This window comes from Corapipo altera, unplaced genomic scaffold (genome assembly GCF_003945725.1).
Source record: "Corapipo altera isolate COAL_440 unplaced genomic scaffold, ASM394572v1 180, whole genome shotgun sequence".
In the NCBI taxonomy this organism is placed as follows: Eukaryota; Metazoa; Chordata; class Aves; order Passeriformes; family Pipridae; genus Corapipo; species Corapipo altera.
The window spans coordinates 7,063,038-7,309,753 of record NW_020884915.1 but is presented as its reverse complement, the minus strand read 5'-3'; the positions used below and the strand labels follow the sequence as shown (position 1 = coordinate 7,309,753).

Here is a 246,716-nt window from a genome sequence, read left to right as displayed (position 1 = left end):
GTGCCACAGGCCCTATCTCACACTGATTGCTCTCATTACTGCCCAAGAATTACAGTTCCCAGCCCAGAACCCATCCCTATCCCAGCCCCTCAGTGATTTCAGCTCAAGACCCACAAGCTTTATTGCAGTGCCAGCTCTGCTCTCTCAGCAGTAGCTCCAAATCTTGCCATCGCCGCCACAGGAAGCTGCTCCAGGTTCTCACTGCAGGATCTTCATCTTGGCTCCAACTCTGCGACTTTCCAGCTCAAACCTCACACTCCCAATCCCAATCCCAGTCCTCCAGGTGTGCCTCCAGCCCCAGAAACGCCATCCCAATTCCAAAGACACAAGCCCAGCCCTATACTGATTTCAGCTCTTTCCCCCCAGTCCACGTTCCCGCCCATCAATCCCTATTCCACAGCCACTCAGGGATTTCAGTGACTGTGCCACAGGCATTATCTGAGTTCCAGACACCACCCCAGCTCCACGGATGCAATCCTACCACTATGCTGATTTCAGCCCCAACCTCTCAGTTCGCATTCCCAATTATAATCGTAATTCTACAGCCACACAGGGATTTCAGCGACGGTGCCACAGGCCCTATCTCACACTGATTGCTCTCATTACTGCCCAAGTGTTCCACTTCCCAGCCCAGAACTCATCCCTACCCCAGCCCCTCAGTGATTTCAGCTCGAGACCCACAAGCTTTATTGCACTGCCAGCTCTGCTCTCTCAGCAGTAGCTCTGCATCTCGCCATCGCCGCCATGGGAAGCTGCTCCAGGTTCTCGCTGCAGGATCTTCATCTTGGCCCCAGCTCTGTGACTTTCCAGCTCCAACCTCACACTCCCAATCCCAGTCCCCCAGGGGCTCCTCCAGCCCCAGAAACCCCATCCCAACTCCAAAGTCCAGATCCCTGCCCTAGAGTGATTTCAGCTCTTCCCCCCCAGTCCATGTTCCCGCCCATCAATCCCTATTCCACAGACACACAGATGTTTCAGCGATGGTGCCAGTCCCTGTCTCAATCCTAGTGATTTTTGGCGCAGGGCCACAGTCCCTATCCCTGCTCCACAGTCCCTTCCCGAGCACTGCTCTCCCTATCCCATACCCAGACCCACAACCTTTATTTCTCTGCCAGCTCTGCTGTCAGCTCCCGGTAAAGCTGCTGCACGTTCCAATCCTAGCAGCTTTCTTTTGTTAAAGGTCTGAGTTTTCCACCCCAGCTCTCAAGCCCACATTCCAGGCCAGGCCTGACTATTTTTATCCCAGCTCCCTCCCTGCTGTACTTATGCCAGGTCCATGCTCCCTAATCCAGCCCCACTCTTGTTCTGCCCACAGTCCAGCTGTGCAGTGCAGCTGCCAGAGGTCCCTCCGGACTGTGGGACAGGCAAAAACGCCACGGCAAAGGCGAACACGGATTTTGGAGATGGAGAATTTAACGGCATCACTTTGAGCTGTGCCAGTTCACTTAACACCAAAGGAAAATCCAAGACTTCTCCAGCAGGAGTGTTTTTCCTGGACGTATGTAAAGAGAGGCAAAGCTTTTTACTGCTCTGGAGAGCACAGTGTGCAGGGGGGGGCAGCAGGCCAAAGCCACACTCAGGGCCATTTCCCTGCAGTTCAGGAAGCCTCTGCTTGCAGCACCTTGAAGTCCTGTGTGCTCAGCACCTTTTCCTTTGGCTTTTCATGCACTTGGAAAGAGATTTCAGGATCTACCAGTGAATTCAGTGAATTGTCCCAGCCAGAGAGCTTTTTGCTGACCTAAATGGAGCTTTTAGACCCCAGACCCACAGGGTGGGCAGTATTTTACAAGACAAGAACAGAGTGAGCCAGGAAAGGAAAATTAGGAGTGGATAATGTCATAGGTTTACTTGTTCTAAAAAACCAAGCAGGAATTTTTCTTTCGCCTGCCCCACTGTAAAAGAAAGATGTTGAATGGAGGAGGGGGGTTTTGCCTTGGGTGATTGATCTACACAAAAGAACTAACTGGCAGGACTGCATTCCAAGCTGATGGCCCTCTCTAAGGCTGTGGGGAGGGGTGAAGAGTTTTTTTTCCTCCTCTTCTTGGAAACAGGGATGCTTAATTTTTGCCTTAACTCAGGCAAGGTGGGTGTTGGAGAGGCTCCGAGGTTGTTTTGTTCTTGGCTTGGTCACCCAGCTGTTTGCTGGTTCTGGTTTGCCTTCATTTCCTGTGCCCTGTTCTGCTCCCCAGCCTGGACCTCTTCACACTTCATCGGAGAGGTCTGACCCACCTACAGAGGAACTTTTTGTGCCTCTCGACAAAAATGGGAGAAATCCCGGCCACAGCCAGCTGCAGACAGCATGAGTTTTCGTGGGAAGAACTCCCTTTTGTCCCCTTTTCCCCTTCCCCTTCCCGGTGTGTGGGAATCTCCACTGTTGGCTTCTCCTGCACGCCGGGGGCCAACAGCGCCCCCTGCCGGCCACCACCGAGCACTGCAGGCTCCGCCCCTCCAGGGATCCTACAGCGCCCCCTGCCGGCCGTGGTTAGAATTGCGCAAAAACCCAGACAGTACCGAACTGTTTCCTTTTTGAAGGGGATTTCTGGGTATAGGATTATTGTTTGGTTGGTTTTTTTGTGTTCTTTTGTTGTTCTGCCAATACACATATATCCTTTAATAAAGGCTGTTATTTTTTCTTTCTCCATACTTCCTCAGCTGGAGCCTCTTAATTTCGGTTTTACAGTTGCTTAGAGATGGGAGCTTGGTCTACCTATGACACTGAGGACAAGCCATAGGTGTCACTGGAAGATTTTATCCTTCTGTCACATAGTTGATATAATGCAATTTAGAAGGATGATGAAATAGTAATTTATTTTCATAAGATTTAACTGTTGAAACAGGCACAGCTCCATGAAAACCCAGGGCCTGCACACCACATCAGCATTTAGTGCCCATCCAGTAACAGATCACTGAAAATCCAGCATCTTTTTCAGATGTTTGTATGCACCTTAGATGCAGCTGTATACACCCTGAAACAACTACATACATCCTGAAATCAATACTGAAATGTGCTCCTCTAGCCTGGAAATTACTTCAGCTGACTTTAAAAGAGGCTGGGTTGGACTCACATTGTGAAATACTCCAGTTAAACTTATTAAGTCTAATTGGTGTGGTAATGCTGCATGCTGTGCTGGTTGCAACATCCCACTCCCACATTCCTTAGGCTTAAAATTGCTTTGTGCTTTGCAACCCTGCCTCATAACTCTCACTTGGGGTAGCCCTTTAAAAAGCTTTCTGTGTTCCTCATGACTTCTTCACAATTGAAAAAAGAAAGGTTGTGTTCCTTAACTGCAAAGCCAAAAGGCTTAAAATCAAAATAATGATGACTCAGTTTTTCTGAAGTAATTTTGAACGTGATACTGATTTAACTGGCCTGCAGAATAAATGAATCCCATCCTGTAGCTTTTGTATTACTTCATTTACAGAAGAATAAACTAGTTACTTCTCTTCATAGCTTACCCTATCTTAGCTGGCTTCTCTCAAAGGAGTTTTGAGACATTCCAAAACAGCAGGGGGCAAAGGTAGTGCCTTGTTAAAACCTGATTTAATTGCAGTAGTGACTCAAATTCTTAAAATTTTCATAGTATCCTTAAAGTATACTGAAAACCCAGACTTACTGAAGAAACAGCAATACCCAAAAGCAAAGTAAAGAAGCCATCCTGTTTACAGGCAGCCTCTTATCTTGCTCTTTTCAGCAAATATGATAAAAGCTTATTCTCCATGTAAGTCGTCCTTTTGCACAGGGAGCGGCAAAGCCAGCTAGAGGCACCAAACAGTCTTTGGGAACGATTCAGATGCTGCTCCTCCTTCTGTCACCCCCTTCCAGGGATTTGGAGGAAGAATCTATTAAACACTGTGTGCCTTAGGTACACAGCTCCAAACTCAAACCTGCTCTCCAGACATGACACAAATGAGGGACAAACACAAACCTGTGGTCAGAACCACGTGGAGGGAATACCACAAAAACAATACACATTTTATGAAAGCATTACAGATGTTGCCACACCACAAGTAGTTAAGAACCTATATATAGAGTGACACAAACATAACTGCAAACTTGACATAAACTTCCTGAAGTTAAACGAAATGTGATGGAACTGAACCAGTGCCCACAAAATAATAAATAAACCCACAAACACCAGGCCCTGTGTCACATCAAAGGTCTGATATGAAACCCCCTGATATTTTTCCTAGGTGTTTCCATTAAATAGCAGCTAACAGCTCATTAAATTAATATAATTCTACTGACTTCATAATCCGGTTTTAAACCGTGAGTCTTCTGCTCTTGCAGTGACAGGCATTTAATAGTTTGAAAAAAATGAGATATAAGGATATTGAAATCCTGATTAAGATTGAAATACAGATTAAATCTGGTGAGGGACTAGAATCTGTAGAATGTTTATGCCTCCAACTTTATTCTTATCTTTCAGAAAGAAATGCATAAAATTATTTTCACAGAATCACAGAATATGCTGACTTGGAAGGAACCCATCCACAAGGATCATCAAGTCCAGCTCCTGGCCCCGCACAGGCCCATCCCCAAGAGTCACACCCTGTGGCCCAGAGGATCATCCAAACACTCCTTGAGCTCTGGCAGCCTTGGTGCTGTGACCACTGCCCTGGGGAGCCTGGTCAGTGCCCAATCACCCTCTTGGTGGTTATGTCAACATATAGAAAATAGTTCAGCCATCCCATAAGCTGATGTTACTTGTTTAATATAAAATGTCTTTTTTAATGTCAAACAAAATCAGGAACTAAAAAAAAATAGAGTGTTTTTAAAGTCATAGCTTTTCAGCGACTATGCTACCAGATCTCATAAAGGATGGTTTCCTATTTACTAATAACCAGCAGCTTTAACTTAGAAATTTATAAATTCAAAGGCCTTCAGACAGAGCTTCTATCCCACCACTTCATGTAATCTTTAAACTGTAAAAAAAAATCATCCTGATAATTACAACTCATTTGCCACAGCCTTCTACAGGGCTGTGGAAAGAAGCTACTATTAAAATCTTGGTTCTATGCTTTCCCATTAATCTATGAAATCCATTTTTTATGGTATTTATTGTCTTTCCTTAAAGTATCTTCTAACTTTTCAAAGGTACAAAACCAATAATTTCATGCTAGATGACTGATAAGAGAAAGAAAGAAATAGCAACTGGTTAAGAAAAAGTCTAAAAGCTGACTTATTTCTTTCATTTTTTTGCACTATTGTTTACTAATTTACATCCCAAAATTTAGATCAATAGGCATAGCGTCCATTGGCCTTAAATTACCTTGCTGGTGGAGGTTTAAAATTCTCTGTTTATATCATATTATTTAGGTCCCTATTTTGGACATTTAAATTCAATGCTGTCCTTAGAATATGCATTGAGCACGAGTGTTTTATCACAGAAATGGTGACCAGCTAACCCACTTTTAAGTCTGTTTGATGCAAACTAAGGCATGACTGCCAGAATAAATGTATTTTGTTTATTAAGACACAAATTTCAGACCTTACCTGATGGAAATCAGTCTAACTCTCTTGAATTCAATCAGCGAGTCTGACTTACTGCATCTGTTTGCAATATGCAGCCTAGACTCAGCAGCTGCTGTAGAGACAAGTATGGTCTATTACTAACCAGATGGTTATTAGCAATATTTTCACTATTATGTGAAAATATTGGGATACACATCCTCAAACTTTAAAATTTGAACTCACTAATATTTCTTGAATTCTTTTCTTCCCTAAACTGTTTCAAGCAGTGCAGTATTTTATCAAACTGAAGCACTGCACAAATAAGATTTTTTTCCCCCTGTTTTTCCAATCAAAGTTGATGTTACTGAATTTTGCCAAATGAAAGTTAAACTGTACTAGAGCTGAAAGACGATGCTTATCTCTGCTCTCTTACATCAATAGGATATGGATCTGTACTTTTCTAGGATTTCTAAACTGACACTGAATCGAATAACTTTGTCGCATAGTAGTGGGATGTTTCAGACTTACCCAGATACATGAGATATATCCAGAGAGACCAGGCTAGGCAGCAGTTCTTGATTTAGACATTAGAAGGTCAGCTAAAGCTCAGGGGAACGTTTCGTGCAGAATTCCTTGTAAAGATTAATCCTTCCCCACCTATCTTCTCAGAGAGCCAGTAAGTGTTGTAGTTAACCACAGAGAGATAAGCAGTGAATAAAGGATGGCTAATTACACACTCAAATCCTTGAAAATACATATTGATATGAGGACACCAGATAGGAGCCAGTGCACAACCTCTTCACTTTACTGGAATTTCGGGGACAAAATGTAGTCAGGAGCATCACAGATCAAATCTCATGGTAACTCCAGGTTCACCTTGGGAAGTGCAAGAAAAAAACTTAGGCTTCCATGTAAGTTACAAATAAGTCATGCAACAGCTGTTCATTTAAATAGTATTAAAATACAAAGCAAATGGAACTTAACATTCAATACTCTTTCTTTAGCTAAGAATTATTTTATTCTATGAGTCATCCCATTGGGATTGGCATCAATAAAAGTATTAGAAGCTGGATCACAATGAAAGGACAGTAGATATAAAGAATAATAATCCCTTCATATCTTTTTCAGCAGACAGGCAGACTGGAATGAATAGAAAAATACTTGCTGGTATTTAAGGTTTTTTTATTCAAAACTGTTACTTCCTTAGGGAGGGCCTTACGACTGGGAAAGGTGACCTTTACATTACTGTTGCCATCTATAATAAAAGTTATTCATACACAACACAGAACTGAATTACACACCCTGCAATATGCAGTCAGCCCTGAAAAGAGATGGGGGTATGAATGTGATCTGTAGAATGAAGGGGAACATGGAGAAGGAAACAGAAGATGACTTATTCATTTTCTTCCACACTAGTAACAGGAGCATGAAATGAAGCTGGCATTGCACACCTCAAGACAAATGGAAGTAGATGATTCTCCTCACAGTTGCATAATTAGAATGTACCTGATACAGGATGCTGGGTGTGCTAGAGGTGTGCATGAGTTCAGGACAGCTTGGACAAGTTCACGGATGAGAAATTCCAAGAACTTCTGAGGGATGGAGAGTCAGCATTTTGTGGCTTGCTACTTCCTATATAGGTCCCGAATAATACTGAAGTAGTTAACCTTGTTAAAGTGCAAAGTTTTCTAGAAGCCAGCACAGAAGTACTGACATCTAACAATGCTGCTGAGCTATGAGTTTTCCTGGTATTAGTAAATTAGTATAGAAATCCCATTTCATGCCTGTCAGCTGGAGTAAATCCTCTGACTAATTTGTTACAAGTACGAAGATACCTTGCTCTTCCAGTAACCTTGTCTTAAACACTGGAGGAGAGCTGTCGTGTCTCACTGACTGCTGAAAGGCAGCATGAACATCACTAAATAGTCACTTCATGTGCTCTGAGAAGAGCCTAGATAAGTTAAATGCCAGCTGATGCTCAATACCAGCTGGAATAATGATTTATAGGAATTGCATAGTACACATTTACACCTAGGATGTGAGACAATGATGTCCTCATCTTAGGTAAAATCAAAAGCCCTTAAAAATGTTGTTGTTTTAGTTTTAACTTGGCAATGTCACTGAATCTTGTAAGTGATCTGAAATTGTCACCACCACACTGCAGTTGAGTCCGTGTTGAAGCAGAGGGGTGTGGTATGGTGTGGGACTATAATACCAGGTTTCAGAAAGGCTTCCGAATGTAGTGGGTTACTCACATTTCTTGAGCTACCCTGAGAACATATGCACCAAAATACTCTGAACAGGTAAAATCTATGAGTTCATATTAGTGAGAATAATTTATTGAATCAACTAGATGAATTTAAAAGTTGGAGTGACCTGTTTCTGCAGTAAACTTTCTTTCTGAATTGTGAAGGAATTGTGAATATAGAATGAAGTGAGGTTTTGGGCCAATATTATATATAATGGAATTAAATCAAAAGCAGGTAATGTAGACTACATATTACCTGTGGGACCCCTAAATTCTAATAAATCAGCCTATCTGACTTTGCCTATGAATTCTTAGTGATTGATATAAAAACCAAGCATTAAGTCCCTTTGAATGCGGTGCTATATCAGAGATCTGAGCACCTGCTCACCAGGTCTGAGTATACCATATATCACAGTTCTGAGTTCTACTAGCTATCCCTGAATCCAGATTTGCCCAGGATAACCCAGGATAGCTTGAAAGCAATTTTTTGTGTGTGTGCATCTTTTGAATGTTTCTCCATTTATGTTTACTGAATTCTGTGAGTGACTGGTTAACCAACCAACTTGCATCCTAACAACAGACTTTAAATATGCGAGCAGAGGATAACTCAAATTCATTTTAATGTGACTGCTTCAACACTTTTCTGGACTTAGTCCTGAAGACTAAGAAAAGAAACTATGTATTAACCTTTCTTCCTAATTTTCTGCTAGGGATACAGAGCACAGAGTTAGAACATCTGTTTGCTTTCATCTGAAGAAATTAACCTTTCAAGGCTAGCTAAACAAAAGAAGAAAAGCCTGAAAATGCTTTTGTACCAAGCATTCATAAGAATCACTTTAACCCAGTTCATATTGGCATGTGCTAAATGTCAGATAAGCCATCAGTCAGTGGAAAGGATTATACCGAAAGGGAGTCTCCCCTTTCTATACACCCTTGCCTTAGGAGGTGTCCCCTTGTATACTTAAGGGGTTTAACATTAAAATGTAGATAAGCAAGTTTCTCATTTGTGTCTACACAGAATCATAGAACATTTAAGTTGGAAAGACCCACATAACTTACAGAAACAAAGTTTTCTAGGAAAGTGTGAAATGTTGAGTGAAATGACATCATTATCAAAAGGCTAAAAAATAAAATAACTGCAATTAATATAATTTAATTATGAAGATTCATGGTGATTGAATGTGGTGACAATCTGCCCAAGGAACTATTCTCCCTTGTTTAAAAGAAAAGTCAGGTAATTCATCCAGTAGCAAAATTACAGATGAGAGATCTACAAGATGAGGAACTAAGAGGTGACAGAATGAGCAATTTAATTCTTTTATCATTTTTCATACTTCTCTTTTCTTTCTACATTTTCTCAGGTAACAGCTTGAACCCAGCTCAGCATCACACCCAGATAAGCAGCCCCGCTGATCTTGAAAGGCTATGTGTTTGTTCATCACACTTCCCAGCAGTTTTTACCTTGAAAAATAATTACAATGGAGGACAATAACACCCTGTTTGAAACTTGGCTTTAAATAGGTCGAGTCACAGCGCAACTGGTCTGACCTGGTCCGTGTTATCTCAGAGGAAGCACACCTGACAGAAGAAGATCTCTTTTGGCAGCAGCCAACAGTCACAGACAGAGCTGGGAACCTGCATTGTGGAGCAGCGTTGGGGTGAGGATCCTTCCGCCATGTGCCCTTGAAGGGCAGGTGCAGTACTGTCCTGCTTCCTTCCAGGCTCCTCAAAGAGCTTCTGCAAGGCTTGCCACGAGCAGTGAGAGGTGGACCCTAAGGACTTGGTCCTGAGCTGTGCCACGGTAAAATGGGACACACCGGAGCCAAGAACACCTAAGGAACTGAAATAAGGTTTATCATGGTAAGGTGTGGGGTATTTGGTGAGTGGCTGCACGGGGAGGAGATGGAAGCAGGACTTGCTTGAACCTGCAATAGGTTTCACAGGGATGAACTCTTTGCTCCTAACATTGTGTCGTGGACTTCAAGGGACTGGGAATACTGATCAGGAAAGAGATTCAGGGTTCTGCCTGTGCAAAGCTCGTTGGATGATCTGGGCACGACATTAGAGTTTATAAGAATTATCCTCTTTGAAGATAAGTTACTAGTGGTAGTAGCGAGACTACACTTAAAAGACTTTCTCTATATCTCCTTGAAGTAAATGGTGGGTTACATTTACTCTGGTGCTTTCCTATCAGCTGTGATTAGGTAATCAGGCAGGTGACGGCTGATGAGCATACATGGCTGATAGCAATGATAAAAATGAGTTTCCAACACTATCCATATGATTTAAAAATACAAATTCATTAAGGTTGTTCTTTTTTAAATACACTCATTGAATGGCAGTTCTATGAGTAACTTTTCTATTAAATCTTAGGACAAACTTTGCTCTGTAAAAATATGTTGTTGAAAATGCTCTAAGAACTTGATTTACTTGCCCATAAATTGCAGCTCTAGAGAAAAAAAAACATTTCCTGTTTGTCAAGGTCAGGAAGGCCATCTTTAAGGATGCTTACAGGATACCCTGCATATGCAAAATCTCCATGACAAACAGAACTAATTCCAAAGTTATTTTCTTGAAACCTTCCTATCTTTAAAGAAGTGTTGCTTCTTTTGGATCCAACTCAGTGAATGACTGAAGTACCCCTATGGCCGCTGTGACTTGGTTTTGTTTGCTTGGTTTTGTTTTGTTTTTTTTTTTTTTTTAATGGGTCAAGGAAACCCTTAGGTGAATTCCAGATTCTAATTTCAGTTATGTTTGAACTGTGCTCTTATTCACTTTAGATGTTTGCAGTATGGATCACTACTCTTTTTCTTCTCAATGCAGCCAGAGGTGAGACACATGGTTGATAAATATATAAACAGTAAAAGTTGTTATGTGCAGCTTACACTAGAATATCTATATTGTAGAAAAAGGATGTTCTTTGGGATGTATTTCATATACTCCATCGCTAGGACCACTGAGTTATGTCATGTCTTTTGCACATTTAAGCCATTACTTTTTAAGTCTGTAAAGGTTTCTGCAACTATCTAACAAAATGGGAATTCAGAAGGTATTTTTATATATAAATTGATAATGAAATTCTTCCAGAACATTTTCCCCTACCCACCCTCAACCCACACCCACAATGCTGCTACCCAGCAGCATTCATGGTAGCTACCACCCTGGTAATGAGAGCCAGGCACTTACTCTTCACAGCACTTTGCAGAGAACAAGAAAATAGTCTTTGTCCAAAACACCTCTACCAATAGGAAGGAATAGTTTCAACAGGGGCAGACTCACGGAACAAAGAGAAACAAAAAGACTCAAAAGTCCAAAAGTTTGCTAATATCAGAGAAAAGACACCTGTGAAAATGCCTGAGTCACTTGTGGATTCTCTATCCGCAGCTCCACGATGAAATCCTTTTTTTCTTTAGTTGCATTTCCAGTATATATTGTTCTACCCCTGCATTTCCTACAGATTAAGTCATGGTCTGGTGGACTATGAGCCTGTCCTAGGTAACAACAGTTTCTCATTGTTTCCAGTGTCTTTTTAATAGCAATAAAAATTATTTGGGATTTCACAACTGTTGTGCTGTAACAATGTGTAAGGATGACAATTAATTGCAACACCTGCATGTCATATTTCCATCGTTACTGTATTAAAACTGCAACAGAAATTGGGAAACTGGTCTTTAAGGCACAGACCTCACTTCCTGAGGCTGTGCTTTGCTTTCAGCTTCCACTCAAATTCCACTTTATTGCTTCCACTAAAATCTTATGGTGATTAAAAAAAAAAGGGAGATGTTTAATGTATGTTGTGGAGCAACCAGAGGTATCTGTTTTAATGTTTTGGGGGTCTTTTACATCTTCATGAATTGTTGCACAAGTAATAACAATTTAGATAATCCCTGGAGCATTATGACTGATTTCAAGGACTACTCTGTGCTGGCAGCAAAAGCTGGTTTATTCTGTGGATCAAGATTTTATTGTCTTTTTCTGAGGGCTGGAAACAATATGTTTGACCATACACATCCTGCGTTCTCCTGAGTTCATCAAGCTGAGCTCTAGCTTATGTTTGGAGCAGGAATCACTCTTGAAGTTCAAATCCTTGCTACAGAGCACAAACAAGTCCCTTAATGAAAAATGCACACAAGTGCCATCCTGATCTGAATCACCCATTTTCTGCTTCACTGGTATAAACACTCTCCACGCAGCTTCTTGTACAGAATCTGTTACGTTCACAGAACACTAACATTTTATTTTGTGTACCCCAGGAAGGGAAGTTTGCTACAAGAGGCTTGGATGCTTTACAGATAACCCCCCTTGGGCTAGGATCCCAGGAAGACAACTTGCAGGCTTACCCAGCTCTCCAGAAGATGTGAACACAAACTTCCTTCTTTACACTAGAGACAACGTGATGAAATACCAAGTAAGAAACTGCTTTGTTTTTAAACACTGACAGTATACAGTACATGCAAAAAATTATAGGGATAATTTCTTTTCTCCTTTTCTTTCTTTTATTCTGTATTTTTGCTCATAAGTCTCCCAGGAGAAGGCTCAATTTTATTAGACACATAATAATAATAATTTTCTTCCATCTTGTTCTTTTTCCTCATTTCAGCTCTCTGATGAGAGTCATCTGAGAAATTTTGGATATATTTTATAGGCTTCTCTACAGTAAGAAAATGGCCCAAATACAGTTTCAGGTTTAGCATTCTAAAGCTAGAGGTAGGGAAGGCAGTAGAAAAGAAAAACTCAATTTTGGCTCCTGCATTTCTACAGATTAAAAACGTGTTTCAGGCCCATATACACGACTCAGGAATGTTGTTCATAGGCGTGATTATTGGGTCCTCTGAAGGGCATACAATTAGTCTCAGAGGCTCTGTTTATGTGGTTGCCAACACTGAGCCCTAAGAACAGATAGATAGTTAAGAGCAAAGACCAGAAGAGAAAATATGTGTATTCACCAGAAAAGGTCAGGAAAATAGGGTGAAAAATTAAAGGAAGGCTTAGAAAGGAAAACAGGAGGCTAAAGACAAACTGGAGAAAGTGAAATCATATGTGGAAAGAGAAGGAAATAACCAAAACCAGAATGAAATGGGTATGGACAAAGAAAATAAACAAATGTTAAAACTTTTTTTTTTTTTTTACTGGGACTGAGGGAAAATAGATGTTAAAGGGATAAAGAAAAAGACTTGATAAGACATAGCATGGAGAAAGCTTGAAGAACTGAACCAGGTTATCCCTCTTGAAGACACATCAGGCAGGAAAATATAGAGACAGCAGACTCTGGAGCTCTATGGAAAAAATGGAAAAAGGTGAAGTTATCAACATTTGAAAACTTGTGGACTGTGACACAGTGACAGATGGAAGTAGTGTAAAGGAGTCTGTAGGACTGTTTAGGATGCATCAAATGGGAATGTACTGAAAGCCACAAGCAGTGTGTCAGCCCTTTCCTCTGGAATCAGCAAGTACTGGAAAAAGCTCACAGCAGGATGCTTGAGGTGTTGGAGATGGCTGGGCTGGGCTGGGTTTAACATGATGCAGGTTTTTGGAGCTATAGACTAATCTGGTGAAAGGTGAGAAATGACCACCACAGAGTGTGAATTTTGCTTAGACGAAGAGCAAGAAAAATGAAGCAAATACATATGAAGGGAGGGAGGGGAATTTGGTGGTGTTGTTGGCTTACATTACATGAAAAAGGCTTAATAGTGTTTTTTTATAGAAATGGCAGCCATAAACAGTAAAGGTGTTTATGATTTCTCCTCAATAAACCCCAAAATACCTATAGTCTTTGACTTTGTAAGCCTGGTGGGCTTTCTCATAAAATATAAATGAGCTTAACAATGAAGGTCTTATCTTCAAAGGAAAAAGAAAGAAAAATAGGTACAGTTTCAAAGTCAACCACATAATACCTGTCAGAAGATGCTGTCTTTGCATTTCTATGTTTGATAAAATCTTGTACTTAGTGGCAGTGTTGTACCAGTATATCTCAAAGCATTGTGTAGGGATGCCCATATTATTAGTTCAATTAACTAGAGGAAGTGAATAATTTGTTGAAGTGATTAACTGATTCCCCCTAGAAAGTCAGTGAGGAACAAGACCGATCTCTTCAGAGTCCACAATTATGCCTTAACCATTGGGGTTTTATCAAAATGTACACTGCGATGGAGCAGTCACATCCTTTTTGTGTTGTTTGTTGCTTGTTTGGTTTCTTTGACACAGAAAATTTCAGCTACAAATCCTTCAACCATCAAAGCTTCGAATTTCCGAACACACAGGAAAACTCGCTTCATTATACACGGCCACCTTGCCGGAGCAGATCTCCCCTGGATAACAAGGATGTGCAGGGTATGTATGACTTTCATCTGACAGTCATTTTACTTGTATTTGAAAGTCCAAATATCCACATCTTAAAAAGTGGCTTAAAACTCCCATGTAAAATTTACACCTCTGTTTTCTTGTTAATTCAGAGAAGGGGAACAAAACTTAGAATGATACCCTGTTCCACATGACCACCCCCTTGTTCCTAGCTATGAGTATAGTGCACTTCAGCCTTCTGCTGAATGCCCTTTTGCTGCATTCACCTCCACAGGGAAAGCTGTAATTAATTGATTTTTCAATTCCTTGCTAATAATAAGGGTGGAAAGAGAGTGATTTTTCTCATCTCAGGAAAAAGGTCAAAATAAAGGTTTCAGTTTGATTGAGACATTTGATCTAATAAAACCAAAAGGCTTTGTTCAGCAGATTGGTTTTATTTTACTCGGGCACATTTTAAAAATGAATGTGTTTCAGAAATAAAAAAAAATAAATCAGAAATTCCCATTGGCAGAAGTGTATAAATGAAAGATTTTGGTTAGAACTTATGAACTTTGAGGCTGAATAGTTCAAGCAGATGCACACAAATTTGAGAATCCTTTTAGATGATCCAAACATAACAAATTTGAGGAATAGATCTTGGGCAATAAAAAAGAAGTCATACTATCCTCTTTTGGTAACTGGGGTACTGTCATTAAGAGAAGTTGGTACCCTAAATCCAACCAAGGCATCTGTTAGGGAAAACAGAACTAACCGAAGAAAGATTCTGTCCTTATACAGTGCTCAAATCACTGGCTCCACTCTGCCTCCTTGTGTTGATTTCAGCATCAGTAGGAATTAATATACTAAAGGTGTCTTCATCAGTTGCATAAACAAAGCTTGGTTTTTTGCTATAGTTAAACAAAATATACTTGTTTATGTTATATATATCCTTAAGGATCTGGTACAATTGCAATTAATACCGGTTTTCTTCTTCTCTCCCCTTCTCTTGTTTCCCACCAGTTCATGTTTCCCACTGAAGATGTGAATTGCATTTTGACCGACTGGAGAGGCGGCTCCAGCGGTTTGTACACTGACGCAGTTAACAACGTCCGCATTGTGGGGGCTGAGCTGGAGTATCTGGTGAACTTTCTTGAGGTAAAAGTATCTATGGAATGTGAAAACTAGTTTATAGTCTGTATGGTAAAGCTCATGTTCAGAGTGGCACCTTTAGGTTTGAGTCAATAGAGCCAGGAAACACAGAGGTAGTTGGTAACATAGCTGAAAGTGTCATTAAAGGGCTCTAATCCCACACAAATGGAAATACCTGCTTTGGCACCAGACCATAAGCGTGTCCCTGGAGGCTTACAGGCCGTAGTTGCTGAAAGGTTTTACTGGATGAACTTTTTACTGGATAAGACATCAGATTGGAGACTGTCTAACAAAACTGGTAGGTCAAGAGTGGTAACTGAGGACCAATATGATTAAATATCCCTCTGCGGGTCACACACGCTGCCTCCTGCAGGAACTGAATTGCAGCAGACAGAACTGACTCTCCTGCAGCTGCCAACATCAGGCTTCCCCTGTTGAAGCTCAGCTGAGCCTGGCACACCAGCAGCATTCCAGGCATGGTCTTCCCCACCCTTAAGGACCTGAGTGGTGGAGCATATCCACGACAGGATGGATACTAGATTCACACAGATGGTATGTCCTGACAAAGGCACAGCTCCTCTACCACAGACTCCTATCCTGAACAGACAGACATTTTCAGGGGTGAGGCAATGGAGTCATTCATCTTTTGGAAAAGCAATCAGTGCAAATGTAGGGACTTATGTGCAGAAATTCTATCATCCTTCATTTCTATCATAAGGGCCAGTTCCTTACAGAGGTGTGATATGAGAGAAGTGGGGTGAGTGGGGAATTGCTTCTCTTTAGGTAGAGATCCCATTGCCCATAACTGTAACTTTCCACATAATACACTCGCCTCCATCACCCACTGCTCTGTCCATGTCCTGGCACTGCATGGGGCCATGCTGCAGTTTAACAGACTTGTATTCCCACACTGCTTTTTTAACTTTCCATACATCTTCACAGAAGGACTATGGCTACTCTCCTGCCAATATCCATTTCATCGGCCACAGTCTTGGAGCACACGTTGCTGGGGAGGCAGGGAGAAGGAAACCTGGCATTGGAAGAATTACAGGTACTGAAGTGATTCTTGCTGATGGAACTTTATATTTTCATGAAACTGAAGAATTACTGCTCATTTATAACACACAATACAGACTGCAGTCCTCTGATTTGTCATAAACAACAGTGACCAGCCAACAGGACGTCACACAGGTCATAGGATAAGCCGTTCCTGTGGAACACCAGCATTTCACATATCAACATTTAAAGCTCTGAGGAAGGCTCAACTGCAACAGACCAAAAAGGCTTAACTGCCCTGACTGGAGCTAAGTAGAGGTCACTTTTCACAGGTCACAGGGAAAAAAGACTTTCAATAGGCCCCGGGGAGCACTTGGTTATGATTTGTAATGATATAAAGAATAGGAAGAGAATGCTGTATTATATGTGGAATAACAGACCTGTAAAACACTAGCAACTCGTTGTCATACTTGGTTTTAAAAACCCGCTCTAACATGACTTTTCAGCAGTTCAGAAGTTTGAAAATCTGAAATGAAAAATTAAAACCCCTAGATAAGGTGGTATAAAACCCCAGCAGGAAAAGATGGTAAATAGCCATGGACATCACCCTGATAATGAAGAAAGCTGTTAGTCACATAGCCACACACAAAGAGACACAGCATCCCGACACACTCACACATCGCTTTTTTTAAAGACTCACCATTTTCTGCTTTCCTTCTCCTCCAGTCAGTTCTTTGCACAGACATTGGTTTGTCTGAGCCATGTACACAATAAGCAGTTCGCATAAGCAGTTCAGGGACACTGGGATCCGAGATGTATTTTCTTTATCTCCGAGGGAACCTCACTGACACTGAAGTGAAGGGGTACCATTTTCAACTAATGGATTTGTGGATTTGTGGATTTTGGATTTGTGGCCAAAAAAAATTTCTTAAACAAATCTACATGCTCAGAGTAACATATCAAGATTTCATATTTTTGCTAACATCCAAAAAAACCCCAAACCAAAACCCAGCAAACTTCTTCTTATAACATTTTCCCTTAAAAGTAAGACAAGCAGCCATCAGCATTTTGCAGTGCTGCAATGTCTCCAATCTCCTTTCTATTAAAACCCTACTGTTTTGCTGGCTGTAAACCACAAAATGCGTTTTTACATGTGGAGTAAAGGCAGAAATGTAATGACATATAGTATACACACCCTGTATGTGATGATATACATATAGTATTATTTACTCAATCAGATGTATCTCCATTCATTTAGGTTTGGATCCAGCTGGGCCTCTTTTCCAATATACTCCCACAATGGTTAGGCTGGATCCTTCAGATGCAAAATTTGTTGATATAATTCATACTCATGCTGGTCATCTTTTCTTTGACTTTGGTAAGTTTTCCCCCAAAGGCTGACATGGACACATGGGTTGGCCACAGTGTACCTGAGAGTTATTGGCCTGGACTCATTGTGTGTTTCAGCTCCAGGGATTCTTCAGACTTGTGGCCACCTGGATTTTTACCCAAATGGTGGGAAGAAGATGCCAGGATGCCACCAGCTTCATGTACCTCCTGCAACTCGGAATGTCAATGACCTTATGAGAGGTAAATGTATTTTAAAGAAGTAATACCTCATTGTAAGCTATAGTTAGAAATAAAGACTAGATAAGGTAAAGCCTTTTGAATGTATATGTTATTTATGTAGCTCGGATTTGGGGGAGGGAGACAATACTCAAAAATGGAACATTTAAAGCTGCCTCTGAAACACCCTCAAATTTTCTTTTATACAAACCAATGCAAATTCCAGATGGAAACTTCAGTTAAAGCATGAAAAATTGTTAATCACAAGCTTTATAAGAGCCTGCCACTGTGCTGACAGATTGATCTCAGTGGGAATTCCACACATGAAGGACTGGTAAAATTTCATTTAAGACTAATCCAAAAATTAGTATTTTAAAATCTGAGCTTCCCTTCTCCCTTGAAAGACATCACTCCCAATATTACTGGGACTCATCCATGCCATTAAGCTTTAGTATCTTCAAAGGAAACAGCTCAAGGTTAGAAATATAAAAGGTAATAAAATGACTGTTCCCTTAGTAGTTCATGTTCTTCAAAGAAAGCTGGGCAGTTAATCAGAATTACCCTGGGATCCAGTACAATAGATCCACAAAATCCTGCCTTCTGATCCTAACCTACAGAAAAGAGAACATCTGTTATTCACAGCTGAATGTTTTGAAATCCCTATCATTAGTTAAATAATTGGCTTTCAAAAATGCTCTGTCTCAGAACTGGTTGAGAACTTAGTAACAAAGAGAACTGAAAGCTGGCTGGGCACAGTCATTTGGAACCAAACCACTTTCCAATTGGACTGCATAAAAATGTCTGAATTTTCAGCACAAATAAATATTTTCAAGAGACATTTCACACAGACTGTTTGCAATGTCTTGTCATGAAGGAGAAACAGCTCTACTGAACATGAGCAGATGGAATTTGTTGTTCATGCAGATCATAAAAATAGAGACAGCCTTAACTCGTGCCTCTTGGTTAAACCTTACATTGTGCATCTCTGTTCTGTTTGGTAATATTTACATTTATGTAGTGCTTTTATGTATGAAGTGCTTTAGAAATAATATTTAGTAATTTTTCTACAGTTTTTAATGCAGTAGGGAGAGTATAGCTGTTAAGTGAATTTGGCACTAACACAAATTAAGCCAACTGTAAGAGCTGAGGGTTTTAAAGTACGAACCCTTCCGAATTAAAGAAGGAGCTATAAAGAAAACATATTCAGGAAGCCTTGACAGTGCAGATTATTATCAAGAAAAACATACAAGTACTTTTCAGAGGGGGTTTGGTGTGGTTTTTTTCTTTCCTTATGCAAAGAACAGTGTGTCAATTGGTCAACACCAACTGGTATATCTTTAAGATGCACAAATATTGATAGTAGGGGTAGTTCTGATTTCACTGTAAACTGTGCCAGATTGCAATTACTTCAGTGCCTCCAAGACTTCTTCCGTGACTAGGTGAGCCCCCACCATACGCTGAAGCAGGACAGTGCATACTTTTATACAACCAACCTAACTTTAGTATATTGTATTTTGATGAAGGAGAGACTTCAGCATCAATGAATGCAACACTTTTTACAAGGGATCTTTTTCTCCTTTTCTTACTGGCTGCTTATAAATTTCAATCCAATGGGAAAATGTACTTGTTTTAAATAGTTCTGACAAAATTGAGAACACACTGCCATACATTTGGCTTTTCAGAGAATTTAACAGAATCTCTATTAAATTACTACAGATTTTCTAGAGGTTAAAAACACTGAAAGCCACTAAATTTAAAATAATTACTACAATTACCTTTAATTCTAGAAATTAGTGGAAACTGTGGTTTTACAAAATACCGCATTGTGATAACTGTAAGCAAATGAAAACTACTTCATAGTAACTACTGTTTGCCTTACAAAACCTAAGCTATGAATTCTTTCAGTCTTTGAAATATCAAAAGGAAATTCTCCTAAATCCTCCTTGTTTCTCATGCTAAAGTAAAAGCAGCTGAGTCTGCACACAGGACGGGAGGCTGCACGAGGTCCACCTTGGTGCATGTCCACCTCTGGTAGAACCTACTTCTTCCCCATCAAAAAAATATATATGTAGGCATAAATACACTTTTTTACTCTAAAACCAAATAATTCACCCTTTGAATGTCTTTTAATTATCCCTTTTTTTTTTTTTTGCCTGAGATTTCATTCTTTGTGCAAATGCTTTTGAGAAAAAGAGACCAGCAAATGTTGCTTTGGCATGGACTTAATGTCAGTGAATAGCTTCGATTGTTTTTCACCTGTTGTTTGGGTTTTTCTCCCCAGCATATAGAGCTATTGGATGTGGGCATAAAAGAAGTCTCCGGTATTATGCTGAGAGTATTATGACTCCAAGTGGATTTGTTGGGTATCAGTGTGAAACATACCGAGATTTTGTATTGGTAAGTATTGGGTTTATATTTATCTGAGGAATTATAGTCCTGCCTTTCTTCTCTTAATAATTTCTGGGACAACTTCTACATTCAGGATCATGGGATACAGGGGGGGACTGTGCAGAACCACTGACCACCTTCGTCCAGACCACACTCAAAACCAGGCAACTTTAAAAGCAGCAAACTTTAAAAAAATATCTAGAATAAAAAAGGACATAAAATATAAACATCTAAAACCATTACAAAGGGAGAGATGAAGAGGTGAGTAAGAGGATAATGGGAAAAAGTGGCTGGGCTCACCTTTTGGGTAGATCAGCAGCAAGGGCCCCTCTGGAAGTCCATCTAAACCTGATGGAGCCCATCATGAAAAGGACAGCCCCTAGATTTCAGAAAAGCCTCACTGTATAAAAAATAAACATCCCCAATCTGTAGGGCAGGGGGGATATTTATCCAGCCCAGCATTGCTTACACGGCTCTCAGGCAGTACAGAAACAGGGCAGCATGATGTCCTGGTGGTTCATATCTAATGGAATTGGGCTTTATTGTACCACTTCTGGCAACGCAACTGAGGACTGGCCAAGGAGGAGGACATGTCTGATTTTTTTCCATCTACTCCCAAAGGATTTACTACAATAAGGCAAAAAATGTTGTTAATGTTTGTATCAATGTTGCCACGTAACTTGAAAGTTTGATGTAATTCAGGACTTGAAAACCTCAACCCTGTGCAATTTAGTAATGTAAGGGAAATGCTTTTTTTTAATTTCATGATAGACAAGTGATGATGATGATCATTTAGCTTTTTAGTCATCAAATGCACAAATAGCCAAAGATCCACAAATATCAGTTCCAACAGAACCTCCCATATATCAAAACTGAACTATGTAAATATAAAAATGCTGTTTTTCCCAACTACAATAATCTACTTTCATGCTCATCTTTTTTCTCTCTTTTTTTTTTTTTTTTAATGGATGTCAAGCTCCCGATCTGATTGTCTGATCTGTGTAATAGATTAATTTCATCAAGGCTCTGCATGGGAATAAAGGCTGTAGAGCAGACAGAACAAATTCCAAAGTGAGAGTCTAAGTTCAGTATTCCTAAACTTAAATGTTTTTACTGTAAGAGTGAGATATCCAGCCAGACCTCCTTTGAAATATGGTTACCCATCCTATCTATCACTAGCAGAAAACCTTTCAATGGACCCTGTAAAGGATGAATATATTACCTGTATTTTACAGATCAGGTAGTAAGGCACAAAATGCATTAAGATATTTACTTATGATCTCTGCAGGACCACGAGGAATTAGGCCAGATTTTCAACCTATTTCTCTCTGATTTCCAACCAGATAAAATAACCTGACTGACCATTTCAACTCCTTTTTCCACCACACAGATAAATACTGAAAAGATGATCTCAATTGAGAAGCAAGTACCTTTTCGAAAAAAAGGCTGGGAAAAAGCTGAAATATGCTAATTTCTTAAGCTTTAAGAAGTGAGATTAAAACAGAAAATGTCTGGTAATGCACATTGCTATTTTCCCCCCAGGGAGACTGCTTCCCATGTCCAAAGGAAGGATGCCCACTGATGGGTCATTATGCTGAGAAGTTTTTACATAAAACTGAAAAAGAACAGCAAAAAGTTTATTTAAACACGGGGGCTTCCTCTCCTTATGCTCGTAAGTGCTCGTTTTGGGTGGTGTATTCTAAAGTGGCAATTAATTATGTGTGAAAAAGGACCTTACACATCTGCAGAGAGCTGCTGGAGTTAATGAGTGGCACTCATTAACTAACACGTCTAGAATTTCAGGTGTGTTAGGAACATGCAGTACCAGCATTATTTGGGAAAGCTGAGATAATTGTGGAAATACATCAATGATGCTCACCTTTAAGTTAAACTTGGTTATTACATCATAGCTTAAAAATTCTGTACAGCTGAAGGTGGGAGGAATGTTATGCTGGAAGTGCATAATTTCAAATAGGAAACTGTTACAATTTTTTTATTGACAAAAATTTATTAAAATTGGAGCATTTCAGAATAGTTTCATAAAGCTCATCAGGTCAAAGTGGCAGGGAGTAATAAGAAGTACAGGTTTAATTGGGATTAATGTAGAAGCAGACACAGAACTGGGAAATAAGAAAATTAATAAATAAATTGTAATTCATCGCAAGTGATCAACTTCGAGGCCAACAAATGACAGAGAGCCTTTGAGGTTTTTATTCACTAGACACTAAAATATGAAAGCATAAGTAAGAATAAAAAAAATCTTATATTACACCTTCATAAGAGCAAAACGTAAAAAAGTTAGAGTATAGAGAAGCATGCTATTTCTCCAGTCTGAATGAATACAGTGATTTCAACATTTGCAAGCTGTTGAGTTCATAGTAATTATAGCCTGAAAGACAAATATAACCTTATGAATTGGGGGAAGAGATTCTTCTTTGAATAGCCTGAATTAAAGCCAGTACAAAAACATCCCAACCCTAGTTGCTTGAAATCAATATGAGCTGTTGCATCCAAGGCCCTTCTTCTGCCTTAGACAGGCATGGGTGATGATCTGATCTGCAAGCATTTGGGCTGTGACAAATACAGGAAAACCCCTAAACACTCTGTATGTATATCAGAATCATCCTGGGAAAACAGAAGGTTTTGTTTAATATGTCTTTACCACAGCAGTCCAGTGGGCCTCACCGCATAGCTGAGAGTTTACATGCTACCCATGCAACCGCCCAAACCGCTCATAAATGTAAGAAATCACAAAATTAACAGTGAGGCCAAGTGGAAGAGCAAAGTACAGTATTGACCATGACAGATTAAATACTCAGCAGATTCAGGAGGATGACAAATACTGGAGCAGTGATTTTAGACCACTGTCAAGAAATTAAAACTACCAGAATCGCACAGAACATTTTCCTTTAAAAAAAAAAAATCATTTTTTTTGCTTATAAGCACATTTGTGCAATCCTTTCCTTTCCCTGAAAGACATTGAAACACACAAGAAATTTTGCCATTAAGAAAGAAATCTCCTTACAACCATGATTGATTTGATTTTGCTTTCAAAGGCTGGAGAAAAGAGATACACGTCAAAGTATGTGCAACAGAAGTCACGAAGGGGAATATAGATGTCGCCTTGACTGGAACTAATGGGATCAGGAAAAAATATACAATTGACAAGTGAGTTTAATATGACTGTTGAAAAAATGGCTCTATCTTTGTTGTCATATTGAATATATACACAGCTATTTTTACATGCTTCATTTTGTTCTATTATGGTCTGTGATGTACACTAGTAATAAAAGTAGTTGGTAAGTGGTTGAAGTTCCCTGTGCTACAGATTGTGGTAAAAATCTGTCTGCAGGTCTCTCTTGCTCTGTATTTTCTTTTGTTTTCTGGGGTTGATGGTTAGCATGGCAAATTGGGCAAGAGCAAAAAGCTCTGTGGCTACTGCTGAACTCAAACATGATTTAGTGTTCTCTGAGAGGGCAAAGAGCTGTGTGATGTACAGTCATTTAATTACCTGCTCCTCTGGGGAGTATTTGAGTAAGAAAATTGCAGCTTTCTTATGAACCGTGCTGAAACATGGATTCCTGTCCACTCCCCCTGGATTTTTATAGTAAATGTGAATTTAAACCTCAATAAAAAGACCCTGGGCAAGAACATAGCTTCAAATTGTAAAACCAACCTCCTCTGTGTTTGAAAACAGCACCATTACTGATCTGTACCAGGAGTACTTTTGGTTATAAATACACAACTGCAGCAATGCACGTACAAGTAATTTCTAGGTTAATGTAATATGTGTTCTGTTACAGTGAACAGTGATACCACAGAAGGCACAAATTTAAACTGTGATTTTCAATTTTCTTCATTGTTGAGAGCAACCAGAAACACTGACAGAACTTTTTGACTTGGATTTATGTGAAGATAGATCTTATTTTCCAAAAATAACTTACAGAATAAACCATGGCAATACTGACAAAGAATGTGCTAAATAATATAGTGTTTTCATCTTGAAAGGCACAGGAATTTAAGCAGCTGGGTAATTTGCATACGTATATAAATCCCTCTGAGTAGCTATCTCCTCCTTGGGTACTAACAAGACTATATATTAGATTGACAGACTGAACCTGTCTTGGGATCCACGATCATCTCCTTATGTAAGCAGGACTGTTGTTTTCTGTGCTTTCTTAAGTAAGATTAATATTGAGACTTTGTGTCCTTCACCAATCTGCCTAGCTGGTATCTTCACAACGGACTTATGTCAAAGGGGGGAAAAAATGACATTTAGTCCTCAGAACTTCCTCCAGCTATTCAGGATAAATAATTTTGGGAGAGATGAGGTAGACTCGGAACTGCCACAATAGCTTCAGGGAAGCCAAAAAATTGCAGTACTGATGTGGAGGAAGAAATCAACCGAAATGCCAATGTCAAGGATACATTCTTTTCTAATTCTTACAAAAAGGATAGAGTGAAAAGTGCATTATATATATATATATATATATATATATATACTACATGGCTTGAATGACTAGTTAGCAGAGAGAGAGTCAGCATTTGTTGTTTCTGGACCCGAGACATTATCTGCTAGAGCTGGAAGCCTCAGATCTGTGTGATCTGGTTTTGCATCAAGAGTCCTGTATGTTCCCCAAGGAATATATACTCTAAGAACGTGCCTTAAGCTAAAATTTTGCCTGACTTCTCTGATTTGTAACTCTATAAAAAAAAGTAATAAAATTATAACACTGGTATTCAAAGCTCAACTCAAGCATCCCACAGCTCATCTTCCTTTCTGCCTGTACTGTAGTGGTTTTTCCCCCTCATTTTTATAAAACACCAAGCGTCACTTCTGTGCTTTTCTTTCGGCAGGGGAACTTTCAAACCAGGCAACACATACTTGAACTATATTGATACAGAAATTTCTGGGAACATTTCAAAAGTTGAGTTTCTCTGGAAAAAGCATCTGGGTCATGTAGACAGGGGCTGCATGGGAGCTGAAGAAGTCACAATAATATCTGGGGAAAATGGAAATAGGTAAGTCACAATCCAATGATCTGTGGGTGAGGAGGGATACAGGTGGGGAGGGAGGAGAACAACAACCAACCAGCCAAGAGAAAAAAAGAAAAGGGAAAAAAAAATACAAAGGAAAAAAATACACAGAACACCTTTGCATGGTATTGTGTTCCTTAAAGCAAGTGGGTAAATAAGAGCCTAATTTCATGGCAGTACCTGGGTCTTTCATGGACTGCAGTTATTTCCACAGCTCAGCACTGCAGTCAGACCTTTCCAAAAATCAGAGATATCAAATCTGAAATCCAGAGGGGGGCTGTAGCCCTGCACTGGTAAGAAATGTAGTTTTTCTCCTAAATTACAGTTTCATGTGCCTACATCCAGCACATCAGAAACACCTCTTCAGAGTACAACACCCTACTTGCCTGGGCAGGGTGCCCTCGGCTGACTGCAACCTCAGCCCATGGACCTGGCACCCACTGGCATCTGCAGGACATTAGACACACTTTTGTAGCACAGAGCACACCTCTTGGTTAGTTTTAACCAAAATTAATCCAGCTGATGCATCCACACCACTCTGTCACGTAAACCCAAGTGTGGTAAGTGGGGGAAATGGAGTGAGCAATTCCCTTCAGAAACATGCTCCTGTCCCAAATTAAAATGCTAATGGAGTGTGGGCATAAACGCAAACACATCCTAAAATTTAATAATTAGTCACTAACTAGTCATTCTTTAAAAAAAAAATATTTTCATAACACACACTTTATGTTCTCAGTCTACTGGAACTCGTGCTTTGACCTGCCATGAAGGGAAGAGGATTTCTATTGATTTTGTTAGGCTGCTGCTAAGAAGATGGCCCACGTACTGAAAAATATTTCCTTAAACTCTTCCCCCCTTGGCAGGTCTGTGTTCTGTGGGTGTGGGACTGTGCAACCGAGCATGTGGCAAGCCCTGGCACTCTGCTGAGGCTCAGCCAGGAATGCCATGCTTGTCCACTGTGGCAACACTCACCATCTGGAAGAGGACACTGCAGTCAGCAGCAACAGGTTACAAAGCTCCCTCAATAGATTCCGGAAAGTTTGCCCAGCCCACTACATGAGCTCTATTTCCAAGTTGATGTTGTCATCTTTTCTCCATACAGAGGAGTTCTTCTTCTTTGATTTATAATTACAATGACAGCTAACATGTGTTTTAGTAGTAACACACATGCAGTGTGGTTATACTTCACAGTGAAAGGGAAAAATAATAAAACAGGAAAAAAGAGACCTTACCAATTCCCATTTGAAACACTATCATCTTAGGAGGGGCACTCAAAGAGAAGCAACTGAAAAAAAAATAGGAGAAAGATATATTAACACCAGAGAAAAACTAAAGAAAATACAAAAAAGAAAAAGGGGCAGGGGGGAGAAAACAGGAGCATAGATAGATAAAATTAAAAGTGTATTAAAAGTGTATACTTACTCGTTCAGGAAAAAGATACTTGCATGCTTTCAGAATCATCTGATTGCTTCTATGTCAGGAGTTTGTGTATATTTTAAATATAAAAATAAGCAGAGTTTGAATGGTGTTATCTGACATATCCTGCCTTCCTGAAGAACACTTTTAAACATTTTAGCAGCACATCCAAAAGACTGCTTAGGAGCAGGGATTGTGTATCAAGTTGTACAGAGGAACTCTATTATCAAAAGTTCACCATGCATCAAGCAGGATAGCTTAAGGTACAGCAAAATACTTGATTGTTACCTCTTCCTGGGGGAAAACCTCATTCATGAGAGCTCTGCTGAATGCTAGGTGAGCTGGGATGCTCTCAAACCTGTGTTGGATTATTGAGGAACTTGAATTTTCTGGCAGTCTTCAATATGTAACTATTTTTTCTTTACCAGTGAAGCTGAATTTTCCACCTGTACTTTGCCTTTGTGAAGATGCTTAAGTTGGGCTTGAGCTACATTATTTGCATTAGCATTGCCACTCCAAATTTGTCAGCATTTTGACTATACTGATTAGCAAAACCAGACTAGCCAGTTATCAGCATCAGCCAAAATAAACTAAGGTTGTTTTTGTTCCAACACACGCTACCCACAACAATTCTTTGAGTTTTTAATTACCCTAAGACATTCAACTAATTTTTACATCTGATGTGAGGTTTGTCATTCAGGTGCAGAAATTATGTCTATCAATTCCGTTGGGCAACTGTGTTCTGTCCCATCCTAACAACAACAACATTCCAGAATACTTCCAGTGGGGTTTATCAAAAGGTATTGATGATGTTAGTGTTACCCAAGGCTAAATGTTAGTGATGAACAGATGTGTTTCAAATTATGCAGCAATAATTTTGAGATGTCAGAACCCTGTCACCTCCTGTGAAGTTTGCTGAAGGAGCTTGCTTAGGACATTTGACAGATCAGCTGTCTGCCTTCTCAGACTCGCTGCTTCTGTACCCTTACCATCTCCATGTGAGCAGAGTAGGATCCAGAAATCGTCTTTAGCAGGAAATTCATCCTTCTTTACCCCTTGGCAAGATGCCCTTCTTGAGCAAGACAGGAATCCCCTCTTCTGTGCTCCCCTGGAGATGAACAAAACAATCCCCCAGGTATTTATACACAGTTGGGAAATATCTGTAGCCAGTAATTACAACATCTTTAACATCCTCCATAAATCACGTGTGGCTTTCTGCCCCACAGTTGCACAAATTAAAGAGACTCAGAGAGGGAAAAAGAAAGACTTGTTTTGCCTTTCTTACAACCAGGAACTGAAGCAAAATAAATGTAAATATTTCCCTCAGGAGTGCAAAAAATTGTGCAGCAGGGCCAAGAACTGGATTTAATGACATGAGACAGGAGTATGATCAGTGCCATGTAGGGCATCGCTTCTCACAGAATGGAAGCAATGTCCCCTTGAACTCAAGACTTTCCTAAAGCCCAAGCCCTCCTGTCTCCATACTTGACTGTGCCACTTTTGCAATTCTAAAAACTAATTAGATGTTTTTATGAATAATAACTCATTTCCGAATACAAGTTTCATTTCGTTTATTTTTAAACTATTGGTTTCAACAGCATTCTGACAAAACATGACAGTTCATATGGGCTGATGACTTGTGCTGTAAGTGTGGTACAGCTAATTAGACCACTTATAAATATGCATTTTCTCACCCAATCTTTTCAGCTAAAAATAAAATATTGAATTAATTTCTTCCTCTTGTGTTGTCCTGTTTTCATTTTTGTGATATGCTATTTCTTGACTTAATTTTTATTCTTTGGTATAGTAGACATCAACACTGCATTTCTTGGTTAATATATTTTTAGACAGAGTAAGAGATTTATTTGTATGAGCTAAAGGTGAAAAAACCCCACATTGACATCAGCTGTATGTTGCTGGTAGCAAATAGTCTTCTTCCTTGTTTCTTTCTGTATTTAAAAATTAAAATTGTTACTTGTATGAAATCTTTGGATACTATTACTTTGTATTAATGAGCTAGTAAAAATGCAAGGGTTGGATATTTCATCAGACCATCTGCCTTTGACTAACCTGGAACAGGTAATTCTTTCATGTCTTTACAACAGGATAAGCCAGCTTTTCAGAATAATTTAAATTGCGTCTTTAAAATGTCAAGTGAGATGCACCATTTGATATGTTTGGTTGTCATGATGAAAGGTAGCGTTTTTTAAAATCAATTGTGCTTCATTTCCCCAGGGTTTTTAAGGACATATTATGACTTGCATTCAGTCTTTTACATTATTTAAATATTCTGCCACACTATAAGTGCTTCAGAATTGCAATACAATTTTAATTTTATACTCCTTAATTATGTGTTCACTACAAAAATTATGACAAGGTTAAGTTGCTAACAAAGCCATTATAACGCTTTCAGCCTCAGTCCCTTTGCTCTCTTTTTTGACAATGGGGTGAGGTAAAACAAATATACACACAAACAAACCTCTTGAACCTTCTATAGAAGAAGGGAACAGCAATAGTAAACAATCCAAAATATGAACTATCTGCTCCACTTAAGTCGCCTCTATTTACTTTATATGTGACATCAGAAAAGTAATGTTAGGAGTAAACTTACGCTTGTCATAAAGGGACCTGTGCAGGTGTGGAAATGAGAAAACAAGGAAGATTTTTTGTCAGAATTCTCCATTAACAGGAATAGAATAGTCTATTGCATAGCATAGCAGTTGCTCTTCTTTCCAAAAAACCAGAGCCTATCAAAATATACCTCATAAATATTTGTGAGCCCAGAACTAAAATAACAAAAATAATGAAAATTAATTAAATAGAACTAATAGGCAGAGACCTCAGCATTCAGTCTGTGAAATTCTCTCTCTTCCTACTCTTGATCCTATTCTAGTCTGTGACTTTTCAGATTTTTTTTTCATGCTACTCTAATGCACTAGAATATATTGATACAATCCTTGCAAAATAACCATAAATCTGTGGGAATAAGCCTACCAAGTTCTTCTGGTCTTTCATCTTTGTTAGTAATGAAACTTGACAAGGCTCTTTTACAGAAAGCCTCTCCAGTGCCTTCAATCTGCCTTTAAGACTACCTCCTTTCTGATTAAATCATTTTACAGATCAGTCACTTGCCAGCAGCTTTCCTGGTAGAAACTCCACAGGAAAATCCATATTTTTTTTCCATGTAAAAACAGATGAGGTTCTTTTTTGTCTCCTCTACATTATCTGTATTTTGTGTGTTCCCATGTTATTTTATCAGCTTTTTTTCTCTCTTCAGGCTTCTGTTTCCCCAAGAATAAATATTCTTTTCTAGACAGTTGCATTTGGACAAGTTTTCTGACTTCTTCTTTTATATTTAATTCAGATTAGGGTCTTTGGCTTATCAGAAGTGAGTGGATGACTACAGTGGCCCAATGCCTGAGAACACACATCTTGAAGGTGCTTTTGGTAGACCTGAAATTAGTTTTTTAGTTTTTTCAGCCCACAGTTGTGTCATACCACTTACCAACTCACCTGTAGGATCACATGGCCTAGGAGTAAGTCTGTTTTCGCAGTTCCATTCTTGCAGGGACATCTCCTCACTCACTCCTCTTCTATTTCCCGCTGGATATTTTCATAGCAAAATTATTTACCTACAGTTCCCACTCCATTCCTTTAGTGCAACTTACTGATTTTTCCTATAGCAGGCTCCAATTCTCAAGTATGTATCTGTTTATAGAAGGTAAAATTAAAACTTTGGAAAGGAATTTTGCTGAGACTTTAGTGTAGTCAGAGTATTCTGTGTAACTCCTGGCTCTAACAGTTATGTTTGTCAGGCTCCTGGGACAGAAGCAAAACAAAAGAACTTTGTGCATGTCCAACATTCGAGATATTTTTCCAAAGCCGAAGCTGACTGGAGTTGGAGTTGCCATAGGGAGGGTAAAGAATTGACCTATCACAGACCTATGAGTAAATCCATCTTCAGGGGCTTTCTACAAAACTTTTGGTTCTTTAATTCTACTTTCATCATAACATGGTATCAGGGACTGTTTAATTTCAAGTAGACTCCAAGCTGCTTTAAGTTACTCTGTTTCCAATAATTGGGAAGCAGAAGTTGATAGCATTCCCACATCTAATTTTATGGCAGATTTCCAAGATAAAGCAGAGCCAAGGAATCCGTTCTTTATCATTAACTAGCAAGGGTATAAAAACTTGCAGAGAGCACATGCATCATGCCCAGCCCTTGCACAAAGGCAGCCCGCCCACGGTGCTGTGCTGCAGGAACACGGAGCTGCCTCCCCTCCCCGCGCGGGCTGGACGGGGCAGTGCCTTGCGACAGCGGAAGCGTGAGCAATGTGTGACAGTGCAGGCTGGCCGTGCTGGCAGTCTGCCATCCATCCCATAATTTTGGCCTTTCTTGGGACTCCAGGAAAGCTCAGGGCCAAATGCAGATGTCCGGAGTCCTGGGTTACTAGCTTTGCTCTGAGCCCTCGACTGTACAGAGCTTCTCAGAGCCGTGCTTTTATCCATCTACACAGTCATGATTTGCATTTACCTTTCAATTTCCAAGGCAAATCCACAGTTAGTGCCTTTTATTTCACCTGATTCTTTCAAATGAGGTTATTATTCTAGCATTAATAGAACATAAAGCATTCAGAATAATGAACTTCACCCTCTTCCCTTTAATTCTGCCCATTACTTGTAAAGAAACTCTGGCTGTCCTTACTGACTCCTCTCTGCCTTTGGTTCATTTCATCATCTGCTCCATAAATCTCCAGCTCACAAACCAATAGTTAACATTATCTTTGCTTGCTTTGACTGATTTAATTAAATCAGCATGTATTATGGAAGGTCATAAATATTTATAATTCCAAAATATTCCTTTTATTACTGTTGTGTGATACTGGAAAGGATACATAAAGCAAATTGGTTTTGTCTCTATTCAATATAAAATTTCTTCACTGACTAGAAAGAACACATTGGAATTAGACAATAGAAATATCAAGAAAGTGTTTTATTCATGGCTCTGCCACTCAGAGACTACAGGTAAGATCCTCCAAGGAGCTGGGTGGTCTTTGTCTATACATATTAACAATTTTCTAGGGGATGGAATACACAAAGCTGCTTCCAGATGACCTCCACCCAAGCTAAGAAATTCATTAACCATCTTCTATCTAAAACTGAACTGAGAGAGAAAAATGTTGGGTTCACAATTTTATACACTTATCTTTCTATGAAAGCCTCAGGAATTTATGTATTGCTGGACTTGAAACACAGTTTCTGAGATTCCTTTGGAGAACATGATTCTCAGTGAGTGTTTTGATCCTCTTTTTCCTACCTATATGAAGGCCACTACTACCAAAATGCGTTTATGTCCTTGATAATTCTCAGGCTGGCATTTTTAAAACCACTGGATATGTTCACTTGCATATCGTCAGAGGAAACTGCAAAAGCGAGACTTTTCTTCCTGCTCACAAAAACCCATTGTTCCTCTTAAGACATGAAAATGGGCCCAGAAAAATTGACCATTCCTAAAAGGAACTAGACATCAAAATCTTACAACATAGGTTAGAGATTATTTTTACTATTAATTCTGGCTTGTCATGCTGGCCTACATTAATTTAATCTGCACCCCTGTGTATTCCCTCTGAAATACACTGTCATTGAAACTCAGTGGCACTGTTTCAGCACTCACACCCAAACACCACCTCTGTGGAAAGAACAGCAAAATATGTGAGCGTATCCATCAATCCCGGTCCCCTAAAAATATTTCAAAAGGATCTGACTGCCACACAAAGATGTCCATCAGTTTCTGAAGATGTTTCATAAAAAACAGAGGCACCAGTTTCACTGGCTGCTTTCCATTTAACTCACGTGCCAGAATTTTGGCAAATGGGGCACATGTGGGCACATAACATTCCTTATCTCTCTTCCTTAGCTCCCGAAACTCATTCCTCCCCAGACTTGTCTAATGAGCTACATTGTTCTGAGGAGATTCGTGTGCCACACCTGCTGCCAAATTTCCATCTTCCAGTCAATGAACACAGACTAGAGTGTTGACAATTTTTTATTAGCTAGATCTGTTCTGTCTTATCTGAAATAATGACTTCTGTGTAAGCAGCAATTAAATATGAGATCCAGTCCCTTACCAGCCACTGCTCCCTCCACATTCCTCTGAGAATTCTTTCTAATGACTGTCTTTGTATATGGCACTGTCTTGTACCACTTTACCAACAAGAACAAGGTGTTATTTCTGAAATTATATCTTCTTTCAGGCAATGCCCATATCTCAAGACCACAAATTGGGTCCTTATGTGAACCATAGATTCGGGCCAAGTTACTTCCTGCCCTCAGGCACTTGAATCACTCCTTGTATAAGGATGACAGTCACTCCTGTACAGTTGCCTGAACAGGTGACTGTGGCAGCACCAATCCTGTAGATAGCAGTGTAGGGACTTGAGGTCTTGCCCAGACACTGAAAGAACTGGGTTCTGACATAGCTGTGACTCACAACCTCCAGAGCACAGAAGAGAACCAGGGATTTACATGATGGACAAGTCATGAAAAGATAAATTACATGATTATCATTATCCTACCCTTCTCCTGAAACAGTTCTGAATGAAAGTGGCTGTGATTTCTCTCATCTAAGTGGATCACAATATTGTCAGCATATGTCAGTTATATTCAGAGCATGCCAGGTGATAAGAGAGCTTGGTACAGAGACACCTAATCTGGGAATCCCACATGGCCTTATGATTAGTCAAAATGGTAGTGGGAAGACAAAGACTAGAAAAAGCTATTATTATTAAATGCTCATATACCTTGTCACTAAGTTGTAAGACTATTTTTCCTTACTCCTGTCTTTCTAACAGAAGTGATAAAAAAAAGTTTAAAAAATAATAAGCAGGTTTGATCATATGAAAATGTACAAGGGTTTGCTTTGACAAGGCATGTACATCAGACAGCTGTCAAACAGATAGCTGTGACTTCCGGAGGGGGACACAGAGCGAAGAAATTAAGCTCCTGTTCTGAACTCCACAGCAGAGGTGGGTCAGTCCATTACCTGTAACATGAGCTTACAATAACTAGTTAACTCAGGACAGCATTTCATGACTGTTACGAACATTATGTACGATAACCCCTCTGAGGGCTCAAATGGACTCTTCTTGCTTTTCTTCAAACTAACAAAACTTCAAGAGGTGAAAATTTTGATGATTTTGATATGACCAAGGCCGAGAAAAGGTAATATCAGTTTCATCCAGCAGCAAGGGTATCGTTCTTACGAAGGTTCTCACTCACCCACACCAAGCCTGTAATTAGAGGCCATGTGGGCAGGTCTGCACCTATTGTCGTGGGACTGATTCCAAGTGAAAAGGGCCAGTAGCAACCAGGATTTGACAGGGAGCTGATTGAACGGAGCCTGCAAAGCAGCAACCCTTCCTCCATTCAGAGTGGTAAGTGGTTGAAAAACTGGTGGGGTTTGGGGGCAAGAGTCCGTACTAACTGCTGGTTGGGGCTGGAGGACTGCAAGAACTCACAAGCTGAATGGTGCGGTCTGAGTCAACATGCAAAAAGCAAACAGCAGCACTCAGAGTGATCCCGAGGGGAGAGAGACCCTGGCAGCAGCTACAAGGCTTAAAACTTTTCAATTCCAGGAAGTCCCAGTAGGAGATGAGAATTTCTGGGCTATGATAATGTAATGCAGCTAGGAAAATGGGGTGGATTCAGTGGGGCTAAGGTAATTTAAGCCTGAATATATCCCTATATTTTTAAAGGAAGAACAAAACGACAATATTTCCAGATGGTATCTGAACTTTTTTTATTTTTAAGGCAAAATGTGTGAGAGCACAAATAACAGAGAAAATGAAAAAGGAGGATAAAATAGGCTACGTATTTAAGCATTATTAGGAGCACTGTAAATTTAAAGGGAGAATGGAAATGGGGAAGAATTATGGAGCTGTTATGTGGAAGTATATGGAAAACAAGACATTTTTTGTTAGACTACTGTACACAGAGAGACTTCAACTAGTCATTGGCAAGGGTTAGTCTGCACTTCAGAAATGGCAAAAGGCCAATGGAATTGGTCTTGGAGTTGACTAAATTTAAAAGCAGCCTAATCATGAAGACAAACAGTGGAGATCATCCTGGAAAGACAGACTAGTGGCCAGGTGGTGGCTACAAGTCAGCTGAAAGCCCCCTAGTTACTCAGAATTGACACAGCTACTTCCCAAAACTGAATCATGTTTGTTGTTGGTTTGTTTTGGTTTTTTATGATGCTTGTACTAGGATTAAATTAGCATAATTGTCTATGTAAATTTAAATGTATGAATCCCAGTATAAGGTCAAGGTGAGAACCCTATTATTTAGGAAATATGGGCAAATACTGAACAGTAGGAAGCCAAAGATGTACTATTTTATTACCTTGCAATTTCTTTAGATTGTTCACCATTTCTAAGAAACTGACCCAAAAAACCTTAAAAGTCTAAATATTACAGAACCTTCCAACATACTTACTAACCTTTTATTGGAGTGCTTCCCACATTAAATGCCTCAAGAATATAATTTGCATCACTATTCTGAGTCATTCAGGTCAATGCCCTAGTCAACAGTTTCAGATTCAGTTTAAGAGGTCAATTGACACTCAGAAAAATCTACTACCCAGACCAGACAACCTGTGTAAGCCCTGCCTTGCCTTAGGTATTACCTTGTATTGAGTGGTTTGAAGGAAGAAAATCTACAAAAGGTTCTGAACATCTTTGATCTGCTACAAAATTGGTTTCTCTAATGTTTAATTTGTATTCAGTTAAGACCAGTTTCCTCCTGGAGAGCTTCACTGTACCTACAAGCTGATGAGCAAGCAGGAAAGGAGAACTGGCTAATGCCAAGATGCTCTTTTACTTATTTATCCTCATTTGTATTGAAGCAGAGCCAAAGAGCCTTCATCCAGAATCAGGACCTTACTATGGACTATTTGTGGGGAGGAGCTGGAGGTTAATTTAGGTCTTTTAACAATGCCAATTATTCTGCTACCTAAATTAGTACACCATATCACCAGCATTCTGCTCAGTACTGTGCACATCAGTTTTCTGTATTTGACAGTCTGGACAAATAGTGTGCTTGAGCCACTGAGCAGGGGCTGTGCCTAGGAAAGATGGTATTCTTTGTATACATCTACAGAACAAGCTGAACAACAAAATTACATTCAAATAAAACAACTCCCAAAATCATATTTTACTCTCAGGGATTTGCATATGAGTAAATATGTACATGATCTCCTTAATGAGGCCTAACTATACTATTGTAAATTTTTTTCCCTTAGTTTCTTTACCATTTTGAGCGATGTTCAATACTAGGGTGTGCAATTAGCAAGCATTCTCTAAATGCTCAGGCTCAAAGCCTTGCAAGAATTTGCTGAGAAAACAGGAAATTTAACCTGCAACTTCTATACCCAAGGCTTATGTGCTACATTCTGCATGGGTTCTTCTCCCTTGTGTTGCCTTTACACTATAACTGAGCTCTGAGCCAAACTACTGAAAAATTTAAAAGGCTAAAATAAAAGAGTGGAAAGATAGAACTGCAAAAATATTCCCTGTTTAAGGACAGTGCCAGTGCAGGAAATAGAGCAAGTAAAATTGGAGTGGTAAGGCAAGAAAAACTTGAAAAAAATTAATAAATCAAAAAGACCTGGCAGAAGGTAACGAACTTGAACTTCAGCACTGAAGGGGGAAAAGCAGACCTGAAAATTGGGAAGACAGCATAAGATTGAAGGGACAGCAGATGCCATGCTTAGCCTTGTTAACAGATGGAAGTGAGCCAGCACTGCAGTTGGGTGCTGCTGAAGGGGCTGTTCCTGCTCGGACACTGCTTGCTTTGTACTGTATGATATCAGCAAAGGCTGTTTCCTACCTCAGCACAGACTGTAGAGGTGAGACAGTAACTTCCCATTTGGCCTCCTTCAAACACAGGACAAGGAAGTGGAAGGCACTGTCCTCTCCCTCATCCATGCCACTTCTCACTGTCACAGGAAATTAGATAAAACTCCACATTAAAACCAACTATGTTTTTGCCCTGTGCCTCCATCTGTGTGGCTATTTCAGAACAACACTGCATTTCCTTTTTCCATGGCTACTTCTTGTTCCACCACTGCTGCTTGGCTAAGTATCACAGCTCTTCTTGAGGTCTCAGGTTTTATGGCTGGGGAAAAACCATTTACACTCTGAGCCCTTGCAACCCTAAACGAAAAAGTCCTCTTTTCACTTTGCTATTCTCATGATAATCCAAGAAGACTTTGTTTTAGTCTTCTCTGTTTTTCCAATATGCCTGTTGAAATGTGCACACAGCACCAATGAAACATCTGTGCTCTTTAAAAAATAGCTCTATCTATATATTGAATGCAATATGTATACTGAAAATAGTATCCTCCCAACTGTATGTGTGGAAACAAAGACTAACAAGTTCCCTGGTGCTTCAAAAGTCATTAGCAAGACTTCAAAGGCCTTTTCAGTTATAGCTTCCTCAAATGTTCACCTCTGTAAACCAAGTATGATTTGCAGTGTGACAGCTTTTATTTTCACCACCAACAAAAATTAATCCAACACTCATAACCTGTACCTTTTTTTACTATCTCTTAATCAGGATGTCAGTATTTTTTCAGTATGAGCTCGTGTCTAGCAATACCAGTGCTGAAAGTTGACATGCAGTGTAATGACACTGCAAGGAATTGATTCCTTTTCTAAAATCTTGATCACTGATGAGCCAGCATGAACAGTGACTAAATATAGGATAAAAAAATTAAGTTGAAAAGCTAAAAATCATGATCATAGCTTGATCATGAGACATTATTTATATGATATATGGTATGATATTATATGATTAGATGAAATGATATGATATGAAATGATATGATATGATATGATATGATGGTGCACAGTAGCAAGAACTGTATTTGCAAATCCAGAAGCAGCTATCTGGTTCTGTCAACTGTATCCTGAAATGCAATAATTGCTCAATTTTTAATCTACTTAATCCATGCATCTAATTTTAATCTACTTAACTGTTGTAGTACCACATGCATATAATTTGACTTTCTTAATCAAAATATCAAGTGACAGAGGAGATCTTTTTAGAATCCCAGTATCATGCAACTTAAAATATTGTTCTTATAAGACTGTCAGTTAGTTAGTCGTGTCATGTACCTGAATTCAATTACACAACCTAATCTTTTAACAGTTTTTCACAATTTTTCTCTAATGACTGAGTATCCTGTGGAGGGTTTCATTTTTCTGCCTCAGGCTGACACTGGACTGAAACTCCTCAGGTCTGAAATTCTTCAGGTCATTCATCCTACTTTTTTTTTTACCTGTGATTATGTTAGTTTTCTTCAAATCACGTATCTGGATTTTTTTCACAAATCTTAGAAAAAAATTGTCAATACTTTCTTTTGATAGCCTTTTATTTTTTTAAGGATCTCAGCTATGAGTTACTGAAGTCAATGATTTTAGAATATTTAGTTTCAGCAGCTGTTCTACAGCAGATCTAGAATTATTGTCTGGACAGAGTATCACCATGATTCTTTTTCTCTTGTGTGATACTTCTTTTTCTCTGGTGTGAATAATAGCTGGTTTTGGCAACAAGAGACAAAAAAAAATTTCATCTTTTTAATTCTTCCATGCATTAAATATTTATACTTAATTCATAACTTAATTCTAATGGCCACGAGTGTACATGTTGGAATGGACATTTTCCTTATGAAACTTGTGTGACTCCTAGCCAATAATTCTCAGTTATCAATATTGCCCTTTTTTGTCCTCTTGTTGTCTTCCTGTTTCTTCCACTTTACCAAGTCACCCACAGGTTTTTAATCTCTTTTCTATTTTTTTTTTTAGCATACAGCTACCCAATTTTCATTAAAGAAAACAGTGGCCATTTTGTATCCTGGTACTGCTCACCAGAGAAAGAAATAACAAGAGTTATAAGAGAATGGTGAGTAAAATTCTTAGTAATTTGATAAATAACGAATTTTGTTTAAATTTTTTTAAAAACCTATTTCCTGCAGTGAAATTATTATGCTAAAATACGGATTATGAAAACTCCTGCGATTTGGGCTTGTTTCTCTTTAATAGACTCTGTGTGTCTGCTTCTGTGCATGTCCTAAGGAAGGTGTGTGGGTACCTGTGTGGGACTTAAAAGTACACTGTTGACAGTCATTATACAGATTTTCTCATATCTCACAAACCATCTACAAGTGGCCCATGAATCACAGATTGAGCAACAGTGTCCTGAAGGTGACTTGATGGCCTACTGTGAAGGACAACCACTGCTCCAGTGTAACTTTTATACAATAGGATGTCAGTCTATCAATATTTGTAAATTTCTTTTCCTGAACTGAAAAGCAATTTAGAAATATTTAGTGCCAGTTTTGCTTCAGAAGTGCATGTCTTCTGTCCATTGAGTATATTAACTGAGCTAAGTGTTCAGCAGCCTCTTGCCAGCACTACTGCTTAGGCTGAGATCACATTCCCAAACAAGTAATTCCAGTTCCTCTTGTTCAGCACTACGCCTCTTCAATGCCCAGTGAAAGAATTATCAGGTTGTATGCTGCCTGAATTTTTACAAAGACATGATTTTTTGACCTCTTTACAATCTTTTTGTCATTATCATAGATCAATATAAAAAGGCTTCCCACTAAAAAATTGTCTTGTATCCAAATTATACACATTAATAATAACATTTCTGCTTCTTCTTTTACTAACCTATGTGTCCATTTCAATTTTCTGCCTTCAAAGGAAGATCCTCTGAAAGAAACTATGGATCACCTTTATTTGTCAACAGTCTCCCACATTTTCTAAAATTACTTGCATTTTAGATTTTAGGTCAGAAAAGGAATTATACTATCCTTCCTGTGGTAGTGTTCCCAACATGGATTATACATCTCCTGGGTAGGAGGGCTGTCCATTAACTATAAAATGCTCCTGAGCTCTGCAATTCCTTCGATGTGCTGCATCATCTGTGATTTTCCTGTCATCGGGTTCTCAGCATGGTGATGGGGAGTGCTTGACAGATATTCCAGCTGAAGGGAGCTGCTCTTTTTGGCGAACAGTTCTCTGTTCTTGTCCTTCACCAGTAGCTTCAAATAACTCCTGATCCTTTTCTCTCCTATTCTTACTGCCAGACCTCCTCTCTGATTTCCACTCTCCTTGAGCAGATTGTTTCCTTTTCTGTTAACTACACCAAAGGATAAATTAGAATTGGGATCAGAATTGTATTTCCAAGGAAATTTCATAATTCCTCTCAGCTCGGTGCTTTGCACCTCCTGCTCACTGCTTAGATATTTACCCTCTTTTCTCTGCCCTAATACATAAACAAGCTGTTACCAAAGAGAGACTTCAGAGTTTTTTAGAGAGTGCTGATACACACTCTCTGACCTATCCCATTTGGCTTTCTTACAGCCAAGTAATCCAGCTTCCACCAAAAACAAGTACATAGGTGGATCACATATACCTCCTGTTTGACATTTGTCACAGAAGCTTAAAGGACAAATTCTGTAAAATTCTGAATTGTTTCTTCTTTGTTTCCAAGAGCATTTTGTTGTGTCGAGGAGCTTTGGAGCACTGTTTTTCTAGCTTTCTCCTGTCTGTAGAAATATCCCTTGAAAGTGTTGCCCACACAGCAAGATTATAACTACTATGTTTACCATTTTTTCTTAATATTGCTAATGAGCTATCCCAGTGGTGTGGAGTGACAGCTCAAAATTTTGGTTTAAAATAAAAGCAGTATGTTGAAAATGGGAGGAAGATGCCATAGGAAACACCTAGAAGAAGAGGAATTTGAGAACTGTGAATGAGGAAAATGGGAGGGGAGAAAGGTGAAATAAATGGAACTCCTGCCCTGGAAAAGACAAATAAAGGAGTGTAGAGGAAAGGAATCTGTATAAAGTCAGGGATATGAAAGTGCATAAATAAAAAGAGCCCTGGCTAAAAGCAGCCCAAAGAGCTTGAAGATAGAATCATATAATTGTTTCGGATGGAAAAAACCTTTAGGATTGTTAAGTTCAACCCTTAACCTAACACTGCCAAGTCCACCACTAAACCATGTCCCTAAGCGCCACATCTACACATCTTTCACAGCCCTGCAGGGATGGTGACTCCACCACTTCTCTGGGCAGCCTGTTCCCACTGACAGCCCTTTCTGTAAAGAAATTTCCCCAGTATCCCATCTAAACCTCCCCGGTACAATCTGAGGCCATTTCACCTTGTCCTGTCTCTGGTTGCATGGGAGAAGAGCCTGACCCCCACCTGGCTACAACCTCCTTTCACGTAGTTGTATGGAGTTATAAGGTGCCCCCTGAGCCTCCTTTTCTTCAGGCTAAACAACCCCTGCTCCCTCAGCCGCTCCTAACTGGACTTGTGCTCCAGCCCCTTCACCAACTTTGTTCTCTTCCCTGGAATCTCTCCAGCACCTCAACGTCTTTCTTATAGTGAGGAGCCTAAGCTGGCAAGTGTGCAGACTTGAACAAGTTACAGGTAGCCCTGTCTGTGTTGTACCACACCTCTCACCTATCTCTTCACAGCTGGAAAGAAATCAGGACCTTGGATTCTGGTTAATTCCCTCAGCAATCTGCATGTAGTATTGTCTGTGCAAGAAATACAATGAATGGCAAAATTGAGTGGTGGGGAAGGATCACTTCCCACATCCTGCTGGCAACACTCCTCCTAAAGCAGCCCAGGACAGTAAAGGGTGTTGGGCATGTTGCTGGCTTGTGGTCAGTTGGTGCCCACCAGGAGTCTCAGGCCTCTTTTTGCAAAGCTTCTTTCTGGCTGATGGGTTCCCACTGTGTACAGACCAGCATGTGAGGTTATTCCTCTTCAGGTGCAGGTCTTTGCATTTCTCTTTGTATTACACTCCTTTTAAAAGGACAAATCACTCAAAGCAAAATGCTTAACCTGTGTATTCAATTTGCTTTAGGTGGTTGGAATGTGGATTATTGCATTTTATCTCCTTGGCACAGTAGCAGGTGAGACATTATACCTTTAAAAACTACCACTAGAAAGTGAATTCATATGAAATGATATATAGGATATGATGAGTGTTATTTTCCTTTACACTGAAATTGTAGTATGATTTGTGGGTCATTGTATGACAACGTCTATTACTGTGCATAGAACTAATGCTAAAAGGCTCTGCTTTGTTTACAAGTTATTATTAAGAACACAAGAGACATAACTCTGTGCTGAAAATCCACAGAGAAATTCAGTGTCACGTGTCCTATCAAGCCAATGCACGAGCTCTTTACATTACTGTCATGTACAAAGAACTGACCAGCAACAGGGTGTTTAGCACAACCGTACTAAAACATAAAAGTTAAGGATAAGTGAGCATGAGACCCATTTGATCTGGAAAAAACCCCTACTATCTTAAAGGAAATGTTCATATCATTCACAGTACAAGGTTACTGGGTAGATATGCTTCATTCCTATGAGCAGACACACAATGCTTTGGAGTAGAACCCATGCAGAAGGAATTCTAATGAGCATTTCTTAAAAGTCTGTTTTTAAAAAGAAACTGAACCAATACTTTGCAAGCCTAGGAAATGGTGTCAAAACTCTGTGTAGGTCTTTACTTGGTTTATTCTCAAATTATTTTGCTCCCCTTATGTTACCTGTTTTGGGCAAAATGCATGAAGGAAACAAGAATGAACTTCAAGAAATGAGTTTCAAAATTTAACATAAAATTAAATACTTAGTTTTCTGCTCTTCAGACTATTGTAGTCCCAAATACATCACCAAGCATAAGGGAATCAGACATACAAACAAGTTATTTCTTCTTCCCTAGGTAAAGAAGTTTGCTACCCCAGGCTTGGGTGTTTTACAGATGACCCACCCTGGTCTGGGGTACCAGGGAGACTTCTGACAGGGTTGCCTGATTCTCCAGAACACATGAACATCAGCTTCACTCTCTACACCAGAGAAACAGGAAATAACTCACAGGTGACATTTACTTTTAACATAAAAAACTGACTAAACCTAGAAATGTTAACTTGTTATCAAATCCATGTCAGTCACCATAGGCAAACAAGTCAAAATAAGAAGGTAGTTTGAAGGTGCAGTAATGAATGTACTTTGGTGTAAAGTACAAAAAAAAAAAAAGAAAAAAGAATGAGTGTAGGACATTCATTATGAATGATCTGTAGGACACAAAAAGTTTCCTGGTATTTTCCTGCACAAGGTTATAGGTTATAGCAGACTACCTTCTGCATATATTTAGGTCTCTCAGCAACAGTGCAACCTCCTTCAAATAAATAGCCTTCTGAGTATCAGATGGGAGAGCAAATATTGCTGACTTAAAGGGGAGCTGAGTTAGAAGATACTGTGAGTTTTAAAAATAAAAGTCTGAAGGTGACTGATTTTATGCAATTTCCAAACCCACATTCCACCTTGAAATTGGAGTGATTTTACATTCTCACCTGTCTCTCTGCACTCTAAAAGTAGAATTACTCAAATTGCTTATGCCCTGAAATACTGAGCAGAGCAACGTGGAGGAACCAGGAAGATCAGGAGCTGGGATCACGTGGCTTCAGTAAATGCTTATGAAGCTGCTAAATTCCTTTCAGACCCCCAAACCTCGTGTCCCCTGAGCAGTACAGGGACGCTTGGCATTCCTCTGAACTGCATTCCATTACGAACTATAACGCCACCACTGCCCTTGCAGACATCATTGCTTACAGCAACCCTGGTTGCCACACTGAGAATCTAATGCTCCACGGATGAGACCCTGTAACAAAGTTCTACAATCTGCAGAGCAGGGACATGTGAGCACACGAGATACACTCAGCAAATTACTCAGCAGTTCTGTTGCTGATAACATAAACCAAAATACTTCTTGCACTACTTCCCAGACATTAAACTTAAGTGTATCTATGATCTAGGGCACACCCCATCCACACCCAAACTCTCTGAGCTCACATCACAGCCTCTGTATTTGTTTGAAAACAATACAGATAGTCAGATATCATTCTCAAAGAAAAATATATAACTAAGTAGCTTGCAGCAATGTGTGAAGACCAGTTTCAGCCCTACTGCATGCAATTCTTGCATGAAATTCTTCCAGCCTTTCTGGAGTAGCTAATGACAAAACAGGCTGCTGCTTGGATGCAAAGCAGCACATTGAAGCCAAAGGTCAGGTCAGTAAAAGGATGAGCTGAAGCAGGAATTGTGGAGCTAGTGGGCTGCACCCTGGAGGAACTCACCCAAGTCAGGCCAACAGACACCACTGACACTGTGGCCCTTTTAGGTTGCTTCATATTCCACTGAAGGGGGATCTTCCTGGGTTAAGCAGATAGGAGCAGCAGAAACCACATGGGAACAACCCTTTGGAAACCATAGTGGAATTAAGAAAAGAGGGATAAAGGGGTCCCTGAGTTCCAAAAATCACAGACCTTTGTCCATTCAAAGGAGTTCATTTAGTCCTGCAGACTGACTTTTTTAAATGTTTGAAAATATGAATAGATAATTTTTTTTTTTTTAAACATACAGGTGATCTCGGCGATAAACTGCTCAACCATCCAGAACTCACATTTTTCTTCACGCAGGAAAACCTCCTTCATCATTCATGGATTTGGCAGCACTGGAAAAACAGGCTGGGTGGTAGAAATGTGCTTGGTATGAGAGAGTATCCTCTCATACAAAGCAGTAGCAGCTTTGTCACTATCCTTTAGGCACTAACATTCACCTTCCATTTTGCAGTTCATTGGGTAGGAGAAGATACGAACCAAGAATTAAATTTCACAAAAACCAAAATGTTCCCACTCAGGAAGATAAAGCAAAGTCAAGGCTTCTTGGTCATCTCTGAGATGCTGTTTCTCTAGAGAGTTTCCATTCCCAAACCCTACAGATCAGATCAAAGCAATAAACTGAACACAGGTGTCTCCAGCCTCTACAGCCGTGTCAGAATATTGGATTAGACACTGCCGCTCCCATTAACAGCAACTGAACCGTCCTTCAGTCAAAAGGCCTTCAGGAGTTGTAAAGCTCAAGTTTCAGTCTATAAATACTATTCTGGTTCACCAATATTCAGTTTTTAAAACAAACAAAAACCCGACCAACCAACCAACCACAATGAAAGCACCACCATCAAACTTTTTGCTTTTTGTTTGATTACAGAGTTCAGTGAAAAAATGTTGAAAAGAAACAGCATTTCTTTTTGCCTCTCCACACTACAAACTTATGGTCCCTACAGGAAAGGAGAGAGTCCAGGATGCACTAGGGTTTCAAGCTTTTGTTTTCCTTGTCATTCACCCTTAGCTGTTTTATATGAATTAATTTTTGTTTCCGCTCCTTGTTCTATCTCAGCCTTAAGTGAGCTTTAGTTACAGAAAACTATAACTGCAGACTGGAAAAATCACTGATGTCTGCAAGGCCATGCCCAGTACTGAAGTGACCAATGCATTAGCTTTCCTTGCTGAAATGAAACCTTTCTGCTCTACTCCATGTCTTTTCAGTCTGACATGACTCTCTCGGTTTTAAAGGCATTTAATAAATAAGTCTTCTTCCTATACAATTCAGTTAAGCTACTAATATCCCTCAAAGAAAGTCAGATACTGCACATAGAAAAAACTGTGCAGTTGTATGGCTTTTCCAAATTGTTTCAAATATGCATAAAAACATTGTATAAAGTAAAATATTTTTGTTACAGTTTTCATAATTGATACTTTTTGGAATAGTATATTCTGTCTTGTAAGAAGATGTGTGTTTCAGTGTGGTGTGGGCTACAGTGATAGTCCCATTTTGTAGAGAATGAGATATTTCCCTGTTATGTTACTTTTTAATGCTTTTTCTGATTTAAGTTGAATCTCTGATTATTACTTGTTTCCTTAAATACTTTGCTTTGTGTGTTCCCACATCAGCTGTTACTGGAAGTGGCAAACATCAACTGCATTGCTGTGGATTGGAAAGAAGGTGCAAAAGGCACCTACGTCAGTGCAGTGAACAACATCCGCGTGATTGGGGCTGAGGTTGCGTATTTCGTAACAACTTTAAAGGTAAAAGACCCCGCTTCACCTCCTGCAATTGCTCAGTGGATACTGGGGGGTTATGACACTGCTGCTTTGGGTTTGAACCTAGTCCAGTACGGTCAGGCAGAGCTGCACAGAGCATGCAGCAGAGATCCAGCTAATTACACTAATTATCAGCCCTGTAAAGACTTCTCGCAGCCACAAAAGACGCAAATTAAGCTAATGTGGCTGAGAAGATGTGCCAACTAATTAAAGACCAGCAGGTGGCAACATTTCCATACGATGATACAGGCAAGAAGGCATTCCGTGGAAAGGAGGCAGGTTCAGTGCTTCTAAGAGTTTTGCAAGCATTATACACATGTGCTAGAAGTACATTAAGATCTCAGCTTACAACACCAAAATGAGCAGGAGCTGCATCACTTGATAGTGCCATATTTGCAGTCTACGGACACAATAAACTGTCCAGTTGCCTTCTAGTTTTGAACTTCATGTTCCTGAAGGCAGGTGTTCACATTTATAAACAGAGCACAGAACTGCTCACTAGCAAAATTTGCGTATCAGCATTTCCCGCTGACTTCAGAATGACTCATGAGTACTTGGAGCAGCTGAAAATCAGAATCCTGCATGGCCATGGATTGATCCTGGTCAGGAGGTGCTCATTTTAAAGTGCTGCGAGAGATAATTCAGAGCCCACAAAGCAAAGTGCCAAAATTGCAGCACCTGACAATCAAAGACCACTTTTCTAGATTCTGCTGGGGTACAATCAACTGTTCCTACCTAGGAAACTCATACCTAGCCTCACACATTTGCTCCTTGATCTTTATGTGTAAATCCCAGGTCATTTGAAGATGGATTCAGTTTCTTGTTTACTATCTCTATTGCTGCACCATTTGCAGTCTAGGCCTCCCTTTCTTCCCTTACAAAAATGCATAGGTGATGCTTAGACTTTCTTTTGTTTTCCCCGTTTTACAAACTTTTAGAGTTTGACTGCAGGAAAGTTTAAACTGCATTGGAAAATGGAAGCACTGCAGTAAAATGTATTCAGAGGAGTCTGCCATCTAACAATAAAAGTAGACGGGCCAATACTACTGATCTACTTTTATTTTGGTACACACAGTACAAAACAAAACGTAATTAAAAGCCTCAAGCAATTAGCAAACTTACTGGGTTTGGTAGTTACGAAACACATCAAATCCCTGAATGAAATCTGTCCCCTTTGTACAGCCTACAGACTGATTAATCTCCTTTTTGACCTTCAAAACACGTGTAATATCTCAGCAGTGCAGGTCTTGTGCAGGTGACACTTGGCAAAAAGAAGAATGGCACCCCACCTGAGCTTGTCAATGAAACTATTATTCAGTGATATGATCATATATTCGAAGTAGACATGTGGAAAATAGATATGTGATAAAAAATAGCTTCATAATAGAGTACATAAAGAAAAAAATAAGATCACTGTTATGGAAGATGACATTAGGCATTGATCCAAATAAGGTTCATATTTTGTCAGCAAGGGTAGTGGAATACGGGAAGCATATGCCAACACTACAGCAGTGCATCCTGCATCACTTTGCTTTTGAAGTTCCAGATTGGATCGTGTTTCTATCAATTCTTAGTGTAATTTAAACAATAATTCGCTCAAGGGGCTCACACCCTGTTTGCTATGCAGAAGGTCGTTCTAGATGTTGCCAGAGGCCCATAATGTCAGACGTGCTCTTTGCTTGTTATTCAAAGCCTGTGTTCTTATCTCCCACCACCACCACTTTAATGATCAGAAAATGTTCGGATACTCCCCTTATGAAATCCATTTAATTGGCCACAGTCTGGGAGCACATACTGCAGGAGAAGCGGGAAGAAGGATCCGAGGCATCAGACGGATAACAGGTAGGCTGTTCACCGAGATGCGGAGCCAACAGCACATGTCTAAGGGAAAGGAACTTGCAACACACTGGTCTGTAGACTGGAATTAAATTATTGGTAGTGCTGGAGCCACCTGTCATAACAGTATTCAAACTTTATGCCTCTTAGAAACAAGGAAAATTATTACATCTTCTCTCTCTAGGTTAAGAACTCTTTAGAGGAAGATTTTAGTGGAAGGACAAACATAGCTAACAAGGTTGTAACATTAACATCATTCACTGTGTTACATCAAGCCCCACACAAAGACAAAGCAGCAAGGATCCTTAGTTATACTTGTTTGTAAAGCTTTACAGGACAGTAATAAGCTCACAGGTAATGAAATGCCTCCTTCATAGTGATAATATGCCATTATATAATGAACTGAAAAATAAATTTTACTCCTGTTGGAATAGGTTTTCAAAAAGGCTCACAGAAACATACTGCTGCATATTTTTTACAGTTTAGCTTATAATTCACATCATTACTGAACGTGCCCTGTACAATACTGAACACCCGATGTCATAAGTGGGCAAAAGACATATTAACATGTGCAACGCTTCTCTCCCTCCCTCAACTAATAAATGTGGGTTTTTAGGTTTAGACCCAGCTGGGCCCTATTTTGAAGGCACTCCTCCTGAGGTGAGGCTGGATCCTTCAGATGCAAACTTTGTTGATGTTATTCACAGTAATGCTGCTCACTTTCCTGCTGCAGGTAAGTGTTCATGTGCAAGTAAGTACCTGCAGGGATGGGCACGTCAGCGAGACACTGACATCATCACATGCACATCTCAGGGCTTGGAATGTATAACACCACTGGGCACCTGGACTTTTACCCAAATGGAGGAACTGTGATGCCTGGATGCAATGATTTAATTCTAGAGATGAAGCAAAGCGATTTTGAAGCTATCATTGCAGGTAAACATACATTTCCAACATGCATAGTACTTTATTTTTGCTCAATTCTGAAACATGAACTGTGGAAATAACTGCCTGTTTGGGAGAAAACAGCAAAACAAAATTTCTTTTTGCCTATTTACTTCTAAGTTAAAAAGGAAATGAGAAATAAAGGCTGGAACAGAACAGTGCTCCACAGAGAATGCTGTAGGGAAAGGAGGTATCATTCATGCCTGAGGTTTGCTTCTGTAATTTGAAATTAGATGTAGGACCCAAAAAGCAGGAGACGAGGAGTGGGCAGGTCCAACAACCCCAGCAGGAGGTTTTCCAGGCTGAGATAGGCCAGTCTTGTGACCAAATCAGCAGCATGACACCACCACCTCTGGTTTCTTGCAGCATCTTGCAGATGCTGTAAAGAGCATCCAGCACTTATAAGGCATGAATTAGGCAAGAGCACTCAGCATTTCCAGGGACTGTACATACCTCAACTCTCTTCCTGAGACTTCTCTGTTTTCAGAGGCTTTGGCAGAAGGCTGCTGGATTCTCCATGCTCTATTAAGCCTTTAAAAATGTAATCATCTAGCTGTGACATCTCAAATATATATATATGTATATGTGTGAGTGTCTTCTTAAAAGGGATTGTTACATCATGGCAGACCAACACATCTCCCTTGAAATCCTGAGGTAATGACACATAGTTCTCCAGATAAAACACAGACAAAACAGTAATTCTTCTACAAGTAGAAATGTGCAAATTCAGACAAAAAAATTAATACCAGACCATGCTGTTGTTCCATTCTGTGCCTCAGCTGTTTCCATGGTGAGACAAGTATAACAAGAGGTTGTCTCACTGACGATCATAAACTTTTTTCCAACAGATGCTACAGTGCTTGGGGGGTGCCATCACTCACGCAGCCACGAATATTATTTTGAAAGCATCCTCTATCCCACTGGATACCTTGGATATCCCTGTGAAACGTACAGATCCTTTCAGGAAGTAAGTACATCAGCCCAGGACTGTGTGAGGAGTAAAGAAAATCATCCAGGATTCAGGGGCAGGTAGCACTTAGATGCTGGTGGCTGTGGTCCCATGGTGTGGTTGGGTAGGAGGAAGCACAGCACACAGTAGTTCCCATCAACTATTCCACGCTGGAAAATGAATTCTGAAGCATAGATGATATCACCAAAAAAGTGGGAAAAAAATTAGACCTCATGGAATTATCTCCCCAAACTTTTATGCAAAGGGCACATAGGTTAGATATATCTATCCTACTAATTCCTGGCTGGAAGAAGAGACATTTGGAGCCTCCAGAATCCTCGACTGTCCTCTAATTTACATTGGACACAGATTAGAGCACCTAAATTAGTACACTTATGAATGATGCTCCATTTATTTTCTCCCATATGATATTGCAAAGTGAATGTGGGCAAGTTCTCTTCCACTAGGAGGGTAAAATTGGCTTATATTTTGAACTAGAACCTAACTGAAAAATATTTGAACTAATGAGTTTCAGATCATTATCATACACAGATATCAAACCTGCTCATTCTACACCCTCCTGGGTGCAGGAGCCATTATCTAAAACAAGTTTATCAGGTTTTGGTGGTAAGTTGTGACAATATACAGCACTGCCACAGCTTTGCAAGATCAGAACAGCATCTTGAGCCTTAATTTCGTCAGAGCTAGGATGAAAAAAGACTCATTAACTGATGCTCTTCTTTTCCCTAGGGAGACTGTTTCCCATGTCCACCTGAGGGATGTCCAATGATGGGGCACTATGCTGACAGATTCCCTGATAAATTGAAGAGGGAAAACCAAAAGTATTTTTTGAATACAGCAGCAGATGAACCTTTTGCTGGTGAGTGGAGAAGGTTTGTTACAGTTGTCCACTTGTTTGAAAAGTCATTGCCTTGATGTGATTTACAGCCGTGTACCTGTGTTGCTTCTATGAACAACTGCTAATATCTCTGACAAAAAATGCTACAATAGTTATCAAAATTCAAGCTCACAAAGTCTTCCATTTCTTAACAGGAATGAATTCCAGTTAGAAAAAAATAACTTCCTGGCATACTAGCATTTTTAGGTCTCTCATACAAATGATAATCTAGATTTATTTTTGCTTTTATTTATGCAGCTTGGAGACAAAAAGTATTTGTAAAATTGTCTGGTGTAAAGAAAACGAGAGGAGACATAAACCTAGTTTTCTATGACACAGAGGGGCACACAAAAGAATATGAAATTGCCAAGTAAGTTAAATTATTATTTCTCTATAGCATTTAATGCTCCTAACATTGGTCTGCATATTTTCCACATATTTAAGCAGTCTGAACATTTATCCTGCATTGTAAACATTCTGCTTAACATCAGATATGAAAGAAGTTATTACATAAGTAAGACCCATGAGGGCAGATGGATGGTCGAGAAAAGGAAATGGAAATCACTTCCGTTTCCATGAGCTCTGTGTTTCTGTGCTCCAGCCCACCTGCAGCTCTCCCTGCAGTGACACCTGCAAACCTGGCACACAACCTGGGGGACAGCCCCCGGTTCACTCTTCTCCTCTCCCTCTGGTCTCCTGCCACAGGCCCAATAAAGTGTCTAGTACTAGTTTTCAGCCTCTCCTTGTTCAGAGCATAACGCCCCAGAGCCCTGGTGCTGTGTTCTGTTAAAGAACAACAAACATGCGAATTTCTGTTGTAACAAAGGGAAAAACTGAAAGTTTGTGGAGAATGTGATTTGGTTCAGCAATCTCTGCCCCGTCAAACTTCATGTTGCTATCTTCATCCTGTTTGCAGTGGAGACCTCACTCAAGATGCAGTCTACACAAAATATCTTGATGTTGAAATTAACCCCAAAAATACTACAAAAATTGAATTTCTCTGGAATAAAGCCATATTTTCCCTGCTCTGGACAAGACTAGGAGCTGAAACAGTCAATATAGTGCACGGAGAGGATGGACAGAGGTAAGTATATCCTTTTTACAGGTCAGAAGGAATGGGAAAGGAGTGCAAAAACCCTGGGAGACAAGACTGAAAAATGGTCTTGAATTGGACAAATGGTTTGCATTCAACAATGTGAATTTCAATAATGACAAGGACAAGTTGCTACACTTTGGACAGAAAATCAAATGTTTGAGTAGGCACCAGGGAATAATTGTCTGGAGTAGAATACAGCAGTGAATAATGTCCAATAATTTACAATTACAAACCAAGATAAAGCAAACCTCATTCCCACGTGCATTGTCAGAATTAGTATATAGAAGATCCAAGAAGTATTTATTCTAATTGGAAATTGGGGTAAGACTGTAACCAGAAGTAGGGGCATTTTCAAGTTTGGAGAGTATACTTCAGGAAAAAATGCCCACAGACTGCAGCTTGGAAAAATAGCAAAAGATTAAGAAAACTTCAGAGCAGCTGAAGGAAGTGTGTTCCTCAATAAAGAAAAACCTGGAGAGGAGGACAGAAACATAGGCCTAAGCTGTCTGTGAAGGGTCACCATCAACTATTCCAAATATCCACTGGGTTTAGGTCAAGATTTAATTAATGTATTTCACAACAGAAGAAATATTGCTTAGATATTAGGAGAAAAACCATAGTTTGGCATTGTCATGGATTATTTTGATAGGCTGATGAAATCCCTTTCGGTATGAGCTCCTAAAAACCAAAAAGCTGCAGAACTTTGGGACAATCTAGTTAAGCACATAGCCTAAATAAAGGGAGCTTAACAACCCACCTTTCTGACTTTTATCTGGAGTTCTATATTTGTGAGTCTAGAGATTAATTTTATTAATATATTAAAACTTAAATTTTACAGCTGGTCCCCAAAAGAAGGACATTCACCTTGTTACTGTTAATATACAGATGCAAATATTCTGTACAGCAGGCTTTTAGGAGGCTTAAGTGGGATTATGAGTTGAACTAACAACCCTCAAGGTGACAGCTGACACCCTTTCATTTTTCACTGGGTGAAAATAGATAAATAAATCTTGATTCAAGATATTTTTTCTTCTCAGGTCAACTTACTGTGGCCATGGAACTGTGGCATACGGAGTTCCCCAGTTACTTACACCTTGCTAGAGGTCATCAAGTTCTGTATACAGCAGCTGAGCAAACCCTCAGCCCTGTGCATGGAAATGTTAGTACATAAGGCAATTAAAACAAAGTTTTAAAAAAAAAAGTCCGTTGCTTCCTTTGGTTTTTTTCAGTTCTTTGCAAACACACTTGTCAAGGTTTTTCATGTTTGAAACAAGTTTATTGTACTTGTAACTATGGGAGAAACGAGAAATCACAGATGCTAAAATCCATTTATAACACTGCACAGTCTTGCTTTACCAGTGCCCCAAGGCGAGAGCTGAGTTCCACCACATTGACAGATAGAAAATCTGGCAAATTATCAAACACTCTCAAGGCAACACGTGTCCTCAGAATACTCCTGAGGCTGAGAATGGTCCCAAACAGCCCCTCTCTGTGGCCTCTGCTGCTGCTCAAAGCTTTCCAGCCCCACACAAGAACACAGCCCTCAGAAGACACTCTGGGATGAGGCAGGAGCAGAACAAGAGCAGGACGTTCCTGCGGCAGGTCAGCACAGCCCCTTGTGCACAGCACGTGCATGGAAGCAACAGATAAAAGTACAAGTGAAGCACTCCCCACTTTGGCAGAAACTAAACACTGAAGCCCAGCTCCTGGCTCCTGTTCAGCTTCAAACATGAACCTTTGCTGTGCCTGCTGACAGTCCTAGAGAGAAACGCTGAGTAATCTAGGCTTTGCAAAACCTCGCTTTGACTGTTCCCCATTTCAATGAACACTACTGCTCTGCGAAACATGGCATGAGTGAGCCTCCTGGAGCTTTAAGAGACCGAGGTAGTGGATATTTTTCAAAGTATAAACTCCAAATTCTAAGTTAATGAACAGGAAGAAAGAGTTAATAATTTATTCACTCCCATTTCCCCACGTTTGAGAAATGACGTCCAAGTACTTGGGCAGATAAACTTCTAAGAAAGTGGTGAGGAAAACGTGCACAATTCTGGGAAGCACCACACCAGGAGAGAGCCAGAGCACCCTGCAACTCCACAAATCCAGTCCTTTCCTCTGCATGTTCCTATTCCAGGCCACAGCTTCTTCAGGATTGCAGAAACGTAGCTGTGCCTTAATTTATCGCTTTCTTTTTCAAATGCCGTCCTTCCTCCAAAGCCTCTGACTGTGAGGCCACAAGGACCCGAACAGCTCCTCCAGGCAAAGAGCAGCCTGCATCATAGGGAAGGACATGCATCCCAGCGCTGCCCATTCTTCCTGAAGGAGCTGAAACCCAATGGACCACGGCCTAAGGAATTGTCTGTTTCTGCTGTTTGCCCTGTGTTATTACAGTGCTGAACAGAGCAGCAGGCTAGCTCTGATAAAATCCCAACTCAAATCTTTTCCACCAGCTTTTAAATTAATGAGAAAGACTGTTCCCCCCCATTTTGAACAAGTGTTAAAACTTGTCAGTGCACTAGGGCATGTACTGATTCTCCTATATCACTGGCATGAACATATTTACAAACTAAAATGCTACTCCAATTAAAGATGGGAGCACTAAGCTCTAAATCAGTATCAAAGGTGATATTTTAGTACAAAATAAAATTTCACTACTGTTTAAAGAAACAAATTCCACTAGCACAGGTAATAGCAGTGTAACACCTATACACACAGCTGGTATCCATTTGCTCATTCCCAGAGGTGGAGATTAGGGAACATCAGCTCTGCAAACACAGATGGCCATAAAGCCATAAAGCAAAGCCAAGCTGACAAAGCTTTCTAAGTGGAGTTAGCTCAGGTCTCATTTCTTCCTGAGTTCACTTACAGCCTTCTCCTAAAAAGAAACAGGTCCAAGGGATTCCCAGGCCTAGTCCTGTTCATTTCTACAGGCTATTTATCACCTTTTATTTGATGTATCTAATTGAACAACCTACTGTTCCTATATAAACCAGCCATGTCCCAATGTCTGGGGGAATTTTGTGTGTTATTTGTACAGCTTTCCAGTGTGTTTGCTCTCAGTTCATCCCTCAGAGAAGGGCTTTCTCAAAACTTGGGTTACACGGGTAGTATAGAAAGGATCCAAAGGGTCAGATAATTGTCCTTCTACATTTACTCATTTCAACAAAGAAATTAAGGTGATATCAGGAGAAGATAAGGCTCTTTCACTATGAAAAGAATATACCAACCAACCACTAAGAAGCTTTTCAAATTGAGTTTGACAAATTGAGCTGATGTCAGGAATGGGGCACAAAAGACCCAGAAACACGGGAGAATTCCACATCTGAAGTCACTTGATGCAGGGCAAGGAAGGAGACATAAAAACAGTATGGCTCCCTACTAACTGTCTCAGTAGATCCCCAGTAGTCCCAGCTACACAACAACACTAAAAATAACAGTCTTCTCAGCCAAGACAAGACACACAGATACATATAATTCTCTTTAATGTCCCACTCCTGATGCATTGCTGCCTAGGAATTATCCTACCTCTGGAGCTCCAATCCTATTCTGGCCTCCAGCACACTAATTCAAGAAATCTATGTCCGTGGGTTTTGGAGTTTTCAGAGAAACCAACCATTAAAGTTGTTTTTCAGCTTAGCTATAATCTATAATCTGAAATAAATATTCCTATCTTTCTAGGAACATTTCCAAGGATAAAGCAGACTATAAAAAGTGCTTGCAAAGTTTGCACATTACTGCATGGACCTTCGAGGCTGCATCGTAAGTAGTTCAGATTTGGGTTTTTTTCTTTTACCTTGTCAGGTTTTTGACTTGTCACGACACCACGTGAGAAGTATAATGGGGAATTACAGCTCACATTATGCTACTCCTCATGATAGTTCTAAAGTAGCTCCTCTACATCTGATTAGGGAAAAAAAGTGCAGCCTCAATAGGACAAAAATCACTCTGGATTTAAGCTATGCTTTAGTATATTTATGACCCCCCAGTCTCTAGTGGAGCAAGCAAGCACAAAGCTGACTCAGGCTTGTCTTGCGTACACAGCAGTCATAGACAGATGCTGCAGAGAAGACAGTCACAGCACCCTGTTCACCTTGAGAAAATTCAGCACCAGAAAGCTAAGTTGCTAATCAAGTGGGTTAGCAAATCCTAGCTGCTTCTTTTTCTTCTTTCTTTTTCTACTGTTCTAGATGCTTGGAATTTGGATACTGGCCCTATTCCTTCTCAGTGCAGCAGAAGGTAAGCATTTAGGGATTAGTATTTATATTGCCTTCCTATGCTGCTGTATTTTGTGAGGTATTATTTTACAACATGGTACTTTAACAGTTACTGATTGAGGTTGCATGGCTCACTGTCCCATACAAGAATGGTGAGATGAATGCGTGTGCACGTTGTCCTTCCTCTTCTCCACTCTGGAAATTCTACTCTAGGTATAAGCAAGAAATGCTGATGTTTCCTATGTCAGAACAAAGCTATTGCTCTACCATGCCTAGAGAATTATTTCTTGTACTCTTCTTAGTGATGGAAATGGAGAAAAAGCCAGGGGCAGGGAGTGGAGGCAGTCTAATGAGGCTATAGTTTTATATTCAGCAGAAGACACTGGCTTGTGTAGTATGACTTCTTGTGTGCAGTCAGCTGTTCAGCACAGTCTCAATTTATTGCTGATCATTTGCAATTCCTTGGCTTGGTGTTAGGAGAAACTCTTCAGCTGTCTTTGCTTTGGGAAAAGTAACATCTGGGGAAAGATACCTGAGGTATGAGAGAGGATACCACAGAGGAACTCCTCTGAAGACTTGGCTGATGAGCAAGAGGGTGGGCTTCTTTCCTTACGGCAAACTGTAGCCTCTAAAGATCTAGGAGGGGGAAACTTCTGGTCTTTGCTTTCTGTTAAAAGGAATCAAGAGACCCCCAGAGAAGCGATGCTGTGAGTTCTGACTAACTGCTCCTCTTCTCTGCTCACTCACATATTATTGATCTGATCCTAATGCTACAGGCAAAGAAGTTTGCTATGAAAGGCTTGGATGCTTCACAGATGATGTGCCATGGTCTGGCACTATAGAAAGACCAATGTATAAGTTACCCTGGAAACCAGAAAGTATAGACATTCACTTCCTCCTGTACACAAGAGAAGATCCTACTGACTTTCAAGTAAGAACTGTTGCAGTTTAAACATTAGTAAATCACATGTAAAAATTGTGAATAAACACAGGCTTCAGCTGTGTTCCTGAAAAGTGTTAAAAATTCCACTTTGTTCAGGAGACAACCTCTTCCAGCTCCTTGGCAGGGTCCCCATTGAGAAGTACTTGGAAACTGAGCATCTTTGGGTATTTTTTTCCACAGACAAAATGAAAACACTTGAAAAGTAAAGTCTTTTCTGCTCTAAGATATGTGTCAAAGCCTATTTGAATGGAAATACAGACCTTAAGCCCTAGTCATGTGAATGCTTGCAGATGAGTTTAACATTGCATAACTTTTAAACACCTATACTGATAACCATAGTTGAGGTCTTTGCAATTTTGAAAAACTATTTAGAAAAAGCAGATTTAAAGGTTCATTAATTTATTATCTACATTAATTTAATATCTACATTCCTGTAGGAAGTCTCTGCAGTTGATAAGTCAACAATTGAGAGCTCCAATTTTAACACGAGCAGGATGACCAGATTTATAGTACATGGATTTATAGACAATGGAGAAGAACATTGGCTGTCAGACATGTGCAAGGTATGTACCACAGGAACATCCTGTCCCTGTGAGGTACCTTAGTTTGCATTTATAAACACATTCCTAAAAATTGTCTGATTTCCCTGTTTCTAACCAATTTTTCTGATGATATTTGAAGTGATAAGAAAGGGGAAAAAGGTGACATTTTCAAATTGTTATCAACTTAAATATGTAGCTTTGCACCTTGAGGAAAAGCATGAGGCAAAATCTATAAGGTTCTTCTCTTTACTGAAGTAAGTGACAACAGGATTTGACTCCCTAAGTGTCCTTTTTCTTGGTAAAAACAACACAAACCCTGCATAAAGATACTGCTTAGGATCTAGGATGATTCCAGAAATAACTGCAGACTCAGAGCTGCTGAATCTTGTTTTCTCCAGAGAAGGAACTGGTTTCTAGATGTGGAAGTTTATCACAAAGGCTTGGGCTGCCGTGTGGCTGTTGGGGGCTGGGGGCTGTTTAGGCTGGCCATTACCAGGAACAATAAACTTGTAGAAATGATATACAGAAGGGACCTCAAGGGGAGCATTTCAAACAAAGCTTTCAATCTAACACTTACTATGAACACTGAATGTAGTAAAGCACTCTGCTTTATTGATTTTTCTGCTAATTCCACAAATTATTTCTTAACCCTGTCCCCTCACAAAGTGCAAATCCAGCTTGTGGTTTTCTCAAGTCCTTCAAACATGCTTATGTGGCATCTGTAGCTAATTAAAGCTACTGGTCATACAGCACAGAGCAAAATCCCAGTTGATGGCACTTGCATGATACAGTTTTCAAAAAACTATTAACATAACTACAATTTTTTAAAATTATGTGTTCCTATTTTACTTATGAGATCACTATGAGAAACAATGTGAAACTTAAATCAAGGCATTTCACACTTATTGCATCCCCATTGCCTGCTTTTCTTTGATACTAGGTAAAAAGAAAAGAGATTAAATTTATTTGTCACTTTCTCTTGAAAAAAAAAATCTATGTTGATTATCACTTTATGAAAATTCACAAATGATTGTTGGATTTGTTAGTTAATAATTTAATTACAGTATTAGAAACATAGTGATGTTTTCACACTTTTCTCTCTCCCCCTTTCCCCTCTTAAAATAGAGGGTTTTTCCTAGAACTTCACAGTCAACGAGATAGCTCACAATTTCCTTCAGATAGTACCTTGAATCCATCTGATCAATTTTCACAAGGATGTAGAGGCTTGAGATAAATCCTTTAATTTTTTTCTCCATGATCGTGGCCTATGTTTTATTACAACACTCCAATTTATTTATATTTAGAAAAAATTTGGTCTCAGTGAATCTTTTTAAAAAAGAGAGGAGCAAATGGGATTGTGAATACATCAACCCTCCTATGTGTGTCTGTTACTTACTTTCCTTCCCATTAAGCAATAATCCTATCTGCACATTGATTTTTATTACTTCTAACATGGTCACAGACACTTCGATTGCCTTTTTTATCCTTTGCCAGTTGTAACTGGTTTTGGATGCTTTATAATGTCTGAACACAAAGCAAAGAAGAATAACTATACATAAGCTTCTAAAGCAAAATACTTCTAGCCAAACAATCCAGCTCAGTGGAGGACAGTAAAGCTTCTCATTCTGTGGCAGACAGTAAGGCATCTGCCTGCATATCTATCTATCTATCTATATCCAAATAAAGTAATAAATTTGGAATGGATATTCAGGAACACCATCAGTCTATGTACCCTCTTATAAAAAGGCATTCTCCTTTTTAAAAATCTGTATCAGAAAAACACTGTTGATTTTTATAATCAAAAATGTAAGTTCCAATTCAATTTTAATTAAATATTTTTAAATCACTGAAGTGAATCAGTACATAAGTAGAGCTCTTAGTGTTACATGCAAAGTTTGATTGAAAATAAAAATTAAAAGTAGTACTATTGATATTGTTTTCCCTTCTGTAAAAAATACTGCTATAGGCATTTGAAATGATTGTGGCCATTCCTACAGCACATCACCCTATTTCAGCATTGTGTGAGCACACACGCCACTGTGAGCAGGCACGACCACACCCACATGCTACAGATTTTGGTTCTTAAAAGGTTGTCATACAAGTTCACACAAAATATATGAGTTGAGCTGTAATAAGCAACACGACTCGATTCCGTATTGTATTTACCATGGGTTTTACTCTTGTTTTATGAAACAGAGGATGCTTACTGTGGAAGATGTGAACTGCATCTGTGTGAACTGGCAGAGAGGTGCAAGATGTCAGTACACCCAGGCATCGAACAACATCCGTGTCGTAGGCGCCGAAATCGCTTATTTTGTAGAAGTTCTTATGGTAAGAGTGTTCTGTATACAAAGCTATAGCTATAACACTGATTTGAAAGAAATACGGTACTGGAACTTCCATGAATGTGGATGTAGCCAGCAGAAAACAATCTTCTACTCCACGATAATTTCAGTTGTGCTGAAACCAGACCTTTTCTTAAAAGAGCTGTTCTAGACAACCTAGGGATAGGAATTTCAACAAGATATTCCCACAGTACAGCCAGGCAGAAATAATGGACAAGGCAAACTGCTTCTTTATGGAGACAGAACCTACCAAAATCTACTAAAGAGCTCCTAAGAATGCCAGAAAATAAGCTGCCAGTCAGCAGAGGCTGGAGGACAACCACTCTCAGGGAGCAACAGTGGCTGGGGACAAGCAGGACCCACCAGGGAAAGCCATGGTGGACAGTACCCAACTCTACAGGAGGTGCCACATGCCCACTTTTGTAGGCAGCTTCACATGGGAAGTGATGCTTGGTTTGAAGCCTTCTTTTAATCTAATTGTTTTCAACACACATTTCCCACAAAATAACTATAAATTACTAAAAACAGAGAGCATGCTGGGTCTAAGAGTGCTCTGACCCATGTCTCACTCTCTACATCTGCACTGCAGCTCCTGAGTTACTGTCCAAAAATCCTGAGGGCATCTCTCGTCTCATGTTCTCCCCCAGCTGCATGTGGTGCCCAACCTGTCAGGTGCAACTCAGAGTTCCTCCCTGGCTGACTCTCATAAGCCAGATAAGCATTCTGTGAATCTTAACAGGCCTAGAATGTGACACAGGCACAGAGCCTCTCAGAACAGAACTGTCTAGAGCTGTAACAGCCTCCAAAGGCAGGGAGCACCTGAATAAGGAGTTTTGAAAAATCTATGTATTGAACATAAGTAACTATGCAGGCAAACAGATGCTGAAATCTTATAAGAGTTCCTTATAGGAGAGGAGTCAGTGGTCCAATTAGAACTAGTTTTTCAACCCCTTTTTTAGTCTTCCCTACTGCTGATGAAAAGAGATGTAGCAATTTTTCTTTGTTGTTGTTTTCCCAGGACGAATACGGATACTCTCCGGCTGACGTCCACATAATCGGGCACAGCCTTGGAGCACATGCTGCTGGTGAGGCTGGCAGGAGGAGGCCAGGGATTGGAAGAATAACCGGTAAGTCAGTGACTTCAGCCACCAAACAAAATGTTGCTGCTCATTTTCTCTTCTGGTTTTACCCATGGGCTGCAGGGTAGTCAAGGTAATTTGAGTATTACAGAGCTCAGCCTCTTATGGTACACCAAGGAGTAGCGCCCTGATAAGCGTGGGAAAACAGTCGGCATGATGATTATTTTGCTTGCTCATGTGTTACACAGCAAAGGAAATTTTCTAACATGTTCAGCCCTTCCAGAGGTAAAGCTATGGATTTGATCTCCTTATTCATCACACAGGCAGCACCAAGGGCGTTGTGCATTAAGCAGAGTGACCTTTCATGCATAAAAGACAATTTTGGATATTATTAACACAACCCTTTTCAATTGGTTACTTTTCCTCAGGGATTTCAGGCTTGGTGAACCTTGGACTAATAGTCTACAAAAGTCAGTTTAAAAGCAAACCCTAATGTGTTGCCCAGGGACAAGAAGAGATGCAACTATAAGTTGGCAAAAATTGTGTAATTTGCAAGACTTTACAAGCTCCTGAAATTGCTGCAGCAATGTGGGAAGCAAATCAATTCTATTTTCTGCTAGGCTCAAAAGCCAAGATCGTCATTTCAAAACAAGATGTTTTTCCCAAAATCTGACTGGAGCCAGAAGTAGGCAGGCAGGTTTCAACACCTTCAAACACATGGGGTGCTATCAGCTGAAATTCCTCTTTGAGTACTCTCAAGCAAGGTGGGCTAGAAACCACATGAGTTATATGGGATGCAGACACAGCAACCTCAGTTTGAACAACATTATTAAAGGGAAGTTCAATTAAATTAAAAAAAAAGTTACTTCCAAGGGTTGGGATTCAATATTGGTGTAAATATATAAATTAGTAAAATTTAACAGGTTTCACAAAAGTAACCCCTTTGACTTCCTGGAAGAAAAGCCACTTGGTAAGAGAGAGCACACATCATCATTTCATTAATGCCTATATTACCTAGTATGAGAAACCCTAGGCAACTGTATATTGATAATCATTATATATAATCAATCAGTGTTATGTGAAATGATTCTACATCTACTTCTCTTTATCTATACATAATGCTAGTCTTTTTCATTCAGGACTGGACCCTGCTCAACCTTATTTTCAAGGCACTCCAACTGAAGTCAGACTGGATAAATCTGATGCAGACTTTGTTGACATTATCCATACAGACTCAGCTCCCACAATCCCCAACTTAGGTGAGTATTCAGGTCTACTGTATTAATACTGAATTATTTATGCCCTATGGCACTTAAGTAGTCTAATTGTTCATCAAGACTGTTGTGCTGTCACAGACACAGAACGAATACACCACACTGGTCACTAACAGCTCCTAAAACACCATGCACAGACAGACTTGAAGCCAGCAGCTACAGGTATGAGACAATGTTAATTTAAAGCATGCTTACCAGTGTTTAAAATGCTTCAGGTTTTGGCATAAGACCAGCAATAGGACATATTGACTTTTATCCAAATGGAGGAGAGGAAATGCCAGGGTGTGGGAAGAACGCTGTCTCACAGATTGTAGATCTCGATGGCATCTGGGAAGGTAAGTATGTTGATTCCATTACAAATTCATGGGTATGTCACCTGTCTCGGTGTAGCCACTTAACTTTCTCTAATTCAGGTGTTTTGCACTAGCTCTTGGTGTGTCCACCGGCAATGGCAGCTGCAGAGCACAGCAAAACTATTAATAGGCTCAAAACACACAATTTTTCAGAGCTCATTAAAAAATAAACAAGACAAAGGGTTTGCCTTTGCAAAATATGTCTCCTCTAAAGTATCTGATAGCAGAAACAAAAGTTACTGGAACTGTGCCAAGAAATTTAGAAAGGCCTGTGGCACACATTGCACTTTGTGTCTAGTTGCTCAGCAGCAGCGGTGGTGGAGTAGGGCCAGGATGTTCACAGATGCTCCTGTTAGTGTATCTTCAGCTGAAATTTTTCTTCTGAGATAGAACAATTAATTTAACTCTTTTTTAAGTTACTGATTACAATCCAAGTTGCCCTGAAGTGATGTTATTGTGTCTACTTTTAGCCAGCTAAAAAAAGATCGGCACATAGCTGCTCAAATACGCTGTTCTTTGTTGTTTTATATGGCTCTAATAAAACCTCTGAGTATTACAAAATTTCTGTCTATCTACTTAAATTGTACATAATGTTAAAAAAAAATAAAAAAGAAAAAACCAGAAGATTTCTGCTGTGGAGATTTTTCAGTATATTATCTAAGGTCTTTCTTATACTACTGCAAACACCTTCCTCTGGGAATCCATGAACTGATTTGTGATAACAAGCCTTTTACTCCATCTTTTATTAAATGCAGCTGGAGGCATTACTTTTTCTTTCTCCTTTTTCTTGGATAGAGTAAACTTGTTATTAATAGTGGGGAATTAAAGCACAAAGAAATAACTGCATTGTATATGATCTTCTTTTTAACCTAAAGATAGGAAAGTAAAGGCAACACAAAGAAAAATAATATATTCATTAATTTAATCCTAAGAATCTCCTTTCTTATGCACCCCCAAATAATAATTTTGTTTTGAAGTCCTCAGCTGAGGCAAATCAGCATTGCCTTAGGAAGTTCACTGTTAAATACTTTTCATTTGTTTTCCTTTTGTTATGGTAATGCAACTGTTGCCTCATGCAGTTCTCATTTCTATTTAAACTCGGTCAGATTGCACGAATGAGTGGGTTTTGGGGGGCAGGGGCTGCACTGAGCTGCACAGTCAGTCTCCACAAAGCATTTCAAGTTTGCGTTTTATACCTGTTGAGTCAGTGACATTCCTTAGGGCATCAATTCCCCAAAAGTAAATAAGTAAGTTTCCAACTTTATGTTTGATGCTCCAAGAACTGTACTAAGGCTTTTGTGCAGGAGTGATGCATCGCAATCACAGGGCAAGGGCTGTGCTGGTCTCTTTCCTAGAAGGGTAACAGAAAGGAAGAACTAACCTGGAAGCATCTCTTCACAGGAACTCGGGACTTTGTGGCTTGCAATCATTTGCGGAGTTACAAGTATTACTCGGACAGTATCATCTACCCTAATGGCTTTTTAGGCTATCCTTGTGCTTCATATGATCTTTTTCAATCAGTAAGTATCTCTCAGAACTTCAGGATGCACCTTATTGAAAACAGTGGCTCTTATCTCTGCATCTGAAATTCAATGTATTTATGCTAGCTTGCACCCAATGAATGTATCTGTAAGAGGAGTAGCTGTCAGATGTCCAAAAGTGTTACAGCTTGTGCAGATGACACAGGTGAAAGTAGGAGAAGGCAGTAACAGAACAGGGGCATATCTAGTTTGGTGCTGGTGTGGCAGCCCTGAAGTACTACTGGAGCCTGTGTGGTGGCTTCCTCAGACCTGCTCCTCTGCATTGAACTGGGGAAGAGGTAAAGAGAACAGGCTGTCCCTGTAATGGCCAAATGTATTTATCAAGAGCAAGGACTGTGATCCCATACTGTAGCAGGCAAGCTTTCAAACACAGGTTAGGTTTCTTGGGTTTAGAACAAGAAGTAAAGTAATATGTGATAACCTGTAGTCCTTTGGTGACTGAAGATGGCTCCAGGGACAAAGCAATGCTTTATGGACCAAGGTCAGGAAGCCCTTCCCTGTCCCAGACTGGGAGACAAAGAATTACAGCCTAAGAGCACCAGGAAGGTGACAGGCTTATCATACTCTACAAGCAGCACAGACAGAGGTATAAACTTGCACAGCGCTTAGATCAACCTTTACACATTCTAGCGGGTGATAGAGATCACACTTCTCAGATTGCTTTGGGAGAAGGTGACTACCTGCTTCTGTCACCATACTAGAAAGCTGCTTTCATGATATAAGCAAGGTTTGTTTTCGATACAAAGCCTTCCTTGACCCAACCTGAAGCTATAAGGAGACATCCTTCTTTCTCATCAGTTGCTGGGAAGGACACCTCTCTTCCCTGCTCCAGTTCAAGACTACTCAAGATTGGCACTGATGTGGCTGGATTGAACTAAATGGCCCAAGAAGCAACACAGAGCCCTGAAAAATCAGAGCCTTTGAGAAAGTTGGCTAGCTCCCATGATCCTTCTCAAGTCATAGAAAGGGTTACTTGAAATCTGTTGCTGTGATACAGGGCCAGTTAGGTGGGTATATTAAAAATATGTCCTGCGACTAATTTTTTGTTCTTGGCTGGCTGGATAATGTTATTAATAGATATATTTGTTTTCACTAGGGAAATTGTTTTCCATGCCCACAAGAAGGATGCCCAAATATGGGTCACTATGCAGACAAATTCAAAGGGAAAATTACGGAGGACGTTTTCAAATTTTACCTGAATACTGGAGAGGCCAGGGATTTTCCTCGTGAGTTTTGATTCCTTCCATTGCTACCTACTCCTTGTAAAAAATGGTTTAATTTTCCTGCTTTACAATCAATTTTAACAGATGAACAGGTCTCAACATAGTGCAAGGGCTCTTCAGTTCTTCATGCTTTTTCCTGTTTTGCTCCAACACTACTGCCCAGTTTGGGGCCCTCCAGTACAAGAAAGTTGTTGGCAAACTAGAGAGTCTAGTGCAGATCACTGACATGTTTAGTGGATTGCACTACAAGGTGCAAGGAGAGGAAAGGATAGGCAATGCACGCAAGTTGCATCAAGGGAATTTCTTGTTAAGTAGTATGAAAATCACAGTCACAATGACAGTGGCTAAAGGCAGGAAGAGGGGTCCAGAGAAGCTGGGAAATCTCCACTTTTTAGATGTTCAAAACTCCATTTGACAAAGGCCAAGAGCAAGCCAATCACAGCTGAACTGGTTTCAGAACTGGATGGACCAAACGAACCTCATTTACAACCTTAGTTATCCTAAATGTCAGCTCTCAAAACACAGTTCTTCCTTCACCTTTGTAAACACAAATCACAATCTTCTCAAGCTGCTTTTGCTTATTGCACACTGAAAGAAATCACCCACCCAAAAAATAATTTTCTTTGAGCTTCAGGATTCTTTTACACTGCTTAGATTCTGTATTGATTCCTAACATGGCCTTCTTTCCAACATCAATGTGTATGAAATCCTTCAAAATGCTGAAATCTATATTGTATTTACTATGGTAGGGACCAGTTTTCTCTTTTTTCTTTTCCAGAAAGTAACACAAATGTCTGCCATTCCTGATATTGATCTCATTAGGACATAATGACATACCTGACTCATTGGTGTTTTGTATCTTCTGCTTTCAACTACTGTGTACAGACAGGAAAAAAATAGACAAAATGCTGGCATTTGATATTTTAGAGACTGTTTCTCCCTGGGTACAGCCTAACTTACTGTATTTCTTCTGTATAGTTTGGAGGTACAAAGTAACTGTGACCCTCTCTGGAAAGAGTAAAGTAAATGGATATGTAAATGTTGCCCTGTATGGCAGTGATGGGAACACGAAGCAGCACCAGGTCACCAAGTAAGTTAATTATTCAACAGAAAAGAAACTTCTCTTCTAGAATATTTAATTCATATTTTTAATTAATAATTCTGTTTAAATTGATCTTTTTTTAGTGATCAAATTCTACCACTGATGTAAATGTAGCAATAGTTCAGTCACTCTGGGTTTACACTTGAAGGGAAAAGGTTAAAATGCAGGATTTTAAAATATCAGAATTTGGTGTCGCTTGCTTGCTGTTCCACAAAGGACTTGCTGGACCTGCAATAGGAGAGTTCTGATCTTTTTGTCTTGCACAGGCTTGTAAAATGTTGCCACAGTTGCTTTCAGCTAAAGTTACCTTATGATTTACTATACAAAAAAATCTACTTTTTGTTGCTCATATCTTTCCTGCTTATACTGAAGCTGCTTCCTTGCCTCTTGTGGTTTTTGTTTATTTTCATTTTTCTTGTTTGCTTCAACCAAAATATTTGAAATTATGAAAAATATGGAGAAGGCATTTTGATGTGAGGTTTGGATTTAATTCTTTGCTTTTTTTACTTATAACTATGTCACTTCCACTTTTCCAAGGACTTCACATCCTCATGCCAGCAGAAGGTGTGTGCTATGAGCTGATCTCAGTTCACATGCATCCATGCATTCACCTGGGATGAATCTGGCAGATCTGGCAGTATGGGATGCACTCCAGCCCTCTCTAGCTTTGTAGGACCTGTTTCAATACGGTTGCTGGATGTGAAGTTCTTTTCTTCTCCAGCAAAATTTGCTGTATCCTACCAGGCACCACTGTGGATCCAGCAGAGGAACAAAAAGGCAGACAGATTTTGTTCTGTCTCTCATTACTTCCACTACCATGAGCCTTTTAATATGGAGGGGAGTAAACATTCTCCTCTGCAGGCAGATGCAGGAGTGAGTACAAAGCTAGGGGGAGGAATGAAAGTCCTGTCTTTCTCATGAAGCTTGATAAAACTGTAGAGGTTTCTTCTGGGTGATTCATTCAAATGTCTGCTGACAGGGGTAAATTTAAGAAAACAGAGTGTGGGTCTGAGAGAGAGCAAAGAAAAGGGTTGGAGAAGTATTGGCTAATGTTCAGTGAGATGCAGTAGCTGAAGCCTTTACCAGTCTCAAACTGCTGTCATTTAGAATTTGCTCTATTGGTGCGATATGAAGCAAGTAGTCAGATTATAAACCAGGGTTACCAGGAAGACATGGCCATGTTACTTGGCCATGTGTGGGAATCTCTGCTAGACAACCAGGCTGAGCAGCTAGTAGATAAACCTTCTGCCCATCCAAAACAAACCCAACATCTGCATCATATAAATTAACTAACATTAAATGAAAATTTCATCTATATGCAAAAAAATCCCTTCCCTACATAAGCAACAGGGAGCGAGCTCTACCACCTCCACAGGGATTATCCTCTAACTGGGTCCTCACTGTGAGGTGTGACTGCAGCATACCAGGCCCACCTGCCTCTGAAAAACACTGATTTGGGATTAATTAAGTTGGAAAATTGGCAGTAATATTGTTACCATATTATATGATAAATATTGTCTCTCTGTTAATTCTCTACTCATTTGATACCACAGCCAAGCCAATGAGAGGACTGGTAATTAATAGTAGATGCTGGCATGCCTCACATCCATAAAATGTTATTTTTCACAGGGGAACCCTCAAACCAGACAACACTTACACAGCCTACATCGATGCAGAAGTTAATATTGGAAAAGTTACAAAAGTTAAATTTCTTTGGAACAACAACTGGATTAATCCAACTTTGCCTAAATTAGGAGCTTCGACTATCACAGTAGAATCTGGACAAAATGGAACACAGTAAGTATATCCATTGTGAAAATCTTGAAAGTTACTTGAGAAGATAGGTGACAAAATTGTAAGTGGAGTGAAAGCCTTTTCACAACGAAAGCTATTTAAAGCATTAAAAGAAAAAGACTCTCAAGAAAACCTTTTATTTCCTTCCTTTCAAGACACTGTTCATCCATAGTTTGATTCACTACTACGTCAAGTCTTGACCTTAAATAACTTGAAAGAAAAACTTAAAATCTTTCCAGGCTTTAGAAGAGCAAGCTTCCTGTATAACTCTTTGGATGAGAAAAATTAGTGCTGGCTGGATTGTCAGCATCACTCTTGCCAAGCTCCACAAGAACTGCTAGTTTTTGTGTCAGATTCACAGTCAGCTGGGACCAGCAGAAGTATTCCATTGATATGGATGATTCTTGAGGTCATGATTGACAAAAGGGGATGGTGACAATAAGCCTTCCAATGAGGACTAGTACTTAGAGCCTGCACTTAAAGCCTCTCTATAAAATTGAAGTAAAGAGGCTAAAAGCGATTGCTCTAGACTTCATGGAATATGGCTTGATGTTCAGATTACAGAGGTAGGATTTACTGATCCATTTTTTTCCTGGACTTTTAGTAGTCCCTCATTTGCTTGTTCAGTTATTTTATTTTATCCACCCCATGATTTGGTATCTAGAACAAGAGGTACAGTGTAAGTTTTAGACCCATATACAAATGCACAGTTAAAATTCCATCACTTAAAAGACAATATGGGAGATGAAAACAATTTCAAGCAAAGAGAAGTGATTATGGCATCACTTTAACTTACCTTAAAGCAGAGATTCTGGGTCCAGTTTTAGTCTCTGTTCACCAAAGCACATCACTGATGAAGTGTATTCCTGTAGATAGGAACTCACTTTTCTACTGACTCATGGCCTATGTACAAGTAGTTGTGGTCATCTACATAGTGATGGTAGCACAAAATCTGGAAAAGAAAAAGAAACTAAAATTAAAGGAAGGCAGGCAGTAAAGCAGAATGGACACAGTCTATCAGTGCTTTCCCCAGAAGTAATATTTCAAACTTAGATGCTCAAAGTTTGTTCTGTCCATTTGTGTCAAATGACAAATCAGGTTGACTTACATTAAAACAAATCCACTTGTATAATCTCAAGAAATGTTGACAACTCAAGGTGCTTGCATTTATTTCTTCTTCAGATACCATTTCTGTGGGTCCGAGACCGTGAGAGAAGATGTTCTGCAAACTCTTACTTCTTGCTAACAGCACATCACCTTGCTACCAATAAAAGCTACTCATGCAGAAAACACTGGAGTCTGCAGTCCTAATACTGATGATATGTGGGGGTAATTTTGTTTGTTTGGGGGTTTTTATTTGTTTGTTTTGGCTTTGGGGGGTTTTTGGTTGTTGTTGGTTGGTTAGGGTTTTTTTGTCGTTGTTTTGTTTGTCTGGGTTTTTTTGTTTTGTTTTGTTTTGTTTTGTTTTGGGTTTTTTTGCTAGTTTGGGAGGCAGAGGTTAAGTCTATGGATATCTCTCTATAGATAGAATTTTTTTAATAGCTTTAGGAGAGAATGAGCCAAAACCTGTTAAGTGTTACCCTGCTTTCAGCCTGTTTTGAAATAATTTCAAACCAGAGGAAGAAAGGGGGCAGGTGACAGAATCTGGATAGTGGCTCCTGGGCAGTACCAAAAGAAAGCAGATCTGCTTGTGAGTAGGAGGAGTGGATTAAGGAATCTGATATTCTTTGTCAAACTGAAGGCTAAGCCCAGAATTAGCACGAGATAAAGATGAAAGAGAGATAGGAGGGGACGGTGAGAGGTTACAAAATGAGGACAGAAGTTTAAGTGTAATTATCTGTTAGAGATGGAATAGTCAACTTGATGGAGAATTGCAAATGTGTTTTGGGGTGTTAATGCTGAACTGAGCTCATACCATGCCCCATCCCTGGAAGTGTTCAAGACCAGGCTGGATGGGGCTTTGAGCAACCTTTCCTAGTGAAAGGTGTCCCTGCCCACGGCAGGTGGGCTGGAACTAGGTGGTCTTTAAGGAGCCTTCCAAACCAAGCTATTCTAGGATTTCTATGACCTAAACAGAATTATTTTGAGAAATCTGCATAGAAAATTTCAAATGTTAGTGAAGTTTCACTGAAATGCTTATAATCATAACAATCTCCAAAGTATTCTGAAATCCCTTATGCTGGGCCTCAGCCTTGAACAAAACTGCCGGATGATGGGATCAAAACAGGTAATGCAATGAGAGGATCAGTTCTTTCCATGCTTTCTGATAAACAGATTCAGCTGAAGTGTGGAGAGTTCATGAATTCATTTCTGGCCCTGTGTAATCCTGTCTCAGCTTCTTCAGCCTGCTGCTGGAGAAGCCAGCTGGATTGCCTCTGCTGCCAGAAGTAGTCCATCCTCACAGAAAAAATCCCATAGAACTGATGGAGATCTACCACTACGCAGACCTAACAGTCCTGGGGACCTTTCCTGCAGTTTCTTCTCGGGTTCCCCAGACTGGGGCGCTCTGGTCTTTCTGCCTTTCTGGTTGACCTTTCCTCCCCCATAACATCTTTTCCTGAAGGACATCAACCTCCCAGCAAGGCTTTAGATTCCCTGTGCGGTGGTGGAGGTTGAAACCAATTTATTCTGTGTTGGAGCACTACTCTTTTAATATAGAAAAAAACAGTGTTTCTTTTTTATTCAGTGCATTCTGCCAGCTCTTGAAGGGACATGAGGGCTGTAAAGAATAGAAAAGGGACCATCATCAGCATTGAAGATTAGCTACCTGTGGGCATGCTCTGAGCTGGAATAAGTTCCTTATGTAAAAGCCAAACTGCTCCTTGCTTTAACACAACTGAAGATAATATCTTCCAGCAATTTCAGTTTTAGTTAGAGATGTGCAGGATTGCTTTTATGTTTAAAAATTTTCTAAATTGCACTTGTGCCTCTTGCCCAGACTAAAAGGCACTATTTGGTTTAGATTAGATATAAGGAAGAAGTTTTTTACTTTCAGAATGGTAAAACACTGGCGCAGGTTGGCCTGAGAGGTGGTAGATGCCCCATCACTGGAAACATTCAAAGCCAGCCTGGACAGGGCTCTGAGCACCTTCGTCTAGTTGAAGCTGTACCTACTTATTTCAGGGGCGGGGAGGGGTGGTGAACTAGACAACCTTTAAAGGTCAATTCCAACCCTAACTATTCTATGATTCCACCCAATTTTGCTCCCTCAGGAGCATAGTATTGTTGCCTTAAGAGACCACAGAAAACAGGACTCCGAGCCAACTTAGTGTATAAGATAAAGAGAGCAGGCCCTTTGATCTCAGGCCTGAGGCCCACAGGAATACATATGACGCGTCTCCCCTTGTCCAGGGGTTCCACAATTTAAGGCATTATCCCAGCCAATCCCAGATCTATCCACCCCCAGATCCTCCCCCCGGCACACCCCTCTGGAAATTGAGGCAGGGGGCTCTGGGCCCCCCTCTTCAACATCTTCCTCTTCATCACAGCACATCCAGCCCTTGGAGTTCCTCCAAAGTTCTGGGTTTGAAGGTCACTTTCTCTGTGGGGTATCTTGTTGTTCAAGCCAGGGTGCAAATGTTCTCAAACAGAAAGAAGGCCTACCCTGAGGAAAGTCTAAACGTGCTAACGGAATTTAGAGGGATTGATATGGAATGGGGAAACAGGGTTGGGTAAATGCGTAAACTCCTGTGCTAAGGGTAAGCTAACTACAGCTACATTAAAATCTACAAAACGCTAAAAAGCCAGAAAATCCATAGGCATCAATATGAACCAAATTTTGATCTGCGGGATCTCCGAGTCTCTGAAACCTTACCCCAGGCAGGCTAACAGGGTACCTATACATATATGAAATGCTAAAGGAGACTCCCCTTGCTATGCTGTCATAGATGTGTGGGGTATTAAAACGCTAAGCCAATTTCTTGTCCAACTTCCTTCAAGAGGAAAGAACAGATGTTTTTTACCCTGATGATATTACTTGATTATTCCCCTTCTTACATTGTTTCTCTCCAGGTGCAGCTCCTCACGGCAGCAGCAAGTGCTGCAAGCACAGAGCAGAGTTCTCTTTGTGTGTTTTCTTCCCAGTCTACACTGTCCAGGAGGATGCTTATGAGCTGACACTTATTTTGGCTCCAGTTTTTTCCATATGTGGTCAGCCTTATAGTGGTAGAATAATACAATCAGGTTTAATAAATTCAAGGATGTGAACTGTTTATCCTGAACCAGGCTGTGCGAAGTCCAGCTCTGCATTGCTCCTTCAAAGCCTTTCTTGACTCTCCATGGCTGCAGTTGGTCAGGAAGAAGAGAATCCAGCCATAGGACTCTAGAGGCTTTCACATTTCCTTCGTGTCATCCAGTTCTTGGAAGAACACACATACCCTCTCCAGGGAGATGAACAGTGGCAAGTTTACACCTAGCCATAGACACAGGAGCACCTGATGCTGGGGTTTCATGTACCTCACACCCCCCTGACATTGCCTACTTCCTTCTGCCTTCACTGTTTGTCTCTTCCAGACACTGGCTTCCTGATCTCAGTACCTCCTGCTGAGGAAACCTCAACAGGGTTATTAACTTCCTAGCACTGTAGAAGAGTTTCTCCTTTGTCTTCTGTTCCATTGCCTTGGTATAAGCAGATTCTTGCCTACACAGTTGTTTTGACAGTTACGATATTCTCGGCATTATCCTTTGCCATAGCCACTTCAGCAACCCATGTAATTTTAACAAACACCTAACAGAATCAAGACGTTAAAGTTGACAATAGCATAATAAAAAATCTCCTTTTAATAATGAACTGGAGCTGCCGTCATCTTGTTTTAGCCGAGCAAAATCTCCCCCCTCTGAACATTTTACAAAGCTATTACATAAAATGCAATGTTAAATGAACAACAAATTACTTTCCCTTTAGCTAGCTTTTAATGCTAATGGTGCTATTTATTCCTGACCTTTTGAAATATTAGATATTTTAAATGACAACATAAAAAGAATTCTTGTTTGAAAACGCGAGCGACTTTAAACCACATGTTATTACTTGTAAGTATAGCATGCACATGCATCATTCATTTCAGTGTCCCATTTATGGCTAATTGGTATATATTTCAGTTGACATATATTGTTCTCCTGCAAATGTGTCAAATTCCTTAACGATGTTGGTGACAAAAGCAGAACGCTTGAGATATATAAATTACTCTCTTTACCATATAATCATTCTTATCTATTGGGAATGCTATTTGTGACAAATTGTGTTCAAAAATACACACTAAATTGATTATTTTTTTTGAACTTTAATATCACACCATTCATGGCAAGTCTTTGATTGAATCTTTAAATGTAGGAATGTTTTGATTTTTATCTGCATCATTTTGTAGCTTTTGAAAAGCTCACTTTATTTATTAAAGGAAGAGTAGCACAGCGAGGATCTCAAAATGTATCTTTTGTTATCAGCATAAGAAAACAAATGGGCTATAATTGTGGATATAAAGTGAGTAATTTGGTGAAAAATGCTTTGTGCTGTAGTTAAGGTTTTATAATTCCTGCCAGAAATTACTATTATTTTGTTGGTGGGCAGCATTGCAATCAGAATTTTAAATATGGGAACAACTCAGGTCACATATTTTTGTTACATTTGAGATTACCATGTGCGATGCATTTTTCTCCTATATTACAAATAATCTGAGAATAATAAAAAAAAAATAAATTGAAGATTTCATGTGGCTCTAATTATTACTGAGCTATACCAGAGCTCATTGTTGTCTTTAGACAATGCAGTCCACAGTCATTACTTTGTTCCGTAAATCAGTAGGATAATGAGGTTCTATCTTTCAAGAAATATTTGAGTGTATCTTAATTTGGCATTGATGAATTCTCTTTGCTGAATCTCTTGAGGGTTTTTTTAATCTAGTTTGTCATATTAGAGCTTTCATCACCCAGTCACAGCTGACAGTGTAATGTACTTGTATTTATTTCCATACCTTCCTGGGATGTGTCCTCAGAGGTTGCAAATAAGAATTTTATGATGTTATGCCTTGAAGGCTAGTCTTTCCTTAGTTTGAGTGTAAATCCTAAGGTATTTTGCCATACCCTCATACTTCAGAAATATATACTATGTATGGTTGTATTGAATTGTGGAAAAACAAGTCTAAATTTGTTAACAACTTGTTCTGATATAAACTGGGAACAATTTCTTTGACAAAAGGCATATTTACTAGAACAAAATACTTTTTTTGCCAAAGAAATTATGTAACTTCAGATACTCATTTTGTTTCCTCTGCAAACCCTCTCAAATCTGAAGACAAGAAAAGGGTAAGATGTATCCCCTTTCTTACTTGGTCAAAACAGGAAGCCTCAGAAGAGGGCAGAGGAAGAAAGGAGAGGGTCGGTGTGATGTTCCACAGCCCTGAATGAAAAAATACTTATAGTGACCTACATGACACTCACTTCTAAACCGTGCCTATATACAAACAGAAGCAAGAAGCAAAGTACTCTTTAAATGATGTCTAAATGTTGTATTCAATTACACAATAACATTTGAGTGGCTACTACCCTTGCTGGCACCTTGAAGACACGTGAGACCCAAAGACAAAAATTGCATTCAAGTTCCTCTTTGTGCTGTGACCCGTAGAATTATTGTTGTGGCACACATTCTATGGAAAATCTTACCTTTAATGGCATTATGTAGGTAATGGCTTCACATCTCACCAATTACAGAGGTAAAGGGGAAAAAAAGGTGGATCTAAACCTCCACAGTAATGCACTTCTTTACATAGTAATTTATATTATTAAAATTTTTATAACCTAGGTCTCGCTCTCATGAAAAATAACAGCAATGAACATTACTGGTGGCTTGGGTACCTCAGTTTTGGGGTGTGAAGTTCCAGACGCTGGATTCCTCTGGGAGTCCTGAATATCCTTTTTGGAGAGTGAGGTCTGCCCTGAGTGTGGTACCATTGCTTGCTTAGAAGAGGCTCTTCATTAAGGAGGAATATAGTCATCACCTTCATTACACGGAATGCAAAACACAAAGTAAGCATGTGTACGTTCCTGCCTGAGGTGACAGAAGAGCAGAAGCCATCCCCTCCTTCTCCCAACACAAAGCACTCTGTTTGCTGGCCACAGCCTGAGTCAGATGACAGAAACTCCCACAGGAACTGCTTAACAATAAATAAAACAAACTCTTGGTTTAGACTGACAACCTTTTCTGCACTGTCCTTAATTCCTCACTCAGAAGTCATCAGGAGAGGTGTGAAAGAAGTTGTCCACCACCTGCAGCTCTCACCAAGGTGCTCTCAGTTCCTCAGGGGGGTCTGTGGCCTGACCTCACATCTCTCTCCAACCTGTCTCTTTTCCCCTTTGCTTGCAGTTTGGAAATCAGTGCCTCTGTCTGTTTTACACCCCTGGAGAGGGACAGTAAATTAAGTGGGGAGTCAGCGAGGAGACTGTGTTTGCTCCCTCTGCACCCTCATTCTGCAATTATCCCTCTCTGAACCTGCATCTCCCAGAGAACACAGGAAGGGTTTGGGAAAGAAGGCTTCTGCCCCTCTTTAAAGAGAGACTGTAGGTCCTCAAGGCTTTTCTTTAATCCCAAAAGGCATTAAAATATCTTTGCTGGGTCATGAAAATCAGCCTCTCAGTCCCTCCCACGGAACCCGAATTACAAACCCTCTCCCGGTGCCTGTGACAGAGAGGTCACTGAAGGGCAGCTCCTGGCACCGCTGTGCCATCCCTTGCTGGGTTGGAAAGGATGGCAACACAGCAGCAGAAAGGAGCATATTTTTGTTGCAACAGACCCTTGTTGGGGATTAAAAACTTCTTTTTCAGCAAGGAAAATGTTAAGAGTGAAAAGTGACTGAAGAATAATTCTCCTTTTGACCCACAGAGAAAGAGGTGCCTAATGAAAAGATATGATCACGGACAGTGTGAAGATAACTGTCTGATCAGATAATGGAATTGTTTTCAGTGATAAGAATGAATCCATTACTAATGCAAATAACGATAATAATTATAATTTGCAATACAGTAAAAATCACCTAGTCTACCTCCTCCTCTGACAGGAGACTGTATAATAAATTATAGGCTGAGAAAAAAAAAATCAAAGGGATAAAGGTTAAAAGATTTTTAAAAATTCTGAAACTTAAATGCTTATCAGGGAAGTCAAGACCTGAAAGCAGAAATTGGTGCTATTAAATAAAGCAATTGTGAAGAAGGAGATATTATGGAATTGATTAACAAACCAGAAACCAAGCATTTCCTCATATCACTACCTCTTGTCACAAATTTCAATAATTCTGAAAGAACAAAAAATTAAGAGTTGGCATATAACAAGGAAATTAATTATTTCAATGTAGGTGAATATGCTAATAGTACTCTGGGAAGATGAATATAACTTAACACACAAAAAGCCCTCAGAAGATTCAATAAATTTGAGGAGTTTCACCAGTTGTTTTTGCTTTGCTTTGGTATCCAGAACAGGTCCAGCTGTTCCCTCACTCCCAACCAGGACTGCATCCTCAGACAGTGCACCTCTACCAGGCAGCACTTTTAGGGTTGTCTGGGCATGCCAAGATGCTTATGCCAACTCCATAAGCTTTGTTCATGTGAGAGATTTCGGGTATGGAGACAGCATGAAAAATGCTTAATTTCACCTCGGGAGGAGTAGAATCATCATCATCATCATCATCATGGCCAGTCTTCGCAAACGAAGATTTGGCAAAGGTCTTTACCCACAATTGTTACAAGTGCACTGGTGATACAGGGCTTTGCAAATGCGGGTAAGGCCTTCGAGCCTGCGCGGTGGATTTTTTAGGTGAGACACAGCGTACGCTGAACTGAGCCCACCCTTTGATCCTAAGGTTCATCTGCCGGGGCCGAGAGAGCTTGGATGGTGGCAGCGAGGTCCTCAGGACGTAGGTTTGTTTAGAGTGACCTTCTCTTGGATGGATGGCCTTACAGGGCTGACGAGCTCCATCTGCCCGGGTTTGGAGTTGTCCCGTGTGTTCCGGGGCTCCCCTCTCATCTCCCACGATGGCACTGTCCCCACAGGCGAAGCTGCCATTCTCTCGCTCCTTTCCTCGCCCGGGGCCGGGCTGCGCCATCGCGCATGCGCCCGGGGCCGGCCGGGAGGAGTAGACGAGGGCAGATGAAACAAATCTTGCATGCAGAGTTTGCACAATGGTGAGTTGTTCTCTTGTTCACAGAAATTCTCTTTTGGTTAAGCAGAGAGGAAAGAGTGATAAATAAGGTTTATCATTCGCTGCTGGCACCACATCAGTCATACAGTTTTAAGTGATAGAACATTGGGAATCTACCAAGAGGTCATGAGATTCTTCTACACCCATCAGTTTTGAGTAAAGTAACAGCTATTAAGTGACAGAGTCTAAAGCACTGTCTTCCAACACTCTTCATTTAGATCTTCATTTTCCAAAGGACATGATGTCCCATTACAGCCACATAGAAGATGCCAGAGATTTTAATGACAGGAGGAGTGTAAGGGAGACTTAAAGACCAGAGGTGCTGACACCTAGCCAAAAGTAGGAATGACTACTGGATTAAATTAGCCTTTAACCTCAGAGTGGAGCCCCATTTTCTGTGGCTGGAGTATTTTCTTGCATTTTAAATTCAGAGTAAAAAGCTCAATCTATCCTGCCCAAACTTCCCCAACAAGTCATTCATGAAGATACAGATTTCTCACTCCTTGAAGTTTTTCATTGCAGCATTTTTCATGTAGCTCAACACACTTCAGGTCAGCAAGGCATAAGTAGTTTATCAGAACCTCCACAGTATAGGAGTTCAAGGAAAATGCTTTAACAATGCAATTTCTAAAAGCAAAGTGAGTGCAAAACTCACAGTCTGTTTCATAACCATAATTTGTGGTTACCTCATAGGTGTAATTTATCCAAAACACATCCAGCTAATACAATATTAACTGCTACAAGCTCCTAAGGTTCAAACATGCACCCTTCAGTTTGCACACAAGAAGGCCTTTAACCATTGTTTGCAAAAGTCAAAACCACAATGTGCCTCAACTCCCCATATCACATTTCATTGTTGATACTTCATCAGGGCTGTTTCGTAGTGAGATGTACCCAACACAAGCCCTTCATGTGTATGCACACAGAATAACCTTGGCATCAGTTTCCAAATCTCCTTCCAGCAATAAGATGCTGATCTGCAAGAAATCAGCACCCCCTGCCAACAGAGCCATAAAAGAAAGATCGTAGGTCTATAAAATGTGATTGAAAGACCTGGGGTTTAATTAAGATTTAGACTCAGGGCATGCATGAAACTAGTCCTCAGATATGTCTAAAACCTGTCAGAGCAGGAATGGGATGAAATGTTCCCATGTTCTCTAGGGCTGGGACAGCCAGAGAGAGTCAAAGCTGACATTATGTAAGATTTTAGAGAGGTGAGGACAGTGAAAGACAAGTCAACTGCCCAAGCAGGCAGCATCACTGCAGGATCAGAAGGTTTAAAACCAGACTAAATAAAAGTTGAGAGTAGCTTAGGCAGAACTAATACTGTTTTGCAGCAGGACAGTGATAGACGATTGATGTCTGAGGTCCTTTCCAGCTACATGGATCCCTGTGATGCTCTGACAGAGAGACAGTTGCAGTCAGCAAAAATACTGGATGGATCTGCACAGAGATAGAAAAGAAAAAAGGGGAAAAGATATATACTATACACTATGTACTACCTGACTCTGAAGGAGAGAAATGAAAAATGCTTCTGTGGGATGTGATCAGTGTGATTTGTCAACATCCCCTCAGTCCTGTAGCATTCTTTGTAAGTGTGTGGCACTTTTTGATCTTCAATCTCATGTGTTTCACCCCTAAGACAAAACAAAAGAGCGACAACATTATTCAAACGCTTTTTGGAACACCCTCAGTCACGTACCTGATATTTCAACTGCCTTACACAATTATCAGACTGAAACACTGACCTTGTTATCCTGAGTTGACAAAATATCTGTCCTCCTGACCACTGAGTTCTACAGCTAAGGACTTTTCTATGGATAAGGCAGCTAGCTGAGTGTTCCCAACACCCTACAGACAGTACTGCCATCCAGGACCCCTGCTTACACAAGGAACATCAGGAGAAAATTATCCCAAGAAGGATGCTGTAATGTTTTTTGTGGAAAACCACACTTAGATACAAGAACTCCTGCATATATCATCCAGGACCAGCATCTTTTCTGCTCTGCTCACAGTTAACTTATTTCAACTCCTCTCATTTTGAGGAGTCAGTTGTCATCTAGGTAAAGTGTTGGCAAGGGGTCATGGGCTGAGAAAATAAATCTATTATGATTGTCATTAGATGAAAAGTAAAACCTCTGAACAACACATTGAACTGCAGTGTTTTAACTGCAACCTTGTGTGTGTTAGCAAATACACAGGCATGGCATGCAGGGTGTTTGTTGTGGGAAGCATCAAGGCAGCACTGAGATTGCTCTTTGTACTACAGAGGAAGAGGATATGTTCAGTCTGGTGTCCACTCTTATCAGCTGATGGCAGACGGAAGTTCCTACTAGAGGTGCAGAGCTTATTCCTCAAAGGGAAGGAAATACTCCTTGCTGCCCTTCGGAAAGGGAGAGTCACCTTGGATTACTATGGTTTAATGAACTCTGCATTCACAGCTCTCAATCTCACCACTTCTTTCTGTTTTGAAACCTTCCCTGATCTTGTTACTGCCGGAGCACACCAATGCCTTTGTCCTAGTAGTTCAAAATCCTGGTTACACACTGATTCTTTCAGTCTCCTTACACTCAATCTGGTATTGTCCTCTTTTTATGTCTTGGCTCTGCTGCAGCACACAACATTCCCAGAATAAGCTTATTTTGTATTTTTCATTTCTCCATGTTTGTGTCAGCTCACCTGTGGACACGGATAGAAGGATCATGCTGCAATCTACCAACTTCTTAATTTTTTTGCCATCCCATGGTAGTGAACACCATGTCCCAGTTCAGTAACTTCTGCTGTGGGCACAAAGCCAAGGTCCTGGGATATGGTGTCTAGTAAACCTTTCCCTATTATTATATAGTCTCTGAAAAATTAGAAAATAAGTGCTACTTTATAAGCAACACCCACTCAGTTGTATGTTAACCAAAAACAATACAGAATTTCTCAGTTTGCAGAAAAATGTTTGCAGTCGACTGACTTAATATATGGCATAAGGATTGGCACAAGAGAGTTTTTGCTGCAAGAAATTCATCTTTGCATCTGTGGAACTGCACAGGCTATAGTGAAACTTCTTGCTTTGTTTGAATATCCACATTCAGGTCTCTAATTTGAAGGAAAAAAACACAATAACTTATTGTGACTCTGCATCGGTTCCACCACAAAAATGTTTCTCTGTGTTAGAACACAGTAAGGCATGAATGAGAACTAATAAAACAGAATTTATTCCTAAAAAAAGTACAAGTGTTCCAATATCAGTACCTAATGAAATTGGCAAATAACAGGCCTGAATCCCAACTACACAAAGCATCTGCACTTCTCACCAATTTACCCAGGCTGCATGTCTTGAAAATAAAGCAGCTCTTGCACTGAGTAAAGGAACTCTGCATTCATTGTCCTTAAGACATTTTATAAGTTGTTTTATTCTTTTGCTATTCACATGAATATAACATCTGCAAATTTCAGTAAGGGCTTATATGATTTTGTAGAACCAACAATTTATACATAATCCCTCCTATCAGGATGGGGCTGTAACTTTAAATATAAACACACTCATATGAGAAAACCTGGAGATTTAGAAAAGTCCAATGAAAGGATCAAATTCTGAATGCACATACATGAAACTCCACTGGAAACTTCAACGATGTGCTAGAACACTGAAAGCAAAATTTGGTTCTCAATGTGTCTCTGAAGACTGTAATTATATTTCCCATTGTACTGGTAACATTAATTGAATGTTTAGATGAAATCAAGTTCATTACAAGTTAAATACAGTACCTCGCCTATTAGGATGGTGTTTATAATTATAGTCATAAAGCACCTGTAAAACATCTTCATTGCAGCACATACGAGGAAGTTGGGGCGTAGTGGCTGCTACACATCTCAGTTCACTCTCTGCATCTCTGCATCTGAGCAGCATCGTACATGAAGGTCACACATGCTCCTGAATCCTCTCTAAAGCTGGTGACAACAACGCAGAATTTTAGAGGGATGTGGCCTACAACTGTTAGCAGAAAAATGTAATATTGCACAAATTGTTATGCAAGGCTTTTTCAGTCCAGTTGGACCTTACTAAACACTTCTAGATCTATAAAGAGGTACATTTTCATGCAAATATACCTGCTTATTGGCCTGATAATACAATTTTAAAAATAAACCAGCTTTTAATATACAAGACCTAAAGTTTACGATTATCTTTGATACACCAAATTTTATATTTGATTTCCTGGCTCTCTGAGAGCACTACTACAGAAAATACCAGACCTGCTTATGGTATTGCCTGAAGTCATTCTGTCAAAACTCCAACAGACACCCTACTCAGAGCTACACCACCTTTGGTGGAAGTTGAGTGATCACAGCAGTGAATGGAGCACACAAGTGAACTTTCATAATAAATTAGGTTTCTTTTTATAGCCATTTTCATAAGAACGGTGACACCCAAAAAGAAAAATTAATTTTAAGGTATTTTATTTGACATGATTGAAGACACAAGAACACTCAAGATACAATCCAGACAAGTTGTGAACAGCTCCAAACATCAGTGAAATCTGAATTTATCTTGCACAGAGGTGAACAAGACCACAATGGTTGGTTTTATAATATAGTTTATTTCAAGCAGGTGAGTACTGTGACGTTATGCCCAACATCTTTTATACTATTCATCCGCTTAAGCCACTTCATATCATAAATATGCAGCCTATCTTGGCAATTAAATGCCTGCAATATATAACTAGCCTTCTCATAATAATGCATTAAAACTCCTGTATATAAGTACTGGTATATTCATACCAATGTAAACTGTCCTAACCATCACTGCACATTTATCATATTCTAACACAATTAATCATTCCATCACAATTAGCTGCTAAACTTTAGCCTAGAGTTCAGTAACTTGGACCCAAACTTGCAAGTTGCTGCTCAGAGCAAAACTTCTGCCAAGACCCCTTCTTTCCCTTCGGGTAGCAGGCCTTGTCTTTTCAACATTAAGTTGCACAGTGTCATCTGAAACCCCTACCAAAAAAGTGCTGCACAGGGAACCTCCTGCAAAAGTATCAGAACTATGATTCTAAAATTTACTCATTCCCTAGTAAATTCCACATTAATTTTACAGCCTACCATCCTTTATCAAAATGGGCATCCACATGCCTCTTACAATGTGAAATTGTTTAACTGGCTTATAGTCTACAGAAGACAGCATAACATTCTACTTAAAATTCTAATTCCATAGGAAGACAAGCTAATTTTCCATTCTTAAAGAGGGTAACAAGGATAGCTGGGAGTTTGTTCAGTAGTTCAGTGCTCTGCAAAGATAAGCTTGACAGTGCTCTCATCAGACTGAAGGAGGAAGTGCAAAAATATGCAAACCACATTTTACAGCTGCAGTAACTTCAGCAACAAGCCCCTGCTTGGATCCAAATGGGATCTTACAAAAGGTGAATACAAAGGGCAGAGAATCACTGCTGTGCAGGGAACTGTGCTTCAGAAGAGCTCCAGGAACCACCCTGCAGACAGCTGAAAACAGCACAAAAACCATGGGCCACCTAATCTTGCAGGTCACCTCCTCTTCATAGGGGAGAGGAGGGCAGGGCAGCCATTTAGCAGACCAAATTCTGTGTTAAGGCCACTGAAAACAAATCTGTGCGGAACCAGACCAACCCAATTTAACACTGCACGCACAGACACCGAAGCCTGTTTTTCTTGAAGAATTTTGTCTTTTGGTAGGTGAAAATGGTAAAGAGAGACTGACTGGGTCTTACCTGCAGCTACAATACATGAGTGTTGCCTGACTTTGGAAGGTAGTTTCTTGTTTGCAGTGTTTTGGTTTTTTGTTTTTTTTTTTTAAACTAGAGTTCCTTATTAAAACCCAAAAACCTAGTGAAGAAGCTGTATACCCAGATTATACAAACTAATTTTAAACTTGGATTTACAGGAGGATTCATCCATTATTATGATGAACTGCTGGAGAAGGAATGGTCACCATCTGAAATGAAGAAATGAAAACCCCAGCATCATACTAGTGCATCTGTGTAATGTGTTTAACTGGTATGACTTGCATTGCAGGAAGAATGTTGTATTCTCTGACACACCAACATTTCTTTCTTGTTATTGTAAGATCACCTTTTTACATTTCATATCTTATCATCTTTAAAAGCCTATAATTACAGAAGCTGATTGAGAAACTATGTTATTTAAAATTAACAGCTGAATGAAATCAACAGAGGCAAAGAGCATTTTTATACAATAAAATAGCACTGTAAAAAGAAAGAGTCTGTACAATATTTAAATATTGTATATACATAAAATTATATTGTTTATAACTCATCTTAAAGTTTTTCTTGTTTGTAAACCATGGAAAGCAACACACAAAAAAATCCCAGTATTTAGCTTTTAAAGCATTTAGCAGGCAGCAGGAAATCGACTGCTAGCAAGCACACTTTGTAATCATAGGAAGTATCCAGCTGGATACTATGACTAGCATTCTCCTTAGTCCTTTATTTATATAAATATTTTAAAGCTGAATGCAGAACACACTTCCCATTCAACTAAGGAATTCTGCAGGAGACACAGAAAACTCAATGACAAAATGCAGTGGATCAGTTCTGCAGCTCTTTATTGTGGCAAAACTGCAGGATAAACACAGAAAGCTTAAGTGCAGGATTGGAACATAAATTAGTGAAATTACTGATTAAGCTTTTATCTCCCAAAAGTGTCAGCAATGAATTTAACTCATGCTCAACTTATTAGAAAGGAAGGTTTAGATTAATAATAACATTTCAAAGTTTAAAAAATGTAATGAATTCCAGCAGGTAATTGGGCAGCTCTGTATAAATGCTCTGAAAGCGTCAGTATTTTAGGGTGATTCTAGGTGGCACCAGTCTGCTCATTTGGAGTGGGATCTGGATTTAAATCTGTAGTTGTCAGTTCATGGCAGATCTAGAATGCAGGTTTCAGAAGTTTTCCACCTGTAGCATTTTGCAAAATAGAAACTATTTGAGTTGCAAAAGAAATATTCCAGGTGAACATGCTTAAGAAAATGTTTCCAGAAAGTTGTTATCTGGAAAACAAGATGCTGCCATGACCATCTCCGCATTTCCCCTGTGTTAGAGTTCTGTGCTCACAGACATGTAAAGCTGTGTAGCCTTATTTAATGCTATTTGTAGTTGCATTATATTGGCTTCTGCCTTCGACTTTATTTGCTATTCGACTCAACACAGCAATATATTTTACTCCATTTAAATGTTTGCTACACAAAATATATTACGTGATATGAATGGTTTTCTCTCTTTTAAGTCACTTAAACGTTCCTGGACAGCCATCATCTACCTGTACTTCCAAATCTCAATATAGGAATTAACAAGAAAAGAAAAATAATCACTTGGAGAAGTGCTTGATAAACCAGACAGGTCAGTAGGACTCCAACAGAGTGGAGAAATCTGCAGACAGGAACCTCGAAGTTCAGTGAAGGCAAGTGGAAAGTCCTGAAGCTGGGGAGGAATAACCCCCTACACCAGGACACGCTGTGGACTCGGAAGCAGCTTGGTGGCAGTAAAAGACCTCGGAGTCTTGGCAGACACAAGGTTCAGTGTGAGCCAGCAATGTGCCCTTGCAACAAAGAATGCCAACAGCCTCCTGGGCTGTATTGGGAACAGCACTGGCAGCAGGTCAAGGAACGTGATTATTTCCCCTTATTCAGCCCTGGTGAGACCACACAGCTGGAGAGCCAGATCTGGTTCTGTGCTTCCCAGTACAAGACAGATGTGGACACACTGGACTGAGACCAGCAAAGAGCCAGGAAGATGATGAAGGGATTGGGGTATCTTCCATGTGAGGAGAAGCTCAAAGAGCTGGGGCTGTTAGGCTCGAGAAGGCTCAGGGGACGTTAGGAACGTGTACAAATGCCTGACAGCAGATAGTAAAGAAGATGCAGTCAGACTTATCAGAGGTATCCAGTGAAAGAGGCAATGTGCACAAATTCTAACTCCAGATATTCCTTTTGAACAGAAGAAAAAGCTTTTTTGCAGTGAGAGTTGTCAAATGAAGTTTAGACATCTCCATTTTGGAGATATTCAGAACTGAAGAAAGCAACCTGTTCTGGCTGACACTGCTCAGAGCTGAGAGGTCGCATCAGACAGTCAATGATGTCCTGTTCAACCTCAACTATTATGTGATTCCATGGTTTCAGATGGAAACTAACAAAAATAAGTTTAAAGGACCCAAATGGGAAACAGCTTAGCTCTTAATAATCTTCCGAAGTATAATGAGGGCAATGCTAGCTAATTAATCTAACAGCTTGTTCTGAGAGCTTTGGCAATAAAGGCCTTGTTTTCAAACTGGAGCAATCAATATTAGGCTCTTAGATATATATATTTGCTTCCTGAATCTAATTTTAAGGATTTCTGAGGATTTTCTTTTCCCATTTCTTTGAGTCATTAATTCTCAGTACTTTAAATTCCGAAAGCACCGGGTAAAGTTAAAAGAATACTACAGACTACTAATTTGTTCCCATTGCCAGAGGATGGTGCTGTTTAAACAGATATCCCACACAAATACACCCCCTACGACAACCATGTGGGTTACTGACTTTTTCTTAGGAGGAAGAGGAAGAAGAAGAACAAGGCAAAGAGATTATACTTTTATATATTTTTAACTAACCTTCGAGACCAATAATAATCAATGTGTACTTAATAAAGGTAGATCTTTAAGCATGCTTGAGTAATTTAGGAACTTTTAACTACCTCTGGAACTTTAGCTCCCAAAACTTTTTAAGGGTCTTTCAAAATCCAGCCTTTGATCATCAAAGGGCACAAACATGACATTACCCCACCTCACTACTAGCTGTTCTCATGTAGCCTGCTGAAATTCAACTTGATTACATGATACATGAAAGTCAAAAAACGGAATACTGGAAGATCAGTCTCACAAACAGGCTGTGGTGGGGAAAAGGACCATTAGTAGTTTAAGAAATCAATACCAACTTTGACACTTTTAGAGGTTGCAACATCAATGGCCATGGCTTTGATTTCAGTGTCCCCAAACTGCATCAGTGTTTTGATTTCCCGCCGGTTCGGTACTGAAGCATCAGTTCCTGTGAGATCCAAGCGAAGGGTGCCACACTTCTTCACCCCAGCCTCAGTGATGAAGCCAACGTTGTCTTGTTCTGAGCTATAGATATTGATCACTATTACTAGCTGGGAAGGTTTGGCAGGTGTGTAGCTGCGTGTCACAGTTTCCCCAAGGGCTACGGATTGGTCGGCTGAGATAAATTTGTCGAAGACATCAGTGCACCAGCGTGTGCCATCTTTGACCAGAAGCTTCTCCGGTGGGTGCTTCCCTTCCACGAAGCGGTTGAGCACACCAACGCCGTAGGTGAGCGGGGAACGCCGCACTTTGATGACAGCAGGGTCCAGGCCAAAGAGAACAGCTCCTTTGAGGATGGTGAGACCCACATCCTGAGGAATGATGACTCGACATCTCGAACCAAAAGCACTCTGCACGGCTTGTTGGAGCAAGGGGGACTCGGCGAAGCCACCCACCAGGAACAGAAACTTGACGTTGGTCACTTCTGGCTTGTCGAACACTTCACCTAAACAGCAACAGAGCCCATTTAATAAGGAAAAATACACTGACAAGGCAATGCAAATGCAAATAGTAATGTCTGAGTGCACTGAATGTTTCATGCACATGCACAAGATCTGAAAGTGCCACATCTATGCCCACACTGCCACTCTCAGCATTCACTACTCCCACTTCTGTAGTCTCTACTATACTCTATTTCACTTTGAATTCACTTACCTCAAAGCATACAATATTTCTGAAGTGGCCTTTAAAACAGAATTTTTATTTAGCTTCTATGAGTAAAGGGAGACATACACTTCTTGCAACAAAATCCTGCCAGTCACATTATGGGTAATAGGGAAACAGACACCATCTTGCCACTTCAAATATCAGCGAGACATTCTCAAACCTAACTGATTCCCACACCCATTATGGCATTCCAGATAAGTCACCCCATTTTAAATTCACTTATTATTTCTGACCCTGACATCTTAACCACAATAAATACCATCTGTAAAAGTTACACCTCCTTACATTTTTACAGATGTTCCTTCTTAGCTCAAACCCACAATCCCTACTTTCAGGAATATCATGCAGTTCAGTTGCAGGCTCACCCTTAGTTCAAATAACTGAGGCAGCACGACTGAGTTACACGGCACGACTGTTGTAATTCTAGGCCTCTCCCTCCCTGTTCATATATAAGTTCTGACCTCTGAAGTTTACCTAATAATCCCTCACATATAGTGAGCAAAACTGGATATTCCATTCCAAATATGATTCAGTTAGTGTTTTTTAATGTGTAGAACAGAAACACTTTGCTCAGTACATACATTATACTCTACTTGATACAAATCCAATCTTCCACCACAAAGATCTTAAATAATCATTTTCCCAATAAGCCCACATCACTTTCCATTACTGGATAAATAAATACAGTGCTGCTTAAGCCACACCTGGAAGTACTTTTACCATGATGCATCATTTACTATTTGCATTTAAGAGATGTCAGTGATTTGGAGGGTCATGAACAAAAGCTGGGAAGAAATGAACTAGAGGTCTCAATAGCAGGAAAAATCAGAAGCTAGTTACACCTCTGGCATTATTAAGTTGCTGCCTGAAACAGGAAAAAGAAAAGCAGGATCTGGGTTTCTCAGTGCATTTTAATCTTGTGAATGCTTGCAGCCCTGGAAGTACAGAATAATTGAAGCTTAGGCAGTAACAGGACTGAATCACACTCAGTAACTAGTACTAGAACTAAGCAGGAGGAGTATGTGTTCAGATGTCCCTCACTTTTATTATTTTCCTAACTAATTTGTAGACAACTACAAGTTTCAGAACTAAATTCCTCGCCCACAACTGGTACATACCAGAAAGGTTAGTTGACTTTATTACAGTTACTGCCCTGAAACAGTGAAGAAAAACTTCCATTTCAACTCAGCCAATAAGTGGAATTACACACAGATACGTACTGAGGTGCTGAACGATCTGGTCAATTGTAGGTTTGAAAAGAGCATTCATTGCATCCGGGCTCATCCTCAGCATTCCCTGGGAAGACCATTTCACAAAGTCCACACTGGAAAAGAACAGTTAGGAAAAAACATTAAAACATTACAGTTGAGTTGCAAAACAATCATCAGACATACTAAATACATGAATGAATGAGTTTACAGGATCTGTGAGCATTTTGCTTGGAAGAAAGTGCCCCACTTCACCCTAGTCCCACACCAACTGCAGCAATGTAAAATTTTAAAATAGAATTATTATTTTTCCTTGTCTAATTGTTGTTTTCTTTGCCTGATTGCCTTTTGCAGCATTAGCAATGCTCAACTGCTTCCTGAAACAGCTGGCAGTCAACCCGGGGCTTGCTCATTTGAAACAGCACTGATCCAGCCCAGAAGGGCAACATTTATATTATAGCAGTAGCAGGCCAAAGCCACGGGAAACACACAAGGAAAACAAGCAAGTCTGGAAGCCTCAGGAGGCAGAAGAGAGCACAACATTTTTAATGAAGCACAACATTTATTAAGTGAATACAGGCATTAGGTTATTCCATCACTGATACACATCCATACAGCTCAGTAATCTCCCTTTCACTAATACACACTATATGTCAGCCTTTATACTCCTTCTATCCTGTTATCCAATTAATTTCATTTCATTTGAAGGAAATTTTTAGCATTGCCTCTAAGATTCACCATTAAGACTATTAATAAAAAGGAGATGGTCTTGTGAGGGGGAAATTTTAATGATTTCAGAACCTCAGGCTCATTTAGAAAGTGACTCTTAGTTGGATTTCAAGTCATTTAGGCTTACAGTACATTTACCAATAACTTTTGAAAGAGATGCAGGAGTTCCTGCCTGCATACTACGTTCACAGAATCAGAGAATATGCTGAGTTGGAAGCAACCCACAAATACTAAGGTACAGGTACTAAATATCAAATCTTTCCCTCTCAGGTCCCAAGCATTCTGCCCTAGATTCACAGGATCTCTTGTTCATTCTCTTTTATGTCATTATCCCCAGGTCTCCTGTAGTACATAATTTCAAAAGATGCAAAATGCCCATTTCTACTTTCTTCTCACTTCCTTTTCTATAGTAGCCCACAATCTTGTCATTTAGGATGACTTCTTGATACTGAAAATCATGAATTAAAATCTCTGGAGGGGATTATGTCTCCCTACTTATCGAGCAAATTATCTAATTGGTAAAATACTAGAAGAGGCAAAAACCTGCCATCACTTCAAAAGAAGAATGCTTTCCCCTTGCAGAGCTTTATGCAGTAGTACATGCTTTCACCAGTGATCTGATCCTGCTAGCAACTGTCCTCAAGCCATGAACATATTTACACATCTCACAATCTTGGATTTGTTCCAGGCTGATAAAAATTAAGGTTCTACATAACTAACTTTTAGGCAACAAATTCTGTCTTTGATCTGATGCTCCTAATTAACATGAAAGGGACTCACAATACACAAAGTCAAGAAAGTTATGCAGTGGTGGCCTAACAAAAGTCATACAAAGCAATACCTGACCGCTGCAAGTCTTGTACAGAAAAGCTTTTGCAAGAGATTGATCAGAACTTTTCATTCTGGAAACTGCAATGGAGGCAATTCCATTTTCTCATCCTTATTACATTTTTACACTATTATCCTTCAGTCTACACGTAATTAGGATATTTGAATTATTTGTCTTTGCTACCAGTAGTTAATTCTGCATCCATTTAGTTTCAATTGCCTACTTACTTGCTTTTCCTCAAGGCATGTTCTACGCTGTGGCCTCGAAACTTCTTGTAATAGTCAATGAAGGAGAAGGGCAGAGTGATGTTTAGTGGGTTAGTCCTGTCTGGAGCTGCTGCCCGTTTACGGGACTCAAATGCTATCATCAGATCCACCCAGGCTGCAGGACGCTTGATTTTAAATTGCTCAATAAAATCTTCTCCAAATATTTTACACAGGAGCTTTTCAAATTCATAGTCCACTCCTAGAGAACCATAAGGCCCACCTGTACCACAAACAAAGCACAGCTTTAATATTCTGAACTGCTTATTACATTTCTAGTTGACCACATACACATCAGAGCAACACTATATGAGGACTGCCAAGGGAGAAGGTCTACAGAAAGAGGTGTCTTTCCTAAATGTAACAGCTGGTCTAATACACAACATGCTCTTACCTTTGCCTCACTTCTACTCCTCTATCATCATAGCCAAAGTAAAACTAGCACTATAAATCAGAAACATTTTTATTAGAAGCAAATTGCCTTCTTATCTACTCATGAGGAGGTGTAGGTTGGATTTGTATTTAAGAGTAGACACTCCTAAATGTGTACATTCTCCCATTTGCTTTTACTAGGTTGTTTCCTGAGGTAATCTTACAGACACCAGTGTGAGATTTGCCATTCAAAAGCATCAGATGCATTAAATGATTCATCCATGTCTGATGACCAGCAGCTGGGTTATATTAATTTTGAATGCTGGTCTTATTTAAGGAAGAACTGTTAGGAAAATGTAATAAAGGCACACATTTCCTTCACTGACAAATCAAAATATTACATAAATATATAATATACAATATAATGATATAAAGCAAGCAATGGAAGTGACAGTACCTGTTGCTTTGTACAGCTCCTTAAGGTGTCCTTCAGGAAGCCTGATCTGATGGACAGTCATATCCACTGTGCCTCCTCCACTGTCAACGACGATGTAACGGTCCCCTAGTTTGCCGAAGGGAGAGGGCAATGGTACTGACATTAGTCTTACCACCCAGCACACTGCAATGACAGCTTCTCAGGGGCACTAGCACCATGAGAGACAATGACCTACAGAAAGTCAGAATGTCTGTGTTGAAGACTTGATCATTACTAGTAAATATAATGCAATGATTGATAACAAATATAAAAGTCAGATGTCAAAAGCTATTGATTTAGTGCAGCTGTAAAGCAGATTAGTGGCACCGCTCGTGCTGCTGTGTACATTCTAGTGGGCTTCCAAATTAATACTAGGGCATATTTAAAAGGCCTATTCTGAGGAAAATATTTTGCATGCATTTTAAAACCTGGATGGCTTTCTACCATCTCCTTAATAAACCGTATTTTGCTAGAGCATATGGAATTGCAGTTCAGTGTTACTAACTAAGAGCAGCACATGAACCTGTGGTTTTTTCTTTTCCTATTTATAATCACGGTGAGAACAATGCAGTGCTCAGCACATTTGTGGGAAACACAATATTTGCCTGCAATATAAAACCAGTGACAGCAAAGCTTATTCAAGAAAGGACACTACCTTCTTCCAGTTCAGACCAGATCTCTCCTATGACATTTTCCACCATGAAGGTACGACTCTGTCGTTTGTGACGCACGTGTTCCTTAGCTGGGGATTGACAGAGAATAAATTACTGAGGATAAGAAAGCATGAAGAAGTGGGTATTGTAAGTTGCAGGGTTATGCAAGTGGGCTGACAGGCCTGTATGTATCACTTCTTAACAAAGCAGATGAACAAAAATTACTGCATTGGAATCAGGAACATTAGAATATCACTTCTACGAAGAAGAAAAAATGCTTTTCAGCCACACTAATCTTCCTTGATATTAATATATATATTATATATATTTTAATATATACTAATTAACTAATATAAATAATATAAACAAATAATACCTACTAATAACCTAATAAGAAAGCTATAAACAGGTCTGATTTGGGGCTTTTTAATATATTCTGGATTGCAAAGCACGGGCTGGCAGTGGGGTAGGTGGGACTGGCTCGTCAGAGCCTCTGTCAGCAGTAGCCCCATCCCACTGCCTTTCAGGTTGTCAGTCTGTCTCAAAACTAGCAGCCAAAGCACTGTTGTTCACATCAGTAACTTCTTAAGGACACAGTGATCAGGAGGTCTAACCCTCATAATATTTAAAATATACATTAATTAAAAATTAAGCATATCTAGCCAGACTGTTCTAACAATCAGTTAACTTACAAGACTTAACTGCTACTTAGATGTTTAAAAGATGCAGAACAGTCTGTCAAGTGAAAACAGAATAGCGAGAATCTTTGCCTTATGCTTCTAAATCAACCTCTACAACTGAATGATCAAAAAACCCCACATTACCTGTGTATCCTTCACTCACCTTCAAAGGCATTTTATAAAACACTACAGAGGAGAGGCATCTGGTCATATGTGAAAATTCCTTCTGAAAATATCAGCATGCAAATCCCAGAATGCATTTTGCTTCCTGTTTCTCTAGTGCCTATCACCAGAACACAGACCAGCAGTTCCACCTGCTCTGTACCCTCCCCATAAAGCCCCCCCGATGCAGACAAGCCACAGCAGCCTCACTGCACTGACTCGGCAGCACAGCGGGAGCTCACACGACGAGCACTCCAGGACAGAACAAGCACTAGGTCCAAGGAAAGGCCTGACACAGAGCCCCCAAAATTCAGTGGCAGTCCTTTCATTCAATCCTGTGGGCTAGAAGTGAACACAAGAGCCAGTCTTTAACTAAAACTGAACTAAGCTTCTCCTGGCTACTATGAACAGTAAAATTTTTGTTTTGACTTCACGGCAATAATATGGTCCTTGCAGTGCTTCTCTCTGTTTATATTTAAGGGTTTTTTCTCCTTAATCTGTTCTCAGCTTGTCTTGGGTGCCTGCCATGCCTTTATGAAATTTTAATTCTAACCCCAAATTAATTCACTCCAAACTTTGTTTTCATTAATTTTGACATGAAACCTTTCTCATCTCCAATAGCTTTTACCATACAAAGTCAAGAAGGAGAGTGGTAATCCCATCCAAGGGTTAGCAGAAATCCATGATCTCACAGATTATGCCCAGCTTCAAAACCTTATCCAGAGAAATTATTTTCTTTTATTATTTTCCCAGAGGCAAATCCCTGTGTTGTCTGACAGCGAGTTCATGTAGAATCACATGGAACTGGAATGGTTCAGGACATGAATGAGGGGGACAGAAGCTGAGGGGCCCCTGAAGGGACTGTATCCTGGAACAGATTGTGTCCTGTACTCTGCGTGGGCCTCCAAACACTGAACACATCTGACAAGAGCTGGCAAGGAGAGGCATGGATTTGAGAGAATGATGTAGTGACTCTGCTAACTGAAAAAAAAATGCTCTGGTAAGTGCAGGAATAGCTTTACTAGCCTAATCTTCCATTTGCCTCTACTGTTTTGACATAGCAAATGTGATAAAATACAGATTCTTCTGAAAAATTCATTCTGGAATAGACTGTCCCACTACCATTAATATCAGGGCAATTGTCACAGTGCACAGCCATGGCAAATATGTGCATTATGCAGCAATCAACTCTTAGTGCTGTTGATTTTTTTTTCTCTCCTACTTCCCTCCAATTTCAGCAGGATACCAAGCTCAAAAAACTCTGGTGATGAAGGATCTTTTGGCAAGCGACTTGCACTGTGGTCTAAGCCCTGTCCCTCACCGTAAGTTAGTCATCAAACAATGACACTAGCAACAGATCCCAAGTCAATAAATCAGAAATAATGGTATTTCATAAAGATGACATCAAAAAGCATCTGCCAAAACTCTGAAACACCTCAGACTAACAGTTTCATTGCAGATCCAGTTATTTAACACTGCTTCAATAATGCAGCTAATCAAACACGTAATTGTTTCCAACACATTAAATTAAAAAAATGATCCAATATGAAGTACTGACTTAAATTAAGGCAGAAAAATACTGCTGTGAAAATACTAAAAGATTCCCACAAGATCCAAAAAAAGGCAAGGCAAGGAAGCTACCTGCATGCTAAAATTAAAGGAAGAAATTCTTTCCTGTGAGGGTGGTGAGGCCCTGGCACAGGTTGCCCAGAGAAGCTGTGGATGCCTCATCCCTGGAAGTGTTCAAGGCCAGGTTGGATGGGGCTCTGAGCAATCTGGTCTAGTGGAAGGTGTCCCTGCCCATGGCAGGGGGATGGCACTGGACAATCTTTAAGGTCCTTTCCAACTGAAACCATTCTGTGATATCTGCTGGATCAATGTCTAAACTAGTCTATCTACAACAAACAGCAAAATAGTTTATAAAAGCAAACTGATAGCCTGAAACATTTCAAGAGAACAAGGACAACAAGAAACAGTAAGAAAACAGCCCTCATGCCCAAAGCAAACTTATGTGTAAGGATCCAGGAAGTGAATGAAGAGAAGTACCCTGTGTAAATCCAGTCCCAATAGTGTCACTCGGGCTGTAGCCGTTGACAGGTGCCCTACTACTCAGCTCTATCATCTGGTGCAGGCGGAGCTTTCGGCAGTAGATAGAGGCAGCCTCGGGTTCCAGGGCAATGATCAACTGCTCGGGATTTTCAGGAGATGCCATTCCTGCCTGAGAGAGAGAATTCATCAGAGAAGTGGGGTGGGAAGTCCCGCAGCCTTAGCAGACCCTTTCAGCTCTTGAACAAGGCTCTCCCCAGCTCATGGTCTCAGTTTAGGTCACCCCTCTGAGTTCAACTCACAAAGGAGCTGCTGCCAGCGGTAAAGGTCTGGGAATCGTCCTGCCCACAATGTATAGCACAACTTCACAGGCTGTCACAGGGAAGAATGCATGCACTTACCATGCTAAGTGCCTAACCAAGCAGTTGTGTACATGACAGGTGGAGAAACGAAGGAAATAATTTTGAAACCTGTAATGAATGGCCTAAACCCTGAACTTCTAATTAACCTGTGAATTTGCCTGCTAAGAGGGGCCCCAGCCTTCTTTAAGACATGAAAGAGTACCTTTGGCCTCTCCTCCTCACAGAAGTATTTTAAGTATGCCTTTCTTTATGTCCTAGATATACACAGTCCTTGCTGAAATGAAGTTCCTGCACTGTTGAACTGTACAGCAATATACAATACACTTTGCCAGTAATGCATCTTCTGACTTAGAACCAACATTTTCTAGTTCAAATTCACTTTTATAATATCTTCAAAATGCTCAGTTTATTCAAGGACACAAAATACAACAGGGCAGGTTCCCTAAAATGTAATGAGGACAAAGCTAAAAATAATCCCACATTGTAAAATCAACATTTGCCATTCTTTCTATTTTCTTTCTGGATTTTCAGCCTTCAGATACATAGATTTTCAAGAAGCCAGAAGTTCTTATGTAACCACATAGTGCACTCTCAGAGCTGGGCTTAGAGAAAAATATTCAAAGAACAGTTGACAAAATTGTGTTTTTGTTTCTTTTCCCCTGTACTTCTGCCTACACTATGATTTTATGCTAAAATAGAAAATATCTTTCAGCTCCTTTCTGCTATCATTTTTCAGTTAAGTGCCTGAGTACTAAAGCATGCTAGCAAATACAGAACAAAATGAATATGTTTCTGCTTCCAGTCTTCCAGCCTTCCAATTCATACACACACATTGTGGTGTCTCCAGAGCATCCCCAAAAGAAGGCAGACTCACATGGAAAGACTGCAGACTTGGCCTGGAATTTGTTTTTTTTATACAGCTACACTGTGGGGCTGTGGGAATCACTGGCTAATTTACACCTGCACCTAGAAACTCGAAGTAAAGCTGGTTTAAAAGTAATATCAGGGTAAGACTTGGAGACACAAAATTGTCCTTCACATTTACTGACTCATTTTACCTTCTCCATCTTATGAAATATGATAAATAGATTCTTACAGAAAGTATCTGCCTCACTATTGGTAACAAAAAAGGCAAAACAACCACAAATAAATTTCAAAATAAAAAAGTGAGGGTTAAACTAAACAAGGTTGCTCATTATTTTAAAAGCACACCTCACGACTGGGACTATGGTCACTTTACATCTTTTATTGCTGTTAGGAAAAACCTTCTGCTTTAGTTACATCCACTGGACTCATCAGCATGATCTGAAATTAGTACAAATGTCTGGGAAGGAAAATACTGTGCAAATACTGCAGAATATCAAACCTTGCAAGCTATGTGGCAACACATATTGAAAAAGTATTATATGTTTGCAACCAAACAATCAAACTTTGGAAAATACAAGTCCACAGCAGCCAGAGTAACTCTAAAATGTAGGAAAAGACTACCAATCAAGCACAGGTCCAGGCATAACCCTCCTGCCATCACAGCACTTGCAGGTGAGCATGTTGGCAGACGCAGGCTTAGACAAAGTTCTGGAACTGTACTGGGGATGAAGTTCTTGCACTGTGCCTTAGTATAAACCCAGTCTTTCCTCCAGCCTGTCTGGATGTAGTAGGCACAAGCAGGGCTGGTTTCAAGCCAGCTTACTTCAACATCACTTACCCCCATCTGAGCTTTCCTACGCAGGAAGCTTTGATTTGTTGCACTGGAAAGAGCAATATTCGAGATATGGATCAATACTTGGTCTTTGACAGACATTTATCTAATCTGCCAAAGAATTCCAAAAATGTATGGTCTCTGCACACAGATTCTCTCAGCCCTTTACTGTCTTTGCCTTTGGAGAGTTTTGCTAAAAGCCTAATCTGAATCTTGCTGAAATTCCAAGGCCAGCACTTGTTGCTCCATCCAATAAGGGCTTGAAGAACAAATAGCTCCTTACTACCCCACTCCACTTTTCACTTACATTAAATCCATTATCATGTTTTGTGAGAGCTCTGAATCTGAGCAGCAAGTGGGTTTTTCCAATCTCTAGCAATGTGATGAGTGGTCAGCCTGCTCCATGTACTGGGCATGTGTCAGCAGCACAGACAAATCAATTCTTAGTCTCAGTCTAACCTATGCACTGAAGACAAAATTGTGTTTTAGGGAAAAAATAGTTTGTTGCTCAGGATATTAAAATCCAAAGGCTACAACACAGATCATTTGCAAGAGGTGACAAGAACTGAGTTACACACACAGGGAATGCACTGGTATTTCCTAACTCAAAGCGGGGGCAGCAGGGGTGAGGGGGATGATTGTATTAACTGTGAAATCATCTGTTCTAGGGGGAATTTTGGTACAAACTTCCAAGGCTGCTTCTGCTAAAAGAAAACAGTAAACCATTAACAATAACATTTGCTTCCTCCCTCCTCCAGCAGGTCTGCACCATGACCTTTTCACACTGCAGCCTGCACATCAGGAGAGGAAGGCGGCGACCTGCGGATGGACTGAGCGCTGTGTTCTCAGACTCTCCAAGTATAGCAGATGCTATTCTTGCTACTTTTTCTCTCTAGTCATTATTTAACATACCCAATATATCTCCTGAGGAAAACATCTATACTATGATACTATGATGATACTATGATACTATCCAACAGAAATGGCAGTTTTTAACAGCTCAAAGCACAGCTGATCCTAACAGAATCTCATGAAGAATATGTAGAGGTTTTTTGCTTAAAAGCTTTTCTTACAGAGTTTGAAGGGCCAGTTACAATGAAGAATGTGTTATTTCACATCACAGAAACCATATAAAGAATCTTCTACAGTGAAAGGTACAAGGTAACCAACACATATTTTTAGATGTACACATACATATATATGTACATATATACACATACCCGCATACATATTTACATATAAGTATATACATATATGTACATGTATATATAACAATCAATATTTCATACCTTATGTATGTAGCAGTTCTACTTAGACCATGAGAGAGAGCACATTAGTCTTAATATATATATATATCCATACACAGCACAGAGAGAATGCAGGAAGGGGAGATGATAAAGAAACATGAACACACGCAGAATGCAAGGGAGGAATGGAGCAATGAGGTTGTTTTAATACAAGCCTTAAGATGAAGACTTAGGAGGCAGTACATCTGTCCCATCATTACAGCCAAGGAGCAAGGGACAGATGGGAGAAAAATATTGAGCATGCAGAGAAAAAGGAGGGAAAACAGCAGGCGGCAACACAAAGAAACAGTGATGCATTTGTTAAAAATATTAATTGTAGACATTTATGAATCTGCTGTATTTTACACTTGCTGCTTTCTATTTGCCTCACTCCATGTTCTTTCCCACTGTTGCCCAAGTACTACTGTAATTAAGAACAGAGATTCACAAATTAACAGGCCTGAGCAGGACAGATCTAAACAATGTCTAGATATTCAACATTCTACAGATCATTCTGGCAGTGGGACAGATGTATCAATTTGCTTTTTGCCTAGGGCAGATTATAGCAGACTTTATAATAGCGCAGTGTCTTGACTTTAGCCTGCTAAGGAGATTTTCTTTCTCCCATAATACTCACTACCAGTATAAACCCAGTGATCACTTACGAGACATGAGGGAAGCAGCTGTTTCTCCAAAACCACAGAAGTGGAAAATTCATCATGGAATTACAAAAAATTCTTTGAGCACCAAAAAAGTTCTTAAAAATGAATTTATTTGCAGAATATGGCTGCATTTATACACCTGGAAGAAGCAAAGAACACTATAAAAAGAACTACGCTAAAATTCAACTTTGCTCCTATGCCTGAGGACTAAGATTCCATTTTTTGACAAGAGAACTCCCAGATTTTCACTCACTCCAGTAACACAGGTCTGTGAGCTGGTGCCAGTGCATTGCTGTTCATTTGTCAAGATTCATGATCGACAGCAAGCCTCAAAGTGCTTCAAAGTCTCATGTACTGGAGCATTAATAACTTTTTACTATCCAGATGCAGGTGAATTCTCAACCTGGCTCACTAGCTTTGTTTTTTATAGTCACAGATGTGTCCTGATTCTGTGAACAGCATTAGCTGCCAACTGTTAGCCTAATTCATCATTAGCGAATACTCAAGTCTGAACTGAAGCTCAGTATTAGCAGTCTGAGCACTTCCAGAGAACTAAACAATTTTCACTCATTCCACATGCAGAATCATCATTACTACAGATTTCAAAGATGCTCCTTTTAAAACCCAGTCTCACATGCCACAACACACAGCAAAGAAAAGCAATGTTCTTTTATATTGTTTTAATACTGCCCCATATATGACCTTAAAGACAGCATTATAGTAGAATATTCTACATAGTCTGAACCTTTTCAAAAGACAACGAAAGCCATCAGGTAGGCCTAGATGAAAAGATCCCATCTCTGAAAGCTGCTGTAATCAGCATTTAGCTGTAGTCCTCCACGGCCAGGCAGAAATGCTGTTGTTCTTTCAGGCTTTATTTATTACACCAACAGTGACCTCAAAAGAAATAGTACGTTAGGAAATACACCATCATTGATAAGGTTCACATTTCCTATTACTACTCTTTCAAACTACAGAAAGCATCAGTTAAGAGGTTTTTTCAGAGAGATACATCAGATATCTTTTTAAAGGAAATTAAAAAAAACAGCCTGACCACTGATTTGTAACACAAGGAACATGCCTTACATGGAATGCACCTGTTTCTTTGAGTTATAAAGCTAACTGAAAGAACTGACTGGATGAATTCTAATTTCCTGCTTTGGTATATTTTGTAGTCATCCAAGACCTAATTCAGTACTGCCTCAGGGCTGTAAGCACTGCATTCACAATTAGTAGGACATGTCTAGATAAAGAAATGAAGCATAAATAGAATAAACAGATAAACATGTACAAAAGAATCACTCTGATTACACAGTTGCAAAAACAAGGCACACAGACTAAAGAATCTTTTCTAACTTTGCGTAGGAACCCACAAGAAGGTAGGAAATTCCTCCATAACCTCAGAACTCCAGTTCAGTGTCCCAGCCAAATGCTAGCCTTGGCCAAACAGCAAGCTTCCATTTCTACCTGTAACACGTAGCACATGCAGAAGCTGCAGGGACAGCTACATCACAGCTCCACCACAGCCTTGGGTCCCCACTCTTCTTTCACAATTTTTCACCTTCACCAACTGCATTACTTTAGTCACTTCTGCAGCAACACTGCAGGCCAGGTGAGTGCAATGATCCATTCTTCTGGTTGGTAGAAAGAACCTTTCAAATGTGTTTTATCACTAAAGCCCCATTTGTAGGCACCAGAGACAAAATTTAGACGGTAGATCCCATGAAACAGCTCCATAAAAATGCCATGGTTCATTAGGAAATGAAGCTCGGCAGGACAATATCATTCAGCCAAAATGACAGAAGCTGAGAATTAACATCAACATTTTGCTATTTTCCAAGATATTTATTGTAATTAGTAACAATAAGAAAGGCATGATTGCAAGTTAAGCACCGTGCAGGCAGCACGAAGAAAGTATTGTGCAACTGAATGAAGGCGAGACAAAAGAATGGTTGGAAATGAAGTGCCTCGTGCAATCGAGGGCGTTTAAACTAATCAGTTCATTGTGTGAAGGGATTCATGGTAACACCATTGTAATAAGTAAGCAATGGTAAAATTCACTCATCAAAATATATTGTATTTTCTGTATATTATAGCTAATGCTTGGTTGGGACTAGGGAGTTGTAAGCTGCGGAATAGTTAATTGCTGTGTTACTATTACAAGTTGACTGTCCTGCAACTGGCAGTTCCCTACCTAGTTGGCAAAGATAAAGTATCTTGCTTTACTGAGCACATATACCATATCCTGCTTTTCTAAAAATATTGTTTAAGTGTACTTATTAGAAAAGAAGAAGAGAACGAGGATCAGAGGGTCAAGGATGAAAATGGTAAAGAAGAGCCAAGGAGAACATCTGGACACCATAATTCATACCCAACTCCAAGGACATTGAGTTAAAGATACTGATGGAAAGTCCCTGGCAATCAAAATGGGCCTGCAACAGAACCAACCAGAACGAAGCCCGTGAACTCAAGCCCAATCAAGAGCTAACAAGTGACTATGGGAGGGGGTTGAAAAGAGTATAAAAGGAGCTATTTATTTGTATTGCGCTTGTGGGCCGGTGGAGAGCAGGGGTCTCTCCAGGCCACCCAGCGCGCTGATTTGCTTATCTGCACTTTATATCAATCTTACAATAAATTTTGCTGCTAAATTTTGATCTGGTTCATTTACCTATAACACCATCCACTTAGTGCCTTGCTAAGTGAGCTCCTCTAATCCTCCTCCTTTTTCACTAGCTAGCACTTTCTCCAGTTCCGTGCCATCAAACTGGGATGTCGCAACTAAACGACTGAGATCTAATTACAGAGGCAGAGCACGCCAGTAAAGAAGATGAGCAACACGAGAAAAGACAGCACTATCCCAAAGAGGCGCACGAGGGGGAGCTCAGCTGGCCGGGAGTGGGGCAAGTGGATATCACAAAGCTGCAGGAAAAGCACAGTGCATGCAGTTTTGCTAGATCTTCAGCCTTGAGAAGCCTTCACAAAGAATGTTTGAAAATCACTACAACATCACATACACCAATGCTTTGCCTTTAGACTTCAGAGTAATGAAGAGCGCTGCAGTCCAGTAAATATCGTGAATAAACAGAATACAGTGAGGTCAGACAGCCCAGTTATCTCTGTCCCCTTATCTGTTCAAAGATAGATGCTTAAAATTGCTGAACAGCCACAAAATAAACAGGATTTTCAAAGATTCCTCTTAGTGACCACAGCAAAGAGGCTGGGTTTGCCAAAGGCAGGAAGAAGAGCTGCTGGGTGCTCCCCTGCTCTCAAAACTTTATCCTCTGGATTTAAGAGCCTAGATGAAAACTGAATACTAACTTTCTTTTTTTTTTTTAATCCAGCCAACACAATGTTTGGGTGGTGGTTGATACTGCAAAGATCTGACATTTACAATGTCACAGAGGCAGGTTTTGCTTTACAGAACCAAGAGCATTTGGCTTTCTCTTACACAACATTTTCTACACATACACATATACGTTATAGATATACATAGATGCACACGTTTTCACACCATTATTGCTGGTTGAGCTAAAATTAGGCTTGTGGTACAGATCCTAGTCTGATCAGGTGCCACTCATACTTTGCATTTCACAAGTGAGAAAACAGTGGATAAATATCACAGCTGCAGAATTCCTTCAGTGTCAGTTCCCCCTTCTGTACAGTGAAGTGACAAGACAGAGATACTCATCTCTGTGAGAAAACTGCTTGAGAAAGCATAAATGAATTCTCAGGCTATGGTTAAATAGAAGTAACTTCATTTGGCAGATAAGCTATGGAAGATGAAAAGTGGAAAAGCCACCGTTTTAAGGGAGGGGACACAAAACTGGAAGTTAATAGATCCCTGTAATAGTTCTTTTTGCTTTGCACAAGTATGAGGGATTAAGTAACATGAAAGACATAGAAGGATGAACCCCAGTGTAAAAATCGGCCTTTAAACTGTCCTTAGGATTTTGGGATTATCCTGAGACCTCTCTTCTGATACTGCAGATATCTTCCCTTCTGCCATGAGGACGTAGATCCTGCTAATATACATTTATACACTATTTCCCTGCTTTTAAAATACCAGAGCGTAGGATTTGCAGTGCTTTCTGAATTCCCAGGGCTTGCCCATACCAGAAGCTTGTACAAAGTAACTAACCCACAGAAAATTCACAACCTTCCCACAGTCTTCACCTAGCCTGAACTTATTGCTGCTCCAAATTCAAACAGAACTCACAAGCTGTGAACTTCTGTGAAGGGAGTTTTTAGATGAAACCTTCTAACCTGCAGGTAATCAGGATAGACAATAATAAGGTGCTTCATATTTGCACCTGTATCACTGGTGTGGTGAACATCACCAGACAACATATGAATTAATTCCAGTTAATAGTAACACTACTCCCCATTTCAGAGTTGCACATGAACCTGTATGTTGAAGGAGCAAGAGATTTAGATTAGATTTTATTTATAATTAAAATTAGTTTTATGGTGGAAGAAACTCTTGGTGGCCAAGGAGCAGCCTAACAGCTGCGTGCAGCTATCTGAAGGGCAGTTACAAAGGCAGCAGAACACGAGATATAACGAGGGGCAACAGCCACATATTGCAGCTCTTAGACTTCAAATTGGGTATTATAAAACCTCCTTTTTACTAGAAAGGTGATGCAGCACCAGAACAGCTGCTCAGATAGGCATCTCTGTCCTTGGAGATTTTTACAACTTGGCTAAAGAGAGCCACTGCTGAGCTGGTGTTGGCAATAACCCTGCTTCAAATGGAAGGACAGACTAGATAATCTCCAACAAACACTTCCACTTAGTGCTTCCAGGATTCTAAAATGTTGCAGGTATTCTACACTGAGAAAGACCAGCAATCCTTCCCAAAGGCCAAAGACCTACACACTTTTTAATCCCTTGTCTTTGTGACTTTCACGTCAAATCCTTGAGTGTATCAGTGAGAGGAGCCCATTGTGTCTGACAGTATGACAGCAGTACCAGCCTCTGCTACAAGCCTGCAGCTATTCAGGTCCTCACAGGTTTCTGTATGGGCTGCAATTAGAACTTTTGTTTAAGTGTCTTGGGATCAAAAGGAAACATTTGTCACAGTGCACTTTTTTTTTTAATCTGAAAATATATAGAGCACAACAGTTCTAAGCAGTCCTTTAACCTTAAATACCAGCCACCAGTCATTTAAAAAGTGACTGCAACATATTGAAAGAAATTAATGTATCAAGGATGCACAAGCTGAGTTTACAATATTAACATAACCTGCACTCAAAAAAAATCTGCCTCGGTCCAATGTCTTGTCGGTGAGGGAAATTCAGTTCCTAATAAATTCCTTTTCCTGTATTTCATTGTAGAGTTAAAATATGGTCTTTATGCTTAAAAGTATGAGAATGCTGTCTGAAATAGCAGATATGGACTTCAAGCCCAATTTTTTGCATTCAGCTCTGCTATAAGCTTCCTATATAACATTTTACAAGTCACTTGGACTAAATTTTGTGAAACCACCCCCTAAAGCAAATGCATCAACTTCTGAGTATCCAACTCAACACCAAGGTTTTCAGTGGAGCTATTTGTGAAGTTTGTTGAGATGGGGGGTACTTGTATTCTGAATAATCATGTTGGCTGCCAGTCCTGCAGCTGATCCCACTACTTAGCAAGGTGCTTTGAACCAAAGCAGAACCCATTTGATATTTCACTTCTGTTTACCAACCTATCAGTAAAGCTAATCCTATGACAAGAAATAATGTACAGCCTGTAACATTTCTCCCTCTTAATGGCTGTCTAGAAACTCTGGCATTATCTCATTCTGAAAAGCAAGAAAATAAATGGGGCACCTGGAGTTGTAATGAAGTGTGACTTTTATTTTCAGCACACTCAAAATAATGAATTTGTGGAGTTGCATTGGTTACAGCCAGAACTACTGCATTTGTGTGGTCACTGATTAGATGAAGCAGTTTGTTATAGATGGCGAGGCTGTCTTATTGAGATAAATGCCTTTGGTAAGAACAGTCTGATTGCCTCAATTTATTTTTCCTGGTGTTGCTATTACCCAGCTAAGAGTACAGACTGCTTTACCTGAACATTTCTATACTTTATATTTTATAGATTATTTTTACAATCTATTCTTTTATTTTAACCTGAACTTGGAATTATTCAGGACTGTATACTTGTCAGGTCTTCTGGATTTTGTATTACAGTTTCCCTTTTTTAACCTATAAAACCTTTTTTTTTTTTCTTTAGGAAGGAAAGTGGAGCATAAGGAAGGATATACCTGAATTAAGACCATTGGCTACCTATCATGAAGCAGCACTTTTGTTTAAAATTCATGGAGAAGGTTCTGCAGTTTACCTGTGCTTATTTCTCAAAAAGCTTCTGTGAATTGCCCATAAGAAAGATAATTTCTTGCTACACACAGGCAAGGCACTTGATTTCAGGATCATTATGAGAGAGAAAAGGATTTCTTGTACTTGTGAGATAAAAAGAATATCAATAGTTACAGCAGACCTTGCCTAGGACACCAGATCTAGTCTATCACAATTTGGTCTCAGAAGTAATCCCAGAAATACAGACAGAGGTTTCTAGGGAGAAGTATCTTGGGTCCTTTATTATGTAAGAACAACCGCAAGACTATGAAATTACCAATGCTTTTCTCTGTGCAAAAAAAAAAAATCTCCAAATTGCTTGTTTTGTTGTGCCTCTGCCCTTTCATTCCCCCAGAAGTTTCTCAGGTACTGGAACCACAAATAAATCCAAATTAGCATTACTAAAGCTGAGTCACATATTGCTGAATGATAATGTGGTAAGGTGGAGGTTACGTTTTTGACAAGTTGATGGGACCACAGTGGTATTCAGTTCATAATTCATTAAGGTGATGTTGCTGAAGCTCATTCCCAAGGGATTGTTGCCACAGATCACATTTGTGGCACAAATGAAAGCTTAGCTCCAAGTGGCATTACCAAGAATTTTTTACTGCATTACATTATATCCCCCAAGGTGCAGGAGAACATTACTTGCAAGTTTCATGACTAGCATGCATTAGAAAAATGAAGCCATTAAATTCTCATAAGCTTTTCAATTTTTCATGTTATAATATTCTAGAAATGCTTTTTTGTACCATGGGCATGCATCAGTTACCACAACAGCAAAGCCTGACTCTTCCTATTTAAGTCTAGTTTCATATTTCTAGTGTGTCAGGCTCTCTCCTTTTCTGTATTTTGAAATATCCTCATTGTAGGTCCTTATGGACATTTGTTTGTGGACTTCTGTCACTCCCTAATGATTGTAGTTTACATCCTTTCAGACCATGTTTTCTTCTTCTGGTTGGTAAACCCCATTTAGATACTCTTTCCACCAAGCAGAATGAAGAATTTAAATTTTTCGTTATTTCTGTTGGCTTCAGTGACCTCTCAGGCAATGTCTAAGATCCTGTGAAATGTATTTCAAAGTTTTAGAAGATAAGCACAGATGCACTCTGACAGAATGCTATGAAAACCTTTTAATTTACTTGGATAGTAAAAGAAAAAGAAATTCTCCAAATGTTGCAACTTGTGGCACAGAGGTGGACAAACAGAAATGTAGGACTAGATTAGCAGATGGCTTTGTCAACTGCCTCTGCTTTCCCGTGAACCTGTCTGAGTAACTAAAATGTGTAAGCAGAGATTGATCAGTACACATTTTCCACTCTGTAATCTCCACCCCTCAATTAGTCATCTTTTCCTAATTAAACATAGCTACAAGATGCAGAATCCTCCCTAACACATCACTCAATAAACATTTTAATCCTTATGATTAAAAGGATCTTAATATCACAAAAGTGAAAGCACAGACTCAAGAGATCCCCCAGAAGCTACAAATAATCAAGGCAGTTGATGTATGAACACACTTCTGCCTCATCTGCCTCACTAACAAGTACTGTTTAAAAAAATCACCAGCTTCCTAGTGCTGCTTACACCTTTACATGTGGTTTATAGCAGAAGCCTCACACGGTCCCTACACAAATAAACTTCAGTTGCATGTGTTTTCTGTACCGAAGAACAGACTTATGAAGGAGTAGGTGTAGCTCAGCTTCACAGACTAGAATCTGGCTAAGTCTCTCTAGTCATCTTTTTAAAAAACCCAAACATACTTCACATCACGTTTTTATCAGCAAGGAATTTTAGGTGCTGTCCCATCAATCTTTCATCAAATTTGTTTATTTTTCTCTGAAGGTTTCTACAGAGCAAGCTAGTACTGATCGATCTAATGTAATGTGAACCCCAACACAATGTGTTAAGTAATTCCCATCATGCACATTCCATGACAAAACAGACATGAAAACAATAATAAACATCCAGCATAGCAGCTGGTTAAAGAAAGCCTCCAGAATTTCAGGCTCATATACTTAAACCTATAACTTAAACTACCTCTCTTTTTGTTTATACGAGCTTACCATGCAAATGATTTTATTTGCTATTTGTAACTGAAAGATAAATCTACTTCAGAGCTCTATAACTCCATTTCAAAATCAACAGTTCATATTAAAAAGAAAAAAACCCTCGATATTTCGAAGTAGACCAAATAAATGATGTTTGCAAGCCTACAGAATATTTTGGGCAAGTTTATGAAAATGCAACATCCTTCCCTTTCCTTCTCTCTGCCCTGAGTGCATTTGTTACGCCATGTTTTACTTCATTATTTTATAGCTTCTGCATTCCCATACTTCTGTCACACTCCAAACTCTTCCTTAAAACTTTACTCCTATTAGCATGTTCAAGGAATTGCAACCTGCAGATTCTGCTCTGCACTTACTGTGCTCAAGGAATGTGTACTGAAAGATGAGCTGGAAGAATGTCTTTACTAAAAAGAAACAACGTGCCAAGAGTATTGGATCCTGTGTTCCTCTAATAGACAACCTGCAGTGCCTGAATCCCATCTGGATAAGGGATTAACAGTGCTGCTCTCAGTAATATATTACAACAGCAAAATGCTGCTAATGCTGAACCAGCAATTCCTGCCTGCCTCGATATAAAGCGTTCCTACACAAATGTTCTTGACTACTTTTAAAGTTTCACCTCTCTCCTAGTGGACTCACTGGGTTGGTTTTTTTGTCATCAGTAATACAAGACTAACAAAACAATGAATTTTCTCGTGTCAGTAGGACCTCAGGTAACACAGAGGTGGGATCCAAGTTCACGTGTAATTCTGATGAGGCTGTAAGTGCCAGGCCATGCTCAAGAGCAGGAAGTGGTTTGCTTCCATTCCTAAGCCATTCTTGCATTTTGGGGTCTAAACCTCAGGTCCAGTGCAGGTAGTTGCATTGAGCTCCCTCTGCAAGGACAGCAACAAGGACAGGTCCCATCCACACGAACAGGGTGGAGTCCTCCCACGTGCTCTCCAACTGGACCATGCTGACAAGGACTTCCAAATAAGAAAATATATCAGCAATTTGAATTTATTAGTCACAATGTGAGTTCTTCATGAGAATGGAATTTTTTCTAATACTGGCAAATACAGCACTTCTGACAGAACTACACCAAAGCAAAGAATTTGAAACAGAACAAGACAGAAACAAGACAAGTTAATGGGACACAGAAACAAGAAAAGTTAATGCTATTTATGATACCTTATATTTTACTGGTAAGGACAATGACAAACCTGACTAAGAATCCTAAGAATCATTATTCAGGATGCAACAAACAGTGATGCAACACACATTAATCCCAGCAGACAAGTTTTGGGGAAGGAAACAAGCCTAAATGTGTCCTACAGAGTTGACACTCTGCTCTTGCCCCAGAGCTCTCTCCAGTTGTGACCAGACCTTATCAAGTGTCACACAGCTTTAGAACCACCTCTGGACACACAGGAATTAAGCACGAGGGACAGGAAGAAGCACCTGTTATTCGGGAATAAAGCAATTCTGACTCAGCAAAGTAAGTTGTAAAGACATGCAACTTTCTACATCCTACCAGACTTAAGTCCCTCAGGAGGCCCCAGAGAGCAAGATAAATGAGAACAAATACCTGCTTCAAAGAGGTAATAATAACTCAGGTATAAAAAGAGTTAAGGATACACAAAGAACAACAGATGAATACAGATTGGGCAGGCAGAGTAACAGTATGAAGCAATGAGGAGTAGTTTTCCCATATAAACAGACTAATCACAGTCAAGTTTTTGTAGGCATGAAAAAAAAAAAAGGGTTTCAGAAGAGGAAACTGAATAAGCAATACAGATACTCATGTCCAGGACATGCAGCTTATGCATGAGATCACACAGATGGAGTCAAATGTAGGTTGATTCCCTGTCAAATATGAGGCTACAAAAGTCTTTAGTGGTAATATTCTGAAGAGATACAAACCAGGTCACATGACAGCTGCCAAAAGCCAAAGAAATGATGTTGGAGTAACCAAGATGCAAAATCACTGACATCTTGGATGAAAGCTCAGAGGCACAAACGGGAAAAGCTGTCATGCAGACAGAATTAGCAGGATTTGGATAGGCTGCATGGGAAGAGAGAGGAAGAACTGTGAGCTGAAGGGAACCACCCAGATTACCCATTCAGTGAGAAAGCAGCACAGCAGCTGGAAGGGGACACTGCAGGAGCCCTTGGGCAGATTAAGAGTTCCAGGTCAACAATGTTTTGTCTAAGGCAAAACAGAGATGAAGGGATGTCAGAGGTGCACTGAGACTGTGCACCATCAGTTCAAAAGCTGATGGATGCTGAGAACAGCAGCAGATTTCCAACACTTCTTACTCTACTTGATTAATTCCATTAGCTTTGCCTAGACAAGTACTTAACAATTCCAGAAAGGCTAGGCTTTACATTGTGAAGAGGTGACTGAAGCTGTTAGTGGTTTTGCTCTCTTAGAGCTACCTCTGCTTCTCACAGATTGCTCAGCAGATTTTCTCAGCTCATTAACGTTTCCCACTAGTTAACTCTCAGCTTAGACTAGCGGTTTACAGCAGTGTGTTTCCAGTAACAGGGTTTCTACCACTGCCTTTTCACACTTCTCTCTACATGATGTGCTGATTACTCTTACAACAAAACTGCTCATTTTCAAGATGCTTGCATCTTCCAACAGCTAGCAACAAAATCTACAACTTCTGATCCATCCGTACATACTGGTTTGAGGAATGTGTTGGATCCAGCAAGAGGAATCTGAAAGACTGAATGGCAATGCAGAATTCTCACTTTTCTGCATTTGTTTCTTCATCCCCACTACTTTAAAAACAATCAACCGTGTGTCAAGTTAACACCAATTATTTCCCTAAATTCATGTTTTCCTGCAACTGATCACACACCCCGAGTTAAAAGCCTTGTCAGTCCTTGCCGTTTATCAAGCTTGCCCATAAAAGTACACAATCACAGACACAACCACAGACACAGACACTAATTAACAACATTCCATTGTGCCACAAATGAGAAATGCCAAGAGATCTACCTTACCCTGCCCTGCTCCTTCCACAGCTCCCACTTCACGAGCACACATGCACACAGACAGCAGGCAGACAACAATATACATTGATAATGAATGGGTCTCTAGTGTTTCAGATTTACCTACAACCGTGTCCTTCCATCAGAACTTTAAGAGTGTTTTGCTTCTGGCACTAGCATTAGCAATCCCACAATACAGACTGTTAAGAAAAATGTTGCTCAACATTAGAGATAGTTAGAAACAGAGTTAGAAAAAACTGGGTGCTTCCCAGGACCACTCAGCAAATTACTCATGAACTGACAGATATTTTATGAACCGTGCATCACACAGCTGCTGCCAATGCGTTACGCAAGTCTCTGACCAAAAATTAAAAAAACCCAAAGAACAAAAAACCCCCCCAAAAAAACAAAAACCCCAAACTGAAAATGAATATGCTGATGAAAATGCACATCTAGTGTATTAAAGACACAAACTGAAACCGAAATAAAGGACATGCACACCGAAAGTGGACATATCCGGGGGGCAGTTGTGGGGAAAGAGTTAAATGCAGATAAACCCCTTACTGGTGAAAATAACAGTTGAATTTAATTTTGTATCCAGACTATCCAGTTCAGAGTCCTTTCATTCCTACTGTGGGAAAATAGGAAGTGGGAAAAAAGTCTCACCAAGGAGGCTCTTTGCTTTCCCTCTTTTTTTTTTTCCCTTTTTTACTTTAAAAGTCTGTGATGACCTAAAGAAAGTTAACAAAACAAAACTGTGTCCAGGATTTTAAAATCAACTTTCCCTTGGGTCTCAAAACTGCATCTGTTCCATGTGCACTGAATTCAGCTCAAATATATTGTTCAGGATGACTAAAATATCGGTCTACAGTGAGGGACATGAACATATAAAAGTAAATAGAAAGAAAAAGGCAGTTAAGAGGTGAATACATATAGCTTAAGCTACTGCTTGGTAGAGTTAACTCCTCTTTCAATATTTCTAAACCATTATTTATACAGTTTATACTAGAGCTAATTGTCCCAACTACAGTTTATCATTTAGCCTACTAAGTAGGGCTTTAAAGGGGCATTTCTACATTCAGCCTGCAATATTACCTTGTAGGCAGCTTGTCTCATAAACTGCTTTGCAGGCTGTTTCCAAATAGCAGGCACTGTAATAACCCATCTTACTTCAGTGTTTTCGAAATCTGAGCCTCCTTGGTCACTGAGCTCCTAAATAAAAGGAAAATAGAGGTGAATGCAAAATCATAGGTGTCTACTTTACAAGAAAATATTATTTTCTGCTGGCTCCAGTAACAGTAACTCTTTCTTTTCAATTTTCTTCCTGTTACATCTATGCTACGAGTCAGGATTACTTCCAACCTGCCAAGAATGCTTTACTGTGCCAAAAGGTGGGATTAGGGTTGAAGCTTTCTCAAGGAGACCTATAGAAAATTTTACTGCTAACACGAAGTAGAAAATTTGGTTTTTGCAAAAGCAGCAATTTACAGAGTGTTACAAAACATTTATATACATTCCTAGTCTCGGTGTGGTATTTGTTGTTGGCTTCAAGAATTCACACATCTTGATTAATAGACAGAAAAATATTTGAAGTATCACTGATGAACATTATGTTTTACAAACTGGATTTTTCAATTACTTCTTTATACACCACTTACCTTTAAATCAAAGTTCTACAAGGCAGTTAACAAGGGGAAGTTACAGTTAACCCCCTTTAAAAAAATGACTGATGGCTCCTTCAAAATTTTGCTTTAAGCAAACATTCAAAACTAGTTTAGTACTTTTATTGTCCTTTTTTTTCCCCTTAAAAAGAGGAAAGTCTGTACTGCATTTGCAAATTAGGTGATATACTGACATGTTTTGGGAAAGGTTCCAAGTAAAATGTCATTACCATATGTCCTATCTAAATCTCCATCCAAACATAGAAAGGTTCAGAAAGGTGAACAACAGGCCTTTAGAATGTAAAAAAATGTTTCTGCATGTGCTGAGCCAAGGTGTTGTGTTTGTTTAGCTATGCTGCAGTTCAAAAATCCATGCTGGAAAAGTAGTACCTTTATACTGCACAAGGCAACAGAAATGGACAGATTATAGTCCAAAGTAACAGCTCACTTACATTGCTTGTCTAATTAGTTCCAGGATTTATTCATAAATGCCAGGGATTTAGTTATTAACATCAGGAAAGGACATAGCCCTGAACAGGCAGCACAGTAAATACGGGATTGTACCCAACCACATTCACATTTGCTAAGAATTTCCCCCCTATATGCACAGCTTCACAGTCATTGTGACTCCACAACCAACCACAAAACAGTTTAAAAAGTCTTTGAAACAATGAGGCATTTGAATTGAAGTGGTAGGATTGTTTCTCTGCAGCCATAAGGAAGGGACTGAGGTCTCAGAGAAAATAAATTAAACCCATTCAAAAAAGTAGGTTAGCTTTTAGCAACAAGGCTATTTTAAACAATGCTTGCTTGGATGAGTATTCTGACTCGACCCAGGAACTGCTATGCTTACGTTGATATTATAGTGGCACCTTTGAAGCCAATGTTTACTTAATTCACAACTGACTGTTTACATGAGGTTTTAAATCCCAAAACCAGTATACTGGGGCCATGTATTTCACTGGAGAACACAATAAACAACCTTGTGACCACAGACATTTCAAATGGGAAATGGAAAATAATACTTCAGACTATTGTGAGCTCTTCCGAGTCCACAGCTTGCCCACGGTTTCTACACCTGCCTTGCTTTGTTTACATCAAATACTACTGAGGTCAAAACTTGGCAAGGTTAAAAGTGTTAAGCTCATATTTATACCAGTTATAAATACAGAAGATCTTGATAAGGAAGTATTACCCCACCTTTAAGGCCTGTTCTTTAAAGAATTGCAGAGCGTAAGCAAATATCTCAAGTGCTTTGACTTTTTTGCCATTTGCAGCTGTCAGATCTGTCTCCATGGTAAGATTCTACATGAAAGAAAATAACAGGAAGTTACTAAAAGAAGGTAAACATCAAATTTATTCCCACTGCTTGAGGAAAGGGAATCCTTATTATCCACCTGGTTAGGAAAAAGTGACAAAACTGTTCTGAAGAGGATTTAACTCATCACTTGAATTTCCTGGAGCATGACATTTTGCTGCTTATTTAGACTCTGTTTTTAAACACTTACCATGTCTACATATAACTGCAGGCAGAGAGGAGAATATGGATTAAATGTTAAATAATTGCAATAAGTGTATCTGTAATTAATTGCAACAAAGCTGTACATGCAAGAAATTTAAGCCCAGCTAAGAGCTAAAAGCCTAGATTTTTGGCTTCCCACCAACACGTGAAACCAGAAAACACCTAAACAGAGAAAGTACTGGCTGATTCCCAAAACTCTAGAATGGATTAAAGACAAAAATATAATCAATAGGAATAAGGTCAAATTAACAATATGATTTGTACTTGCAGTTCTGGCAACAAATTCTGGGTGAATCTGCTCCTCTGCACTAGAGCTCAGTATGGCTTTTATATTCCATTTCTGCTGACTAGATTTACAGAACAAACCAACTCATGCAGACTCCCCAGACAGCTATGAATTTCACCCAGGAAAATTAGGACATGAAGATCTAAGTAAAGTAGATACTGAACTTCTAAGATTTATAGAGAAGGTTGGCAAAATACAGTTGCCAAATGCAGTGAGAAGCAAAATGAATCATATTAAACTGAAGAGTTTCATTTCCTTAATTTACCCTCTAAACTTAGAAACAGAGCTGCTTCACATCTAGTTGACAGTCTTCAGGCAAGGATCTAGTACTGTTCAGAGGAAAATAATTTGAGTAGCAAATGCTACTTGGTTCTTACTTACACCAGTGGTATGTAGTTTCATCTTAAACTTTTCAAAATACAACCAGTGCTTCGATTCAGTGGGATCCAAGTCATGGTAGAAATCTCTTGCTGCATAGCCAAAGCTATGAAACTTTCTCTCTGGAGTTAGGAGGATAGTGGTCGGTGTCTTCTGGTTGGATACACCTGGATCTCCACCTTCCCATCGTCTAACCAAGAAGTGAAACAGCTTCAGTAAGTGATGTTCAAGTTTAGAGCCACAGAAAAAAACCAAGTGTAGCACGAGAAAAACAATGTGGTGGCAAATTTCAGAGACTGCTTTTCCCTCCAAAGATACTAATTTCAAACCCTGTAATATCAGAATCAAATGGATTTATTCCCACCTAAGAAAAAAGGACTGCAATCTTCATTTCAGGTAATTCAATACATGTTGTGGTTAGTTGTATAATTCTTAAGGACATAATCATACTCAGAAAAGAATACAGATTCCCTGAAGTAAGACATACACAATTAAAAAGGAAACAGTTTTGTACTTAAATTTTCTAACTAAGCATACAAATGTAATAAACATTGTACAGAAAAGAAAAAAAAAAGTAATTATCCTGGAACACAACAAATAAAAACCCAAATCTGGGCTATCCAATTTCTTATCAGGCTCCATGAATGCTTACTTGTATGGGATATTTTTCCTACACAGAATTAGGGACCTGCTCAAGCCATCTGCACACCGCTATGGAGAAGTTGATCAAATCCCTGTTTCTGTCACAGAATACTCTCTGAAACAAGACAAGCCAGTTCAAATAACATCTGACCACATGCCTCATTTCCTGGACACCTGAAACTCTGAAGACATGCCTGCAGATGTTGACCTCTCTGCATTGCACTCTCTACTCACCTGAAGTTGATGAATTTTGTGTTTTAAACGCCAAAAATGCTGTAAAAGTTTTAATCTGTCAAAAATGAAGCAGATTCCCCAACTCCCAAGTATCTCAAAGGCACCAAAATATTTCTGTCACTACTGGTGAATATAACTATCCTCTCTTATCAAGATTGCAAAGGTATCTTTGAGGATACCCAAGAGGCATAAAAGTAGTAAGGCAGAAGTAACCCAAAGCTTGTTTCACAGAATGGACAAGAAAATAAAAAAGAACATCTAATATGGGAGCATGCAGCAGCAGGAATTGCAGGGGGGCTTGGCAGGACAACAAGGTCAGACAGTAGAAGGTCGTCCCAGAGACAGCTGTGAACATTCCTGTCTTCTCCTCACTTTCCCATCACAAAAAAACCCCAAAGCAGAATGGAAGAACAAGAAACTCGCATGACTGTTCCTCCCCCCCCTCACATACAAGTGCGTTCAGTATGAGAAACAAACATTTACCAGAAGAGATTTTCTTAAAAAGGCATCAGTAGAAAATCTATTTATGCTCTCAGACATAATCATAACACAACTCAAACACGAGCCAAGCTAAGATCACAAAGGCAACTGCATTAATTATTAAACTACATGTTGATTGCTTTTTTCCAAAGATAGCAAAACAGCAAAACACAATTTCAGAATATATTCCTGCCGAAGTCCTTATTCTGAAGCACAAAAAGGCTGCTCTGTGGTAGTTGTTTATGTGACATAGGCAGATTATTTAGAAAGAATAATTTCCATTTCACTCTCAAAAACACTTGAATCCATTGAAAATAAACTGACCTCTAGACCAAGGCAGAAAACTGACATGGAAAACTGCAAACTAAGGGGCTCATACTCGGCAAAGTACCAAGGACCAGGACCTTGTAACATGCAGGAAGCCCTTCAGACCATTCAGCTGGATCAAACAGAGCAAAATCTGCCCCCTTTTGCACAAGCAGCAGCGACAGCAGAGAATACACGTCTGAACTTTTTTCAGTGTAGAGGACAATTCCGCTGCTCTGAAGCAGAAACAGCATGATGAGGAGTAGAATGATTTCCATCTTCATCAACTTGAAAAAACTTTCCTAAGCCTCCCTAGTTCTGCTACTCAGCCCCTGAGCTATGATCAGCTGGCAAGGGCTCTGCTCCAGGTCATTTCTTTCTAACCTGCTGCTAGAAATGCACTTGGTCAACTCCAAAATCTTTGAGTAGGTGTTACAGCAAACATATGGTTCCAATGTGAAGAAGCTGGGATCTCACAGCCTATGAACAGAAAACACTGCTATTTCACCAGATTGTTAAATCCCACACACCCGCTGCAGGCAGAGAGGAGACAGACTGATATCGTTTTCCCTTGGAATCATTAATGATTCATTCTGAGTCACCGGGGGAAATGCCATAAATAGGCTGTGGCTAATAACAATACTTCTTTGTTTTTCATTATGGCCAGGCACATCTTCTCTTTCCGGAACAAGTACACTTAAGGTGTGGTTTAAATGAAGACAAATTTATGTTCAATGCTGCAGGCTGAAATTTTCAAAGCCACCCAGAGAATTGGATGCTCACTTCCTGACGAGTTTCTGATGGAAACTAGACACGATAATTGCTCAGCCTGTATTCAGTCACAGAAAGGGCAATAAGGAAAGAGAAAGTGAAATATGACTTAACCTTTGGCAATCAGAGACTTAAAAATATTGCCATGTGACATTTTTCTAGAGAGAAGCAGCTGCAAAGGCACATGAATGGTAACCCCTGGCTGCAACACTCTTCTCAGGTGGAGCTCTGGCCTCACTCCAGTTAGTGGGGGCTTCTAGTCAGTAGAGCTAGGACTGCAACACCTTCATTCGCAGTTTTCTTTCTTGGCACCAACACAGGCAAAATAACGGTAATAATGCTCTTAAGAAAAATAAAAATAAAATACCTATTAAAAGCATACACTTATACAAGCCAGAATTGCTCTAAATGCATATGGGGGATATTTTCTCAGAGCAGGATGAGAGTCAAAAAAAGCTATTCAGATAGAACCAAGGCAGATTTTTGCCCAAATGCAGACATATGAGCTTCTAGGCTGATATAGATGGATTATCTCAACAGTGATACAAACACCACAGACCTGTTTATATCCACAGAACATCTTCACTGTGTATGAGAAGTAAAAATAAGAGACAAGAGGAAAGTTAGTGAGGAAAGGGCAATAAGGTTATACTAAGGTTAGAGAAATGTCCTTCCTTACACTTCAATCTGGCTAAAAGACAGATCAAAGAGTGATCTGTGCAGAGTGATGAGATTTTCATCCAGGGTTGCAGCAAAACAGTCAAGGAAATGAAAGAGTGTGATCATCAGAATGCAGATGAACGCCACGAGGAGTGTGTATGCAGCAGAAAGGCAAGTGTATGTCTCCCAATAACTACAAGCCAGGGAAGAGAAGGAAAAGATAAAAACTGAAGGTTGAAGTTACACTGAAAAGAGACCACAATCTCCCTCCTTCCGAAGACGGGCTGCAATTTGTTTCACAACTACACGCATTTTTCCATTTATTTTTTTCCATTTGTGAAATACTCACATTCAGTTTGTTGCTATTTAACCAGCAGCCAAAACATCTGTAACTTCATGTAATGGCATATAAATCAATAGGAGTTTTTCAAAATTGTAACAGTTCGTGTATTCTCTCCAAATGTGACATTATTAACTCATTCTACAGCAGCAAACTTTCATTATGGCCCTGGCACTGCCCTGCCCGCTGAAGTGAGGAACTCATGGCCAGGCTGTTCATATGCATTTACTCACAAAGTCAAGGTATGCAGCAAATAACACATACTCCTACTCTGCAACAAGAACCTGAAGTCAACCACAACTACCTTTAAGAGAAGCTGGGGGGAAACTACAAGAGTTGTCACGTGTGAAGTTGTACCTAACATTGATAAAACAGTAACCAGTGGTTTGCAATCAAAGTGAAGACATTCATTGTTCATCAAGAAACACACACCCAACTGCAAACACATGCTGACATGAGTGAGGCTACTCATACATTTAAAGATAAGTATATGCTTAAAGAACTCCGTTAGGTCAATGCTTATAAACTTGGTTTTTTTTAGTACTGGGCATCACAGCAAATAAACACACACAAAAACATGACTTTGCCTACTAATTCCAGGACTGGAACAATGGTGCTGCTGACATTACACTCAAACTTGGTGCTAAAGCCCCTTATGTTCATTTCTTCCAAAGTAGGACCTTCTAAATAAACCCATCTTATCCTTCCCAGAGACATTTACAGAAAAGCAGCTTTGTTAAAAGGCAGTCAGAAATCTAAGTATCTGGAAAGGATCAACACTAAGGAGGGAAAGGTGGAGAAAAATCTTAGGAAGCACAGAGGACCATGCATCACTGGTATGCTTTATTTTAACGTAAACATTCTCCAGTGCGGGCGGGAAGTTACATTTACTCTCCTGAAATATTTGTAAATTATCCTCCATGTAAGCCTCATTATATACAGAGTTTGAACCTCTTAATACCTTCTGAATTACTGAAGACTTATTTTGATAGATATACTATTCTTTTAATTGAATTTCATAATTTCATGAGTATTTATATATAAATATATATAAAAACATTACATACATTATTTGGTAAGTCAGTTTGAGTTATATCTTGTCCAAAATTTTTAAATAATTCTTGGTATTAAAATATTTTCCATTGTTTGAAATACCTACTGGAAATATGAATACATTTGCCCCCCTGCCAAATGTTCCTCTCTTTTGGTTGGAAATCCATGAAGTAATTTATTTAATTTCTTTCAATATCAGTATCTCATACAATAACTACATAGTTCTGAAATCACAATCATGCTACCGTTATTGTGTTAGGAAGAAAATACCGTGTTTTGAACCATAAGTAGTAAAGTCAATTAATATTAGGAATATATTCTCAGCTGGGCACAAAGCACCTAGATTTCAGTGTCCCCAATCATCGACCGCAGGAAGCCTGGTACCCTGGAAGGAGAAGCTAGTCTGTAATGTGAACCCAATGGCAAAATCAGGTCCTAAGATAAAATTTTGAGTCCAAAGAACTTAAAGGACTTCCCTAGAAATGGTAGGGATTTCACACAGTAAAATCTCCACAGAGGTTATAGGAACAGCATAGAATATACACTTTAGGCTTGCTCAGGTACAGCTTCAGTGATGTCTTCCCTCATTGCATCCAACTTCTTCGAGAACTTTAATTAATTACTTGCTGTTGAAAAAGAATAGGAACTGATAAACTTGGGTTTCAACTTGCCAATCCTGTAACCTTTCTGAGACAGCAACACATGGCCTGTCTTTTGACTTCCAGCCTCGTGCACCTTCCTATGCTGGTCAGAGAACACCAGAGGGTTGAAATGCATAAAAGCCCTCGAATGCATTAGTTGTCCATACTGCAAGTGGTACTTTGCACCTGGATGGCACAATACTATTGAGAAATTTACCTCCCCTTAGACAGTATTTCAAATCCCTCAGTTGCATTAGAAATATCCTGCAACCATACACAAACCAACTATGCAGGCTGACTGCACAACCAGTACTGTCTGCTGAGATTAAGGGAGCTGCATTCAGCCAGCATCTTTGCTTAGAAAAATTGCAGTATATCACACTAGACTGCAGCAAATTAGTCTTTTTGACCTTTTGTTCTCAGTATTGCAGAACATTACCTACTGCTATAACAGCAGCATTGTTTAGACTCTTCTATGACTGAGCTTTCATACCTAATTTATGTCTGAAATTATCTTGGCCTTGTTACAACACAGTGATTTTAAATATACTTCATTAAGAATTGTACAGGTTTTTAATAAAAAGACTATAAAATAGTGTTACAATGGTTTGCAGGGCATACCTTTCCGATAGCTGCCGTAACAGCTTTTCTATTTGCAATTGTATTGATTTATATTGTGTTCATTTAATTAAGAAATAAAAAAATACACCCTCCCCTTAAGAGCATCTGAAGTCTGTCCCTTACAGACATATAAAACAGAACAGGTTTCACATTAAACCTTCATTTTTACATTCATGCCTTTTGATTACTTATTTCCCAGTATCACTGGTTCATTACCATAGATTGGATTCAAATTTAGTGCTTCAAAGCTTCAATGAGTCAAACAAACTACCAGTTTCTGGGTGCAAGTAACTTAGTGTTGTAGACAAGTATGATTCCAGGGGATAGGCAACTCCATGGGAAATGCCATGACCCTCAGTAAAGTGTAGCTTCCCTCGGTATCTAAGATAAGGGTATCCTCACTTAATAACGCTCCCTGAAAAATTCTGTATACTCACTGATCCCTCCTTTCACTTGTGTCATCTTGTAAACTCAGCAAAATAAGAGGATATGTTTCCACTGACTACTAAAGCAAATTAGAATACAATAACATGCAGCAGAAAGTTATAATAATGAGAAATATTCATACTATGTCTAGACAGATCTAGACACTTCAGGCTCCTGTAGGAAATACCTATGGCTACTGCAGACAGCCCATGTTATCACAGTCCAAAAAGAAATGCTGCATTGCAGCCCTTACCTCATTACATGAATACATTCTGGTTCCTTGGTGAAGCTGTAGGCGTAGCCACTGGATGTTGTGCCAAAATCAATAGCCACAACAACAAGAAATAACTGTTCTACAGCATCATCTGCATCAGAGTCCTTCTGTTAAACAGTAGAAGCAAAACAGACACTGAGTAACTGATCAGAATAACTGTAACTCATTTTTGCTCTCTGTGACATGCATATAAAATAAGGGCTTCCCTACAGTTGCATTTGTAACCAAAGCTGACACCAAAAAGCTGCACATTCCAACAGAAGAGGAAATTCAATATATGACTCAACATATTTGCTAGAGCCTTTTCTATATAACCTTCTGATCAAGAGTTTCCTTCATACCAATTTTTTGAATACTTCTTATGCTATATTGTTAAAACTTACGGTTTTGGGGTTCTTTTGGTTTTGGGGTTTTTTTTCTTAAACTCATCAACTGAAGAATATGTTTATATCCATTGATGTGGTATATTTGGGACTTATTTGGTGGTTTTAGGAGTTAACTGTGTGATAACCTTGAACATGAGGTACTATTACTATTCAAAAATAACGGAGACAGAACAATCCAAATACAGCAATAAGCTTTATATCCCATGAAAATTATTTATTTATGAAGAATTTACATAACACTTACTTTGCAAGCACTACATGTATTTTTTCCTCCTGCCTGTGCTAGAATGTGGAAAGCTGTTTGGCTGCTTATGGTGAATTTGAATCCTCCTTCCTGTCTTTTACCTGTAATCCTGCAATCCCTGAAAAGCATGCTCAAGGGCAATGTAGGAATGTTAACTAGAAGAGCTGGAAGGATTATGGCTCAAATCATAATGATTTGATACAAAGCATGGTGTGAATAAACAAGTTGTACCATTCCCCAGTAGGGTGTGGCCAAACCTAAACCCTATATTAAGGAGGAATAAGTAATAAACAAACAACTTAGCAAGACGAGAACTGAAGCAACTGTCGTTATCTTTTGCAGACGAACTGCCAAATGTTCTCACTCTGTGAGCAGTGTACCACCATACTCCCCACATATCTCCATGAGTTCCATGCCTACTACTTCCAGTACATTTCCATTGTGCCCCTACTTTTGCCAAGATCAGCCCATAGGCCTGCTACTTAAAATGGAGAAACAAGCGTAGTAAGTTTCAGTCTCAAATCATGAAAAGATTTATTTGGATTCTCCTAATAAAGCTTTTCAACTAGGACAATATGTTCTTTATATGTCTTCCTCAAAGAGTTTAAGGAGCAAATGTAACTGAAATAGGATGTATAGAGTTTATGGAGAAAGAAGGTAATAAAAGCAAAAAATTATGAGTGAGAACACTGGAAATCCTCAAGATGGGTTCCTGCACAACTCTGAACTCGATTCAGAAAGCTAAGGCAGAAGTCTGACAAGGATAAAATGTGTTCTGAACACGATCCCTTGCGATATCATGAAATACACTGTGCATTTCCTGTGTTACAAATCATACAGATGATCTTAAAAACACATGAGACTTAATAGAATTTTATCAACAAAATCAGCATGATGTACCAGAGACTAAACACACTACCTTTATGGGACATTTGCTTGCTTTTAAATGCTTATAGAAGTTGTTATTTCCTTAAGAAATGAATCCAGTTCTATTTTGAGTTTCTCTCTCTAGATGTATGTATCTATAAGAGGAGATTCTCTGGAAATTTGGATTTTACTGTTCAGTATCATATGTATCCCTCTGTTTTTTTCTGAATGGGACTTTTCAGGGTCTGCCTAAATAAATCAGTGATAACGACAGGGGCAGAACTTGGGAACCCTGAGGATCAAGAAGCCCCTGTGTTTGATACAAAAGTATGCAGCAAGTAAAAAACACCAGGACCAAAATGAAATGAATGAGAGGTCTGTCATCAACCCTAGTGTGACCAAAATTTCACTTAATACTGTGGATAGCATAAAGGGGATCACTATGTGAGAAAATGACAGCTTTCTGAAGAAATTATGTCCCACTAAACAGGCAGGAGAAAGTAATGTCAGCACACAGTATATGTTAAGAGTGCATTTCTTACCACAATATGTGAAGGAGAGAGAGGAGTTATTCCAGGGTCTCCCAAACTTTTGGCTGGTGATGAGTAAGCAGATGTGGAAACTGCATCTAAAAGGAAACAAACGTTTGTCAGTGTCAGTAAGCAGAAGGAGCAGGATATGCTTTGCAAACAGCTATACTATTTTTCAGTTGTAACAAATCTGCTAAAAAAAAAAAAAGCAAATTCCACAGCTGCCATCTAAAATACATGGTTTGCCCTTACAACATGCTAAGACACAGCTGCAGTTTCGGTTTTAAAATATTTGTCTGACCTTCATGACTAACTTCCATTCTTTCGCCTCTTACATTGCCATGTACAATTTTAAAATTCTTCCTAAATATATTCACAAATCATAGCTGATACAAGCATCTCGAACACTACACACTCACATTACGGCCCAAGATTTAAATGTCAACGCAGAAACTAAACACGAGTTGTGAGATCAAAAAAGACAGATTAATTTTAAGAGAAAAAAGGAGTTGATAGCAATTGGACAAAGCAGGAAGAGTAAGTTGCAATTAGTCCATCCCGAGCCTTTATTCTGAAACTTTCCCAATACTGTCTCTGTTTTTATTCTTCAATACACTCTGCACTGAAACATCTTGCAGCTGTTAATACTACTGCAGGACAGAATCCAGCTGGGAAAAAGGAAAAGTATTATTAACAAGTCATCAAAGAAATATTTCTACCCGGCATACAATACTAAAACTTCCTTTAAAGGAACAGACTAAATGAGTGATAAATACTGTAATGCACTATTTGTATTTACACTGTTGATGACAGAAAAGGAAATGGCTTATTAAAACAATTAAGTATCGATGAGTTAGAAGGATTTATATATATGTTCTTTTATGAAGAATGCAACAGTTTATCAAAATGTAGAAATGGTACCACACGCTCTGTTCCTGCTCATACCCCTCCGTCCCCAAATGTAAGCCTTGAGTTTACTGAATTCTCTTCTGTAGAATACAAGCTAATGAGATGTAAAGCAGAATGATGTCATAGGTCTCTGAAGACTAATAATCATAACAAATATTAAATAATACATTTCAATGTATTTTTATTACTATTTGGATATATCACACACTTATGCATAGCATGTAATTCCGAGACATGACTGACAAGTCAAAGCTTTATTCCAAGATGACACAGAAGCTACTCTTAAAGACCTTAGAATCACTTAGTGAAGAATCCTGTTGTTTCTGGTAATCAAATATGTGTTGTTTCCCAGGGAAGATTCAAAAACTCTGAAGTGGGCAACTATGGGATAATCTGCCACAGGAAAAAAAAAAATGTTCCTCCAAATCTTAATACTGCTCTTGTACACCATTTATTTCTTTAAGTTATAACATGCATGTTCAGCCCAGTTTTCAGAAGCATTTACAGAAGCAGAATGTTTGCATTTCATACACAAGTTCTCCAGGAATATATAATGTTACTCCTCTTGCAGTGAAGTACAAAAAGTCACAGGTCAAATGTGACAACCACAGGGTCTGCTTGGTTCATTACGATATCTTCAGAACAGATGCTGTTATGAGCCTCCTTTGTGCCATTTCTTCCTCTTTTCCAAACATTAATTATTGTACCATCAAAGTATCATTGTTTTAGAATTGAAGAACAGTATTTCAGCACAGAAAAAAAAAAAAAATAAAAGGAATAGATCACAATATATATTCCTTGCATCTTGCTGTCATTCCAGGGGAGTGCTGGACCTGAACCAGTACTTCCTGAGCAGACCAGGACATCACAATACTGACTCAACATCTTTGGAAACTGGCTCTTTCCCCCTGCTGAGGATGCTGACTTTGCAGACCAGAAATGCAGACATCAATCACCCTCTCTGTGCTGCAGTGTTTCTCCCTGTCACTAGTTCTTTTGGTTACCTGTTTCCGCACTCATGTTTCAGGGATGTGCCGGAGCAGGTCCAGAAGAGGCCACGAAGATGGTCAGGGAGCTGGAGCACCTCTGCTCTGGAGACAGGCTGGGAGAGAGGCTCCAGGGAGAGCTTAGAGCACCTTCCAGTACCTAAAGGGGGCCTACAAAAAAGTCAGAGAGGGACATTTTACAAGGGCATGTAGTGATAGGACAAAGGCTTTAACGTGAAAGAGGGATTTCCACCAGACATTAGGAAGAAATTCTTTACTAAGGTGGAGACACACTGGCACAGGTTGCCCAGAAAAGCTGTGGCTGCCCCATCTCTGGAAGAGTCCAAGGTCAGGTTGGACAGGGCTTGGAGCAACCTGGGCTAGTGGAAGGATTCCCTGTCCATGGCAAGGGGGCTGGAACTAGATGATCTTTAAAGTCCTTTCCAACCCAAACCATTCCATGATGTATTTTCCATCCTGTCTTCAGTTATCAGCCTGGGTGTACCTTGAGAACTTATTTATAGCTTTATATGTAACTCTGAAAGTCCTGTGTGACAGTATACACATTCTTTTTGTATTTCACAGAACGGTGATTAAATAACCAGTGCAATATTCATATCCATCCAATGAAACTGCTAATTTGGGTTCTATCAAGAATTTATTCACTTAACTTGTGATAATCCAGAGGTGTAAAAAGTATACAAGGACACTCACTGTATTCCTAAGTGTAAAAATATTTGCTAACACATCCAAAAATGTTAATCAGAGCTAAGAGGTCTGTCTTAGAGATCCACAAAAAATAATGTTTAAAACAGAAAATGGACTTGGATACTTTCATCAAAAATCTTTGAAACAAATTGTCCATTTCACTTTCAAAATGCTCTTGACAACTTACACATAAAGGCTGAAATTGTAGAAGTACTAACTTTTTCTAATTTTCATCAACTCTTCAGCTCTGCTGGAAGGTTAAGGTGATTTATCAATATTTTCAGAAGAGAGAAAAAAAACCCTTCCAAACCCATGACCATTCTGCACTGTATTCACTGTTGCTCCTGCAAACACCCACCTAAACAAAATAACTCTACAATGCATCCTACATGCCACCAGCCTAGAGAAAGATCAAGCAAGGAAAATCATGGAAGGCAGTGTTACAACCTCTAAAGTAGCACAGTACAATTTCAACCCAAAGGTACTGTTAGAGTGGTTTTATAGAGGTGCTATCATGTTGGCAAAAGCAGAAGTCGGAACTGATTTCATGACTACTAACTAATCATGTGCAATAACTGGGGCAGCCATAACTGTGATATTCCAAGTCTGCTGTTAAAAGAGGCTCTGACGTGCTCAGAGAGGTAATAAATGAATAACTGCAGTTCAGAATACTGGGAAGTTAAGATGTGTTTTATCAGGGTGGTTGGCACATACAGAAAATGGTTTGCAAGCCCATCACCCTGAATTCAATGTCAAGACTTCTTCTCAACAAGCAGTGAAAGAGTTGTTAAAAGCAAATGAAATTAGGCAATTTGTAACATCATACTCCACCTTATCTAAACTGCAAGGTGTTAAAATATATTTGCCCATGTGGGAGCTTTCATATTTTCCTTGGGGAAAAAAAAAATGTGCATGTGCCACCAATTTTTACAGCTGTGTTCTGAAGAGCAGTAAATTAATGGATATTCCAGGATATTTAAGAATCTCTTATCTCTAAAGCACTGTGATTGGTTGATCTGAAGGAAACAAAAGCATCTGCTCCAAGCTAGAGATTGGGAAAAGGGTTGCAAGGAACCTGATTTGCAATCACGAAACAGAAAAAGGATGCCTAGCCTGTCCTGGATAGTATCACGGTATTTGGAACAGTTCTTAAATGCAGAATAACTTATTAAGGCTTCTGTGATGAAAAAACATAATCAAGTGATGTTCCACATAGCTCAAGTTCCAGCTTTATCTCCCATGTTTACTAAGGATCTCTATCTGTGTCAAACTACATGCTATGAAAGGAACATAAAGCTAAACAGTATACATTAAATAAACAGTTAATCCTTGCCAATTTGCACACCAAATTAAATGGACGAATCTGATCTAGAATTCAAATTAAAGTAAGTCTTAGAACACTTACACCGGTATTGAAAATAATCTTTTTCTAAATACAATGCAAACTTCTTGAATAAAAATTCTTAAATTTACTTACAATATGAATATTGACTGTCTACATCAGAAGCTTGGGTAATTTCACTAAATGTGTACAGAACAACTTTGAGCACATCTTTACAATTTCTGACTTTAGTCCTAACCTAAGCAATTGCCAAAGAACACCCTGAGAATTTTCAAGGTGAGCAGAAGTGAAAGGGAAAACAGAGAAGGCTCCTATTTTCAGACTTTTTTTTAACATTCAGAGGGTCCTATCCGATTTGCAAATTCTTAAACAATTACAGAATTTGTTGAAATTATGAGATCAGCAGATACTGTATTAATAATGAATCATATTCATTATCACATTAGCTCCAATTGTTGGTTTGGTAGATTTAATTTAAATTATTCCTTCTTTTCATCTAAACACATGCAAGAGTTTATTTTCTGTGGTTTCCTGCAATAGGCTAATCAGTTTAGCCTTTTCTGTTCTTCAGTAAATGATCAGCTACATTGTAGATCTGAACAAAAGGCAATAAAGGATTAACCTTTAAGTGTCACAGAATGCAGAGTAGAAGCAAAGTCCAGAACATTTATAAAAACTTAGCTGATGCAGTGTGAATAGTTCACTGATTGCATGTTCAGCTGAATCTGATTTTCTAATAGATCCAGAGAACAGGACCAAGTTCATCATTTAACTAGAAAGATCAGTTAGTGGCAGCTGCAAGGCTATATGTCTATACTGAATATTTGGGAGCCCCTGCCACACATTCCTATTCAGGTCTGAATAAATGAGTTTTAGTGAACAATAAAAAAAAAAATAAATAAAAATCAGACATGGACCAGTACAGGCCCAGATAACCAGTTTCAAGACAGTAGCTTCAACCTGTTTCTAGAAAGATGACTGCTCAACCTCACAATCACAACCCACTAAGGTGGGACTCAAACAAAATAACGTTTTAGCAGCCACACAAAATATTCTCCTTTCTACTAAATTCAGTTTTTATTAAATATTTCAACTATATATAACTGAACTACACAAGGTATCAGTAAAATCTCCTGCTTCACATTTCATGGAAGTTGTTCCTTTCCCCAGCGAAGCAGGACACCACAGCAGAGGATTCCTGGCAGAAGGTTCCTGGCAATCCAAGCAACACAGGCAATGGATAAGCTGAAGTGGGAATCATCTCTACAAATTTAACAAGACAAGTCAAAGTAGGAACCCCGGCAGCATGGTATGCTACTCCACAGCAGAAAGCACAGACCTGCTGTTAGATCAGGAAAGGGGGGACATTTCTCAATATGTCTCGTGTCACCAGTACACCAGATGGAAAAGAAACAACTTTAAAAAAAAGAAGAAGAAATAATGACTCAGGCCCCAACTTTGCCATGTGAAACCCCACCATGGATCTTTTCAGGCACATTCTGCAGTACTGTAGAGTCATGCCTACAAACGCAAAGGCTTGGTGAGGAGAGAAGCTGCATTTTCCAAACCTTCACAGACCTCACTTCCAAGTGATGGTGAAAGGGGCTCACCATGCTCTGGATCTCCTACAGCTGTTTTGCAAACCTGAAAATCAGCAGCATCACCACGATATCACCTCTCTGTAGGAACACACCTGAACACTCCTGTGTACGTTACATCCCAATCAACCCAAGTTAATCTCTATTTCTATCCTGACAGAGTGGCCACAAACCCAACACTTGCTAATTAAACTCTTCTCGCTGTTTTCTGAATCAACAACAGGATCAATACTATTCCTTATTTCAGATCATAGTTACAGCATTTTAAGAAGTGCTTTTACAATGATAAATTGGTTTTTTCAATCCGTAACATACAATGCAATTATTTCCATTCGTTGTGCAGATCTCAGTCTCTGACTGAGCTCGAGGATCCGCTCCAAGGACCCAGTGGTTTCTCGCACACCCTTTTCCAGGCTCTCCCAAACTCCCAACTGAGCCAGTACACCACCCTGGCTCAAGAGGAAAGCTGCAATAACTCTTTCTGATTTGTATAATGCATATCCACTGTTCCATATGCCAAAACATTTGAGCTCTCAGCTATTTGTAGGCTGATGAACCAGATGCACAGGGTAAGTTGGGATGCATTAAACCTACTAAAAATGCCACTATTACAAGTGATTTTTATGGCTCCAATAAATCCAAGTTAACTGAATTTACCATGTATGTGCTGAATACTTTCTCAAATCAAACACTGGCACATATCTGATAGCCAATTTTCTGGAATTTCCAGCCATCCAGCACATGGTGAGAGTGACTGATGCTATATGTACATATACTGCTCTGCTCTCAGTCAGACTGCTGGCAATACCAAAATATTAGCCAAATGCTTTATTTCCTATTTAGGCACTGTGTCTGGATTTAAAATTTAGGAAAAAAAGGGAAAAAACCCCAAACTGATGTACTGAATCAAATATGGCTATAGAGTAGTCATCAGGCAATAAGAGAGTAGAATGATACCACTGTTTTTCATTCAAAAGATTGTATATCTTTTTGAGCATGAAAATAATTTTGACACAAGCAAAGCTGGCTAATGATGTTTGCTGAACAGGAAAAGAAGGGTTTACCATATTGCTACTAGCTTATTCAGCTCTTCCCATTGCTGAGATTTTGCTTTGCATTAAGTACAACATGTCAGAGCTTCCAAATGTAACATGACAACCTAGAGCATTTAACTGTAAACACAAAGATGGCCTTTGAAAAGACTTAAGGAACAACAAAAAAAGAGACTGAGAGAAGCAAGTACAAAAAAAATTAAAAACACTTAAAATATTCTTATGCATAATAAAAAGATCCTATATTTCATATCAGAAGTAAGAACCTTCTGTTTCTACTGAATCCAATGGCACCACTGTTATTGCCATCAACGGAATCAGAGTTCTTTGTTTTAAAATGCCAGTAGGCATCCAGCTGGTTTGCTGGAAGACTGTGATACACTTCTCTTCCATGAATACGGCCATAGCTAACCTCTGATACAAATCCAAGTTTCCTGATAGCCTTTCATAATATCTGGTCCCCCGAAGAGCTGGTATTCATTGCACTGATACCAATTAGAGCGCAGTAATTTCCTAAGTAAAAAAAAAAAAAATCTCCCAATTCTTTGGATAAAATTCTAAGAATAAGACGTTTTTCATTACGACTTTGACCTTTTCCATTTATGCTTTTACACTGTTTCCCACCATGATTATGGTTTGACTAGAGGAATTACTTTTTCACTATGCCATCCAGCTTTTTAAGTCAAGTTTTTACCTTGATTGTTAAGAGTATTAAAAAACAACCCCAAGCTGCTTTTTAACAACTCACTCTGTGGACTGTATTAATTTTCCTGCACCTCACTGGCAAAGGGAAACCAAAAGACACTACATGTGAACTTAATTTAAGATGAAAAAAACACACAAGAACTCGCAATAACCTTCTGAAAATGCCACATGGGTTATGTCCCCTTCTCCTCTTTTTGACAGGGTGTAGGCTGAACTATTTTACCTACATTTGGTCTGACCTCACTAATGCTTGGTAAGCTGGACTAAACCGGAGTGATCACGCTCCTGTGTGTGCTGGGTATATAGTGCCTCAGACAGGTCCTTACCAACAGCTGTCTGCCCTTCAGCTGCCTTGAACTCAAACCCTTTCACCATCTACACTGTAAGGTCTCATATCCAGCTCCACCTTGAATGACTTGAGAGCTTTCCAGCTTTTGTGATCAGCCAGCTCCCTTTTCCTTCCCGGTCTTAAGGAGATTCCAACTTGCTGAAAACCTGCCCACGCCCCAGTTCCTGGGCTTGGGGGAACTCTCCAGTGCTGCCTTGCAGTGATCCCTCTCTTCCTCCACTCCAGCTCTTCCACACCCACGTATGACTGCCAGGAGAGACAAAACTGATCCTGGGTTACAAGCTGCAAAGGGCAGGCTGCATGTTGTGATAAAGGTGGGTTAACAACAGATTTGGCAGCTCAGAATGGCAGAAGAATTCTCCATGATCTTTCTAAATATTCCACAGATGATTTAATACACACTAATCTGCTGTTCCTCCAACAAGCCCTTCTCTGAACTTGCTTCCTTCAGGCTTCCTTGCACTATTTGCCTCAGAGCAAGCACTGCTTTCCTGTCTCTCTCATCTTCTCCATCGCTGCTTCCAGAAACACACAAGGAACAGAAAGCAAAACAGAGATGTACAGAATTCTGTATACTTCCTAGAAAAGGTTTCCTGCTGCTTCTCCTTCATCATGATGTCTGTCATCATCTACCTCCTCCTCTTGGTTCACTGCAAGGTTATCAGGAATGGCACTAATAAGATTATGCTCTAATTCCCAGGACCATACTCATAAAACAGAACTCCAGTGATGTTAATCACTCTCTTTGACAAAACATGATTTCCCACCTAAGACTGGGATAATTCATTGTTTTCTCTTTTTAAAATGCATTATCAAAATATTCCAGAGTTATCAAACCCTGTTTTACTGCAAATCTCTATTTAAGAAGCATCTCAAGATGCAAATGTATCCCCAAAAGAACACAATCCTAGATTTACCTTCTAGATCGAGATGTTCAAGGAAATATTATTCAAAGACTGAACAAGAATCGATGTTCAGCTTTTCCAGACAGTGTGTCCACCACACAGGAAAAAGTACACTTTTGGGGCCATCTGTTTACTTAGAAGGCAAAAAGATTATTTAGTTTTCAAGCATTCTCAGATTCACAAAGTATCTTGCATTGCATCAAGCTGGATGAATGCAGTGACACCTTTTTCTTAAAACATAAATTGGAAAAAATATTTGAAAATGTTTGTCTTCATATTAACAATCTTCAGGAATGCTAAACACGATTCATACATTCGTAGAGTCCAGACAAGAAAAAACAAACCTCTCTCACCAATTCACAGGGAAAAAAAAAAGTGAGGGGCAGGGTAAAAAGAACAACCAACTAGAACAGCCATTACTTATAGTAGTCAGCATGAGTGATGCTATATATAAATCCCTTCATATTCTTCAAGGCTATTAAACCCAATTTTTTCAAACATGAGAAAATAAAAGAATATTAGTTGTGGCTAAACTGAAAAAAATCCTATCACATTTGACAAATCATTAGCAAAGTCATCTGTGAAACCACAGTCTGTTGATTTAGCTTCTGAGTGACATCTCATTGCTATATCAAAAGTAAGTTTACATTTATTTTTTTTATTTGGTGATCTTGAAAACACATGAGCTATCAGGCTTAGAAGAAAGTTTCATGGAAAATATGAGCAAAGAAGAAAATACATGATTAGTATTTGTAGAGTAGGGTGATCATAAAGTCATGCAGTCACCAACCAAAATCCATTTCCAGAGCTTTTTATACTAGCACTCATCAGGCTTATATTGAAGTGCCACTTCTACCACTCTGAGCTGCCATGACTGTGCACACAGATCACACTGAGACCAAAACTGACCAGCCAGAAAACCAACTGCAAAGTGACACTGTCATGGTGACAAGCCAACGGCACAACCTTCAAAGGAGTTCCTGTGGCTAAAATCATAACAGGACCATAGCTGAGTCAGTAAGAAAGCTACTACAAAAGGTTGATTTTTGAGTGCAGCAGTTCCATAATGACAATACTGGAAGCTTTTGTAAATGGCATGCCCTGCTGTTCAGATTACAGCGTGTGCTCTACTCAGGTATCCATGGAAACTTGAGAAAAAGATGTTAAATTTGTTGTATCTGTTTGGCACCAGGGAATGGGTCTAGTTGACAGTCAGCCTAGCCTTGATCTTTAAATGTGGAGGAAGCATTGAGTCCTCAAACAATGATAAATCCACAAGACCAAACAGTCACATTTCCCAAACAATGACACAGAGGAGACAAGGATGTACTAAAGGACAGTTATTTTCTCTTGACAGAGAAAAACATCAAAAACCCTGTAATGAGGAAAGAGACACCCGAATATTCCGTCTCGCAACCTCATAGGGAACAGGAAAAAGAGAAAGTGTGGATACAAACACATGGAACCTCTCAAAGAAAGGCTGTGTCAGGACAGGGGGATATAGAGTGCTTAGGACTGCAAAACCCTTGGAGAGAAACTACTTCAACCCTAGACACTGATCCTGAATTACACTGAGAACACAAGATGTATCCAAAAACGGACAAACTGAAGCAGTATTCCCAGATATCCTTATGGGATAAGGAAGTAGCATAGAGAGAATAATTTCTCTCTGGTCTCTTCCCCAAGGAAACTAATGCAGGTTGGGCAGGCTCCCACAATAGAAACAGATTTTCTTCATAGATGGGAAGTGGATTAACTCCCTCAGATGGCATGGAACTGCTATTATGGAACTACATTCACATAATACACACTTTGTTGGACTCAAACTGATAACAACTACTAGAAATCTCTCTCAATGTTCCTCAGAAACTGCATCTGCAGAGCACAGTCTGAGAGTATTGACTCAGGGACTGACTCAGAACTACAGACATAAGAAACAGCTAAAAGAAAAACCTTCTCCAGGTCTCCTGTTCTTGCAAATTCAGATGTCTTCAGAACTGATCCACCCAGAGCCCTGCAAATCAATCCTGGGGCCAGTGAGCACCCAGTGACTGTCGCCCGGGAGCAGAGCACAAGGTGCTGATGGCAGGGCACACCAACACAGCCACTCTCTGATGTCCTTGACACACCCTGATGCAGTCCTGAGTAAGGGCATTTTGTCAAGTCTTTAGTGAAGAATAAAGGCTTTCTGGGCTGAATGCTGGCCTTCGTATTCTGAGTATTTTCATTTATTCATTTGCTTACTTATTAGAACTGACTGCATTTTCCTTTTCATTTACATGAAAACCTTTCTCAAATCCCTCTGAGACAGCCTTTGAAGGAATTTCCTGTTTTAATACTGATTACTTACACAGCTAACCACTGCTGTACTAATTTTAAAACACTGCAACGTCACTGTTTTAACAGCAGTTATGGCAATACTTAAAACTTGCATTTGTTTATTTTAAATGCATATCACTGTGACTCTTAAAAGTACAACACATGAGCCAGAGCTGAGATATTTTTGAGTAATGAGAGTTATGGAATGTTCTTTTAAGATCAAAAATGTGCCTGGTCACTGAGAAAAGGCAGTTTCAATTTAATGACCCAGGAGCCAGGACACTTGTCACAGTGAGGATGATGAAGCCTGCAGATATGTCACAGGCATTTCAGACCACTGAGGTTTGTACTTGGCAGCAGCATTCCCTCAGCTCAACACCAACATCTGTGACCTTACAGCACCAAACATCTGCACACTCTTCAGTAAAACATTTGTGAAGCAAGCGTACCATTTACAATCACGACCAATGGACTTCAGAGCTCATTGCTGGAACAGACTTCAAGTCCTCGTGGTACCTCTCTCATTGCAGAAATACAGCTGAACAAGCAAGTGCAATACTGATGCAACCTGGAGTTTCACCCATTTCTGTTTTCCACTGGCCAAGGCTGTTTAATGGGGAAGGGACAAGTGCCGTACAGCAGCTGAATAAGTAAGAACTGAAGTAATTTGTGGATAGACAAAATACTCTAAAGATTTCACTAAAGCTGCATATGGAAAATACCAAAATCTACTTTACTTAAAGAACATAAAAAGGGGAATAGATGCAAACTCCCCAAAAGGTCATGTTGCTTCATGCCAAATTAAGGTCATGACTGTTCTCATTCTCCTAACAGAAAGTAGCATTGTTTGCGTGCATTGTTTTTCATTCCTTTCATCTTCCCCTACTGTTTACTAAGAGCCAGCACAGGTTTTTTAAATACCCAAAAAAGCCAATTTACTTCTTCACAATGCCTACTGACTAAAACAGCCTAAAACAGCCAGACAGAGAAGTTTCTAAAACCATAAATGGTGTGCTTTTTGAAGTCAAATACTTGTGAAATCCCATCTGACACATCGTCAAAAGGTAGAACCTATTCAGGTACAGAAAACTGACATTATAGGATCCTTTAATGTTTCTGTTTTAACATAAAAAGTATATTTTTAAGAAAGAGAAGGTTGCTTTGTGCATTTACAGACAGAATAGGCAAAATCATAGCAGAGGACGGCAAAAGGGAGTTAATCACCCAGAACAGCTTAGAAGAATAAGTAACTGGAAATTTTAAAATATTTGACCAGATCTGCAACTTCAAAAGATAAAAAAAAAAAAAAAGAAATTCAGTCTTAATTGCAACAGCAGATATGACATCCAGGAGGGGCCTAAAAAATTTCAACAGCACTCAGCGAAATAAAGAAGTATTTGGCAGAAAAGAGCACAAGATGAGACACCAGTCAAGTCCCATATAACCCCAACCACCAGTGACACAGTTAGAGAGCAAAACATATCCTAAATCTTGACGTGTACATGCAGGGATCAGGTCTTTTATAGCTGAGGCAGCATTGTGGTCTTCTGCACAGAACTGGCCTCCCAGAGGCTGCTTTAACTTGAACTGACATCCGAGGCTGCAGCAGCCTCTTCCAGCACCCAGTGACAGTGGTGTTTGACTGACACCCTGGTCACGCCCTGTGGACTAGGATGAAGCCCACTTACACCATACACACATCAGCTACAAACACCTCTGGACAGAAGAGACCTTTTGGGGCCTCACTACAGCTGACTGAAGCTTTGGGGAGACTTTGCAGGTACAGAGAAGGGCAGCTCTGTTGAACACCAACTGCTGTCCCTGTGGGAATAAACTAAACATTTGGACTGAAAGCTCACAGGGTGACAGTATCATAAAGGAAAACTTGTCAGCTCAACCAGCATTACCCAGTCGTGAGCCAACGCTTTAGAAATGACAGAAGTCAGTATAATTAGAAGCTTTACATGCAATAGCTCCTGGGTATGACCAATCTCACCCAGGCTCACACTAACCAAGCTGCAGGTACCGCAGTGCTGTGCTAACTGAAGCTGTAACAAGGATCAGCAGGCACTGCACACAACACTCAGCTATATCACACACAGACATTTCTTTACGCATTGTACTGTGCTGCAATAAGTGACTGCAGCATCAATACTGTCAATACAACACGCACCAAATCACGTTTTATCCCTGAAGCCTTTTTTCCTCTGACAGCTTCAGCATTCCAGCACATGGCAAGAACATAAAGATTTCTGACATAAAAAATCATTGCTTTACTACCTGGTCTTCAGTCTTCTAACAAAATCCCTCCTGTGCAGATTCTCCCTATGTCACAAATTACTTCATTTCAGTATTGCATCACACTAACCTTGCAAGTTGGCAGAAAACAAAACACATGATACCCTGTCATTTGAAAGACAAATGAATCTGTCAGTCTGTTCTTCCCTTTGTCAGCTGCATGCTAGAAAATTGTTACAGGTTACTTCAAATCAAACAGATATTAGAGACTTTACTTAGGAAGCACTGAGAGAACATTTAGATGGGGAGGTGGGGGAGAGAGAGAAAATCCAGTAGAGCAGGTCGTCTTGGAGACTCAAATAGTTTCTAAGTATTGTAGTCTGGTTGGTTTTGGTTTTTTTCAACGGATACTTTATTACTCTTTTATTCCATTTGCACTGAAATTAAGCTGTATTATTCCAAATGTTCCCCAAATACTATTATTTGTATTCAAACCCAACCTTTTAAGTTTCCCCATACATTTCTACCAACACCTTTGGCTCAGCATTACAGTTTCCTCAAACCTTTGCAGCATGCAGTGAGGAAGAAGGGATGGAGAACTCGAACGAAATCAGGCTGAGTCTGCATTTCCCTTAAGAGTTATTCACCCATATCATTTGTATCCTAGGAACCCCATCCCTCCCCCAGCTCCGTTTCCACACAAGAAGAGACCACCTCTGTCCTGCAAAGGCTGTGTTATATTTATGAGGCACAGCGTAACCACAAACGGACCAAACACACAGAATCCTTGTTTCATGCAAAACGAGGTTCAGCTCAGCTCGTGTCAAGTTTGCAAAATCACAGACATGCGGACCCGCTAACGTGGTAAAACGCCCCGCTCGGGGCTTCCCCCACCCCTACACCTCGGTGGGAGCTCCCCGGTCCCCGACGATGCGCCGGGATGCTCAGGCGCTCAGCCCAGAAAGCGCCGTCTCTCCCACCCAGCTACCAGGTCTTTCTCTTCCAGTGCACCAGGCTATTCGCTACAAGCGGGGTGCTGCCTCTATGTCAGCAGCAGCCCTTGACCTCCTCTCTAAGCCCTCCCTCTTCTCCCTCGGCAAAGGGACACCCGGACTGGCGGGGGGGTCGAAGCCACAAAGGCCGGGCCGGCGGGGATGCCGCGCCCGCCGCAGCGCCCCGGGCAGAGCTCCCGCCCCGCCTCGGCCCCGCCCGCGGTGCCGCCGCATCGCTTTGTCACCTGGACCCCCCGCGCTGCTGCACCGGCTCCCCGGGGACGGCCTGTGATGGAGGATGAGCCGCGGGGCTGCGCGGGGGGTTCCGCGGGGTGCGCTCCGCAGGAACCCCCCATCCCATCCCATCCCATCCCATCCCATCCCATCCCGCGGGGCACCCCCGGGCCCGGGAGCGAGAGGCCGGCGGCCCTGCCCTGCCCGCGCGGCACAGCCCGGCCGGCGGGGCCGGGACATTGTCTGCCGCCTCCCCGCCCCCGGCCGGGGCTCCCTCCGGCCGCAGCCCGCTTCCCCCGATGGGCCGGGGCCGCGCCGGGCTGCAGCGCTCCTGCATTGCGGCGGGGCCCGGCGGAGCGAGAGCGGGCAGCGCCGCCGCTCCCCCTTACCTGCAGCTCCGCTCTCCGCCTCCGACATGGCAGGGGCTGGAGCCGCGCTGCCCAGCCCGGGGGAGGCTCCGCTCCTTCCTCCCGTCCCCACCCCGCTGCGCCTTCCTGCGGGCGGTGCGGAGCCAGGGGAGGGCTGCGCGCCCGGCCCGGCGCTGACGCCTTCCCGCGCCGGCTGCGGGGCCGCACCGCCCCTCCCTCCCCGCAGCCGCACAAGGGACCGGCGGGGGCGGCTCCGAGGGACGGACAGCCCAGCCCCAGATGCGGGTCTCGCGGCTGCTGAAGCAGAAATTCCTCCGCGGGGACAGCTATGGAAAGAGACCCCTCTCCGCGGCCCCGCCTTCGTCCTGGGCGCCGGGAAAGGGTGCTGGGATCCTGCGGGAGACGGAGCCGTGAGGATACCTGCAAAGGTTGCACCGGCTGCTTGCCGTCGGGTTGCCAGGGATGTGTAGGTAGAGGTAACCCGAACAGTCAGACTTTAATAGGTCCCTCGGCATCATGAATTACGGGGTGACTTTTACAACATGGGATTCTTTTTATTTGTCTTCTTTTTATTCCACGTGGTTCTGCGGTGCCATCAGGCCAGAACCTCATGTTTCCAGTGATTTTTTGCTAATTGCCTCCAGGACCTGGGAGAGAAACACCCCTGCTGTCACTTGATCCATGATTAAGTTTAAGACTTTTCCAAACTATGTAAGAGGCCATTACAAACACAAGAATAAAAATAAGGCTGGTATCTTCCCATGCATAATCCTGGAGCCAGAGAAAGGGTTCTCCTGGTTTCCTCCCGTTCTTCATTGTCTAAATCTCCTTTGCTTTCCAGCCTCAGCAGCCAGTCACATTTTGAAAGCCCTGCCAGCAGTTCATGTGAAATAAATAAAGGCATTAACTCCAAGCACAGCCTCAGTTCCTTGATAATTCCTAGGCTCAGGAGGTCACTGGCATTCACTGCAGTGTAAAATCCACCCAAAGTTCTCCCAAGTCCTCTCACCAAAGCTGTTGCTCACACAAGGCAGGATCCCTGTGAAACCCCTGGAGATTGGGGAATTTTGAAATAAAACCCCAGATGCTGCAGGTGCTTACTCAGCACCTCCCTCTGTTTCTGGTTTCTTGCTCTCATGGCATTTGCTCTGTTCTCTGTAAGTTTTATTACCTCTGAGGACAGAAGGTGTAGCACAAAAGTTAAAGCACTAAACTCCTTCACATCTGCACACCTGACTCCTCTCCAAGGCCTTCACCAACCCTGTATACACTAAGAAGACTCTCTCTCTCCCTGAAAGTGTCTCATCCAGGGAAAAAGCTGAACTCAGTTCTTCACCTCCCAAAATCAGCAGCCCAAAGGGATTTTCTAAACTGTTGAGGAGGAGAGAGGGAAGGAGCACGGTGGAACAGCAGCTCATTCCACTGTTCACATCAGCTGTAAGCTGGTTCCCTGGGACACTCAGTAACGTGGGGATCACCCACAATTTACCAAAACCCGAGGACAGTGTGCAGTGGGACAGCGTGCACTGGGATTGCCGCTTCCTGCTCTTCCCTCAGCTCCAGGCCAGGCAACAAAGGGGAACATCTGGCCAAGACTTGGCTTTAATTACCTATTTAGAGTCAGGCTGAATATTTACGCTGCCATTAAACAGCCTCGGAAATAAGAAACCAAACAACTCTAACACTTGGTTTCCTGACAAGAGACTTAAATAGCAGAAACTTTTCCTTCAAATTAAATGCATTTCAATAGCAATTAATGGTAGGCTTTAAACATGTATTGAGATGATTAACAAAGGCAGAGGAAAAGAAAAAAAGCAATCAAGAAATACATAAACACATATCCAAATCATATAGTTTCTGGAAAAAAAAATATCATATGCAGTCTAGTTCCACAATCCCTCAAGAAACAAGACAACACACATAAAAATAGCATTTACTGGGTGCAGACATCTTTCCGAATGTCACGGCACTGACTGCATTATTCAATATCAGGCCAGGTTGCCTAAGTTACACACTCAGCTGTAGGTGTTTTGAATAATGCATATTTGAAGGCATGTGACTGACTAGCTAGTTTCAGAAATAAGACCTTTTATGGTATGTACTTTTAAAACCACGTTTAAAAGAAATACATTTAAAGTAAAATTAGATTGTCAATCTGAAATATCAAATTGAGAACTAAGGCCCCTTAAATTTAGTTTTGCTTTATATAGATAAAAATTATATAGACATTAATTAAAGAAAAATAAAATATTTCATTAGTTTTCCCTTGTCGTTTCTCTCTCCCCTGGAAATGAAAAAAAGTACATTTCATATGAAAGAAAAAAACTTTTTGAAAAGGTCACTGTATCAAATGAGCCTGCTCTGGGGCTGAAGAGGCTCCATTTCTGTTACTTACTCCATAGGAATTTGTCATTTCTGTGGTCATTTTGACAGGTTGTTTGGAATCTGTGCTTTTAATTGTTTATTATTTTATAAGCCTAACAGAAAAATCAATCTAAATATGTAAAAATGAATGGATGGATTTTGAAAAGGATGAAATAAATCAAGTCATCTACATCCTCTGAACACCTGTTCATACAAACACCTCAGCTTGTCCCATACACAAGATTCAATTTTAGTGTGGGTCTGGAAAGAACTTTTTTCTTTCTCAGTGAAGTAACATCAGCTAGCTTAGTACAGTACAGAAGAGTAGCAGCAGAAAGGAAACCTTTTTTTGCCCCTGAAACATCAAAGTGTTATTCCATCAGACAACCAAGGCACCCGTCAGTGTTCAACTCAAGCACCAACCCAGTTGTTATGGTACTGCCGTGACTATGAGGAAAAGCATGATTTCTGCAGTAGCTTGGGGCAGATGTCTGCTTTAAGTTCCCTCTCAGCCATCTATTTTGGACTGAACACCCCTCAAGCACAATCGAGAAGTGATTTAATATACTGTATTTTGCATCTGCAGCCTAGGTGATCCCCAGAAAGCTGCAGCCTCAAACCATTCAATTCATTACACAAGGGGTTCAGACATGCTGGCAGAAACTGCCAGTACAAGAACAATAGCTGCCTAACCTATCACTGATTTTAGCAGGGCTACCACATACATGTGATCCATTAGCATCAATCAAAATTTCATGAGAGAATTGAAGATCACCAGAGTGCCCTTTCGGGGCCATACCCGCACGTTGTGAGAGCTATGGAAAACTGTGGCTAGTCAGTGAGAAGAGCTTTGTGCTTCTTACTCATGAGTACGAGGGTCTAAGTGAGGCACTGATGGGGTAGCACGGAGAATCAGTGAGCTGGAAACACGAGGCACAGAGATCTGGAAGAAATACAGGCATCTGAGTATTGCTTTCAATGCACCTGGCAGCACGAGGTACAGACATTATCACAGACACAGAAACCAGCGTGCCACTGAAGCCCAACACCCAGCCCAATACTGGTACCAGGAAGAGTTGTATCTTTAAAAACCACATCACATTTCAAACAAAAGAATAGAAAGCAGGTAAGGACACCTTGGATCTTGCCAGCTCAGGAATCCCTCATAAAGCACCATGTTCATCTGCTCAATTAAAATTCCTAGATTAATGGTTTCTTACTTCAAAGTTTCCTCTTATGTAGTTTCTGGAGCATCATTAAACATACAATACCTGGTTTCTGTTTGTCACCTGCATAACTGTTATTGCAGTGTCCTCCTTCATTCCAACTGTACAGCTTTTTGGCTTACAGCACTTAACCCTCTCCCGTTCTGCTTATTGGCTCATGTGCTAAAAAACTTAAAAATTATTTTCATTACAGAGGCAACTGGCAATCTGTTACCCTAGATGCAGTTTTTATCTTCCCCTTTCCTAAAAACAGCCTTTTATTTTAATACTAAAGAAGTCTCTGTAAAGATAAGAAGAATGAAAAACTATTCATCACTGTCACAGCCTTTCATTAAAGAAGCTTATTGTGCACATAGGAATATGAAGGATTTCTTCAAAAGGAACAGGTTATATAATTTTCATCTGTCTTTTATACATTTCTCATTCCCGGTATCCTGGCATCTGTTGGAAGTGTATCCCTCTGGGAACACTGGCGGCATAGAGTTCTCCAGCATTTCACAGCAGGATGGTTTTTCAGCAAAACTGCTGGGCTGGAGACAGTAAAAGTGTGGCTCTGGTGCTCTCAAATCTCTGGCAACACACTAACTCATTTGGAGAGTACTTTCAAGTATGATAGCCCTCAGCACTGCTTACACTGTTAGTGTGTGTCCAGCACTCCCATCATATAAATGTTCTATAGTCTTCTCATGGATCACAATGGAATGTGTAGCTGCTGTGTGCACAGAATTAAAAGATAAATTCAATTCCAAAGAGTTCCCACTCATACTGTATGTCCTGAACACCTTTTCTCTCTAAATTCATTGCCCTTCCTCTACCCTGGGTGTCTTAAAAACAGAACAAAGCCAAAGAAACACAAAGCACAAACAAACAAACCCCCAGAAGAAACAGATGTATTATATAACTTAACATGATCATACCATCATCCATTATTCTCCAAATATGCACCCAACTATATATGGTAAAAAATGCTATTCTGTCAAGGCATTTTTAAAATATCAAACAGATTGTGCATCCATACTGCCTTGTTTCAACACACATTTCTTATCACTTCTAACGAAACAAAGCTCTGTATGCATCAAACAATAAACTTGGTTTTGTTACATGGTTCCTGTGGACATATACAGTGCTCAAGTTAGCGATGAATACACTGGCTCCCACTGAAGTCAATAAAAGTGGCAGATGGCTCAAGCCACCTCTAAAAACAAGGAACTACAGTTGGGTAGGACAAAATTCTGCAAAGTTTTGCCTACCTTTTTCGAAAGGCCTCTGTTCTAGAGAACACGTTGTACCCCCCAGGTGGCGTGTTTAAGTGTTATTGTTCATACCCGTGCTTTGCACACTGCTTCATTGAATTATAGACCATTAGCAAAATTGCGGTGTTATTTGCAGGGCAAGTAATAATCCTGTCCCTTAAAATCATGCTGTACCAGCTCAAGAATACTGAATTTGCCAATGTAAAGGAGAAAGGACTCAGAAAATTAGCAGGCAAATGACATAGGAGTACATAGTGAGTACATTCTTTCACTGTGCACCTGTGATAGATAAAAATGTCATCACAGAAATCCACAGAACATGTGACAGTTACCAAACTCCTACCTAACTGCTTTCTGAAGCTTCCTGTGGTCCAATTAAATACTAGAAAGAAAAGACAGAATACTTAAAGATAAGCAACACGTGATTGCCATGATACTCCAAACAAATTGTATCTGAGGGGCAAATCTGAAACTAGTATTATATGCGATTTCCATAGATTGATTACTCATAGGAAACAGACATTTAGGTTTCCTGTAGGAACATATCAGGTTAACGGTTTTGGTTTTGTTTTGGGGTTTTTTCCCTAAGATGTTTAAGAAACTCTGTGGGGAATATCCAGACATAATGAAAATGTCACCCAGATCCTCCAGGATAGTACAGAATAGATTGGAAGAGTGGGAACTATGATGCACATTATATGTCATGCATCTCACCCTCTGTCTAGGGGGTAGAAGTGGTTACGCTGAGATACACATGTACAGAGGAATAAGGGAAATTTAAAGGCCAACTGAATAAATTCAGGTGAGCAAAGTCATAGAGTAAATGAGAAATAACACAACCAGTTTTACAAGAAACTACTTGCAGCATAGAGAGGAATCTGTACCTACAGCTAAGGCTGGACAAACTGATTACTTACCAGAGTAAATCTTAATGAATTCCACTTACCTCCAGCTTCCATCTGACATGTAACAATGCAGCAGGACTGGGACAGTTTAGATTTTGAAGGGAAATAAAGAATAAGCAAAACCCCTCTGACACTCTTAAGAAGTGCCTGGTGAATACTGAAAATGTTTTTAACATTACAAATATATTTTGATAGGTTTTACAACCTTTAGCATTTCATATATATGAACATTATATGATTTGATTTTTACTTCTAAGAATATTATCCAAAAAGAAAAGGCTAAACGGTTGTAAAAGGTGTTTTGCAAATATATGTCTTGGAAATGCTCATGAAACATAAATCCACAAATATAAGTGCTGCTGGGTCTTTTTCAGAACATAACTATTTTTAAAAAGAATATTTGATAGAAATTTAAATTTAGAACATCAAGTGGTACCATTTATCTGATCATGGTTAGAATTAGCATAGTAAATCACACAGGGGAAAGAGAAATAGATGTGCTCCTAGACATAGTAGAAATAGGTATTTTAGCATTAATCAACTGGTTGAAGTATGTTCTTACAAAATATTTGAGAAAATTCAAATAACTAACACATTTGTAAAAATTAAAAGGCTAAATAATCAGTCAGTCACCACTGTGAGTCATTTATTTACTTTTGCTTAAATGTCAGAAATGAATGGTGTTACGAGCATCACTGACATCTTCTCAAAATCTTGATGTGCCACTCCTCTCTGTGCATTCTTTTTTAATACCATATGCTCTATTTTTGGAATCTTTAATGAGGGCACACACATATAAATGAAAGTACAGAATATCCCAAATGAACAGAGTAAGTTTTCCACTCAATGTCTAATTTATCTCACCACAGGTTATGTGAGCCCTCTGATAATTCTTTTCTCCCTAATCACTAAAGGGATGCAAAATCCATATGATTATACTATTCTATCAGTTGTTTTAAAATCTCTCTGAAGAAAGACATCAATACTAGTTTTTTACAATTTCTAAACATGGAGTCTAGTATGCTAAAATAAAGACTATGAATCAGTAAGTCATATTATTCCTGAAAAGGTGAGGAAATCCCATGAGTAGCAAGTTAGTAAAAAGTAAAATTATATAATAAGTAACAATCCAACAGTCATGGAACAAAGACATGACTATTTTTAAGAAAAGTAGTTCATCTTAGGAGATTAGCATCACTGAAGCAGGCAATATATTTAGCTTCTATAAATGAATACTGAATTCATTACCACAGCTATATAAAAATGGATGCAAAAATAAGCCATTTCCTGTATTTACACAAATGTAAACATGAGTACATTTTGTCTTTGACTTTGGAATTCAATAATAAAAAGAGAACTCAAAAGATAGCAGAGCTCTACTGACTTAAAATGTAATTTTAATCAGCAACCATGATTCAAATCTTGCTTTGATGAAGCATAAAGCTGTGAATTGGAGAAGTCCTTTATTTTTCCATTCTAATTCAAATACAACAAACTGTACCAAAATCTTTAAACTGGCACATACAGTGCAAGAAACATCCTTCCTCTTATTACATCTCTTGGATTTGCTTGTGGTATTTTCAGTAAAGATTTATTATTTTAGTCATCTTTGCCAGCAGAAAAGAATGTTGTTGGCATTCCTCTAGGTGTTTAGCCTAAATTATTATTAAACTGCTCAAATCTGGTAATTCAATAAACCAAGAATTTGCTCAGGAAAAAAACTAATGATCCTTTAAATGTTGCCACTTTCTTAAACTTAACTACCAAAAAGATGATGATTTAATTCCTTGAAGAAACATAATGAAATCACCTTAATTTGTTTTTCATTGACAAAAGAAGAATCACATAACATTGACCGCATTAGCTACAATAAAAGATCTGGTTTTTATTTCTTGGTGAAGATTACCATTTAGAGAAAGACACAGATTATTATTTTAGTATTCTGGGTATGCATGTGTGTCTTATAAAACCAGGATTTTCACTGACCACAAAAATACTCCGTGCCTTTTTTATTTAAGACATTCTGGCAACCCCTGGTTTGGATCCTTTCAGCTGGATCCAAAGTCTTTTCAAATCAGTGGAAAATCTCCCATTGCTTTTAAGAATTTTAAACTAGGTGCTAAAGCACTGAGATGAGGTGATAGCTGCCTTGGTGCCTGGGAACTGTAGAATAAAGCATATAACATATGCCAATATTTCTAATACAGATAGATATTCCTTACCCAGCACTTCATTCACCTGTGCTTTTTCACAGAAACTGGGATTGTCTACATCACCACAGTGTCTGCCACAGAATTCGGAGTCAAATGTTTTAAGAAGGCTGCTCCCCAGGAGGAGTTTGGGTTTTAAAAAAACCACAAACAAACAAACAAACAAACAAAACCACAAAAAGAGAGAAATGCTGAAAAGGAGACTGAAATGCTTTCAGAATCTTGCAACGCCAGCAGATCTCAGTAAGGACATTTGGGAACCCAAACAGAGCAAATACACTGAGATCAATGCAGTCACACCTCAGATGATCTTTGTCCACCCAAGGTCTCCTGACTTTGAAACACAGGGCAATGAAAGTAAATGTAGAGGCTTCTTTAAATCAGTTCTGCAGAAAATGTGTGTCATATGGGCAGGGTAAAAAAATCATCACCACAGGAAACGTCATTTGGTTTGATTAGAATGGCAGCATAACATTTCTTATGGAAAGTAATGTTTATAAATAGTGAAATATGTGTGAAAATACTCTTCAAATCTATTTGACATCTGTCTTCCAAGGGACTGTATTTTTGGCTGAGTTTTTATTTTCAGTCCTTTGCCTTAAGCTTGCATTTGACTGCTCTATTATTTAGAAAGTAGTGCCCTTCTTTTATTAATACAAAGAATGGGCAATTTTAAATTTAAATGTACAAAACTACCACCAATAAATTATAATTTAATGCAGTGCTCAATGCAGGAGAAGTCCTCCTCCTGGAATAGCCTTCTTCCAAAGAAATGGAAAAGAAACAAGCAGAGACGACAGGTCTGTATCAAATCAAATGGTTCACTAACAAAATTCTGGGACTAGCATAAAGTAGGTCTTCAGATTGCATGACTTAAACAAAAACGGGTAGTAAACAAATAAAAATGAAGATACTGCTCAAGAAACAGAAGGAGCACATGGTGAGGAATTTATAGCAAGGAGTGATGGCTGAGAGAAGAATAAGCATAAGGAGATAAGAATAGTATTTTTGAAAACAAGGTCATTGCAGAAAAGGTTTCAGATTCCAGACTATGTTTATAGCCTTTGGTGTCAAGCTGCCCGAAAACAGATTCAGAAGAACTGACTTTGTAGAAGTAAATTTTCTCTGTCATCTTTGTTCTCACCCGAGGTGCTATCTGTCAAAGCCTATAAACTTCACTGTAGATAGATTATGTTAATCAGACATGAAATAATGTATATAGCTACAGGGAAAATAGGATTCTTGTATCAAATATATTTTCCTGTTCACCCCTGCAAGATCTGAGGGGCACTTTCTGCAGATAAATGGGCTTGGAATGACGTTAATTTAAAATTGTATTTCCAGTTATAAACAGATCATGCAGACAATGGACGTGTAAGCAATCCCAATGTTGCCATGAATAACTATTTATAGTCACCCTTCCTTATTCAAACTTTTCAATGCTGAATGTCTAATCTATACAAAAGCAACATACTTAATTCTCATCATCTCAATTTTGGACTTCAGGTGACTTAAACAAGGGGTTATAAAGTCATTTTTTCCCAGGTATCCATAACTCATTTTCCATAGCACTGCATGGGAATTGTGAGGGTTCTGTATTCCTCGATACTTAAGGTGGGGACAGCAACAATTCAGAAGCACTCACTAATTCTGAATGGTTAATTTTAGATTTTCAAAGAGCATGACTTACTGCTGCTTTCTCTGAGATGCAGCTGCTGAACATCAGAAAGAGCATTTAGAGTACTCTGATATAGCTGGATGCCTATCTTGATTTTCAAATTCACAGTCACCTAATCCCTAGTGAAAATCATAGGAGATAATTGCAAAAATGCTTTTCAAAGCCAGCTGTAAAGTGATCTCCATTTCTAGGTCCTTTGACAACTTTACTGGCACAAGTGTATTCCCCTGTAACAGATGTTTCTGTGTACCCATGTGTTTGCAAGATTTTATAATCCATTAGCAATTACAAAGATTTTTGCTGGAAAGACAATTAAGTTTGTCTTGAGGTAGTTCTTCTTAAAACTGTGTCTTCCTACAGGCATTTGAAATTTCAAGGATTTTGAGTGACTGATTACATACAGGTATCACAGACGGTGAAGGGAAGCAGTTCTACTTATATTTGAAATCTTGTGTGTTATGCATGAACAAGTTTTAAGTGGACACATACCATAATTTCCTATCAGTGTGGTAAAGTTTATAGACAAAAATACAATTTTAGATGGGTACTTGCAATCATTATTCCTTTCAATCCACTGCTAAATCTTGTCATTACAGGCTCTTCTGTTTGTAATGTGCGTTTTGTATGTGGCTGGCCCTTCTCAACTGGCACAGCTGAAGAGTGATGGACTGGTCTCTTTCTAGGTTCCCTTGTTCACCAGTCAGGGTCCACTGCTTTCCCAATGTCCTGCTGTAACATATTTCTGAGTCTGTGTGTACCTGAGTTCCTGCCAGCTGGCAGATGCTCATACTCTTTCCCAGCTAATAAATTGCAGCTTCAGCTCCAGCTGATGCCTCAGGAACTGAAGCAGGATTTTGGAAGTAGGACTTGCTGTGTTTTCACTACCACCGCTTTCTGATCTTTCCAGATGCTTTGAGCATACCTAAGACAAAAGGGGATTAGCTGTCCAGATGTGTATAAGTGGCAGACAGGTGCCTGTCTTTCCCTGCTTTCAAACAGGTGTTCTGGTGTTCTAACAAGGAGACTTGAACTTTCTCTTGCAGTCAAGATATGGAGGTTCAGAACTTTTCCACATCATACTGAGAACATACCAGCATTCTGCAGGCATATCCACCACTTCCTTCATGTCTCTTGTTCACGTGCTCATGGTGATGATTTAGATGTAACCCTAATTCTAGAAAAAAAACCCCAAACATTTAGGAATCCCAGTGGAAGCGTCTGCTTGCTCAAAGACCATCTTAGTCTCATCACAGTTCTTGATGTTCCTTGTCTTGTCTAGTAAGATTTTCTTTCCAAAGAGCTGACGTATGAGGGACTGCTCTGGGTTGCCTAACTCTTCCCTATAAATTGCTTGAAGGAATCCTGGAACGGAGGACTCGATGTAGCCACAAAACTCATTGGAGACAGGCAGAGCCAGGGACTGAAATGTTCAAATACCTTTAAAAGTCTAGGTCTGTGCCAGCTGAATTTCTTTTTATCACAGCAAGAGGTCTTCTAAATATCTTCATGTGAGTAATGTCACTTGTCACAAAACCAAACAAACAACATCCCCTCCCCAACAACAACAACAACAAAACCCACCAAAAAACCTACAAAAAACACACACACACCAAACCCAAACAAATCAGTCTGGAAAGCATTCAAAATTTCAAATCTTTAAGGTAAAGATCTCCTAAACTCTCTCTAAATACAAAATCTATTAAGAATTTAGAAGAGTTTGTTCGTGTCAATGTGAGACACCCACTTTGAATATGAAAAAAGGTGTAATGGTATGAACCCATCGAGGGATGCATTTCTGCCCAGTATCTTTGTTTATGGTAACTGCTTCCCAGGCTGTCTCCTCTGCTCCATTCTCCAGTGTAACATAATCTGAAATACACACCCTAGCACTGTGCAGGTAACAGATTTAATTTATAGGCCTAAATTAAATAGACTAACTATGCAAAGCTGAAGCCAAATGTAGATTTATGTTTAAAATAACCAAGGGGGACCTAAGGCAGGTATTTCTGCAGTATAAGACAAAAAAGTGGGCCATAACTTCCTGCTTGCTTCCCTGACAGCCATCCCCACAAACCAACAGGCATGCCACCCCCACAAACCTACAAAACCCTGCTAAAAAGGCCCAAATTAAACTCTTTGCCAAATTTCCCCAGTAGAGGTTCCTTGCTCCTTCCTACTGAAATCAATCATTTCTCTAGGAAAATCTATGCTAAGAGAAAAATATTATGCTCTAATCAAAAGCTCAAAAGGTGTAAGTTAAACACATGCCCATTGGCTCAAAGTTCCCGAACTCCTCGTGTCCATGTCCCTCAAGGTTCAAAGTAGGGAAAGGAGGGACATGAGGCTCTAAGCCTGTACTCTTACAGCCTGTACTCTTATATCAGCTTCTGCAGTAAGTCATTCAGACAGATGACTTCAAAATCATGCAGGATCCAAATTCTTCAGGACTTTGAACACTTGAATCATTCTCTTTAACTAAGACAACAACCATTTTCCACAGGAGCTAAAGTTTCCAACGATTGTAGTGTGTTGCTCAAGATACCATGTACTACACTAATCTACTCAGGAGGTGACAGAGGCACGGAAAACTGTGTCAGGCCAACCTCTGAAAGGAAAGGTTGCAGACTCCTGGGCAAACACGGATGATAAAAGCATTCCTGGCGGTTGTTGCTATCTAAGCATTCTGGAACAGCCAAGGACGTCTTCAGAATGGCACAATATCGTCTTCAGAAATCCGCTCTCATTATCTATTTTGTTTGTGCAGTGCTTGTTTTGTCCCTCAACAACCTTGCATGACCTTCTTTTAAGCCAATGGATGTTAAACATACTCAGGCAAGAATAAAATGGAAATCAGCTCCTTACAAAACAATCATACATAGTCTTTGAGTTGACAGGCAAACCTGAATACAGTAGCACTTTTGGATAAACATCACCTTGATTTGCCTCTCCAGTTCCAAACACATAAAACAGAACCAAACTCACAATTGCCAACACATCGGCTATGAACTGGACACATCTTAAAAACAGAAACAAAACCATACACAAAACCCAAATGCAGGAACGATCAACAAAAATCTGAATGAAAAGCTAAACTGATCTGAGAGAACATAAATCTGAGACTGTGCCTGCATTTCACAAAAGCAGCAAAAACTGCTGCACTGCCAGACCAAACCGTCTTTGCCCTGAGGCCTGAATTCTACAACAAATTTGTATCCTTAGTTTACCTTTTCTTCTCAGGCATAAATGAAGTTGCCTGGAGGTTTTTTTCAGTGCTCTCTTCAAAACCTATAAGAACTTGATCACTGACAGTGTTATTCTCACTGTATCTGCTGTCAGACATCTCCACATGCATGGCATACAACATACCAAAAAAAAGTGTTATGACAGGAGCTCCAGAAACACACAGCCAGTGCTTTCTGCATAGCTAAATGACACTGTTCCAGCTGGTTAATTAGTGTCCTTTGATGTGACCTTTTTCCTTCAGCCAAGCTGATATTCAAGCTTAACTTCATGGAGGAAATCAATCAAGTTCTGCTTACAATTCCAACAGTGTAAATCTGAAGCCAGCTCATTGTTCTATTTCCAATGTTACAGAAACATAGACAGTACTTTAGACCAACAGCACTGTGAAAGGTGATGTATATTTAAAATCAGACACTGGTAATGCAGAAAGATTACATTTTAAATTAGCAACAATGTCCCAACAGTGCACAAGGAAAACAAATGCAAAGCAGCTTATGGAAGAATAATTTGAATGTCCTGTACATACTGCTAAATTCCAAATGAATCCCACAATAAAGCTTTCTGTCATTGGCAAATACACCATTCAGCAGCTATCAAGAAACAAGCAAAAGTCAAGGAGTACAGAAGAACCAAATTAAAAATTTGTATCTCAGATACAGAGCTGTGTTCAACATGATGCTCTCACCTGGAATACTGTATTTGGTTCATACTGTTATGTAAGGTGTATAAAAGCCAAATAGGGGTCACAGTGCTTTTTAAAGAGTGATTTAGAAATATTTTCCATATAACAAGAGATTTTTAAGATTGAGCTTGGACCCAGAGGACACCGAACTGTAGGACAAATCTCTGTTGACAGACAGCTCTGCCTAATTAGACTCATCAGGTAGTGTTCAAAGGCAGAAGAGAGAACCTTAATTCCAACATCTACCAAAGGTCTTTAATGGGAAGGAATCCCGAATAGTGATGAGCGTGCTATGTAATCCAAGAAACGAGAAGAACAGACATGCTGTAAAAATATCAAAAGGTGAGACAGAACATTCCCAAGGAGAAGATGGCTGGTAAACTGCTGACACTGTCACCTGCCCTGCAGTGACAGGCAGTTGAACAACATACCACGTGAACCAAAGGTGTCCAGGATTCAGGGGCAGCAATCTCACAGATGGGCAGCTGCCCTGACATCTTCATTTCTGGATTTTATTGACTAGCTTAAATTTTAAATTTTAAATTATATAGCTTTTACTGTAATTTTTCATCTTTTCTTCTCTTTTGAATATTGTACAACAGCTTTGTTGCAACTGTGTCAGGAGACTGGAATTAAGTTTAGCATGTGCAAAAACATTAAAGAAGTCAGACATGTCCTCGAAGGCAAAATATAGTAGAACTTTAAGATGAAATGCTACCACAAAATATAGAATTGCTACCTTGTGACATACAGTTTTATTTAATCATGTATGTCTTTTCTCATGCTAAATCTTGATTGTTTCCTTTGTTTCTGATCATAATTCAAATCTGATGTCCTAGTTACACACTCCAGTAGTTTCTAGTACCTTGGGGATTTAAAAAAAAAGGACACAGATATATCATGTCACTGAAAGTGTTCACCTCACTGGTTAGAACACTAATGTCAGCTCAGAAATGTACCAAAGAGGGGTTCACCTGCAAACTCTGACCAGTCAAAGAGCAAAGAGTTCTCAAATAACTGTAGTCACTGAATAGTCTCCAGCTGCACATCACTGGGAAAAACTGACCCAAAAGATCTCTTGTATCTAATACATTAGTAGGTGCATAAACAAACATAATTTAAGACCTATATCGACAGTTCCCTGTTGTCTTTTCATATAGAAAAGATTTCAAAAGCATAAGCACAGTTGAGCCCAAAATTCTCACCTTCTTTTGGAAAATCTCTACTGAAATAGCATCCCTGGAATCATCAGTTAAATATGCCTTGCCCTTACTTTTCTCACATATATGGTTTGCATATGTTATTAACTATCCCACAGATTTAGCTTGTTGAAAATTCTTAATGTCATTTTAATGGTAAGAAACACATTAGTACTGGTGTTTCTCTGGTTGGCTCCTTTACTTGTTTCTTAGCAGCCCTTTTATTTTTTTTTAAAGTTTACAGCTTATTCAGAATCACGCTGCTCTTTTAATCTCTTGCTGGACCTGCTGTTCCCTTTGTGATAACTATGTTTTGTCTTGAGCTACATTAAGATGACTCGGAAATTGAGAAACAGGATTATATCTTTTTTATTAATCTTTATGACTGTAACAAAGCCTAATGGGAAATTGGAGGGAATTCAGAGAAGAGTGAACATCATTAAGGTGCTTGGGTAGTACATATTTAATTACCTTCAGAAGGCAGCAGCTAACTAGCATGGGTGTAGCCAGTGTTACCCAACCTTTGACACGAATCTGAGGAATATGGGGTCAGACTCACAGTAGTGAGGGAGATAATTGTATACTGTTAAAAAAACTGTAATGGGATGGAAAGATGAAAAGCAATGTTTACACTAAATAGCAGAAAGTATTTTAAAATTGTAAATCTGATATTATGAACAGATGATGTCACTTAGGAAATAATTCGGAGATAGAAGTGGGCAGCTGCTGTCACCTGCCCATCCAGGCTGCAGCCTGTACCTAAGACACTCTCAAAAAAAGGCATGGCTCAAGCAGCTCCTGGACTCGGTGACCTGCTCTGCTGCACAGCTGATCTCCCACTGGCTGGAAATCAGCCCTCAGTGTTCACTGTAAGACACTGCACGTTGAGCTTACGCTGACTGCACCTGTGAGAGTTCTTCCATTAATGGCTGTGGCTGCATAATTGTCTGTAAAGTCACAAAGCTGGGATTTTTCTACAGCTGCTAAAGAAAGCTAGGCTACAAAACTCAGCAGAGTATAAAGATCAAACATTTTACCCACCTTTAAAATCTCAGCCAAAATGACCGTTTTGGTTTCCTCAGACACAGCCCCTCTCACCAATCTGTGTAACAAATAAGATTCAGCAGGTCTTAAGCTGTAACAGTTCTCCATTCAGAACTGTTCAGGGGAAGGGCAGGAGTCCTAATTCTGGAGTTTGTTTTACTTCTGATCTAGCAGAACTCGACTATCAAACCACACTGGGGCACTCCTTCATTGCACATTGGAAGAAAGTTAAGTTTCCACAAATGTGAGAGGAAGGAGGGATGGGCTGTCTCCCACTGAAAACTCTGTCCCACTTTTTTGCTTAATTTGTTTTGAAATTGTTTTAAAACTATGCTGTGGATTATGGACAAGAATATTTTAGACCAAATAAATAAATTGGATAAAGCAATTTTGCACTATCAGTCTCCCTCACTCCTTTCTTTTGCTTTGTAGGAATGGCCAAGACCAATGCAGAGGGTGTTTGACTTGGCAGTTAATGACCAAGGCAAAAGGTCATGTACAAAATCTTAGCTTCCAAGAAACTCAGTTTAGCAGTTACCACTAATTGACACTGAGGAAAGATCAGACTCCAAGCACTCAGATAGTCCATTTCTTCTTATCTGTCAGGGAGTTAATTGCTGCCTCTTTCTCCCCCTCAAGAGAGGCCACTGATGAAACCACAGTGCCCAGCTTTTAAAGGGAGTCACACACATCGACCCAGATTTTTGCAAGTGACCCTTCCAAGGCCGTTCTGTGGTGCTTCTTACAAAACACATTAGAATTGTGATCTTTCTTTGCTGTCCATAATTATAAGACTAATCCAATTCTCCTTAAATACTACAACGGTTTTAATATTGGCTTCAGCAGGAGTGGAAACACAGAGTTATATTTAGCATCCAAAGATGATCTACTGTCCACAAGGTCATGGAGTCTGAAACTGAGAAGAAGCTGTCACTTTTTCAAGTCACTCTTATGCTCTAGGATTTATTGGAAAGAAGATTCTGTTGTTTTTCAAAGAGTTTCTTTATGGATGAATTTCACCAAATCCTCGGGAAAATCCTCCTTGTGCTACAATTAGGATTCAATGAGTCTATAAGACAAAAGTTTCTGTAACCCTAGGTAAAAGTATAATCTGTGAAGTTGGTTTCCAGACCAGTTTAGGAGATTCCTTGTCTTTATCCAACAACACACTGCCATCGTGTGGTTCAGGGTATCAGCGGCAACTGATGGAATACCGGGATGTTTTTACAGATCTCTCACAGTTTTAATTTCTATTACGCTAATAATGTACTTCATGCTTTCAGGCTGTTTACTGAAAGTTGGTTTTTTTTTTAAAGGGGACAAATAATTTGATTCCCTCTTCAGATTAGAAGAACTAAAAATGTTCAGTAACATTATTCAAAATGAACTGTATTTCATTTGCTTTACTTCAATGGTGGACTGTTCCTAATGCAGACCACTGCTATCCTTCCATTTACTTCAATTAATATAAAATGTGTGGGTTCTTTGAATAATTATATTTTTTTTATATATGTGTGTGTGTTTATGCATATGACATCTCTTGGTCGGTTGCTTCTCTGAATTGACAAAAACCCAATGGCTTTTTAGTAATCCTTTCTCTCTACTAATAACTTGCTCTCTTAATCCTAAGTATTCAGCTACAGATCCCGATGGACCAACCCGAAGGTAAGCCCTTCAGAATCTGAAATTTAAGGGGAAGTAGTGCAAAAGAAGCACTGCTTCGTGCATCTACTGATTGATCTTCCAAGATATAGAACAGTGAGGCCATGCCTCATCTTCTCAAGTCTACTACAGAAGAAAAAAGGATTATGATTACCATGAGTTTAACATTCACATGGGGCCAGTCATTTCCCCTCTTTGAAACACTCATGCAAGGTCCTGACTAATCCAATGATATGCACTTGTCAGAAGAAAGTCACTATTTCTTTTTCTTCCCTACAACTTTGTTTTTAATAGCTAATCCTGCTTTTAAAAAAAATCCATCTGCTTTCATAGTGCTAGGAAGTCGATGCTGTCCAGGAAAGTCAAGAGCTGTAGGTAGTACTTTACCTAGGATAGTAGAACAGAATGGAATGGAATAGATTAGAATATTTCAGTTGGAAGGGGCATACAACAGTCATCTAGTCTGACTGCCTGACCTCTTCAGGGCTGACCAGAAGTTAAAGCATGTGATTAAGGACATTGTCCAAATGCCTCTAAAACACTGACAGCCTTGGGCCATCAACCACCTGCTTAGAAAGCTTGTTCCAGTGTTTGACCACCCATTCCATGAAGAAAGGCTTCCTAATATGCAGTGTAAACCTGGTGCAGCTTTCAACAACTACCACACATCTTATTACTGGATCCCAAGGAGAAGTGCTCAGCACTTCCCTCTCTCTGTCCCCTCCTCAGGAAGCTGCACAGAACAATGAGTTTGTCCCTTAGACTCCTTTCTCCAAAGCAGACGAGCTCAGAATCTTTACCCACTCCTCATGGGACATTCCTTCCAGTTCATTCACCAGCTTTGTTTCCCTCCTCTGGACAAATGCAGGGATCTTCACATCACTCCCAGGTTGTGGGGCCCAGAGCTGCACACAGGACTCACAGCGAGGTCACACCAGCACTGAACACAGAGTGATCACCACCCCCTTTGATCACCCCAGGGTGGGGTTTGCCCTCTGGGCTGCCAGGTCATACTGCTGACTCATGGTGAGCCTGCTGCAGCTCATACTGAACCAGCACTCCCTTCCTGCAGGGCTGTTCTCCACCCACTCCTCTCCCAATTTATACTTGTGCCTGGTATTACTCCATCCTAGGTGCAGAATCCGGGATTTGGACTTGTTACATTTCAACCAATTAATCACTCCCCAATGCTTCAAGCTATCAAGATCCCTCTTCAAAGCATCTTGTCCCTCAAGAGTGTCAACAGCTCTTCCCAGCTGGGCATCATCAGCAAACTTGCTCATGGTGGATTCCACCCCTACACACAGATCATTGATGAATATATTGAACAGAACTGGCCATGGAATAGAGCCCTGAGGACCACTGCTGGTGTTCTGTACCACACTGGTATATGACTTTGAGAGGGTAGGCTATCACAGGTTGTCACTCATAACTGTTACTGTACAGTGAACAAGCAACAGCTTGCTTTAAAAGGCTGTCTTTATTTTTATTCACAAGGATTGCAGCAGCATCTCTAAGGGACACTCAGTTGTTACAGTCAAATAAACAACTTGCTTGGAGAAGATAGCATTCAAAGCTCGTCCCAGTTATTTAGCATTCAAAGCTCACAACAAGTATTTGTTTTCACATGTCCATGGAAAAAGGTCTTCCTGACTCAATCACTTTTGCAATTACATTATATCCTGGAAGGTACTAAAAAATATTTTTCTGATATACAGTTAATAAAACGTCAAATTTGCTTTGCTTCTGGCACTTCTATATACGAACTTGTAAAACTCATCTATATGCATTAATTTATGTATATAAAACATATACATATTCATTATCTTTATATATTCAGTTTTCCTTTATTTAGAGCTGTCATACTGGGAGGACAGATACATTGGAATATCCTACAGATAGTTCAATATGTTATGCCATATACTGTATATATCCTGTACTACATAATTTTCCATTATGTTCCAGAAAATCCAGTTTATAAAGAAGTCTTTTACAGACCCTCATCCTTCTCACCTCCCTTATTTCGATGCTAATATTACCTTTGGTGTGGGAAGGACGTGCAACTGGAGAAGCAATCCAGAGGAGGGCGTCCTGTTGCTTTGGATGGGGAGTGGGTCCCTGGAGGCGAGCCCGGGCAGCCGTGGGGAGGGGATGGCAAAGCTCCAGGGCACTGAAAACAGACTCGAATCAGCAGTGCGTGCACCGTACCCAAGTAACAGGAGACAGGTGAGTACACTGAGCTGACACCAGCATTCGCCACCTCCTGGGTAAATCCGAGTGCTCACTACACGCCCTAACTCCGGGGGTGCTGCCCACCCGAGCCCCTGAGCTCCCCGGGGTCTGGGAGCTCTGCCCACCCGCTCCTATGCCCTGTACCCCAGCCCAGCACACGCTGCACTCCTCCAGGAAAATCATCCCACAGTTCTTCGAAGATTCTGAGAATTTTTTGCAGCATGAAAGGTCTGCAGTGAAAAGTGAAGATTCTGACCCCAGTTGATTGTCTGAGCTGCTAAACACCAATTTGCTTCTGAGAATTTCAGGCTGAACTCACCTCAAACCCATATTTAATATTGAACCTGAGCCAGTTCCTGCCGGAAAAGAGCTTTCATATCCCTTTATGCCAAAGATTGTTCAGAATTGGACACCCAGCAAGTCATGCAATCATTAAGAATACCTCTTTTGTAAACAGATACCAGAATGAGCAAGAAGAGGCATCCTAAAATATTATGAAATACTCTTTTGTAAACAGATACCAGAATGAGCAAGAAGAGGCATCCTAAAATATTATGAAACTTTTGGGACAGGAACCAATAAAAAAAGATTATCCGAGAATTTGGATCCAAAGGAAACACCTGCAAACTCTGCCCTTCTCAACGATTTCTGAGACTTTTATCAATCCTCTGTCTGGGGAAACGTTTAAAAATCACGAAGGAAAAAAAATCCTGCCTCTGAATTAAAGTTCTCTTTTAAGTTTAACATCTTTCCTACAGTTAAAGAATATTTTTAAATGGGAGAAGCTAGCCTTGGAAAAAAACCTTCATTAACTGCTGGAGGAGTATTTTTGTGTAAAACACAGCAAATATATATCAAATCACTCAGTGAAGAAAATAAAAAAATACTACAGGAATGGTATATTTAAAGAAAATTATAACATATATGAATGCCACACTATTTAAAGTATAAACTACCTATAATATTATTGACTTCTATATAACTGTATTATGCAGAAATAATTATTATAGGTATTTTTAACTTTTTAACTTTTAAATTATATTAAGTTTCTTCATTTGGTAAGGACTTTTATTGAATGAAAGCTGGGAAAGCTGGGATGCATTCTGTTGCTGTATTACTGAAGTCAATGGGAACTTTTTCATTGACTTGAGTGAGAATGGAACTTTACAGTTCCAGTCAAAGGGAGGGATCTTAGTTCATCTTGATGAAAGGTAGGCACTTTGAATTGCTAAACACAGCTTTTGATAGCTTCTGGTCAAATGAATATCTTGAAGCACTTATCAAAAGAGTAGATAATATCATACTCTGCCACCCTGAAAATATAAACTTCTAACTTTTAAAGGTTTTTTAAACCTGAATTTCCTGTCTTGGTGTGTGAACTGTGACTATACATAGTTAAAGTTATGACCTTTTATTCCTGTGATGTTTCATTCCGAAAGACCTGCATGTCAACACCAGACACGCCAGTGCTGTATCTGCAACACAGCTTGCAAAATCCTTTGAGATCCTTTCAAACAAAATACAGCACAGATTAGAGATGATCAAGTTGGCTGCTGTAACATGAGAGAGCTGGCATAGTCAGTTATATTTGACCAATGAAAAATCCTCATTCTTTCCACAATATTCAGCAGATTCTGCAATTTTTCTCTCAACGGGAGACAAAATGTTAGGTTACAGAACCCTTAAAATTCCCTGCTGGATCCCACAGAATCTGCAAGTCCCACCCTGCAGGGAATGCCACTTTGCGGCAGTCTCCACACATTCCCTGAAAGAGTTCAAATTCTTTACACCAATTGAATGCATTTCTGTCTCGTTTGAATGGCAGAGTGAATGGAGACACTTGAGAGTTCTTGGTCGCAGACATTCTAATTGATCTCTTGGCTGCAGTATACTGTAATTTGTATGGAAATATGCATTTCTCTGTGTAGGCTGTCCTGCAGTGGACTAAGCATAGTCATGTCACCTAACAAGAGCACTTTATGAACCATAATTTTCTCTGTTCAAATTATATCTCTCAACTTAGGACGTATATGAAGAACCTTTCCATATACACACACACAGGAGAGAACCTGTCAAAACATGTAGCTCTGATGACATTGACTCAAAACCTGAATGCTTAACAAGAGCTCTCTATGAAATAAATGGGGAAGAGGCTAAAAAGCATGTTTTCTTAGGCTAAAGTGCTTTCCACGCTATCTGTAAGACAAACTGAGCTGTGGTGGTGCTGGTGCAAATCTCATTAGGTAGGCTGGTGAGTTATGCACGCAGAAACGGGCTTCTAAGGATCGTTCTGCAAAGAGGGGGCAGCACACAGAGCACTTCCCACTCCCTGTGCTGTGGGATCTGGTGAATCCCCAGCTGTGCTATAAAGCAGACCTGTCAAGTCTCATGCACTGACTCATTCTTTTGTATCACACTCTGTCCCTGCCGGCATTGCACATTTTTTACGTGGCAGTACCATGGCTTCTCTCTCACTTTTGAATCCCACACATCAGATGCAGGTGGTCAGTCTGCTCTGTGATTATCTGACCAGCTGCATCTGATGTGTGGGTCAAGGAGCAAAAGAAAGGTCACAGTCCTGGCACTGCAGCTGGGGAATGTGCTCTTCAGCAGGACCCAGTGCTGATAGGAGCCCTGCTAGAAGGCGTGCTCCCCGTTAAGCCTATGTGCTACGGGATTCAGCTCTTTAATGACTGGACATATGCTTATCACCTAACCTTGCACAATAATCTGTGCCCCAGCACATGGAATCTCATGTCTGGAGACCAGAGACTTAACAGGTCTGTATTCATAGGCTTAGCTTTCTCATGAAATTTCTTCAGGAGAAAGAGATATGATGAGAACTCAGAGATCTGGCTGCTATTTCCACAAGAAACCTTTTGTTGACCCCAGCTTTACCCTTATGCTATTATTGGTCAGCTACTGGAGACATAAAGACAACAACATGAATTCTGGGGTTTTTTGACTTCTTGATTTACAGAATATAAAGGCAATAAAGAAGTACTTATGGTGAAGGTAACACTTGTGAACTGATTTATGCCTGCTTATGAGTCTCTCTTTGTGGCAATCAAAAATTACATTTCAAAAGTACATGTTTGTATGCAGTTACTTAGAATGAAAAAGGCAAGTATTTCATTGCTGAGATTTTAAATGTCATCCACCCAAAAAAAGCACTGTAAACATTTTAGCTGCTCTCAGCAGAGAAGGCCAGTGACTGACATATTAAAAGCCTCAGGGCTGCAGTTCTTTACAAACTTTGATTCTCTAGATTCTTCCACATGTTTAATTCTCCTCATTGTTAACCTCCTGCTGTATTTCATTGACAAGCATGTTAACAAAAAGTTTGTTAGTTCCTGACATTTCTTTCTCTGGCCTGATTTTTCATCACCTTTGGTACTATGCCAAGGAAGATCAAGAACTGAGAAATACCTTTGTGCAGGTAAGTTGCACATGGTCTTGTGTACCATTTATTCCATACTGATGGATACAGAAGGCTTCCACCGATGCACATGATCCTCTGTGAGATTTCCATAAACCCAGGAATAGCACTGCATAAACAGAGGCATGATAACTTAGCAGAATTTAACAATTTTCCTCAAAAATATAGCCCGAAAAGCCAGTAAAATAAGGTCAAGGAAAAAATTAGATAGGCTGCATCTTTTTGTAATCATCAGGATCTTATTTATTTGACAGAGTTCCCTTTGGCAGAATCTCTCTTGAAAACCACAACTAGTTTAGAGTGTCATATTTGTTGGAACATAGGCATCTGTTCATTAAGGCACTAAATCTTTCACCATTCTTGAAAACCACAGTCCTCACATGGAAGGGAGACTTCTAATCTTAAAGATTGGTCATTCGTGTTACATTGTGTAACTCTCAATTAGTAATGTGCAGTTCTTTATGAACTGAACCCTAAACATCTGCTAGGCTGGAAAATCTTCTTTGTGCATTTTTTTTTAATTTCAATTCATTTAATCTAGAGGTGCAAACACAAAAAAAAAAACCTATAAGAAACAATATACAGGCCACCCTATCGCAGGTAAAATAATAATGTTATTTTATCTGTGTAACAGTGGATAAATCCCAAGTGGACATTCTGTTTAAAACCTAAAAATATGGTAAAAAGCCTTTCAAATGGAATGTGTAAGTTTGCTCTCCATCATGTAAGGCAGTAAGCAGTGGCAATGTAACATAGAGAAGAGATAAAAATTAAGAGTCAAATACTTCAAGAATTCAGAGTATGTTTCAAAGACAGGTGGGTGTATCAATAACCCCCTCAGTGTGTGAGAAAACTGTATGAGTATTCAGAGGAGTCATTAGTTAGCACCAGGGTTAACCTTCTATAGGAGCCTATGGACAATAGTGTTCTGCAGAACATAATGTGTACTGCCTTTCTCTAAGCATTTTCCTCTCTAGTTGTAGCACTGTCAGCTACTGCTGTTGCATGCTATTTCTGATCAAAGTGAAATAAAAAATAACCCCTGCAGATATTGTTCACCCTTTCTTTTTTTTTTTTTTTTCCTGTGGTCAAATGAATCTAACTATTCAGGAGTAAAAAACAGCTGTCAGAATTCCATACAGGGCCCGAATCCCCAGTTATCAGTTTTCACCCAAGGACTTCAGCTTTCCTGTTCCATAACTTCTTGACTTTTTTTGCCACTTTTCACCCATAATATTCCACTCGCTGCTTTTGGAACAACACAAATACTCTTAAATGTGCTACCACCAGCTACAAATGGCTTTTGCTGTAATTATTTCACTAACCTAAGAAACTGAACTCTGTCTTCAAAGTGATTGTACTAGTGGAGTCTTACACACCTCCCACAATGTGGCTCCACCAAAACAAAGCAGAAGCAGATGGGAACTCACTTAGCATTTTGTCTGTACATGACGCTGTAAAGTGTGCAAGAAGAGCTTAGGAAACCTAAATTCTCCAGAACAAAGCAGCTTCTCCTTTCCTAAGTTTTGCTCAGAGCGCTACCAATAGTTGATCTTACACATCTACTTTAACATCAGTGGAAGAAGGAATGGGATCTACATTTCTCATACTTTTCCCATGCATTTCCCATGCATTACTCAGCTTTGAGTATTGCATCCCCATGCTTTCACTTAGAAAGGAAAATGTCATTGGAAACGTTTGGCAGGTAAGCCACCTTGTGCAAAAGCTAGTGTTCTAAATATCAGGTTGCCTTTGTGTTCCCAGCTCTGCACACACTGGAAGTAAAAACAAAAGAACAGCCTCACTTCCCAGTCCTCGACAATCTTCTCTCCCCTTCCTCCCCTCTCCCCCCAGAATTCCTAGTAGGTTAAACAGTTCAACCACACCTGCACAAAGGGCAGCCATAAGAAAATCTCATTATTACACTGGGCAGTGCATTACAATGGTGATAAAAAGGGTATCTCTATTTAGCCTTACCTGGCTTCTAGATTTGCAGTCAAAACCCAAATTTTAAGGATCAGATTCTGATTCTTACTACCTTCTCATCATGACAAAGGATTCAGATATTACCTTTCTGTCTTTATTAACGGGTAATCGATGTTATTTTTTATATCCACTACTTTGTTTATTCAGTTTCACCAAGAGAAAATAAACAATTTAATTCTTGAAAGCTTTCTGATTTTTCCTTCCCCAATTTTTTTTTTTTTCATTCTGCTATTGAATGTAAAACAAATGGACAAGAAAATAAAAAGGAGAGAAAGGATGCTCTAATGGCCAGGATTAATTAATCAATGAAAGAGGAGATGAGTGTCTCCTACTGGCAGGCTTGCAACTCTGTATTTTGCTTCAGTGAATCCTAAGCAAAATCTAGAAATCAACACGGGACAGGGAAATGAAAAGAATGCAGAGGCTGCTCTTTGTCTGGCATTGATTCTAGCTTCCTCTTATTCATTTCCTCCACCCTTTAAAAATAAGGAAAGAAAAGATACACTCCACATAATTTTATATTTTTATTTCCATTTTAAAAAAAGATTCACGCTTTTTTTTTCTCATACTGTAAAGGTTGAACACTCAAATAACCTGCTGTGTTTAGGTTTCCCTGACTGCTACACAGAGATTTGTTAAAGATATAAAATAGCATACCAAACAATGAAAGAGCTTGTTTCCCCGCCATTTTTGTTGAAAGCTACTTTGTATATGTTCCTATGCAACAAAAATCAAGTTTATGTGTAGGTGTTCCATGTTTTTACAAACTCTACACTCCTTAGTTGTTATAAGATTAAAACAATTTTCTCCCTCAGTAAATGCTTCCCTTGAAAACCACTGGAAGCACATAATTCATCTGTCCATTTATAGCTTCTATTTTCTTCTAGGCACTGAGAAACTACTGATTGTGATTGTTGTTTTCCCTTTTAAGAAGTCGGCGCTGAACAAGTGACAGATAAGACAATTTAATGTTTCAGTGACCATACAGATCAATTTTTCATTTATTCTTAAGTTTAACAGATAAAAAAGATAAGCAACTAAGGTATGATTGCAGGGATTTTGTTTAGCAAATTACTTTTCCATATCCAGAAAATTTAACAGGCACTCTTATTAAACCTGCAGGGAGTTTTAAGGTAGCTTTAGTCCTAATATTTTTCAAAAAACGCATTCAAAGATTTTTCCCTTAACCATTTTCTTCTCTATGGAATCTATCAGAAAGGTTTGGAGATACAGTACAAGTCTCTAAGTGTGAATAATAGAAAAAAGAAGAAAGAAAAGAAATTTATTACCACAAGCTGTAGAAGGTCTCAATAAAAAGATAAGTGAAAAAGGGAACATTGTGCAGTTTCTGTATTGGATATAGAAATGGAAAAAAACATATTTGGAAAAACCACATTTGGGAAAGTGTTTGTATGGAAAAGGCACAGGGTTGGTATCACCTATTAGCATTTACTCATTCCACACAATTCATTGCAGGATGAGGGACACTTGATTTGCTCCTTCTACCCACCTCATCCTGTTTTTCCTTCCCTCTCACTTCTGTCTCTGCAGGACCCAAGTGTGCCATTGGATAGGCAACCTTCCCAAACCCTGTAGCCTTCCAGCATTACCTGTGGGCTGTGTCTGTCAACACTTCATAGGCTTCAAATGGGACGACACTACAAACTGCTGCAGTCTGCTGTTCTGCATGGCAGTGATCCTTCCAGGGAGAGCAGGGGCCTTAGGGACCTGACCTGGCTGTCCTCAGGAGGTTAAGGATGAAGAACACCTAAGTCAGAATGTCCTTCTTTTCCTTTATTCATCAGGAGACTGAACTTAGATGCCAGAACTGTTTATCTGTAGCCTGTCCTGAGGTCGAGTAAGATGGCACTTGCAGCAAGTTATTCAGTGTTCACGCTGTCATTCCACAGGAATAAAAACTGAGGGGTGGCTAGTCAACAGTGAATAGTTAACAGAGACATCTAAATTGTTATCAGTAATATTCAGTGTTTTCAGCTTACTGGATATATGCAAGAACTTTAAAACTTATCTCAAGGATTTGACATGATATTCCAAGCAACCTTACAAAAGTCCTGGAGATACTATGTTGGTTTATATCCACAAATCTTATTGCCTTTGCAATGTTAAACATCAGGGAATCACCAACAGAAACGTGGTTTTTTTTTATTCAGAAATCACAGAGGCAATCCTAAACATAAGCCTGCTTCCTAGATAGATAGATAAATATAAAACCCATGAAACTACTAAAAATAGCAGAAAATTCCCATCTTTGTTTTTAAGATGCAGGGGGTTTTTTTCTGCCTGCCCATTTTACTGATGGGAAGTAGATTTTAAAATCCTAGGGATGAACACCTGGGAATAATTTATTACCTGGGTCTACAGAGGGTAATTTGCCCAAGTATTCACTACAAGATTTTTCCATGGGCTTAACTGTTTTTCTCATGATTAAAAACATTACAAGTCTTACAACATATTAATGAATATGTTTCTATTCAAGTACAATAGAATTACATCACTATCAGTACCCTTTAAATAATCTTTGGCTCTGCTAAATGCTAGAAGCAGACTTTATTGCCTCATATACTACCCTTGACCACTTAATTAACTACCACAAAAGCTAATTAGTTAGACATCACAGTCTCTAATCATTGTGGAATTTGCTCTGTTATGTTCAGATGGAATATCCTCTTTCCTCAACAGACCTTCTAAAGTTTAGATGAACACAATAAAGCACTCCGGGTTTTTCATTCTCGTTTTTCCAGATACTCAAAATCAGAGTGTGAATATTTAGACTGATTTTATTACAGACTTTCCCTATTTAATTCTGTCTTTACTACAATGGATGTTTTTGTGAGCTCAGAAGGCTTGGAAGGCCTGTTTTGGTGTTAGTGTTCTAAGATTTTAATCTAACATTGGCAAAAAATCACTCTTAAGAAGTTAAGAATTCCAGCAGCTTAACTCAATGACTGCCTACTGCTGATACATCACAACGTGCATGTCACATGCATAGGTATTTTATGAAGTGACTTATCTATTAAACTCAAAAGCTGTACCTCCAAAATTTTAAACTGTTTTGTTAACAAGATGCAGCCAGACTATAAAGTCAGCCAGTGTATTGTGGTGGAATGAAAGTACCAATGAAAAACAAGCTGATAAATTGCTTTGACTAATCATTAAAACCCATCCAGTATAATCATTTTAGCTGATCTCGTTTAAGTCATTCCGTGAAGCTGCCAAGAGAGTTCAGGGACAGGTCGATCTCCTCGCACCATGCAAGGATCAGGCAGATAAAATCCAATCAGTTACCTGACCATTCTTGCATTTATATGTAATTATTCCCTGTTGTTTTAAAGCTTCCATCTGGAGGAAAGAAATCTGTTCTGCTCCTGACCTTTTCAAACCTCATGTCACTGTATTTAGCTTTAACAGATGGATTCTATTGATATGATATGAAAATAGAAATAAAAGATTGAAAACGTGAAAAGAGTGGAAAAATGTAGAATCATTAAAGCCTTGAATCACTGCTAAGTGCAGGTCAGTGGGTGAATCTTCACTGGATTCATGGGTCAGTGGTCAGGCCTCACAGTTTGTTCCCACCCTAAACTGCAGAAGAATTAAAAAGACTCTATTAAGAAGGTGACTGGCACTATGTTCCTCTGAGTCAGTAAGATGAGGAAGCACTGCTAACACACACTGTATCTCCAAGGTCATGACAACTCCTAAGAGACAGCTGTAGTTTAAAGCAGGTACCAGTTCTGAACACTCAGATCTACCTTGTGGCAGCAAGAGCAATGGATCTGATCAGTGCAGATTTCTGCACAGGAGCAGAATTCTTCCTATCTGTGCATGTTTTTTCTTCCTGCTTTTGGTCAGACCAAGTAAATCAGCCATAATTTTCTTAAGATTCATATACAAAACACTTCAAGACAAGGGCTTATTCGTCCTCCGTTAAAAAAATATGGAAAAATTAAAACAGTCAATTAGGATAATGAAAGAAGTTCTCAGAACAATACACATGTGAACTGGCTAGTCACAAAGAAAGGAAGTAACTAAACTTCTGCAACAGATGTACTCAGCTTGAGCATGAATTTTTTGCTTGAAGAGTTAACGGGTGAAGAAACATTTCTGAATCGTAGAAATTGAGAGGAAATTCACAGGAAAATCGGCGAAACCTGGTTCTTTGTCCATGGTTCAATTCACTTTGTCTACTTTATGAAGATAATCTGCAAGGCAGGATGCTTGGACTGCTGGATGCTGCAGGTTAATCTAAGCCTACACAGTCTGAAGTAAGCTACAGCAGCACGAGCTCCTGGCTGTGTTCCCAGGACAGTACAGAGCAGAGGAAATTTGCTCATAAGGCAACCTTGTCCTCCCCACATACCCATCTTAAGATTCATGATTATACATTTTAGGTTACTTCATGTTTTTACACTATAAAATAGGGAGACAAAGATATATTTCCATAACTGTCTTAAAAAACACTACCCCAGCATTATGTTCACAGTTTTCTGCATTTTATAACTGTTTTTGTAATTTGAATAACTCCTCATTGCAGCTTCACCTTTCCAGGCACTGCACATTCAGATGTTAAAAATGTATGATATGTACATTTTTTCAGTAACTGATTTGTATGTTATAACACGACAGCAAATAAATTTTTTCAGCATGCAACAAGAACCAATTACCTACTCATTCAGACATACATGCATTTCTGAAACCTGCTGAGATCTGCATATTTTGTGACAGTAGACACCAAGTCAAACTACATATGAAAACAGAAGAGAGACTGCAGAACATTGTGATTTGGTATTATCAAATTGGTAATTGGTGTTTTGGTATTCTCAATGCATATTTGCATAATCATGCTCCCGTTGGACCTCTGTGGCAAAATGTCTGTGCACTGTCATCATCATGAGCTTTCCAAAAACAGTCAACATTACCAAAAGAAGGATAAAATTCCTTCAGACTGCAAGAAATTAGTAACGCAGAAAGAACAAGAATACTGCTTCAAGCTCTTCTACTCCAAGTGTCCAGGAAGAATTTCTACGTCCATTATACAAAAAAACCTACCTTTCCAAAAAAAATCCTGTCAAAAGAAAAAAAGACATACCCTTTGGAAATTATCCTGCAGTTTGTCACCTAACCAGCAACTTTCCTGCATTTGGAATGTCTTGCTGCTATAATAGTTGCCCTCACTGAAAATTGATTTTTATTCAAATATTGGATTGGAATCACACTTCAATTGATCTTGATCTCATAATGTATAACTGCCTCTCAGCTGTCAGTTCCTATTTTCTGCTGTTTCATAGTTACAATTTTGCTGAATACAATAGAACAGTATTTATTCTGTCCAGACAGGAATTACTTTTTAGTTTTCTTTTGGATCAAAGATAAGGGGAAATAAAATAAAATTTTTTAAAAAAAGGAAGCATTTAACATTATTAATAAGAAGGATGAGACTGTTTCCTGTTATAGTCTTCCTGTTTAAAAAAACCCCTACATACCCTATCATTACATTATGGCTACAGCTACCAAGTGATGTGCTTTCCTTTATTGTTTCTTGCCCTTAATATTATTGAGTATTATTAATCAGTTGTCTGTTATTATCTCACTGCTGCCTTTCACTGCAGCAGTGGTTCCATACCATTGAGGCCTAAGCAGTTCCTGCATGTAGTGACTTTTATGTAAATAGAATATGGTTAAACTCACCAGCTTAAACTGAGAAGTAACAAATCTCAGCTGTAAGATCTATAAACCAGACAACTTCTGGAAATTATATTCACCTTATATTTAAGAAATTCAGTAATTATTTCGCCCTTGGTCAATCTCATGCTTTGTGCCATTTCTGGATAAAGCAGTTTGAAATCTTGAGTTATTTACACAATGGTCAGCAACGCGTTTAAGTTTTAAAGGCTTTTTTCTCTGTTAACATAAACTAGCACAACTCAGCTGAGGTAAAAGTGCCATTGATTAATCAGGCAAAGAAAAAGCCAATTCTCCAATACATTCACGATCCAATTTTACAGTTGTCAGCTGTCAAGATGCCTAAAACTGGCCAGCTGTTCAAAAGCATGTGGCCACATATGAAGATGGTCGGTGTGCTACTAAGAAACAGGTGAGGTCAAAGGAAACTTTTATTTATTGTATTATTCCTGCTATTTAAAAAAAATACTTTTTCTAGAATAGTGATGAAATAAAATTTTATAGTTGTTCAAGGCTTTTAATTGTGACTGTGGAAGCATTTTATGTTTTTGAGGGTTACTTGGGGAGTTTATTTAATATGCATGAATAATAAGGAACAGGTTTGCAAAAAAGAAGTAGAAAACAATATTATTTAAGGAAGGATCTGCATTCATTCCTTTTCCTTTCCATATCTGGGCTGCCCAGTGTCTGGTTTCTGGAACCTGTGCTGTTTCTGCACCAGTGCCTAAGGTTTATTTGGGGAGGGGAGGGAGAAGGACTGCTAATGATCTCCCAGAGATAAGTGAAATTGCTGATTTAGTGAAGCTCATTCTTGACCTTGACACAAGATGGGACAGGCAAAGGGAAGAGCTCAAAATAGAGCAAGTGAAATAGGGGAAGATCAAACAAGTGCTCAGGTCTGGCCAAGACCCCCCCTACATTCAGCTAACACCTGGCTGAGTTAGAAAACATGACCAGCCCAACCTTCCTGTTGGAGCCGATTGAAGCTGTCAGCTCCTGGCTTGTCACCCACTGCATCAGGAGGCCCCTGGCCTGCCACAAGAGCCCTAATTAGGCAGAAATGGCACTTGGGCAACTGACCCGCCAGGACCTTTGGCAAAGCATTTAACATCATTAGTTAACATTTTTATTAAAAAAAGTGTGAATGTAAATGAACAGCCAGTGCATTTCAATAGGGTTTGTCGGTGGCACTGCACGCCCCCCCACTCTCCCAACCACACACACACTTTTTTGCATGAATAGTTCACTTGTTTTCTCTAAAGGGGGATGGGGAGGTAGAGACTGTTTTTCCAAGGGAACTAGACATGTTCAAAGCAGAAGCAAGGTCTTAAACAACCAGACACAAACTCTTGCCTTTTGGGAAGTGTGTGAGTGAACAAACAGCTAAATGCAATCCTACCTGCAACATGCCTGAGGGGACATGCATAACCCACAGTAGAACAGAGACAAACACAGGCCCATATTCACCTGATTGTTCTAAGCGTATTCATTGTAGTTTTGTTGTTTTCTGTTACATCCAAGAATAGGTACCTAGCCCAGTAAGCCTGTAACTGTTTGCCACAGCTATCAAACGCTATAGCAACGTAAAAGGATGAACGTCTAAGAATATGCAGTTCTCATCTTTCTTTGTAATTTCTTTAATTGTTGCACATTACCTGTGACAGAAGATTTTTATACCACTCAAGCATATTAGCAACTTACCTTAATTAAGTCCCCACTAGCAGAAATCTGTGAAAAGTTATTTATTCATACAGAAGAGTAATGCAGCCTTGAGACAGTTATTAGGACTCAGTTTTTTTCTGCAGGCTCTTTAACTGAAGAGTTTCTCTAATTTATCAATATCTGACTAAAATCCTGGCACAGATTTTGGAGATAAGAGACACAAGAAAATTAAATTATTACAAACACACTTTCTAGTAAAGAACTGGACAGGACTTGGAAAGGTGTACAGTCCTACTGTATACAGTACTGTGTACAGTCCTAATATATTAGGTCTACTCTGTACAAACATGCCCCAATCCCAAGGAACTCATTAGCTCCTTCCTCCTCCAATGGAAGCTACAAATTGTTTCACTAGGGCTGCTTCCTTAAGCCAGATAAAAACTATATTACCTCAGATTTTGGAATTTTCTCCCTCTATCTGTAACAGCCATATGTTATCAGCAACACTTTTGTTACACCAAGGATTTTTTCACTACCTGCTAGCTGCATGTAATATCATTTATTCTAAAATAACGTACAAATGTAGTAAGAGATTAACATAGTCCATGCAAGGATTTGGGATTAAGGTACTGAAGATGCTGGTTCAAACCCCAGCTCCTCAGTCTTGCTCTGAGCCAATGGAAGGTTATACCTTTTCTCAGAATAAAGCTTTAAAAAGTGAAATAACAGTATTGTCATTTTCTCACACATTGGCCTACCCAGAGGTTCCAGTCCCTTGCTGTTTCCAAGCCATGTCCATCAGGGAAACAAAACCCCAAAATCTGGCTATGCATCTGTCCTAATTTCAGCTGGGATAGGGCTCATTTTCGTCCTAGTAGCTGGCACAGTCTGTGGTTTGGATTTAGTATGAGAATAATGCTCGTAACACACCGATGTTTTAGTTTTTGCCAACTAGTGCTTGCCCTAAGTCAAGGGCTTTTCAGTTTCCCATGCTCTGTCAGTGAGCAGGTGCACAAGAAGTTGGGAGAGAGCACAGCTGGGACAGCTGACCCCAACTGACCAAACGGATATTTCAGACCGTAGAACGTCATGTGCAGTTTGTGCACTGGGGGGAGTTGCCCAGGAGTCCCTGATCGTTGCTGGGGGATGGGCTGGGTATAGGTCAGTGGGTCATGAGCAATTATATTCTGTATCACTTGTTTCCCTTGGTTTTTATTGCTCTTTCTCTTTGTTACCTCCCTTTTCATTATTATTAGTAGTATTAATGTTAGTATTATTATTATATTCTACTTAATTTCAATTATTAAACTACTCTTATCTCAACCCACAGGTTTTACCTTTTTTCCAATTCCCCTTCCCATCCAAACAGGGGCAGGGGGAAGAGTGAGCAGCTGTGTGGTGTTGAGTTGCTGGCTGGAGTTAAGCAATGACACCACCTTATTGCTGCTTGTTCAGTTTGTTAAATAAGTCAACCTTCCTCCTCAACCCTGAACGCAGTACAGAGGGAGATTCCACACATCACCTGACTGGGAAAACCAGAAGACCATGTCTTCATACAGGTGCCTCAAAAATCTGTCATTCTATAACAGAGAAAACAAAAAGACTGTTACACACATACATGGTACACAGGAATATGCTCAAACCCACAAGGATTGTCTGCTCACAGGGTGGGTAAAACCCTCTCCTTTGAAAATTATTTGGGATCTACAGATTGTAAGATGCAAGTTCATACTCTCGTGTGTGTGTGTATGTGTATGTATACACAAACAAGTGCTTTCATTCTCTTTTTAAACAAGTATGTGTAGCCTTTGAAACAACATGGAATTCGAGATATAGATTTGTAAAGCACAATACTAAGTTGAGAAATCCATTTAGGAAGCCCGACTTGACCTTTTGACTAAACTGTGAGAGCAAGTGAGCAGCTAATTTTGGCAGTAATTAAATAATTGTTTACCAGTGAATTAAAAGAAAGACAAAATTCATGCCTTTCTTTCCAGAGCAGAAATAGGAAGAGATAAATATTAAAAATATGTGTTGGCTGACAAGGTGACTTGCCTATCCCCATGATTCTGTTTTTTAGAGGTCTTTAGCTTAAAAGCACTATCAGCAAAAAAGAAAAAATGCTGTCTAGGAACTGCCCAAAAAGCTCAATCATACCAGGCTCAGAAAGTTGGTAACTGTAAAGTGTCTGTATGTCACCCCTTTTCCCATCACATGACTATTTTCCAGTCTAGTTCTTCAGTATGGCTTCTCCTCTCCTGCTGGGAACTTGAGGGGTGGGTGAAGGGAGAGAGAGGTGACAGCTTATTGAAAAGCTAGTGCTCCCTGTCTAGTTTTGGCACATTTTCTGCAGGTGCCTCGCACTATAGCCACAAAAGGCTCTAGAAGAGAGGATTCAGACCTGTCAACAGCTACAGGAGGCAACTCCACAGCTTTGTCTTACAGGGTAACTTCATTGTCTGCTGTTCTGAACCCCAGCACAGGCACCCACTAACGAGATGAGCCCCTTTTCCCTCTATTGGTTCCTTCCTCTGTTTCTCTTGCCTTTCTGTAATGATTTAACTTGATCGTATTGGTTCCTTTCTAGTGAGGATTGCTCCAACAATCAGATAAGATAATTGCCTGCAGAATACTGCTCAGCAACAACTATTACTTCCTTTGTTGAAAATGTCAGAGCAATTGAAAGCTCTTAGTGAAGTTCAAGAACAAGTAAGCAAAAAAGAAGCAGCTCCTGTTCGTGGATGTATCTGTGTGTATATTTAGCAAGTTTGCAGTGGCCAGCTCTCCTGGATGATCTTGCTTTATAAGCAACACTTTGAGCATATTTTATATTTTTATGACCTTTTTAAGAAGCTGAACAATATAAACATATGCACCCTAATCCTCACGAGGAAGCATTTCTCTCATTTACTTCTGATTTATATGGCATTTACTTCAGCTTTGGAAGACAATGTTATGGAATCACCTGGTCTCCATTTTCCCCACTTCCCATTCCATTTCTTAGGAACCAAACTAATGCAATTCCTTTTTAACCTTAAAATACTGTCTCCATACAGGAGATCTCAGGGAAAGCCTGGAGTGGAGTTATTAAATAGTGCTGTGAATTTAATTCCCTTTTGATTTAGTCACTTGCTAGCAACAGTGACTTTCCAAATATTCAAACGAGACCATGTTCAGTGTAGCTCTGCTCTGTAGCTTTACAAAGTGACAGCTGGTAGAAAAGTGCTACACCAAGAAAAGGTCATGTAATTATCACACTCCAAATCTAATACAATTAAAATACCAGAAATAGTTCAGGCTACTATTTAATTCACTTCTTCACCTGAAACACATGCTGCCACTGCTAACAAACACAATTCAAGAGCGCACCCACAGACATTATGTTTTTTTATCACTAAAGTATGCAGGCTCTAGAGATTTTGGATGACATCAAGATCTCCATCTACTTGACTGACAGTACAAATAAGCAAGAAAAAATCCACACATTCAAAAATTTATTCAGAGCACAGTTGGAAAAACTGCACAAAGCCTCATCCTTTGTCCTTTTTCAAATCACATTTTTTCTACACTACCTGTGCACTGTCACCAATAATACACTATCACACAGTCATAGCCATCAATTCTTTTTACTGTTAACTCCATAAAGAATAAACAGCTTTTGAAAGCTTTTTAGAGTTCTGTGAAAAGGAGGGAGAGCTGGATCAGCACTGGATCACTATGGGTTATTTGTAGGGAAATTCCTTATTCTCTGGTAAGGAACTCCAACATAGGAAACTACATGATATTTGTTTTTGTAGCATCACTGGATGACAATCACCCAAATCTGTCTCTTATATCTGGAGAGATACAGGCTCCAGCCTTGCAGTATAATTCAGCCAGACTTGCACTAGTTTAACTACTTCAGAGCCAGATGCACAACTTGTTCATGCATTGGATATTTCAGAAACTGAACACTATTTTAGAACTAATTTCATGGCTAAATTTTGTTATATAGAGCTACATTCAGTAGGGCTTGCTCCCTGATAACCTGAATGAATTACAGCATAGGTATCCAATTAAACTAAACAGTGATTTCTAAAGTCCACTTTATAACTTACTCTGAATTACTTTAAAGCTTTTGCTGGATGGTATGTTTTACAGCAGTGAAGTAAGGATTCAGCAGACATATGAAATATAATTTCCTCTTTCTCTTTTCACAAAACTCAATAATTGCAAGAGGCACAATTTTTTCAAATAGTGTCAAAAATAGACTTGAAATTCTATCTAAAATTTTAACATCAGGAACTGTGACACGGGAAACTGAGAGTAACTGATATCTCTTTGTGTCTGAAGCTCAGGCTAGCAGTCTGATTCTAGAGCCCTTGACACAAACTCACACTTTCTAGAGAAAAGCTGGAAGTGGTAATTGCTACTGATGCTTGTCCTGAAACAACATGGCCTTTGAATGAATTCCCTTTACAGGGCAGACTAGTGCAGTACCTTCACAAACACTTCATGGCAGTCCTGAAAAAATGACCATTTATAAGTAGGAAGCACAAAAGAAAACCTCTGCTATCTTCTGACAAGGAGGCAGGGAATGTAAGACGTTCCTGTGCTCTTTTTCTTGCTTCTTATAGTCAATGCTCACAGAATATGGGTAGAATTAAAACACAAAACTGAGAGCTATGCTGTTTATTACTGCCTGCAAGCAGGCAGTAATCCATCTCAAATTAAAGCCTAAAAGCCTTTCAACTCATATGTCACGTGCTTGATATACACAGGAGGTGAAGAGTAGAGGATCCAATAGTCTTTCGTGGATTTAAGCTTGTAAGTGCTAGGATGCCATTTAACCTTTAAAACAGAGCAAGAGTTAGCACGTCTCAAAATAATTTCATTGTGTTAATTATTTATACACAGCTTGCACTACCAGAATGTTCTATTTTGTGTATGATGGACTGCTTCCCTCCTCATGAATGAAGCAGGTAACTGAGAATGAATATACTGGCACAGTCAGAAAACATAAAGGTTTTTTTACCTTTACTTTACACTCTGACAAATACAATTGTGTGCATTTGGTACTACTTTTGGCTTAATCACTAAACATCAGCAGTTGACAAAAAATACATCCTCCTCCTTCTCTGAAGAAAATGGTGATTTTTATGATGGATAATTGGACACAATAGCTGTAGTGATTGCTTGCTGGTTGAAGCCTGGTTGATGAGTTACATACTGTCCTTCTCATTGCTTAAGGTTGTCGCGACGAGGGAAGAGAGAGACGCTCAATATGAGAATCAGCAAACTTCGTTTATTGATCACTGCTAACAGCTTAATATACGCTTTATAATTAGCTCATACATATTGCAAAAGCTAAGCTCATTATTGGTTCTTGCTTAAATGTTGATTTCACTTTTACTCCCTTCTTTTGTTGACACAGGTGGCTCTCAGTTGCTTTTGTTTTGCTAATCACAACGTCCTGTTTACCAGCCAACTAGCACGTACAAGGGCACTGTAGTCTTGCCATGGCCTTGCTATCTCAGATTTTCTCATCAGCCTAGACAAGCTGTGATCCATGCTCTAACAGCTCGTCCATAGCTTTAGCTATATCCATATGTCCTTGCCCTGCTAGCTAATCCTCTACATAAGGTACATTTCACAAAACATTATCTTCTGCCTGTTCTAGAGGGTTTTCTGCCAAAAAACTCTTTTTATCACTTCCTCCCTTTATGTTGCTTTCATTATCTATATGTAAGAAATGGAGATTAGAAAGCAGCAGTTCTGTATAAAGGTACACTCCTCTCAGCACAACATCCAGCGAGTAGGCAATGTTTCCAGTAGACAACATGTATGTTTTCTAATAAATATACAAATCCTGACAGAAATTGAGAATCTGACACTGAAGTCTATTCTTAAATACAATTCCAGTTATGCTCCATTGACCTACAACTTTTCTTACTCTAACATAATGAAATACACCTTATCAATCCACCATAACCAAACAGAGTTATGCAATTCCATCAGTGCAATTAATGCAAGAAAGAGATGGACTTACTGGAGTGAGTCCTGTGCAGGTGATTAAAGGACTGGAGTGTCTTTCGTAATAGGAGAAGTTGAGACAGCTGGAACTCTTCAGTCCAGAAGAGAGAAGGCTCAGGGAGCAATCACCAATGTGTATAAATACTTGATGGGAAGGAATGAAGAGGAGGAAGCCAGACCCCTCTCAGTAGTTCCCACTGGCAAAACAAGAAGCAATGGGCACAAATGTAAAACTAGTACATTCGGTGTAAGATAAAAATACAATATTTGCTGTGAGTGTGGTCAAACACTGGAGCAGGTGGCCCAGACAGGTTATGGAGTCTCCCTCTCGGGAGATATTCAAAACCTGAATGGTCCTGGGCAAGCTGCTTGAATGGACTCTGCTTGAGCAGGTGAGATGGAGGAGGTGATCTCGAAGGCACTCTTCCAACCTGAATTTCTGTAATTTACATCATAGTATTGCTTCAAGAAAGAGAACAATTTTGTGAAAATTCACTTGAGAGCTGTGCACTTGTGCTCTATCTGAAATACTGTGTTAATATTAAACAGCATTTTCTTCTACTAGTCATCATGTTCATTACCTTATTTATTTTGTATAGTTTTCAATTTTTCTGTAGAACCAAAACTATTTTCCAAACCCATCACATTCAGAAATAGAATATTTCTACCTTTGCTCATATGTATCTGGATCTTGAAGTACATTTATCAATATTTGAAGAAGATAGTGAAGGGAGGTTTTGTATTAGAAGCATTCTCTGTCTCTTATGTTTGTATCAGCCACTGCTTCATTTTAGAAAATAAGTCTGAAACTAATTTGAAATCTGAACTAATCCCCTCTGTGCAAATGTGCCATGCCTGGTTATTTCTCCAACGGTCACATAAACTACAAACTCACCAGACTGACCTCATGGTCACAAAACTCTTTAATTTCAAGCCATTCTGTCAAAATAGCTATGGATTTACAAGTCTCATTGGCTTCCAATGAAAGTCAAAGGTGCTCAAGCTCACTCAAAATCTGCTGCTTTGAGACAAACCTCACAGCTAGCTTTTAATACAATTCTATCAGTACACAAAATTTATAAAAACTGTATTTCATGGATGAATACACCCCCAAGCAGTAACATCAGTCAATAGATTCTTTTCCAACAAAATGAGGTATATTTCATTGCATCACCTGGATGTTATTCAAACATATGGCTGAGTGTCTTACATGGAACTGTATTCTTCAGAACTAAGACTCTGAAAAGATTTTCAGTTTACAATCACACCTACCTTCAAAAATGTGATTTTTTAAGAAGATATACAAGCAATATTTCCTTTTCCTTTTTTTTTTTTTAATTAACTGAGTCTTGAACTGAATGAAATAATTAAAGATAACAATGGAAATAGGGGAAAACAAATTTTATCTCCAAAGCTCACACATTGTTTCCCTAGCCTCAGGGGAACTGTTTAAATCTTGTTTATAAGAGAAAAAGAGTCAAAGTGGTTATAAATGTCCTATAACTTTCATACAAGATTTGAAAATTCTTGGGATGTTGTACAAAAAATACTACAACAGAAGGCTTTTTGAAAAAAAAACCAAACAACATATTTTTGAATTAAAGAAACCTAAATTAGTGAAATGGAAAAAAATTAAGTCAGTTATAAATTCATATGATGTTATGGGTTTATCACAAAATGATAGTCAAGCTTCTGCTCCAGATGGTGCAATAGTGTTTGTGACATCCACTTTGAACTGCAATCTAGTTATGTGTCAAGCAGGAGAGTCCATTATTCACTGCATCAGTGCTGGGGAAAGAAGGTTAAAAGTTCAAGACATGCCCCAAGCGATTAAGGTTGTAAAAATCAGGAGATATACCATGGGGAAAAAAATGCCACTCTTCTTCCATACTCAGTTTGTTTCTAAAAAAAATATGTTTAAGCAAAACAAACAAAGAAACAAACAAAGAAACAAACAAACAAACCTAGAGGATGCAGGAATGCCCAATTTTCTATAGTAAAGTAAAGCAAAAATTACCTTTTTATTTGGACTCCTTAAACCCCTCTGCTATCAGCTTCACTTTTCCTAGAAAGAAACATAAAGGCTTCTGTTAAAATCTGCCCACAAGTTACAGGACTTGAGAACTCAGTTAACAGTATTTCTCACTCCTTGGGACATTCATTTCAACTATTACATACTTGTAGCTAACTCAGATTTCAAACTTTATTTTCCAAGCACCCTCCAGATCACGAGTCCATCTGCACTGGTCAGGATTCACTTCTCGTCGTGTAAGCCTTTGCTCTGCTAACCAGTAACATAACCTACAGAGTGCTTCCAAACACTCCAAAAGCTTCTATATTTGGAACTGGAAGTATTGCTCTCAAATACTTGAGCAAATTTAGGTTTCTAGTCCAATATAAAAGGAAAGAAGAAGATGCAAAGCCTGAGGGGTGAAGCTAAAACAATTTGCATTTAAAAAAAAACCCTTCAGCAAAATTCTTTATAGTGAGATTAATGAACGGATTTTTTTACAAAAAAAAGAAAAAAAGGTGCTTTAATACTCAGAACCTTTGAAAAGGTATGAAGTCATTCTTTTCAGAAAGTTATCTTCTTTCAACAGACAGGTAGAAAAAAGTAGTTCCATTCTAATACATTTTCTGTCTGCTGTTTGAACTACAGGTTCAAACTAGAACATCAAGAAAGCCACTCTGACCATGAAGAGTGATGACAAACAAGAATAAACTCTGCTGATTTATGTAAAAGTAAGTTTTGCTTTATTAGTAGTTATCTAGCCTCAGAACTAGAAAACTGAAGTACATGTTCCCACTTTTCTAACTGTTCATCTGCAAGTTTGATTGCTGGTTTGTATAAATTGCAAATGTATTATGGCCATGTTGCTACATCCTCTTTGAAATTAAGTCAATCCCTCATATGCAGTAACTGATGTATGAGCACACATTATCATGTCATAGAAAATATTTAATACGAATTTCACAGAGACTGATAACATTCAGACTCTGGATATACTTGTGTGTTAACATTTCAGAGTATGATATTGACAATGTACACAGAAAAATCCCTGTAATCCATCATGGCAGGGTCCTAGAACTAGGTAGGTTTTAATAATGCCTTAAAGGTCATAACAGTTACTTCAAAATGCATGAAATCTTGTAGCAAACTCCTGATATCCAAGAATAAAGCCTAGCATTCATGTGCACTACCATTAAAAAAAATCTAAACACCACAAAACCTATTTGTATCACAGAAATTTGAGGGCAATCTTCTGCAAGCTCAAAAACTTGTCTTTAAATAGTGTGTGTTCCAAATCACCTTTAGAGTGATAAATCAAAGCCTCTGAGCTCTCACACTGCAGTTCAGCAGGCTCCTTTGGAGAAGGCCAGGCTCACCCTTGCACAGCAGGAGCTGAACAGACCCACAGGAAGAATCCTCAAACTTTAGAAAGAAATTAGTACTAAAACCCACTCAACTTGAAGGAACCACTGGAGCAGAGAATGATTACTGAAGGCAAATGAACTCTCATATGGGTACTCCGGAAATTAAAATAATAGTGCTGGGGGGGAGAAAGACTTCAATAATTATTAGAAATTTCCAAATATGCAGTATATATATTACTTAAGTTCTTCGAATTTTTTTATCTAGACTCAAAGTCCAGTCTAAATGTGTTCAGCCATGTCCAAGGACAGAATCTTTTGTTTACTCTTACACACATATTTAGTTTTGTTACTGGAGTCTATTCTTTATAGAACACAAAATATTAAAAATTAAAAGAAACACTACAGAAGCATTTTAGATATAAAAAGAAAAAAAAATGAAAATTTCTTTTTTATTTAAGAAATTAAAATGCCTCAAAAGCAGTAATGTACCTGTACAAGAGTACTTGTATCACCAAGCTAACAAGACAGTCCTGATTTTATCAGAAATGTGCAGTTTTTACACACTCAGAGTTGACTTCAAAGAAGACCCTGTCAGTGAAATAAGCACACATTAATCTTCTGTGAAATCCTACAAGAACAGAGATGGCAGTGAAACCATGATTTAAAGGTCAAGTTTATATTTTTAAAGCAGCATTTTAGAACAGCAAAAAGCAAATCCTTCACGCGACGCTTAAGCATGGCATGTTGTACTTGGGTTTAGAGCATGCCAGATTAGCACCACATATTCATACACTCAAAGGAGATACATGTGACAAAAAGAATGCACACAATACAGAATCATAATTGAGGAAAAGCTGATCATAGCAAGAGTTATAGTAAAGGTAAGAGGTGAAAAAGAGTTATGTACAGTTGCTCTCAAAAGAAACATGAGACCCATTTATCTGTGCACCCAAAATACTATGCAATCTAAGAGACTTGGGGGAAAATATGTTGAGAAGACATCAAAATACAGTGTTACTGGACACCTCTAGGAATGTTATGATTGCAATCTTATACATTTTCGTACATTTTTAATGTACATGTTAATATAAGTGAGGCATCTTCATTTTTCAAAGGTCAGAGTTACACCAATCACAGGCTTTTCCTCACTGGGTTTCTTTCTTGGCTCTTGCTACATATACTTTGATTAGAGAGTTTTTAATTACACTTTAGCCTGTTAGCACCATGGAGCCAATAAAACTAAGAGAAATAGAACTAAATTCTTTTCATTCAACACAACTGGTAACTAAACACCAATTAATTACACCCACACAAGCCTAATGAAGATAATGGGGTTGCAGAGAGTTCACTGATGGTATGAAGTGGCTTGCAGTATCCTAACCTTAATCAGTTAACTACTTCGTAATAGGGAGGATCACAGGATAAGCCATCCTCTTTCTACATTCTTACAATTACTGTTAATGGAAATTACATGGCCATACAGATAATTCATGTAGCGTTCACTTGATCATGAACCAAAAATGATAAATACTTGGGGGAATCCCTACTAGTATTTCAATCAGTTTATTAAAAAACAGGAGTTCAGTGTTATTAAATAACCTGAGTATCAATCTGTTTCAGCTCATTGCTTTGCTAAAGGCAAAGCTGGCCAGTTTCTTTTCTTCCAGGGATGCGGCATCCACAGCTTCTCTGGATAACCCGTGCCAGTTCCTCACCACCCTCACAGTAAAGAATTTCTTCCTAATATCTAATCTAAATGTACCCTCTTTCAGTTCAAAGCCATTAGCCTTTGTCCTATCACTACATGCACTTGTAACTCTCTGTCATTCTCGTGGGGGCCCCCTTTGGGTACTGGAAGGGGCTCTAAGGTTTCCCTGGAGTCTTCTTTTCTCCAGGCCGAAAACCTCCAGCTCCCTCAGCCTGTGTCCATAGCAGAGGCGCTCCAGCCCTCTGAGTGTCTTCACTGCCCTCCTCTGAACCCCTTTCGAGAAGGCCCACATCCTTCTCATGGTGGGGCCCCCAGACCTGGATGTAGTGTTCCAGGTAGGATCTCACAAAAAAGGAGTTAAGGGAGAGAATCACCTCCCTTGACCTGCATGACTTCTCAAATATGATTGATAGTGGCTTAGCTACTTGATCCACAGGTTCCCTCAGGACTCACAGATGCATTTCACCACGTCCCATGCACTTGTGCACCTGCAAGTTCCTTAGATGTTCTTGAACATCTCTTAGGCCAGTCTTCATTCTCTCAGTCCCTGACTTTTCCTTTTGCAACTTGGGTGATGCAGCTTGGGCACTTGCCACTGAACACAGAGGCAAAAAAATTGTTAAGTACCTCAGCCTCCTCCATATCCTGGGCAACCAGTTCTGCTGTTTCCTTCCAGAGAAAGCCAACATTTTCCCTAGTCTTCATCTTATCACCACCATGTTCCTTCGCAATGCATTTTATTTAGAGCCCTTTAGAAGGCAAAAGGTGGGAAACTGGTCTAGAGGCCCTTGAAATGTATCAGAAGGTACAGCTCCCGTGATGGGTTGCATTACCTAGTGTGTGATCATGTTCACAGAGCACCACAACAGCACTGTCACCTCTAGAGGTCTGTTCTTCCAGGACTATTTAATTAAACCGGAGCTTTCTGAGGCAAGCCTGTGCATGTGACACGGATCTGGCACTATTTGACTGCTGCCACCCAGCCCTGCGACCGCACAAGCCCCTCCTGAGCAGTTAGGAGCTCAAAGGGCAGCCACCCACCTTGTTAACTCCTTCTGAAGAAAATCTAATGAGGTACTTGCTGCCCACTGTCCTCAAAGGAAGGGGAAGTGTCAGTTTAGAAACTTCTTCCAAGGAAAAGAGGGTTTAACTCTCTGGAGAGGTACTGTACTATTTCTGAAGGATGTGAAAGGAGAAGAAAATGATTCTGTAGGGATTTTTCTTCATTATCACCCCACCTGGAGAAGTGAGCACACAATGAGCAGAGGTCCACACATATTGATTTTAGAGCAGGGGAAGTGTGCAGCTAACAGCTTTTTAAGTATCTCCATTTTCAGGTACTCCAACAAAATTACCGACGAACAATGTAACAAAGTGAAAGTTTTGTAGGAAATTGCAGACTTAAAAAAAAACCCCAAAAAACCACAACCATTTAGGCTGGGAAATGTTTCTTTTCATTGAAAGTAAAGAGCTTTTAAACGCACGAGTTACTGACGCGTTTGGCAGCGTTAGAAATTTCCCAAACCATAATCCGTCTCTCTTTCAGGGCGATAACTGTTATACAGTTTTGTTGCACGGTGACTTTTTAAATCGAGGAGTGCCTGCTCGCGGCATCCTTGGAAGGCCCTGACCGGGCTCTGAGGGAAGCGCGAGCACCGCATGGTGTGGAGGAACCAAAGCGGACCAGGGCGAAACAAAGCCCGGCCCCGCTGGGTCGGGGGGTGTTCCCGGGCGGCTGGGCGAGAGCAGAGCTCTCGGGGCGCGGGGTCGGGCACGGTGCCCAGGGAGGCCGCGGTGCGAGGGAGCGGCGGGGAGGGAGGGAAGGAAGGGCGGCGCTCCCCGGAGCGTTGCCCGGCAGCGGCGGCGGCCCCGCCATGGAGGCGGGCGGGCGGCGGGAGCGGCGGCGGGAGGCGGCCGAGTACTACCGGGGGCAGCGAGTGCCGGAGCGCATGGAGGAGGCGCTGAACGCCCTGTTCCCGCTGAGCCCCGGGGATCTCTACGGGGAGCTGGTAGCGCCGGGAGGGGCAGCGCCTGGAGGGGGCCGGGGGGGGCTGTGCCGGCCCCGCGTCCGGGCGAGGGCGGCGCGGGGGGGGCCGTGAGGGGCTGCCCGCAGTGCCCGACCCCGTCCCCGCCGTCCCTGCCCTCCGGGAAGGGGCGCAGCGAGGAGCTCGACGTCTCTGTGATAATTAAGTGGTTCCCCCCGACTGCGGTGTTTCGGTGTTTGTGGTCAGGGGCACTTTGACGCCGGGCCAAGCAGCAGCCGGGCCCTTTGCTGGTTGCTTGTCTCGACACGTGGTCTGGTAACCGCGGCGGGGTTGGATCGAGGGTTGGGCTTGGTGTCATCTCAGAGGTCCTTTCCAACCCGGCTGATTCTATGATTCTGTGAAAACAAAGTGGGAGGGCACAAATGGACATAACTAATAAAAACGGTTGCTCAGCACAGCGGTGTTTCTCCTGGGCCAGCAGTGACAAGAGATTGGGTGCTATTCAGCTGCAGCTGTTGATGAAAAGCAAATGGGCCCTCAGGGGAAGTGTCGAGAGTCACACCCGTTTTATCTGTTCCCAGTTGGCCAAATATTGTTGACAGTAGTCGTAATGAAACCTCAATTAGTGGCAATACAAGAATTGCCAACTCTACAATAGCAAGCAACTCTTGAAAAAAATGGCTTCTAGTATGTTGTTTAGTGGGAAAGCGCCAGTGGAATTGAAACATTTCGTTCCATCTTGTGCTATTTCCCATCTAGTGTTTTGCTATCGCCAGTGGAAGGGACTAGAACTGGTAACACCTCTTCTTGCTCTGCCTGGTTGTTGACATGTTCCTCTTCTATGTAGCTATAAGAGTTTCCAGTTTTTCCCATTTGATAAGTCGTGGTTTGGTGACTCTCCAATATCAGACTAAATAATGAAACTAGTAAGGAAGTATGTAGTAAACCTCAGGTAGCGACTTAATCAATTTTCTAAAGCAACATTGTATTACCTGTGGACAGAGGTGAAAATATATTGGATTATGACAGTTCATCAGGCCCATTAAAGACCATGTTGGAAGAAGAAAGTGAACTGCCTACCAGAATTCTCGGTTTTCACCTTTCTCACAGGGCTCAAAACTTGCTGTAACATATAAATCATAGAATCATAGAATATGCTGAGTTGGGAGTGACCCATAATGGATTTGTTCAGTGGTGGATTTGACTGAAATATATTTCATGGAATAAAAATCTCTTTGCCTGGAAATTGACTTTTAATGAAGTTCTTTCTCTTTCATTTAAGGCTAACTACCTTTCTAAATATTCAAAAGCTCCAGCAATATGCAAATTAGTTGGAAGAAAAGTTCTTGATGGAGTTGGTCAGCCAACATTAGAAGTGGAAATATACTGTACAGTTAAAAACTATGAGAAGGTATGAGCTGTTTCTTCCTGGTTTATTTATTTGAATAGGACAATATCAGGAAGAGGTACTATTCTCACATCCCAAGGAACATTTTATTTTCCATCTTCATAAAGAGATATAAATCCCTGTGACTCAAGAGTTGAGTATTGTAACTTAGAAAAAAAAGGTGTCCTGAAAAGTTAGACAGTGGCAGCAACTATGAAAACTTTCTTTTCCATGAATTAGACAATATTTTATGAGTGGGATATGAGTGCATCTTTGTATATTAAGTTTTTATCTGTCTTCATGTAGCTTTTCCTTACACCCCATACTAGCCTTGTAAGTTCATTTTCCTTTTACCTTTTTCTTTAATTTTCATGTCCTTATATTTCTCTTTGTGTGACAGTCTTTCAGAAAAACACAGCACAGGTGAAAAGCACAGTATAAGTGAAGGCACTTTTTTTACACCAAGCTAATAGGTTGATGTGGGTGATAGTTAACTCAAACATATCCCTCCAGAACCTGCAATGCAAAATTGGTGGCGCATCTCTCCCCCAACCTGAAATATTCAAGTTACTGTCTTTGCAGCTGTAGCTATTTTGGAGTAATTATTTCTACTTTCCCTCAGTTAAACTATGGTTCCCTTCTTTCTTGAATTAAAAGTAGCTTCACAGGTATTCACAGTGTATAAAATCAATACTATTAATGCAGGCAACTCTGTGAAATTTGGAAATGATGTCTTCCTTAAGTGAATTCTTTTAATATCATTTATTCTTCGTCAGTACAGAAAGATGAGCTTAAATTATCTAAGACAACAGTAACTGACCATGAATTAAGCATGAATGCTGATGAATCATGGTACGGTAGGCTACAAACAGCTGCAATAAAAGATGTCCTAATGACTGTGGTCCTTAAAATAACTCCATTCTATTCTAATAGCATAATATATATATATATAAAGAGATCTGTCAGAAGGCTTTTGCCTACGTACTTATAATTTAGATCAAAAAACTTGAATAATGTCTGTGATTACCAAAGTATAAGAGGCTAGAAAGAAGGTGCAGGATGAAAAAAGATAAGTGGAGCAAGCAGTAGATTTGGAGATACGTACTTGTAGAGTTGGTATGGACATATACTTCTTAGTCTTTCAAATGACATTTCAAAGTTAGAAATTAAATAGTGTTTAAAACCTTTATACATTGGGGTTTTTTTTAATTATTATTTATGCAGAGGATTTGTTCCACTGTAATGTCTTTCCATTCTCAAATACCTGAAAATGCTTTACCTGAAAAAATTGAAGCTGATGAAAAAGAAAGAAATGACTCTGTTAATACTGCTGTGGAATGGGTCAATGAGTCACTCAACACAATGCTGAGGGACTTGGAGCCTACTGACCAGTGTCAAGCTGATAAGATGCTTGGGTAGGTCTTGCATATTACACGAATAAATGCATTTGAAATATAGAAATAATTTATATAAAATACAATGTATATAATTTTATATGATATTATTTATGTATCTAATTTTATATATAATATAATTTATATGTGTAATTTATATAATTTGTATTGTTAATGGAAAACATATAGAATATTTAGTGTTTTCTACTATTATTTTTTATATTTTTAGGTGATAACATGTCTCAGATCCATTGCACTATATTATTATCTGCTTGTTTCATAATTTTGATATGAAAATCATGCTGGTTTTTACAAGGCTTCATCCATGGGATACAAAAATAAGGGTGTCTAAGAAAAAAATGTCTGAACACATTCATGAGTCAAGGGCAACATTTAAGAAATTCGTTCAGTGCCAGTTTAATTTAGTAAGGAGGTTTTTTCAAACTGCAACTCCACTTCTTCTGTTTATGGCACTGCAAAAGGCAAGTGGTGCAAATGGCCTGGGTGTGAGTCTGCTGCATTGAGCTAATCCACAAAAACATGTATATGTGTGCAGCTTTCACGTCCTGGTGGAAGGAAAGCTTCCTAGTGAGATGTCTGCTCCAGAAGACATCTCACTAGGGTAATTAGTTTCTTTGGAAATACAGTTTCTTTAGTAAACATCCATGTTTATTTTTCATATAAATATTTCTTCTTGAGAGCATCCCAAAGTAAAAAACAACAGCCATATTTATCCATTCAAAGAAATACGTCTGGCTTTTATAAGAAAAAAAAAATATAAGGTAAAAGTGTCACAGATGGATTTGAATGTATTTTTAAAGTACACTTAGAAGAAGCCACCTGGCAACAGTATGGCTGTCTGCACCCTGGGAGCAGTAATATGGCCTCACATCCTCTTCTGGAGTTGGAAATGTTCCCTTCAGCTGCACCCCTGAGGGAAATGACACTGTGTGGAAGGGGTAGAGGTTGGGCTGCCACACTGAGCACAGACTGTATAGAACAGACTTGATTGCCTTCCACATGGACTAGCTTTGGGAAAATTTTGATGAAGGGAATAAGGACTCAATTGGAAAGTGAGTGTAAATAAGATTTTAATGCATTGTTTACGCTACTTTACATATCTTACATACTCAGTTTGCCTGAATTGGATGCCTGTGACCCCTGCATAGAGTTTCTAGTTCATGCATGTAATTGAAATTGAGCCACCTCTTAGTTTGCCACCACTTGGATAACCAGTGTACAACTGAGCTCTTGGATTAGCGACCTCGGCCAGGCTGTTGTATGTCATGAAGTTGTGCCAGGATCTGTTACTGCCCATGCAAAGCAAATACATCTTTCATGCTAAGATTGTCTGTTCAGAGCTGACTTTCAAACCAGTGTGATTTAAAAAGCATGTGTTAAGGTTTGTGATACTTGCTTGTGGTTCTTTTTGTTTAACCAGTGCTGCAGATGACTACCAAAAAATAATGATATAATAAATGTACTGACCTCTCCAGCTTCATGTAGTGAACCAATAGCAGAAGCTCAAATAGATGCACTTAATCCACTTCCTAGCATGTTCTTTAGCTTGTATTGTGTGTCTACTTGTCACATGTCTAACAATATTTTAAGCCAGTAATTTTTATGCCTCTTCTCTCAGTGAATACTTTACAAACAAGGTAGAAGAAAAAAAAAATATTCAAAGGCAAGAAGAAGAAGAAGAAGAAGCAGAAGCCACTCTTGCCCTTCCTCCACAGATTCCATCCCCAGCAACACCACCTGGGAAAAAAAAATCGGCAAAAACAGGTTTTTGTTTATTTGATTTTAATGTTTTCTGCAATACAGATATTGATAAATGTCCTAAATAACTTTCTGATGTATTCTGTGGACATGAGATACTTCAGAACACATGACACACTGTCTCATGTTCAAAGGGTTTGGTTACTCTCTTCTGCCCTTTTTGATCACAACAGTTTCTGCAGCAAAATGAGGGAGGGAAAAATACGGTTTTCTCATCATTCACATGCATTGGTTGAACAGAGTTTCTGCCTTTGTTTTACAGTTGGCTTAGACAGGAGGTTATTACTCTTCAAAGTAAGGAATAGGAATGGAGGAGGATGCAAATGAAGAATAAAAATGAAAATGATAAGAAAAAATAGAATTAAGTTGAAAACAATTGAAAGAGGGAGGAAGGAAAGTTTCCTTCTAACACTGAGTAAAGCAGGAAATACAGAGAAAAGCAAAAGAGAAAGAAGGAAGGGGATGAGATGGGAATGATGGGCAATACAGAGTAAAAAGAAGTAAGAAAACAATCCTACTAAAGGAAAAAAATGATGTGAGACTACAGAAAGAAGGTAAAAACACCAGGCCAAAAAAAAAAAACCAACCCAAAGGAAGAAAGCTCCATATGTTATCTCCATATATGCATTAAACTCAGAAAAAAAAAGTCTTGTTGCCATTTATTGTAAGGGCAGAAAATGTTGGCATATTATTATTTGTTATCACTTTGGTTATAACTGTCATATGCTATCAGAAAAACCTCCCAGTTCATATGTTAGATGTGTGCACAGTAGGTTCATCTTTGACCTGAAATGTAACTTCTGCAGTTGTCAGGTCCACCCACATGTTAGCCTGGTGTATATTACACTTTCAGTCAAGCTTCTGCTGATACATATATTACTTGTTTTCACTAATTATGACATGGACTGTCATATTATTATTAGACTCAGTGCCTGACTGTTTGGAGCCAATGGTTATTAAGCTACTTGTTGGTACAGGAGAGCACTAACAGATGGTGACTTCAGCAGGTTCTTTCAGAAGGGACATCTATGTTGTGTTTTCTGCCAGTTACAAAGTAGTGTAGGGTGAAGGGTCTCTGAAAAACTCTGCCCTGTGTCAGTTGCTCTGATGTCTGTGTGTAGCTCTTCATCCTCAATGTAAAAGGTATAGAATCTGTGTATGGTATGCAAAAGATGTATAATCTAATCTGCATATCCAATTAAGGACTCATTAAGAACATTTTCTCCTAAAATGTCAGTTGTATGCTGTAGTATTTATATTTTATTGAAATCAGAATTTGTATGACACTCCTATTAGAATCCAAAGGAAATAGTCAGGTTTACTTGGGAATCAGACCACTTATTGCAGCTTCATGTAGGTGCTCACTGTACATGTTCATGTAAGAACTGTAGCCAATAAAGAGGATGGTGAGAAGTGCTTTGTTTTAAGCATTTTTGGAAAAAGTTACTGTATCTGAAAGGGAAATAAATTCTTATGAAAATATAATAAGACTATGGATGTGTAATATTTAAAAGATCTGTTTTCTCTTTGGAAATTCCAGCTGAAATAGGCCTAATTTTTTTTCACAGTCATCATTAGAAGAAATCAAGTATGTGTACTCCCAGTAGGTTATAATGTAGTCTTCCAAGTTGTTTATGCGAAAGCTGAGAATTGAAGGAGCACAATAAAGAAGACTGAAAACATACTTTTGAAAGGAACCTGAAAAATTATATAATGTTATTGGATGTAAACATAGATAAATAAAAATACAGATTTCAGTGTCTGAAAGTTCTCCAAAAGAAACAGAATTGAAATAAATTTGAAACCAGAGCGAGGACAGACACTTTGCTTGCTTGTAAGGTCATTCCATATAAAACAACTGACAAGATGAAGTTTTAAAAAAAAAAGTTATTATTTGTTAATACATTGAGTACACACTGAAATGACAATATCATATTTACTCATATGACTGCGATACAGAAGCATGTGTTTAAAAACAAGAAAATACTTAGCTGCTACTCTCTGTCTTGTAGGAAAGAAGTCATCAGTGGCAGAGAGACCCATCCCCCCTGCAGAACCTGCTGACCCAGTGCTTTGTGGCAGCTTGGCCATTGGGGGAACATCCCTTGCCATAGCAAAGGCTGGGGCCACCATCAGCCACATCCCACTATACTCACATATTGCACTGCTGAAACATGACCAGGTACATATGGCTTTTGCCAGTTTGTTTCTTTTATCCCAGTTATCATAGTTGTTGAATTCTGAAGCCAGCAGTGCCTCGTGACAGTGTCATGAAATTTATCTCATAGAATACACCCTTAACACCATTGCCTGTAGCAGTCTTTGAACCTCGTGTGATAATTAAAATATATAAGAATTATTTTGATTTTTACATTTTTCATTTTCACCTGGTACTCCCAATTACAGGAGTCACCTGAAGAAATGACTCTACCACTCCCAATGGTTACTCTGCTGAACTGTGAAAAAATGTCACCTTCAAAGCTGAAATTAGTGAAAGAAGTTATGCTTATACCACCAGTTCAGTTGTCACTCAAACAGGTACTGTTTCCTTTTTTTTTTTATAAATGTGTTCTACAGACATCATACTAACTATGTGTGTAAAGGTCTTTTCAATATAGTCCTTAGAAACTGTATTTTTTATTTTTTTGTTTGCTTGCAAGGCCGAAGTTTTAACAAATGCTAAATTTGTCAAATTTGTAGAATTCTAACACCAATAATATTAAATCAAGCAAAAAGATGAAGATTTAAAACAAAAACCAGAAATATTTCAAGTTAAAAATGTATGTTAGTATAGAGGTAAAAGTCAGTGCGTTGAAGAAGATGTTAGGAAATTGTGTTACAGAACAAGAGATTAGGATGTGATTTTACATTAGTAGGTTATAAATAGTATCAGTTGATTGATATAGTGTACAAAACAACAAAACTCAACAAATTCACAGGAAAGCATAAAATGTGTGGAAATAAGTTGCTTTAAAATGAAATTGTGACGATAGAAGGGAGTACAAAGAGCAAGAAGGATGGGTGAGACAGATGGGATCAACCCTCTCTTTTTGTTTAGCCATGTGTTGTATTAAAGAATATATCGGCACGAGATGCTTCATTAGGGCTGTGATTTCTGCTTTGTATGCTGGTGACCTGAACAAATAGCTGAGCTCGATTCTCTTTCTTTTTGCTTTTCCTTTAACTTTTTCGAATTGTCACCAAGAGCTGTTAATAAGGTTGCTAATTCTGTGCCACTCAAAGCCAGAATGCCTCCTAGCGCTCATGGGAGGGTAACGAGCTGTTTGCTGCCGTTCAAAACAGCCCGTTCCTCCCGTGTTGATGTGTTGTCAGCTGTGACTGACTTCTGCCCCCTTCAGTATTCCTTTACTGGCACAGTTTGAGGAAATCTCAATTGTGATTTACCAAGTATTGCGAGTTTTACTGAATTTTACTAACTCAGCTGAAAAAGAAAACGAGTCTTGCATTAAAAGCAATGGATTCATTTAATTGGAGTATTCCCCACTGTTTAAAATTAAGAAAGTGATTTTTTTCGTGCTTCCTGGAAATATTCTGAAGTAAATGCATTCAGTCTTCTCAGAGTTTCCAGTTAGGAAGTCTTAGAGTCACAATTGTGAACAGGGATTATCATCTTCTCACTTCTCAGATATTATGCAGACCTGAATGCTGTTTACTTGCTAGATTTGGGAAGGGCTATATTTGAGGAAGAGACTGCTTTTCTTGCTGTCCCATTCAGCAGCACGATCAAATATTCCTGTTCATTCCACTGCTACTAACCCTTTATGGCTGGGCACTTGGCTGCATTTTGTGAGTGGAGAGACTGTGTTAAGGAGTCTGTAATAGTTGTGGTTTTGTGGGTTTTTTTTAAGACTTTATATTAAGATTTATATTTAGAATAAGTGTTTTCTGATTTAAGCTGCTAACATGAAATAAGATAACTTTATTTTGAAGATTACTGTTGTTTAATTTCAGGGCATAGAAAGAGTTCTGGATATTCAGAAGGAAATGACAAGACTGTTGGAGTCTCCAGGCAAAATGGTACAATAAAAATGTCTACTAATAAAGTGATATACTTCATTTGATCTTTTCTACTGTCCTTTTAAACATAAACATGGAACACTTAGCCTTTATATGTCATGACACAGAACAGAAGATGTGTTTCTCTGGCAGATGAGTAAAACATTGGCCATTTGGTGATACTACATTAGAAAATAGAGAATAAAACATTGTTCTAAGCATAGTAAGACTTTCTGTTTACCTGAAGAAATATACTGGAAGTGAATCATGTCAGAATGAATGTACAATATATATAGTTCTGATCTTGCTATGCCTCTCACACACAGCATGTTTTATTCAAGGTACTATTACTCTAGCAGTATATCAGTCTTGGTTTGTGCATATGCTTTTTGGAAAGCAAGGTTGTTGGGTTTCTCCAAGTACAGAGTCTAGATTCTCATTTCTGAGATTCCCTGTATTTTTGATGGGCTGGGTGAGAATGTTTTGAAAAACAAATGATGGTTGGACCGATGCTCACGTAGAAATAAACATTTGAAATGAGTCACCAGCACAAAATAAAACTGGATAGTTGCTGATAGTATTTAAGAAAAAAATAGGAGTTATTTCCTAGCTTAAATATTTGTAATCTCTTTAGACCAAAATTCAGTCAATCTTTTTTCCTTTCCTTTTTTTTCCTGAGGTCTTTCTGTCATCTTTGTATTTTTCCATGGAATTGATTTCTTTCTTCTTTCACCCTCAACAGCCTGGTCCTCAACCAGCAGACGGTAAAAAAGGAAGAGCACAAAATTCAGGGAAGAAAAGTCTGGTAAGAAACGAGATTTTCATTTTAAGCCTTCAACAAGGTATTAACAACAGCAGAGAACCAAAATATTCTTAAGAAATGAAGCATTAATCTACATCACCATTTTGGAAAGGTCAAGGCAAGACCTAAATATTCCAAATGCTCATATCTTACATAATAATTTAGATCCTTCTGACTATACCTTCCCTCCCTGTGGAACAATAGCGGAAATAGGGGAAATTTTTCAGGGATCTGCTGATTTTTCTTGTATAGAAATCCTGGTAAATTATCCAAATGAGCATTTTGCAAGCCCATAGAACCAGCAGAGAAACATGCCCTTTTGATTATGTAGGCCATAAAACTACTACCTGTAAGACCTGCATATTGTGCTGTTTCTCAACCCTGGGAGAATAACTCCCCTCTTAATTGTGCTGCATCCAGTTCCCAGTTCCAGTCTGAGGTTACAGATAACGGCAGATACAAAACAGTAGCTGAAGGGCAGCACTCACAATAGAACACAGAACATTATTTTATATGACTCGAATGATCTTTTTTTATCACTTCAAAACCTGTGGTTTACAGGTGAGTTTTCCAAATTGTGGGATGGAAATGCCATGCAGGTTTTCTCTCCAATCTGAGATTATTAAAATATTATCAAGTGAGAATTGTCACTGTTGTGGAGTATACAAAAGAAAGGATGAACAAAAGTTTTTCTATTTTATTCTTGCTTACACAACACAAAATTCTTCATCATTAAGGTGCTGGCCTTAGAATAATTCCATAAGATATACACAAGGAAAAAATACATTACATTCTCTGGAAAAAAATCCATTCATTTCAACAAAGGAATACTAAAGGAGGTAGTAATTAAACTGAAGTTTAAACTGATAAAAGCGCAAGGTTAGTTTTAACTTTTGTGGGGAGAAAAAAAAGGAAAAATTACAAAGTAGGCAGTGAACAAGAACTTATTTAGGTTATAGAAGTAAATGCTAGATAGAGAAAAATGTTTTTATAAAGAGAAACAATGCTTTTAGTGGAATGTAACAAGGCACAACATATGGATACCTTGAAAATCACCTGGAACTGCAGACCTAATCTGAGGTTAATTGCAGGAAGACTGCAGCCTTTCTTGCTGTCCATTGCTGCAGCTTTGTGCTCCAAAAGCAACAAGTCAGATTGTCTTGCATGTTGCTGCAAAGTAATCTCATAACAATTTGACCTGTGTTTTCTTTCCAATTTTTATGTGAAGAAACATTCATATGTCCTCTGTAGCTAAGTACCTGTTCTGTCTGTAGTTAATTCTCTAGCTCTTGTCAAAACTGATGCCTTCCAGTTGATCTCTCCAGTCTAACCCAGGATTATATCCTGCTGCTTTCTAGGCAACTTAATGTCATTCTTTATAATCCAAAATTCACAGACTTTAAAGTTAAAAATCACTGTTTTAAAAACCTACAAAAAACCCTGACAACAGAAGAACATGTGAAATATTTGCTCAATACAACTTGGCTTGTGGCACATTTCCAGGAATACTGTCCCTGAAGTATAAGTGCATGTAGCTGGGCTAGAGGTATTTCCCCTCTCTTAAGTTTGTTCCTTCTAGAATTCTCAGAAGATTCTGGGATTTCTTGAACACTCCACAGAGTCAATATCAAAGTTGCAGTTGAGGATAAATGGCTAAAAGCTGTTTAAAAGTGGAGAATATGTTTTTTGGCAAAGGGGTGGTCTGCAGCACTGGAGCATTCGTGACAATTCGGTAGTTGTTAAGAGTGCCTTTAAAATCTTCTTGTAAACCAGTACTGGCCATACAGGACAAAGAACTACATGATGAGACACATTTCCAAGGACTGTTAGCTCTCTAGTCATTAGCAATTGAATTGTCCTTAAGGCTGCCAGTGCAATTTTTGAGATTTATAATTTGAAGATTAAATGCAGACTGAAATGATAGTGAGTATATATATTATATATATGTTTGTAAATGAAGTGATTCTTTTTTGTTTTGTTTTCAGCCACAGTTCTTAAAAAGAATATCACACTTAGGTTGCCTAACAACAGGATATGATGATGTAGAACAACTGCTACTCGTTATGCAAACAGCTTGCAGCAACATAGGTCTGGAGCTAGGAACAGATGTGTACTTAGCAATAAATTGTGCTGCTCATGAATTAATGGATTATGTAAGTTATTTCTCAATATCTATTTTCTTGGGTTTCAAAAGGAACGTAGCTGTTTGTTAACATTATTTATTATTGCATTGCAAACTCACCTAGAAGCTTCTAGCTCCATTTTTAAGGTAGCAATCAAGCAAATGAAAAGAATTACCTCTGCATTTATAAATCATGGTTGAATCAGTCCTACAAGTGTGGCAGATATGTTGTTGGATTGGGAGTGCAAGGGGATGGGATATGCAGCCTGACACAGCAGGAGCAGTGAGAACGTGTGTTCCTCCTTCCCAGTACCAACATCCTGGTGGTACCTTGTGAGAATGAGGCTCACTGGGCCAAGGCAGACCCTTCTTACAGCTCATGTCCTGCTACAGGAGTCTCTGGTACCTCCATGGCTTCACTTGAATCATTCAAATGGTATAAGCCTGCCTGTATCAGCCAGGTTTATTCCTTTTCTCTATTTATTTAACACAATTTTTCAGATCACTTTGTATCAAATATAGCAAACTGCTTTAATGGGTAAACACCTCCTGCATGCTCTGTTTAACAAACCAGCTTCATTTCACATTACACCTCAGCCAATTTGGAATTAAAGTATAAAGCAACAAATCCTGGTTTGGTTGGTTGGTTGGTTGGTTGTTTTTTTTTTTAATTTCACCACAAGGTATAAATTAAATAATTTTATTCTATCCACCTTTATTTTAAAGATGAAGAATAAGAAATTATTTACACAAGTATACTTCTGTAATTCCTTAACACCACTAGATGCTCATTTTTCCATTATATTACACTACATCTGTTGTTTTCTTCAAACTACCCTGACATATCCATTTATTTTTTCTATGGTAAGTTTGTACACACATTAATGTTCATCTCGTTGTGCCTCAACATTCACTTTTTAATTTTTAATTTTTTAATATTTTTGACACAATTTATTTATGTCCAGATGAAGTCTTAAAGTTCTTGCCCCTTGTTCTAAGATCAATCAGGTTTTTTTTTTTCTAAGCAGAAAAAGAAACTTCCTATTCCATTTAATAGCTCATGAGATTTTGTGTATTTGGGTGTTCTACAGTGCCGAAGCTTCCATTACCAATATCTTTCTTGAAAGCAGTTCCTCTTCTGACTGTGATGTCTGCAGCTTATAACAGAGTGTACAAAATCTTAACCCTTGAATTATCGGTAATTCTGTAACTTTCTGTTACTGAACTGTTAAAGTCACTAAAGCAGTGGGTATCGTGGCACAGAGTGACAGTTTGCCTTTAATACTCCTCCTAGGCTGCAGTTTGTGATTCCCAGAATGATGAGACTGGTTTTAAACTTGTCTTTTTTTTTTGAAAGGGGAAAGAGACAAGGAAAGGCAGTGTCTTGGTTTTGAGCACTGAGGGTGAACTCATTTCCCCAACAATATTTTCTTTATGAAAATAAGGACCAAAAAAAACCCCAACCTTTTTTGCAAGTGAAAAATGAGATTTTTTGCAAGCGAGATTCAGTGAAAAATTCAAATATATCTGGCTTTATGATACTGTAGTGTAAAACTGGCACTGTTGCCTACAAAATGCTGAAAAAGGTCCCTCTGGTTTTGGCAGTGACATCGTTCAGAGACTTTGGCATGAGCCACTGGAACCCACTGTCATTTTAAGCAGTTTTCTATAACAATGTGCTAACAACTTAGACACAGAGTGAAACAGAGGAGTAAATGCCTCCTGACTGGAGAACACACATATCTTAATAAATGTAAGCATACACATGTGTATGCTTACATTAGTACTCTGGTTTTTAAGCTCTTACCTTCCTTATCTTTTATGTTTTTACTTTACTTTCTAGGACAAAGGAAAATATGAAATACTCACTGGAACTTTTAAAAGCCCTGATGAAATGGTTGCTATGTATGGAGAACTGATTGATAAATTTCCTTTTATTATTGCATTAATAGATCCCTTAAGAAAAGAGGTAAGATACCACAGTGCAGCCCATGAAAAACTGGTAATACTGTTCAGTGGCACATCACTGATCTTTTCTCATTTTTGCAAAATATGCAGAATACAAGGCTTTTGGTTTTTTGAGTCTTTAAGCACAAAATATCACTATAAAAATGCATCTGACAATTCATTTGCATGTCTTTAATTGACAATAACTCTACATTCTTCTATACTTTTGACTTAATTCTCGATGTAAAATAATCCTGGCCTGAACAGAATACAGTCAGTAGAAATATTTTAAAGAATTATAAAAAATTGCTTTTTTTGTGTGATTCTACTTGTTAAACCACTATTATTTGGATTACGTTTTCCTTTTTATGCAAACAATTCAAATTATAAAACTATAAAGTTCAAGTGTAATATAATATTTTCTTATATTAAATTAGAGAAGCAAAAGTTTGGACGTAGTTGTATATTCCTTAGAATCACAAAAAAAAAAAATACTGATGCAGTTCCTTCTGATGGATATTTATAACCAAAGCCAGAACAGTGCTGTCACTGGCAGCATTGCTTGGCAGAATTTTTGAAGTGGTAGTAAGATACCATGTAGTTACCTCTGTGATCAAAGTTAGAGGAATTAATTAGTCTGGCCAACCGACTACAACAATAAAATAAAATACTATTAAGCATGTTATCAAGTTATGGATGGATGAAAGAGACAGATTGCATAACCTTAGATATTTACATTTATACATAAGATTAAGTCATGTATTGCAAAAAAGATAAAAACTTTGTTGCAGAACCTACAATTGTAAACCTAGATTCTGCAGCTGCAAAACTTAGTAAAAATTTTGTTCATTTTCATGAACAAAACACGACTGTGATTGAAGGGGGAAGCAAAGTGATGTTGGTTTTGTGAATCTGTCCAGTGCTTGACTCAATAACTCTGAAATGGATGAACTGCAAAATCCATCTGATTCTGTCCTTAACTAGAATGTTAAAAGTTCATTTTTCAAATATCTTGCATTTACTCTTACCTTCCTCTAGTTGGCCTTGCCTCCTTGTGTTGTTTCAATCTGACTCTCTGAATTACCATGTCCCAAAGCAACAGATTATTCCCCACTCCTGCTGGGGCTGCAGGTTTCTTCATAAGGTTTCCTTGAGAAACCTTATGAAGAAACATATTTGCAGTAAGAGAGTCTGCAGGAGAATTACAGATAGTGCAGTACAGTTGGAATCAGAGAACCATGAAGGAAAATGCCTCTGCTCCTCTGCTTCTCCTCCTCCTCGCAAGTCTGCAGTTTCCCTGTGCCACGTGTTTGCCCTGGATCCGTAGGTCCTTGATGATTAGCTCTGGTACCAATTCAATAATTCATTGGCAGACACGAGACCACTTTAGTGCTTAAGTTTAAACATTTATTCAGGTGTCCAAAACTTCATTTTCACATACATACAGGCTTGAAATCTGTGCAGGAATGGACCCTGATATAGATTGCAACTAGATGGGTACAAAATTCTGTCTGATACACAGACCAAGAATTACTACTGGCAGAATTATGAAGTAGAAAAATAATATTTTCAACTTTGCATTCTGTGGTCACAAAGCAATCAAATCATAATTTTCTTCTTTCTCATTTTTAAAATATCCTTGTCCTTTATTTACCCTGTACCATGTACCATGTGGACAGTGCATTAAATCAAGAAACAAAGACCCTAAAAAATGGAGCTTTACTGGAAAGAGAGCGTTGTATTCTGCTGTTCCCTATGTGTCAGTCTTACAGCTCTGATCATCCTGTCCTGATACAAGTCATTGAGTCTATGACTGTCTCCTGTTGCATTATTTTACATTCAAATAACTATGACACTTGAAATATTAACACATCTGAATAAAACAATAGAAGATTATTTCATAGTCCATTAAAATTAAATAAATTTCAGGAAGGAAATCAAAATAGCAATCCCCCAGAGTTAATTTAATTTGAAATATTTTAAACTATATTTTATGCAAATAGTGTTGATTAATTCCAGATTAACATATATGTTTTCTAACAAAATCTTAAAATCCAGGGAAAATCCCAGTGGTAAGTTTTTCTTAGGTAGACAGATTTAAAATATAGTATAAAATATTTTTATATGAAGGATATCTTTAGGATTGAACCTAAATTTATTTAATTTTTTAAAATTATTTTTACCTCCTGAGAGTTTTCATTCAGTTTAGTTTTTTAAACTCTAGTTATTTACTTGATTTGTTTTATGCAGGACAGAGAACAATGGAGTAACATATGTTGTGCCCTTGGTTCCAAATGTTACCTGATTGCTGAAGATGCTGCCACATGTGTTTCCAAACTTAAAACTGACCAAAACATAAACACACCAGTGTGCAGTGGTGTTGTCCTGAAATATGTTAACCAAACCAAGGTATCAGACCTCATAGAACTTACTGGAATTCTCGATGGTGAGTAGAGGGGGGAAAGGCTGCCTCTCAAACCCTACAAGCTACACCTGTAAAGATTACATTTCTTTATTTAATTATAGCCACTTCTAATTTAGAAAGCATTTGTCAGAAGAAACTGAAATTCATGTTTTGAATCACGGATGTCTGTCCAGGGGCTTAAAACTGCATTCAAGGCTTCAACTATAGTCAGTTAATACACTGTGGATGTTTTGAACGTGGGTGCCCTTTGACAGTGCAGCTAAGTTTTACACAGTTAGATATCAGAATTAAAGAAAATAAAAAAGATGTGGTCAATTAATCTGAATTTTGACTACGACTAGTATTTTTAATTAAAAAATCCAAACAAGTCCAAAATGTTTAAAATTGTGGTTTATGCAGATTATTGACTACAAATTATTGAACCTTCATGGTAACAGTACTAAGAACTTGTGCAGTTTCCTATGTAAGATTTTTCTTTGTATCACTTTTTCTTTACTCATTTTTATACCCAAGGGATAGATGAACAAATTTAATACATCTAAGCTCTTTCCTTATTCCTTAAAAACACCCAGAATCACTATATCAAAGAGAGTAAATAGCAACTAAAAGAGTTCATTCAGTCAGGATTGTAAACTCTTTTTTATAGTGAAGAAAAATCATTACTATATTGAGGAGTACATTTAAAATAAATAGAACAGCCTTCTAGCCTGATCAGACAGATCAGTGAGAGACAGAAACGAGGAGAGGATATTCCTTATCCATGCTGAAAATAAAGCACAATGTTAATGCAGCAAACTAATATAGCTTACATTTTTATGAAATGGGTTTCACTGGTTTACTCCTGCTTGTATTTAAGCTTAGACAACCCAAGGGTAAAAAGTGAATGAGAAGTCCAAACAGTTTGTGTTGAATATATAAAATGAACGCTAATGAAAGTTTTCACTCCCGTTATATATAGGTCAGAGACATATTACCATATTAGGAAGCCCAGATGGAGAATCTTCTGATGACAGCCTCGTGGATCTGGTAGGTATTGAAAGCTGTTCAATTGCAGAATTGCCAAAATACTGCTTTTAACATGTACAATTTTTTAAGGAGAAAGCCTTTTTGTGCTTCAGAAAGAAACAATGTTTTACAAAATGGGTTTTTTCTAGAGAGTTGGTTTTTTTCCCCACAGAGAGTTATTGAGTGTAAAGAGAACGCGCGGGAGATTTGCCAAGGCGGGGAGTATATTCAAGACTGTGTATGATCTGTTTGGTTGCACTAGTTTATAACAAATTGTGAGTTACTTAAAACATTCCTGTGTAGTAATAATATTTTTAGCAAAAATTCTTAACACTATTATATTTAGTCTTTTTGTACTACAGCTACATTTGCAAATAAAATTTCATTTCATATGCCAGTGAAAATTATTGCTTGCGCCCGGCAAATCTTTAATTAAGAGATTTTATTTCTACTTATTGCAGGGTTTTTCTCTGTAGAAAGATGAGGGTGTTAAATTAGAAGTAGGATACCCTGTTTAATAATTAAAAAATGACTTCGTTTCCCAAACTGTGGGGTTTTAAAATGCACACTTTCTCATTTCAGGCCGTTGGACTGGGTGCCAGGTTTATCAAGTTGGGAGGTCTTTCCCGCGGAGAAAGGGTGACCAAATACAACCGCCTTCTGGCTATAGAGGAAGAACTGGCCAAGAATAGAAATCTACGTATGAGCTTCTTTCTTACTTTGTTTTCAGCCTGCAATGAATACGGGAACAAAGATTGGAGGGAGAATGATTGAAACTGCACCACAGGAGGGAAGCGAAATCAAAAGCCTATAAATAAGGGCTGACAAAAAAAACCTAGGATAGCACTTGCCACAATGTATATTGTTGTCCTAATGGATTATCTGTTTACTGAATGTTAAAATAGACCCCTTCTTGAGGAGTAGCCTACATTAGGCTTTTTTTGCAGAATTAATTGGTTGGAATCTTGAAGCCCACAGTGCAAAAGGAACAAAACAAAACCCATGCATATAACATGTAGAAAAGCTGCCAAAATGGAATTTTAGGCCAAATACCCCACCTCCCTCAAGCCCCTAAACATATATTGCTAACAAAACTTCGTTTCACAACTCTCTTTTGTATGTTACATTTCCAGCAAAATGTGTTTGGAAAGCTACAATTGCATGGGTAAGCCCTAAATAAAACCCCCAAAAAACCGAAGTTGATGATGCACATTCAGCCTTAGCCACTTGTATGCATCTGCCTGCCTGCATTTCAGGGTCTGCATCTTCTTTTTACACTGTACCACGGCACTGTTAAATGCTTAACAGTTCATTAGAGCCACTTCTCACTTGCTCAGGTATCAATCAAGCTAGAATAAAGAAATGTACTCTGAAGGGGAGGCAGAGAGACAAGGAGAGGAAGAAAGGAAGGATAGGGTTTGCAAGAATTTTATTAAGCCCAAGAAAAAGAAACATGAAGGAGAAAGAAGTCGTTTTACTCTCTTGCTTCTAATAATTTTCAGTGTTCTATACAAAGGGGAGCAGCACTTGACATGCACACTACAGAACAAAGGTTTCAGTTGAAAGTTTTTTTATTGAAAATATTTTGAGGTTTTTGAAATCTTTCCCTTGCTCATAAATAATCATTGTGAAAAATAGAAACATAGACAGGAATTTTTTTTTTTGCTAAGGAAGTATTTGCACAGAATGCACTTTTCTAAGTACAGAACTATGAATTTAACTGCCTCAGCAATATTAATATATTCCCTACTGTTGTCAAGTGGTATAGTCTAAGCAAAGGAGCTCGAGTCTGACAAATATTTAGACCTATATCTCATGAAATAAAATAGCAACAATCCCCACAGCGTTAATGGTTTGGCAGAGCCAAAACCCGGTAAGTAAATCCCCAGCAGGGCAGTGGTGCGGTAGCGCGTCTGAGCCGCCCCCCGAGCTCTCCTTTGGCGGGGCTGCGGGCCGGGAGCGCTGCAGTGTGCGGGACGGCTCCCGGGGCTCGTCCCGCGAGGTCACACCGACCCGCCGGGAGTCCCTCGGGACTGCGGGGGGGCTGCACTGCCCTGGAGCACCCACTGCGGCTCTCCCGCTGCCTTCCCTGCCCTGCAGTCCCGGGGGTGTGCAGAGCTCAGCGGTGATGAGCCATCACCCTCACCTGGATGGGTGTGCGAGCTGCTGGATCACAGAGCTGCTTCCCTTCCCTGCAGTCACACAAAGGGATGGGGGGCATTGTGCCTGTGGCCGAACAGCGAGCGGGGCGGTGAGGTTTAGGGAAGCAGGAGAACAGAACTGGGGAACACAGCGGTTAGTGACAGTGACTGCGAACTGCAGTCACGGGATCAGCATCGGGACACGGGCTTACATAAGATTGTTAAAGGCTGGGGTAGAGAAGGGCAGAGTCAGCTGGGGGGAACTTTGGCAAGAGCACCAGTGCATAGGAGGATGATGTTCAAAAAATAGGGCAGCAAGGTGATGAATCCATGAAGGAAGGAATGCAATAAATAGCTCAGACTGCTGTGCACCATGCCCTGATCCTGTAAGCAAAGTGCAGGACTGGTGCTCCTTTCTTTCTAAGGACCAGACTTATTAAACCTGTTTAAACTCCTGTAAAGCATCATGTGGCATCTTAAAAACATCTGTGTGCACCAGAGATTGTAACAAGAAACCAGATTACACCAAACACAAATTTCTTTTTTCTCTTCTATTTCAGGTGAAACAAAACTTGAATTTGTTGCTTTCGCTGAAGAATCACAGCCAGAAAATCAACTTTCTGATGAACTTCCTCCCCCAGAGCAGGATTAGTTGCCTCCACAGCTCTTGCAGGTTCACAGCCTGCCTGCTCAGCTCCCAGAGAACAGCACACTGACCCCAGCTGTCAACAGTAGCTTTAAGATAAATTTCTAAGAAAAAATATTCTAGTCAGAAACTCATATAGCTATTCCTTAATCCATTTATTTTCATTCTAGTATGAAATTCATATATTAACTTTTCTTTAATCCATTTATTTTCAAGCACTTTAGCCAAACATTTCTAAAAGCTTTCAAATACTGGCCTCTCTTTTCCCAGGGACCATTGCCTTCAGCTGAAACCAAGTTAACTGAGTAGTGACTATAGTTTGAAAACACCACACAATTCTGTGCTGCATTTACAAATTGACCAAACAAACTGTGCTGTGTTAAGTCCAAAGCTAAGTGTTTGTTTTGGGGAAGTGGAAATCTCTCTCTATACAAAGAGCAAGCTGTTGACAAACAGTAGAAAAAAACCCTCACCACATTTTACAAAAAACAAAGGCCTTGACTGTTGTGCTGCTCCATCCCCCCACACCCTCAATGCTGCTGTTAGACCCAGGCTGCGTTTGCTCCAGCTGGAGCATCAACACAAGTGCATCACTGCAAGCCCCAAATGTAGGGCACCAAGCTGGAACTGGCATCACTCGGTAGAAGGGAGTAACCAGTCAATTCCACAAGGTCTGGGAAACTTGTCAGGAGTCTTTTTAATAAGCAACAATGAAAAGTTAAAGAAATAATTTATGCCCTAGGTAACAAAACAGTTTAAGAAAAAGAAATACTTCTTGAAAAAACTTCTGGTTTTTGTATAATGTGAAAATTTGAACATATAATACAGCAGCAGTAATTTGAGGAAAAATACATATATGAAATGTTGCATTTTAAATTCACTGTAACAGATAACTGACAAATTAACAACCAGAACCAACGGCCCCCAAGAAATGAAAACATCAATGAGAGACAAATTTCCCCAAGTTTATGAATTGTATGTAGTTCAGTACTTAGATCGAGTCCAAGATTTTCTTAGCAAACATGCAAAACCCACTGAAATAGATGTGAAACCACCACACTCATTACTATCATTTTATTTTTAGGAAAAGCACCAGACAGTTGCATGCAGAGCCAAACCAACAAACTCAGAACATTCATCCTTCAATACTATCACTGTTTCAAATATTTAAATAAAAAAAGAATCCAAGTGCATTCAAGTACGTGACCACCCAATTCCAGTTACACCAATCTTTAGGTAAATCCCTGATTTCTTCATTCATTATAAAAGAATGAGATACTGTGTTAAATTTTAAAAGAGACTACAGTGGAATGTGAACTGGCAGTGGAGCAAATCAATCATGTTCCTATCTCACTGTCTTCATAGGAAATAAGGGCTGAGGGAAACTGGGATTTCTGTTATCAAATACAGATATCTCGAGTGTCACCTAATAAATTATTGCCATCAGTGTGTGCCAGGTTCAAAGCAGGGGCTAATTTGTTAGCACTGTGAGCTTTCAACTGAGAGTTCTCAAAATGTTGATTCCAAGTATTAGGACTGAATAATCCCAAATGTAGCCCGTGCCAGCCATAGCCTAGGGCAAGTTATTTTTTTGCAGCAAATACAGACTCCAGTTGCAGCAGTTCCAAAATTTGCCATATAACATTGAAACAAAAAGCAGGAAGAAGTCCTCCTTTGCAAAGCTTTTCATCCAAATGAGAGCACCAGTCTCAGCCCACAAACCTCTGACTCTGGCTATTGTTGCCAAAAGTCTTGGTCCCACAATGAGATGCTGCACTGCCTCTGCTTTTCGGTTTCTGGGCAACCTGAAACAGGAGGGTTGTGCTTGTGCTTTTCACTTCCTCAAAGGAATGTGTGTGGGGACAGCAGTGAGGGGACCAGCAGGATCTTGGTTTAAGTAGATATCAAATATTTTTAAAGCAATGTGTCTAAACACATTGGTGTTTTTTTTTCTAATAATTAGTAACACCCCCCATACTGAAGCTGATGAGGGTGTAATCACCTTCACAGGGTCTAACCCAAAGCTGTCCAGTTCAAGAGGGATGCAAGGGGCTTCTGGCAACCTTTAACAAGGCATCTTCTCAATAAAAGAAGAATTTAAAAAGCCTTTTCAAATACAGTTTAAAAGTAAAGGTAACTGACACTAAGAAATTAATAACCTTCCCTGCAAAATTAAAATGGGAAAGGGATTTTGAGTGACACACAGTTATTTAACACTTCAGTGCATGTAACCAAACTGCATACAAAAAGACCGTTTCAATCTGTATTAGTGAAAACTGTCTGGAGTACAGGCTGCAGCCCCGAGTAACACACCTAAGCAATTCACACATCCAGATAATGATTCCCAAAAGTTACAGCCTTTCAGAATAACAATTAACAGTTAGAACTATCTGTTTCTTTTATTTTCTCAACATTATTTTCTTTATGTGTTGGCTTGCTTTTTTCTTCCTTAATTTCGTTCTTGTTCAGCGTGTTTTCAGACATCTGATCCCCACTGGTGGACACAGGATCTAAAACTACAACGGATTTGGTGTCTTTTTCACTGCTAGAAGCTTTTCTTGTAAATTCTGTATGACTAGTTGATCTAAACGAAAAAGAATAAACATATTAATACAGATGACAGTTCACATATTCAGAAGGAAGACTATAAATATACAGAAAAGCATTTCTATTAATAGCATATATGACCAGGACAGGTCTACCAAGCTAGTAAATAGATTTACAGATATAGCAGCTGTTATGTACAGACAGTGCAAAAAATGCAACAGTCACTTTACCCCCCATGAATCATTCATTAAGCTGGGCATGGAAGATGAAAAATGAACTCACAAGGCAGTGAAAAAATCCTTAGACTATGAAAGTATTGGTTTAAAGACAGCCATAAGAATTTATTTTCTCCTCATCTCAGAGGTGGTTTTAGGTTCCCCCGTGTCCAAAAGAGCAGCTGCACTTGGAGAAAATGCCACCAGCTCCTGCAGTGTGTGTGCTGACAGTCCTGCAGCCTGGAGGAGCACACGGTTCCTCCACACCTCGATCCCAGAGCCTCCTGCCCAGGGCTGTCCCTGTGCTGCACTCCACTGCAGGACTGGGAAGTGTAACCAGGTGTTCCCTGTGACTGCCACTGGTCTCACTGGGAGCAAGTGCAAGTGATTTCTGGAAATTCATCCGCTGGGTTTGCTGAACTATTTATTGAGGGCGTTAGACTGCCACTCTGTGCTGCAGAGCTGGGGTTACACCCCGACTGCCTGAGGGGCAGGGACTCCTGTGGATAAAGAGCCCTCCGAGCAGACGGGAAGGAAAGGCAGAGACACCTGGGTTATTTGTCCAGGCTGGCATCATGCTATAAACACTAAAAGCACTTGTCTATACTCAAAAGCATCATACCAGCGTTGAAAACATGCAGGCAAATCCTCAGATTAGCTGGAATGCAACAGCAGAGAACATGGCAAACACTGGGAATGCTCGACCCGAAGAAGTGGCAGACTGGGGTGTTTCCCAATGCCATCCTAACCCTGCTGGGTGGGCAGACAGGTTGGACCTCCCCCACTGAGCCCTGCAGAGCCTGCCAGCCCGTGTGCCCGAGGTCACGGGGCCGGGCAGGCTCAGGGAAGGCAGTCACACACACGTGTACTCGGCACAGTGGAATGGACCCACTGCAGGCACCCACACTCACACAGCCACCAGCACCACACTGGGCAGGGGTAAAATCCTTCCTGCTGGAAGGTCCTACACACACCGCTGGGTGTGCAGCTCCACTCCCCTGGGAAGCCTGACTGTGGAGCTGCTGCACACAACTGCACTGGCTAGTCAAGAGCCTCTATTTTCACCCCTTTTTCTGGTAAGATAACACCCGAGAAAGGAAAAAGTAGAATCGACTGGAGGCCAGAAAAAGAAATTCAGCTACTGGATCCATCTGCTATGAACTGCCCTTTATTGTGATGGTCTTTGTCCTAGAGAAAATGACAAAGAAGAAAAGAGGTCACCCCACCAACAATTAGAGCATGGGGTGGGGAATGGACTGGCTCCCACCTGACAGGGAGAGAGTAAATGAACAGGTTAAAAACAAATAAATAATCATAGAAACAACAGCTGCTGCACTTTCCATTTCAGAAAGAATTTACTCAGCTTGCTACTGCAGTGCTGGATGCAATAAATGAAATTCCACATTCAAGCTTAAATTAAAAGAATTGTCTCTAACATCAGAACTTTGGTATAAGTTAATTAATGCAGAAATTGGCACTAATAGATACAGTTTCAGACTCATTTGATTATCATCAGAAGCTAGTGACTTCATAAAGAAAATAATGCTGACTTTATGCAGAAGTTGCCAATCATTCAGAAAAATACAAGGTGGGGTATTTTGAATGTTACAGCAAATTAAACTTTTTAAAGCAGTGTAACCAGAAAAGGGTTATTTTAAAAAGTGCTACTTTTGAAAAGCTGATTGCCCAACACTATAAAAATGGTCAAGCCATAAATGCCAAGTTCATTTTTATTTCACTTTTCAGGTAACTATCTTTCAAACCCAACAGCTGGACTATTTAATACAATCTGGTGAATCAAAGTATAATTCTTCACTGGGCTCACAGTGGGGAGTCTGCATTAGTGTATGGCAGCATTCCAACAACTGATGCACAGCCAAATGCTCTGAAGTCTGTTTCATTTATAACAAAAATGGATAAAATGGCAATCATATTTACCACCTTCAAAGACAGAAAAAATGAAAGATGTCGATATAAAGTAGTTTAATGGAGGAAACTGGTGATTAAATCAGCGTTTCAAGCATAAAAATAAGAATTACTATCCGACTTCCTTGTACTAGTACTCCCTTCTTCAAATCCTTTACACTGGTGCAGCACCAGCCTGACAGTGCTGCTGTTACAGCTGAGGCACTGTTAAAAATTATTGACCTTATTTATCAGGTATTCACAGCTCACTTTCAACAGTTTGTCAAGAGCAGAACGTTTCAGTGCAAGAATGAACATAATTTTGGTGCTCCCTTTCAAAAAACAGTTTTTACTGCTACGAATAAAGCTGGGAAAAGCAGACAGAGTTTGCCACAGTTCTGAACAATTACAAATTTGTCTAGCCAAGGTATTTGCATTTAGTTCTATTCCAAGCTCTTCCCTCATTAAAACTGTTAATGCTGTTATCAGTATTCTTGTTATTTGCCCAACTATATCCTTAAGCTAGAAACTGAGAACCTAGTTCTATTTGTACTCATTCACACACAGTTGTTCATAAGTCTGCATATATTTTTATGACTAAACGCATAAAACCTGTACTGGGAAATTCAGATTTAGATGATAAATACACTTTAGATTAATTGTATGGGATATGCACTAGTGATTTAGTCCATTGTTCCCTTCTCTGATACCAGTGCTACCTGTAACACCAGATATCTATGAAAAAAGTGCAAGAAACCTCCATTTCAGAATGCCCTTGCAAAATCTAGTAGAAAGGTGGCCAACACAGCAGCCAGCAGAACAGCACTGCAGACTTCCTTTAGTATGGAGACTGTTCCCGTTTTTAGGTACTTTTTTTTGAAAATGCTCAAAAAGATTGGCAAATTCATTTAAATGAAGAATCTTGGAGAGCTTCTACCTGCACTGAGAAGGAACACAGAGTCCACACTAAGAAAAATGTGTGACAGTAACTTTTAAAACAGTTAAAACTGAGAACATCCTCAAACTTTCAGAACATCCCATTGTTTTGTTCATTTGTTGGTCAAACTAATTTGTCCATGTTCAAGCTGCACTGAAAACCTTTGCAGTTCTCTGAGGCTGAGGCTGAGCTGCTCCCTGCAGAGCTGGTAGATGATTTGGGGGTACTAAGATTACAGGCAGGAGAAGGAGGACAAATCCTTTAATTGTATAAAATCATCAGATTAAGACCAACCCTCTCTATAGCTCACTCTGTTAGCAGAGAACTCTGCTGCCCAGAAACACAATGTTTACAAAGTGCTAAAAAAAAACCCCCACCAAACACCCAAAAAACGCAGAGCCAGACACACCTTTCCCTTCTGTGCCTAAACACTGTAGGGGGTCACGGGAACTCTGCTCCCAAGGGAACTGAACTGTCACCTATTCTCTGCTAAGCAGGTGTCACAGAATTACACTCATGCTGGGTTAAACACTGGGAAGAGATTTGGAGAGGAAGTTACCTTCACACTCAGGCAAGGCCTCAGTTTCTCTACAGGACACATATCACGGATGTCTCCCCCCTAAGCACCACCTCAGCAAAATTTTATGCATTCCAAATCACCTGCTTAATGGTTTCACACCCCTCTAACAATCTCCTGCACTGAAATAACACCTCACCTAGAGTTTCTAAACTCAAGTCTTTCTCCTGAGTTAATCACAGGAACATGCTGAGTTGGGAGGGACTCACCAGGACCATCCAGTCCAACTCTCAGCCCTGCACAGGTTCATCCCCAGAGTCACCCCCTGTGCCCCAGAGGATCATCCAAACCCTCCTGGAGCTCTGGTAGCCTTGGGGCTGTGCCCACTGCCCTGGGGAGCCTGGGCAGTGCCAACCACCCTCTGCGGGAAGAACCTTTCCCTGAGAATCCAACCTGAGCCTGCCCTGACACAGTTCCAGCCATTCCCTGGGTGCTGTCCCTGCTCCCAGAGCAGAGCTCAGTCCCTGCCCCTCCTGAGGAAGTTGTAACTGCAGTGGGGTCTGCCCTCACTCTCCTCTTCTCCATGTTCTCTAAGCTATCATCTGTCAGTTTGATTACAAGAAAATTTCAGAATTAACCTGTATTTACACACGTTGCAGCCCTTCCTCCCAGCCCCTCCCTTGGCCACTGGCAGAGTGGACCAGCCAATTCAGCTGGAGGCCAGTGCTTTGTTTACACTTGACCATGTGTGGAGCCCCACTTCAACCAAACACTGAAATTCTTTACCTCGTGCATATTTAAGTTAGATCATCACTGATTTGGGGTGGGAAGGATACAGGATTTTACTTAATGAGCTGACTGCTGCCTACATACTGACCACAGATATATTTCCAAGGGTCTTTCTCAAGGGTGTGACCTTCTTCCTCCATGAGATGGGGTGTGCTCAACTGCTACTCAACATGAATAAAGTATGATGAATATAGGGCTGTTCAGGTGTAAATGTCTGCAAGTATCATCTCCTCCCCCAGATTACAAGCCTTAATAAATGGATAGTGTAGCAAACAGAAGTATTTCATGCACAACTATTCCTACGGTTTCTTATAGGAAGCTGTACATTAAAATCTAGGTGAAGAAAAAAGAATAAACCCTGCACTGCAAGAGACACCTGGTAATTATGAGATGTGCAGTCCTCTACTGTGCTGTGAAAGGTTTGCTTGGCTGCTGCAAACAGCTGAAACAAGTCACACGTTTGTGAGATTTCAAGGAATTGCAAATGATGAGAGGACTGCATCCCTTAACTTCAGGTATGAACAAGGAGAAGAGGAGCCACAATAAATTTTTTGTATGCCCTTATAATTTAAGGTATCTGGTCCAGGCAGTGTACTGTTTGTTTATTTAACACAGGCTGCTTCAGGGAATGTGGTGCAACAGGAGCAGAAACGCCCTGTGTAGAGGGAAACCCCCTCTGCTTCAGAGCAATGTCCTCAGAACACATGGTTTGGGGGGGTACTTTCACTGAACCAGCTCTCACATGGCCCCTGGGCCACCCATTAAAGGCTGGGTCACATCTCCTGGTTTAGTTTCACTCGTCCAAGGAATCCAGGAATCCAGTTTTTGCACTAAGAACACTCCAGGATACAAATCCAAGCACAGCAAACAGGGACAATAGGCAGACTTGCTTCAGAAGTGCTCTGCTGATCCAAACTAAACCGCTAGTACAGGTGTCCCCAGGGGAGCCCAGCAAACGGGCTAATTAGAGAGCTGAGCTCTCAGACATGTCAGCCAGAGGAACTTCCCTCTGACACCTCCTTCCAACGGCCCCGCTTCCAACCAGTGCCATCACACCTCCGAGTCTGGGGGCTGCTGCCACCAACCTTTCTGCAAACAGCACCCAGGAGAGCAAAGAAAAGTAACTGCACTGCAACATGAAGCCTGTAGGTTTTTCCTGCTGCTCCCTGGCAGCCCAGCTGCAGAAAAGGGGGAGAGCCCCAGCACCTTCTCCCTCGCTGGAAAATCATCCTTAACAATGAGTTTTTCCAATTAAGCAGGTTTACAGCAGTGACACAGTGCAAAGAAGCCCTGCAGCATCAAGGAGTCTGGCCCACCACATTTGTTTTAATGCTTTAAACAAATAAATTAAAGTGAAACGTGTCTTTCAGTACGTCACTGAATAGGCAAGCTGAGAAATAAATTGAGCTTCACGTATGCTTTTATAACACATAACAACTGTGACTGTCAGCACAAGATCCTTTTCACTGTCAATTCACCACGCATTCTGCGAGACCTTGGGGCCTGCAATTATTTCATTTCCTTTCTTGTAAATGCAATTTCCACTTAGTTTGGTGGAATAAAGGTACACAAAAGGTGATGGGAGCTGCTTGTATTTTCTGATCTGTTCAAAATTGTAGAAATCCACAAACTACAAACAGTACTTTTCAGGAACAACCTCATCTTTCTACCAGGGTAGCAGTTCAAGAAAAATGCAATGGCATTATTCATGTCAAATTAACTGCTGAACGAATCTTCATCTTTCTGATTAAATTAAAATGAAGATCATCTTTCTTCTAAGGATACTTAAATGAAATAAAAGGAGAAAATACATATGATTGGAAAAGGCATTCTGCTTTTAATACTCAGTGCAAATTAAATACAACTGTAAAGCACAAAAGGAAACCGGGCTCTTTATCCACTCAAAAATAAATTATGAAAGTACCTGCAGAAGAGTGAAGTATCAGTTCATAAAAGAGATGCAAACTGAATATCCAGCTCATTTGTCATGACTCTACCATTTGAACCAAGGAATGGAGACTTGCTAGAATTGGTCCTGGTGGTATTTGTTAACTGACAGAGCAGGAAATCAGAGGTTTAATTAGCCATGACTACAGTATTCTGCTGATCTGATTTGTCTTATCTATTTCCTTCCCTTGAAGTGACAAAATGACAAACAGCCTGGCAAGGGAACCAAAGCAAGTGCACAGCCCAATCCAAAAGGAGCTTGGTATTGTTGTAAAACAAACCCCTCCTCCAGGGAATCTGTATGAAATAAATATTGCTAAAGCAGGTTTAACTCTCTGATACTGAACTGCCACCTTGGGTCTTCAATCTGCTGTAACCGAAGATTCTGTTGCCCCTGTGTGCAAATGCAGCACTAGCTGCATTTCTTTTTTATCTTGAGATTTCAAGGTATTTACCAGCAAACTTTTAAGAGGAATAGTCAGTTTCTGTTGCTTTTGTCCAACAGAAACCACCCTCACACCTGCATACAGACCAGTACGACTCATGTGATTGTATTTTTTAAATATTTGCTAGAACTACTTTTAATCAAGAGAACAATATAACTCTCATCCCTCTTCTCTCCAAGATATGGAAAAAACCCTCGACCTCGCTATTCCTCAAAAACTCTTGAATTCTTTTTTGTGGCAGAAAAGATGAACTCTTTTTGAAGACTGTTCACAGATTTTAAAAGGAAAAGAACTTTATCACAGAGAATTTTATTTCTACTTCCAAAAGAGACTGCAAATTATTTGACAAGTCAGTGGTAAACAGCTGCAGACCGTACATTTATCTTGTTAACCAAAATTGATATTAAATCCCTTTCAAAATGCACCATCTAAACACATCTGCTACTAAAACATATCTAGAAATCCATATTCTACTTACTGCAAAGTAGGCCTGGAGCCCGTGGCAGCCTGAGGCTGGTTAGAGACAGGACCTGAGTTGGGTACTTTGGAAGCGAATTCTGCCTCCACGTCTTTCTTGTTCAATGCTGTCTGTGCAGCACTGGCTCCTGAACCTAGCACAGGCAGAGATTTTGATTCTGATGTGGCCAAGATTCCAGTGGGACCTAAAACCCAAAAAAACGTTCAATGCTTCTGTTACCCAGATTGACTGGTCTAGAAAAAACACAAGTACAGCAGAACTCAAGCAGAAATCAAAATGGAATTTTAATGAACAGTGCACGGAGAGTATCAAAACATCGTGTTTGTAGCTTCTGCTCTCCCCACCAAGATTAACCCTTTCTTGTACCACAAGCAGTGTTTGCTGTATTGACACAGACATGCACTCAATCCCCTCACCCTCTGGGGTGGCAAGTCCTGCTGTCCACACAGCACTACCCAGTCACAGCTTGCCAGTGCTCTTCCAGCTGGAGCAGGAGGGAGAACCAGCCTGATAACAGAAAAGCCTGTTCTCAATACTGATGAGGAGCCAGTGAACTGTCTATAAAGTTCAAGATAAAACTATGCAGCAACATTCAAACCAGCCACATCTGCATCAGCTATGGCATGGACTTACACTTGCACAGACTGTTTGTAACCAAGCAGAACATTAAGTTTTTTACAGATGACAGTAAAGCACAGCATAAAACTTGCTCCACAGAGCAGGGTAATTCAAATCATCAGCCCCAAACCCTCATTTCATTGGTTACCATTACTTTCAGGAGTACTTTCACAGTAGGCCCAGACTATTAACTCCAGCAACAACGTCTGAGCTGTGGGCTGGAAAGAGAACCTGAGTGAAGGTGTCTGTGCACACAGAAAATTCCAACAGAGGCATCTCTTGGAGAAAATGGGCATGAAAAGTAACAGGTGCGACAGGAAGTGAGTCACTGTGGAAGCAGGCAGAGTTCTCCATAATGGCTGAAATGGCAATGGTCTGGAAGAGACAGTAAAGCTTCAAGAGTCACTTAATGCAGGGAGAGGAAGAGAACTGCAAAGGAGCGCAGCCACTTACTGCCACTGTCCTGGTCAGTGGTCACCTTGCGGCGGCGCAGGACTCGCTCCAGCTCCGTTTCACCGCTCTCTGTCTCAAGGGACTTCAAGCTTCGGGAACTAGTGGATTTATTCAGTGTTTCCTACAGCAAGAAACAGGCATGAGAAACTCTCTGAGGACATATTAATGTCTTACCAAGCATCTCATGAGCACAACTTCAGAATCTTTTAAACTGCATCAAAGCAACTGCAGTTCCAGAGCAGCGTGCCATTAGTTCGACAGCGAGCACCTGGGGATCAGCTCACCACTCCTGCACTCCCTTGGATTTCCTGATGTAGGCATAAACCACACTTATCACACATTAGAGTTTGATATCAGGCTTAAGAAAGATACTCTGGATCACCAATGAACAAATTCTGATGTTGCAGGGAACTGCCAACTTCCTCCATCTAAACATTTAAAGGATCTTAAAAAACTGCTGGACCATCATCACGCCCATAATTACCCACTGACAGCAAAAAGCTAAAGATCCATATTTTACTGCTCCAGCAGGTTTTATATTTTAGCATGGTCCCACACTGCTGCATCTTTATTAGCTACAACTGCAGCATGTTATATCCTAGAATCTAGCTGATCTGCCATAAACTTGACCCTATGTCTACATACTTCGAGGTTACTCTTTTTCACAGAGTTAGATCACAAGTTGAAACAGTTTTTTATACATACAAACCAGAAATACACACAATTACTGCCTTATGCCAAGGTCAGCATGTAGTATCGGTGAAGCTGCAAGTCTTGGAGCACTTTTCTTAAGGTGGGGGGAAAGAGGCTTTAAGAAGCTTTAAGCAAAGCCTGAAACCTCACAAACTTGCCACAGGAATTTAAAGATGCATACAGTGCATACTGCATGCACTTCCCAAATTACAAGAGTCAGTCACTGGATCAGAACTTGACTGAAAAAAATTTCCCCAAAATGTTCATATAATGCAACTGAAAATTTGGTGCCCAAATACTATTTCATTTTCCCTCTGCATCTTGCCATCTTTAGGAATGCCCAGGAATCCTGTTTATTCAGCCTTCCAAAACATATCAGACTCGTATAGCATTTTTCCAGCACATAAATAACATACTCTTGACATCTTTTGTAGACAAGCACATAACTTCTGAGCAGAAATAGCCAAAGATGAAAGGAATTAGCATTGCAAGTTGCAGTTGTGCTGCTTTTAGAAACCCTGTAAAGTAACTCTTAATTCTTCACTCCTTCCTAGAAGTTAAAATATTTTCATTCTTAACTATTTGAAATTTAACTAAGCAGGTTATTCATTAGCAGTACACTCCAGATCTGCACAAATGTACATGTATGGAAAAACAAATCTACAATTTACAAAACATAAATGTGTTTTGTTTGTAATAATTACATGGAGGTCTACACAAAATGCATTATTAGCATAGTAACAACAAATGTTTACTCCATCACATTCCACCCCCATGTTTGTTGTCTGACTGTGCATAATCACTGGTCTCAAGAATAGACTGGAGCTGGATTTTATACAGTTGGCCATACACTGGAAATACCCTGAAAGCTCAAAAGCAACAAGCCAGATACAGAAGTGCAGTGACTGCAGGTTTCTCTCTGCTCCTTCTGAAGTACATAATCAAGGCTCCTCTGATGTCAGTGACAAAGTGCTGAAGAAATAAAACAGCTCCTAGAAAATGAAAGGATCTTCGGCAGGATGGTCCTGTCCAACCCTCACTGGTCCAAAGGGCACACTATATCCAACTACTCCTGTAAGCACGGAATTCCATTTAAAACATAGTCTCTGTGTTGCATTTTATTCCTTTCCTATTTACCTCTGCATTTAATTACGTGTCACTCTAATCAGAGCTCAGCATTAAGGTCTGGTGGCTCTCTAGATCATTTCCTCCCTTATTCACCTGCTTTCATGTGTCCAGAGAACAGCAAGTGTAACCTGTCACTGGTGCCCCACTTGTGATTTAGATCACAGCACAGGCTGAGCCCACTCTCTATGCTGTACTGTCTTGCATTACCCAACACAATACTGAGGTTGTTTTTCTAAGGGCTGTTTGGGTGCTACTATGAATAACAAGAATGATTATCCTCACCTTCTGTAGAGTGCAAGTGAAGCATTTTGCTGCAATACTGGTGGAATTTCACCTTATGTGCCCAACTTGAAAGTTTCAGGGTTACAGAAGTCAGGGAGCAAGAACTACAGCTCCTTCTGACTGTTTCATACAGTTTTATCACTTGTGCAAAAGATACAGTCAGTTAAAACAATTCAACATATGAGTAAAGGACACAACAGGAGTAAACTTAGCACATTGCTCTCAGCAGGACCCAACACACGCCTAATGTTTTTATTTAGTGATAAATAGGTACATGGACAGCTATTCAGAATCAAATTTTTCTAAATATAAATGCAGACAGACTAAAGCTCTTTCTTTATTTAGGCTTTGTCTACATAACAAGAAATCTGGGGCCTCTGGAGAGAGCGGCAGTTGATGAGGAGAACTCTACATCTACTATATGCGCAGTCCAGGGGCTTTACTTTGGACTAGATACAGATATTCAGCTGTCTCTCCATCCCTAATATCTCCACTGTGAGTACTTGGAAAGTTTCCAAAGGATCTGTGGCAGATGCAAACCATAACATCCCCTCTAGTGGCAGAAGCATACAAGCCCAGAAGAGTTCACAAGTTAGTTTCTCTAGAACACATTCTGTCAGCAAAACCAACAGCAAGACCAAAACCAACCCGTAAGTCGAACCATAAGTCAAGGGTGGAATTGGGGGGATTTGCTCCAAAACTGCTTTATGCTTTCAACCCAGAAAACAAAATGAAATATAAACTGGAAGTTCTCTTACCAGAATCCCCTTTAATTCCTTCATTGCACTTTCAGAGGGCTTTGGTGTTTCTGGCTGTAAACAAGCACAACACATGCATGTTAAAGAACACATGACACGGCCCATGACAGGCTCTGCACTCCACAACAGGCTTCACACCAGGGGCTGTGCACAGGCTACAGCTGTGGCACATTCTCCTGCTCCCTCTTTTTATGGGCACATGGACAACATTCAATCTGTTCTCTTACACAGCTGAAGGGAAGAGCCTCAGCTCTTAACACTGTGAACCACAGACTATACATAAAGATTATACTTTTGTGCAGAAGGCAAGCAATATTTTATAGTAGCCACACTCAGGTATTAGGTGTAAGTATTACATAAAAGAAAGAAATAGTGCTAAATATAGTCTACTACTTCATCAATTCCTCTAACCAGTTCAGTTACGCTCTCTGTGCTTTTTATTTCTCAGTAGCTGTTTGTTTACAAGTTTCTTTTCTGTGTCAAAGAAACTGGCCTTCTATTTACTTACTGTTGCCTTCATTTCCTTTTCTGTTGTTCAGCTATATGCTGCTCTAATGAATTTTATCCAAAATCGATCAAAGTAAATGAGTTGAGGAAAACGCATTCTTCAGAATGTTAAAGTCTGATTTCTTTTCAGTGTAAATTACTGTACTTAGCTAATATTATTGCTCTGCTATTTATTCCAAACCTTTGTTTTAGGCCTGCTTGACTGGTTGACTGGTCTCAGGTGAACTCCCTTTTTAATTCTGTCCATCATTTCTTCAACAGCTTGTCTCTTCAGATCCGTAACTTCTTCACCTGTTCCAAAAATCAAAGACTCTATCACATTTCAGATATGAACTACACAGAACTGGTACAAAGACCAAATGTGTTATACAGCCTCCTAAACAGCTTGCTTGCCATAGGCAGCCAGTTACCATAATCAGAAATTAGTTTTAATGATGAAACAACATTTACATATACAGTGTTCTTAGTTATACTCTGTGCACTAGGTCTTCCTGCCTGCATGTGTGATGAATATTGCTCATGGACTATGCAGATCCATGCTTTCTCCCACTTTTATTAAAAAGATATAAGCACAAATATATACGCTTATCTTTTCCCCCATAAGTGGGCTGTTCACAGGGCCTTTCTTACAGGAATACCATCTTACTCTTCCTTCTCCACACCACAAAGAGGCAGGTTACCTTACAATGCACACATCTTTATGGCAGCAGAAACCAGCAACCTCATCTCTAGTTACAAGAATTCTAGATTATGAGAACTGCTGGATACAGAGCTATTAGAGATCTTTGCTATCAGCTAAACTGTCACAAGCTCTTCAAGGATAAAATGCCAATCTATCGAGGATCCTGCTGTGGATGCTGCAAATGTCAAACTGCAGAAGTTTGGGCAGAAGCAGGTCCCAGATCCTGAAAACGCAAAGCTCCTGTCAGTGTTTGGGAATGGCAAAAGCTCAGTGCCAGAGGCTGAAGCCCCAGGGGCTGAAGAACACGGCTCTGCTTCCACTGTGCCTCCTCTCTGTGGCTGGGCAGAAATGCTGCAGCTTCACTGACACAGCACAAGCTGACAGTGCCCCATAGCAAGGCCCATGTGCACAAGAGTACCAACTGTGTCTCCTATTCCACGTGGTTTGAAAACCTGGCTGGAACAGCACACCAACACCTCAAACTGAACTGGACCCAAACATTTAAATAACACTGCATCAAGTGAAAGGGCAAAACTGAAATACCAGGAAAAGAAATGGCTGCTTTCTCAAGAGATCTGCTATTAGGACTGCAAAATATTCAGACGACATGGGATGCTGTGTGATGAACCTGAGCAATACCTGTTAACTTCTCAGTGTTCTGGATAATGTAATAAAAGACACTTAACATGCCATTCCAAAAAGTGGGGGGAAAAGAGTACTTAAAGCAAACACATGGAGAAATAGGGTCGATGCTATTCAAAGCTGCAAGATTGTACCTTGTATAACAGGAATATTAAAAAGGCTTTCGCTCTCTCACTTGTCAGGGTACTATTGATGATTCATAGAAACACAGTTTCTGTATTCTAAGCCGATTTAATGTCAGGCTTTAATTTCACAAACAGGCTGTTTCAAATATAAAAGCTTAATTGGTGGTATGGGATAGAAACCACTCATTCTAAGTCCTTAACAAGGGTCAAAACAAGCCTCAAGTTGGATATAATAACTAGATCAAGAAAGAACTTTCTCCTTTTTTTATTTTTAAGAACAGCTCAACTATAAAGAGAGAAAAAAGCAGTTTATGTGTGATTGAAGAAAGGTCAGAACTGTTGAAGTTTGCTAATAAATAATGAAAGAATGGGGTTTAGAGAACATACAGTGAATTTCATAATATTTACTGCAATGTAATCACTGTTTGGGATAGTTTCAACAAAAAGGTGTAACCAAAACATCTAGGATGCTTCAAGGTAAGGAACCCTGATAAATGAAGACACCATAACTGGACTTTTACTGAAAGATAAGACTGACTCTTCATCAGAGATTTTGGTCCAAGGTCACTTCTCTTTTTTTTTCCAGACCAACACCCTTATTTCTCTCAGACTGGTAACCAGTTCCCAAAAATTCCCCAGGATCTGCCCAAGTCACTTCGCTCCTCAGTTCCTCACCTGAAAAATGAGAGGGGTAATTCTTTCCCCCACTTCTCGCCTGTTGGTTCCATCCCACAGTCCAGCCTTACTTACATACCATTAGTCTGCTAACAGCAGATTTTTCTTTAACAGTTATATCCTATACCCATAATTTCAGCCAGGTTTCCTTCTTTGTTTAAGTGTCAGCAAATGAGTTAAGCAATTCACTACAAACAAACTCCTGCTGTTTCAGAAGGAAGAGAGAAACAGCGAGAAAACCCTTGGTTATTTAACTGGCAATGCCTGTCTAACTAGCTCTGACTCTTCAGGCACTCATGATCATCTGTAAATCTCTGCTTAACTCCTGTTCTCAACCTACTAAGCTTCCAGCTTCCATTAACAACAATAAAATGCAATTTCAGCTGTTACACTGTGCATGCAGAGCCACCTTAGTGCAGGGCTCTGCTTTGTTTTAGGTTTTCAGTATTATTAAAGGATTAGCATTACAGTCAACTCTGAGTGGCAATTTCACAAGATATGAATTGAGGGATGAAAACCGAAGCATTTAACAAACAAGCTCTGTGGAGAGGCTCTGGACAGAAGAAACTGCAAATAAGAAGCCATCTGGAAGTTTGGAAATTTCCCTGTATTATGCTGTATATAACCTGCTTTCTGCTTAATGCTTGTTGGGTGTGTTCCTCTGCCTCTTCCATGGAACCTGCACAAAGCCCTGCACACACTGTCCTGCAGTGACGTGCTGCAGTGTCTCCGGTTTGGAGGCACAGGTCGAACCCCTCAATGCTACCACAGTGCAACTACTTCAGGCAGCACCAAACTGCCAGGCTGCAACTCAACATGCTGCACACAGCCAGTGTAACAGCATGGGGCCCAAAGTGAACCGTCCTGTTCTCCCCTCCCATCTCATCCAGCACATCATCCCACCCAGCTACGTGCTTATCTTCTCAGGTCACCCCGAATCCTCCTTTTCTCCAAACTACACAAGCTCAGAGTCCTCAGCCACCCCTCACAGGAACACCAAAGATACCACTTCCCATCTCGGTGCACATATACCTGGGTTGCAATCCCCTTTCTGGACTCAAGGTAGAGGAGTGTGCTGGGACATGGACAGCTGTAGGAAATGTTGGCAACAGAAAGCATCTGAATGGCTCTCTGTATCCACAGCTCACTCCCACCAGCTCCACCTGCAGGACCCGGGGCATGAGCCACAGGACTCCAGAAGGGATGAGCCATACCTGACTCCTGCTGAGGAGGTTTCTCCTTCTTGCTCACATTGGTGTTGGAGTGAGATCTCTTGCGAATCATTGACATGAGAGACCTTTGGGGGAAACGAAAGTGCAGATTGTCATTCTGTCCTGTGTTACACACTGTCAGAATGAGCAGGAACGCCACACACCAACAGCTGGCTTATACCTGATTATACAGCTACTTACAAAAGACTCATTTAACTGTTCTAGAAAGCAGATGTATGCACTGAATTACCCCCCACAATGCCTCCCATCAAAATGCACCAGAGAAATTTCTTTCTTTTTAACAGACATTAGGCACAAATCAAAACACTCCAGATCTGAATATTAAAAGACAGTCTCATTGTGACACATGACAAATTGAAGCTGCTCCAGCATAATAAATGGAAAGAAGAGCTGTAGATATTGAAGTATTGTTCTCCAGAGGACACTTAAATATGGTGATCAGTATCTCCTCACCATCTCCAAGTTTGTAATCTTCTTAGTGTCAAATAATTATCCCCTCACTACAGTCAAAACGTAGAAGTCCAGGCAAGTAAATTCATCTTCAAGCTCAAGTATAAGCTCCTGTGCACATGTGATGTGTCAGTGGGGCCTATTAGTCCCTACTGAGCACTGCTCCTTACAGAGTAGTGACATCCCTGGCATAAAGGGTCAAAACCAGAAAAAAGCAGCATCCAGTGCCTACGCTCTGAAGTAACTTCTATGCATGTAAACATCACAGTGCACGAGGAAATACTCTGACTTGGCTACTACAGGGCTTAGAGTGAACAGCTTTATTCATTCCAAATACTAAAGGGCAAAAATTTAAACAAAAAAACCCTTACAATACCTCTACACATTCATGCTATACATTAGTGAGAAACAAGCAAGCCGAGCTGAATGAGTTAATGGACATAAAAGCAGCAAAAGATCAAACACAACTGTTCAGAAAGTGTTAAGTTTCTAAAAACAATGCACGATGCACAAAGGGATGAATTCTCCCTACTAATCGTCTCTATTCATATATTTAATACAGTAGTTAACAAGACTCCTGTATGTCATTTCTATTACAGAAGGTTGGAAAGTGTCATTGAAGTCCATTTATTTTTAAAACCAAGCAGACAACATGAAGATTAGCTGAGTTTCTAAAATTAACTAAGCACCCATTAGGGGCTTACTTAATTAATTCATTTGGGTCTAACGTGTGATACATCATAGACTGGTCAGCCTCTTTTATAGTCCTTTGCGAATTTCAGGTCCAATTTTGGTAATTTTGTCCAAAGCACTTGATGATGGGGTGAGGATTTTATGTTTGGGGTTTTTTTCTTCCTTTTAACTTATGAAAGTAATTATGGGAACTCAATGGAGCCTGCATTTTCATCATCAGTATCCGACATGAAGGGACACACAGTAATCCAACATATCCTTTGGTTCAAAGGAGTTTTCTTTGCAGCAGAAAGCATTTCACAACTCTATAATTACAGTTATCAGGTGAATAGAAAAAAAAAATCTCCTAAATTTAGAGGAGACAGGTATCCCTCCTCCTCCTTCAGGGTCACAGTCTAGACAATTTGTTAAGCTTGGCAAGGCAGACACTGTTCAAAACTGGTCAGGGTGTTAGTCTGTTGGTAGGTGGGGTACAGTCTGTGTCCTGCTGGTAAAGAGCCCAAGACAGGTGGAGAAAGCCTTTTTTTCTTTAAAGACACTCTTTCTGCTTGGATGCAAGCTCCTGTAATGAATTGTGCCCGTGCAAAGCACCAAAGCATTAACGCTGTGCCCCTCCCAGCACTTACCGTATAGGGTTGGGAGGGGGAGGTGGAGGGAGGGGAGGAGGGGGCGGTGGAGGAGGAGGTGGTGCAGGATTTTCAGACTGCTGTACTCGTTTTTGAAGTTCATCAACTGCACAAGATCAATAAAATAAACCACAGTGAGTCTCAAAACCAACTCCAACGGTTAAAGAAAAAAATGCTACTTATTAACTAAAGAACAAACAATGAGACTAAACCACACAACTGCTAGGAAGTCCTATTTTCAGCAACACTTTCTACCAACAACAATGTCCTAGACATATGGGATTCCCATTAAACCAGTTACCTCCAGCCTGAGTTCCTTCTGAAACTAAAACTCCCCCTCATACAGGACTCTTCATATAAAATGACAGAGCAGGGAAAACTTCATCCCATTCCTGTGATGGTCTGTTTGAGGCTGCATTTGAGAATGAGCTAACAAGATGGAAGAAGTTGACAATTTCAGCTTCCAGACTTGATGGTGGTGTGGGTTTTCCCCATAAAAATGGTCAAATCTGGGTGGTAACAGAAAGTATATTCTTTCTCTCCTGTTTACATGTCAGATCTGAAACACGGAAATTACTTTTCTGCACTTGAAATGCTGTCAAATGTAATTAATGGGGAAGGGCAGAAACAGAGGGGAAAAAAAGTCTTGAATTTCTTTTAGTTACAGAAATTCTCAGCAATTGTTCTGATACAATAGGAATCCAACGTGGATATGGCTTACAGAATCACAGAATATGCTGAGTTGGAAGGGATCCCCAGGGATCATTGAGTCCAACTCTTAGCCCTGCACAGGTTCTTTGCTCTTGTAATGATAGATTCAAATTAAAATTACAATATTTTACACTTAATTTTAAATTTTAGAAGGTAAAAAAATTAAAGATCAACTGAGTGACTTTAAATTCCAGGTACAACCTTTATGCTGATAAATTCCTTCTGAAGAACAAACAAGCCTGGACGGAAACAATCTGCTGCCCAGGCATATTGTAGGTATAGGGTGGCAGGGGTGGGTAATGTAAAACTAACACAGAGCAGTTCTTCCAAGCAGGACTGCTAACAAGCTCAAAGATAACCCTGCTCTTGAGGATATGTTTCAAAAAAACATGGCTATGCATGAAGCCTTAACTGAGGACAGGGACTTTGGCCTCCTGTGACAGGGGCTCAAACGTTGCTCTGAGCAAGTATCAAACTTGAACCTTGCACTTGCATGGGCCTTGAACTGAACAAGGACTGCAAGCAAATGCACATGCAAATTCTTAACCAGCCATAGCCCCACACTCCCTATAATGAGGTCACACACACCAAGAGCCCTTTTTAAAAGCAATTTTAAATTCAGAGCTTTAGATCAGAAATTTCCTCATTCAGTGGACAGGATGCTACAGACAAGCCAGGCACCATCCTGACTGCAATAACTGTATGAACCTGCACTGCAACAGTTGTTCCCTACTAAATATTCTGTGAATCTTTTCTGTTTGTATTCTTTGGGAGTTAGTTTACATCTTAGTAGCTAGCAAGACTGTTTCTTTCCCATCATTCATTGAACTAAGTATTCAACCACAAGTAAGAGATTTAGATGTGTAATTCTCATGGATATGAGCCATAACAGCCCCCTGGATTTGCTTTACTAACTCCCTTTGTAGGGCTCTGAAGGCAGTACTCATCTTTGAAATAACTGTTTAAATAAAAAACAACAGCCCACCTCTCCAGACCCTCTCACATCAACAGACATGCTTTTCTCACATGTCAATATGAAGAGCTAAAACGTGTCTTTATTTTCACTGGTGTCTTCTATTGCAATACTACTAAATGGCTGGGTAGCTTGATAATTATGGGATGTTTTTGTACAATTCATACAATGAAGACTCCCCAGTCTGACAAACCTCTGGTTAGTTATACCACTGCACTTTTTTTAAAACTAGGTAAGAAAACTGAGTTTGAAGGACTGTGTCTTTCACACAGACACCCATCCCATGTATATATCCATCTGTAAGACTCAGGGCAATGTAACAACAGTATTTTTATACCTTACAGAAGTTTTACAAGGTTATTTTTTCACACACATTTTGGACATGACTGTTCTGCATTTAAGGGCAGCTGCTGTACTTTGTCTAGTGAAACACAGGTCTGGATCTCAGCTGAGCAAAAGCTTCTGGGGTCTCAAACATAACATGTACAATTCCATTAGATGTGCACCAATCACCCTCCAGACAATTCACCTCTAAAATGAAAGTCATTACACAATTTTACCTGAATGCTTTAGGTCTCTAGCTTTTTCTTCAGAGTGCTGACATTTAAGCTCTAGTTCCTTTTTATCTTCTTCCAAAAGTTCTAGTTGCTGTTTAAGACGACTAATCTCCTTATGCAGTGCTTGATTCTCTAGCTGCTCTTCCAATTCTTTGATCTGCAGTTGGCAAACAAGAGCATTCATCTCAATAAAATCCATTTTCTGTCCCTCCTGTTGACAAATAACCCACTAGGCACAGTTATCCTGAAAACATAATGTTATAGTATAGGAGTGAACTACAAGTCCTAGACAGAGGAAAATGTTTGAATGAGAGCTGGAGAGATTTTTCTGAGAGATGTCAGAATTTCCTATTATGATCCCAACTTGCTTTATCTCTTCTTTAGAATATGTCTTTAGCTCTAAAGTACTTAAGCTGTAAGTTGCTCCCTTTTCTTTTTATAGAATTTTTATCACATAATTAGAATTTAATTTCGGAACGTTTCCTCATTTGAAGCACGAGAACATTGACATTTTTGTTCTCTTACTGACTGCTTCCACTGACAGGCTGGTTATTTAAGCTCCCTTGTCTCAACTCATGCAGATGCCAGTGGGTGAATTATGGAATACCTGATTCAGAGGCAGCATTCAGATGCAGAGTAGCAATAAAGTCCCAGCTCCCTAAATATGTACCTTTCGCTCTAGACTCATTATCAGATTTGTGAGAACATGCCTCAGGGCTAAAGGAAAGCTCATTTTCTGGGAAAGGCAGAAACAGAGGGGAAAAAAAGTCTTGAATTTCTTTTAGTTACAGAAATTCTCACCCTCATTTTCTGGGTGATTTCTCTCAGCTAAGAGATTTATCTAGTCCAGTTTCAAAGAATATATTTGTTTATATCCCAGCACTTAAGATCCTATTTAGATCCACATTGTAGCATTCAACTGCCCTTTCCCTGCTCCAGTATGCTTGGCTTTTCCCCATCCATTTCTTTAGCAAGACCCAGACTACTACCTCTGCCTAGGAACTGCCTAGCTCTCACCTCCTGGTATTCTAAGCCTATCCTCCCAAGATAGCCTTTACATTACTCAATGTCCAACATATTCTCCTCTCATCTCTTTACTTAATGGAACTTGACTTAGTGCTTGTAACTGCACTTTACTGACATTCAGAATAAAATACTTACCTAAACCAGAGGCTTCAGGCTGAAAAGCCTTCAAGTTTTGTACTCATGTCTTAACAGTGACCCAGAAAAAGGGAATCGCAATCTTCTCAGAAACTTAGCTTATAAACTCTGAACTCTTAGACAGGATAAGATCTCAAATAACTCTGAATATAATAAAGACACAACACTCCTTAAATTCTGGAGGCTTTCAAAGACTTCCACATAAGGGGAAAGAAACACAGTTTTACCTTTTGCTGGTGTTGAAGCCTCTCTTCTTCTAATGCCTGGGTTAGCTTAGCATTGTCATCCAAAGCCTTCAAAAGCTGTTGATCAGGAGCAGAATTTTGCAGAAGCAACTGACTCTGCCTTTTCATCTTGTTCTGTTCAATAAACATCTGCCAAAACAAAACCCACACCCAACAAAAACAACAGTTAGGCACAGTCTAAGCTATCCTGGGGAAAATAGCAATTGGAAAGAAAATGAAGTTAGCAGGGTGTTAATGTGGCAGAAATAGTGAGGAAGAATGTGAGAAGGAGTGGGAAAGGAAGTTTGAGAGTAAAATTTACAGAAGCTAAGTTCCCACTGAAAGGAACCAGGTGTTTGCTGAGAACCACCCACTGCTACACCTCAATTACCCACACGTTGGCAGCATTCAGAGTTTAAACACATCTGAATTCTGTTTCCTGGAAATGGGAACAATCTGACCTCCATTTGGGAAGCTCTGGAAAGACTGAAAGAACTCTAGGTGGAGGATAAATGTCTGTGAATTCATAGGTTACCTCCTCAAACATGTATGCAAGCCTTGGCATAAAGCCCACTTATTTGAGGGTTACCTGGATATGTGAATGATGGAGAATCTTTGGGAAATGAATTTCACTCCATGTCTGTGTAATCACTGTATGCACTTGCCCCAGGAAAAGGCATTTCAGGGCAATTTCAGCCTTTTAGTTCTGATCCTTGTGTTCTTTCCCCTTCCCAAGTTATATTTTTGATATGGCGAATGAACATTGGGGGGAGTGAAAATCAAATAGTCTAAAGACTTGACACTGATAAAAATACCACACACTTCTCCAGGCTTCACCTAAGAGGTGCAGAGGCTGGCAGCACATGCAGTTTCTGTAAGAGATCTGCTCCTTCCAGACTGTTTAGGAACTCGGTAATAAGAGATTTCTTCCTGACAAAAAAATTCCTAGTGAAGTTATTCTGCACCTTGACATCTCTTTCAGGTAGAGGTTTTCCCCCAGGCAACACGGGCTTCCACTCGAAAAGCTCAGCCATGCCTGTTCTTACAGCACAAACAGGGACTGGGTCATGCTGAGGTCTCAGATGAGTGTGCACAGGTCAGCAGAGCCACTTATGGCAGGAGAACAGAGAACAGTCTGAGAATGCAGATGCTCCCTCGGACTGTAAAAACACTGTTGTAGTGTAGAGCACAGCAAAAGCACGAAGGTATTTTAAGAATAAGGTATTAGAAATACAAAAATTCCAAATTCCCATTCTATTCATTCACAAATCAAATGTACAGACAAAATATGGTTTCTTCCCATCTGGTGCTACTACAATGCTACGTGATTTACTTGTTTTAATACAACTGGATATCCAAGAAGTACGAGCTGATGCAGATTTGTGGCAAGCACTCCATCCAGTGCTTTGCACAGCCACTTCAACTGAGCCTTCCTAGCAAGCAGCTCTCTGGAGCTGTGCAGACACAGACCCACTGACCGTGCTGAACTCCGAGTGGCAGCACAGCCTGACCCTGCGGGCCAGCAGGAGCCAATTGATGCGGCCCTAATAGCAATAAAAACTGCCCTGAACACTCCACTGGGCAGAGCTGGGCCATGGGGGCAGCAATAAAGCACTGGAAACATTCGATGGAGAGGAAAGGATGAACGTAGGCTCCAGTACTGCACTTTGTTCGGAAACAAACAAAACCAAATTGATGACAATACACAGGCCACTGTGGCATGCTGCAAATGTGCACTGGACATCAGCTCCCTGTCCCTAAATTCTGCCAGTCAAACCATTATGCTTATGTTACCTTACACTAGTAGGGCAGTGGCAAAACCAATTCAAAGGCAAGAGAATTACAGAATCAAAGTTACCCACAACAATCCATAAAGGTTCGCCTTTGCATTGCCACTCATTCCTTTAACAGTTTATATTTTTAAAAGAAACAGCATCTTTGAAACATCATAGTTGAGAAAGGCCCAAATCACTGCTAAAGAACTCAATACTGTGTCAAAGCCTCCTGTGTTGCAGTCAAGTCGCTCAGAAGTTATTTAACCCTGACAGAACCAACATCTCCCTAAAAGCCACCTTTAGCAAACATCTAGGTTTACCCACTGTGAACCTTCAAAGCAAAGTGAAAACTTGGATTTATTCTTTTTGGAATCTAAAAAACAGTTTGAGGTGATCAGTTGCAGATTTTATTCACCAAGTTGCTGCCACTAAATCCAACAGAGTTGTTCCAGCCTGAGGGAGCAGAAAGCTGCCAAAACAAGAAGAAATCAAGTAGAGCAACTTGATTTCTTCAACTTGAGCAGATACTTCACCAAATGCAGAAAATTCATATTCACTTTGTTTCATGTTCTTCTGCAAAATGAAAAAAATCCTTTTGAAGACCTGGGTGAAAATTTTTTCATTCAGAAGCTTTCACATAAAGTCCTGCATTTTCAATCACCATTCTAAATTGCTTTCATGATACTGCAAATACATTCCTGCTTACAATTTATATATATATATATATATATATATGGAAGTGTCTTCAACACCACAAAAAAAATTGTTGCTTATAATGTAAGACTGCAATCAGACTGCATGGGGAGTCCCATCCATTTCAGAAGTTACTTAAACACATGTTCTTTAAGTGCCAGCACATTCTAAATGGAAGGGACAAAACTAGACAGGACAGTTGTGTCAGACAAAGCAGAAAGAAAGCTGGTGATGAACTGATTGCAAGTTTTTAAGAGGCTGCTCCGTGTTTGAAACAGGACAAAAAAGACCCTTAGAAATTATTCCTAATTTAAAATTTAAAAAATCAATTCCTGCTTCAGCAGGGCAGAAATCTGACTGTCTGCACAACCCTGAATATTAATTAAAGTGACTGCTGAAAGGGCAAAACAGCTACTAACAAGATTACTTGGACGAGGTGGAATTTAACCAACAGATGGATTAGTTCCGACTTTGCCACCTGCTCGACAATTATCTGCAGAGTATCCCAATCAATGCTGGAAACACAAGTCGATAGTGGAGGAATCCACTGAAACCACAACTGAAGTTAAAGGCAGATCACAAAGAAAAATAGTTTGCTTACACCTATCGTTCTAATTTTAAAAATCTCCAAGTGCTGTGCAAACCAGTTATGTATCTTTCCCCCCAGTTTATGAAGAGAAGCCTCAAACTGCAGGAAATCTGGGACTTGGCCACCTTCCATTAGTAGACTTTACACAAGAATTGAGGAGGTGAAAAAAGAGAAGGGGGTGAAAATACTGGAAGTTTTTCCCTTGACCTCAGTGGGACTACACCTCGTTCTCAGACCCTTGCTCCAACCATTACCCAACAGAGCATTCACTGCAGCTGTTTTTTGTTTACACCAGAGCTGAAAAAGGAATGCTTCCTCATTAAAAAAGTTAGAAAGCAACTCTGTGAGTGTCAAGTCCCTGGGAACACTGACCCTCGTTCAAATAACGTTCAGGGGAAAACTGGACGCCTTCCAACTAACTCTTCTCCCAGGAGCAAAATGAGGCCAAAAGAAATGCTTTAATATCCATGTGTGACTCCACTTTCATCTGTACATCACTTGGGTATTTGCCATTTTTGTTTTAGCTACAGTTTGAAGGGAGAAGAAGGTCCCAATACAGCAGCACTGTTATACTGGGGTAATAACTGATTGCATAAAGCAAAATAAAAATCAGTGGCAAACACTGTACAGTATGAATAGAATAACAAAAGGCAAATAGCAAGGCAGAGTAAAATTTGGGAAGTCTCAAACAGAAAGGATTGCTCAACTGAGCAGCTGGCCCTTATTTCAATCCTGAGCAGCACTGCCCCATCCCCTCCCACAGCCCAGTGAAAAATCAGTAAGACATCCTCATGGAGTGGCAACCCACTCATCTACATTTGTCACAGTTTACAGAAGCTGATGTCGGTTGCATCCTAGGTACCCTGAAGCCTTACAGTCTTATGTTCAGACCTGAAACACACCCCAAGGGAGGTAGGATCAAGGTACTTCTATCTCCCCAAAAGAACAGGCTGTTTGAAGGATTTTTATGTGACAAAGTGATCTTGTCTTGATTATGGCCTGACAGAGCACTAAGTGGCTCTAAATTCAGGAGGTACTCGGATTAAAATATAACTCCAGGTGTGGCTTTTAATTTGATGGCTAATCAGGGGAAAAAAAAAATATATATATATATTCCTTTAGAGGAGCCAAAGACTAGTCCTAGTTGGATTTTCAAACTGCCAAAGAAAACTGAGCAACCTGACCATGAAAAAGGACATGTGCCTAATATGGGCAGCCAACTCTTCTAGATGAGTAATAATACTTTAGACTAATAAAGTTACAATACAGCTGTTTTTAGTTATTTGGCTAATTGCCAGACAATGTCTGAAGGGACTATTTAAAGGTTAAAAGATGTAGCATTAGCACTTTTTGTGGCTCAGAAGAGGTCTAATTTATTCAGAATGGAAGAACTGGAGTAGTTAAGTCTATTTCTTGTCCATCATTTGCTTCTCACCACAGAGGAGCTTGGAGCATATATTTTGAGTGTGAGAAAACTGAATTCCCATCAACAGTGTGACTTCCTTAAAAACAGAGTATTATTTGTTTTACCAGCTTGTTCTATATAAAAGGATTTGTCAAATTACAGCACTCATTCTTTTCTTATGAGGCCCAACTGCCCAAGGCCCAAAATGAAGGGAAAAAAATAATCTCGATTGTTACTTATTTCTGCATTTCCTACAGGGATTTTTTTTCTCATGGTGAAAGCATAGTGATACATTCTATAATGCTCACAGTCTTGCAGCATTTATACACCATCTAATATGTTCAGAAGTAGATCACACACCACATGAAAAAGGAAGAAACCACTTCTTTTCCCCATAGATTGACTGCCTGAACAAAAAAGATGGGGGGGGAAAGAAAGAGACCAAAGAGAGAGTTTCCTAGAGCATACATCTGTTACCATTTCACAGGCCTGTTCTTGGGAAGAAGCCTGACGAAAATATTAGCATTACATCATACTTCAAAAGTGGTAACATTCAAGCTCAGGAGAATTCAAGCACTAACTATTTATCACGTCTGTTTAATTATTATTTCCACTTCAGTCAGCTGGACAGCAAATTAATTACCTTCAGATATCAGTTGCTGCTGAACTCCCCCGGTAATGCACAGTGTGGTACTTGTAAGCAGAGTTGCTCCATGAGTGCAGATTTTGCAGTACTCACTCACAGATGTAGCACATTAATGCAAAAGTCCCCACAAATTAAACCAAAAGTCACAAATGCATCCGAGGAAGCACTCTCTGGGGGCTCACATCATCAAGATAACCAAATCTAATGCATGCAACCTCATGAGTAGTGCAGACATCTGTTAAGAATGACAATAATTTCCTCCAAGTCTTATAAAATGATAGCCACCTTTTACCTTTCTCTATGGGAAGATTCAGTCTCAGAGTAAGTAATGTCAGCTATGCACTGGCCCACATATGGGATGCAGGTATTTTGAGGAAAAACAAGTTAAATGCAAACATGTTGCTGTGCAACAGTTACTTAGAAGCACAGACAGGTGTAGGATGGCATTTTAATGCATCCATAAGTATTGAGCATTGGAGGGAAAGTCGATGAAAAGATGAACGATGCACATTACAGATTCACTTAATTTTTTATCCATCTGGATCTTAGTTCCTTTGAATGCAGCCTTTCAACTTCTCTACTGGAAACATTTTTACAGGTTACCATAAACACCTGGGAAACCTTTAATTTTTTTTCCAGTTGTGTATTTTGAGCAAAAGCCTGTGCTAGACTCAGAAGTGAGAGGCACCCCAGCAAACTGCTCAGCAGTTTGACACTTCATTTCTATTTCTTCACGATACAAAGGACAATAACTAATAGTTAATATTCTTCATAGCAGCTGATACGGGGCTGTGTTTTGGATTTTCACTGAAAACAGCACTGATAATAGAAAGATATTTTCCTTATCGCTGGGCAGGGTCTACAGAGAGTCAAGACCTTTTCTGCTCCTCACCCAACCCCACCAGCAAGTGAGCTAGGGGTGTACAAATTGCTAGGAGGGGACAGAGCTGAGGACCCCAGCTGACCACAGGGATATTCCAGACCATATGGCATCATTCTCTGCACGTAAAGCTTGGGGAAGAAGAAGGAAGCGGGGGACATTCAGAGTGATGGAGTTTGTCTTCCCAAGTTATATGTGATGGGAGTCCTGCTTTCCTGAGGAAGGCTGAACTCCAGTCTGCCCACGGGATGCAGTGAAGGAATTTCTTATTTTGCTTTGTTTCTGTGTGCAGCTTTTGCTTTACTTATGAAGCTGCCTTTATCTCAACCCATGATTTTTCTCATTTTTATCTTCTGATTCTCTCCTCCTATCGGGGGGAGTGAGCAAGGGGCTGAGTTTCCAGCTGGGGTTAAATCACAACATCTCTTTACAAAATACGTTTGCAAGGCAGGATGTATGTTTAACAAACCACTTATGCAAGATTATTTTGTAAAACTCCTGAGATTTTTACATCGCTAAGACTTTCAATTTACTTCTCACACCATGTTCCCCTCTTTTGGCTTGCTTTGGTTGTATGTATTGTATTTTGCTCATCTTTGTGGAAGAGTGCTTTTCAGGGCTAGCCTCTGTATTATTGCAATGGCCTTCAAGATACTCTTTACCTTCCTTTGTTTTCCTGTAAACTACTTCACAAACAGCGGAGAGATCTTACAGTAACTCTTAAACCTGACACTAGAATTCTGGTTAAGCTTGCCAAGATTCCTGTGTTAACAACCCTGTTTTAGTCAGGCAGGTACAGATTTTTCCATGCCTCCGCCCCTTACACACTCTATTTATTTAGTTCCTTTATGCAGATTCCTGTACCTTTCACAACGGATTGTGACTCACTTCAAATCCTCTTTGCTTTTCCTTCCCCCTCTCCACACCACGGCTGACAATATTTACTCAGTTTCTTTAGAACCTCTAAAGAGCATGAATTCTAATGTTTGAAGTTGGATCATTTTTGATTCATTAAATATATATTATGGTGGTGCCAGCAGCATGACTATAATTAAAGCTGTATTGGGGTTTTTTATTTTAATCAAAAGCTCTGATTTTCAAGTGCTCGCTCACTCCTATATGTGCTCACTCCCCATCTCTTGCTCCACGTCTTTCCTCTCCTCCATCTGTTTGCTCCTGCACACATGCTCACCCACCCATTATCTCTCACACCTGCACTCCCAAGTGCTCACCTGTGGCAAATCTTCCTCACCTGTTAAAAGGGCAGCAGGCAAAGGGCACCCCTTCAAAAAGCAGCCCACACCAGTCCCTTCCCCGGTCCCTTCCCATTGCAGCTCCAATGCAACCCCAGGAAGGCAAAGCTGAAGGATGAAGCCACACTATGGAGAAAGGGGTGACTGTGAATACGTGAGCCAACCACCCCATGAAGGCAAACTTCAGATACCTCAGCCCCCTGAAAGACAACATGCCCACCACCAAAGAAGCCCCTCCACAGGCAGCAGTTCTATATTTCAAGCTAAAAGACATGTTTGGGCTGTTTGAGATACCACAAACACTAAGATGTGCCATTCCACAGTCTCTGCCATGGTGCTGTGGTGACAACTGCATTACTTGGAGCCTATTTCCTTTCTTGAAGTGCTCCAAAGAGGCTGAGCACAAAGCACTGGATGTATAGTGTTGCCCTTTACTCAAAAGCTATTCCTTCTGTCAACACCACACAGCTTATCACAACCAACCACTGTGGCTTTTGCAAAATCCAGGCAAAAATTCAGCAGAAAATTTGTTTTTTAAAAGAAACATTCTATATGGACAGAGAAACCAGGTGGCTAATGAAAGCAAGCAGAAAATCCCTGAACATCCTTAGCGTAATCCAAACAACAGCTACTGTAAGCACATCCTAGAAAACTTAGCTCTCAAAACACAGCTGTGACCTTGTGACATGATCCATGTGAGAGAACACTCACACAACCTCACTCAAGCAGAAAGCTTTGCTGCTGTGGGTGCAGTTGTGGGCCAGAGCCTGTGTCTCTAATGTCTCAGGTCACTCAAGGGACACCATTAGTGTGAAACCATGCCAATGATAACAGATTTCTAAGTAACTTGAAATACTAGTTCCCCAAACACACATGAGCAAAGCCTTTTTTGTCATATGCTCCTGTATTTCAAAAAACTTTCTAAACATCTTTCTGCACAGCAGGATACTGAAGGAAGACAAGCAGGCACACACAGGGAAGACTAATGCAGGCCTGAAGTTCACTGTTGTAGTGACTCCATTTGAATGGGAGAATTTCATGGAATGAAAAGCTTCAAGTGAGCAGCTACAGTGACAGCCTGCAACAACAGGGGCCCATATTCTCAGAAGAGACAACAACTAAATAATCACAAAATCCAAGAAGTACCTGTTTGCAAAAAACCAGCATTTCTTTGGACTTGTACTTAACTTCTTGCCTGTTAGTTTGTTACTCAATTACAAAAAGTACTTTCAATATAATTGTTCAAAACGAATATGTACCTGACCATTACAGTTATGAATCTAAACAGAAGCAACATTCTGCCCTCAAGTATCAGATTATACTTTTATCTGAAAAACAGCTTAACTACATATTTATACTCATTTCTGAGAGATGTAAGACCTTTATGTATAATCTTCTGTTGTCAGTTAACGAGCAGCAGAATTCAGAGCAAAACAACAGAAGATGTAGGATTGATACTGTAATAATGCATGCTAAATGTACATTCTTAGAAATATATTTTCTTAAATGCTGCAAAGCTCTCCAACCTTTTCACAAGGCACAGTGAGGGAGAGAGAGCAAGTGCAAGAAATATCTGGGTTCATTTCCTCACCCCTGGCTTCCAGACTGTCAAATTTACTTACGTTCTATCTCAAATTCTCCACAATTTTGTTCTGTTTAAAATGTTGCAATATGATTCTGTCCCTACCCAAAACACTCAAAACCCAGCAAAACCCACAACATTAACAGAATACACTAAGTCTGTTCACTGTTTTCTATATGGGTTCAAAATGCATATATGCCCTTGCTTAAAATAACTGACTGAATGCAGTCAGCTGTACACTTTTTAGCTTCTTTTTTTTTTTTTTGCGAAAGAGCAGCAGCAAAGATAAAAAGCAAAAGAGCTCTCTACTCGAAGCTGACTTCCTGAAGGCTAAATACCTGCTTGCTGGCAGCCACAGTTTCAAAATCTAAACTCCATATCAGATATCACGTTTCCCTTTATAATACTTCAGTATTGATGGTTCATGTAATTTTGATATACAATGGCTTTCTTTAAACTTGAGCTACCTGAAAAATGATTACTTAGGAAGCCCAGTTTTTATTAAAGAAAATATTGATGCACAGCTTGGGATAGAAAACCTTGAAAGTAAAAACCAAGTGCACAGCTTTTAAAATCCAGAATGCAAACATAACAAGAAAAAAACCCAATCCAACCTAAACCAAACTTATGATTTTATAGGACTTCAATCTATCAACAGAACGAAAGCATTTGTTAGCATTTTCTAAGGCAAACATTGCCAGTCACAAGCCAACAGAGCAGCCACCAGCCATTCCATAATGCTACCCAGTAACTCATTTTCCTCTTTGGGAGTTTATACCTTTTCTAGAACATGGAAACGATTTTTTTTCAGCTTGAGTGCTCCCTGCAATAGGTTATTCAAAAGGTACATGTTAAACAGCAGCCAAACTTGCACAAAACTCAACTAATATTGTATTTCTGCAGCACTTTTTTATGAGTCTACATACTTTCAGGAACAACACAGTGCTTCAGATTGTATCACCAGAGGGGCAGCTAACCCCTCCCAGATCCAACCACCACAGCAAAATGTTGGTGCTAAGCCCATTATAAGCCTCACCTTAAAAGGGGACATAGCTAAGACTGCAGGAATAATTCTGAAGTGCTTTATAAATGCTCTTGAAACAGTAAACTCGTTTTACAGATTAAGTACAGATGTTAGCTAAGTAGGGGTTGCACAAGAGTGCAATTGGTGAATTGAAATCAAGTCATCCAAGGTGGTAAGTTCTTGCCTAGTTGCAATGTCTTAATTTTACAAGATCCCTTTTTCTCAACTACTCACCTCTTGTGCAAATGACTCTGCTTCCTTCCGCAGGTTCTTCTCCAGTTCAAAGTTTACACGGAGCTCTTCATATTCCTCTACTGCCATCACAGACACTGTTTATAATTAAACAAGATCAGAAATAAAAGTCGAATGGATCAAAAGAAGAACTAATGTTTGATAAGCTGTTATTCCCTAGTGTCATGAATCCTTGTCTGACAGTGTAACCTAGTTTTACATTTCTGCATACATTTTGCTTTGCATATTTGTCCTACTTGCTCTAAACCTCATATATATGCACAATTACTGGTCTTCTGAATGAAGCAATACTCCTCTATTCAGACTTAAAATCTCCAGTAACAGACACAAGGTAGAACAGACCATATTTTGCCTCTTCGGGTCTAAGCAACCAAGGCCTTGAGAGAGCTTTGCTGACTATCAAAGATTGCTGTGTTATTTTTGAGGCATCTGTATTTGTCTGCCTGGTTTGAGTGAGGCTAGATGTGCCCTTTACAACAGATTTAAAAGAGCCCCAGGAAGAAAGCAGTGCAATTTTGTGTTGCCTGTATTTAAACTGTGCTCTCAAAAGCGAGGCTCTACGGGTGGCTAAAGCTTAATCATGGACATGCTTCCCAAACCATTCTGAACAGGCTGCAGTCCAGGACAGCAAGGATCATCTGAAAGCACTCAACTGTTTATTCTTAACATGGCTCAGTGATCACTTGCAATATCTTGGTAGGCTTTAGCTCTTATTGGCTGAAGACTAGTTTGCAAGGGGATGACACTGGATTTCTAACACAGTTGTAAACAGGTTCCTTACTTTTTTGGAGATAAGCACAATACCCAATAAACAACCCACATACTCAGAAAAGCTTAAGACAAATTCAGCGCCTCTGCCTGAAATGCATTGAGTACACAGCTCCAACACAGTGCCCCACAGACACAGGATACAGTAGGTATTGAATAGATGCTCTGGTAGCTCATTTCAAGCATACAAAAAAGTCTTGCTTTATGTTGCCAGTGCATTAGGACCTAGACCTTTCCCCTTCCTTCCTGGAAAACAGGCAAATGTGAAACTAGGGGTTGTTCCTTTGATCATGCTTAGAAAAAAGAAAACATTTAAGAAACTTTTCATCTGTCACACCATCCCATCAAAATCTTTATGCTCACATGTTTCATTAATGTATCTGAAGTTTGTTGTTATAAGAGTCTTCAAATATTGCCTGTCATAAGCTTAAGCAATGTAGACACATGGAAGAGATGGACACTTGGTGGAAGCTTACAGGATATGCCCTAACAGAACTTGGCCAGACTCACTGTCTTCCACTTCAGGAAAATGTGAAACAGCCAGGAAGACTTTTAGCCAAACAATTTTTAATTTCACGAGGCTAAATAAGGAACAAGAGAAGAGAGCACAGTAATCCAAGGCACAAAACCGTTTCCCTCCTCTCTATACTTCTTTGGGGTCAACCGTTGCTCATGCAGAAGCACTCGCCTTCATTAAGCAAAAGCTTTTCTTTTCTGAGCCATATCTCTTTTTAGACTTCCACTACCCTGGGTTTACCTCTCTTCTCTTTCCAGGAAAGGAAAATTTCTGATTTCCTTCCATAATTTGGAAATCTTATTTCTCACATTCTAGCACTCTAGCACCTTTTTCTCATCATCCTCTGAACATAAACCAAGTCACTCCTAAGTCTTTAGATATTCAAAACAGTTAGCTGTGTCCCAACTAAAATGAAAACTGATATAATGTTTTAGTAAAACAGGAGACTGAGGTTCAAACTCCACCTCTTGGAAGGACTGCCTTCCTGTCTTAGTTTGCACCTTGTGCCACACAGAAAAAATGTTTCCTATCTCATGTTAACACCTGCTATTTAAATTGTCACATTTTCCTGGAGTATGGATAGGCTAGAACAGTCCATGTGTTTATGCAGTGCCTGCAGCAGTAAGGTTGAGTGTCACATCTGGACCACAGTCACTGTTCTGTAACCTACTCTTCATACTACAACATTAAAGCTCTGAAGCTTCTGCAAAGGATGCAGCAAACCGTTAGAGAACCTGCTGAGACCACACACCTCTGTTACATTTCTCCAACAGTTTTTGTTGCTTATCAACTTCAGTTGTCAAAACAGCCTTTTCTTCTTTCAATTTATTCACCTAGAAAAGTAGAAAGAACACACAGAAAATAAAGGCACTTTAATCAGTGACATAAGGCATATACCACAGCTATAATGCAAGCAGTATTTTGCTTTCATCAGTTGTGTTTCTTAGGTTTAGATTGATGCTAGGGTTTCCAGTGGGATGGAAAGCATTTTTACTCCACCTTGAGATGTCATAACAGATGTCATAAAAGGGTTATGAGCCAATCCTCCCATGGCATGTTCCAGTCACAGCTGCAAATATCTTTGGAACCTTTCAGGGTCAGGCACCTGGTTGAAGTTACCAGCTTGCCCTTGACTTTTTGCATTTTAATATAGTCAGACTTTTGGCTTTTTTTCCTGGGCTCTGTTTATTGTCCAAGAGCTGTCAGCTGTGTCTTTCTGAATGCAAGTCTTGCATAGACAGGAAGAGCCACTAAGTCCTGATTTGCATCAGTACATGGCTTATCCAGTTTTCAACCAGGAATGAAACTCTGCTGGCTCAAAAAGCCAATTTGCTGGTCTAATTACCATGACAGGGCACTGCCAATGGCTAAACTTAAGGATATGCTCAATGGAGTAGCACCAGTGATTAAGCTACGTGTCCTACAAAAGTATTTCTTGCACACCTACAGGTTTAAGGAAATCCAAAAAACCCCTGCAGGCTGTGATGAGCTGTCAGGAAGGGGAGGTGACAGTTGCAATACGGGCATTTGAACAGATCCCACAGATGATGAAGTCCCGTGCCAGCAGCAGGGGCAGACGGGGCTCTGACAGAGAAGGTTCCTTGTGGGCACACGGCCCGAGTGATCCACCACGGGCAGGCTGGCAGGACTCACGATTAGATAGGATTCAATTAACTTCACAACTGAGCCTTTTTAGCAAAATTAGATACAAAAAGTACCAACTACACGCTAGCACGGTCTCGCCTTCCATGGTACAATACATACTTCTTCAATTACTTCTACAAGTTTGCACCTCAGGTTTTCCAGTTCAATGGCTAAGGTCTTCTTTTCCTCATGAACAGACACGACTTGATCTCGCAGTTCTGCAGTTTGAGGAAGGAAACAAAAAATATATTTTATTCAAAAAACAACAAAGGAAATGTCATAGCAATGGGAGTACGGCTGAGTACGAAACACCTAAACTGCACATCAAGCATCAGTTATAATCAAGGTACATCCTCAATAATTTATGGAATTTGCACAAGTGTCAAGTAACAGATCTATAAGAGGCCTACAGTTTCAGATTTACTCTGTTGAGGTAAGCTGCCTTGTTCAGTACTGCAGTCTTTATTTGCATCCTGAATGATTCATTTCCTGCTACAATGGGGCCAATCCTGCCACCACAAAGTGTCCTCAGTCCTGCTCAGGAGACTGTCACGTCACAGAGACTCTGGTATGGAGGCAGCAGAAAGCAATTTTAAAGAGGCGTCCTTTAAAACAAATTAATGCACTTTAATTCTTTTTGGATCATGAGTTCTTGTCACAAGGGAAATAAACAAAACAACAGGCAGTTAATACTTGGGAGGTTTTCACTGAAGAAATTGTCCTGAACAGCTGCCAATTTATAGTCTTTGTAACATTATGTGAACAGAGTCAGAATAAACCTTTACTGATGGAAGAGCTAATGCTTGTAATTTTCCCCTCAGAATTTTTATTCCTTAATTATTAAAATATGAAATAAATTAAAGTCACAATGGAATAAAACATTTTATTATAATCACTTCTTAACAGGAGATCAGTTTGCATACATAATACATAAAGGTTTAGGTTAACATAAAAACACCAGAAAAAACAAAAATTTATTGATATATATTAGCTTTCAGTAAGTGCTCTCATTCCCCACCTGCTTCCAGTATTCCACAGCAGTGCCGTTCAGTGAATACCAGCCACGAGTCGGGAAAATTGTGGCTCATCAACTGCAGATGATGATGACATCCCAGATGTCATTCTGTTTGGTCTCACATCTTGACAACATCGATTCTACACCAGCATCCCCCCTCCCAGCTCAGGAGCTTCAGACTTACTGTCCTCTAAATTAAAGGCACACACTTTCTAAAGGAAATAAAAAGACCTGTTTTCCCAGAAGATTCTGGAACCAAATAGTCTGTTTTATGGATTTGTGTTTTCCAGCAAAATTAATGAGGAAAAAAGTCTCACTGAAATTATTACATCTGGTTTTACAACACATATATCAACCTCATCGTCTGGAGAAGAAAGCATATCCACATACTAGAAAGAGCCTCAGACTTTACTACCTTATCTGTGTATCCTTACAGAAAAGTGGTGGGAGGGAAGGAATCACTCCAAGAAACATCCGATACTTTGCTGAATGGTGAGAAGGACTTCCAAAACCCCCAACATGCCACTTTTCATTCTTTAATGAATTCTTCATCAAGACAGAAAGCAGCTACATCAGAGCCTTTCTAAAATATTTCCCTAATTTGACTGCTATCCTCCTAACAGTGTCCTCCTCTGATCTGCAGCCTGTCTTCGCTTTCCTTAAAAGTATTCTTACATCTTTCTCCAGGAATGACAGGAGGGACATCAGAATCTTATTTCCATTTCAGGTGGGATCACATCATTTGCTGTCGCTTTCCTACGTCTACAGGATGGAAACTGGCTTATTATAGAAGGATACCGTGACACCTTATTTCTTGGGTGGGACTGTTTTAAAAGCATTTTTACACTATTTGGTCTTTTTTCTCAGTGGTACTTTGTACCACTTCATTGTTGCCACTGCATTTAAATAGAAAAAATTAACAAGGTCAGGCTGAAAGTTCAGAAAAGCTGTACTTAAACATTATTTGCTACTGTAAATTGCAATCAGAAAAAATACGAAAGTTTTCTTGCAGTGAAACACTCAATCGCTCTTGTCACTAAATCCAGAATGTGGGCATTCCCCTTTTTTACTATGACACAACAGAATCACCATGATTTCATCAAAGGAACTAGAAAGGAAGGCTGATTTTGGATTGCAGGAATACAAGTTGGCTTTCAAAAAAGAACTAGATATTTCTGAAACAAAGCACAGATTTTTGTTATTAATATATTTCCATGTTTTCAAGCTTTCCTGTTTTACCCGGTACAACAGCCTCTTTTTAAGCTGCTTGTTTAGTAATAGCTCTGGAACATGAATGAAGTTTATGCATACAAAGGTGCACAATGTATACAGCAACAGAGTCCTGTATTACAGACTTTGAAATAGCGACAGAGCAGTTGAAGCAACACGAAAGTGACCTTGTCCTTCTGCTAAATTTACTAAGTGTCTTAGGAAATACTTCTTTTACTGACTCAGTAACACTGAACTCTGTTAGCTGTCCATCTCACTTTGCTATTGCACTGTAACTCACTTTGCAGGCTGCATATCCCCCAGGTTTGTCACACAGCATCACTGCCAGCCCACCACGTTCTTACAGTCAGGCCTGGAATCCTTTCATTCTGACCACGTTCACAAGTGTGGCTTGGAACCAGACCATCCATCTCTGTACAATCCGATCGTGCTATTCTTTAGACAACTTCTGCCCTGTAGGGCGGTGTAGGATCAGCAACAATGCTCACCTTTTATTTGCTGCTGACAATGCACAGAATTGCATGACCCAGAGCTAGTTTCCGCATCTGTGGAAGATTCATCTTCATCAATGTTAATCTCTTCAGTGATAATTTCTGGGCCCAGTTTTGCCATATAAATCATACTAATTCTTTTCAAGGTCTTATTTTCTTTGTTCAGCTGAAAGTTAAGAAAGACAAACACTAAGCAGTTAGCCTGTTTTTAAGCTGTGTGAGTAAAAAAAAAAGTCAACTGTTTTGGTTTTTTTCCCTCTATCACTAAAAGGTCTATCAAACAAAGAAGACAAAATAACATTAGATTAAGTGTTCCATTCAAAATTAAAATGGTCTAAAGATAGGATGCTCATCCACCTTCTCCCCTCAGATAGGCTTGAATTGAACATGATGCTTTATTTGTGTCCTTCCTTTCTCTCTGGTACTTCCATTTAATAAATACTCCGTGTAGGTTCAAATCAATCAAATCACCTATCAAGCTTACTTAATGCTACACATGCTTTGTGATAGCTGATTCACCTCCTCACCCTTAAGCATGTACCACCATCAAGAGTCCCAACTGAACGACCTGAAGAAGAGTCTGAGATTTTGAGATCCTTCTCCTATGCTCTATTTTGCTTATAAACTACAAACACTACAAGTTCTTTACTTCGAGTCACAACAGAATTACCTCAAAATTCTTTTCAGTTATTACTGGAGAGTCAACAACAGTAAGATCAGAGTCATATCATAAGGCAATTCTTTCTGGGTCAGACCACAAGTCAGAATGGATGCTTAAGCACATGGCTGGCTGGTGGATGATACAGAAGAGGTTCTGTAAGGCACCTGTCTTATCAAGGTGCCAGGAAACACTGAACAGGGATTGCTGCAAATGTTTCACTCTCATTTCTTTCACTGTCCTGCATCCAGAGACCCCATGGCAGCAGCTCCCTGTAAGTTTAACACGGGGGTGTTCAGGTGTATGTCAGGGTGACTGCTCACCCACCAGCCAAGCATCCCCCATGTTCAGGCCTGAGAATGAGACTCAATTTTCTCTTAATGCCATACTACGTGTCACAGTCAACATGGACCTCAGAAGTCCAATACATACCTTTAAAGAAAACATACCCTGGACAGTTTTTTGGCCCTGAATTTTTATCTAAGCAATCATCTTTGATCCCCCTTTTCCTCAACCCCTCAGCTAGGGGAGATTTACTCAAGAACTTCTTCATCTCATTCCCAAAGAATGAAACTGAGCAAGTGGGAAGGGTGGTGTGAGGGACCTTAGATGTTTTACTCAGCTCACTGCAACAAACACAGCAGCTTTCAAAAAAGGGCCCCATGGGGTAAAGTGAGTCTTTGAACTGCCCTTGCACATGCATTACAGGAAAAGTGCAGAGAAGAATGAAAGTTGCATAAATGCGTTCATTTTCTTACTTATATGCTGATTGTCTATCTTATGAATTCTAATATAGTGTCATTATGCAAACAATTAAGTAAATACCTCCAGAAAGTACATTGCTAATGCATCTAAATTAAAGTGATTTCTTGCTGGTGTGATTTTTACCATATCTAAGGATGTACTTTGGGCAGGGAAGGGGGGAGGAGGGGGGAAGAAAAAAAAAAGGCAGTCAGCATTGCTAATGAAATTTGGTTTAAAATTGCTGTAATCCATTTTCTGATGAAGTGGCTCAGATGCATTTTACACAACCAAAAATATATAAGAGAGATAAAAACATTCTTTAATAATAATGCACTTCTGATGAGATGGAATATAGAAAATTACACACTTGCTAAATTCATCAGACTAGACGCAATCAACAGAGCAGTGGAGGTCACCTTTCCCCTGCCCTCGCTTTGCTTTCATAAACAATCACCTGAAATGTAATGCAGTGGTTGACTTTTTCCATTTGATTTAGATACTGAAAAGCTCATTATTGTTTTATATTTCACACAGGAGAGTTCCAAAACTTATTTTCCATTTAACCTAAAAGCATATGAAAACTAGGTATCAGGATGTTGTCAATGAAAATAGAAACTAAATTAGAATGGGTATTTTTTTTCTTTAAAGGCAGGAATTGTATTTTTCATCTTGCATGCAGCTTTTAGTTTTTTGCCTTCAAAGATCCACAAGATTATTAAAAAAAAAAAAACTTATAAGGGACGTGCACACAATCTCAAGTTTAAAATAAATAAATAGATCAGATATAACAGCATAACCACGATCTCACCTTAGAAGCCAAAGCCTCAGCACTTTCACGGCACGTCTTCTCAATTTCAAGATGGTTCTGAATACAATTTACTTCCTCAATAACCATGTGAGAAACTAAGGGAAGAGTTCAAAAATTAGTCAGTATTTTCCTGCGTTTGACACATGCTTCCCATGATCAGAAACAGTACATCATTTCCTGCTAACTTTCAATGTAAGCATTTCAAATACAGGGCAGTACATATACCTAGATAATCTCCACAGACGGGAATAGTCTTGAACACTGAATATTTGTTTGGTTTCTTTAAGCAACTCTCTCAAGTCGTGTCTGTAGCATTAGAGGGGCAACTGCAGAACTGAGCATACCCTTCTGGAAGCAGAAGGCCAGCAGGAGCCTCCCTGACCATTCTCATTCATCATAATTTTTTCACTAACATTTGAGGAATCAGAGTGAGACCTTTAGGACTGTCCCTTAGGATTGCCATCAGAATCCTCTTGAAAATTTGGTATGGACACCATTTTCAGAAGATTGGAACCTCAATATTTTTAAACTGCCAGGTTAACTCAGGAGTGTTACAAAGATTCTTTTTACTTTCCAGTGTTCATGTCTGTATGGTATTTTAAATACCATCACACTTGCCAAACACGCTGCACATGAAGAGCTGCGAGATGGACATTTAGCCCAGGCCTGAAGCAGGTTTACTAAGAAATGGAGAAAGGAGTTAAGTGACTGAAGCCTCCGTATTCACAGCATCTCCTACAGCATGTGCTCCAGTGAAGTCAAATCACTGCCACAGCACAGTTGCTTCACCTCATTCTACTCCGTCCCGTTCAGAGCTCCCTGCAGCAGCAGGATGGATGCAGTCCTGAGGGAAACTCAACACTGCTGGCACTGCCTGACTTTTTACAACCACAGCTGAACAACCCAAGTTACTATATGGCTGTAATGTCTGAACTGTTTCTTATTTAAGTCTCTCTCTGCTTAAGCATGCCCTAAAATAAGCACCATGGTTTCAGCACCTACCTTCACTGTCCAGGACACAGATTCCACCACACCCCACACACAGTTGTCCCTGAGGCCAGGGCCAAGACCCAGCTGTCTGACTGTGTCTGAAACACATGGCTCTGCTACCACATTTGATGTCACAGCTGGAGAAGCAAGGGAGACATCTGCACTAATGGAATCCCCATTACAACAGTGGGTACATTTCAGTCTGTCAAAGACAGGCAATATTCTTAGAGTGACCAAAAGGTTATAGAATAAATCTTATTTTCTAACACAGGATACCAACGTGAGTTAGAGGAAATTTAAAAGTACAAATATGCTTTGGCTTGCAACTCCACTCAACTTCCAGCACTACAAAGGTACTTTACAAGTGTTGAAAGCCTTTTTGTAAGGGACAAGCTTAGAGCTGCACAGGAGAGCAAAGCAGAAAACCCAGGAACAGTTTTCCATTTCTCAGGTTAGCACCTTTCTAACTGATGCAATTCCCCCTTGGCTCCTCCACCCTCATCCATCACACCAACAGCCTGGACCCTAATTCTTGAAGTCATTAAATGGTACAGACTCCTTCTCAGCCCAGTGCCAGGATTTCAATGCACAGAAAGGAATATTTGCAGCTGAACAATACTTTGGAGCAGGAACAAGGCTGGAAGAATACAATGTGAATACAGAGCACTTTACTGGTACGTCCTTTTATTTTCATCAAGATAAGCTTTAAAACATAGTGATTTTATACCACTGGGCAGAAAATCCCCCTTGCCCTTTTCCCAGAGTTTTGCCTAAATACTGAAGAGGGATATTTAAGTCCTCTTTGATAAGACAGAGGTCATCTTAATGACAACAAAACAGAACTTCAGGATAGAAAAAAGCAGGCCATTAAGAAGTGTTATTTACGCAGCTTTATACTAGTGTCAGCTAAAGTTTTCATTATTAAAGTTTCATCAGTACCATAGCAAAACAGCAACACATTGGTTTGCTGAGTAGCTGCATGAAAGAAACAGGTTTTACAAAATATGAGCAGACAAAAAAAAAAAAAAAAAAAAAAACAACAAAAAAACCGCAGGGCAGAGTATAAGAAATCTTGGTCCAAAAACTACATTCACATGAAGTCTTCTAACAGCAGAGCAGCCATATTTCTTTCTTTTTATTTCCATTTTTCCTGACTCTGGAGAATTTATCTGCTCCAAGTGTGTCATACCAGCTGCTACATTTAATTTGAGAGAGGAAAAGTTTCAGATAGTACATGTTCACATGTCTTCTGATTTTTTTCTGCCTAGCTCTAAGAACTTGGAGCAATGAGATGCTTTGGGCTGGATGAGACACAGTGGAGATAGAGAGTTGCTCCCATTTCACAGACAGGAATCTAATGGCCTCAAGCAAGGCTAAAGTTAGGAAAAAAGGACTGGGCTCACATGGCAGAACTAGGGATTACTCTTGGTTCATTTAAACTTAATTAACCTGCAATTATGATTAACTCAGGGGAAAAAGTCTTTCCAAATTAAATACAAAAAATATATTATTTCCTAAGTCTGTCTAAAGTTCTTATTATGTCAATATTAATATTCATAAAGCAGCACTAAGTGGCCTGAAACATCTCTAACCTTGACAGTTTTTTTCAGGGGTAATAATAATCTGCAGCAAATGCAGGCCAACCAAAAACCACTTAACTAATTAGTAGTTGCAGTCACTGAGAAAACATGAATCAACACTGTTATTACAAGTGGCACATTTGAGTGGCATCTAATTATGACTTGATGAGCACGATACTTGCATTATCAACATTACTACTGCATCCCATCAGGGACTAAAAGCCGCTGATGGCATTGACTGCGAGAAACTCCCACTCAATGGTACTGCAGCACCCAACAATCTCCTTGGCAGGGGCACCCTCACTAAATGACATGTTAAGCGTAATTACTGGTAGACATTGTAAATAAACAGGATTGGAAGTGAAAATTGTACCAAGTGCATAAGACACAATCTGACACATTGGAAGTGGCAGCCTTAATTGAGAGTTTCTTTGACTGCTCAAGATCATTTCAACTGCATTTCTCGGAGGACAGTGATTATAACTGTGGAGACAGACGGCATAATGGTATCAGCACTGCTGACAGAGCAGTGAATTAAATTGTATCTGCTGTTGTGTGAAAGCCTTGATGAGAGGTACAGATCCTTAGTGGTCTTATCATTATAACACAATGGTCATGTTGTCATCAACCTTGCTGGCTCCAATTGAAAAGAAATGATTGTGTGTTGAAGCTTTCCCCCCCACCACCACCTTCTATCTCTTGTGCTCAATAGAACCAATTTTGAGAGAGCTATGAAATCACGCAATAGGGCCTAAAATGCAGCTGCTTGGCATACAAACGGGGCCCCATTAAACTGGAATCACACACAATATGTGTTTATGCCAGGAGAACAAATAGAAGCTGAGTACAGGCCAAGTTTATTCACAGACACAAAGCCAATGTAGCTCTTCATCAATATAATTGCCTTTTATATTGTCGTTTAAATAATGGGCTCTATTATTGCTTTAAAATCCTAATATTCCTGGCATTTTATCACTATGTTTACAAGGTATGTCCTTTAAAAATTTGAAAGGAAGATAAAAGAAACCTATAAAATCTTACATCATCAAATATTACTTCAAATTTGAAGTCTTAAGTACTTGACATTTTCTGCCACACTCCAGTATTCCTCATATCATAACAAAAACAAAACAGACAGCAGTTTTTTTCCAGAGAAATTATACTTCTTAGAGAACATTCTTGCTTCACAGAACAATTATCTAAGATCATTTAAGGTAGTGGATAATTCCTGTTGATTTTAGATTATGTTCCATAATTGTATCATATGAACCATTATAAAACAGAAGTGAGCAAATTCCTCTATTAACACAGTCACACAAAAGTACAGACCATGTGATTGCCTTCTCCTGCATTAACTTCATCCACATTTCTGATGCTTCATCGTGCAGTTCACCGTACTGGCACAAACCAGACATAACAGACCACAATCCTATTGTAATTGTCTCTTCTAAGGAGCTATTCCACCA

At 39.7% G+C, this 246,716-nt stretch overlaps 6 protein-coding genes and 3 long non-coding RNA genes across 18 annotated transcripts in view; 5 read left to right on the top strand and 4 right to left on the bottom strand.

Annotated features, from left to right (window-relative positions):
- The first annotated feature begins 10,824 nt into the window (after window positions 1-10,824).
- Window positions 10,825-26,042, top strand: LOC113952782 (pancreatic lipase-related protein 2-like). The gene is made up of 12 exons (XM_027655202.1): window positions 10,825-10,864; window positions 11,954-12,108; window positions 13,905-14,030; window positions 15,000-15,134; window positions 16,071-16,179; window positions 17,383-17,502; window positions 17,592-17,714; window positions 19,972-20,087; window positions 21,621-21,750; window positions 23,135-23,246; window positions 24,936-25,100; window positions 25,979-26,042. Exons 1-12 carry the CDS (start codon window positions 10,825-10,827, stop codon window positions 26,040-26,042), a joined length of 1,395 nt encoding a protein of 464 aa, XP_027511003.1.
- Window positions 26,043-34,075: 8,033 nt separating this feature from the next.
- Window positions 34,076-52,392, top strand: LOC113952781 (pancreatic lipase-related protein 2-like). Its single transcript, XM_027655201.1, has 13 exons — window positions 34,076-34,174; window positions 41,475-41,523; window positions 42,342-42,496; window positions 44,042-44,167; window positions 45,412-45,546; window positions 47,295-47,403; window positions 48,014-48,130; window positions 48,211-48,333; window positions 49,191-49,309; window positions 50,042-50,171; window positions 50,448-50,559; window positions 51,106-51,273; window positions 52,323-52,392. The coding sequence occupies exons 1-13, from the start codon at window positions 34,076-34,078 to the stop codon at window positions 52,384-52,386; spliced, it is 1,506 nt and encodes a 501-aa protein (XP_027511002.1). The 3' UTR covers window positions 52,387-52,392.
- A 2,628-nt stretch (window positions 52,393-55,020) lies between these two features.
- LOC113952852 (pancreatic triacylglycerol lipase-like) lies at window positions 55,021-68,979 on the top strand. Its single transcript, XM_027655331.1, has 13 exons — window positions 55,021-55,041; window positions 55,470-55,518; window positions 56,273-56,427; window positions 56,877-57,002; window positions 59,178-59,312; window positions 60,345-60,453; window positions 61,545-61,664; window positions 61,895-62,014; window positions 63,434-63,552; window positions 64,670-64,799; window positions 65,775-65,886; window positions 67,528-67,695; window positions 68,875-68,979. The coding sequence occupies exons 1-13, from the start codon at window positions 55,021-55,023 to the stop codon at window positions 68,936-68,938; spliced, it is 1,428 nt and encodes a 475-aa protein (XP_027511132.1). The 3' UTR covers window positions 68,939-68,979.
- Window positions 62,038-76,575, bottom strand: LOC113952854. The gene is made up of 4 exons (XR_003529681.1): window positions 76,329-76,575; window positions 74,013-74,083; window positions 68,489-68,644; window positions 62,038-62,134 (listed from the first exon to the last, which is right to left on the bottom strand). It is a non-coding gene; the product is annotated as an uncharacterized LOC113952854 (long non-coding RNA).
- Window positions 76,576-81,306: 4,731 nt separating this feature from the next.
- Window positions 81,307-136,677, bottom strand: HSPA12A (heat shock protein family A (Hsp70) member 12A). 2 transcript variants are annotated; one of them, XM_027655329.1, is made up of 13 exons: window positions 136,524-136,676; window positions 123,711-123,863; window positions 121,810-121,895; window positions 119,750-119,877; window positions 113,326-113,512; window positions 112,337-112,441; window positions 110,571-110,687; window positions 94,078-94,249; window positions 91,192-91,278; window positions 90,519-90,623; window positions 89,654-89,912; window positions 87,881-87,984; window positions 81,307-86,439 (listed from the first exon to the last, which is right to left on the bottom strand). In XM_027655329.1, the coding sequence occupies exons 2-13, from the start codon at window positions 123,724-123,726 to the stop codon at window positions 85,805-85,807; spliced, it is 2,001 nt and encodes a 666-aa protein (XP_027511130.1). In that variant the 5' UTR covers window positions 123,727-123,863; window positions 136,524-136,676; the 3' UTR covers window positions 81,307-85,804. The 2 variants fall into 2 exon arrangements, with proteins under 2 accessions (XP_027511130.1, XP_027511129.1); XM_027655328.1 differs by lacking the exon at window positions 123,711-123,863 and having other exon boundaries at window positions 136,524-136,677.
- On the top strand, window positions 99,480-104,722 carry LOC113952853. Its single transcript, XR_003529680.1, has 3 exons — window positions 99,480-99,698; window positions 100,820-101,182; window positions 104,306-104,722. It is a non-coding gene; the product is annotated as an uncharacterized LOC113952853 (long non-coding RNA).
- Window positions 136,678-169,153: 32,476 nt separating the features above from the next.
- On the bottom strand, window positions 169,154-178,991 carry LOC113952761. Of its 2 annotated transcripts, XR_003529651.1 has the most exons (5): window positions 178,867-178,991; window positions 177,020-177,067; window positions 175,019-175,199; window positions 170,328-170,570; window positions 169,154-169,182 (listed from the first exon to the last, which is right to left on the bottom strand). It is a non-coding gene; the product is annotated as an uncharacterized LOC113952761 (long non-coding RNA). The 2 variants fall into 2 exon arrangements; XR_003529652.1 differs by lacking the exons at window positions 169,154-169,182; window positions 170,328-170,570 and adding an exon at window positions 174,613-174,708.
- Window positions 178,992-181,147: 2,156 nt separating this feature from the next.
- ENO4 (enolase 4) lies at window positions 181,148-202,193 on the top strand. 6 transcript variants are annotated; one of them, XM_027655180.1, is made up of 14 exons: window positions 181,148-181,247; window positions 183,353-183,481; window positions 184,682-184,872; window positions 186,491-186,636; window positions 188,643-188,812; window positions 189,025-189,168; window positions 190,603-190,668; window positions 191,390-191,452; window positions 193,435-193,602; window positions 195,415-195,540; window positions 197,769-197,964; window positions 198,902-198,969; window positions 199,531-199,648; window positions 201,650-202,193. In XM_027655180.1, exons 3-14 carry the CDS (start codon window positions 184,700-184,702, stop codon window positions 201,739-201,741), a joined length of 1,530 nt encoding a protein of 509 aa, XP_027510981.1. In that variant the 5' UTR covers window positions 181,148-181,247; window positions 183,353-183,481; window positions 184,682-184,699; the 3' UTR covers window positions 201,742-202,193. The 6 variants fall into 6 exon arrangements, with proteins under 6 accessions (XP_027510981.1, XP_027510979.1, XP_027510982.1 ...); XM_027655178.1 differs by lacking the exon at window positions 181,148-181,247 and adding an exon at window positions 181,534-181,783; XM_027655181.1 differs by lacking the exon at window positions 181,148-181,247 and adding an exon at window positions 181,792-182,094.
- Window positions 202,194-202,794: 601 nt separating this feature from the next.
- Window positions 202,795-246,716, bottom strand: part of SHTN1 (shootin 1) — a 61,064-nt gene continuing 17,142 nt past the window's right edge. For 2 of the 3 annotated variants that reach the window (XM_027655173.1, XM_027655175.1), the window contains 14 exons: window positions 242,681-242,775; window positions 240,468-240,636; window positions 237,855-237,952; window positions 236,842-236,923; window positions 234,788-234,882; window positions 224,710-224,856; window positions 223,325-223,478; window positions 221,081-221,186; window positions 219,294-219,376; window positions 216,137-216,246; window positions 215,449-215,502; window positions 212,588-212,708; window positions 211,517-211,700; window positions 202,795-204,319 (listed from right to left, as the gene is read on the bottom strand). In XM_027655173.1, coding sequence (XP_027510974.1) covers window positions 204,109-204,319; window positions 211,517-211,700; window positions 212,588-212,708; window positions 215,449-215,502; window positions 216,137-216,246; window positions 219,294-219,376; window positions 221,081-221,186; window positions 223,325-223,478; window positions 224,710-224,856; window positions 234,788-234,882; window positions 236,842-236,923; window positions 237,855-237,952; window positions 240,468-240,636; window positions 242,681-242,775 — 1,709 coding nt within the window. In that variant the 3' untranslated portion in view covers window positions 202,795-204,108. The remainder of the gene's footprint in view (window positions 204,320-211,516; window positions 211,701-212,587; window positions 212,709-215,448; window positions 215,503-216,136; window positions 216,247-219,293; window positions 219,377-221,080; window positions 221,187-223,324; window positions 223,479-224,709; window positions 224,857-234,787; window positions 234,883-236,841; window positions 236,924-237,854; window positions 237,953-240,467; window positions 240,637-242,680; window positions 242,776-246,716) is intronic. The other variant, XM_027655174.1, reaches the window with a different exon arrangement.

Excerpts from the sequence above, each read along its gene's own strand:
- LOC113952852 (XM_027655331.1), top strand. The coding sequence starts at position 55,021 with ATGGACCTTCGAGGCTGCATC. Across the intron at positions 56,428-56,876 it reads AAGATCCTACTGACTTTCAA|GAAGTCTCTGCAGTTGATAA; the intron begins GTAAGAACTGTT and ends ACATTCCTGTAG. Across the intron at positions 60,454-61,544 it reads AGGGATTGGAAGAATAACCG|GACTGGACCCTGCTCAACCT; the intron begins GTAAGTCAGTGA and ends TTTTTCATTCAG.
- LOC113952781 (XM_027655201.1), top strand. The coding sequence starts at position 34,076 with ATGCAAAAAGCAAACAGCAGCACTCAGAGTGATCCCGAGGGGAGAGAG. Across the intron at positions 47,404-48,013 it reads AGGCATCAGACGGATAACAG|GTTTAGACCCAGCTGGGCCC; the intron begins GTAGGCTGTTCA and ends GTGGGTTTTTAG. Across the intron at positions 50,560-51,105 it reads AAAGAATATGAAATTGCCAA|TGGAGACCTCACTCAAGATG; the intron begins GTAAGTTAAATT and ends TCCTGTTTGCAG.
- ENO4 (XM_027655181.1), top strand. The coding sequence starts at position 181,960 with ATGGAGGCGGGCGGGCGGCGGGAGCGGCGGCGGGAGGCGGCCGAGTAC. Across the intron at positions 186,637-188,642 it reads AAAAAAATCGGCAAAAACAG|GAAAGAAGTCATCAGTGGCA; the intron begins GTTTTTGTTTAT and ends TCTGTCTTGTAG. Across the intron at positions 191,453-193,434 it reads ATTCAGGGAAGAAAAGTCTG|CCACAGTTCTTAAAAAGAAT; the intron begins GTAAGAAACGAG and ends TTTTGTTTTCAG.
- LOC113952782 (XM_027655202.1), top strand. The coding sequence starts at position 10,825 with ATGCTGCTACCCAGCAGCATTCATGGTAGCTACCACCCTG. Across the intron at positions 12,109-13,904 it reads ACAACGTGATGAAATACCAA|AAAATTTCAGCTACAAATCC; the intron begins GTAAGAAACTGC and ends TCTTTGACACAG. Across the intron at positions 17,715-19,971 it reads TGTCAATGACCTTATGAGAG|CATATAGAGCTATTGGATGT; the intron begins GTAAATGTATTT and ends TTTTCTCCCCAG.
- HSPA12A (XM_027655328.1), bottom strand. The coding sequence starts at position 136,551 with ATGTCGGAGGCGGAGAGCGGAGCTGCAG. Across the intron at positions 113,513-119,749 it reads GAATGTATTCATGTAATGAG|ACGATGGGAAGGTGGAGATC; the intron begins GTAAGGGCTGCA and ends CTTCTTGGTTAG. Across the intron at positions 87,985-89,653 it reads CATGCCTTGAGGAAAAGCAA|TGTGGACTTTGTGAAATGGT; the intron begins GTAAGTAGGCAA and ends GTTCTTTTCCAG.